Here is a 273,858-nt window from a genome sequence, read left to right on the forward strand (position 1 = left end):
ATAGTCAACAAAGCAAAAGTAGATGTTTTTCTGGAACTCTCTTGTTTTTTCGATGATCCAGAGGATGCTGGCAATTTGATCTCTGGTTCCTCTGCCTTTTCTAAATCCCGTGCGCCACCCTGGCCACCCCCAACCTGCTGAGCACCTGCATTAGCATCTGGAGTTGCTCCTAGGTGTGCCCACGCCAGCGCCCCGCCAGGCTTCCTCTCCCTCAACGCAAATAGAAAGATTTGGGGTGACTCCACCACAAACACGGAACCTGGCGAGGCATGTATTAAAATGCAAATGCAGGTGTCTTAAATATTTTAAAGTTGCAACACCAGAAACAGTCTGCCCCGGGGCTACCGGGATTACCTTTTAAATGCAAACGACAATAATGAATCTTTAAGTGCAGTTATTGTCAGGGTGAAGAGCTGACGCAGGCTGGAGGGAAGGGACCGACTGGGTGGGCTAGCACTTTATTAAAAAAACAACAAAAAAAAATCCATCAGGGCTGAGAAGAAAGAGACCGAAAGGGGACGCAAGATCCCAGGAGAGGAGATGGAAAGTTCCCGGGACAAGCCAGGGCTTCGACCGAGGACAGGATCCCGGGGTCAGTAACTCAAGGTGACACGGAGGACTTATTTCACCAGAAAACTGGGGGGGGGTTGGGGGAGATCCATCAGGGATAGAAACGGGCACAGAACTGCAAGCTCGACCGAGGATAGGAACTCAGATTAAACAGGGGCATAGGGAGCACCCTCCCCACCAGAGTTCCCTCCCCATCAGAGGCCCTCTTTCCCCACCAGAGCCCCCCTTCCCCACCAGAACCCCTCCTTTCCCACCAGAGGCCCCCTCCCCAACAGAGCCCCTCCTTTCCCACCAGAGCCCTCTGCCCCACTGGAGCTCCCCTACCCCACCAGCATCCCCCCACCCCACCCCACAGGCTCCATGTGGGTCCTGACCGCAGGGACCCCGAGCAGAGTTTATTTTGATGTTCCCAGCATCTGGCTGGCTGAGTGCTCACTGATGAAGCAATGTCGAGCCTCTGAGTCTCTCCTGCTCTTCTGTTCATTCACCGAATTGTTCTGAGACCTGTTCCATGCCTGGCCCTGTGCCAGAGAGGCAGTCCTTCCCTCTGCAGCCTGTACAGAGAGGAGAGCACAGGTCAATGATTCATGACTTACACGTGTGGAAAAAATCGTATCTAGGGTCTGGAGGAATGAGACCAGTGTAGGAGGCAGAACCACCCAGGGCAGGGGAGCCGGGCAGTGTCCACAGGGAGTGACGTTTTAAATGAGACCGGGTAGGGGGGTAGAAGTGACAGAGGGAGGAGGAGCATCCTCACAGGGTGGGGGTTGTACCTGCAGAGACCTTGGGGAAGAGTGAGGAAGGGAGGGAAGGAGGGAAACAGAGGGTGTCTGGCTCCAGGCTGGACATGGCTGGGCATCCGGGGCCAACAACCCCGTTTCAGCCCAGCCTCTGTGGCTACCCAGCCCCACACCAGCTTGAAGAGCAGCCCTCGGCCTCCCTGGCGGTGCCCCCCTCACCCCCAGAGTCCCCAGGGGTGACAGTAGAGTTGTGTCACCAGATGATCTGTAGGAAGGGCCAGCCCCCTCACCCCTTCAGGAGCCTGCAGGGCACTTGCGTCATTTCTGTGTAAGGAGGCCAAGGGGGCCGAGGTTGAGAAGGGCCTCAGGCTACAGGCTGATGTGTGCGCCCTGCTATAGGCTGAGCTGACCATTTTAGGTGAAGGGGAATCTGCCTGTGAACCTTCTCCAGGCAGCTGAGAACTCAGAAGAATCAGGAGAGGAGGGGGACCAGGCAGAAGTGGTCAGAGGCGGTGACCCCGTGAGTCAGAGTGTTATCGAGTGCAGAGTGCACGCTCACTCTGCTTACCGCATGACAGGCCAGGAATCCAAGAGACGAGGTGTTGAGGCAAGGAAGAGACTTTAATCAGGGAGCCGGCAGACCAAGAAGACAGCAGGCTAGAGCCTCAAAATAACCATCTTATTGGGGTCTGGATGCCAGGTTCTTTTTATAGATCAGAGAGAAAGAAGCAAGGAGGAACTAATGTCAAAAAGCAGAATAAAGAGGGAGATGCAGTGGGAAGGAAAGGGAAAGCGTTTTCAGTCTTGCAAAGCATCTCCAGGAGTATGTCCAGCCTTCAGAAGGGGTGTGTTAATCTCTTCTATTCACAGGTGGGCAGGGACAAAATATCTCTCCAGGAGCTGAACAAAAGCAGTTTGGTTTACAGTCAAGCAGAGGGGCAGGGTCCTCCAGGCAAGCCATTGAGGATGGTTATAATAGTAAAAGCAAGTCAAGGAAAACAGTTTCCAACATGGAGTCAGAACTGGCTTCCTCCCTGCAACAAGATCAGGGCACCACCTGGTTGGGAGGGGGTCAGGACCACGGCTGAGCTGGGGCCTCCTTCTGGGGCTGGGGATTTGGCTGCAGCTCACACCACCCTGGGGTACATGGCTTGGAGGGCCTGGGGCTGGGCAGAAGGGCGGGCTCCTACAGAAAATCCGAGAGCACTTTCAGAGGCGTTGGGACCATCTCTCAGTCCAGCTGTGAGTCAGCTTCAAAAATTCCAGCTCGAGCCTCCATACCTGGAATAGACTGTCACCCAGCCAGCTGGTCACTGGCCTTAGAGACGTTAGAACTGGAGAGGAATCAGTGGTCACAGGCAGGAAATGACACCAAGGGAAGCTGGTCACTGACGGCCATTGAGCACACAGCCGAATGTTGGAAAAGACCAGCAGGCCCCTAGCAGAGACAGGCTGGGTGCCTGATAGACTGTTCAGGGGGTGCTGTGCCTTATCCAGACCAGAAATCCTTCCTTCTCTGCAAACTTCATTCACATCAAGAGAAAAAAGAAGGGTGCAGAGAGGCATACTGGGCCACCCCAGGCTCAGAAAGGAAGAAGAAAGAGTAGAACATCTTCACGGCCATCTGCGGAAAGCCCCTCTGGGAGCACACCCAGGAAGCTGGTGGCCTGGCTCCGTGGGCTGGATGCTCAGGATCAGGTGGGAAGGACAGGGCGTGAGAGCGGGATTTTTCTGAAAACACGTTCATGTTATTCTGACTCCTTTCAAGCATATGACTTTTTTGGGGGAGAACACAGATGTCCTTGGACCTGAGACTGTTCTGTGTTCTATAGCAGAGGGCACTCTGCCGATGTCACTAAGGTCACGGCAGGCCATGCAGGCTCGGTGTGTAGCTCTGCAGTCACAGGCCAGCCGAGAAAACACTGCTTTTTTTTTTTTTTTAAGATTTATTTATTTTTAATTTTTGGCCACACCTTGCAGCATGTGAGATCTCAGTTCCCTGACCAGGGATCGAACCCACAACCACTGCATTAGAAGGCTGAGTCTTAACCACTGGACCACCAGGGAAGTCCTGAAAACACCGTCCTTGATTGCACAAAAGGCCACCTGGTGAGCCGAGCGTGCCTGCAAGGATCCCTGCAGAATGTTTTTAAACACCGTAAAGGGGTTGTATGCTCAAGAACAGATCCTAAAGGGCTGGGCAAAGCTGGGCCAGGGTGACCGACACACAGCTGACCCTGGGCAGCGGGGACTCAGGTGAGTACACAGCCTCCCCAGGTGCTGGCAGGGGGAGATGGAAGAGCAGCCAGCAGACACAGGACGGCCTCGGGTTAAATAAATCATGGGGCGTATGCTCACCCACGGCCCAGGGCCCAGGCCTCAGCTGTATCTTATAAGCAAATAGGCGATGGTCCACATGGCCTCCCCTGCCTCCCCTTGTAGCTGCCTTTCCGTTCTCTGCCTGCTCCTGTCTCCCTGTCTTTCCCCAGGACTTGTTTGGGTTCACGTCTCTGTGGCCACCCCCAGCTCCAAGTCACAGCTTCCTGGCTGGGGCCCAGGAGACGGCCTAAGCTGAAGGTGGTGACAGCTCAGCAGGTGGGCTGCCTGGCGCCATCCACCTGGCAGAGACCTGGGCCCTGGGAGGACATTCCTAAGACCCCCTTAGCCACAGTGTGAGGTGACACTCCAGGGTAGCTGGGTGCAACGTGGGGGTGCAGCGTGAGGGAGTAGGGGGGACGTGGGAGGCCTGGAGAGGGGAGGACTCTGATGGACACACAGGCATTTTGTCTGCAGGGGGAAACCCAGGACGCAGGTGGACCACAGCTCCTCGGAGAACCCTGCCCTCCGGGAACCCCACCTGCAGGCACGGGCCAGAGGCCATGGGGGATTTCCAGAAGGAGGGCACTGAATCTGTGACACTTCCTTCTGAGGGTCTCAGGCTCTCTCTCTGCAGGAGCTTGCTGGCACTGCCATGACCAAATACCAAATGGGGGTGGGGGAGGGGTGTTACATGATGGAGATGCATTCCTCCCAGTTCCAGAGGCCGGAAGTCCAAGGTCAGGGTGTCAGAGGTTTGGTTCCTCCCTCCGCGGCTTGGAGGCGGCCACCTTCTCGCTGTGTCCTCACCTGGACCGCTGGTCTCTCTGTGTCCAAATGTTCTCTTCCTATAAGGACGCCGGCCAGATTGGATCAGGACTCCCCCCAGGAGCCTCACTTACACTTAATCCCTCTCTGAAGGCCCTGACTCCACATACAGGAGACTCTCATCTCCATGTACAGCCCCATCTTGGGTCTCAGGGTACGAATCTGGGGACATGACCCAGCCTGGAGATGACACTATCTGGAATTCCAGCCCCAAACCTAAATGGGATGAGGAGACAGAAGTATCGACTGAGTTCGGAATGAAGCACCCTAGGCTTCCAGGAAGGGCTATCTCGTCCTCTGCTTACAGAAAGGGTCCCGTCCACGTGATGAACCCGGGCCCCTGGCAGGGCAGACGTGTCTGGTCTGAGCAGGAGGAGCTTCCTGGGAGTGGACGGTGGTCAGACACCTGGACCCCGGGCCTGAGGGAGCTCAGATTGTTGCTGGGGGCGGAGAGGCGGGGGAGGAACGAACGGACAAATTCGTAGAAAGCAACAGGAGCCTCCCGGCCATGAGTGACCCAGTTCCACTGGTGGCCAGACTTCAGGAGCTGCTGGAATCCGAAGGAGGTGGGCCACGAGGCCGGGGCTGATGCAGCCAGGAGTCTCCAGCTGCTGCTCCTGCTATAGGTCTTTCTGTTCAAAACAGTGAAAGCTGTCAGAAGCCCTGTCACACAGATGACTCAAGATCTCAGAGTTTCATTTCAAGTTTCTAAAACCTCCAGAAAACTGCCGGGCTTGCTCTGCTCACCATCATCCCCCACTCCCCAATAACAGGTGTAAACTGACATTTTCCACCCCCAGTGTGGAGAAGAAAAGGGACTCCCTGCCACCCTGCCTTGTCTGCAGGACTCCGGAGCTCATCCCTGTAGCCTACCCCAGCCCAGCCTGCCCCTGGCTTTTTTAGGGGCCCCGGGCTCCCTCCTGGCCACACTGGCTCTGGTCCACAGGATGAGGGCAGAGGGGAAGGAAGAGGCTACAGGATTCAGGAAGGACAAATGGAATCGGACAGACGGATGAGAACTAAGGGAACTGAGGACCAGCCAGGTGGGCTGACACAAGCTTCTTTCTCCCCTGCAGTTTCCAGGTCAAGGGTCTGACCTGGCCTGGTTCCCCTTGCCTGCCTTCAACCTCGCATACCCCATACTGCCCTCTGGAAGGCCCCTGTGTTCACTCCCAGTCACAAAGCCCCTCCTGGGTCCCCAGGTGTTCTTGGGCCCCTTGATCAGGATGGGGCCTCCCTCTTTGTGGCTGGGAGTCCAGGGCAGCAACCTGGCCCTGGCGGTGGCCAAGGTGCTTTCATTTCAGGAGCTGCACAGTGAATATACACCTGCCTGAACCAAGATTAGAATTCACCTTCACTGGGAAGGTGAGGGTCCCAGGGCCCTTTTAGGGGCCATGTTGGTGGGTGGACCTCAGATTAGTAGGGCAAAATCAGGCAGGGGTCGGGGGTGGAAGGAAGGGTGTGGGGAGGGGGGGTCGGGGAGAGTGGGGAAGCGTGGTGAGGGAGAGCTTCCCTGGGCCTGGGAATCCCAATGCACTGATGCTGGTGGGTCATAGCCTCCACACATAACGTCCCCTGCGTCTCTGACTGTGACTCCAGGGCACCGTCACTTCTGCAGACATCTATCTGGCTTTAACAGGAGCAGAAGGTATCCATCAACCCTTCTTGAATTTCCAAAGAAAAGGAGCCTAAATCTGACTCCCAGGAAACACCTTCAACTCGCACCCTTCCTCAGCTGTACCCACAACACCCAAGGCCCCACAAGGTCCACACCTAAACCTCTCTGTAATGAAACTCAGGCTGTAATCTGGAGGGCCTCTGGACCCCTAGCGGGTGGGGGAGCCCCCTCCTTGGGCGCAGTGGAGCTTAGTGATGGAGTTCTGGAGAGCGGGCAGAGGAAGGGGGCTCCCACTCTACAAGATGAGATCTCCCAGTGATAAATGTATAGTCCCCAAGGACTTCACTGTGAGGATATGTCACGTATCATCTCATTTAATCCTCCAGGAGCTATTCCCATCACAGATATGAGGAGACCAAGGAGCTGACCCAAAGGTTAATGTGCCCAGAGTCATAGGGCTGGCCAAAGGAAGGGGCCAGGTGACCCCATGGCCCTCTGGTCACCACCAGGCTATCCTACCTCCTCCGTGGATAGATGTCAAGTCTGAGGAGTTGGTGGGCCACCAGCAAGAGTGACCTTGGCAACCAGGGAAGGTCGTCCTGATCTGCTGCCGAGAGCACCCAGAGCAGGTGGGAGAAGACCCAAAACCAGGTCAGGGGAGGACTTTGGAAGAATACGCCTCCAGTCCACAGGCCAAATGTTTTCATACCTCATGGAGGCATATTGATGTATCATATAATTCATCCATTTCACTATACAGTTGAATGGTTTTTAGTAAATTTATAGTCAAGTTGTGTAATAATTAACATAAATATGTTTGATAACAATCTTCATTATCCCAGTAACATTTCCCCATTTTCCAAACCTGTTTACCTGCAGGTCAAAATCTAACCCACAGATGTATTTAAGCCACCATATTTTATTTTTTAAATATTTTATTTATTTATTTGGCTATGCTGGGTCTTAGTTGCGGCTATGTGAGATCTAGTTCCCTGATCAGGGATTGACCCCAGGTCCCCTACACTGGGAGCATGGGCCACTGGGGAAGTCCCAGGGCCACCAAATTATAATTTTTTTTTTTAATTTGTAGCTTTTTGAAGCAAGACAATTTCATGTAGCATTTTATTTTTATTTATTTATTTTTTGTTTTTTATTTTATTATTTATTTTTTTATCTTAAAAAATTTTTTTTTTCATGTAACATTTTAAAGTTTGAACTTCTCTTGAAAGATCTGCAGATTGGGCAAAACTGGACCCTCCATTCAAGGCAAAACCAGCTGCTCCTCTCAGACAAGCGTGTGACCGCCTCTCCCTCCCAGATCCTCAGCATGGGGCCCAAGAGGGTCTCCAGACCACTGCCTGACACCTGGCTCTGGGTTCAGGCAGCTGGCACAGCCGTTGTGGCTGCCCTGCTGTCACAGGATCAGTTCTCGGTTTTCTCTTAAAGGTGGCAACCTTCTCACTTGACGACCTTCCCCGAAGGCCAGGCCACCCTGCAATTGGGTCTGTCCTCTCGCTCTCCTGCACATGGGTTTGCTCTCTGCACACCGGGGCCTTTCTCGAATCTGGCTTCTCTCCCCAGGGACCTCGTGACAGTGGCTCGGGGGACGATGCTCCTTCGTTACCATGGTTGACCTTGCTGGCCCTCCACCAACTTCTGCTCGATTCCTTTGGTTTTGTACAGAGGTAATACCTTCAGGGATTTCTTTGGAAGGAATGATGCTAAAGCTGAAACTCCAGTACTTTGGCCACCTCATGCGAAGAGTTGACTCATTGGAAAAGACTCTGATGCTGGGAGGGATTGGGGGCAGGAGGAGAAGGGGACGACAGAGGATAAGATGGCTGGGTGGCATCACTGACTCGATGGACGTGAGTCTGAGTGAACTCCAGGAGTTGGTGATGGACAGGGAGGCCTGGCGTGCTGCGATTCATGGGGTCGCAAAGAGTCGGACATGAGGGAGCGACTGATCTGATCTGAATACCTTCAGGGGAAGTGGGCCCAGCCCCAGGGGGTGAAATGTGATTGGTCAGAGCCACGTTGGGGGAGGGGGGCCTGGCTTCTTCGACGGTGACTGGTTTGGAGCAGGTGTGTGACCTGCTCTGATCAGAGCACGAGGCAACCCTGACCTTGACAGAGGGTTTTGGAGCAGACACCACCCTGCACCTTTGCCATCCTTGCTTATTGTCATAATGGTATGTTGTGGAGTTGGTGATGGACAGGGAAGCCTGGTGTGCTGCAGTTCATGGGGTTGCAAAGAGTCGGACACGACTGAGCAAATGAACTGAACTGAATAATGTGTGTAACAGTGGGCGCTGCAGCAGCCACCTTGGGTCACGAGGGCTGAGCTGAGGGGACCACAGAGAAGCTGGGACAGAGCTGTGAGAGTGTTGAGCGCCTGCCTGTCTGAACGCCTCTTCTGGACTCTTGTCGTGGAATTAGACGCCCTGCCCTTCAGGCCTCTCCTAGCTACACGTTCTGTCATTGGAAACCAAAATGATTCTGGCTGGAGAGTCAGATTCTTATCCTGGTTCTCACTGCTCGCTCAGCTCATCACCCACATTTCAGGGTGGGTTTTTCATATTTAAGACCACAGTCACCATTTTATGTTTGAATGTTTATTTATTTTTAAATCTCAAGAGCTGAGTTCTCCCTCGTCTTAAATCCAGAGTTCGTCTATACATGATAGGCCCTAAAACCCAGATCACAGAGGACTATGGGGTCAACCCAGGACTCAAACAGCAAAGGCAGGGAACCTGTCCCAGCAGGTATAGCCCCGTCAGCAGCAAGCGGGCGGAGAGGGCCTTGGCCCTGAAGACATGTGACATGACTCTGCCCTGCCAGCCTCCACCAGCTCCTCATAATCAGAGAATCCACAGTCCCTTATGTGGCAAAGCTCCAGCTGCTCCAAGCCTCACCTCACCCAGCACCTGGGGCTCCCTACTGCTGGGAGGAGGGGCAGCCCCACCTACTGGACCCAGCCCATCACCGTGTCCACAGCTCTCTCCACTACCATGAGCTTGTCTCATGGGCACCCTCTGTGCCCGTGTCTCTGTCCATGGGTGCTAGTCCCTAAAACTCTTTTGTTGTTGTTCAGTCACTCAGTCGTATCCAACTCTTTGCGACCCCGTGGACTGCAACACTCCAGGCTTTTTTGTCCTTCGCCATTTCCCAGAGCTTTCTCAAACTCACGTCCATTGAATCAATGATGCCACCTAACCATCTCTTCCTCCATCATCCCCTTCTCCTCCTGCCTTCAATCTTTCCCAGCATCAGGGTCTTTTCTAAAACTCCTCTGTTACGTAGGATAATTATGGTGCCAGGGAAACCAAGGCTCAAGGAGTTTGAGTCACCTGCCCAAGACCAAAGCCATGGCACCCCACTCCAGTACTCTTGCCTGGAAAATCCCATAGACGGAGGAGCCTGGTAGGCTGCAGTCCATGGGGTTGCTGAGAATCGGACACGACTGAGCGACTTCACTTTCACTTTTCACTTTCATGCATTGGAGAAGGAAATGGCAACCCACCCCAGTGTTCCTGCCTGGAGAAACCCAGGGATGGGGGAGCCTGGTGGGCTGCCATCTATGGGGTCGCACAGAGTCGGACATGACTGAAATGACTTAGCAGCAGCAGCAGCCCAAGACCAAAGAGCTTAGGCCCTGCCACACTGGGTCTGCCTGTCTCTGCATCAGCCCTGTTCCTTTGCCCCACTGCACTCAGATCCCCAGGAGCTGCTGGGAGGGGCCTTGGGCCGCAGCTCAGGGCTCTCTGGATGGCTGCTCTCTAGAGCCCTGAGTCTGAGCTTGCCTCTTAGGCCCCCAGTCTTAAAGGAGGACCCTCTGCCCTGGCACACGTCCTGAGATTTGTCGTAGGAACCTGTCTTAGGAACCAGCCCTTGTCTGCCTCCTTCTTGCCTGTCCCCCTCCCTGGAGACATCTCCCCCTGTGATAAGCCCCACCCCCCAATGATGCCTCCACTGGTAATAGAACCAGAGGCAGCACATAGGCTGTGTTCTTGCCAAGAAGCTTTAATCAGAATCTAATCAGGCCTTTGAGGTCTAACTTTCAGCTTAAAATATATAGATATATATGATTGCAAATGCACTTCTGCTTGAATCAATTTCTAGTTTCCAGTTTTATTCTTATTTTTTTTAGTTATTTTATTGGAGTATAGTTGACCCAGTTTTCTTAAACATAAGGAAGAAATTCCACCCTCACCTTTGAAATACGTTCTTTGGTCAGTGTAATGATGTCCTTTCCCATGTTCCCTGAGATTGTGGGGCGTGATGGGGGACCCAGGACAGATGTGTCCTCTGAGGACCGGGCCGTGTGTATCTGCTGTAATTCTTTGTGTCCAGCAACAACATTGGTAAATTGACAGGAATGCCATCCGAGGCCCAAGAGTCCTGGCCTGGACTTCCCTGAAGTCTAGGGTTTAAGACTATGTGCTTCCACTGAAGGAGACACAGGTTCAATCCCAGACGGGGCAACTAAGATCCCACAGGCCACATGGTGCAGCCAAAATTTTTAAAAGGGTAAAGGGGACTTTCAGTAGCTAAGACTCTGTGCTCCCAATGCAGGGAGCCTGGGTTCAATCCTTGGTAAGGGAACCAGATCCCACACGCTGCAACTAAAGATCTTGCTGGCCTCCATGAATATGGAGAATCCCGTGTGCAAATACAAATAAAATTTAAATTAAAAAGGCGAAGAGCCCGAGCCTGACTTCAGTCAAGCTCTGTCAAGCAGAGCTCAGGGATCGTGCCCGAAGGGAGGTATAGTGGTGTAAGGGGTCTGGGGGAGGGGCCCTTGTTCCATAGAAATAGCACAGGAAACGCTAAGGATTATGGTATCCTGGCCCTTCTGCCCTTTGGAGCCCCTGACCTGACAGAGGGAAGCTTCCAGAGCTCCCCAGTGATCAAAGTTTTAACCGGTCTTCGCTAGAGCATCCGGGCTCAGGGAAGCAGGCAGTCATCCACGCCAGCTGGGTTACCAGCACCATTAAGCAGGGGTTTTATGGGGCTACCTGGTCTCTGGAGGAGGAAATGGGCTATAGACAAAGAAATTAGCATTCTAAAAGGAGAAAATCCGTAAAGCAGAAAAGGACCCAGAGATCAGAGCCCCAAATCCTGCCTTTAAGCAGGATGCCCATGGAGGGGAAGTGTCTGCCCAGACCACCTAACTCGTTAGCGGCCAAGGAGGGCCTGCTGATCCTTGCTCTCACTCTCCTATCCTCAACCTCTCCAGAGAAAGGACCCCCGCCCTCCACCCACAGACCAACAGTCTCAGGTTCGTCCTTCCTCAGATTGCTCAGCCTGCTCTCTCCTTCCTGCCCATGGGCACCACGCAACCCCCAGGGGCCTTGTGTCCATAGCAGAGAGCTGGGCCCTGTGGGCGTTCTGGCCACAGGAGTCATCGGGAATGATGTCCAAGCCTCTGCAACACTCACACCGCCCCAGCTGCCAGGCCCAGGGCCCGAGCAACAGAGCCTCTGTCAACAGAGGGGCCCTGATTTTGAGCTCCAGAGAGAGACAGAAAGTGTCCTCTGCCACCAGACTCGTCTCGGGTGGGGGTGGGGGGTGGGGAGGGAGTTCCAGCCATGTTCTCATGTAAACAAACAGCAAGAAGGAAATAATAAGGTGGAAAAAGAGCCAAGGGGAAAAACAAGCAAACTGTGGAAATTGCACTGTGATTACAGCCGACTTTGCTGAGAGGACTGGTGTGTTTACTAACCTAGTCAAAACCAAACAATCTATGAGCCCCTGGGGAGGGGACCAGTGGGTGAGTCTGCCAGGTCTGGGGCAGTCAAAGAGGTGGGCGGTGGGGGCTTTGGGGGGAAGGAGCAGGGTTGGGGCGGTCCTGCTGGAGACTATCTGTCACCGGTTTGGTCCAGCTGATGCAAAGTCCAGGACCTAGCGGCTTTGGCCCCCAGGGACTTGGCAGCTCACAAGGGAGACAGAGCAGACAGGAGCCTGGGAATGTCTGTGCCAGTGCTAACTCGGGGGTGCTGCCCTGGACGACTCTGCCCCCAGGGAGAACCCTGCTCCCCGGTGAGGATCCTGCCTCTGGGGAGGACGCTGCCCCCATCGAGAACGCTGCCCACGCCCGCCCCCGGACCCTGTCCCCGGTGAGGACCCTGCCCCCAGGGATGGCCCTGCGCGCCCCCCCCAGAGGACCCTCCCCTCCCCCGCCCCCCAGTGAGGATGCTGCCCCCGGCGAGGATGGCACACGGGTGTCTGCACTGTGAAGACAAGCATAAGGGCCCCAGAGAAACCCTTCTGAGGTGGGGGGAGGGAGGCCCCTTCCCGTCTCTCCTGGGCTGGCAATTCTGCTTTGGTGTCAGGACCTGCGGCTGAGGTAGAAGGACCGCCGGCCCCGCCGGGCGGCTTTTTCTGCTCCCAGCTGCTTCTGTCTCTCTCAGGCTCCTGGACACAAACAGCTGAGCAGATAAACAAGTCTGCAGCTGCTCCTCCTCCTCCTCCCCCGACAGCAACGGGGACGCTGAGGTCCCCAAGCCCCACCCCTCCTCCCCTTCTGCCTCCATCCTCAGCAGCCAGGCTCCCTGCAGAGGCAGCTGCTCTCTCCCCCACCACCCCCGCCCTTGGAGGAGCCCTGCATTCCCTGCCCCCCCCCCCCAGGGCTGGGGAGGAGCCCTACATCCCCCCCCACCCCCAGCAACCACTTCCAGCAAAACAGCTGTGCAGCCCCTGGTCCCTGAGGAACAGGAGGCTGCCAGGCCCAGGAAATCCACGAGGAAGGGGTCCGCTTATGCGGGTGCAGGGGAAGGTGTCCAGGGTGGAGGGGGGCCCAGAGGCCAGGGCCCAGGGGAAACCCTGAGAACAGGCCACCATGCTGGTAGCACTCATGTGTGTGCACACACACACACACACACACACGCGCGCGTGCTCTCATTAACAAACTAAACGTTGTCACAACAGATTCTGGGCTGGCAGTCAGCTCCGGGCGGCTCTGGGTAACAAGCCCCCAGCGCCCAGGGCTCCACCACTGAAGGCCCGTCCTGGGAGAGCTGGTGGGGCCCCCAGAGGTTTCCTCAGCAATTTGAGTCTAGGTTACTCCTGGCTCACCTGAGTTCTGAGAAGCTGAACAGGACACCCAGGACAACGTCAGCCTGTCTTACCCCGAAGTGCCCGCACTCCCCCTGTTTGAGAAAAACAAGCTCCTGTCCAGGTACTGACCCTGTGCCCTTCGTCCATACAGCCTGACGTCCATGCAGCCTGACTCCGCTCTGTGGGAAGCAGCAGGAGGGCTGGGCTGCAAGGCTGGGAGCTGGTCTCAAACTCTGAGAGCTGTGTGATCCTGGACAGGCTACATAACCTCTCTGAGCCTTCGTGTTCCCAGTGGCAAAGTGAAAACACAATCTGCCTCACAGCCTCAGCTCCTCTTTATTTTCCAGGAGACATGAAGGTGATGTATGTAAAACACCAGCATTCCGGTGTTTCCCCTGCTGGGGAGCGGGACATGTGGGAGGGGGTCAATCCCTGGATGGAGACCTACGGAGAGGCCAGAAAATAAATCAGTAAATACGATCATGTCCTTTTCTGTAAATTCCGTGGGAGGCAAGGTGGAAAGGGGACAGTGGAAGTGGGAGGAGCAAAGGGCCCCACACCCAGTGCCCCAGGAGGTCCACCTGACGCTGGCGGATGGTCCCTCCTTGCTCGTGGGGCAGGGTCCTCAGCCGCTGTCCACGCAGTACTGACGCTTGGGGCCAAGCAGTTCCTCTTTGTGGCCCCAGTTACGACAATCAAAATGTTTCCAGACCCGGCCCAGGGTCCTGGGCGTGAGGAGGACGCGGGGGCCCTGGCTGAGAGCCTTGGCCGCTCCAGGGAGGCAGGGAGGCAGGGAGGCAGGGAGGCCGCGAGGTCAGAAGGAGCCTCCCCAGCCTCCCTCAGTGAGAGCAGAGAACCACACCTCGGGGGAGGACGTGGCCGCGGAGAAGGCTTTGCAAGGGAGACACGGGCCTGCCGTCCACAGGTCGGACCCCCGACCCTGGCCTGGTGGGCCTCGCCTACTACTGCACCTTCTTCTCACCTTCGTCTTGTTTGCAGAACTGGGGTGAAGTTTTAATAAATAGGAAAATGACAAGGAGTAGGAGTTGGCTCTGCTCCAGCCATTTGCTCTGTGGCCTGAGAGGAGCCCCGCGTCTGTGCGTCTGGGACACTCCACTGTGACTGTATCAAACCGACTGCTCACAAAGGGTCATGAAGTTCCCTCTGATATTGACAAAACTACTCCCCAAACTCTCCTGACACAGCAAGCACCGTGGACGTGAGGAGAGGCCTTTTCCTGTTCCTTCCAGGGCGAACCATCTGACTACAGAGAAAAACCGTCCCAATAAAAGGCTCTAAGCAGAAAATTCCCCACAGTCTCCAGTAGTGTGAGTTAGGAAGCCAGTTCCACCACTGGGAGCCCTCAGGCCGGACCCCGATCTCAGTTTCCTCATCTGTAAAGTAGACATAATGATAGCACGCATGTCACTGGATAATTACCAGACTCACAGGACAGAATACACATAGGGTAGTTAGTGAGGTGTTGGCACATAATTTAGGGCAAAAAAGAAAAAAAAAACTTGTGGGCAGCAAATACCTGGGTTCCATTCCCCAGGCACTGCGCTGGCTCAGGGCACTTGGAGGTGAGGTCTGCGGTCACCTAGGGCCTTGGCAGGGCTGCTGGACGGACACTGTGGAGGCATCTGGCCCAAACCATGGATGCTGACGGGGATGTCCAGGCTGGGTCTGGAAGCAGGGCCAGTGGCCTTCAGCCTGGTGAGGGAGGCAGAGCCCTGCCAACCGGCTAAACTGAGTGCATCTGAGCAAGGCTGCACATTGGGTAGGGGTGGGAAGGGAGCCCTCTCCATCAGACACAGTTTCCCTCTCTGTCACCACCACCAGGCAGGGGGCTGGGAGTGGCTCCTCAGGCTCAGATGTCACAGCATTTCCTCGAACCTGTGTTTTCTGCTGGCATTATCCTCTCACCAGCCCTCCTTCCCCAACAGCCTGGACCTCAACCCTTCACCGGCTCTGGATTCCTGGAGCCACATCATCACCTAGAAACGGCCTGGAGTCCCTTCTGAACACAGATGGCACATAAGCACAGAGGTAAGTGAGCTGTGAAGTACAAGCGTGTGGATGAGAAGTCAGGCCCTGCAGGGTGCCGAGCTTGTCTCCAGGGCAGCATCTTCCCGAGTCCCCGGCCCCCATGGACACTCTGGGGGCTGCGTTGGGCCTCCTGGGACGGTCCCTCTGTTTGCTTGCCCCTGAGATACCCTCACCTCCAGGCAGGGGCTCTTGCACAGGCCCTGAGCTCCCCGGAACCCACCTGCCCAGAGCAGCCTATCCAGCTCCTGGCCTTCAGCCTAAATGCCCACGATTCTCCATCTCCAGACAAGGCTGACCAGCCTCAAGGCTCCAGCTCAGGCCTTTGGGAAGATTCACTGCAAACGAGAGAACCGCCCCTATCCGTCCCACCAAGGCCTCTGCCCACGGTTTCTCAGCAGTGTCACCGGCCCACGGGAGGCAGAGAGGCCAGGAGCTGCCCAGGGGGAAGGGCCCCGGGCTGGGTAGGGGGATGGCTCAGGCACCCGCCGCTGCATCTCCGAAGACCGCAGACCATTTTCCACAAACACCCACCTGGGGGCAGAAAGCAGAATGTGGTTACTTGTGACCCGCCTGCCCTTTGTCCAGGAAGAGGAACATTCCACAGCACACACATCCAGTTGTTGTGTTGTGCACCTTAAATTCACAGTGTCACGTGTCAGCTGTTTCTCAGTAAAACTAGGAGAAAAGAAAGAGTAAGAAGAGGCCCAGAGAATCGACGGGAATTGAGAGTCCAGAGAGGAGACGAAGGGGTGGAGAAGCAGGGACCCCAAAGACTCCCTGTGGCCGGCCTGGGCCCTGGTCCCAGAAGGCGCAGTGAGGAGCCAGGGCTCTGAAGACTAGGCCCCAAACAGGATGGATTTAGGAAACCAGGGAAGCAAAAGTGTCAGCTTTGTGTGTAGGGGGGTCCTGTGTCTCCTGCCTTCAGTGACGACCCAGTGGACACAGCTCTGCCCCAGGTGGTCAGGGCAAATGCTCACCAGGCTTCCAGTCTGAAAGGCCTTTCGAGGGGACTGGGCGTGGGCACCTCCCACGGCCAGCCCCGGAGACAGTGAAGGCCATGGGTTCACAATACACTCGGCGGGGGGCACCCACCAACCCTCTCCTTACTGATCGGAAGGTGACAGCTGAGTGACTGGATGGCCAGCTCCATGCTATCCCCTGGGCACTGACCAGTGAGTACAGAGAGATGGACAGACAGACAGATGGACAGACACCTGTGCAACACAGAGGCTGTAGCTGTGGAGCAGGGGTTCTAGCTGTGGGCACAGGTTGGGATGGTAACAGCTGACCTTTGGCCTGTGATCAGCCTCCAGTCCCCCAGGGCTCCTGCCTGGGGGCTCCTGCAGCCCACCAACCGGGTGCCTGTGCTCCAGCTCAGATTTCCTCACTCTGAGCCCGTGGTCTTAGGAAGCCGCCCCTGGCTCTGCCATAGCATCAAACGAAATGGGGTGACATGTGGTGGTCGCCAAGGACGCCCCGGCCTAGGGGGAAGCCAGGGCCTGAGCCACAGCTTGGACCAGCTGCTCACCCAGACCTGAGCCCCTCAGGACCCCCGCCAGGTCCCCTTCTAAGACCCAGCATTCCCTGGGCTTGCTGTGGGAGCGGCAGGCAGCCCCCCCAGGGTTGTGAGAACTGACTTCCCCGAGTGTCACCAGCTGCAGACGCCCATCGTAAACCGTCCCAGCTTCCAGCCACCCAGGGCTTTCATCCCCCCACCCCAGCTGCTCATTACCCTGCTTAATTAGGCCAGGAAGTGCTCTGCAGAGGACACTCTCGGCAGGAGGTGAGGGGGGTGGGCTTGGGGGGAGGTCCCTAGCAGCTCCACTTCCTGAAGTTCCAGTGGGGGCTGCTGGTCGTGGTGGGAAGATGCTTGTTTGCTCCCCGGCCCTCAGAGCTGGTCTGAGCGCTTGGAGAGCCTGCCTGCCCCCAACCTCTACCCTCCTCCCTGCTCTGCAGAGCAGCCTCCCACCCCACCCCCACCCCGCCCCCAAGCTCCCCACCAGAAGAGCTGGCACCTACAGGGTTTCAGAGAGAATCGCTGCCAAAGACAGGGCCCGAGATGAGACCACCTTCCATTCCCAAACGGCCTGACCTTCACCCTGAGCCGCTTTGGTCCCTGTGAGGCTGGCTAGACCCCCACCCCCACCACCCGCACGCCCCCCAGCAATGTAGCAGGAGTGCTTCAGACTGGGGGTTAACCGCATGGATGGGCTGACGGCTCCATGACCTCCCACAGGCTGCTCCACTCCTCTGAGCCTCGGTTTCCTTCTCTGAAAAAATGGGACAGCGTCTGTGATTTCGAGGGGTGTCCCCACAGCAGAAGACCCTCAGGAAGAAGCAGCTGGTGTCCAGTGTCAGATGGCGGCCGGGGTGCGGGTGGGGGTGGGGCGGGGGCAGCATCCTTACCCTTCCACCCCTCCCTCCCCAGCTTTGCTCTGGGGGAAACTTGAGGAAGGGGAAACAAAAGTTCTGAGCAACCCCTGCCTATGGGGGCATCCATGCTAAACTTACCTCACTTCAACCGTAAAAGTATCTGCTGAGGCTTCGAATAGGAAGGAGTAAACTGAGGCCCAGGCGGGGGCGGGGAATAGCCAGGAACACACAGCAGACCCTGTGCCCTAGTCATGGGCGGATGCCTGGTCTGTTTCATTGCCTGGAAATGCGTGGAAACGTCAGAACCACGGTGGGAGGGAGGCCTCAATCTCAGCACCCAGCAGGGTCATGTCCTTCAGGGGAAGTTGTCCCAGGACGACTGTCCAGAGTAGCCACCTTCCTGGCCTGAAGCCCGTGTCCGCTGGCCTGGAGCTCCGGAGCTCTTGGCCGGATAGTCCTAGCCCACACTCCATCCATGCTTCATGCCGGCTGCTTTCATCATATCAACATTTCTGAGAAAACGTGCAGCTTGAGAAGTGGCCTCTTTTCCCTCTCCTGTAGGAAGACAGAAGTGAGGGTTGGTTCTTCTATCCATCCGCGCTGCGATACGGGTTTCCAGAGTAATTTTGAAAAGAACTCTGCTTTTATCTCATCCACCCCTGGACGGCCAGGGCATGGGGTCTCCCCAACCCCACCTGAGGAGGGTAGGGATCCCTTCATCCCCAAGGAGTACCCGGGACCTGGAGCCCAGCCTCCCCAGGACCTCAGAGGAATCTGAACTTCCTTGGACACATCCCAGGAATGTACCTGCCCTCCCATATCTCCAGCCCTGCTGGTCGTGGTGCTCGGGGACTTCCATGGTTGGAAATCCATACCATCAGAGAGAGTTCCCAGCTGAGCCTCCAGAGCCGTGAGCCCTGTGGACCTAAACCTGGAAGTCTCTGGCTTGGTCACTCTGGGCTGTGAGCTAAGTAAGGGAAGTGAAGCCAGCAGAAGAGTCTGATCACTTGGGGAATGCAGGCTGGGTCGGGGCACAGGAAGGCGGCCTGCACCCCACACTCGGGGTGCCGGCCTCAGCATGGTCAGCACAAGAACGTGGAGCCCAGGTGCTGCCCATCCTGTGGGGCAAGAAAGGTCAGACCCTCAGCCAGCATGCTGACGGGAAGATGCTATGAAGGCATTTCTCCCACCCCTGACCCCCTTCTCTCCACCGCCAGGAGACGCGGCCCCTGCACGCTCTGACTCCCACACAGAGGCAGGAGCAGCCGAGGGCAAACACCTGCAGCTGCCATTGTTCCCTGACCTGAGGAGGTGGGAGGCCCTGGGGAGAGCCTAGCCCAGTCTCAGTCACAGGCCCACTCGGGGCACTTGGGGTGCCTCCCCCAAGGCTCCCAGGAGAGGCTCCAAGAGGGGATTTCAGGGGTCCTGCCCGAGGGCGGGGCGGTCACCTTCCTTGGTGACATCCTTGTTTGGTCCCCGGCTCCCCTGAGCCTGGCCAGGCCGGGTCCCTAGTGGCTCTCCCTGCCCTCTGGTCTGCCTGGGCCACGACGTCTAAGTGCTGGGCGGCAGTCCCACCAAACAGCTGGGTGCACCCAAGCAAGATGTGGGTGGGCACCTGCAGACCTGCCAGGACACATGGGGCTGGTTCCAGGACATTCCTGGCCACCCACCTACCTAGAACCCAGGTGCCGATGCCGGCTGGGGACAGAGGGGGCTGCGGGGAAGACTGGGCTCCCCATCCAGGTCGTAGGTGTGTTGGGGCAGGCATGGACCCTGCAGGTGACAAGCCCAGTGCAGACAGGAAGGGAAGGTGGGCTCCTGAGAACAGGGGGCAGCCGGAGCAGAGAAACAGGGTGGAGGGGAGCTCTGAGGACCAGGTTCCCAACTGAAAAGCAGAGGTGGGGCTGACGGGGTTCCCAGCTGGAGTCCACAGTCGGCATGGGCCCCAGGGGTGGAGAGCAGCACCGAGCCTGCTCCACGCCCCTCTCTTCCTGCTCCTTCCTGTGATTCATCCTGCGGCCTGACTGCCAGCCCCTGAATTCCCCATGGACGATGCTGTCAGCCTGGCTCTCGAGGATAAGAGCAGGTGTTTTGAGGTTCTCAGGTGTTAACAAGCCCAGCACGCAGTTACATCACTTACAACACATCGTTTCTCATTTATACCTGCTCATGCCCGTCCCCCTCTTCCTTCCATGACCTTCAGGTCCCTCCTCCCCTCCTGTGCTGACCTTGCAGATTTAGAGCCTCACGTCTGCCTGCTGTCTCTGCTTCCCTGTCACCTTCATTGTGGCTGTGGGTGACTTTTTCCTCTTTTACAAGTAAACAAATATAACACACTCAGAACAAATCAAGTCCTCTCCTCCTCCTCTGCACAGTGGCTCCTACCCCCCGCCCCCAGCCCGTGGCCTCTGCCCACATCTGGGGTGCACCATCCAGGGGTCACCTCACTCAAACACACCCACTTGCCTGCTGGACCCAGACTTCCGCTCTGGGTTTCTCGTCCAGGGTGTATGCTCAACTGTTGTTTTCAGCTGCTTCACAGTATGACTTAGTCTAGGGGTCATGATTTGTTTAACTTTTCCCTTATCGATGGATATTGGGGTCCCCTCCTTTTTTTTTTTACTCTGAGACCTTGGGTAACTTCTTCACAGGGCGGATAAGTTTACTCCTTAGAAAACCTTCTTCAACAGGGCAGCACAGGGCTTCCCTGGTGGTCCAGCGGTTAAGGATCCACCTTGCAATGCAAGGAACACTGGGTCGATCCCTGGTCTGAAAAGATCCCACATGACTCAGAGCAACTAAGCTCGTGCTCCGTAACTACTGAGCCAGCACTGTAGGGGCCGTGTGCCCCAACCACTGAAGCCTGTGTGCCTGGAGCCTGTGATCCACAAGAGAAGCCACCCTAAAGAGAAGCCCACACACCACAGTGAAGAGTAGCCCCTGCTTGCCGCAACTAGAGAAAGCCTGTTTGCAGCAACCAAGACCTACCATAGCCAAAATAATAATAATAATAAATACATAAATCTTAAAAAAATAGCATTAAAAAAAAACGAAAAAAAAAAAAAACTCGGGGCAGCAGGAAGACTCCAGCACCGCTAGTGCTGCCTCACTGGCTCCGCCTGACAGCCTCGTGCCATGTTGACCTCGGCCCCTGCCCCCCAGCCCCACCCTGAAGGGGGAAGGTGCCACTTCTCTGTTTCCATCTGGGCCGGGCCGGGCTCCTGTTTCTGCCCACCCACTTCTCTTGGGCACCCTTTGGACAAAGCAGCCGGGACGTCTCCTCTTCCCATAGCCAGCCAGCCCACCAGGCTGCTCTGGACTATCTGCTTCTCTGTCCTACCCCTCTGCTCTGCATCCTCTGAACCTCAATTTCTGGGGGACTGTCCGGGGCCCCGCCAGGGCCTCTGTCACGGTTCTTTGGTTTGCAGCCCTGTCCCCTCACACCCGTGGAGTCCCTCCACCATCTCCTCCCTCCTGCCCTGCTGTGTTCTCACCCAGCAGCCTCTCCTCCAGACCTTTACCAGGTCTGGAGACAGAGTGGAGAGGCAGCGATTATCTAATGAGCCCACACAATGCGGACGGCCAATTAAAATATCCCTCAGTTGTTTCAGGCCTAGGTCTGCCCTTCACAAGATCTGTCATGCCATCTACATGATTGGGTGACAAGAACTGATGTTTATCTCACTGACAAGCGAGAATTTCAGCAACCTCTCTGGCTCCCCAGATAGAGGATATTTAAATACACTCACATATAATATACAAAAACACACAGAAAGTTACTGTCTTGGCTTTGTGAACTGGAATCCATCCTCAAAATGGGGATTTCTGTGGAAAAGGCTGTTTGCACAGAAACTAAATCTCAGCATTTTATTCACAGACAGAGCCTTTGCAAAATACAGAGCAGAAACGAGTGCAGCAGCTTTTGCGACTCCAAAGACCTTGACATTCCTCCCTTCTGCCTTGTTACAAAAGTGCAAACCAGAGGAAGCCTATGGGATGGGAGCTGGGGTTGGTGGAGGAAACCTCAACACATTCCTATTTTATTTGCCGATACCAGTCAGAAAATACCCAGTGCTCATGACAGTTTTAGAAAACACTTAAATGATTTCTGTTGTTTTCCTGAACCAACAACTAGATGTATTATTTTTGGAACTAAAACAATAATCAGGTGCTTTTATTGATTTCAAAAGACTTGACCATTATTATTGAACTGGATTTAAAATATCTTTGGGGGAAAGCATGCATTTAAAAGGGCTTCCCTGGTGGCTCAGTGGTAAAGAATCTGCCTGCATTTCAGGAGACATGGATTCAATCCCTGGGTGGGGAAGGAAAAGGCAACCCCCTCCAGTCTGGGAAATCCCATGGACAGAGGAGCCTGGAGGGCTGCAGTCCACAGGGTCACAAGACTTAGCGACTACACTATCACCTCCATACTTTTAAAACATTGACCATATCTTTCTTGAGTAAGTAAAACAAATAAAAGCACATTTGAGGTTTTTCCGACATTCATTCTCTAGCCAGCATCCTCTATCTTCCCATCCCTGCTCTCCCCCCAGGTTGTCAGTCCTGAGGGTGGGGTATTGTGAAAACTCCCTCAAAGCAAAACAAACACCATTTTTCCCTCCCTCCGCTTAACCTGTCCACTGAGGGGCTCCTGGGGAGACCGTGGGATCTCAGGACAGCAGTGCGTTGCTTATTTCTTTCACTTTAAAACAGTGTTCATGGGACACCTTAGGAGTGTGCAGGGCATTTGTTAGTGTCACAGTTTTGGGACTGATAGAACGAAGGAAAGCAGATCTACATCCAGAACAAGTGTGCAACGAGGACACAGAGAGGAACCGTTTCCTTGCTGGAAGGGGTCTGAGGAAGGGAAGCTGTCTCCAGACATCTGGCTGGTCTCTCAGGGAATAGAACCCTGGTACAGAGCCAGGGAGCTGCCAGGGGGACTCGCAGTGGCTGTGGGGCCAGGCCAACCGTGGCCAGAGGGAGGTCATCTGTAGGGATTATCCGTGATGTCCACTTCTGCACCAGGGCCTCCGCTCCTGGCCCAGTGTGTATACCTGGGGTGATGGGAGGTGGTCCTTGAGGTCCTGACCACCTGATTTCAAGACTTGTGATGAGAATTCCTGCGGACACAGCGTCCTGCAGAGATGCTCTCCTCCCAGGTTACTCAGAGGGACCACTGAGGCAGTAAGGGGCTTGCACGGCCCACGGCTTGTGCACAGGACACGGCAGTCAGCATCGCTAAGAGCAGACTCTGCACCCTGTGCTCACGTGTCCTGACTCTGTGCTGAAAACATTCGGTAGAGATAAAATAAAAACTCCCACGTGTACACTGTGTACAATGCCTAAAGTAGGTCAAAACCGATTGGGAATACCGAGAAACATGTTTCCTTTCTGGGAAAATTGTTACTTAACTTTGATAAAATCCAACCCTAGTTACTTTACCCAGCAAAATAAAAAAGACATTTTCATTTTGGAAACAAAATCACAACATCAGGTTTAGGTGCTGTGGGTGTTGTTTTCATGGGGATACATAAATTAGAGTAACCTTTATTCACATGATACAGAAAACCACAAAGGGAAAGTATTGACAGGTTTGTTTGTTTGTTTGTTTTTTGTAAAAGGCAATTATTTTGTAAGTTAGTAATTTGTTTTTATTTGACTCTTTTTCCCCCTAACGATCTAAAATGGCTTAGTAGGTAACTGTGATGCTTACTTTACAAAATGGGCAATAGGGGAGGGAGGAGGGAGGAGGGTTCAGGATGGGGAACACATGTATACCTGTGGTGGATTCATTTTGATGTTTGGCAAAACTAATACAATTATGTAAAGTTTAAAAATAAAATAAAATTAAAAAAAAAAAAAAAAAAAACAAAATGGGCAATAAATTTTATTCCTAATCCAAGTAGCGTTTATTGCATAGGACGTGGTGTGGGCTGTGGGTCCAGGGCAGAGAGGAAGGACGTTCCAGCCTCTGCAGAGCAACAGTCCTAGGTGAAGAACAGTGTGATGCTGGGGAAGGCTCTAGAACGAAGGCAGCGAAGCCCTGCGTGTGTCAGGTACGGGTGAACACCCACCTCCTTCCCCTCAGTCCTATGAAAACAGCCTCATTCCCAGAGCCAGAGCGGGGAGGACCACGCTGAGTGCACCAGCAGGAGGGAGACCTGGATGCAGGTGGAGGGTGGGGCAGGCAGGAGGAGGCCGCTGGTCACCCGCATGTCCAGATCTAGGCCAGAGCTGGTGACGAGCCCCGCCAGTCAGCACCCCAGGCTCCTAGCTCCACGGCAAGACCCGAGTCCTCGACAGCTCACAGACCATGGAATTTCTCAGACAAATAAACTCACTTAATTGCCTTCGCAGATCATCCAAGTTTCTCGTGGACACTGGAGGGGCGAGATGAATGGCCCACTGCACAGAGTCAGCCTGAAGGCCCACGACGTCGACACTGTTCCTCCGGCATTCGGAGCAGCCCTGAAGCTCTCCCAATCACGCCTGAACCCTGGACCTGGCCTCCATGCACCACAGCTTCTTTCCCACACCACCGCGTGTATTTGTGTTCACATGTGTGTGTACCTGTGTGTGTGTACCTGTGTGTGCTGGGGGCCGAGGCTGGCGTGTTTCACCCCCCATGTTCACGATCATGGCATGCCCCTTCTCTGTGCCTGTCAGCGGTTGGATGACGTGGGATGCTGGGGGGTGGTCTCTTCTGAGCTGCTCTTCCCTCCCACCGTCACTCCATTCCTACCACGGGCTGCCAGAGGCAGACCCACACATCCGAACACAAAGCCAAACCCCTCCCCAGGGGTCCAGAGCAAAGGTGGATATTGTCTTCCTTCTCAGGACCCTGGGAGTGACCACGTGGTGAGGCTGTGCGTCCAGGCCCTGGAGGTTGAGTTACTAACCACTTGGCTGAGACACTGTCTTCAGGCTCCCTTGGCCTCACCAGCTGCTACTCCCAGCCTCACTTCCCGTGGTGCACCTGTGCTTTTCTTCTGTTAATATTTGCCCAGTGTCCTTCCTTTGGGGGAACTATCTGCACCAATGCCCCTGTCTCGTCTAATTTAGATGGGAACTAACCCCAGGGGTCCGTACCCCGACCACACAGGGCACTTGACAACCCCCTCCAAGCCCATTGGTAGCTCCCTTTTAGTAAATACTGAGCAGAAACCAGAGGCTGGAGGTAAGTTGGAATCAGCGCCTGAGAGCCGGCTAACTGCTGAGAATCCTTTCAGAGTGGGTGGCTTGATCCTTGCTTTGGTTCTCTGGGGCTTCCCTTGTGGCTCAGCTGGTAAAGAATCCGCCTGCAGTGTGGGAGACTGGGTTCGATCCCTGGGTTGGGAAGATCCCCTGGAGAAGAGGAAGGCTACCCACTCCAGTATTCTGGCCTGGAGAATTCCATGGATTGTACAGTCCGTGGTTTCGCAAAGAGTCGGACACGACTGAGCGACTTTCATTTCAGTTTCATTTGATTCTCTGAGCTTGGTTCCCCACTCCCCTCCTTCACCCTCCCCCACCCCCCACACCCCCACACCTGCCTCCAGTTAGCAGAAATCCTTTGCTGTTGTTAATAAACAAAGCATCAGATGCAACATTTTAATCTCAGCTTTGCAAAAAGGGAAAAATTAAAGATGGAGTATATATTCATTTGATTTGTGTCATCCGTAAGCATACACATGTATGTACGTATAATTTACCTTTTTAAATGATGCTGCCATAGGCTGTTTAAGGCTAGCAACTAGGTTTGTTTGGTTTCGTCTTTTGAAACAAGGATCCCTGGGAGCGTTCTGTGCCTCAGCGAACTCCAAAGTCAGTTCCCGCCTCAGTGATCACACCACCTGCCACCTCCGGGCTCAGCGGCCAAGTGGCCGGCAGGGTCCTGGAATCAAGAGGCCACCTCGGCAGTCAGCCCCGCTGGAGAGGCCGCTTCTCACTGCAGCCTGCTGCCCGTGTCTCTCCGTTCCCTCTGCTGAAGGATTGACTTTTTAATGTTTTATTCCCCCAGGAAAACCAGCAAAAACGGGGACTTCCCTCGGAGTCCAGTGGTTAAGACTTCACCATCCAACGCAGAGGGCGTGGATTCCATCCCTGGTTGGGGAGATAAGATCCCATGTGCCTCTCTCGGTGGAAAAACCAAAACATAAAACAAAAGCAATACTGTAATAAATTCAATAAAGACATTTTAAAAAAAATGGTCCACACGCAAAAAAAAAAAAAAATCTAAGAAACCTGGAAAAAACAAATGGCTGATGAGGTGACTAACACACTCTTAGGATAAAGATACCACACTCGAGTATTCTTGGTGCTTCAAACTGTTGTGTGATGTGAGCACTGGGCGATCATGGGTTTCTTTTGCTTTGGCGCGTTTCCTTGGTTGGGAGGTGGGGAGAGGTAAATCCCCTTTATATTTAATGAAGAGTATGAAGGACTATACAAATTAACATTCATTCAACCCACTCCTCACATATACATAAGATACCTGGAATGAGCTGGGGAGAGTTGGGGAGCATTACACTGACTCTCAGATGGTGCTCACTGCTCTGTAGAAATGTGTGTCTATAGAAACCCTGTGCTGAGTTAGTTCAGTCGTGTCCGGCTCTTTGCATCCCATGGACTGTAACACACCAGGCTCCTCTGTCCATGGAATTTTCCAGGCAGGAACACTGGAGTAGAATGGGTTGCCTTTTTCCTTCTCTAGGGATAGAAACCCTGGTCTTGATATTTTGGTCAAGAACAGAAAAACAACCACAAAAAAGAGAAACTTCGACTCAAGTGTGAAAGTAGGCTATGTCCGATGTAACTGGGGCCGCGGAGGTTCTCATCTTTTTGTCTTTGCAGTGCCCAGGCAAAGATTTGTGCAAGTATTAATACATAACAATAACATGTATCTACTGAAATACAGGGCATTATTGAAATGAAGGAGAAGGGGTAGCAGGGGATGAGATGGTTGGGTGGGATCAGCAACGCAAAGGATGTATACTCTGAGCATACTCCGGGAGATGGTGAAGGACAGGGAAGCCTGGTATGCTGCAGTCCATGGGGTAACAGAGGCGAACGTGAGTTAGCGACTGAACACACATATTGAAACACAATGACTTTAAGGGACTGGGTCTGTGATGGCCTGAACATGTGTGTCCCTCCAAATTTCACATGCTAAAATCCTGATCCCCAGGGTGACGGCAGAGCCTTGGAGAGGTGATCAGGGTGTGGGAGTGACCAGGCTGTGTACAGGATGAATGCCCTCCCTCCTTCCCACTAGTGAGGGCACGACAGGAAGACGGCGTCTCTGAACCAGGAAGGGCCCCTCACCGCACTCGGACTCTGCCCTCATCGTGGACGCTCATGCTCAGCCAGACCGTGAGAGCTGCTTGCAGGCTCTGGTGTCTTGTTGAAGCAGCCCAAGTGGACTGAGACAGGGTCCCAGCCTCACACTCCGTGCCACTAGAGTCTGAGATGTCCTGCCCTGTGCTCCTGGCTGCAGGTGCCACGACCACCCGCTGGTCACCACGGCGTTAGTTATCACCAGAAGCAGATCATCTGTCTGCTTCCACTCCAGCAAATTCAAAACCTCCCGTCTGCCTGGCAGGAGAAAGCCCTCCATTCCCAGCTCTGGACGAGGAGACTCCTGGGTGTTAGGGACCAGAAGGGAAGGTCAGAAAAGGAAGGTCCAGTTTGCTGACAAGCTCAGGCCATCGGAGAGCAAGAAAACATAGAGATTTTAGCCCAGAGGACGCATCTGTGATGGGGCACCTGGTGTCCTTTTCTTGACCTGCTGGGCAGCTGTCAGCGATTGCATCACCCCTATTTTCCCGTTTCTATAAAACGAAGGGACTGAACTAGATCCCTTTGAAATCAGTTTCAGATCTAAAACTCCGATTCTATAATTAAGTCCTCCAGCTTTCAGTTCAGTTCAGTTCAGTTCAGTCGCTCAGTCGTGTCCGACTCTTTGCGACCCCGTGAATCGCAGCACGCCAGGCCTCCCTGTCCATCACCAACTCCCGGAGTTCACTCAGACTCACGTCCATCGAGTCAGTGATGCCATCCAGCCATCTCATCCTCTGTCGTCCCCTTCTCCTCCTGCCCACCCCCCCTCCCAGCATCAGAGTCTTTTCCAATGTGTCAACTCTTCGCATGAGGTGGCCAAAGTACTGGAGTTTCAGCTTTAGCATCAGTCCTTCCAAAGAAATCCCAGGGCTGATCTCCTTCAGAATGGACTGGTTGGATCTCCTTGCAGTCCAAGGGACTCTCAAGAGTCTTCTCCAACACCACAGTTCAAAAGCATCAATTCTTTGGCGTTCAGCTTTCTTCACAGTCCAACTCTCACATCCATATATGACCACTCGAAAAACCATAGCCTTGACTAGACGGACTTTTGTTGGCAAAGTAATGTCTCTGCTTTTGAATATGCTATCTAGGTTGGTCATAACTTTCCTTCCAAGGAGTAAGCGTCTTTTAATTTCATGGCTGCGGTCACCATCTGAGGTATAATTGACAAGAAACTTGTACGTATGTGTGGAATCCACCTGCCACCTCCCCAGCACCTCCGTGTGTATGGTAAGGACACCCCAGATCCACTCTCAGCAAAGTTCAAGTGTACAACACGTATTATTAACCAGAATCACCCCTTTGGGCATGACATCTGATGTGAAACTCTAAGTTCACTTAAGCCAACTTAATAATGGCCCTGATTAAATTGTTTTTAGGTTTGCTTAGTTCAGCTCACAGGAAAGCTCTTGCTAAGACAGCAGCACGTCTTGGTCACTCAGAGCCCTCGCCAGAGCCTGACCTGAACCCCAACTTTCAAGGTCACGGCTCACCTGCTCTCCCCTAACCACCCTGCAGGTGCCATGTACCACCTGCAGAGAACAGACGGGAGGAGGATGGGGGAGATTAAGCCTCTCTTTACTCTGATCTAAGTTTCCTCCCCAACCCACTGATCTGTTCCTAGCATTTGATCACCTCTTTGGAACCAAGTTAATTGCCTTTTTTTTCTTTCTTTCTTTCTCTTTTTTTTTTTTTGCTTGTTTAGATAACAGTCTATATCATCTTCAAAGGCCAAATGTCTGGAAGAGAAACAGAATGACATCTAATAATTTACTGGCCTCTGCTTCTAATTAATAATTTTGGACACTTTAACCTGTAGGGCCTGTTACTAGGAAGCTCAGACTTTTAACTGGAAAAGACAGGGACTTGTGTATTAATAAGGGGTTAGGAGTCCCTCTTAAGTTTTCTCTGCAAACCTGTTAATGTATAAGGAAAAGAAAAATAAAAGGACAGAGAAATATCTGACCGGGTGGGTGTTGTGTTTGTATTTTAAGTTGTTTTATTTATGATAGTTACTCATTTACTTGGCTGCACCAAGTCTTCATCGTGGCCTAAAGGATCTCAGTGCTGGACCAGGGATCAAACGCGGGCCTCCTACACTTGGAGTGCAGAGTCTGAGCCGCTGGACCACCAAGGAAGTCTAAGTTATTTTATTTTTAATCAAAGACAATTTCTGGTGGCTGGCCCATCACTCCCTTTAAGAGCTGCCTTGAACAGTAAAGAAAGCACCAAACTCGCCCAGCATAGGACGAGGTTTGAGATAAACTGTCTCTTGTCCTTGGTTTGAAAACATACATCAGAAAAGCAAGCTGGAGAGTAAAGTGGTTGCTCCTCTGATGGGTTCTGAGGGGTGCCCCAGAGCCCCGCTAGGGAATAACTCTGGTGAAGCCTCAGAACAGCAAGGCTCCCTCCTGTCTGTAGGAGGGTAAACTGGGCCGGTCCGTGGGGACCGGCTCCTTCCCAAACTGTGTGGGCTCAGTCACCTGCTTACAAGGAGGGCTGTGAGGGGTACCAGGTACGGAGGAGACACACAGCAGGGGCTGGCATGCGCTGGGCCTACCCTCCTTTTGGTCTGTTCGCTGGACCCCGACCTGTCCTCTCCTGCCCACGCCCGAGGCCCCGCGCAGTCACCTGGCCACCCTGGGCCTCGGGCCTCTGAGTGCTCGCTCCTCTTGCCGCAGCTCTGCGTGTGCCCATGACTCTGTGTGTGTGCGTGTGGCTTGTGCGTGCCCGGGGCCTGTGAGCGTGTGCCTATATGCGTGCGCGTGCCTGTGCATGCCTGTGTGCCTGTGCGTGTGTGCATGTGGGTGCCCTCCCGCCCACAGCGACCCCTGCTGTAGAAGCTCTTCTGTCCCTTCTTGCTCTGCCTCCGTTTGCCCGAAGCCCAGCTCCCTGCATTGCCCCGCCCCCCGCCCAGGCTTCTCCTGGGCCTCGATCTCCTCATGACCCCAGGACGGGGGCCACCCCCAAGCCCTGATCTCCCGCCCCCTCCCCTGAAGGAAATCGTGTCCCCTCTGTAAGGGCCTGAAGGCTGCTTCTCCACTGCAGCTCCACTCAACTCAACCTACGTTTCTGGAACAACTGTCCTTTGCGAGGACCTACGAGGTGGGAGGTCCTAAAACTGGTTTAAGGCAAAAAAAATACCAAAATCATGGCTCTTGAGCTGGGATTGGAAGGAAGGTGGGGATTTCTCTAGGGTGAGGTGGGTGGGCAAGGTAGACTGCAGTAGGTCCATTTGGTTGGATTTGATTTTTTCAAGACCCTCTCCCCAAATGCCCCCCACATAGGGAAGGACCGCAAGGGCCACGTGTGTGCAAAGGACCCTGAACTCCCTGGACACTTGACACGGGGAGCCGCCGGCTTTCTCGCCTGTAAATCTGAAGTCAGGGTTCCTAGGCACTAGTGAATCTCTTCCACAGCAGCTGATGACTTTGAACTTGGGAACGCAGGGCAGCATCCGCTGCCTGTGCCAGCAGGGGACCCGAACCAACACCTAGGGAAGAATGGGGGCCAGCACCTCCCAGGCCCAGGCCCCAGCCCTTGGGAAGCTTGACCAGATGTGACACCTGGGGTCTGGTGACATTTCTTCACATCCTTATAACAAGCTTTCTCTTTTTTTGCTTGCTTATGTCTTTCAGCTACTTACCATCAAAAACATTTAACTGAGACACAGTGGAATTGGTAAAAGGAAGTGGGGTCTGAGATGTTCCCTTCTGCCCAGAGTTCAAAGTAGGAAGTGCTTGGCCCTCGGGCTGGAGGGCAGGTTGTTGAGACACTTGGTGGAGGCCCTCAGTGCCATAGGGAAGTCAGGAGCAACATTGCTTAAGAACTATTGAACTTTCTGCAAAACAGCGGTTCAGTTTCAGAGGGTGCTCCAGGGAGCTGAGCCAGGATGGAAGCAGAGTGTGTTTAAACCCAACTGGTAGACAACAATCTTTTTATTTATGTTTCTAGACCTTGAGAAAAATCACCTAACCTGTAACCTTGGTTTCTTTATTTGTAAAATTAGAATATTAATACTTAGCTCATAAGATATGGGGGGAAACCCTACGAAATAACGATAGTAAGTTGACAAATACTAAGCACTCAAATGGTATTATTTTTATCCTTATTTTCTCTAAATTCCTCTGACATTACCATTACCATACCATTACCATTACCATACACACTAGCCCTCTCTGTTTTTATTTTGGCTGCAACAACTTGTGGGATCTCAGTTCCTCGCCCAGGGATGGAACCCAGGCCCCGGCAGTGAGAGCACCAGAAGAATCCTACTCACGAGGCCGCTGGGGAACTTGCTAGCCTTATTGATTTTTTAATTTTTTTGAGGGTGCTGACTTTGTATTGTAATCAGGTGGCAGTGAGGACACCTTAAATGTGTTTTGCGTTTCTCTCTTCCCGTGCAAGCGTCTGGGCGCGTGAAGGACTGTGTCTGCTAACTGACCGGCTGTTAGCAGCAGCAACACGTCTGTGCTGGCATTTAGAAGCTGATAAACATTCCCACATGTTGACTCTTCATGAGCTAATGGTCTGGGTTTGGGGCTGAAAAGGAAAATGACCACATCCCTGAAGCCACTTCCCAAATTATGGGATTTAATGAGCCAAGGAAATTAAATTATCCTCTAAAGTGTACTTTCTGGTTTACATTATGACTGGATGGCAGCCGTTGCTACCATCAGATTTTTTGGGAAAATTACACACAGAACTGGGTTCAAAATACTATGATTTTACTTGTTCGTTCACGTGTATGAAGAATCTACTACGTGAACTGTCGGATGCACAGATGTACACCGAATAGGGCCCTGCCCACAAAGTCTGTGATCTGTCAGGAGGGCCAGGCCGGGGAAATGAAGAACAATTACAACACGAAGCACTAAGTGAGAAGTGGAATAAAAGTGGTAGAAAGTGTGAAAGAGCTTAAGAGGGTCAATAAGTCAGGAAGGGCCTCCTGGAGGAGGTGTCGCATACACTGGGCTTTGAGGGCGAATAGGGTTTGGGATTTCGGTAGGGAGGTGGGAGAACTTCCCCTCTGGTCCGGTGGTTAAGACTCTGCCCTCCAGTTCATGGGGCATGAGGGTCCAGATTTGATCCCTTGTCCGGGAACTAAGATACCACATGCAGCCAAAATAAATAAATAAATAGTGGAGGCTGGTCAACAGCCATTTGAGCTGAGTGATGTGAAAAAGAGCTAGAGCTTGAAGAGGCTGAGCTGGCAGAGGAATTGTTGGGAGCTGGATTCAGGAAAGCTTCACAAGCTTCCGGGAGCTTGGAGTTAGTAGATTGGACAGGAGGAGACCCCAGAGGCCTCTGAGAGCAGAAGAAGGTCGTGTGAGATTTATTGTACAATTTGTGATTAATTGGTGGTGAGGTGCAGAGGAGAGGAAGCAGGAGTTACAGCTTTGTCCTGGTGCGTGGTGAGAACACCAATTCAGGGGAGCACCAGGGCAGGCAGGGTGCAGACAAGTGAAGGACTCATCAGCTATTTAGACATCAAAGTCTGGGGAGACATCAAAGAGCCCACCTTCCAGAGACAACAAACTGGAATCAGGAGTGTTGATGCTGGTGCTGACAGGGCCACCGAGTCAGGGTCTGGGGGGACTGGGACTGGGGCTGGAGCTCGGGGGGAAAAGCAGGAAGGACTCAGAGCTCACTGCCTATGCTGGATGCAGCTCAGAAGGATCATGTGATAAAATGCACAGAGGAAAGAAGGTGAACAGGCCAAGCTGAGTCACCTCCGGGGAGCTGGAAAATGAGCTGGAGAAGGAGACAGAGAATCCAAGGACAAAACGACCACAAGTAACATCGATTAAGTGCTCATCATATTCCAGGCACAACTCTAAGGTCCTCTCAAGTATTAATTCATATAACTCTCACAACCACCTAGCGAGGGGAGCACCACTAGTAGAATCAGGGACAGAAACAGGGAACAGCTGCGGACCCCCCAGTGAGGCCCAGGGCCAAGGGCCATGTCCTGGACCCCCAGCTGTTTTGCCTCCAAAGTGGGGGTACAGGCCAGGGATGAAGGCATCTCAAGGTGGGGTGGTCTCTGGGAGACGGTGAAGGACAGAGAAGCTTGGCGTGCTGCTGTCCATGGGGTTGCAGAGCTGGACATGGCTTAGCGGCTGAACAATAATACTGGGGCTCTGGCTGGGTTTTTTTTTTGTTGCTGTTGTTTGTTTGCTTTGTGGCTGTGCTGGGTCCTCGTTGCCGCATTGGCTTTCTCTAGTTGTGGTGCTTAGGTTTAGGTTACCCCGAGGCATGTGGGATCTTAGTCCCTCAACCAAGAACTGAACCTGTGTTCCCCAAGTGGGGAGGCTGATTCTTAACCAGCAGACCACCAGGGAAGTCCCTGGCTTGGGTTTTTCACTCCACTTGATTATCTTTGTGCAGAATTCAGGTCTGTCCCCCCACTGGTGTCCTGTTAGCTGCTTAGGGATTATTTTTAACCCACTGAGGTACCAGGGAGACCTCGGATCCATCATCTTTATGACTCTCCAGCCATCCCCATCCAAGGACTCACACAGACAGTCCCTGATTCTTCTTGACCATATTTGGCCTCTGTACTGTCGACAACATCCTCTAGAACAGGGGAGGCTCAGATCTCCTTTCTCAACTCATTTATTTCTTTGTTCACCAGATAGTTATCGAAAGTCTGCTATGGGGCAGGTGCTATACTAGCTGGAGAAGATGAACAATGATCAAATGGATATATATTTGTGAGAAAATCAGAGAGCGTGACGTGAGGGACTGGAGAAGAAGGAGGAGGTGAGGGACCGGAGAGGGAGGAGGAGGTGGAGCTATTTCAGAGAGCGGCTCTGATAACTAATAAGGACCTGCTGTGGAGCACTGGGAACCCTGGCTCAACACTGTGATAACCTACATGAGAAAAGAATCTAAAACAGAGTGGACATACGTATTAATATATGCAGAACTGATTCACTCTGGTGTACAGCAGAAACCAACACAACATCGTAAATCAACTAGACTCCAGTAAAAATTTTTAAAGAGTCAGGGCTCAGAGTAAGAGATGACAAAGATCCAAACACTGTGAAGGATCCAGGCAGGGGATTCGCCCTGGGATATAAACAGCTCAGAAATGGGGGTGTATCCTATTCATTTCATGCCCCTCAGAGCATCCTTGGCTGTGTCTCAGTAAACATTAGGGAGCGGCTTCTTGCAGGTATAACTGGGGAAAAACTACTGACTGTTACACTGGACTAGAGAGACATGTGTTGCCCAGAAACTTTTTTTAGAGGGCACTTTATTAAAACTAGAAATACCCAGTATTTTTATATGGGATGTGAATGGGCAGGGATGTGAAAAAGGTTTTTCTATATTTTAATAGAGAACTCTTCTTTGCAGCAGTAACTATTATAATAAGATTTTATTGAACTAACCAATTATTAGAATTGTGCACATTTTATTACATGTAAATTTCATTACAATTTTCTGCCTTATAAAAATAATTATTTTGGGACTTCCCTGCAGGTCCAGTGGTTATGACTCCATGCTTCCACTGCACGGGGCATGGGTTTGAATCTTGGTCAAGGAACTAAAATTCCAAAAGCCATGCAGCACAGCCAAAACAGAATTATTTCAAGTAGGCAATACATATATAAGGTTTAAAAATCGGAAAGCACAAATAGGAACTCAATGAAAAATCTTCCTCCACTTCTTGCTCTTGTTCTGCCCAGACCCATCCCATTCCCACCCCCTCCCCCACGTGTGGCTACTCGTACCAGCGCCTGGTGTGTTTTTCCAGTTTCTTTCAGTTCAGTTCAGTTGCTCAGTCGTGTCTGACTCTTTGTGACCCCATGGACTGCAGCACACCAGGCTTCCCTGTCCTTCACCATCTCCTGGAGCTTGCTCAAACTCATGTCCATCAAGGCGGTGATGCCATCCAACCATCTCATCCTCTGTCGTCCCCTTCTCCGCCCACCTTCAATCTTTCCAAGTATCAGGGTCGTTTGCAATGAGTCAGTTCTTTGCATCAGGTGGCCAAAGTATTGGAGTTTCAGCTTTAGCATCAGTCCTTCCAATGAATATTCAGGACTGATTTCCTTCAGGATGGACTGGTTGGCTTTCCTTGCTCTCCAAGGGACTCTCAAGGGTCTTCTCCAACACCACATTTCAAAAGCATCCATTCTTCTGCGGTCAGCTTCCTTTATAGTACAACTCTCACATCCATACGTGACTGCTGGAAAAACCATAGCTTTGACTATACAGACTTTTGTTGGAAAAGTAATGTCTCTGCTTTTTAATATGCTATCTAGGTTGGGTATAGCTTTTCTTCCAAGGAGCAAGCGTCTTTTAATTTTATGGCTGCAGTCACCATCTGCAGTGATTTTGGCAAAATGGTTGTCTGAGGAGACCTTACAAATAGCTGAGAAAAGAAGAGAAGCTAAAGGCAAAGGAGAAGAGGAAAGATATAACCATTTGAATGCAGAGTTCCAGAGAATAGCAAGGAGATGTAAGAAGTCTTCCTAAGTGATCAATGCAAAGAAATAGAGGGAAATAATAGAATGGGAAAGACTAGAGATCTCTTCAAGAAAATTAGAGATACCAAGGGAACATTTCATGCAAAGATGGGCACAATAAAGGACAGAAATGGTATAGACTGAACAGAAGCAGAAGATATTAAGAAGAGGCGGCATGAATACACAGAAGAACTATTCATAAAAGATCTTAATGACCCAGATAACCACAATGGTGTTATCACTCTCCTAGAGTCAGACATCCCAGAATGCAAAGTCAAGTGAGCCTTAGGAGGCATCACCATGAACAAAGCTAGTGGAGGTGATGGAATTCCAGCTAAGCTATTTCAAATCCTAAAAGATGATGCTGTTAAAGTGATGCATTCAACATGCCAGCAAATTTGAAAAACTCAGCAGTGGCCCCAGGACTGGAAAAGGTGAGTTTTCATTCCAATCCCAAAGAAAGGCAATGCCAAAGAATGTTCAAACTACTGCACAATTGCCCTCATCTTACACACCAGAAAAGTAATGCTCAAAATTCTCTAAGCCACGCTTCAACAGTACATGAACCGTGAACTTCCAGATGTTCAAGTTGGATTTAGAAAAGGCAGAGCAACCAGAGATCAAATTGCCAACATCCATTGGATCATAGCAAAAGCAAGAGAATCCTAGAAAAACATGTACTTCTGCTTTATTGACTATGCCAAAGCCTTTGACTGTGTGGATCACAACAAACTGTGGGAAATTCTTAAAAGAGATGGGAACACCCGACCACCTGATCTGCCTCCTGAGAAATCTGTATGCAGGTCAAGAAGCAACAGAACCAAACATGAAACAATGGACTGGGAGTTCGTCAAGGCTGTATATTGTCACCCTGCTTTTTTAACTTACATGCAGAGTACATCATGGGAAATGCAGGGCTGGTGAATGAAGTACAAGCTGGAATCAAGATCACTGGGAGAAACATCAATAACCTCAGATATGCAGATGACACCACCCTTATGGCAGAAAGCCAAGAGGAACTAAAGAGTCTGGATGAAAGTGAAACAGTGTGAAAAAGCTGGCTTAAGAATCAACATTCAAAAAACTAAGATCATGGCATCCGGTCCATCACTTCATGGCAAATAGATGGGGAGACGATGGAAACAGTGTTTCTTTATATAGATACAATTAAGTACAAATAGTCCACTCTGCATTTTGCTCTTCAAAGTTCCATAATACATCTTTCAAGTCAGTACATGGAGGGTTTCTCCTTCTAGTGGCAGCTGTCTTACATTCCGTGGTATGAAGGGCCACGATTTAGTTGATGTGTCCCACAGACGGGCCGTAAGACATCCTGTCTTTTGTTATTAAAACAAAGCTTCAGTGCATAACCTGGAACGTTGATCATTTTACACACGTATGAGTAAAGCTGCAGAAGAAATTCCTACAGAAAAATCACTGGACCACAGGGCATATTAATTGTGATTTTATAGATAATGCTAAGTTGTCTTACCCAGAGGTTTTACCATCTGACTGTCCTGACAGCAAAATCAAGAGAACAGTGGTTCATTTTCCCCATCATTCATTGTGCGTGTGTTTATCAACCATCTACGCTCTCTGATGCACCAGGAGAAGCCCTAGGGATGTTAACAGTACAGACAGGCTTTCTGACCCAAAGGAGCCAATGTCGGAGTTGGTGGTTCTCGATGGGGACAATGTCACTTTGTGGTCCTGGAGACATAGCGAAGAAGGGCCTGGTCCAAAGTGTCAGTCGAGAAGTCTGGTCTCACGGGAGACGGACGCTCCCAGGTGCTGTGGACACTCGTGTCCCTGGAACCTGGAGGAAGGAGGCGGGGAGGTCGGGGGCTGGCCTCCAGGGCCAGTCAAGGAGGGTGGATGGGGGAGAGGAGGGGACAGAGAGGACCAGGGCCCGGGGTGAGGGGGAAGGTGAAGCAATGTGAAGCGCGCTAGGAAGGTGGGCGGTCGTGAGCGGCTGGGGGTGACCACGTGGATGAGATCAGAGGAACAGCAGCGCACCTGGTCCCAGGGCCCCGGGTACTTAGCTACGGAAGCGACCTGTGAGCACAGTGGGCAGGGCAGAGAGGGGATGGGTTATGTTTAGAAACCCTCTCTGCAGGCCAGAGGGCACGCTGGTGGGCCGTGGTGGCCCCTCCAGTTGGGAAGTGACAAGAGCCACCGCTCATGTGGGAATGGGGGCGGGGCTCATGAGACACAGAGGAAGGTGTAGGCAGGAGAGAGAAGGGGAGCTGCAGAGCCCAGGGCTGGAATTCCCTCTCGGGGCGCCAGAATTGGCCAGATGCGGTCATCCAGGGGAGTGTGGCCCTCCCATCCCAGGCGCAGCTGCAAATGGGCCTTCAAGGAAGCCAAAGCAAGAGCAGTCCCGTGCTCAGCTCCCAGGAGCTGCTCTCGCTTCTCCTGGCCACGTGGATTGGACAGCACTACCTCTTTTCCTTCCAGGCAAGAGCCCCATTTCTGATGACTTAGGCTATGCGAACCCAGCTTGTGAGTAACATTGTCGCGTTCATTACCTCAGTTGCTCACCTGGTACCTGAAAGCTTTCTGCAACATACCCTCTGCCACCCCCAACCTTCTGGGGCCCAGCTTGAGTCCTGGGATTCCCACCTCCTCACAAGGAACCCTGTGTGAGCACCAGCCGTGGCACTCACATCCTTCCCTGTCTGTTGTTTGCTTTCCCAGTGACACTGCAGGTTTCTTAGGGCAGAAATCACGGTTTAGGTTTATCGTCTTAGAATCTCTCTTGGCCCTTAGACCTTTGAACAATGACTGTTGAAGGAGTGTATCCGGCTGAATCCTGAGCGGTGTGTTGACAGGGCTGCCATGCGCCCTGGGGCAGGCGTGGTTTACACCGGGGTCCTGGCATCCTTGTAAATAATGACCTCTTTCAATCTCCAAAGTGCCCTGGTTTGGAAGGTAAAGTATATGGTACCCTCTTTACAGGACACCCCATTGTCATGGCTGCTGTCAGGTGTCTCTGATTATAAGACATTCCTGCCAGAGACACCAGCGAATTCTGGTCAACTCGAAATGATGGGGCCCACTCTTCTGAGATTATGAGACAGAAACAAGACTCCAGAGTTACAGAGAGATTGGGAATTCAGGCAGATCCTCAAGTCAATAAAGCTTCTCTCAAAACAAGCACGTTGTAGAATCAACAGAGAAATGCTGATCAAAAATAGAGTGCAGTCTAGGCACCAAGGACGTGGCCTCCCACGTCAGGGAGGCACAGTGACTCACCGTGGGGATGGGGGGACGAGGCCAGGACGTCACTGAATGGACCACTTACACAATCAGTGTGAAGAAAATCTGGGCCTAGACATAGGGAAAATCAAATAGATCAGTGAAAGAAAACAGACAGACTCACCTGGTGGTCCAGTGGTTAAGACTTCGCCTTCCAAAGCAGGCAATGTGGGTTCAATCCCTGGTTGGGGAACTAAGATCCCACACTGCCTGAGGCCAAAAAACTAAAACATAAAACAGAAGCAATATTGTAACGAATTCAATGAAGACTTAAAAAATGGTCCACATTAAAAAAAAAAATCTTTGATTTAAAAAAAAGGTTGGGTTACAGAGGTGTAAGCCTTTGTCGAAGCTCCTTGGTTAGAACACTGTAGGTCAGTCAGTTCAGTCGTTCAGTTGTGTCCAACTCTTTGCGACCTCATGGACTGTAGCACGCCAGGCTTCCCTGTCCATCATCAACTCCTGGAGCTTACTCAAATTCATGTCCACAGAGTCAGTGATGCCATCCAACCATCTCAATGCTGTAGGTAATTTGTTTATTTCACTATAGGTGAGTTTTACCTAAATAGAAAGAACCATAAATGACTTCAGTTATCCATATATTCGTACAAGTGTTTAGAGGTGAGACGGACTGTTATCTCAAATATATCAGAAAATAAGATCAAGTGCTGTGTGTCTAGACGGACAGCTGGCTGGGTAGGTAAGTGATAAAGCAAACAGAAGGAAATGTTAGTTGTAGAATACACATACATGGCAAGTATATACATGTTCACTGTACAATTCTTACAATTTTTCTGTGTGTTTGAAATTTTTCATAATAAAATACTGGGGAAGGGGCCACCAATCCCAGAGTCTGTCTTCCCATTCTGTTGCTCTTTGCCCAAACCACACTGCCTCTTGGTTCTAGCCGCCTACTGGACAAACTTTTAGAGTCTAATCATCAAAGACAATCCATTTTCTTGCAAAGTCAGGCCAGACTAACAATAAAATGTGAGGGAGACAAGATATGTCAGGAAAAGCCTCCACAGAGCCAAGGACGTTATTAAGCAACTCAGATCTGAAAAACAGTCGCCCGGCTTCATCAAGGCCCCATTCTTTCACAGGGAACTCAGACAGGAAAGAAGACCACGTTGCCTAGCGGGGAGCCCTCAGGCCTCGGCTGACCTGTGACCCCACAGCCTGTTAAACACCTGGGTTCGCTGGACACCAGGTCTGTCTGACTCCTCCGGGTCTGGTCCTCACACCTCATTTCCTCAGCGGTCCCAGCAACTTCGTTCTTAAGTCAGACTCACCTCACCCACAGGAAAGGTGCGAGGACACACCTGTTCTGCCTGCACGGCAGCCAGACGCTGGCAGTCCCACCGCTGAGCACGCATGGGGAGGGCGGCGGCGGGACACACTGCTGCCGCTGGGTGGTGAATGGACAGCGAGGAGGGATCCGGCCTCGCAGCATCAGCTCAGGCCGCAAGTCTGCAGCCGGGCAACGAGGCAGGGAGGCTGGGCTGCACACGGCTCACAGCACGGGTGCAGGCTGGACCCCAGACGCAGAGGGCAGCCAGTCTCCACCGATTCTTGGGCTCAGAGCCACGGGCAGTCTTCCCTGGCTGCACTCACACATCTGCATGGTACCCACTGACATTGTCAACTCTGAAAATTAAGGCTATCGATTAAAGATATAAAATACAGACACACCAGGTGATATGCAGACCCTTCTAATACACATGTAACTCACCCTCACAAATTCCGATTTACAAAACACTTAAATTTGGGGTGATTTAAAAATTTATTATAAAGTAATACTTGCTTACAGTAAAAGATTAGAAAAGCAGAACACTGAATAAACAGAGCTAGGCAACCTCTCTGGTGGGCCAGTGGTTAGGACTCTACACTGTTACTGAGGGGGCATGGGTTTGATCCCTGGTTGGGGAACAAAGATCCCATCTGCATTGCAGTGTGGCCAAAAAATAAAATAAAAAGTAAAGGGCTGGTGTTGTTGGTTCCACCTCCTTGAACAAATAAATTGAGTGACGTAGACTCGGCCTCGCTGCCGTTTTCTAAGGGACCAGCCCCACGGAGGCAGCTGGGGTGGGCCTTCAGCCCCCTCCCCAGTGGCTGTCTCTCCATCCATCAGGGAGCATCCATTCCCTATGAGACTGTGAACCTTTCTAGGCTGGTGCCCCTGCGGTACTGTACCACTGGTGCTGAGTCCAGCTGCCAGCAAAGGCCTGGCCTCCCATTGCTGGTCATTCCCCCCTGGCCCAGCTGTGGAAAAGCACCAGCTCCCCTCCCGCCCCCTCCTAACGCAGCTGGGGACTAGTGAGAATCTGCCAAGGGAACTCTCCTAAAAATTCAGGGAAGCCAACAGGAAAATGAACAAGGAAACTCAGGAGTGAGGGACTCAGCAGATAGTGCAGGCTGGAGCAGACAATGGCTAACTCACTTGCAAGCCATTTCCTGTTTGATGGGGGCCCCTGGGATCCAACCTTCACACCTCGCAGGCTGAACCATTAGGGAGGGGCTGGGCTAGCTGCTCTTCTGGCTGATTCTAAAAAAACCCAGAGGAGCCAGAAGGGCAGAGAGGGCCTCACCTTGCCTCCTCCTCTGGCACCCAGTATAACCTTCTAGACTCATCTCCGGAAATCCTGCCTGCACTCCCCTGAGGACCAAGAAGCTGCACAGTCCACTTGAATTTCCTACTGGTCTTCTCCAGACTCTCCAGACTGTCGGAGGCCAGCACTCATTTCTGAGATACCTGTGTGTCTCTTATATTAACACAGTTCCTAGCATATAGTAGGTGCTTCTATGTCTTTCGAGGAGAATGAATTGAGTTGAACTGAGCTGGACCACATGGCTCCTGGTCAGTCAGTCCCAGTCTTGTACTCAGTGAAGGATATCCCCAAATCCTTTTTTTTATTGAAGTAAAATTGCCTTATAATAATCTGTTTCTGCTGTACAATGAAGTGAATCAGCTATATGTGTATATATATATATATATATATATATATCCCCTCCCTCTTGGACTTCCCTCCACCCCCCATCCCATTCACCCCTCTAGGTCATCACAGACCCTGAACTGAACTCCCTGAGCTGTACAGAAGTTTTGCCCTGTCTCCTGGAAGGGCTGTTTTACACACCATAGTGTATGTAAGATAACCCCAGATTTCTCACAATGCCTTCAGTTACGCTCTAATTCTTGAATCCCACCAAGGTGTGTCCCTGGGGACCAGAGGCTGGGTTTCAGACAGTGCTTCTGAGTCCCAGGGGAACAGAAAATCAGTTGACCTGAAACTCTATTCTTCCCTTTCAGCTCTGGCTTCAGTAAGAGATAAGGGGTAAAGGGGAAACAGGGCGCCTCCTGCAAACCAGGAGCAAAGCGGGACCTCCCTATCTCCTGGGCCAGGACACAGCACCAAGGGCGGCTCAGCCCACAGCGCGCTTATCTGTCCATCGGGGAGGGTTGCCCTCTGTGACACCAAGGCTCGTGCTGACGGTGGCTTTCCCCTTCCTTTCCTCCCAAAGCACGCGCTGCTCACTTTTTCGTGGACTCTCCCTCAGTTTCTGGCATCTTCCGACTTGACTTGATGCAATAGGTTCGGGGGCCTCTCGCTGCCTTTCTTTCTATCACTCGGAACATCGCGGCAGGCCCAGCTTCCTGTGATGCAGCTGGTACTCTCAGGTTGTGAGCACGGGTGTGTGTGCTTGTCTCGAGATTAGAAATTCACTGGTATAAAGTAATCTATTCTTTTAAAAAATATATATCATTTATTTATTTGGCTGCACGGGATCTTAGCTGTGGCATATGGATCTTTTTTAGTTGTGGCATGTGGGATCTAGTTCCCTGACCAGGGACGGAACCTGGATCCCTTGCACTGGGAGCATGGAGTCTTAGCCACTAGACCACCAGGGAAGTCCCAATTTAGACCTTCTGTTTTCCACATTTTGTTTGAAGTAGATCACTTTTCTTCATTTCACCTCTGTCCATGAACCACCCAGATGCCCTTCCTGAGGGCAACAGTATTTGGAGTGGCATTGTAATACAATCTAATTTCAAATCTACATAAAACCAGTGTTCACACTCCTCCAGATACATAAATCTGGACACCATTGATTTAATATACTTTTTAATTTCTCAGGAAACGGGAGCAAAACATCCAAGTTTTTGGTTAAGATAAAACTTGAAAGTTTCATGCCCAAAAGGATTTTTAAACACACTAGAACATCCCTGGGGGTCCAGAGCTTACAAGTTGGGGCTCTCAGTGGCTTCCAATGTGGGGATGCGGGGGCGTAGGTTCATTCCTTGGCTTGGGAAATAAGATCTCACAAGCTGCATGGAGCGGCCAAAAAAGCAAAACAAAACAAAAAACCCACACTACTATTAAGTCCTATTAAAAAAGGAGAAGTGAGTCTAGGCTGTTCTCGGTGGCAGCAGCCCGCTAAGTGCATCGTGTAGTAAAGCAAAAGTCTCTCAGTCGTGTTCGACTCTTGGCAACCCCATGGACTACAACCTGCCAGGTTCCTCTGTCCATGGAATTCTCCAGGCCAGAATACTGGGGTGGGTAGCAGTTCCCTTCTACAGTGTAGTGGTGTGTTCAGTTCAGTTCAGCTCAGTCGTGTCTTACTCTTTGCAACCCTATGGACTGCAGCATGCTAGGCCTCCCTGTCCATCACCAACTCCTGGAGTTAAACTCATGTCCATAGAGTCAGTGATGCCATCCAACCATCTCATCCTCTGTCGTCCCCTTCTCCTCCCTCCCTCAATCTTTCCTAGCATCAGGGTCTTTTCCAATGAGTCAGTTCTTCGAAAAGTATTGGAGTTTCAGCTTCAGCATCAGTCCTTACAATGAATATTCAGGACTGATTTCTCTAAGGATGGACTGGTTTGGTCTCCTTGCAGCCAAGGGACCCTCAAAAGTCTTCTTCAACACCACAGTTCAAAAGCATCCATTCTTCGGTGCTCAGCTTTCTTTATAGTCCATCTCTCACATCCATACATGACTACTGGAAAAACCATAGCTTTGACTAGATGGACCTTTGTCGGCAAAGTAATGTCTATGCTTTTTAATTTGCTGTCTAGGTTGGTCATAACTTTTCTTCCAAGGAGCTAGCATCTTTTAATTTCATGGCTTCAGTCACCATCTGCAGTGATTTTGGAACCCAAAAAATAAAGTCTGTCACTGTTTCCCCATCTATTTGCCATGAAGTGGTAGGACCAGATGCCATGATCTTAGTTTTCTGAATGTTGAGTTTTAAGCCAACTTTTTCACTCTCCTCTTTCACTTTCATCAAGAGGCTCTTCAGTTCTTCACTTTCTGCTATAAGGGTGGTGTCACCTGCATATCTGAGGTTATTGATGTTTCTCCCTGCAATCTTGATTCCAGCTTGTGCTTCTCAACTCCAAGGGCTGCTGGGGTGGGGCCATTGTCGCCTCGAGGTGTCAGAGCCTGTCAGTAGCCTGTTTATTCAGTCTCAGACTAAGACCCAAAGGTGCCATTGACTCACCTTCTGCAGACTGGAGAGCCCAGCAACTTCCTGATTCTGTCTTTGAAGCTGCTCTCCGGCCGTGGCTCTGTCTTCCTGTGGCTGCAAAGCTAATCTTGGACCTAGCACCTCGTGCTGCCTTTTGCAAGTATCCTAAAATAGCCCCAGTGACTCCAGCGCTTCTCCCCTGAGTCCTTCCTGGCCCGAGGTGGCCTCCCCTGGCCATTTCCCAATCGTCCTAACAAACACCCCACCCTGGGAGCCTGGTCCCGTCCACCTCTCAAGCGCCGGCCAACCTGCCCTGGCCTGTCCTGGTGTTTATCTCCTATGCCTTTATGCCTCCTCTCTGGCTCTCCTGACCTCACCCACATTCAAGTTCAGCTAGGACTGGCCTGGAACTTTCCTCAACAGCCCTGAACTACAATCACGTCACCCTTCCAGGCACCCCATGACCCTGAGAACCCTCAGCCATCACAGAAATCAAAGCATTAATTCCACCAGATAGGGAAACAGATTCAGCAAGGTGATGACGAGACCCACCCAGGGTCACGTAGTGCATTTAACTGTGAGATCTTGGGCAAGTCACTTAACCTCTCTGTGCTTCAATCTCCTTATCTTGTAAAATGGGAGTAGTACCTACCTCACAGGGTTGTTGTGGGATTAATTAGATAAAATGTCTGTAAAGCACTGAAGGTTCTTGAAGAAGGTGCTATATAAATACAAAATAATATCTATTAAAGTTTGTTTATTTGTGGGGAAAAAGCAAAAAAGACACACCAGCTCTTTGTCTGGGGTCATCCCTCTCCCACTTTCTTCCTTAATAGGAATTTGCAGACATTATTTACATTTGTTTCATGGAGCAAAGGGAGAAGGAAATGGCAACCCACCCCAGTATTCTTGTCAGGAGAATCCTGTGGATGGAGGAGCCTGGTGGGCTGTTGTCCACAGGGTCGCACAGAGTTGGACACAACTGAAGTGACTTAGCATGCATGGATACATTGGAGAAGAAAATGGCAACCCACTCCAGTGTTCTTGCCTGGAGAATCCCAGGGACGGAGGAGCCTGGTGGGCTGCCGTCTGGGTGTTGCACAGGGTTGGACACGACTGAAGCGACTTAGCAGCAGCAGCAGCATGGAGCAAAGTTGCACCTCCCTCTGAAGGTTGAATTGTCCCTCTCTTTTTTAACAGCAATCTCTTGCTTATTTGCCTGTTTCTTCTTTTTTTTTTGGCCAAGTCCCATGGCACCTGGGATCTTAGTTTCCTGACCAGGGATTGAACCTATGTTCCCAGCATCGGAAGCACCAGGGAAATCTGGCCGAATGTCTCTTGAGATTAGAAGCCATGTCTCTTACATCTTTGGTATTCTCATAGTAAATAACAACACTCAAAACAAAAACAAAAAAACTCTGTTGTATTAAACAAAAAGATTTAAAAAATCTCTTGTCAAGTCCAAGTGCCTTGCACATGATGAGCAGATGCTTTAGAAACACCAGCTGATGGATTAGCTGAAGGAAAGACAGATATGTGTGCAGGCATCCCTTTGTTCTTGCAGAGTCAGGCACCAACCACCTACCCACTGGAGGGATGTGGATTGCAACAGTGTTCCAGGGACAGTGAATACTCCCTAGGCACTGTGTACAGTCAAACGAGGCTCTAATGCACATGTATACAGCAGAGCAAGGACTGGGAGGAAGCCCAGAGATACCACCTGTAAGATGGGTCTTGAAGGAGAAAGATGGTTTCACAGAGCGTAGAAACACAAGGAGGGCATCCCCAGCGGTGCAGCTGTAAAGAATCCTCCTGCAATGCAGGAGATGCAGGTTCAATCCATGGTTCGGGAAGATTCCATGTGCTGTGGGGCAACTAAGCTTGTGGGCCACAACTATTGAGCCTGAGCGCCTAGAGCCTGTGCTCCTCAACAAAAGAAGCCACCGCAAAGAGAGACCTGTGCACCGCAGCAAAGAGCAGCCCCTGCTCACCTCAAGTAGAGAAAGACCGCACACAGCAATGAAGACCCAGCGCAGTCATAAATAAAGGTTTTGTTTTTTTAAAGAAAGACCTGATGTAGCCCAAGACAGACTAAAAAACTCCCCCAAAACCTGCTTTTTTATTAAAAAAAAAAGATGCGAGCCAAATTCGAGGCCAGGGGAACAGCAGTCAGAGAGGTGACACTGGTTCTCTGCCCTCAGCACCAGCTGAGGGGTGGGCTGGCCAGTCGGGGGCTGGAGTGAGGTCTGGGTGAGTGGGGGCTGGCAGCACAGTTAGGGAGGACGCTGACCAGGGTCCTCAAGGAAGGATGCTGCGTGGATGAGACTGAAGACTCATGATGTCTTTGGAGGAGCCAAGAAGCACATTTAACACGATTTTTTTTCTCCAGCAGCAATGATACAGCAATCTCATAAGCCGCTTCCTCTAGGTTGTATTTGAAAACACTTTTCTGAAACTTCCTCGTGGTCTCCACATGATAGTAACTGGCATCTTTGCCAAAAGCAGAGCCTGTGGAGTGTAGGCTGAGAGGGTCATCTTCCAGCAGGTAAATGGTGAATTGGGTAATCAGGTTCTGAAAGTCGATTCCAAAAACATAGCTGGAGGGACCCTTGGCCTGACAGTTTACTTAAAAGTTTGGCGGTTGAAGTGCACTGGGCTTGAATCTCTGAATACCGAGGACCCATTAGAAGACTGTTCCAATTGTCACAAATCGTAGTGCCTGAAAACATTTTTAAACTGTCTTAAAAAGAGAAAGTTCTCTAAAGATTAAACAGGAACAATTGTTATAACAGAAAATAATTATGGTTGAAATGTCTGTGGTTCCTTGGAAATGCTATGCTTTTTGTATTTTCCATTATTAGTGCAGTTGGAATGAAGGTTTATAGTTCAGGGGTCTTCATGTTTGCATTTTAAAATTAGGTAAATGACTTCATCTTTCAAGCTTGGATTCATTTTTAAATTTAATTTTATATTATACAGAATGTTCTCTGCATTTAGAAGGCAATACAAATCTTTTAATTCTGTAAGTAATTTTTATAACTATGATGCAACTCTATGCTATCTTTTCAACATTTAAAATACGTTTAAATGTGCCAAAAAAAAGAAAAAAAGTCTGGAACTTTTGACGTCCATTAGCTCAGCATAACTAGCTGTGTGATGGATGACTCGCCCAAAGCTACCGCTGTCCTGGTTGCTACAGTATAAGCTTGCTTACCAGATCAAGGGACAGGGCACCACAGCTCTGAGCACTGGTGAAGCCACTTCTGTTTTCATTTGTTTTTTTATGTGCAATCCCAAGAAGAACCTTGGCTAAGAGCTTCAACAGGACTCTAAGAAGTCTTTCTAAAAGAGAGATCAGTTCATGTGATTCTCTCGCTCAAAACCTCTCAGTGGCTTCATCACAAAGCCTTCTTGCTTCCTGGGTCTCGGGGTAGCCACCAGCCTCAAGCCTCCAGGCTCCAGCCCAGGGTGCTGCTATAGCCTCTGGGCCGCGCCTCCACTTAACAGGCTCCACCAGCGCCCCCTCATCCAAGGAGACCTCGTGTGTCCATGCTAGTTTGCACCACTCTGCACTGACACTTAAAACTGAGAACGTCAGTGTATCCGTTTGCCTTCTTGTCTACACTGTCCCTGCCAAAGTGCTCAGACCCTGGTTTATGGAACTTCGTAAATGTGAATCAAGAGCCTGGTGCTGTGCCCGGAGCAGAAAAGGCCTTCAGCACGTGACTGCTTCTGTTTGATTTGATTTTACTCCCACACTTCATGCTGCTCTAGGTGCTGAGAATACAAAATGAAGAATCTCAATATACATCTGGGTCCTGCTTTAAATAAACAAACACATAAACACTGACAAAATGAACTGGGTGTGTTTACTTGGCCAACGAGAAATGCCACTCTGTGCCACGCGTGACGGGGGTGCACATGGACACTCGGGTCCCTGGGAAGGAATTGCTGGTGTCCATTTGTTCTTCACAGCTGACCACTAAGCCTCTAGCTGGAGGCCAAGCCTGGCTGGAGGCTGGGTTTCCAAAGGCACATCCCAGGGACCTGGAGTCCTTAGAGACACTTGCAGAGTTCCTGGCCACGGCACTGTCCCAGGAGAGATGTGTTTCCCCCATTGACTGGGAAGCCTGTTAACTCAGGCTGTTAGCCGAGCAGGGATGTATGTGCCTTGAGAACACTTGCTTTCCAAGGCCATCATATTAGCTTGTGTTTTGGTGGCGCAGGATGGAACTCAAGTTACCGGCTGCTCTCTCTGTGTTTTACCAGGAAGCTCTCACTCTTTGGCATGACTAACCCTAGCAGCATAATCACCTCTGAGTCTACACAACCTAACTGCGGTCACCACAGGGCCTTCTCCCCTTCACCAGCCAGTCTCTCCCTCTGGAGCTCCCAATCCCTTTAGACTTGTCAGCCAAACAAAAGCCACCATTTCACAGGCTCTTCTTTCTTGGCTCTGGAGTGAGGGAAGGGAAGGGAGGCTTGTTAATTTAAAAAATAATGACACCGTAAACATAACAGGTTTGACGCTTTAGGCATTTCTATGTGCTCAACTCTTACAACCTTGCTTAGGACATAGCAGCTGCTTAAAAAACATTTATTGACTAAGTGCCTGGAGCAGTCAAATTAGGAAATGATGTTCATCTCACAGTCATATTCAAGAAAAGCAGATTTTTTTTGTTGTTGTTTAAGAATGATGTTAGCTTAAACAAAATAATAATCTGATGTTGTATAGTAATAAAATGAACAGTGTTCACTGTAATTGTTTAAAGTTACTCTATACTATATACATGTTTACTCTTTATTCCTAAAAATAAAGATAATAAGCAAGAGAAGCTAACTTCCATGTTCCTTTGTTTTTTTTTTTTTGCTTTCTTTTTTTATATTTTAAGTTTTTAAAAAATTCATTTATTTTTAATTGAAGAATAATTGCTTCACAATATTGGTTTGGCTTCCACCACACATCAACATGAATTAGCCATAGGTATACACATATCCCCGCCTCTTGAACCTCCTTCCTACCTCCCATCTTTTCCCACCCCTCTATATATTCCTCTTTAAAAAACACACTCAGATCAAGAAATCCAGAGCACATCGATAAATGGTTTTTACGGTGATGGCAACTAAGACCCTCTTTACCCTCCGACTTTGCATCTTCTTATTCAAGGTGATGGGTACTTGAGATATGTTGTATACATTAAACGAATGGGCTCATGCATGTAAGAGTGATCTGACTTGGGACCTGTCTAGATAAATTGGAACTACACATTTTTAAGGAAGTACACCACTTTTGTGTTGAACAGGATTAAAAATAATGAAATTAATATTCTTCCTATGAATGTGACAGTTTATGGTTTAAACAATTTTCTCCTTTGCTCCATGTATCAGTCATGGAGCTAAGCAGGAGTCTGTATGATTCCTATTGAGTATCTGAGAAAATGTAGTGTGAGAAACAAGCTCACAGGGCAGCTGATTCTAAAGCAGCTGGTTCAGCTGGGACTAAAATTACAGCCTGAGTCCCAGGCCTTCTGAATCCAAAAACGCCACACTTGCCTACTACAAGTGCTTTCTCTACTAACTATCACTCTAAGTTAAAAAAATTATTCCATCTTAATTGGCTTTGACATCAAGAGAATTTTATTCCAAAGTTTAAGCTATGGGAATTCCCCAGTGGTCCTGTGGTTAGGACTCTATGCTTTCACTGCTGAGTATGAGGGTTCGATTCCTGGTCAGGGAACTATTAAGATTCCTCAAGCCCTGAAGTGCAGCCAAATGTTAAAAAAAAAATGTAAAAACAAATAGATTTGAAGCTATGAATGCAGATATCCAGCTGTGTTTCTCACCAAGTCAAGGTGGCCTCCCCAAGCCCTCCAGCTCACACTAGATTCCACTCGGAACTCCTCTCCAAAGGAGCACGTGGGCTGCATGACTTCGCAGCCCTTCATGACTTGAACATCTCACAGCATACTTCTGTGCTGTACTGCACAGATAAACCTTATCAATTGCATTAGAAAACCCTCGAGGCGAGAGACTGAGTTTTCTACCCAAACAGTTATTTCTACGTCATGTGGACCCAATAGGAGGGACATAACTGGCCCAGCGAGGGAGTCTGAGGCCAGGTGTACAGAACCCCGGGCACTCTGTCAACCAAAATAATGTGACCTGTAAACTGAGTAGGGAGGGTCTGAGACCAGAGGAATGACACAAGGAGCTAAAATAATTAAAAAGGAAAGTTAAAGAAATTAAGGATTGGAGGCCCTTTGAAAAGAGATTAACGGAAGAACTCATTAAGACTCACCAGCTTCTGAATGGCTCGGAGAACTGAGATGCTACAAAGCTATTTGACCTGGTGTCAAGAACAAGGGGAGATGCCACAATGAGATAGGCCAGAGGTGGACATGCCAGGAATTCGAGAAGGAATTTCTGAACAGAACAACAGAAACCAAGTCGCCCGGAGGCAGCACAGAAGCTGATTCTTGGGTACAGTTTCTAGAAGAGGACTGAAGAAGTTTCAGCAGGCAGTAAAATCTGGTGAGGTTCCGAGTCCTGAACCACAGACATGAGCAGAAGGGACACCCCCTTGCCCCGTCTAGCGGCTGAGAACTGGGTTAACTAACATTGCAGTAATCTCCTTAAAGGCTGCATGTGGTGTCAGAACCACGCCAAGGACGCAGCCTCCAGCTCTGGTGCCAGCTGGTTTGAGCCAGAGCAGACAGAGCCTTCCTCTGGGGACTGCAGCCGGGCGGGCTGCTCCGGGCCTCCCTGCTGGCCCGAAGGTTTCAAGCCTCAGGCTGGGGTTTCCTAGCGGTAATAGCTTACCAGCCTTACTATGCTCAGTCGCTTCAGTTGTGTCCCACACAATTCAGTTCAGTTCAGTTCAGTAACTCAGTTGTGTCTGACTCTTTGCAATCTCATGGACTGCAGCACTCCAGGTCTCCCTGTCCATCACCAACTCCCGGAGTTTACTCAAACTCATGTTCATTGAGTCGGTAATACCATCCAACCATCTCATCCTCTGTTGTCCCCTTCTCCTTCCGTCTTCAATCTTTCCCAGTATCAGGGTCTTTTCCAATGAGTCAGTTCTTTGAATCAGGTGGCCAAAGTATTGGAGTTTCAGCTTCAGCATCAGTCCTTCCAATGAATATTCAGGACTGATTTCCTTTAGGATGAACTGGTTGGATCCCCTTGCAGTCCCACACACCGTGGAGCAACTAAGTCCGGGTGCCATAGCTACCGAGTCTGTGCTCTAGAGTCCAGGAGCTACAGCTACTGAGCCCATGTGCCCGAGCCCATGTGCCTGAGAGCCTATGTTCTGCAACAAGAGAAGCCACTGCACTGAGAAGCCATTGTACTGCAACAAGAGGGTAGTCCCTGCTCGCCGCAACTAGAGAAAGCCTGTGCGGCAAGAAAGGCCCAGCACAGTGAAAAATAAATAAAATTATTAAAAAAAATCTACAAACTTTGATCACCAACTTTCTTCTCCCTCTCTGTTTTGTTTTGTTTTTTGGCTGCGACTTGCAGCTTATGGGATCTTAATTCCCTGACCAGGGACTGAACCTGGGTCCCTGGCAGTGAAAGTGCAGAGTCCTAACCTCTGGACTGTCAGGGAATTCCCCAGTGTTCTTCATGGTTAAAAATATGTTATAAATAAGCTATGAGGATATATTGTACAGGAGGGGGAACAGAGCCACTATTTTATAGTAACTATCAATGCAGTATAACTTTTAAAAATTGTAAGCCACGATGCTGTACACCTGCAACCTATACAATATTGCACACCAACTATATCTCAATTTAAAAAATTTCTACATTGTAAAAAACTATGTTCAAAGAGTAGCGTTTTCTGTGAAGATATTAGTAATATTAATACATTTATTTCATCAACACTCATATAGACCAGTTATTTGTAGCCTGCTCCAAGGAGAACAGTCCAAGAGCTATTCCTGAGGAAAGAGCTGGGATTTTCTTGGTAAAACCAAACATAAATAAAAGAGGTGAATTGGGAGATTAAGCACTAGGCTAGAGTGAGAGTTGGACTGTGAAGAAGGCTGAGCGCCGAAGAATTGATGCTTTTGAACTGTGGTGTTGGAGAAGACTCTTGAGAGTCCCTTGGACTGCAAGGAGATCCAACCAGTCCATTCTGAAGAAGATCAGCCCTGGGATTTCTTTGGAAGGAATGATGCTAAAGCTGAAACTCCAGTACTTTGGCCACCTCATGCAAAGAGTTGACTCATTGGAAAAGACTCTGATGCTGGGAGGGATTGGGGGCAGGAGGAGAAGGGGACGACAGAGGATGAGATGGCTGGATGGCATCACTGACTCGATGGACGTGAGTCTGGGTGAACTCCGAGAGTTGGTGATAGACAGGGAGGCCTGGTGTGCTGTGATTCATGGGGTCGCAAAGCATCGGACACGACTGAGCGACTGAACTGAACTGAACTGAACTGAGAGTGTTCAGGGAGGCCTGCCTGGAGGAGGGTGCAGGCAGGAGGATGCGGATGGGTCCAGACCGGGGTCCAGAGGGTCAGAGTGCTCAGGGTGAGTCCTGGGCATGTGGGTACCTACAGACCTGTCTGTCCAACACAGCACCTACCACCCACGAGTGCCCCATGCAGCACTGAGATGGTGGGTCCTAACAGAGATGCCTGCGGTTAACTGTAAAATGCACACACAGATTCCAAAGAACTGCCATGAAGAAAAATGCATGTAGACCATCTCATGGATATTTTTAATACTGATAACACATGTTGAAATAATAATCTGGTGGATATACTGGGTTTAAGAACACATTAAATTTACCTTCTCAGAACTGACGCACACTTCTAAGAAGATTAATCCAGCCACAATGGAGAGACAGAGGAGGAGATAAACCAGAAGAAAGAGAACCAGTTAGGAAGCTTCTCAACTAGAGAGATGAAAGAACCTCGATTGGGGTGGAGACTGAGGGTGTCAAAAAGAACGGGGAATACAAGAGACTTCATGGAGGCAGAACCCACACGACTGTGGTTATGACTAGCCAGGACAAAAGCAGAGAGTTGAGGGTGAACCTGGTGGTCTGGAACTATGATTGTTCCATTAAAGGAAATACAAAGTCAGTAAGGTGTGTGACTTACAAAGAAAAAATCCAGAGCTAGTTTCCCACCTTCCTTTTAACATGGTGAGATTCAACATCCAACTGGCATTTGGGGGAAATGACCCTGGGGCTCAGGAGAAAAGCCAAGCTGAAGATGGATCCATCCTTGGTTGGTTGAATCCATGACTGCGGGTAACTGCGGATATGGGCTGACCACTCTATGCCACTTTATAAAAGGGACTCCAGTGACTTTTGATATCCTGGGGGTCCTGGAGTCAATCAATCCCCTGAAGATATGACTGATTGAGAAAGGCATGACCTTTGAGTGAATGAGTTCCAGGAGGGAGAAAGCTAAAAGGCAGAGGAAGGAATGAAGGAAAGGTAAGTAAATCAACATCAGGCATTTTAAGAAGTTCTAATTTTTTTTTACGGTTTTATGTCATCATTAAATAATCAATCATTTAGTTTCTGTGTATTAGGAAGGATTACCCCCACATACTCAAGTCTAATCTGGATGAGAAGAAAAGACACCCCCAACTACAGCGAAAGATTTAAGTAGCACTTCAAAATAAATAATAGAATGATGACCCAAGGAAGTGGTTGACTAGTGAGTCATACACACTGTAGTTTCTCCAGAGTACCTAGACAAATACCCCTAAGCAGGGGTGTTTCAGGAAAGCTTTAGGAAGGAGGTGAGTTTTGAGTGATCTGAGAAGTTGAGCTGTCTTTGTAAGCAATTGAAAGGGCAGGATCAAAAGGGAGGAGCAAGAAGATCCGGGGGTGAGTGAACCAGTTTGACGGGAGGGAAGGAGTCACTGGTTGGATGAGGTGGGGGTGGGGATCGCAGGTGAGGCTGGGAAGGCAGGTGGGAGCCAAACTGTGGCTTGAGTTAAGACTCAATGGACTTTCATGATCAAGGGAGAGTCATAGAATTTTGAGCAGGTGAATGACATGATTGAATTTACATTTTAGAACATTAAAGCTGGTCATACTCTAAAGGTGAAGCTATAGGGTTCAGGGACCATGAGTTAAGCCCCTCCTCACAGATGAAATACACATGCAAGAGATTAAGTCTTTTCTAAGGGACAGCCAACTTTCCTGACTACTAATACAACTCACTTTCCACGATCTTAAAATGTTAAAATTAGCCTGACTTACAGTCCTCTCTGGGAATAGTACCCTATGGAAGGTAGCTCTCTACTGAGAAAGGAGGGCTGTGCCAGTACTTGGGGAGGGACCTGGACTCAGATGTAGAGACAGCTAAAGTGACAGGATAATGGTTCTGCCTCACTGCGGCTCCAGCTGGGCTCCTGGACTGAATCGAGGAGCAACCACGTCCGGGTGTGCAGGCAAAGGGGTAGAAACGGCAACTGGAGAAGTGAGAAGCAGTGTAATCCGACTGGATGATCGGCTAGAAGATTTGAATTCTAGTCCTGGTTAGCAGGAAGAAACCTGGAAGAACCGTACTTTTGTCACGCGCCTTCCAAGGTTCAAGTAATTGTTTTTAGCTGATCATACAGAATTTGCAATGTATTTCTCAGAGAAATGGTGTTAGAAAATGCTGGTTAGTTCCCCAGATCATCCTCTAGGAACCTAGAATAATCCCGTAACAGCTGAGATTTTGGCAGATTTTGCAAAGAGAAATTCAAATATTTTTTGCCACATTAATTAACAAGCGAAACAGGTTAGTCAAACTAAGTATTGTGTGTGTGTTTAATGGAAGATATTTAATTAGAAGATGGTATGGAAGTGGAGGTGGTAGGAAATCTGGAAGAGAATTTCTTTTGGCACTTCCAAGGTCATCTCAGATCAACAGTGCTCACAAACAGAAAAGAGGCAGAAAGGGCAAAAGAGAGAGACAGAGAAAGTATGAGAACTGTATGCCTTTTGGGAACAGGATAAGAAACAACTGGTGTTTGTAGGGTGAGAAATGGGCCAGTATTAAAAAGGCAGGGGCAGGCAGCGCTGAGAGTCCTGGGAAGAAGGAAGGAGGTGGGTGTACCGGGAGGCACCAGGGTCAGTGATCCAGGTCTCAGGAGGTAAGGGTGAAGCCAGCCCAGAAAACAGATTTGAGGCAGTTAAATCCCAGGGGAAAGGTGGAACAAACAGTCAAGGATTGTGGGTATCAACTCCAACAGAGGCAGAAGAAGGCATGGGTACAAATGTGAGGCTCCAGATGGAGCCGGAACTTGAGGAACCCCGAGGAGACACAGAAAACCTCTGGGCTGGAGGAGGAGGACCTGCTCTGGTTGGGGGTGGGGGGGTTGCGGGGAGAGTTACAGTGGATCAGAGCCAGAGAGGAGAGAGAGAGAAAGAAAGAGGTTTGAAGCTGTGTGCCTGTCCAATGGGACACCGAGAGGTGACCCTCAGATGAAGAAGGCAGCATGGGTGCGAGGGTGCTGAGGATGGGGCAGGACCAGCACCACCGAGGGGTGACCCCCTCAGCCACCACCAGCACTGCTCCCGCCCCCCACACCCCAGGGTAGTGTGGCTGGATTCCAGGACCCGGCAGTGTGTGGGGAGGGCAGCGCTCATTCAAACAGGCCAGAGTAACCCAAACTTGTCACCTTTCTGCTTGCTGGTATGTGACTTTTTAGGCGCTGTAACTACCAGGCTGGGGCCCAGATCACCGAGGGACAGGTAAGATGGAAAAGGGTAAAGGGCAGGATGAGGAGCCAGAGGAGAACCGGGAAAAGGCGGGGAAGCAGAAAGGCAGGATGTAATGGATTAGAAACAAATGTGAAGGGAAGCAGGAACCCTTACACAAAAGAGAAGGAAAGGTGAGGAAAGTCAGGCTGATCCGTGCGGAAATGCAGACAGACAGGGGTTAGAGAGTCCCCAGAAGAGAGTGCGAATTCAGGTCAGGTGGGTCACCCCACGGTGCGTGTCATCCTTCCCACACCTCACCTGGTCATCAGGCGTCTGCCTTGGAGCTGCGCGTTACACACTCAAATGCAGCCTCTGCTCCTGGGGGGGTTCAGATAGGCGCTCATTTTTTTCAAAGATGGACACGTGATAGCATCTGCGGGTGAATTTTAAAGCATTCAATAGTTGAGGTAATAAGCGAGCACAACTATCTAAGTTTGGGGCAGGGGGCGAGTGGCGGGGTAGTGTGCAGTGTTGGATGAAGTATTTTCTTCCAGTAAACATCTAGTTAAATGTACATGTTCTTTAAGATTTTTTTTAATGCTGCCTTATATATATATAAAAGAACAGGTTACTAAATTGATGGGAATAAAACGAGGGAGAGAATAAACCGGAGGCGCAGTCCATAACATCCCAGCTGAGTGAGGCCACTGCGCCAGCCCGTCCGGCGGGCGTCCGTGCTCAGAGGTCCCCACGCGGGTCCCCGAGGGGCTGCGCCCGGGACCGGACGGGACTGGAGTGCTGGCGCCCCCCGGGCCAGGGGGAACCACCCCCACCCCCACGCAGCACCCCGCGCACCGCGGACGGCGAGGGGGAGGTCTCCCCCGGCCCGGGAGGGGCAGGAGGCCGCGGGCTCTGTCCGGGTGTGGGGTCCGCCGCCCGGGACCCACGTGGGCGCAGCCCAGCGAGGCGCAGACCGCCGGCCTCCGAGGGGCGCGACCCCCGGCCACGTAGGGGCGGGGCCCGGTGGGGCTGGGGGGCGGTGCTCGGCCGCAGCCCCTCCCCCCGGCCCTCGGGCGCCCCTCCCCCGCCCAAGCGCGGCCCGCGGGCGGCGGGCGGGGGCGGGGGCGGGGTTGTTGTTGTGCCGAGGCCCCGCCCCCGCCCGCCCCCGGCCCATCTGTTCCCCGCGAGCCGCGGCGACATTGTGCGGGCTGGGCGGCCGGGCCGCGGCGCGATGGGCCCGGGGCAGCCGCCGCGGTAGCTCGGCCGGAGTGGCTCCGGGAGCGGGCGGGCGGCGGGCGCGGAGGCGGCGGCGCGGCCGGAGATGCGCCCCGAGGAGGGCGGCGCGGCCGGGCTGGGCGAGCTGCGCTCGTGGTGGGAAGTGCCGGCCATCGCGCACTTCTGCTCGCTCTTCCGCACGGCGTTCCGCCTGCCGGACTTCGAGATCGAGGTGCGCGGGCCGGGCCGGGCCGGGGTGGGGGGTCGGGACCCGGGTAGGGGGTCGGGGCGGCGGCGCGCGGGGACCTCCGAGCGGCTGACTCTGAGGGACTGAGTGGGGGGCTGAGCGCGAGGAGCGCTCCCGGCCGGCCCGGGTGGGCGGGCGGGGGTCGGGGTCCGGGCTGAGGGGACCCGGGCGGTGGGGAAAGTTGGGCCGTTACTCCGGGCGGCGTCCCGGCGGGCGCAGCGCGGGGCCGGGCGGTCAGGATAGCGGGCGGCGGGCTTTGTGGGGCCCGGCGGGCTGGCGGGCGGGCGCCCCCGGCCGGCGCCCCGACCCCTCCCCCGGCCGCCTGGGGCCGAGCGCGCGGCCGGTCGGTGCCGCGGCCCCGGACAAAGGTGCGAGACCGGCGCGGCCGGGCCGGCGAGCGGGGGCCATGGGTCCGCCGCCCGCGGGAGGCGCGCCCGGCGGCAGCCGGGAGGGTGCGGGCCGGCGGGCGGGCGGCGGCGGCAGCGACGACGACAATGCGGCGGCCTCGGGTGCGGGGGCCCGGCGCCGCACGCCGTTTTCAAAGTTGGGACGTGACTCGGACGAGCACGGCTTTTTCTAAAAATGAGAGTGGGACGGCGGTTCCCGCGGACTGAGGGGGAGAAACGGCAGATTGGGGAATGCTGAGCGTCAGGACTTGCTCCACAACTGTCCCGAAGACCCCGTGTTTCCTTTTAGTTGGTCAAAATCCTCAGCACTTTAATTCTGCTGCTCAAAATGGTGGCTGTGGTGGGAGGTGTTGTGGTGACAATGCCGTCGTGGTGCCGCTAAACTTGCCCCTGCCCCATTTTCTCCCTGAAATGTGATAAAACTGAGGCGGTGCTGAATTACAGGTTAGAGTTTACGAACCCCGTCTAAAAACACTGTGGAGAAAACTTCATCTTTCAAAAATCCAAATATTCCCATTTGGTTGATTGGAAAAAAAAAAAAGAGGTAACTAATTTTGTCCTAAATTGTTACAGAAATCTAGGGTAACGTATAAATAACGCCTATGTTCTAAGAAATAAATCTGTGGTTTCTAAGTATTAGCTGCTTTAATTCCAAAAGGAAATGTAACCTGATCTGAGAGGTCCAATTTGTATGTATAACAGAAGTGAAAAATCGTTGCTACAGGTGAATAATCAGGGCCACTTGAGATGAGTTTTTTCGCTTCGGATCCCAGTATTTCTTGCAAGTGACACTTTTTTGGTGGTTGTAGTTAAAATGTATGCTATTTGAAGTATATACGAATGAATATTTGGAATTCAGCTTGTACATATTGTGATCATCCATCTCTCTATAATTTGGAGATGTTCAGTCGATGACTATTAGTGACTTACTCCTGCAATTCTTCTGTAATCTTTTTCACATGAAGTGTTTTGATGAATTTGAATACAGGTTAAAGTTTTCACTAATTACCAGAAATTAAAATTTTCAAAGTAATTTTTAGGTTTCTAGCAAATTTGATTCGGAGAGTGCAGAACTTACTGGGAACATGATTAGTTTTGATTCTCTAAGAAATAAATTTATTTTGGTTAGGTGATTTTTTTTTTTAATCTAATAATTTACTGTTCTGAACTGAAGAAGGATCACTTGATTACAGTTTATGATGCACTGGAAGAATCTTCTTAAAAACAGACAAACAAAAAACAGTATTAATACTGAATTGTACCTGTTAGGATGGCTGGAAAGACACTATAATCTTAATTTACTGTAACTTTAAAAGATAGAAATGAATAATACCAAGTGGTAGAAGTTGGATATCAGCTTTTTTAGGAAACTAGTTTTCAGCTGTGGGAAAGTACTCATCTTACTCTTGACAACCAAACTGAACCCATGGATTTACAGAAAATTTAGGAAGCAGAATCTTCAAGGACTTGGCTTCTATTTATCTAAAACAAGGCAATCTCTTAGATAGCTCACAGGCTGGGAGCATTCATGCTGCAATTCTGTAAGAGGTCAAGACCTCCCATTTAACTGGTCCCCAAAGCATGGATATTTTTATTTTTGCATGTAAGAAAACCTTTTCCCTCTGTTAATTAGCCTTGAATGTACAGGATTTAATTAGAAGAGTCAGTATACTGGATTCTTGTTTTTTGGGTTGTGTTTAGGGACATCTGTGTTGCTGCCCCCCAGATAGGGGTTCTGCAGTCATCAGATCAAAAATCTGCAAATATGTAGACATATTTTAAGTTCAAAATTTGTGGTTTTAAAAAGCAGTGCATAATCACAATATAAAACTTGAAAATTATAGCAAAATATAGGTAAGAGAATTAAATCACCCATAATCCCACCACTCAGGGATAAAAACTGTTACTTAGAAATTCCCAAACATGTTCACAGCGTATTTGTGGCCCGTTTTAATTTTCCAGATGAGGAGACTGAGCTGTGTGTAGCTGGATAACTGTAGATTAATGATACTGAATTCAGTGGTTGGTATTATGAAACATCTGTTACTAGCTGCTTAACTGGATGGATTACCAAAGAAGCTCATGGCACACCTCCTTTGCCTCAGGATTATCAAATTTGGAACCACTTCATTTATATCAAGTTTTCTATGATTGTTTAACATTCCAGTGGATTAGGCTGGTTATGTTTTGTCCTGATTAGAGAATGAAGAATAGTGAATTGACCTTCCTGAAGATTTAGTACTGATTTTCTTTTTTCCCCTAACAAGTGCTCTTTACAGTGAATAGCATCATACTTAACTAGATTGCAGTTAAGGGAGGATAGACCATCTTCGGTAATCTTGTCTGGAGTTAATTGTGATGGGTATAGGGTTGCAGGGAGAAATTCCATTATAAACATTTTGGGTATATTTTCTCCAGAGAAGAAACTATGGGGCCTCTATGTGATTATTTGAAAATGGTCATGTAGAATTATCTGGTTCATACAGCAGCAACATGATGAAAATAATCTGATTTTTAATAGTCCCATGTACTTTTTTACCCCGAGCTTCCTGCTTTGAGAATGAATCCTTAGGTATGAATTATTAAGCATTATTATGTTTATTCATAAATATTATTCATAATTATGAAAATAGGTGATAAAAAACTTGCCTAGAGAAACTTATTGGTACAGCAGTCTTAGTTCTCTGGGCCTGGGGCCCAAGGATGGGTTAGAGGGGGTTTTGTGTTGGTGTACATGTATGTACTCTGCTGTCACTTTCTTCAAATTTTGAAAGCGACCCCAACCAAACAAAGGTTAAAAGGCCTTGAACTAGATGAAAGATTTAAGTTGGCCTTGAATAGGGGAACCAGAGGCTAGTTTCATGACATGAGATCCCCTGGATCAGGAGTTAGAAAACTTGAATTCTTATGCTTGTTTTGCTACTGCTGCCTCTGTGACCTTCGGCAGGTCAAATAGCCTAATGGTGAAGGACACTTGTATAGCACTTTGTACATTTTCCAAATGTTTTCTCATTTTGTCCATCGTCATCATTAATCATTACTGGGAATTAGCAGTTTTGCAGATGAGGAAATTGGAAGTTGAGACAGGCTAAGTTTCTTGCATAGACTCTCACCTGGATCTCAGGTTCTTTGATACCAAATTCTTTGCTGGTGCTGCTATATCACACAGCTTCTACTTTAGTTTTCATTATGTATAAAAATGAAAGGCTGGACCTAGAAGTAATGGCCAAGATTTCACAGTGCAGATCTAGAGTTCTTCGGCTCTTAATAATGAGGGGGTACAAAAGATCCTTTTAAAGGATCTTAAAATACAGATCTTAAAGGATCTGTATTCTGCTGAATACAGAGGGACAAGTTCATGATTTCATTTGGTTCTTTCAGCAAATACTTATTGAGCATCCACTATGTGCTAGATGCAGTATATTAAGTGCTTGGAGATACAGATGTGAACATAACACAAACACTCCTCCTTTAGTGGAAGGAGACAGATAATAATAAACTGGCACAGAGAGGGCCAAGTTGGGGGGGGGGTTACAATTTAAAATAGGGTGATTAGACGTGGGAGGGGTTTCTTTGGTGGCTCAGACAGTGAAGAATCTACCTGCAGTGCAGGAGACTTGAGTTTGATCCCCTGAAAAGGTTGGGAAGATCCTCTGGCGAAGGGAATGGCTGCCTGCTCCAGTCTCCTTGCCTGGGAAATCCCATGGGCAGAGGAGTCTGGTAGGCTGCAGTGCATGGGATTGCAAAGGTGTGGGTGGCCTCACTGAGAAGATGGCATTTGAGCAGGACTGAAGGAAATAGGGGACTTAAAATTATTTAAAAACTAGTAGTTTGTGGGACTTCCCTAGTGGTCCAGTGGTTAAGACTGCGCTTCACTGCAGGGTGTCAGGGTTACCTGGTCAGGGAACCCACATGCTGCATGGTGCAAAAATTAGTAGTTACAGTGATCTATTGAACGGAAAATACCAGATGATCAGTGTCTCCTGAAGACTCAGGATATGCTCCTCCTCTGAGGAGGAAAGCCCAAGAACAGGATGTGAATAACAGAGGGTAGGTTTTGAAACCTGAAAGGGGGGACTGCTCCCTCAGAGTGTAACTCCCCCAAGGTGAACCCTGGATCCCATTCTGCTTATACCAGTGTCTTAAAGGGGAAGTCGTTGTCTTCGTTTTCATTTGCCTGTTCGAGAAGCTTCAAAAGGGTAGAGATTCTCCAGTTGTGGAAAGGGCAGTAACCTCTCATCTCTGAAGGACAACTCATGTTAGCATGTGGCTTGCTTTACCACGGAAGTTCAGTTCGGTCTTGCTTAATTTTCTGGAACACAGTGAGGAAGCCCAAAATACGACTTGGCAACATGGCAGCATTCGGTACAACCGACCGTCTGCCCTTTGATCAGGAGAGGCTGAGGGCTGAATTCCAGTTTGTTTTTTTTAAGGGGCTGGCTTTTTGTGGTGTGTTGGGTTGGGGGTAAGAATGAGGAGCTCTGGCATTGCTGGGAAACTGCCAGTGCACACGGTGGTTTAGATAAAAAGTGGGTGTGGACAGAGTCCAGGGGGACAGAAGGCACAGTTTCTAACTAGATGGCCTTAGATATAGTTGATGGGATTGAAGGTACTTGTCAAAGGAATCATGCAGAGAGCCAGAAACCTGGACTGTGGACCCACCTCTGTCATTACCTGGTGCTGCGATTTTAGGCAGATCATTTGGTTTCAGATGCCCTATCTATAAAAAGACAGTTGTGGACTAGGTGATTTCTAGGATGTTCCTCTGGCCAAAGTGCCGTGATTCCCCTGAGATGTTTCTCAGCATGCAAGGCACAAGTAGCTGATCCAAAAAGTTTTCCTGAGCTCATTGGTTAGGGCCAGGTGGCTCAGACAGTAAAGAATCTGCCTGCAAAGCTGGAGGACTGGATTCCTGGGTTGGGAAGATCCCTTGGAGAAGGGAATGACAACCCACTCCAGTATTCTTGCCTGGAAAATCCTATGGACAGAGGGGCCTGGCAGGTTACAGTCCATGGGGTAGCCAAAAAGAGTCCACTGAGTGACTAACACTTTCACTTTCTTTTTTTATATGCTGTGTTGGGGTCCCTATCTTAGAAATTAATTTTGTACCAAACTAAAGCAGCAAATCCACACTTCATGTCTTCATAGATTATATGAGTTTGTCTTTCTGTGGAAATCCTGTTTGCAAATACATTACGTTGACGGTAGCTTCAACAGTGAAGCTGTTGATATTGATATTTTCACTGTCTTCGAGGTCCTTTCAAACTAATATTTTGTATTTTGGGGTTATGAGAAACTCGGGAAGATGAAGGTCTTAAATTGTGTTCTTTCCCCTGCACTTCTATTTATTCACTTAAATTGAATATCGTTCAACACGTAGAACTTTGAATGGAGGCGGGTAAAGGTTTTGGTCTGGGGCTGATGGCGAAGCTTTCCAGGCAGCTGTGCCCCCCTTCCCTGTATTTTCCTGTTTCACAGGACTCTGTTCCTTGAATGCTTTTATATTGTTTTCTCTACAGGAGCCTGTAACAAATACTTGTTTATTCTGGAAAACAAACTTGTTTATTCTGGAAAACAAACTTGTTTATTCTGGAAAACTCTGGAATTCTCTTTCTTTGATTTAGACAGGAGTCTTCAGGTGGTGGTACTGAGCTCAGGATTCTCCCAGCCTTGTTGCATCAGGGTATTCAGTGCTGATCACTGCTGCGTGTGTCGCGGTGATGCCTCCTGTCCCTGAAGAACACTGGGCCCTGAGGTGGGGGGACTCCTCCCCATAGGGAGTCATGTTCTGGATGTAATGTTTTATTGTGTAGGGTTGAAGGGATTTATTTATGCCGACTTTGCTGTCATCAGCCCGGGAAAACAGTTCAGTCGCTCAGTCGTGTCTGACTCTCTGCTACCTCATAGACTACAGTACACCAGGCCTCCCTGTCCATCACCAACTCCCGGAGTTTAGTCAAACTCATGTCCATCAAGTTGGTGAAGGCATCCAACCATCTCATCCTCTGTCGTCCCCTTCTCCTTTCGCCTTCAATCATTCCCAGCATCAGGGTCTTTTCCAGTGAGTCAGTTCTTTGCATCAGGTGGCCAAAGTATTGGAGTTTCAGCTTCAGCATCAGTCCTTCCAATGAATATTCAGGACTGATTTCCTTTAGGATTGACTGGTTGGATCTTCATGCAGTCCCAGGGACTCTCAAGAGTCTTCTCCAACACTGCAGTTCAAAAGCATCCATTCTTCGGCACTCAGCTTTCTTTATAGTCCAGCTCTCACATCCATACATGACTACTGGAAAAACCAAAGCTTTGATTAGATGGACCTTTGTTGGCAAAGTAATATCTCTGCTTTTTAATTTGTTGTCTAGGTTGGTCATAACTTTTCTTCCTAGGAGCAAGCATCTTTTAATTTCATGGCTTCAGTCACCATCTGCAGTGATTTTGGATTTAGCCCCCCAAAATAGTCTCTCACTGTTTAGATTGTTTCTCCATCTGTTTACCATGAAGTGATGGGACCAGATGCCATGATCTTAGTTTTCTGAATGTTGAGCTTTAAGCCAACATTTTTACTCTCTTTCATTTTCATCAAGAGGCTCTTTAGTTCTTCACTTTCTGCCATAAGGGTGGTATCATCTGCGTATCTGAGGTTCTTGATATTTCTCCCGGCGATCTTGATTCCAGCTTGTGCTTCATTCATCCTGGCATTTTGCATGATGTACTCTGCATATAAGTAAAATAAGCAGGCTGACAATATACAGCCTTGATGTACTCTTTTCCCAATTTGGAACCAGTCTGTTGTTCCATGTCCAGTTCTAACTGTTGCTTGTTGACCTGCATACAGATTTCTCAGGAGGTAGGTCAGGTGGTCTGGTATTCCCATCTCTTTAAGAATTTTCCAGTTTGCTGTGGTCCACACAGTCAAAGGTTTTGGCATAGTCAATAAAGCAGAAGTAGATGTTTCTCTGGAAGTCTCTTGCTTTCTCAGTGATCCAAGGGATGTTGGCAGTTTGATCTCTGGTTCCTCTGCCTTTTCTAAATCCAACTTGAACATCTGAAGTTCATGGTTCATGTACTGTTGAAGCCTGGCATGGAATATTTTGAGCATTACTTTGCTAGCTTTTGAGATGAGGGTAATTGTGTGGTAGTTTGAGCAATCTTTGACATTGCCTTTCTTTGGGATTGGAAAGAAAACTGACCTTTTCCAGTCCTGTGGCCACTGGTGAGTTTTCCAAATTTGCTGGCATATTGAGTGCAGTGCTTTGACAGCATCATCTTTTAGGATTTGAAATAGCTCAACTGGAATTCCATCACCTCCACTAGCTTTGTTCATATTGATGCTTCCTAAGGCCCACTTGACTTCACATTCCAGGATGTCAGGCTCTAGGTGAGTGATCACATTATCGTGATTATCTGGGTCATGAAGATCTTTTTTGTATAGTTTTTCTGTATATTCTTGCCACCTCTTAATATCTTCTGCTTCTGTTAGGTCCATACCATTTCTATCCTTTATCGAGCCCATCTTTGCATGGAATGTTCCCTTGGTATCTAATTTTCTTGACGAGATCTCTAGTCTTTCCCTTTCTATTCTGTTTCTATCTGGGAAACAGATCCTTTAATTCTTTTCTTAGGGCTTCCCTGGTAGCTCAGTTGATAAAGAATCCACCTGCAATGTAGGAGACCTGGGTTCGATCCCTGGGTTGGGAAGATCCCCCGTGGAGAAGGGAACGGCTACCCACTCCAGTATTCTGGCCTGGAGAATTCCATGGACAGGGGAGCCTGGCAAGATTCGGTCCACGGGGTTGCAAAGAGTCGGACACGACTGAGTGACTGATACACAAACACACCCCTACACACATACACACACCCTTACACACCTGCCCCACCCAAAATCATTTAGGGGAAGAGAACAGGTTGGGGGGCTGTCCAGAGGGAGCCGCGATGCCACCTGTGCCATGTTGGGGGGCTGTGGAGAGGGAGCCCCGACGCCGTGCATACCTGAAGGCGGCCCTCTCTCAGCCCTCTTGCGGGACTGAAGCCAGGGGTGGTGAGCGTGCGTGTGGCGCGCCCGCATGTGCATGTGGACAGTGAGTGTGTGCGCCCCTGTGTGGGGACTGAGCTCCTCAGGCAGTACGAGGTGTGTAATTTAGGCAGAACCTGGGCCTTCTGTGCGGCCTTGGCTCTGGCGGCACCGCGGGCGTAGTGGATTCACACTGGGCATCATTTTAGTGGCAGGAAAGGTTGCGTGGTGGCGGTCTGAGCCGTCACGCACTGCGGGCCTCCGGGTGTGGAGTCAGGCCCTTCCGGCCGCGACTCTGATGTGGATCATCCACACACCCAGCGCATGCAGTTTATGTAGAAACGTTCGGAAGGCAGCGTTTGGAACCCTGACCTTGTGTGGCCTGGAAGATGGGCACTGGACACGTGTCCTGTCCTGTGCGTCTCACTGTCACAGTCATTTCAGCTTTGGCCCCGCCCAGCCTCTTAAATTTAAGCAAACTCTGGGAGATGGTGAAGGACAGAGGAGTCTGGCGTGCTGCATACAGCCCATTGGGTCGCGAAGAGTCGGACATGACTTGGAGACCGAACGTCAACAACACCCGCTTGGGCTTTCTTTGGGTGGCGAGTGGCCCTGGGACTGAATGTCATCACAGACTCTGCACCCTTCTGTGCTCCCCCGTGACCCGCAAGTAAGTGCTAACAGGCACTGATGGGGCCACGGTTATTCTAAACTGTTTATTATCTTTTTAATGTTGAACCTTCAAGTCACCTCCCATTAATAATTGCTAAGAATGGGGTAAGTTCTTACAGCTGAGAGTGCTTTGAGCAGTCTGGTGGAGGGGAGAGTGTTTTTCTCTAGGCCAGTTGCTTTTGATGAACACCACTCCCTGAGTGGTCATTGTTTCAACAACAATACACTGAGGACAGTTGATTTGCTTGACAGAAAATGTGTTAAATTAGCAAATCTAGCAAATCTTTTCTCCCCCACCCCCATTGTGTCTCTTTTATTTCCCTGAAAGGTTGTGTTTGCAGAGTCTTCTAGGTGTGAGAGACAGTTTTTATAATCAGTTCTTTGTCTAGGGGACACTTAGATAGGGGAAAGGTGACTAAGAGAAACTTGTGTCATGATTAAGGGATTTAATTTTTTCTCACTCTTAGGCTGGTATTGATTTGGGTTAGTATCCCACACATTGTTTCTGAAAGACCTATTCTCTCCTATTTTCCACTGTGCTGTTGAAGCAGGCACCCCAGCTTTCCTTACTGGAAATTGGGGATTGGGAGGGGAATGTTCTAACAGTGTTGAGAATGCCTGGGTCCATATAGCTAGATTTTCAACACTTTTGATGGAGCACCTCTCTTAATTATATATAACTGTACTTTAGAGTTGCATGTTACAGAAATCTAAAGTAGTAGTGAAATTACAAAGAAAAGTGGAATCTGAAATCCCAGGCAGTCTCCTTTCTCTGTTGTCACTTTTATTAATACTAACTGCCCCAGAATGATTGCAGAGCTAAGGGACTGGGTGCGGTTCTGCTGCTGCCCTGGGGAATTGGAGTAGTTGTGGGGGAGGAAAGGGTGGCTGGCTGGGTGGCAGCCATGGCTTTAGGAGTTCAAAGGCCTCTGGGGTCCTGAGTGAAGTGCTTCCTGGAGAAGGCAGGGCTAGGAGGGGGTCACAGTGAGGAAGTCAGCGCAAGGAGATGAGAGTTCTCTTCTGTGGAGAGCTGCTGAAAGATGGAGGCAGGATGCTGCAGCAGGCCTGGAATGCCAGACCCGCTTGTGTGGATCTTTTTTATTCAGGCACTGAAGTTTGAGACAAGAATGATCTTAAAGTTTAGACAAAGAATGTCCTGAGTACTACGTGTTTTGATATCTAGGCTTAACTCTAGGAGTGGAGTGGGTGTAAAATGCTGCAGGTAGGGGTGACAGGAAGAGGCCTTTGTCGCTGGCTTTGAGTGGAACTAGATGGTAGTGTTGGGTGCATCAGGAAGGTGGTATGGGGTAAGGATGTTGGGGGCTGCAAGTGATGGGACGCTGCACTAAAAAGCAGGGTGGTTTGTCCTAGAACCTGGGGTCTGGAGGATCGTGGCAGGTGTGCTGCCCAGTGACGATGTCCTTAGGTGCCCAGGCAGCTGCCTGTGCATGGTTACAGGATGCTTGCACAGTTCTAGGGTCTGCATTGCTGAGCATTTCAGGGAAGTACAAGAAAATTACAATTTCAGTTGAAAACAGCCATTGGGTTGGTGATTTGAAGAGGCTAGAGATAGCATCACCGTCTCAATGGGTATGAATTTGAGCAAACTCTCAGAGATCGTGCAGAACAGAGGAAGGAGCCTGGCATGCTGCAGCCCATGGGGTTGCAGAGTTGGACGCGACTTAGCAGCCAGTGAACAACAACAGCAAAAGCAAGAGATGGCATTAGAGAAGGCTATTGGAGAGAGGCTGAGGGAGCGGCTAAAACTGCATTTTCCTGGAATAAGAGAGGAAGAGAGCTCTCTAGGAGGCTTAAGAGAATGGTGGAAAAGAATGAATGTTTAAAAAAATTTTCATGAATAATATGCAATATAAGAAGAATCCTCAATTCCTCCCGTGTTAACATTTTAGTGCCTTACTGAAGAGGTGCATTGTGGGACAACCCTTCCCCGGCTTTTTAAAAGAGTCAGTTTCCAAATTTTCCTCCCTGTTTTGTGCTGGCAGTCCTCTTCACTCTTCTTCCCCTTCTGATTGTCGGAAGGTGGGGTGGTAGTGACCCCACCCCTAGCATTGCCAGTTGCTCCTTGTTTTAGCTTCCTGTTTAGGAAAATGAAAATGAAAATCTGGGCCCAGAAATGCACCCTTTTTATCATTAGAATTTTAGATTTGTTTATCTATTGATTGTTTGAAATTCTCCAGTTCTTAGATTCTGTCTGTTAGTATTTAATGATCTGTAAGACTACTACTGATAGTGTAGCTGATGCTGAAGCTGAAACTCTATCCAATACTTTGCCACCTGATGCGAAGAGCTGACTCATTGGAAAAGACCCTGATGCTGGGAAAGATTGAAGGCGGGAGGAGAAGGGGACGACAGAGGATGAGATGGGTGGATGGCATCACTGACTCAATGGACATGAGTTTGAGTAAACTCCTGGAGTTGGTGATGGACAGAGAGGCCTGGCGTGCTGCAGTCCACAGGGTCGCAAAGAGTCGGAGACGACTGAACGACTGAACTGAAGACTACTACTTAAATGGGACTCTGATCCTTCTGTAACGAGAGTTTATGTACAAACAGGATAGCTATCAGTGCGATGTGAAAGTCGTTCAGTTGTGCCTTACTCTTTGCGACCCTGTGGACTATACAGTCCATGGAATTCTCCAGTCCAGAATACTGAAGTGGGTAGCTTATCCCTTCTCCAGCAGATCTATCTGACCCAGGAATCGAACTGGGTTCTCCTGCATCGCAGGTGGATTCTTAACCAGGTGAGCTATGAGGGAAGCCCAGCAGTGTGATATGTTCTTTCTAATCACAGTTCCCCATGCCTGGGGGAGTAACAGCTGCACAGAAAGGAGTATTTCCTTCACTTATTTGTTTGTCTTATCTCCTTCCTGGCTGTACAAAAATTTTTGGAAGTTAATCTGACTGTTCTACCTGCCCTTTGCCCCCTTTCTCTCCTCCTGTGTCTATATTAAGTCTATATCCTGGCTGGTAACCTGACATCTTGCCTGAAAAGATGCACTGGATCAATCCCCATTCTTGGGATTGTAGTTTAGGAAATACAAGGGTTACCATGCTAGTGTGAAAAAGCATTTAGGTCACAACAAGAATCCTCTATGCAAACCAAACTCTTGCATTTGGAGGAGCAGAAATTAAGGGGATTAATAGGAAGACTTCAGCCTCCCCCTGCCACCGCCGCCACTGCTGTCCATCCTGCAGGAACCCCCAAGCATCTGGGGGAGTCTGCACTCCTTGCCCCCCAAAGAAGGGTATGTGCGTGTATTAAATATTTTATAAACATGGGCTCATGCTTTTACATACTCTCCGGATTCCTGTTTAATTCAGTTAACAATAATACACGATGTAGAATGCCCTTTCATAGCATACATTGTGACTTTAATAGCTTCGGAGCATTTATGGTCTGATTTTATTTAACCAATCCTCAATGGAGCATTGAGGTTTTATTTTTAGTTGTTTACTATCATAACAGCCATGGACAGAAAGATTTTTTTTCTACCCAAGATAGGACTAGTGTTTTTGTTCATTAGACTTCTCTTATTACTGTCTATGTTTGAAGTCTCATCTTGAATTTCATAGTCAATTTTTATCTTACATTTCATGACAAAAACTAACATGAATTTGGTGCCCACTATGGGTGCTCCAGGCACTGCTTAGTGTTTCTCATGTGTCAACTTATCTGTACTTTTTTTTAATTGAAATGCAGTTGACATATAACATGTTAGTTTCAAGTGAACAGCATAATGATTCCATATTTGTATATATTAAGGGCTGATCGCTGCAACAAGTCTAGCTAGCATTCAATACCACCTATAGTTACAAAATTTTTTTCTTGCAAAGAGAACTTTTTAAGATCTGTTCTCTCAGCAGTGTTCACATACCAGTCGTACAACACAGTATTGCTGACCACAGTCACCATGTTGTACATCCCATCCCCTTATGAAAGGAGATTTGTGCTGCTGGCCCGTTTACCCATCACACCACCTCTGCCTAGGAACCGCCTGTCTGTTCCCTGAGCGTAAGTTGCAGACACGATACACCTCACTTCTAAACGTTTCAGTGTTTTTATGCCTTAAAAAGGAATTCCCTTTAGCTCAGATGGTAAACAATCTGCCTGCAATGCAGGAGACCTTGGTTCTATCCCTGGGTCAGGAGGATCCCCTGGAGAAGGGGATAGCAACCCACTCCAGTATTTTTGCCTGGAGAATCCCATGGACAGAAGGGCCTAGCGGGCTACAGCCCATGGGGTTGCAAAGAGTCAACACAACTGAGTGACTAACGTATATACTATACTGCTGCTAAGTCACTTCAGTCGTGTCCAACTCTGTGCGACCCCGTAGATGGCAGTCCACCAGGCTCCGCCATCCCTGGGATTCTCCAGGCAAGAACACTGGAGTGGGTTGCCATTTCCTTCTCCAATGCATGAAAGTGAAAAGTGAAAGTGAAGTCGCTCAGTCGTGTCGGACTCTTAGCGACCCCATGGACTGCAGCCTACCAGGCTCCTCCATCCATGGGATTTTCCAGGCAAGAGTACTGGAGTGGGGTGCCATTGCCTTCTCGAGACTTTTACTTAGGAGGAAGCAAACACATTAATAAAATACATAAATACTCTCTAATGGCAATAAATTTTAAGGATAATTGACTTCACCATATCATAGTTTACAAGTGGTTTTAGATCCCAATCCCAATAAACTCTAAACCAGAGGCAAGGTTGTATGGCTGAACAGAGGGAACCATGCATTGGGAGACTAGTCTGGCTATGACTAAAGTTCAACAGCTTTAAAATACAGACGTTTTCTTACATAGCCATAGTACAGTTATCAGAATCAGGAAATTAATACTGAATAAGATCTTTAGATATTAATGTGTAATTTATAGGTTTTTATGATTTTAAATTAAGTATTATTTTAGAAATTATTTTGGTGGCTTGGGTTTTTAAGGTAGGATCATGTGTTGCATTTAGCCATTGGATCTCTTTCAGCTCTGTTAGCCTAGAGTAGTTTTTCAGTCTTTGTCTTTCATAACCTTGACCTTTTGAAAAGAAGACTGTCCCTCAATATGGGTTTGTTGTATGCACTCTCTTGATGAAATTGAGGTCCTGTGTTTTGGCAGGAGTGCTGAAGGAGCGGTGTGTCCTTAGGGCAGCAGATCAAGAGTCACGTGATGTCACTTAGTCCGATGGCGATGGTTATTATCATCAATGCTTGGTTTGAGGTGGTGTCTGCCAGCTCTCTCCGCTGTGAATTTACTGTCTTTCCCTTATAATTGGAGACATACCTGGTTGGGAGATGCTATGTAAATGTCCTGTTTACCATCAAAATTTCACCCATTTTAATCCTTGCACAGTGCTTTGCCTGAGTCAGTTATTACATAATAGTTGCCAAATTGTTATTTTCAAATTGTATTATTCTTTTCACACTTAAAAGTTGGCATTCATAATTTAATAAATAATTTTATTTAAATTTTATTTGTTTTAGCTTCTCTGGGTCTTTGTGGCTTTGCTCTTCATTGCAGCGCATGGTCTTGTCACTGCAGTGGCTCCTCTTAATGCCAGCACAGGCTCTAGGCGCACGGGCTTCGGTAGTTGCAACATGCAGGCTCCTTAGTGGCGACTTGTGAGCTCTAGAGCACAGGCTTAGGAATTGTGGTGCACGGGCTTAGGCGCTGAGGCATTTAGGATCTTCCCCGACCAAGGATGGAACCTGGATGGAACCTGTACCCCCTGCATTGGCAGGCGGATTCCTCTCCACTGAACTGCCAGGGGAAGACTGGCGTTTATAGTTTTCACTCATAGATTTAAAAGTGTTTGATTCAAAACTGTTTCTAGTATCTGATTTTATAAATTTTTTTTCTTGAAAATTTCATCTAAAGTGGATGAACATTGATATACTAATATTCACAAAGTAAAATAATTTGTAAATGATAAAAAAATTGTAAAGCTTCAGGTCTTTTTTCGTTATACTTAAAAATGTTTCAAATCTACAGTGAAGGTCAAAGACAAATAGAGATGAGCCTTGCATACCTTTAGTTTAGATTCACCAGTTGTTAACATTCTACTTTATGTTTTCTTTTTTGATGAACCATTAGAAAGTAAGCTGGCAGTGTGATACTTTTCTCCTGAAATACTTTGCCATGCGCTTCCTAAGAATAGGGACCCTCTCCCACATGACTGCATCAGCATATTCACATTTAAGAAATTAACAATAATCCTGTAATATATCAATATCTGAATGTTGTCACTTGTCCCCACAGTGAGTCCCCACAGTGACTTTTATAGATGTTGTCCTTCACCTCTATCCTGGATTACATATTTGTTTGGTTTTGGGGATAGTTTTTAAGCAGATTGAAGCCAAGTCATTTATCCCAGTAATAGGGAAAAGTTGATCAAATGATTTAAACTTCAAGCTGTAAATATGTGAGGTGAAATAATAAGGAAAAAAGATTTCATTGGAATAATACTGGCTCCAGTCCAGGCAGTGCTCAAGGTGTGGACAAGACTCTCTGAGCCTCAGCTTCTTTGTTGGAGAGTTTTTTGCTCATTCCATAGGGTTATGCTAAGAGTCAAGTGTTCATTAACATTGTGTTTTAAAATCAGTTTTGTTGACTATAAATACAATAAACTTGCATCTTTTTTAAGTATGTAGTTTGAGTTTTGACCAATGCATGCACCCTTTTGAGTATCTTTACTTCAATCAAGATGTAGAACATTTTGAGGGAGTTTCCTTGTGGTCCAGTGGTTAGGACTCTGTGCTTCCACTGCTGAGAGCACAGGTTTGATCCTTGTTCAGGGAACTAAGATCCCACAAGCCGCATACCGCAGTCAAAAATCACCCGCAAAAATATAGAACATTTTTGTCACCACCGAATTTTCCTTGTGTCCCTTGGCAGTCACTGATCTGCTTTCTGTGACTGTAGATTAGTTTGCCATCCCTAGAATTTCACATAGATAGTCTCACAGTCCATGTTCCTTTATATCTGGCTTTGGTCAGCATGATTTTGAGAGGCGTATTGTTGTGTGTCTCTCTTGTTATGAATATAAGTGCTTGTATATTCACTTACTGGAGAAGGAAATGGCAACCCACTCCAGCATTCTTGCCTGGAGAACTCACTGGACAGAGGAGCCCACGGGGTCACAAAGAGTTAGACACGACTGAATGACTTCCACTTTGCATATTCACTTATAAGTCTTGGTGTAGATATTTGTTATCAATTCTTTTGAGTAAATAGCCAGCCATGGAATTGTTGGGTCATCTTAACTTTATAAGAAACTGCCAAATTGTTTTCCAAACAAATTTCTTTTTAAATTATTTCAATTAATGTATACTTTATGCCGGAGAAGGCGATGGCACCCCACTCCAGTACTCTTGTCTGGAAAATCCCATGGACAGAGGAGCCCGGTAGGCTGCAGTCCATGGGGTCGCTCAGAGTCGGACTGAGCGACTTCACTTTCACTTTTCACTTTCATGCATTGGAGAAGGAAATGGCAACCCACTCCAGTGTTCTTGCCTGGAGAATCCCAGGGACAGGGGAGCCTAGTGGGCTTCCGTCTATGGGGTCGCACAGAGTCGGACACGACTGAAGCGACTTAGCAGCAGCAGCAGCAGCAGCAGCAGCAGCATACTTTATGCATGTTAACAGCCCCGTGTACATTCTGTGACTTTTTACGGTTGTGGAACGCTGTCACAGTCAAGGTGTAGAATAGCCCCGAGAACTTTGATCACGCGCCTTGGTAACTAAGCATTTCCTCTAGCCCTCAGCAGTCACTCATCTGTGTCACATAAATGGAACTGTACAGTGTGCAGCCCTTTGGGTTCCATGTCTTTACTTGGCAGAGTGCATTTGAGGTTAATTCCTGTTGTGGCATGTGTCAGCAGTTAGTTCTGTTTATTGCCAAATATTCCTTTGTTGGGACACACCGGTTTGTTTATCCATTCATCAGAAGACCATTTGAGCTAGTTCTAGTTTGGGCGATCATGAATAAAGTTGCCTAAGCGCTCATGTACAGGTGTCATTGTGAATACCGAGCAGCGGGATTGTTGAGTGCCGGAAAGTGTGCGGTTCCTTTGGAAAGCGGTGTGGTGGTTTCCGGCATTCCCTCCAGTTGTGCGTGAGCCTCAGTTCCTCTCTGTCTAGTGTGCTCTTGTCAGTGTGGTTTTGAAAACTGTCCTAATAGGTGTATACTGCTGTCTCGTTGTGTTTTGAATTGACATTTGCCTCATGACTAATTGTACCGAGTATTATTTGCCATCCACATACTTTGGAGAATTATCTTTTAAAATCCTTGCCCATTAAAAAAAAAATCTTTTGCTCATTTAAAAAAATGGGTTTTCTTAATATTGAGTTTTGAGAGTTTCTCATGTATTTACAATAGAAGATCTTTATAAGGTGCATACTGAGAAAATATTTTCTTCTGTTCTAGGGCTTGTCTTTAATGCTCTTAACAGTGTCTTTTTTTTTTTTTTTTTGCCATGCCGCTTGGAGGATCTCAGTTCCACAACTAGGGATTGAATCCCTCCCACAGCTGTGAAAGCCAAGAATCCTAACCACAAGGCCACCAGGGAACTCCTCAACAGTGTCTCTTGAATAGCAGAATATTAAAATTCGAGAAATCAAACTTAACGGTTTTTTTTTTTTGGATCATGCTTTTGGTATTGTATTTAAAAAATCATAGCCTAACCCAAGATCACCAAGAATTTCTTTTGTGTTTTCTTCTAGAAGTTTTACAGTTGTGGTTTTATAGTTGCTTTTTGCATGTTTTGTTGATAGTGTATGAGAAGTATTTTTATAGCTCTTCATTTGATCTCTGAGAAGTAAGTGGTATTTTTCTACTTGCATAGAACTGTCTGGGACAGTCCAGAGGGCTAACCCTTAGAAGCAAAGTTCAGCTTAATTCTGGAGAATACAGAAATCATTTTATGTTGAAAAAGACATATCTTCATTCTGGGTTTGTGAAAGGGGATTTTCCTCAAAAGTTGGCTGCAGCGGGCTTTCCTGGTGTTTCAGTGGTTAAGAATCCGCCTTACAATGCAAGGGACATCAGTTAAGTCCCTGGTCCGGGAAGATCCCACATGGCGGGAAGCAAGTAAGCTCCTGTGCCACAACTACTGAGCCAGTGCTCTGCAGCCTGAGGCCACAACTACTGAGCCAGTGTGCCCTAGCTACCCAAGCCCAGGTGCCTTAGAGCACGTACTCTGCAGCAGGAGATGCCAGTGCAAAGAGAAGCCTGCGCACTGCAGCTAGAGAATAGCTCCCACTCTCCGCAACTAGAGAAAGCCTGCATGCAGCAAGGGAGACCCGGCACAGCCAAAAAATAAATAAATCTTAAAGAAAAATTGGCTGCAGTGGTGCTACAGAAGCATCAGCATTGTGTGTGTTAGCTCTTTCTCTGGAGGACGGAATTTGATGATGAAAATAAAGAGTAGATTATTGAGATAGTTGGTACACGATAATTTAAGAAACAAAAACAATTTGTTTGTTTTGCATTCGGTTCCTCAAGTACTTAATGATTAATGGGATAAAAAGCTGTGAATGCAAACTCACATGCAGATTAGTACAAGTAAAACTGGAGAAATCTGAATAAGATCAGTGGATGTAGTTTGCTGGTGGCAGTATCCTAGTTGTGCAAAATGTTGGTGTTGGAGGACACTGAGCAAAGTGCTCGGGTTTCTCTGTAGTATTTCTTACACCTGCATGCAATTATGACTGTATTAACTGGAGATGTATTAATACATGTTTTGTTACCAAAATGTTGTTGATTGGAGACATGTTTGTAGACTTGATACAATTGACATCATCGTGTAACATTGTTAGAGCTTCATATTGATCACGGGTTCATTATACAATTCAGTATTGTTATTATCATTCACATTTTGCTCCATTGGGTTTTTGCTCCAACCTTGTGTATATAATAGGTGTAAAATTTTCAAAAAATGACGTCACAAAATTTTGAGTGAAGAAACATTTTTTGGTGAATTCTATACAGATACTTTCTCTGATTGTCTGAGCAGCATATATACTACTGGTTTCTCAGAAGAGGATAGTTCTTCAGAATATAGTTCTGCTTCAGATGATGTGAATATTGTTGTTGTACAACTGCTCATTGGAAGTGATGGACAGGGAGGCCTGGCGTGCTACAGTCCATAGGATCGCAAAGAGTTGGACACGACTGAGCAACTGAACAGAACTGTTCACCTGCTAAGTCCTGTCCAACTCTTTGTAATCCCGTGGACTGTAGCCCACCAGGCTCCTTTGTCCATGGGGTTTCCCAGGCAAGAATATGGAGTGGGTTGCCATTTCCTCCTCCAGGGGAGGATACTTTACCGCTGAGCCTCCCGGGAAGCCCATACACACTGTGTATAAACATAAATAAGCACTTTTTAAATAATGCATAAAATGCATGGTCAGGCTCAGTTGTGTCTGACTCTCTGTGACCCCACGGACTGCAGCATGCCAGGATTCCCTGTCCATCACCAACTCCCAGAGCTTTCTCAAATTAATTTCCATCGGGGTGGTGATGCCATCCAACCATCTCATCCTCTTGTCCCCTTCTCCCACGTTCAGTCTTTCCCAGCATCAGGGTCTTTACCAGTGAGTCAGTTCTTCGCATTAGGTCGCCAAAGTACAGGAGCTTCAGCATCAGTCCTTCCAATGAATATTCAGGACTGATTACCTTTAGGATGGACTGGGTGGGTCTTCTTGCAGTCCAAGGGACTCTCAAGAATCTTTTCCAACATCACAGTTCAAAAGCATCAATTCTTCGGTGCTCAGCTTTCTTTATGGTCCAACTGTCATATCCATACATGACTACTGGAAAAACCATAACTTTGAGTAGATGGACCTTTGTTGGCAAGATGATGTCTCTGCTTTTAATACACAGTCTAGGTTGGTCATAGCTCTTCCAAGGAGCAAGCATCTTTTAATTTTATGGCTGCAGTCACCATCTGCAGTGACTTTGGAGCTCAAGAAAATAAAGTCTGTCACTGTGCTCAAAATTCTCCAAGCCAGGCTTCAGCAATATGTGAACCGTGAACTTCCTGATGTTCAAGCTGGTTTTAGAAAAGGCAGAGGAACCAGAGATCAAATCGCCAACATCTGCTGGATCATAGAAAAAGCAATAGAGTTCCAGAAAAACATCTATTTCTGCTTTATTGACTATGCCAAAGCCTTTGACTGTGTGGATCACAATAAACTGTGGAAAATTCTTCAAGAGATGGGAATACCAGACCACCTGATCTGCCTCTTGAGAAATTTGTATGCAGGTCAGAAAGCAACAGATAGAACTGGACATGGAACAACAGACTGGTTCCAAATAGGAAAAGGAGTTCGTCAAGGCTGTATATTGTCACCCTGTTTATTTAACTTATATGCAGAGTACATCATGAGAAACGCTGGACTGGAAGAAACACAAGCTGGAATCAAGATTGCCGGGAGAAATATCAATAACCTCAGATATGCAGATGACACCACCCTTATGGCAGAAAGTGAAGAGGAACTCAAAAGCCTCTTGATGAAAGTGAAAGTGGAGAGTGAAAAAGTTGGCTTAAAGCTCAACATTCAGAAAATGAAGATCATGGCATCCCGTCCCACCACTTCATGGGAAATAGATGGGGAAACAGTGGAAACAGTGTCAGACTTTATTTTTCTGGGCTCCAGAATCACTGCAGATGGTGACTGCAGCCATGAAATTAAAAGACACTTACTCCTTGGAAGGAAAGTTATGACCAACCTAGATAGCATATTGAAAAGCAGAGACATTACTTTGCCAACAAAGGTTCGTCTAGTCAAGGCTATGGTTTTTCCTGTGGTCATGTATGAATGTGAGAGTTGGACTGTGAAGAAAGCTGAGCGCCAAAGAATTGATGCTTTTGAACTGTGGCGTTGGAGAAGACTCTTGAGAGTCCCTTGGACTGCATGGAGATCCAACCAGTCCATTCTGAAGGAGATCAGCCCTGGGATTTCTTTGGAAGGAATGATGCTAAAGCTGAAACTCCAGTACTTTGGCCACCTCATTCGAAGAGTTGACTCATTGGAAAAGACCCTGATGCTGGGAGGCAGGAGGAGAAGGGGACGACAGAGGATGAGATGGCTGGATGGCATCACTGACTCGATGGACGTGAGTCTGAGTGAACTCCAGGAGTTGGTGATGGACAGGGAGGCCTGGTGCGCTGTGATTCATGGGGTCGCAAAGAGTTGGACATGACTGAGCGACTGATCTGATCTTATCTGATCTGATTTGCCATGAAGTGATGGGACCAGATGCTGTGATCTTCAGTTTTTGGATGTTGAGTTGTAAGCCAACGTTTTCACTCTTCTCTTTGAATTTCATAAAGAGGCTTTTTTTTAGTTCCTCTTGCTTTCTCCGTAAGGATGGTGTCATCTGCATATCTGAGGTTATTGATATTTTTCCTGGAAATCTTGATTCCAGCTTGTACTTCATTCCTCCAGTCTGGCATTCCCATGATGTACTCTGCATGGAAGTAAAATAAACAGGGTGACAGTATACAGCTTTGACGTTCTTTCTCAGTTTGGAACCAGTCCATTATTCCATGTCCGGTTCTAACTGCTGCTGCTTGACCTGCGTACAGATTTCTCAGGAGGGAGGTGAGGTGGTCTGGTATTCCCATCCCTTTAAGAATTTTCCACAGTTTTTGTGATCCACACAGTCAAAGGCTTTTTATCGTACATACATCATGATATTTCATTCTTAAATATTTCAGCATACATTGCCTAAGAACAATATAAAAATAACATTCTCCTTTACAGCCACAATACTATTAATACTTATAAGGAAAATTAAAAAGTTTCATAATATAACTTTATCATATTTATAGTATTATCTAATCTGATATTCAGTTCCTCCCCCTGCCTCCATCAGAAAAATATCTTTCATTGTTGGTTTGGTTTTGGTCAAGGTTTCTTGCATTGCACCTGGATATTGTTTAATTTCTTTTCATCTAGAGTAGTCCTCTTGACTTTCTGCTTTTTATAACCCTTTGATGAGTGTCAGTCAGTTGTCTTACAGAATGTTACATGTTTTGAATTTTTCTCTTAACTCAAGATTAGATTCAAGTTAAACAGTTGTAGCAAGATTGTTTCATATGTGTCCGTGGGTACTTACTATTTCATGTCAGAAGCTGCTGTGATTTCAAGTTGTTACTGTTGAAATCAGTTGTGTCGGACTCTTTGCAACCTCATTGTCTGCAGTGTGCAGGCTTCTCTGTCCTTCACTGTATCTCCTGGAGTTTGCTCAAACTCATGTCCGTTGAATTGGTGATGCCATCCAGTCATCTCATTCTCTGTCACCCTCTTCTCCTCCTGCCCTCAGTCTTCGCTAGATTCAGGTGAGTTGGCTCTTCTCATCATGTGACCAAAGTGTTGGAGCTTCAACTTCAGCATCATTCCTTCCACTGAATATTCAGGGTTGACTTCTTTTAGGATTGATTGGTTTGATCTTTTTGCAGTCCAAGAGGCTCTCAAGTCGTCTTCAGTATCACAGTTCGAAAGCTTTTTTTATGGTTCAGGTCTCACGTCCGTACATGACTACTGGAAAACTGTAGCTTTGACTATACAGGCCTTGGTCGGCAAAGTGATGTTTCTGCTTTTTAATATGCCATCTAGATTTGTCGGCTTTCCTTCCTAGCTTTCCTTCCAAGGAGCAAGCATCTTTTAATTTCAGTGACTGCAGTCACCATCCGCAATGATTTTGGAGCCCAAGAAAATAAAATCTGTCACTGTTGCTTCCTTTTCCCCTTCTATTTGCCACAGAGTGCTGGGGCCAGATGCCATGATCTTCGATTTTTGAACGCTGAGTTTTAAGCCAGCTGTGGACTCTCTTCTTTCATCTTCATCAAGAGGCTTTTTAGTTCCTCTTCACTTTCTGCCATCAGGGTGGTGTCATCTGCATATCTGAGGTTGTTGGTATTTCTTCTGGCAATTTTGACTCCAGCTTGTGCAGCCTTGAATCCAGCCTGGCATTTCCTATGATGTACTCTGCATATAAGACAAACGAACAGGGTGATAGTTGATTCGGCAGTACATATACTAAAATTGGAAGAATATACAGAAGATTAGCATGGCCCCTGTGCAAGGATGACACGCAGATTTGTGAAGCATTCCGTATTTTTGCTCGATGACAACCTAGAGGGGTGGGATGGGGAGGGAAGTGGGGGGACATGGGTGCTTACGGCTGACTCCTGTTAATGTTCGGTAGAACCAATGCAATACTGTAATGCAATTACCTTCAATTAAAAATAAATAAAAGTAAATGAATAAATATTTAAAACAAAAAATAAGCAGGGTGACAGTACATAGCCTTGACATACTCCTTTCCCAAGTTTGAACCATTGTTCCATGTTTGATTCTGACTGTTGCTTCTTGACCTGCGTACAGGTTTCTCAGGAATTAGGTAAGGTGGTCCGGTATTCCCATCTCTTTAAGAATTTTCCACAGTTTGTTGTGATCCATATCACAACAAGGCTTTCGCATAGTCAGTGAAGCAGATGTGTTTTGGATCACTGCAAACTTTCCCCCGAGCTGTGAGTAGGACTGTTCCTTCCATGACCGTCTTTTCATGTAAACATTAGTTGTGTGTGTGCCTGCGTGCTCAGTCGTGTCCGACTCTGCGCGACCCCATGGAATGTAGCCTGCTAGGCTCCTCTGTCCATGGGATTTCCCAGGCAAGAGTACTGGAGTGGGTTGTCATTTCCTTCTGCAGGGGATCTTCCTGACCCAGGGATCAAACCCACATTTCTCGTGTCTCCTGCATTGGCAAGCGATTTCTTTACCACTGTGCCACCTAGGAAGCTGTTTACTGTTAGTGATATTTATTTTGATCACTTGGGTAGGGAAATTTATTGTTTTTGTTTTTTTATTTTTATTTTTTTTATCAGAGAGTGTTTATTACTTTACAATATTGTATTGGTTTTGCCTACATCAACAGGTAGGGAAATTTATATTTTAGATTGAGAAGAAGAGAAACCTACTAATATCACTCAGGCAGCTTACCCTTGAGAGGAGGAGAGCTCTGTACACTGACAGGTGCCAGAAAGTAAAGTAAAAGACTTAGTCACTGCCCACAAAATCGGAGAGAGAAGGGGAGATATTATAGAGGTAGATGTTCAAATAGACTATTGTAGTACAGTATTTGTGAAATGAAAGTGTGCAAAATACAGCAGAAGCTACTAGCTTTACAAAAAAAATAGCTGAGCCTGTTGGGGGATGGGTGTAGGGGAATTGGGACGGTTTCACAGCTTCCTTAGCCTGGAAGGCTGGGTAGAGAATTAACAGGTGCATAGGTACAGAGAGAGGGTCACTTAGTAGGATGGCAGGCCATGTGGAAGGGAGGAAGAGACTGTGCCAGAGAGGGGATGGCACTGTGGAGCCATCTGCAAGGTTGATGGGGGTACAGGAGATCAGGCTCAGTTAGTGCTGAGGTGATGGTTAGATAGGAAGGTTATTTGATTTTATTCTGAAGTCGGGGTTTTCAAACTTTTAAAGCTGTGAATCACTTTGTTAAAAGGAAATTTTATGCAGGAACTCAGTATATAAAACAGATAAAAATAGAGCACTGTTTGAAAAATTGCCATAGGTGATGAGCTATTCTAGTTTGAGCAGGAGAATGTTGTGATTTATAGTGTTTAGAGCAGGATGGCTAATAGTGTGCAGAAAATATTTGTTGACTGAATGGAAAGTAGAGTTCAGTTCCCTCTTAGTACAGAGGCAGCAGGTTGGAACTAGAAAGGCAGCCACCAGGCTGTCCAGTTGCCTCGGTGAGCGCTGCTGACCCAAGCTGGAGATTGAATGGGGCTGCGGGTGAGGGTTGGACACAGAGTTGGTTGGACAGTGGCTTGAAGAGACTAGTACCGGACCCAGTTCCATCCCCAGGGGTGTGTCATCCCCAGAGTGTTCTGGGAATTTGTGGAAGCCTTTTGGTGCCAGAGGTCAGAGGCAGCACTGGTGGAGAGAGGATGGGCGTGGGGGTGCTAGGCGTCACACGTCCAGCCTGAGGTCTTTCATGCAGGTAAAGGAAAAACTGGGATTTAAATCCAAACTTACGGTTTTACCTGTCAACAAGGGTAGTTTTTGCAGTGTTTAAACAGGTACCAAGATTTTTAGTAGTGCCACTGTTCAGAACCAAGGAAAGATGATAGTGTTTTGTTTGAAACGTTGATGAGAGTTTTTCACTGTTTGGGAATATCCTATATCGTATCTTACTCATCACTGATCATAGTTAATTGCTTACACCTCAGCTCGGTGTTGGTCTGTGTTTTTATTTTGGGTTCTGTGTTAACAGATGACTGCTGTGTCTTCTAGTGAGTCCATGCTTAAGCATTTACATTTTGGAATACTTTTTATTATGTACTTAATTTCTGTCTTCTCTTGATTATAGTTGGGGTCATATATCAATTATGTTCATGGTTGTAAGTTATATTTATGGTTGTAAGAAGGCATTATTATCTGTGAATTTCACTTCAGGACAGTGTGGGCGTTGTAAAGCTCAGTGCTGTGAGGAGGGGGTGCGGACTTAATGGGAGGACTCTCCCATCCCCGTGAGTCTTGGGACTCTGGCTTGGGGGCCGCCCAGATGCAGTTACTCTTCATTGAGATGAGGATTGCGTCTGGGGTGAAGGTGGTAAACGTGGGGCACGCTGAGGTTGGGCTTACACACAGCCTCAAGTTAGAAACGTGTGGTGGAAATTGTGAACTGGGATTTGGAGTTGAGGAGGAAAAATAACAGCATTTCTGGAGAGTGAGGTGCTTAGTGCAGGTTGTGGGCCAACCTGGGCGTCCTCCCCTGGCCGTGCTCTGCACCTGTGTGGCACTGCGCTGTGACACTGACTGCCGGCACACCCAGTTTTCTCATTTTTAAAAGTGGGGATAATATACTTACCCATTGAATTCATATGGAAATTAAGTGCCTTAAAACATGTCAAATACCTGAATAATGCCAACTTAAAAGTTGTATTCAAATTAGCTATTCACCAAAAATTCAGTAAATGCCAAGAATTTTGAATAGATGTATGAATTCTATCATTTGGGCCTTATAAAACAGAATTTTTATGAGAAGACTGAGGGCTAGGGAGATTTCCTGTAGACTCAGGAGTCATAAATTGTACAGGAAGTAAAAGTCTGAATTGGCTAGGATAGAATCGCATGCTGCCAGACCTTCCCTTCCATCCGTGGACCGCGGACCAGCAGCAGCAGCATCGCTTGGGAGCTTGTTAGAAATGCAGAATCGTAGGCCTCACTCTGAGATTGCTGTTTCAGACTTTGAATTTAAGTGAGGTTTCCAGGTGATTCCTGTGCATATTGAAGCAGGAGAAGCACTGGGCTCAGAGGTGTGAGCTGGTCTGGTTCAGCAGGGACGGGGAACAGGGAGGGAGGCCTTGCTCAGGGCAGGCGCTGGGCCGCCAGGCTGGGGAGCCTGGCCTCACTCCAAGTTTTAGCTTTGGGACCTTGGAGGTCTCCTCCATTCGCTGGCCCTCCGCTTTCTTATCTTCAGGTGAGGCAAGTTGTCTTCCGCTCTGATGTTTCCGGGTTTTCTCCTGGGAAGACCACTTGTGCATGGTGGTTAGGATTTGGACGGTGTGGGAGGTGAGTGGAGCATCGGGAGTGTGCTTAGGCATGAGTACACCATGAATGGAAATGGTGGATTTTACTAACGTAAATATAGTCAGTCATCCTTTCTGAATTTTGTTCAGAAATCTTAAAGATTTAAGAGACACATTCTTTAAGCATATCTTCAAATTTAAAGCTGGCAAGCTGAAGCTTCTGTGGTGATTATTTTTTCTTTATTTGGCTTATTCTCAAGTGAACATATCATAGTTGGATATATTTTATATTAACTTCTAAAATAGTATTACTTTTTAAAAAAAATCTAGAAATCACATTTGGCTTCCACATTTTGTCTGAGCTTCCTCATTTTTCTTCAGACTTTCTGAGGACCTGGACAGTATCTACTATGTTGTACCTGCAGGGATCATGTCTAGAATAAACGGAATTCCTTGGTAGCTCAGTCGATAAAGAGTCTGCCTGCTGGGCAGGAGACCTGCGTTCGATCCCTGGGTGGGGAAGATCCCCTGGAGAAAGAAACGGCAACCCACTCCATTATTCTTGCCTGGGAAACCCCATGGACAGAGGAGCCTGCTGGGCTACCTCCATGGGACCGCGAGAGTCGGACACGACTTACCAACTAAACCACCGCCAGGTATTAGATAATGTTTTGTGTTTGATTTATAAATTTTTCTTAAAAATGTTTTAGCTTCCTTGAAGTTGAAAAATACAGGTCTTTGCCCTGTGAGTGTAGTTGCAGTGTAATCTTCAGGAATATCTTCAGTTTTTATCCCAAACTCAGGTTGCCTCACTGAGGAAAAGAGGTTTGTAATACACAAAAGAAAAAAAAGGTATGGGGGAAGTGGAGGGCTCAGCAACACGCAGCCATGAGGTGTTCTGGAGTAGGTGGTAGTGGTTTCCTACCACTGACTATTAAGGAGTGGTGTGGAGAAGGCAATGGCACCCCACTCCAGTACTCTTGCCTGGAAAATCCCATGGGCAGAGGAGCCTGGTAGGCTGCAGTCCATGGGGTTGCAAAGAGTCAGACACGACTGAGCGACTTCACTTTCACTTTTCACTTTCATGCATTGGAGAAGGAAATGGCAACCCACTCCAGTGTTCTTGCCTGGAGAATCCCAGGGACGGGGGAGCCTGGTGGGCTGCCGTCTATGGGGTCGCGCAGCTGAGATCAAGGAAGCCAGAGATCACTACCTCCCAGCCCCTAGGGGAGGCGCTTCGCAAAGTCTTGCTTCCTGCAGAACACTTCAATTTGAATTTAAAATCTTTGTATTTAAACAGGGGTTGCATTTTGAGTTCTGTGCTGACTGCCATCTGCTTTTCTCCCAGGTTTGGGAACATGAGGAAAGCCAGCAAGCCTGGGAAGGCCAGAGAGAGGGGAGAGGTTCTGAAGGGGGTGGGGGCTCTCTTAAGTAACTGGCTGCATATCTGTGTAATCATAATCTCATCTATCTTTGTACAGTTGGTTGAGGGGACCCCAAGAGAGCCTTGTCCTTGCAATGAGCAGGATCTACTCTCTAGTTGCGGAGCGAGCTTCTCATTGTGGTAGCCTCTCTTTTTGCTGAGCACGGGCTCTAGGGCGCGTGGGTTTCGGTAGTTGTGGCATGAGGGCTCAGTAATTGCATTGCACAGGCTGAGTTGCTCCGTGGCGTGTGGATTCTTCTCAGACCAAGGATCGAACCTATGTCTCCTGCATTGGCAGGAGTGTGGCTTCATCACTAAGCCACAAGGGAAGCCCCGAACCCTTTATATTTTAGAATCATTTTAGATTTACTGAAAAGTTACTGTCACAGTACCGAGAGTTCATGTATTACCCTGTTAGCAAACTTTTTCTGTGGAGGGCCAGATAGTAAGTATTTTAGGCTTTGTGGACAGATTGTCTCTTCTTGGAATAGCTTAGTTCTGCCAGTGTAAGGCAAAAGCGGCCATAGCTGGACAATAAGTAAATGAAGGGTATGGCTATGTTCCAGTAGATTTTTTTTTTTTTTTTCCCTTTGGTATGCCATGTGGCTTGCGAAATCTTAATTCCCCAACCAGGGACAGAACTCAGGCCCTGGCAGTGAAAGCGCCAAGTCCTAACCACTGGACCACGGGTGAACTTCCTCAATAAAACTTGATAAGAGCAGGTGGCTGGTTGGATTTTGGTCAGTGGACATTAGTTTTTTGACTCCTGCTGAATACCTTTTACCCAGCCTTCCTGATGTTTAATCTTACACGACCAGGGTACATTTGTCAAAATGAAGATACTTCGGTACAATGCTGCTAACTAAACCCAGACTTTATTTGAATACGTGTCCGTCTTTGATTCGGTTTTCAGTCTTGGCTTCAGCTTTATGCTTTGTTGACAGCATGTCTCCTCAGCCTGTTACTGTCAGCTGGAGACTCTGGATACTCATTTTGCTCTGTGAGCTTTGTTGCCCAAATTGTCCTAGCTTTGGCCTTTGTGGTTCTTTCAGGTAAGCCTATGTCTTTTGGATATGTCCTCAGTTTTTCTTTTTTGAACCCTTTTTGTCTTTTTGGCTGCACAACATTTGGGATTTTAGTCCCCCAACCGGGGACTGAAGCTGTACCCCCTGCAGTAGAACCGCAGAGTATTAACCATTGCACCTCCAGGGAAGTCCCTCGAATACTTTCTGACTGAGTTATATTCCGTTATAAAGATATACTCCTCTTCTCTCTTGATCTTTTTGTGAGGTGGTGGACGTTTGGATTGTTTCCACCGTTTGTTTTGGTATGAATAATAACTTGGTGTATTTGCTAATGGGTATTTTTGTGAGCATGTATTTTCTTTTCTCCTGCCTGGGTACCTAGGAGTGGAACTGGAGTTGTTTGACTTTATAATAAACCCCAAACTTGTTACCACAGTGGCTGCACGAGTTCCAGTTTTTCCCCTCATCATCACTGCTCAGTATCGTCTGTGTGATTATGACGTTCTGGTGGTGTGGAGTGCTGCTTCCCTAATGATGATGATAGTCAGCACCTTTCCATGTGTGTGTTAGTGATTCACGTATTGTTGATGGAATTTCTATTAGGATATTTTGGTTATTTTAAAAATTAGTCTGTTAGGTGTATATGTTCTGGATGGAAGTCCTTTGTCAGAATTATTTACATATCTTTTCTTTCACTATGTGAGTTGTCTTTTCTTTCAGTCTATGAATTTTCTCTTTTCTAGTCTATGAGTTGTCTTTTCTAATTAATAAATTACAATTTTCGAATTCTAATTTATCAATTTTTTCTTTTATGGTTGTGCTTTTGTTATCATCATATCTAAGACATTTTTCCTTGCCCAGGGTCACAGAGGTTTTCTCTTACATTGTCTTTTGCGGAGGAGGGCTGCACCTTGAGGCATGTGGAACTTCCCCACCACACCCTCTGTGGTAGAAGTGTGGAGTCTTAACCACTGGGCCACTGGGGAAGCTGTTCTTAATATTTTCTTTAGGTTTTATTGTTTTAAAAAAATATTTCTGTGTTTTTTTTGGCTGTGCTGGGTCTTTGTTGCTCCATGGGCCTTGCGCTAGTTTCGGCAAGCTGGGGCTGCTCTCTAGTTGCGGTGCGCGGGCTTCTCTTGTTGCGGAGTGTGGGCTCTAGGGCTCGCAGGCTTCAGCAGGCGCGGGTCCCAGGCTCTAGGTCGGCGGTTGTGGCGCACAGCCCTGTTGCTCTTCAGTATGTGATCCTCCCGAACCAGGAATCAAACCCATGTCTCCCTCATTGGCAGGTGGATTTTTTTTTTTTTTTTTTTTTTATACCACAGAGCCACAAGGGAAACCCTGTTTTGGATTTTATATTTAGATCTATGATCCATTTTGAATTGATTTTTGCTTATGGTGTGAGGCATTAATCACAACTGTTGTTTTGTTTTGTGTATATTGTGGCACCATTTGTTGAAAGGACATCCTTTATTCATTGAATTGCTCTTGTCCTTTTATAAAGAATCAGTTGCTTACAGATGTGTGGGCTCACTTCTGGACCATTATCCTGTCTCATTATTGAACTTGTCTGTTTTTAGGCTAATACCACACTGTCTTGATTACTATAATTTTGTCATAATTCTTAAAATTAAATAATGTTAGTGATATTCACTCGGCCTATTTTATGTCCTTTGTACTTCTATATGGATTTTAGAATTATGCTGAGATTTTGAATGGGATTGTGAGGAATATACAGATCTTGTGGGAAATTGACCTTTTAATAGTATTTAGTCTTTTCTGTTTGTTTAGATTTTATTTAGTTTCTCACAGAAAAATATGTTTTTCAGTTTAGGTCCTACCTTTTGTTGGATTTTTCCTGAAGCATTTTATACTTGTTTTCTATGCTGTTGTATATTTTAAAAATTTTTAATCATTTAAGAAGTTGGTTTTTACTGTGCTGTTGTACATTTTAAAAAGATTCCAGTTGTTTTTTGCTAGTTTATAAACATGCAATTGAGTTTTATATATTGATCTTATATCCTGTAATTTTCCTAAATTCACTTTTTTAGCAGTATTTTTGTAGATTCCATTGGGTTTTCAACATAGATGATGTGATGATGTCTATAAATAAGACAGTTTTGCTTGTTTCTGATCTGGGTACCTTTTATTTTTCTTGCTTTATTGCTCTGTCTAGAACTCCCCATAAAACGTCAAATAGAAGCAACCAGAGCAGTCATCCTTGTCTTGTTCTTCATCTGAGGGAAAAGCATTCAGGCTTATCACCCTTTTATTTTGATTTTTTTCCTAAAGTTATTTAGAAGTATGTTAATTTAGTTTCATATACTTGGGGATCTGTCAGAGTTTTCTGTTATTGATTTCTAACTTAATTCTATTTTGGTCAGACAAGTAGAGTTGGCATCTTTTTTTTTAACTTCTCATATTCATAATTTTAATGCAAAATTAAACTGTAAAGAAAAAACATTTATAGTGAATATGAAAACATGTGGTACATGTTCTTAATATATAAGAAGACATTATAACAATAAGGGCAAATGTAATAGTTGAGAAAGTCAAGAACATGTAGAGAAGCAGCTCACTAAAAGAAGTAACCAGTAGCCAGCGTGTATGTGGGGATATGTTTGTCTTTGCTAGTGGGGTTGTCTGTTGTTTTTGTCTATTATTTCCTTTTGGGGATACATGCCTCCTCTACTCCACAGTTTCTTGCCTCAAGTTGGCATCCTTTAAAGTTGATTGAGACTTGTATTGTGGTCCATAACGTGGGCTTGCTAGTTATTTAATGTGTACTTGAAAAGAATGTGTGGTCTGCTGTCGTTGGCTGGAGTTTTCTTTAAATGTCAGTTCAGGAGCTTGGGTACCTTTAAACACAAAGAGTGAAATATGACATAGATTCTTTTCTCTTTCCCCAAATTCATAATGTGAGTGCTTAGATCCTGCCATCTCTTTCTACTAGCTGAGAACAGTCTCCTGATTAGAATGACAGCTCTGAGCTGGAAGGCCTTATTTCATTAGTGCACTAACCAGCCACAGAGATTAGCTTATTGGCTACTTAATAATTAAATGAAGTTGGTTGTAATTCTTTGAGCATACACAGAACTTAGTAGGTTAACCCTTTACTGCCCAGGATTCCTGAGGTGTTCATGTATGAATACAGAGGAGCCTAAAATCCTTGAAAACTATGAGAAAGGATGTTTCAGTTAATTTCAAGAGAAGATCTCATTTAAGAGGCATATTAAATAAAAACAAAATTACAGATTTGGAAACTAGTTCTCTGACTTGAATATTCCTTTATTAACTGATCTTGGAGTCTTAATGGAAGAACTTCTATACCAGCATTTCTTTCGGCTAGCCAGTTTTACTCTTTGAGGAGGTTTCACTAAAGCATTTCCTTGGTTATTTCATATCCTTGAAGCAGCCTTGTAAGACACAGAGGAAGGTTAGTGGAAGAGAAGGCTGCACTAGATTATAGATCACTGGTGGTGAACCAAATATGGACTAGAATTCCAGAAATGAAAGAGACCTTGGGTAAGGTGATGGGCATCCGGTGGTTGAGGAAATTCAGATGCAGAAAAGTTAGTGGTTGTTTGACAGCAGGGTGCCATGCCCCTCAAAGGGACTTTGACAGTCTTGAGACATATTTAGTTGCCACAAGTTAGGACAGGGGGCCCCCTAGTATTCAGTGGTTAGAAGCCCAGGAAATTGCCAAATATCCACAGTCCCCAGAACAGAATAGTGCTCTGGGCCAAAATGTCAGTACTGCTGAGCTTAAGAATGGTCTGCATTCAGTTTATCTTGAGTTTTGATCAGAATCTGAATCTAAAACTGCTTCCAGTGATGTACATACTCGCCATTAGCTGCTCTTATTTTTCATTCTTTTCAACTTCATTTTAAGATTCAAGGTAAAATCCACATAACATAAAGTTAACCATTAACCACTTTAAAGTGTATAATTCAGTGGCATTTAGTAAATTCAGTATGTTGTGCAACTGCCATCTCTTTGTAGTTCCAGGATATATCCATCACCCCACAAGGAGACCTCACACCTTTAGACAAGGCTCCATTCCCTGCCCCAGCTCTGGCCACCACTAATCGGCTTCTGTCTCTATGGAGTCTTTTTTTTTTTTTTTTTTAATGTTTCTGGATTCTAAATTCTTTTTATAAGGTTTTTAAGAAATAAACTGGATGAGAAATCAGGAGCATGGACATGGCATCTGGGGTCCCCATTCTTTTCTGTCAGTGATGGGGGGAAATCATTCATTTGACCTTTTCCCTTTATTTATGTGGCTGCTGGCCCAGTAGCCAGAATATTTTTCTGCTTTACATGAGTCTGAAGTTCTAGCCCACAATCTGTTTGCTCAGAGCTTTTATGGATGTCTGTGAAAGTTGCTCAGTCGTGTCCGACTCTTAATTCTCCAGGCCAGAATACTGGCATGGGCAGCCCTTCCCTCCTCCAGGGGATCTTCCCAACTCAGGAATTGAACCCAAGTCTCCCACATTGCAGGCGGATTCTTTACCAGCTGAGCCACCAGGGAAGCCCTTGGACGTCTGTAACAGAATTTAATTTCTCACTGATTCTTTCTTACCCGGTATGCTTCTGAGCCACCTCCCCAGGTACTGAACCTAAATGTCCTTACATTGATGTGCTTGAAATTAGGAACTGAAGTGATTAGGGAGGTAAATTCATCCCATTACTAAACATAAATGTGTTTGGAGTCATTTAGCACCTAATTTGTATTGCTTTGTAATTAAAAACAAAAACAAATATATTCCTATGTTTTCATTCCTGCTTAAAACCCTGTAGTGGCTGCTTCTTGGGTTTAGAGTAAACTCTGAATTCCTTACCATTGTGTAATAGGGTCCCCACAGGCTCTGCATCCACTCCTGGCCTGTTCCTTCCTCTCCCTGGCTCTTGGTGTGGGCACATGAGCCCTTTTTCTCATGAAGGATCCCAGCTCCTTGAGGCCTCTGCAGCAGCAGTTGCCTCTCTGCGCATAGGGAGACATGCCTTGTACTGGTTTTCGAATCTTAGCTCACGTGTCATCTCACATGTGAAACCTGCACTGATTATCTTGCCGTCTATGGCTTGTTGTAAAAATTTCGAGTGAGTATTGTGGAGAGAATAATACAGCAAATTCCCCTTACACACGCTTTTGTTCACAGTCAGCCAGTTTAGAGCAGCGCTGCCTCTTCCTGAGCGTCGCTCTCTGTCATATTGCTCTTTTCAGTTTTCTTTTTTTGTGGTTGGCGTTTTTTTGTGTACACCCAGGACTGTGAGTTTTTTGAGCAGTAATCTTGTCTGTCCTATTTACTTTTGCCTGGAACATGTTCCTTTGTCTGTGTACATAGTAGGTGCTCAGTAAATATTTACTGAATGAATGAAATGAAATAAACTTCCTCAAATCAGAGACTGTGCCTAACGCATGTTTGTCTTCGTAACTGTGCCTGATCCAGAGCTGTTGCACACACAGGTTCCTCTCCTCTCCTCTCCTGACAGTAGATTTGTGGATGCAGTAACCCACGTGCAGGGTTTCTGTGATGGGAGGAAGGAGAGAATACTCTTCTTTGCATTTGCTTTCAGATTGCTCTGCTTGTATAGTAAGACTGGAGATTTTTTTCCTGTTGCCATATTCACTTGGTGTTTAGTCTCAGTTGTTGTCTGCTTATAGGTAAACTTGTAACTCATACTAGAAGCCCACATTTATCTTTCCTTCCCTGACTGGTTGTTTCTAGAACTCTGGAAGGTAAGATCATCTAGGTTTAACTCCCATTTTACAGATGAGGACTTTGCCCAAAGTCGTACAGTAAGGTGGTGGGTTCGGTTGGGGTTGGAAATGAGAGCCAAGCCTAGCAGTTAAAAGTATTTTGTAATTTTCTCTCTGTTGCATATTTATGAGTTCTGTTTTATTAGTTGGACTCTAAGTTTTATTAGTTCTTTGTGATCAGGGGCTATGTACTCTGAGTACCTGTTATAGCTTTTAACACCAAGCATAGACTGATGTTTTTGGATTAGGAGACTAAAGTAAGAGCATTGCTTTATTTGAGAATTAATTTAGTGTTATATTGCTATTTCTCCCTGCCTTATGGGAAGAGACACTTGGAGGACAGAGCTTGCTTATTTATGCAGAGGGCACATACAGGAACTGAGAATGGGGCGGATGAGACGGGGAGGGTTAACAGAAGGCTACAGGCGGAGGCTTTGCTCTTTGGAGCGAGTCCATCACTTCCTGCTGTCCAGTCCAGTGTGAAAGACCATCTGGGCCTCCCCTCAGCAGATGAACGTGATGTAGTGGATGTGAGATATAAAAGCTGGGTTTTGCTGAAAGTAATTGTCAGGTTAGATAGATCTGGAAATATCCAGTGCAGAGATGGGATTGAAATGGGCAAAAAAGTGTAATGATTATTTATAATTATTTTGAGCCAGTGTAAATCTATTTATATCATGCAGACATATACTGAATACTTTTAAAATACGTGGTATCATTATAACGTCGCTTTATGTATGTGTGTGCTCAGTCGTGTCTGGCTCTTTGCGACCCCACAGACTGTAGCCCACAAAGCTCTGCTGTCCATGGGATTCTCTAGGCAAGAATACTGGAGTGGGTTACCATTTTCTACTCCAGGGAATCTTCCCAATGCAGGAATCAAACCCAGGTCTCCAGTGTCTCCTGCATTGGGAGGCGGATTCTTTACTACTGAGCCACGTGGGAAGCCCATTATAACATATTATATAGTTTTATTTCTTTTTAAAGTCATATATAATGAACATTTTCTGTGTTAATACTCAGTACTGCTGTAGAAATCAGTAAGTGATGTTTTTGTTTGTCATGGCTGATACTGGAATAACGTACCTCATTTCTTTTGCATGTTGAATGAATGATGATCAATAGCTGTGGCTGCAGTTTTGGTGTTCTTCTTTATTGTAACTAGGAGTTACAATAAATTACCCTTGGGAAAGGGTAAGTTCTGTGTATCTAGTCTGGTTCCCCAAAGTAAGACCTTAGGAATTGCCACCATTGAGACTCGGTGGTACAGCCAAGGCCAGTTGTTTTCTTAGAGCTACACTTGGTTTTCTGTCTCTGACTGCGTTTTCATTCCCTGCCCCACCCTGCGCCCTGCAGCTGCTTCTGTGCTGTGTGTGCCTAAAGCAGGCTTGGGCTTCGGCGTGGCTCCCATTCTCAGGGCTGAAGAGCCTGAGCCTTTGGCTCCCAGTGCAGCAGTATCGCTTGCTGGTTTTTCACTTTGGGGGAGGGATACGAGGACCCTTTCAGATCCCTCCCGTCTTCAGCAGATCTAACTGATGGAAGATAGAAAGACGCCCTCTGCCCACCACCCCCTGCCCCATGCTGTGGGGTCAGCCGGTAAACCCTTTTTTCTGGAGGCTCAGCCAACCGCAAATGAGGACTTCTGAGGTTGGGATGGTTGTATCGGGAAGTCTGCTATATCCCTCAGAGCTCTCGAAGTCACTCAAGAAGCTTGCACATGACTTGTCGTTTCCATTAGGGGGCGCTGCCTTCCTCTGGGCTCAGCCACCTCCTTTCTCCTGACGGGGTGGGCACTGCGGTGTTTTGTGCATTTGCACTCTGTCCCCCAAGATGGGCTGCAGTCAGACTCTTCTGATTAGCACTGTTACAGTTCTCTTCAGGAAACACTCTTTAAAACCGCTCTGAGGTGGAGAGAGTCTGGGCTCAGCCCCACTGCCACTCTTGGGACACACAGACCTTTCCTTGACCTTGTTGGAAAGACATCCTCCGCAGAGCCCATAGGCTGGTTTTAGATAAGGGAGACCTGTGATGATTGTGAACCTCCTATAAAGGGATCAGAATCAAGGAGTTATTCTTGTGGGAGAACAAAGCTGGAGTGTGGGGAAAACAGGAACAAGCTGTGTCCTCACAGTGCTGGAGGGGTGCGTCTTCCTTGTAAGTTTCCCTTTTCCAGGCACTTACTGGTCAAGACCTCAAGTGATGCTTAAACTTTGCTTTTAACTGTTCTAATTGGATCCTTAATGCACTGTTCTGTCTTGGCGTTAGGCGACCTGTTTGGTCACACTCACTGTCCAGCCACTGCTTGTCTTGCTCCCCTGCCTCCTCACCCCTCAGACACACACACACTGTTTGGATACTCTGGTCTGAGCAGCAGGAAAGTGGGTGTTTGGTCTCAGAGAACCTTCTCTGCTGCAGGACCTTAGGTCCAGTTTTCCATTTGGTATTCAGTCTGACATTTTAGACCAACCCTCCTCTCCAGATGTTCTGAAAGCTAGATGAGCAGTTTAAAAGTAGTCCAAGTTTCACATACATTTACTTGGAAGACAGAGTCTAGAATCAGTCCAAGTCTCTGGAAGACAGGGTTTCAGATGACCAAGTTTTGAGGTGTATTGCAAGTATTGTTACTGATGTGAATTACCTTAGTTGGTAAAGAATGTACCTAAAAGATTAATTTGAGCAGATGCAGATGTAATCTTTTTGCTCACTCTCTAGGATGGGAGAAAACTTGTTGGGGTGAGGAGTTGGAGTGTATCATAGCTCATCAGGGCCAAATCTGTCCATCATTCACCTTCGCCCTTCTTGGTGATCTTTCCTTTTGGGGCATGCTTACATGTGTGAGGAATCTGTAACCAGTGACGAATTCCTGAAGTGTGGTTGTAAAAGTTAAGAGTTGCCTATAGACAACTCTTAAAATACTTCTTCCTAAATTGTCTCTTATTTAGATGGTGGAAAAGTATGGTGGTGACTCAGTTCACTTAGAAGGCATTTGTATTGGTGCCTTTTGTGTGTAGCAGTGGGCCCTTAAGTGTTTGAATACAGGAATCGATAGATGAAACGATTTTCTTCTTGCCAGTGAAATGTGCCTGTTGACAGGCACTTGGCATTTCGTCCGAGTCTCTGACTTCAGTGTCCTTTTTCTTCCCTTCTTAGAAGGTTCAGTATTCTGCCCTGCATTTTTGGCCCAGTGTTTTCATTCAATATGCTGCTGCTTATTAGGTGAACTGCTTTCTTGCTACACATTTCAAATAAAGACTTTTGAAACTTAGAGTAATCCATATGTGAATTGGGACAGGACTGGCATTTTGGGTATAATTCACTGGAGCGCAGGCAGTATGACGGGGCTTGTAATTTCCTTCATATTTTATATTGTTCCTCTAGAGAAGTACCCATAGACAGATACCATTTTCTAAATGATTCCAGAGTAGTGCTTTACAGTGCCTATTCCACTGCGCCCTAGGTCTCTTCCAGTTATTTCATTGTGTTGTAAAACTCATGGTATTCAAGATAAAATTGTAATTCCCCTATAGAAATAATTCCATATAACAGGATACAAGGTACAAAACTATTGTACAGTATCTGAAATCTCCCCTTTTGCTATAAACTGGAGAGAAGGGAAACAAATGTTTGTACATTATAGTGGAAAAGAGAGATCATGTTCTTCCAAATGTGCTTGCATGAAGTAGTGTTAATATCCCCTTTTAGCACCACGTGTGAACTATCTGGGGCTTCCCAGGTGGCGTTAGCAGTAAAGAACCCACCTGCCAGTGCAGGAGACTTAAGAGACCCAAGTTCAGTCCCTCGATCGGGAAGATTCCCTGGAGCAGGGCATGGCAACCCACTCCAGTGTTCTTGCTGGAGAATGCCGTGGACAGAGGAGCCTGGCGGGCTACAGTTCACGGGGTTGCAGAGAGTTGGACACGACTGAGCAACTTTGCATGCAGCATGTGAACTATCTGGGGATGAAGTTGAAATGAGATAATGTAGTGGCCAAATGCATCTGGAACTCTTGGGAACAATGTGACCTATAGTATAGTACATCAAAGTACAGTAAAAATCTGAAAATCTAGGATTTTGTATTCCAGAAAGTTCTGATGGTATAGCATCTGTGTGCTAACCACTAGGCATACAAAGAGGTTTTTACTGTAGTAATATTTTCTTATGGATAGGCAGAGTGCATTTATTAGAACTGTTTGGCTTGCTAGTAAGATGAACAAATCATGATAGATCTTAGCTGAATGAGAGAGTATATTTCACTACTCTTGATAAATTTGCCATTTATGTTATACAGTCTAGAAGTGATATACTGTATTCAGTTGTGATTATCTCAAAAGTCTTTTGACCTTTTTATTTCATATATTATTTGTGTTGGCCTCAAGTCAGTAGCAGAGGTGTAATAATAGTGGATTGCGATCACTTTAGTTATACCACCAGAAAGCAGCACTAATAACGTGACTTGAATAAGGTAAAATCAGAAGTGTGACCATTCAGGATTTCAGTATAGGTTATCTACGTTGCCTGGTACACATTTTTTGTATTTAAATTTTTTAATTGAAATATAGTTGATTTACAGTGTTTCTGCTATACAGCAGTGATTCAGTTATACATAATTTAAAAAAATTTTTTTCCATTGTAACTTAGGATATTGAATATAGTTCTCTATGCTATATATAGGACCTTGTAGTATATGGTATTAATTTTTATATATAAGGTTAATAGTTATTTCAATGGGAAAAGAAACTTGCACTGTATTCTGACTCATTAGATTGTTCTCCCAGTCGGCATTCACAGCCCTTCAGTATGCAGCACAGCTCCTGCACCAACCCATTCAATAGATCTCTTTTACAAGCCATTTCTGCAGTACTAAAGAATTCCTCTGTCTATATTTGTGGGTATTTCTTAATATAAGATGATAATAATCAACTGTGTTTTCAATAAAATTGTATGTGCATGCTGTTGTATTATATATAGTTCATTTTCGTTACCCTACATTCTACTGTGGAAATGCCTGCCACACAGAGCGAAAGACCAGGCGGTGAGTGCTATGGCAGTCCGGGCCTCCCTGGGCCAGCAGTCATCCTGCCTCTGCTCTAAGCCTGCCTTGTTGGTGGGGAGGAACATGCCTGGTAGTACCTCTTCCTGAGACGATGGTTGTGTTATAAGTGAGTCTGAATTTGGAGATGAAAAATGTTGACTTCAGCAATTTAATTTTATCTCCTTGCTTGGTTTATTCTGTAAATAATGTGAAGCTTTTAATCTATCAATCAATCATCCATCCATTGGTAGTCCACTGAGAACCAACTTCCTTCTTCCATTTAAATTTTGTTCACTGGAGATTTGAGGCTTCATCACTGCCTTCTGAGGCCAAGGTTTTCTAGTATACTGATGATGTCTGGGAAGAAACGTTTTGGGGTTGTTTTCTATTTCTAGATCATTCCCATTCTGTGTTGGAGAGGCTGAAATGGTGAAATTATGAAGCCAGCAGTTAGTGCTAAGGGAGTTGAGTGCCCTGTTTACTGAAATACCTATGAACACAGCCCCTTTAATGGTGATGAATTTCATGTAAAATATTTGAACCTAGGCAGCTAAGGATATGTGTAGGGTCAAAGGTAAGTTGAGACACAAAGAAAGGAGTAGTGATTTTTATATTTACTTAGTGCTTTTCAAAATGATTACTAATACTGAATTTAGAATTGCTTGACTTCGTGAGTCAAGAAGGTGGAGTGCATATCTTTTTAATTGTTTTCTTTTTCTAGACGCTTATTATTTCTTACTGATTTTTGTATTGGTTTACTTGGTTGTCAAATATTGATAAATATCTTCCCCTCAGTAATGCCTGGTGAGGCAATGGAGGGTGTTAGTTAAGGGCTTGGGCTCTAAATTGCCCGGATTCAGATCTCAGTCACCAGTGAATGGATGGGTACTGTTTGTCTAATTACTTCTCCAGTTCGGACTCTTAGATTGTTACAGTGCTTTGCCTTTTTTTTTTTTTTTTAAAGTAATAAAGTACCAGTGATATCAGATGTGCGCAGTTGTGATTAGGGGGCTAGTCTTTTTAAAGTCTCTTGATATATAATGTTCTATTGAAGTTGTCAGGTGTGTTCTTTCACGACAGAGGAACTTCTTTTAAGAATTTAAAATTGCTTCATCACATAGGTTTGGTGAGTGTTTTGCCCATCCTTTTTGTTGAGGAAGAGACTTAATTTCTGATGGGCTTTCTTACATAAATTCAGCAAGTTTCTGTGGTATGAATTCAAATAGAGAGCACATTTAGATAAATACTGGCCATCCACAACCATGGGCTACTATTATGTTTTCTTTGAGGGTCACCTCTTGGTAATTAAGTTTCACTTTATAAAATTAGAAGTTTTCTGGACAGTACTTGCTTCTTGGAGAAGCAACAATTACTTTTAGTTCCTAGGAATATTTTTGTAGCAACTTAATAACTTGTAGTTAGTGAAAGTTGCGTAGATTAATTCACTGGTCAAGTTTTGCAAAAAGTGAGGGAAAAATGTTAAGAAATCAGTGTCTTTGCTTCAGTCTCTATTTAGGGCGAAAGGTAAATTGTGGCTTCCTGGAGTTTCCTTGGAAGCGGAACTTCTGGGTAGCCAGGATTTCTGTATATTGCGAAGTTTACCACTGTACCACTCTTCATGAATTTATGGCCTAAACTTTGAATTTACTTATTTTGAGAAAAAGTCTACATAGAATGTGTTTAACTTCCCAATCTTAAGAAAAAAAATTAATCCACTTTATTAAGTATACAGTTGCATTTCAACAGTTGGATATACCTGTGTAACTAGCACCCCAAACAAAATATCAACGATGGCATTTCCATAAGAGTTCCTCCTGCCCCTTAGAGTGATATCAGCCCCCTCAAAACACACACACCAGGACCACGCAGTCAGGGGGTGAGCATTAGAACCCACAACATGCATTCTTTCCCTTCCCCCCAGCCTAGTGGGGGACATACTTTTGTCTGGTCCCAGTAACTGTGTTCTTAGGCCCCCTGCATGGCAGCACATGGTGAATCTGCTCTCCTGAGCACCTTATGCCTCTGCCCTAACTTTAGTGGTTCCACGTGTAGGCTTGGGGGCAGGGACTCTTGTTCCAGCTTTCTAAAACAACTAGCTTTCTTTTTTAAAAAAATTATTTATTTTTGTCTTTGCTGGGTCTTCGTTGACGCGTAGGCTTTTTTTTCCTTTAGTTGCTGAGAGTGGGGATTTCTCATTTCAGGAGTTTCCGTGGTTGCAGCATCAGGCTCAGTGGTTCCAGCTCCCGGGCTCCGGAGCACAGGCTCAGTAGTTGTGGCGAGAGGCTTATTGCTCCGTGGCCTATGGCATCTTCCTGGATCAGGGATATAACCCGTGTCTCCTGCACTGGCAGGCAGGTTCTTTACCAGGGAAGTCCGCACTAACTTTTTAAAAGATTGTCTCGGGCTCTTCAGATCATGTCAGGCTACTAGCTACTGGGCAACTCTGGTGTTTTTTTTTCTGGCCATTTTAGCTGCAGTATATCTTTCATAGATCAGTCCTGTTAAACTGGGCAGACGTACAGTAGGGTGCTGGATGATAAAAACCTGTTCTATTTATGAACATGAACGTGGATTTCTGGGCACGGATTCTGCTGGTGTGCTCCTGCCTTTCGGAGCCCTACCCATGACCCTGTCCCGTGGGTCCTGCAGCCATCATTCCATCTGTTGCTCTTCTGTTGCCCCCAGTTCTCCAAGAGCTTCTCTGAGCCGTCTCATCCTTGCCCGGTTCGTCACGCGCTAACCCTCTCCCCTCGACCCCCAGCACGCTGCACCCAGTGCCCGTGTCTCTCAGGCCGTGATGGATTCCCCCTCCTCTCCTGCCAGCCCTCTCCCAGTGGGGCCGCGCGGCAGATTGTAATGCTGGGGAAAGTAGGGTTCTTCCTTGAGCTCCAGTCACGCTGTGCAAGCTTTATTGTCTCTGTGGGTGTGGCTGCAGTGTCTCTGTGGTTTTCAGAAGATGGCAATTACTGAAGACAGTTACTCTTCCTATGTAAGTCATAATAATTATGGACGATCACTGCCACCATTTAGATTTATGATTTAGCACAATTATGGTAACATACATCATTAAATGTATGTCAGATTAACTGTTATTTTGTTTGGCCAACACAGTAACCTCTGTGAATGCCGTGTTTCCTCGTTTGTTGCTCAGAAAGCCCTGGTGAAGATGACAGTAGTGATGATCTTTGAATAGGATCATAACCCCCATCATTTATGCATGTTTTTGGCAGCTTTCTGAAGGCTTTGTCTGTTTTCACTGAAGCGGGGGTAAAAGAAACTATTTACTGTGTCCATTAAATATACATTCTTTATCACGTCCTTTTCCATTATGGTTTACTGCAGGATATTGGATATTACTCAGTTGAATGTTGGTTACAGGCTAGTCCCCGTATAGTAGGACCTTGTGTGTATCCGTCCTGTATATGGTAGTTTGCACCTGCAAACCCCTACCTCCCAGCCCTTCCTTCCGCACACCCGCCTTGGCAGCCACAGGCCTGTTCTCTAGTCTTCGAGTCTGTTTCTGTCTCTTAGTTCACTTTTACCATATTTTAGATCCCACATATAAGTGATGTCATGTGGGTTTTTTCTTTCTCTTTCTGGCTTCACTTAGTATGATTATCTCTAGGTCCTTCCATGTTACTGCAAATAATGCCAGGTTCTTAATACACCTTGTTTCATAGAGCTCTTAAAACTGCTCTGATTTAGGGAACATCATTATTTCTTTCATGGATCAGGAAGCTGAAGCTTCGATTACTGAGTTGAACTGTTCTCTCCCGGTCTTGAGGCAGTTTGGCTGTTTCAGATGAAGATAGTGACACCCATCTTGCAGGGTTGTTGGCAGGATTACAACTAGTGCGTGTGTGAAGCATCAGGCATAGCGCCTGACGCTGAGATTATTATACAGACATTTCCTGTTCTCAGTGAGTTGATGGTCTAGGTCATCCTCCACGACGTCCTAGTCTTTGCTCAAATCCATTAATTTCTCAGGGAGATCCATTCCTTCTTGAACCTCAGCGTAAAATGATTTGTATATAGATGCTGAATAACTGCCATCAGTACTTTGCTTTTATACACTGCTATTCAACCTGAATTCAGTGCACTGAAAAAAGTATTTCCATTTTGAATTATTGGAGCATTACTTTAAAATGAAAAACAACCGTAACCTCAATCACAACCAAAAAATCCAGACTACACTTCCTGGTATTTTTTCAAAGACTTACTTCTTTCTGGTAACAGTTCATTGAGATATTCACAAACCACACAATTTGCCCATTTAAAATATGCAATTTATTGGTTTTAGTGTATCCACAGAGCTGTGCAGCCATTACCGCGATCAGTGCTAGAACGTTTTCCACTACCTCTAACAGAAACTTCTGACTTCTGGACAGTCACCTGCGGGGAGCGAGCTCCGCCTCTGGCAAAGGTCATGAGGAAGGAGGCTTGGCATACGCAAAGGCGGGATCAAGCCTCAGGAGTCTCCCTGGAAATTCTCGAGCAATCTACCCCCAAAACCAGAGTCTGCCTACTTTCTGCTTTGTGCTTTCACCTACACTTCTGACTTTATGGGGGGCTGTCCCCCACTACCTCTCTGAAAAAAGAGTTAGCTTATAGCTCCAGTTAATAATTCCTGGGTGTGACAGTGTTTCAACCTACAAACTCCCTTGGAAGTCCTCTAGCCTGCCTGAATAGGTTTTTCCGGCCACATGTGATTGCTCAGAGCCTCCAAACTGTGAGAGGCATGAGATGTTCTAAACTGTCTAAATACAGATTCCTTTGAGCAGTCAAAAGATTGATTAGAAATTGTATTGGTGAAGGGATTTTCACTTGTTGGGCCAATGTTTGCTGCTAAGTCTCCATATCCCTTACCTGCTGTGTCCCTGGCAGTGTATTGATTAATATAATTGGTGTAAATAGTAGCTTTAATGTTTGTAACCTGGGACCCTTGAGTTAATTCTTTTTCTTGTTATAGCCCACCACACCTTTGCTCTGTAGGAATGCAACTCTATCTAATGCTTTTTGGAGGCTGGCGCCTGACTTGAGAATAATCACCTTTAGAGAAAAAGGCCTCCGGGCCAGAAGATGATGCAAATCACCTAAACTTTTGCATATGATAAGTTTGCAGGAAGAAAGCCTGGCTTACTGCAGGACTCTACCCCTTCCCCCATTATCCTCTATGCATAACTTAAGGTATAAAAACTACTTTGGAAAATAAAGTGCGGGCCTTGTTCACCGAAACTTGGTCTCACCATGTCGTTCTTTCTCTTACCTTCTGGCTGAATTATTCAGCCTCTTTTCTCCACTGAATTTCTTCACTGAGCTATCCTCATTCTATTACTCTTTATATCCTTAATTAACGTTTAATTAAGCAGTTGTTTCCTGATCCTCGCCGACGCCGTCCCCGCTTCGAATACCCTGGATCAGCCGGGGCTGGTCCCCGGCAGTCACCCTCTACTCCCTTCTCCCACTCCATCCTCCAGAAACTTCTGATCTCCTTCCTGTGTCTGGGTTTGCCAGTTCTAGATGTTTCTGGTAAATGGAATAGTATAAAATGTGGCCTTTTGTGACTAGCTTCTTTTACTTAGGGGTCTCTGTGCTAGACAGGTGTTAGTACTTCACCTCTTTGTTGCCGAGGAGTGTTCTGGTTTTTGGATACACCACATTTTGTTTATCCATTCATGAGCTGATAGGCATTTAAGTTGTTTTCACTTTGGGCCATTGTGAATAATGCTGCTATTATGAACATCATGTATAAAAGCCTTTGTGTGGATGTAGGTATTCATTTCTCCTGAAGAACTGCCAGACTTTTCCCAAGTGGCTGCGCCATTTCACATTTCCCCCAGCAGTGTGTGAGGCTTCCATCCTTCCCATTCCTCAGTAACACTTGCTTTTATCTGTCTTTTTGGTTATAGCTTTCAAAGACTTTAAAGACACTCCAGGAAGGTCTGCAGTCATAGTGCCTGGTATTTTCCCTGGTACTTCGTTGCTACTCTGACTTTGGGGTGGGAAGCTTACGTATCATGGGAACTGGAGGGTTAACTGATAGAGTGGCATCACTGGTTGAAGTGAAGGTGTATGTGAGGCTGCATCTAAAAGTTCTTAGAAACACTTTTATATGTAATTTGTGTCAGTAACAGTTGACAGGTTTTATAGGAATGCTGTTAGTGTAATGCCCAGGGTTTGTCAAAAGTTTATGTGGAGAACTGATGAAGGGATTTAAAACTTGGTCAGTAACATATCAGCTCAAATCATATCTTGATTTGGTCTGAGAAGTTAAAATCAAGACATTCTTCCCGTCGTTTCATTGTTGTTAATATTCACATGTGATTGTGTGCATTTCAAAGGAGGGGGATATTTTCTGAAGGAGGTGAAACTTGGTTCTTTCGGGTGGGGTGCCCTGAAGAGAGTGACGGGCATCCCCAGGCCTGCTCACCTTGGAGAGGAGCACTGAGTGGCCTGTCCTCCTGCAGCCTGGGTCGCCGCTTGCTGAGGTTGCCAAGCGGCATGTGATGGCAGGGATTCCCGCAGAGCCAGGTGGGCAACTTGCCGACGGAGTGATGGGGTAGGCTGAGTTCCAGCTGGTGGACTGCAGGGTGCGCGTCTCTTCTGTAGCTGAATCAGCTGCAGCTGAACCTTGTCACAGAGAACCATGGGGGCAGAGTTAAAGCTTCTGATTGTTCAAGAGGTGAGAGATCCAGACTTTTAAAAAAGTTACGCAACCAGTTAAACAAAACAATAAAACTGTTGACCAAACAAATATTTCTTCATGCTACCAGCTTATAATCTCTTAGGTATCACAGACCAGTTGACCCATAAACCTTTTTAAATTATGTGATGAAGGTGGACAGCCCACACACAGGAATGCTGTTGTTTACGAGCCTCAGACACTGGCAGCAAGATTGAGAGGTGAGGTAGAATTGGGAGGTAGGGTTGTGCTTGGTGGGCTGTTGGCTGCGCTTGTCTCACAGTGAGATTCGTGGTGTAGCGCCTCTTGTCTTCGCTACGTTTAGAAAGCCTGGAGCCCCTTTTGAGCTGTACAAAGCCTAAAAAGGCAGTTTTCTGAGGAATTAACAAGTGAGATTGGTTGCTGAACAAGTTTTTGTTTAATGCAGTGGAAATTCTGGATGGATCGTAAACACATGTATCCTGAATTCGACTCACTATGTTACCTGGATTGCCTTCTACAAGACCCTAAGAAAAATGAAACTGTTGGGAGCAGGACCCACCAACTTAACCTGCTGAAATGGTTATTTTCACTGGTTGTCCTGCCCCTAGGCTATACAGTATCTCTCTGAGCATGAACTTCTATGTCAGATGCTCTGAAATACATGCTAGTAAATTAGATTTGGGGCCATCGTATGTGAGTTATCAGTAATTCCTGAAGGTACTGGGCATCAGCAAAGATAAATCCTCTAATTTCACTTTCTTGGAATGCAGTTTGCTGTTCCTTTTAATTATGCTTAGTTACAGTCAAAGCTGTTTGATAAGCTTTAGGTGGAGTTTGTATTCAGTGATACAACTGGCAGTATTTCATACTGCCTGTTTCAGGTTCATCAGGACACATTGGAGAGACTTGAAAAGACTCGAGTCAGTTAAGATTCTTTACGTGCTTCCTGTTTGTCCCCACCTTTGAGTTGTATCTTTGTAAATGTGCTTGATTGCCTTTCATCAGTAGTTAAGTACACTTTGGGTAACTGATTTTGAAAACTCATGTTTGAACCACTGCTAATTCCACAGTTCTTCTCTCAGGTGAAGGTACCTCCTATGCCTGCTTCTCAGGCTGACAGTTTTCTCCACACAGGACAGTCATCAGGCAGGAGAGGTTGTATTAATAGTCCTGCACACACTCTAGAGGAAGGAAAGGAGGAGGGTTTAAGTGTTGGATCCCCTTGTGAGCTCCCCCTGGTTCTGTTTTAGGGTAATTAATTAGTTTCCTTGGCTTGAGCTGAACTTTGGGCTCTGTGTTCTGGTTTTTAGTTCCCAATCAGCAGCCTTTAGGCACAGGCTGGGTGGGGGTGGGGTTTATGTTTCTGGGGTGGAGTTTATATTTCAGGTCATCCCCAAATGAATGTAGTAACCGGAGTACAGTGCTTTTTAAAGCTTGGCCTTGAGGCTGGAAAATGGGCCACACAAGGTGAAAACTTTGCCCTTAGAATCCTGGTGCCTTGTGCCATCTCTTGGTGTACTCTGAGGAGACGACTTCAGTTTCTGGGCATTGGGTGGGCTGTGAGTGTTTGCTTCCAGGGTCTCTGCTGGATTGTTTGTGTGATAAGGTGGTTTTGCTTCTCTCTGCCACTCTGCCTCCCTTCCGGCTCCCCCTCCCCCTCGGCCTCCTAAATGAGGTACATCCCCCTCTGCTCCCAGACGTCTCCATCTCCCCGTTCCGACAGAGCCATCATTTATCAAGTTGTTTCACGCGTTGTCGGGAGGGGGGCCCTGGGGACTCGAGTTTGTTTCGTCCCTTTGTTGTAGCTCCACAGGATGGGCCAGCTTAGTCTCCAGCCAACTGCTGAGCATTGCTGGCCTCCAGGAGCAAATGTTAAAGGGGCCTCCTTTCATCTATGTGCTGCTGCCTCAGTCTTAGTTTAAATTCCAGCTTCTTGGAACTGTAATCACCCTGCACACACACACTTTTCTGGATACATATGGCATCATGAGAGTCTTCTTTCAGTACTTTTCTTCCCCCCACCCCAGTCACTGAGAACTTGGAGATGGATTTTTCTTCTTTCTTTCTTTGTTATTCCTTGTCCATTTTCTGTTCTTTCTTCTTTATGATCTCACCTTTTTCTTAGTGGTAGGTTATTATAGATAGATTTATTTAGTTAGGGAAGTTCCTGCTTTTTTCAGACGTAGTCTTCTTAGGTATAAGATACCCAGGTATCTTTTTTCCTGATGTCACACTGTTCACTATCAGCAGAAATATATAGATGGTATAGGGTTAAAAAAGCTTTTAAAATTTGTCAACCTTGAAAGTGCAAGAAGTGCATTACTGCATGTTACTAGGGGTTATGCATGGTTTCCAAAGTGTCTAAGAAAGTAGAAGGAAAATTGTACTTAGACTCAAGAATGTGGTGAGAGCATTACCCCATCTTCATTGACCGTAGCAATGAAACATAGATGCTGTTCAGTGTAATTTAATAGTTTAAAAGGACAGTGTTTATTTTTTGGGATAAGAGAAGTTAGACTGTAATGTTACAAGGGTTATGACAATTTTTTTCTATGATCTTGGAGTATTTCCCTCTAGTATTTTGCTAAGAAAACTTTGACATAAAGACAGAAGTTGAAAGGATTATACATTATATTTTGGGCTTAGTTTTTTTTCCTTTACTAAGTTGAATAGAACACATAGTCTCACAGTGCAGTGGAAAGTTATGCTTAGACGCAAAATAACAGGAGGAAAAAGCACCCCAGATGACATGTGTCTCCTACAGTTTGAGTTCTAAAATGAGCCTGTTGTCTTGTGTTTATTGTAGATAAGCTGAGCCCAGAACCTAAAGCTGTATGTGTTGCTGGTTATCAAGTTCAGTGGGGAGTGTTCCCCCTCCTCTTCAGATTCTTTAAGGTGAAAATGCTTAGACACCTTCATCAGATTTGTTAACTGAAGAATAATTTACAAGCAGTGTCTTGAGTGCTCTGTGTTGATGCTTGTATATAAAGAATCTCTAAAACAATTTATTGATTTTTTTTTTTTTTTAAAGACATCAAATTGAACCCAAAATGTTTCCCATATGGGATGACCTTACTGTTGGGATACTTCTCAGCTATGAAACTGTGGTGTACCGATTCTCATTGATTTTTTTTTTTTAACAATGAAACTTAATAAGATCACACATTGCTAATAAAAATAATTTTTCCTCTTTAAAATAACAATTTTTTTTTGGCCACGCTACATGATGTGCGGGATCCCAGTTCTCTGACCAGGAATGGAACCCGTGCCCCGTGTACGGAGAAAGCGTGGAGTTTCAGCCACTGGACTGCCAGGGAATTCTGGGATTTTTCTTTTATTGCAATACTATTAAACTATAATATTTGGTTACATTTGTAAATAAGATTATGAAAGCTCGAGGACCTTGCATTCATTCTGAAAGTTTAATAGGTACTGTTTGCCAGTTACTCTTTTATGTAGTATGTTAATGAATAAAACAAAAGTCCTTTGGAGCTTAAATTCTTCTGGAGGTGGACAGGAAAGGAGACATACCAGGCACTCCATTTTTTTGACATTTTATAGCACCCATTGGTGACTTTTTTTTTTGATAAAGGGCCAGATACTGTCGGTTGCGTAATATGACCTTGGGTAAGGGTATGTTTCAATAAAACTTTGCATTTCTTTATGGTAGCAAGTGGCAGACTATAGTTTGCTGGCCCCTGTTCTAACATGTAAAAGACAAACATTAGATAATAGAAGTTTAAAAAAGTCATGTAACAAAAGATATCATTAAGTCAGTGGACATACAAGAAATTTAAGAACAAAGTATTGGCAAACTAGGTGACTATAAAGAGTCAGTATCCCAATGGAACAATGGGCACAGGGCACGAAGAAGTAAGTCACAGAAGAACAAGTATAAATGGCCAGGAAATACCTGAAAAGATGCCGTTCTGACTGGCAGAAATTATATGGATAGAAAATAGCAAGGAGAGATAAGAAGGCCTTAAATGATCAGTGCAAAAAAACAGAGGAAAACAATAGAATGGAAAAGGCTAGAGATCAAGGAAACATTTCCTGCAGGAATGGGCATGATAAAGGACAGAAACGGTAAGGACCTGGTAGAAGTAAGAGATTAAGAAGAGGTGGCAAGTATACGCAGAAGAACTACAAAAAAGGTCTTAGTGCCCCAGATAACCGCAGTGGTGTGGTCACTCACCTAGAGCCAGACATCCTGGAGTTTGAAAGTGGGCCTTAGGAGGCATTACTACAAACAAAGCTAGTGGAGGTGGTAGAATTCCAGGTGAGCTATTTAAAATCCTAAAAGATAATGCTGTTAAAGTGCAGCACTCAATATACAGATTTGGAAAAGTCAGCAGTGGCCACAGGACTGGAAAAGGTCAGTTTTCTTTCCAGTACCAAAGAATGTTCCGACTACGTACATTTGTGCTCATCTCACATGCTAACAGGGTTGTGCTCAAAACCCATCAAGCTGGGCTTCAGCAGTGTGTGAACCAGGAACTTCAGATGTACAAGCTGGATTTAGAAAAGGCAGAGAAACCAGAGATCAAATTGCTGACTTTCATTGGATCATGGAGAAAGCAAAGGAGTTCCAGAAAAACATCTGTTTCATATGTGGATCATAACAAACTATGGAAAATTCTTTAAGAGATGGGAATGCCAGACCACCTGACTGGTCTTCTGAGAAACTTGTATGTGGGTCAAGAAGCAACATCACTTTGCAAGTTCCGTCTTGTCAAAGCTATGGTTTTTCCAGAAGTCATGCGTGGATGTGAGCCTTGGACCATAAAAATGGCTGAGCACCAAAGAATTGGTGCTTTTGAATTGGACAGCTGGGAGATCAAACCAGTCAATCCAAAAGAAAATCAACCCTAAATATTCATTGGGAGGACTGATGCTGAAGCTCTAATACTTTGGTCCCCTGATGCGAAGAGCCGACTCACTGGAAAAGAAAGACTCTGATGCTGTGAAAGATTGAGGGCAGGAGAAGGGGGTGGTAGAAGATGAGATGTTAGATAGCATCATTGATTCAATGGACGTGAGTTTGAGAAAACTCTGGGAGATAGTGGAGTACAGAGGAGCCTGGTGTGCTGCATGGGGTCACAAAGAGTTGGACACGAGTTAACAACCGAATAACAACAAAAATCTTACTGGAAGAGAAAAGGGTACTCTTAAGTACATTGCTGTTGGGAAATGGTATTGATACTGCCTTTTTGGAAAATAATATGACATTCAGTAAAATTAAAACATAGACACACAAACTCTGTCGCAGAGTAGTTACTCATTGAATTTGGGGGTTGGGGAGTTAGTGATAGTTCATTGTGGATTTCTTTTTTTTTTTTAGTTTTTAAAATTGTCATAAAATATACATAACATGAAAGTGTATCATTCTAAGCACTTATAAAGTGTTACAGTGTATCGGTATTAAGTACGTTCATAACATGCACCTGTTGTCACCATCCAGCCCCAGAACTTTTCCTCTTATGAAATTGAAACTCTTATATTTAGTCCCCATTCCCCCTCCCCCAGCCCTGGGTAACCACCTTTCTCTTTATGTGTCTCTGATTTTGACTGTTGCAAGTACCTCACATAAGTGAAATCTTTTCGTGGTGGGCTTATTTCATTTAGCATAATGCCCTCAGGGTTCATCCATGCTGTAGAATATGTCATATCTTTGTCCTTTAAGGCTGAATAATATTCCATTGTATCTCTAGACTTTTCTGTTTTTATTTTGGTGTCCATGCAGCATGCAAGATCCCAGTTCCCCCGCCAAGGATGGCACCCTGCCCCTCTGCAGTGTAAACATAGTCTTAACCACTGGGCCACCAGGAAAGTCCCTAAACCACATTTAAAAAAATCAGTCCATCCATCGATGGACACTAGATTTGCTTCCACATTTTAGCTGTTGTGAACTATACTGGTGTTAACAGAGGTGCACTCAATATCTCTTTGAGACCCTGCTTTCAATTCTTTGGGGTATAAACCCAGATGTGAAAGTGCTAAACATGCGGTTAATTTTTAATTCGTGAGGACCCACCTTTGCATGGTGGTTGTTCCATTTTACAGTCTCACCAGTAGTGTACAAAGGGCTTTAACTTCTCTACATTCTTGCCAACACTGTTTTCCCCCTGTTGTAGCCATCCTGATGGATGTGAGGTGATACTGCATTGCAGTTTTGATTTTTCTCCCCTAATGATAAGTGATATTGAGGATTTTGTCATGTGCTTATTGGCCATTTGTATCTTTGGAGAAATATCAAGTCCTTTGCCCATTCTTTTAAAAAATCAGTATTTTTTAAAAAAATTAGTTCTTTTTGTCTGTGCTGGGTCTTTGTTGCTGCATGGGCATTTGTCTAGTTGCGGGGCACAAGCTTTTTGTGGCAGTGGCTTCTTTTCTTGCCGAGCACAGGCTGTAGGGCGTGTGGGCTTCGGTAGTCATAGCACTTGGGATCAGTAGTTGGCAGCTCCCCGGCTCAAGGGTACAAGCTCAGAAGCTGTGCTGCATGGACTCAGTTGCTCCAAGGCATGTGGGATCTTCATGAACCAGGGATCTAACCCCTGTCTCTTGCATTGGCAGGCGTATTCTTTACCACTCACCCATCAGGAAAGCCCTGCCCATCTTTTAATTTTATTGTTAATTTTTTGTTGTTGAGTTTTATGAATTCTCTATGTATTGTGGATATTAATCCTGTAGTGGATGTATGATTTACAAATATTCCATTTTGTAAGTTGCCTATTTACTCTTGTTGATGTCTTTTGATGTGCAAAATTTTTAACTTTTGGGGAAGTCTACTTTTGCTGCCCGTGATATCCAGGAAATCACTGCCAAGTTGAAATTCATGAATATTTTGCCCCATGTTCTCTCCTAAGAGTTTTATAGTTTTAGATCTCACGTTTAGATTTTTGATCCACTTTGAATGAACTTTTGTGTGTGTGATGGTACACACTGGGTCCGTTCTGCCCAGCCTGTGACCTGTTCAGTGTGGCCTCACAGATGCATGGGTGAAGGTCTAACTCCTCTCACTTCATGGTTTTTTTCCAACGTGACTATCCCATTTCCCCACCACTAGTTGTTGGAAAGATTGTTCTTGTCAAGGTCATCTGACCACGTGTCAAACATTTATTTCTGGGCACTCGATTCTGTTGGCGTATGTTTTGGTTACTGTAGCATTGTAGTAAGTTTTGTAATGAAGACATGAGAGTGCTCCACTTTTGTTCCTTTTCAATAGCTTTGGCTATTTGGGTCCCCTTGAGAATCCATGTAAATTTTATGATGTTTCTGCAAAAGACATCTGAGGTTTTTATAGCGATTACATTGAATGTATGGTAGTATTGACATCTTCACAATATTAAGTCCTTTAGTGAACATGGGGTGTGTTTCCATTTATTTATGCCTTTAACTTCATTCACATGTTCTGTAGTTTTTATTGGATCAATACAAATCTTACACCTCCTTGATTAATTCCTAAGTATTTCTGTTTTGATGCTCATGTAAGTGGAATTACTTTTGTATTAAAAAAATGTTTTCATGTATATAGAAATGCAGCTGAGTTTTATGTGTTGAGTTTGTATCCTGTTACTTTTCTGAATTCATTTGTTAATTCTAAAAGTTTTTTATTATTACCTTTAGGGTTTTCTACACATGAGATGATGTAATCTATGAACAGAGATAATTTTACTACTTCTTTCTGATTGGGTGGCATTTGTTTCTATTTCTTGTCTCATTGCTCTGTGTAAAATGTCCAGTATGTGTTGAATAGCAGTGCTTGAAGTGGGCATCCTTGCCTTGTTCCTGATCTTAGAGCAAACTCTTTTGTTCTGTTAGCACTGCTGGGATTTTAGCCCATAGTGGAAAACAACAGCAAGGCCTTATGAACAAGAAAGTGAAGTGTGACATGGTTATAAGTGGCAAAAAATGGAAACCAAAATGAACAAAAAGTCCATCTGTAGCAGAGTGAATGAACAGAAAATGTTATATCGTGGTCTGTTAGGTAGCCTCTCAAAGAATGAGTTGGAGCTCTACCTGTTGACGTGGAGGAATTTGTACAAGATCATGAGGAAAGCTGTGTGTGGAGAAGTATGGGTGATGTTCATCAGTTAAGAAAAAGCCAGCCGTCACATGCTTTTGTGTAATCTCCATTCATATTTCTATCAACCATATATGTGACTTTATGTGCATTAAGAAAAGCAAGAAAGGATGAAGTATTACTGATGTAGAAGATAAGCAAAGAGGAAAAAAGATTGCATTTATGAAACACCTAGAATGAAGAGTATGATTGCCCTTTTTATATAAAGTGTTTTTGTATGTATGCATGTACGTACATAGTCATTTACAGCATTTTGTAGAAAGGATAAACACCGTTGCTCAGGCATTGCAATCCTAATGATTTATCAGAGGGCTTCCTTGCACCTGAACTTGATGTCCTCAGGTCCATGTGCCTTAAGTTACGTTTCTGGTTACTTGTCCCGTTTGCCCTGGTGACTGAAAAATTGAACTCTTTTTCTGTTTTATGGCACAAAACTGACAATGCCTCTGGTCATACCTCTAGTAACTGACGGAACCTACGTTTGAGTTGAATCAGATCTGTCCTGTGCTGTCCTCGCCCCGTTCATGCTCTGTCTGCTTGTTGCCTCCTTGGGCCTCTTGATTATTGGATATGGAACCTGATCTGGTGGGGCTTCCCAGTGGCTCAGAGGTACAGAATCTGCCTGCCAGTTCAGGAGACAGGGATTCCACCTCTGGGTTAGGAAAGATCCTCCGGCGAAGGTAATGGCAACCTGCTCAAGTATTCTTGCCTGGGAAATCGCACGGACAGAGGAGCCTGGTGGACTGCAGTCCATGGGGGTCACAGAAGAGTCAAACAGAACTTAGAGACTAAACCACAGCAGCAGCCTGATCCGGTACAGAATGCAGTCTTCCCTGGGGAGAAATGGAAGGGAATGGTACATAGCAAAGAGTTGTAAGAAAGCATTTTTTAATTTCAGTTGTCTCTCAAAAGATTTATTAGGAATGAAATCCTACCGTGCTCCGCCAGTTTAGGGCTAAGAAGCCAAGACTGGCTATAGCTTCTGTCAATCCTTAAACATTAATTCCCAGGGCTAGATTGAGCCAGGTAGACTTTTATGCACTTTAGCTAGTCTTCCTTGTCCACTGTCTGCTGCAAAACAGAGGTGCTCACCATGACGTGTGTACAGTCACTGGGGACTTAACCTGTGTTGTGTGGAACATTTATTGGTAAGTTGATGTGCAAGAAGGTAGAGCAGTGTATCTCTGGGTGACCGTGTTTCTCACTCTGCGGTCACTCAGGGTTGTTGGGTCTGATATCATGGCAGGTGATGTGTGCTGGGGCGGCAGAGCTGGCTGGCTGTTGTTGGAGATCTTGGATGCTGCTGGATGAGTTAGACCTTCTAAAGGCAGGAATATGGTAGAAGGCATGGGTGTGCTTAGATGATCATTTTAATACATGAACCACATAGTTTTATTCTAGTTAATGAAATGACTTTTGTGCTGTGGTAGGCTTTTTAAAAACCGCTTACCCTTATTTATATGGAGAAGGACGTGGCAACCCACTCCAGCGTTCTTGCCTGGAAAATCCCATGGACAGAGGAACCTTATGGGCTAGGGTCCATGAGGTCGCAGAGTTGGACACAATTGAGCACACACACGCACACACACACCCCTATTTGTATAGAATGACGTATTATATATTCAAACCTGATGAAACCTTTTTAAAAAAGTGTTGCCTGGTGTGCCTCCCTAGAGGTTTAATAATTTACCTATGTCTTACTCCATGACACCACCCCCACCCCGACCCTGTTTTGGAAAGAGTCCTGTGTTTGTTGTTTTTTAGTAAGTGCCCTCAAGAGATGTTCAGGTCCATAGACCACGTGTGGAGGTATACTTCTCTAAAACATTGCTTAAAGTAACGTCTTCATGTTTTCTTATGAACGTCCTGAAAAGAAGAGTGATGAGTTTGATGACGTGGTCTCAGACTGTAACCCAGAGTTTTAAACTAGAGAGACAAAAGTGACTTCACAGTCATGGAGCCTAACTTGTTAATTACTGCACTACAGGCGCTGAACCCCAGCCTTTTCAGTAACGCTGCCAGTGTTCTTTTTAGTACAGTAATGAAAACTATCTCAATATTCATTTTAATAATTTTTGTTCACAAAAGTACCGTTTTCTTGTTTCAGAAGTGTGGAATAAACTATCAGTGTATGAGCCTGCTGTTTTGGCCCTTTGACAGGCAAACGTGGAACTACTCTTTTTTTCCCTTTGTAACTTGTGATGAGTGGCAGTGCTTCTTTTCTGCCATTTCTTCTTGTATGCCGCTGCAGATGGGGTTTAACGCGCTCTGTCTCTACCAGAGGCCGCTAGTGCTCTGTCGCAGGGCTTTACTCACTGGGTGTTGGTCTTGACTACAGTCTACTCACCGGTCATGCTGGGCTGTTTGAATTTTCTTCTGTGGATAGAATGCTTAGAAAGACCGTGTTTTGATATTGTTAGCTTTTATTATTTAAATCAAGTGTGTGGTGTTAAATTGGAATCCACTGTTTTCCAGAAAATGAGCCAGTTATGCCAGAATCATTTACTGATTAATCTTTTTTCTGTTATTTGAAATGCTGTTAGGTTCATACACATCTCCTCCATCATTCTAGGGCCTGTTCCTAGGCCAGCACTGCAATGATTGAATTGTAACTTTATATGGGAAGTCTTAACATTGTAGGATATTTACCTGTTACTGTTCTTTGCATAGAACAGTCATATTTTCATGTGTGAATTTGTTAATAGAAATTATAAACAGTATGTTTAAGAATTACCAGGAAATGATTCTCTTGCAGGAATGGGGACCCCTTCCAGGGCCTAAAACTGGGCTCTTGTCTAACACTCGGAAATGAATTGTCCGAGGAGACACATGTGCTGACAGAGCAAGAGATTTTATTGGGAAAGGGCACCCGGGTGGAGAGCAGTAGGGTAAGGGAACCCAGGAGAACTGCTCTGCCGCGTGGCTCGCAGTCTCGGGTTTTATGGTGATGGGATTAGTTTCCTGGTGGTCTTTGGCCGATCATTCTAATTCAGAGTCTTTCCTGGTGGCGCACGCATTGCTCAGCCAAGATGGATGCAGGCGAGAGGGATTCTGGGGAGTGGACGGACACGTGGTGTCTCCTTTTGACCTTTCCCGAACTCTTCCCGTTGGTGGCGGCTTATTCGGTATTCCTTATCGCTTACTCCTTGGAAGGAAAGTTATGACCAACCTAGATAGCATATTCAAAAGCAGAGACATCACTTTGCCAACAAAGGTCCGTCTAGTCAAGGCTATAGTTTTTCCAGTGGTCATGTATGGATGTGAGTTGGACTGTGAAGAAGGCTGAGCGCCGAAGAATTGATGCTTTTGAACTGTGGTGTTGGAGAAGACTCTTGAGAGTCCCTTGGACTGCAAGGAGATCCAACCAGTCCATTCTGAAGGAGATCAGCCCTGGGATTTCTTTGGAAGGAATGATGCTAAAGCTGAAACTCCAGTACTTTGGCCACCTCATGCGAAGAGTTGACTCATTGGAAAAGATTCTGATGCTGGGAGGGGTTGGGGGCAGGAGGAGAAGGGGACGACAGAGGATGAGATGGCTGGATGGCATCACTGACTCGATGGACGTGTGTCTGGGTGAACTCCGGGAGTTGGTGATGGACAGGGAGGCCTGGTGTGCTGCGGTTCATGGGGTCGCAAAGAGTCGGACATGACTGAGCGACTGAACTGAACTGAACTGATTCCTTATCAGGATCTCCTGTCATAAAACAACTCATGCAAATGGTTACTATGGTGCCTGGCCAGGGTGGGTGGTTTCAATCAGTGTGCTTCCCCTAACAATTCTATAGAGCTGTTTAGATTTTGGCTTAATGATGGAATAAGTAATAACTGGGAGAATTTGCTGATGTTTTGTTCAGGTGGATTTTTATTTTTTAACTTGGGAAAAAACCCTTTTCTTACTTTAAAGAACCTTTTCCCTATTCTTTATTTGGGCCCATTTAATTGTGATCTAGTCTTGCTTTGACATATTCCTTTGTCTGCATCTCTCAGCTCCTCTTTTTGAGCTTGTTTTCTTAAAAAAATGAAACCTCTGACCCAAGCATTCTAGAAATCCTTATATTTGGAATACATAAAAACAAGAAAGTGGGTCGATAGCTGTACATCAGGTTAGAGTGGTGTGCGTTTAGGTTAGTTCCACATACTTAATTTTACCACCTGGTAGTATTCCACAGGGTGATTTCCTTGTTAAAATTTTTCTTAGCTATAACTTGTTAGTAATTGTAATCCTATTTTAAATGATTTTATTATTTTTGAAATTAATCTTGAAAGAAAGAAAGAAAAGGCAGGGTCCCTTTAAGCAGTAAGAATCCTATGAGAGCCTAGGAGGATGGATGATGGAAAGGTGCCCACAGGGAAGGGGAGAAGGTCATGATCACTCCCAGGTGTTAACTCCTCTACCTTTTGGCTGGTATATGAAAAGGTACTCAGCATCACTAATCATCAGGGAAGTGCAAATCAAAATCACAGTTAGGTGTCATCTCACACCTGTCAGAATGGCTGTTAGCAAACAGACAAATGGTAGCTAGCGCTGTCCCCTCCTGGCGAGGATATGGAGAAAGGAGAATCCTTGTGCACTGCTGGTAGGAACATAAGCTAGTATGGACACTATGAAAAAGAGTATGGAGGTTCCTCAAGAAATTCAAAACACAATTACCATATAATCCAGAGGATATCGTCGTCTTGAGGACAAGCCTGTTCTCCTACAATCATTGCAGCATTATGGAAACAACCTGAGGGCCTGTCACTGGGGAAGCTGATCGAGAAGGTGTGGTCTGTATGTGCATCCAGGTAAATATTATTCAGCCTTTAAAGAGAAGGAAATCCTGCCATTTGCAGCAACGTGGATGAACCCAGAGGGTATTATGCTGAGTGAAATAAGATGGACACAGAAGGAGAAATGCTACGTGGATTTAAATGGAACTCGTAGAGACAGAGTAGAAGACTGGTTGCTGAAAGTAGGGGAAATTGAGAGAGGCTGGAGAAAGGGCATAAACTCACAGTTATAAGAGGAATGAGATCTGAGGATGGTGACTGTAGTTGGCAACAGTATTGTATGAGATTTTCTAGAAAGTAGAATTTAAATTTCTTCCCACCCCCCAAGAGGGGTGTAAGTACATGGGGTGACAGATGTGTTAATGAGTGGATGGTGGTTATCTTTTCATTTTGTCTATGTGTATCAAATTATACTTTTAAGTATCTTACATTATTTGTCAGTTATATCTCTGGAGCTAAAAAAGATAGTTTTTAACTGAAAAAAGTGATACATTACCTCAATTTCTTAACATTGAAACAGTGCAGAAGCCTGTGCAATGAAAAGATCTCATTAGTTGCTGGTCATATGTATGTTTCCAAAAGCACTGTCTGTGTACCTCACCATCCCCTGTGTGTACACTTCCCTCTTCTTCCTGAGTTACTATGTCAGTTTGATTTCTCCAACCTCTAATCCAATGTTATCCACTGTAAAAAATGTCACCATTTACTGAAGTTTTGCCTACACCCAGATCCCTTTATCTTCTTAGTCTCCTGCTGCTTTTCTGCCTTCCACATTTCCTGCCTTCCAGCCATTCTGTTAGTTTGACTCTCAGCATGGATCTGGAATATCTGCCCTTCTTTTCCTCCCTTGACCTGCTGCTGCTCTAGGCCAGCCACCAATATCCCATGTCTGGATCATCGTTCACTTCTAACCGATCTCTAGTGCACATGCCACCAGCAGCTGGAGTAATAAACAAATCCAGACTGTCGATTTGCTGCTTAAGAGCTTCCTGTTCATTGTCACAGAAGATAGACTCTTCGTGTCTCAGTTTGCGAGGCCCACTTCATCCTGCACTTCAGGTCTGCTCCTGCCTTGCAGCTCCTTACAGCGTTTTAGCCATGGCTTCATTTGCCTGGAAAGCCCTCGCTTGTGTCTTCTGTGTGGCTGGCTGCTTTACATCCTTTTGGTCTCAGGCCAGGCATCTTCTCAACTTGACCTCTGGTTCCAGTTGTCCTCCTGCTACCCAGATATTTCCAGTAAATGCTGAGTTAGGGACACGGCAGTGGAGGAGGTTGAGGTAGTGGATGTGGAGAGTGTAGCACGGTGTCTACCACGTAGCCAGGGCTCAGTGTGAGCTAGCCGACATGGCCGTCACTTGTGAAGCACTAATGCCAAAGAAGCTGAAGTTGAGTGGTTCTTTGAAGAGCTATAGGACCTTCTAGAACTAACACCAAAAAAAAAAGTCCCTTTCATCATAAGGGACTGGAATGCAAATACCTGGAGTAACAGGCAATTTGGCCTTGGAGTACAAAATGAAGCAGAGCAAAGGTAACAGTTTTACCAAGAAAATGCACTGGTCAAAGCAAACACCATCTTCCAACAGCACAAGAGAGGACTCTACATATGGCCATCACCAGGTGGTCAATACTGAAATCAGATTGATTACATTCTTCGCAGCTGAAGATGGAGAAGCTCTATACAGTCAGCAAAAACAAAACCGGGAGCTGACTGTGGCTCAAATCATGAACTCCTTATTGCAAACTTCAGACTTAAATTGAAGACAGTAGAGAAAACCCCTAGGCCATTCAGGTATGAACTATGGACAGAGGTTCGTAATATTGTGTAGAGGAGGAGATGATCAAAACCGTTCCCAAGAAAAATGCAAGAGGGCAAAATGATTGTCTGAGGTGTCCTTATAGATAGGTGAGAAAAGAAGTGGAAGGCAAAGAAGAGGATAGATGTACCCATCTGAATGCAGAGTTCCAGAGAATAGCAAGGAGAAATAAGAAAGCCTTCCTAAGTGAACAATGCAAAGAAATAGAGGAAAATAATAGAATGGCAAAGACTAGAGATCTCTTCAAGAAAATTAGGGATACTAGGGGAACATTTCATGCCAAGATGGGCACAGTAAAGGACAGAAATGGTATGGACCTAACAGAAGCAGAAGATATTAAGAAGAGGTGGCATGAATACACAGAAGAACTATTCAAAAAAGATCTTCATGACTCAAATAACTATGATGGTGTGATCACTCACTTAAAGCCAGACATCCTGGAATGCAAAGTCAAGTGGGCCTTAGGAGGCATCAGTAAGAACAAAGCTAGTGGAGGTGATGGAATTCCAGCTGAGCTATTTCAAACCCTAAAAGACGATGCTGTTCAAGTGCTGCAGTCAATATGCCAGCTTTTGTTCGGTCTTATTACTGTTTGGTGAGTGAGAAGTTCAGTATTATAGCTTGGATGTTGTTGGTGGATTTCAGAGACAAACTTAGTACTAGTGGCTTTTAGTAACTACAACTTAGAAGAGTGTAAAACTGCCAGCTTCTGACATGTCCCAGTGATCTTGTCCCCTCCCAATCTGAATTGGGCTGATGCACAGGGCCTGTGGAATCCAGCGGGAGGGGCAGTGTGCCTTCTGAGGCCGGGACAGGACGGCCTCAGCCTTGGCCTCCTGGCTTGTGTGTCACACAGCACGAGGACACTCCGGCAGTCGTGTGGAGCCTCTGTAGGGGGACTGACTGGCTCACGCAGTGCCTGCCGTGGATGTGAGCCCCGGGAGCGTGGACGGTCCTTAGCTGATGGAACCCTGGCCAGCATCTGGTGACTGCACACCAGAGCCCTGAGGCCAGGCAGCTCCAAGCTCCCCACCCACTGAGGGCAGGGTGAGAAAGAACATGGTGGTGGTTTGAAGCCGCTACGTTTTGTGGGACTGTGGTTTGCAGCAGCAGGGTGACTGGTCCAGAGTGATCTGCGATGAGCCTCACAGCTCACGTTCACGTTGCAGGCCAGAGCGCAGGTGCAGGGCGTCAGGATGCACGGTCCAGCTGAAAAGTGGATCCCACTGCCAGGCAGGAGGCAGCGGGTGTTTGTGCTAGAGAAGGCCGCCAGGCTTGCTGACGTACATCCCCGTGGGAAACGGCTCTACCCTCTGCTCAGGAGCCCGTCACCTGTGACACCTGTCAGTTTACACTTGTAACCTGGAGTCTCACTTTGCACTTTGAGAGGGGGCCTGATTTAAGGGGCTCGGTTTTCTTGCCCTTCTTATTTAAGTGTGAAGCTTCTAGTTTCTATGTCTGGACAGAGACGCTTAGATGTTGTGGAGTCTGTCATTTGCCAGCTACTCTTAGGGTCTGAATCTGTGCTCGTAGGTTTCCCTGGTGGCTCAGCTGGTAAAGAATCTGCCTGTGATGCAGGAGACCCCAGTTCAATCCCTGGGTCGGGAAGATCCCCTGGAGAAAGGGATAGGCTACCCGCTCCAGTATTCTTCAGCTTCCGTTGTGGCTCAGCTGGTAAAGAATCTGTCTGGAATGTGGGAGACCTGGATTCGTTCCCTGGGTTGGGAAGATGCCCTGGAGAAGGGAAAGGCTATCCACTCCAGTATTTTGGCCTGGAGAATTCCATGGACTGTACAGTCCGTAGGGTTGCAAAGAAAAGAGTCAGACACGACTGAGCGACTTTTCCCATTCTGTGCCTCATGCTGGAGCTGCATCCTGTGCTTCACATCCTGTGTTTCTTTTTGGGTGGAGAACTCTGTCACATTTGCACCAATACGTTTCCTGCCTAGGACATGGCCCCTTGGGGTCTCTTCAGTGTTAGCGGTCTCCCGTCTCTACCCAGACTAGCAGGTGGTGGTTTCAGGTTTGGATCAGTCTTCCCTTTCCTTTGCTGTGTCCTGGAGACCTGTTTGGGGACAGCAGCCCTCCTCCCAGTTGTGAGTGCCCCCTCATTCCCAGCATCACGGAAACAAGGTCTCTCCTGCAGGCGTGTAATGAACTGTCATTTTGTCAGCAGAACAGAAAGTTGCGATTGTACAGAAGTTTCAATTAATTGCATGGGAGGAGCGTTTCTCTCCTCTGTTGGTTCAGTTTATTCTTTTCCTTCAAAGCAACTTGTTTTGCTGCACAGCTTACTTAGTTTTGCCTCTCACCAATATCAGTAAGTTGTCCAGCAAAGTCTTTCTTAATAATCTGTCAGCTCCTTAGATGTAATTTTTCAAGCCCCTTTTCCAGCGTTCATAGCTGATGGTGCCTCAGGCAGAGAAAGAAACATAGCACGCCTCTGTCCGCCACACGTGCCATGTGTGACTGGTCTCTAGGTGAGAGCAACGGCAGAAGCGTGCGGGCCTGCAGGCCTGCCTCTGGACCTGAGAGCCCCTCTCCCCTGGGTGAGTGGGCGGCACGAAGGAAGGGCCTTCTTTCCAACTGAAGAGACTAAATAAAACTGTTGTAAAGATGGGGACATACCTGTGATTTTTGAAAAGTACCGCTGGTTAGTTTGCAGTGAGCTCTCCATTTAAAGCAGAGAATATTGAAAGGGTCAGTTGAGGTCGTTTTGTACTGCACTGACCCTGGAAGGGCTCCTGGAGCCTGTGAGCTTAATTTAACCTGAGACCAACCCCTGTGCCTGCTTTATAAGTGAATTCCTCCAGATTAAATTTTTGGAAAAGAGCTTTCACAGATGACTTCAGACCACACTTCCAAGTGGTCATTAAATGTTTCAGATGCTTTTATTTTCATTATATGCTTCTCCACATTCGTATTTTAAATTATTGTCCTTCAGGATAGCTAGAGCTTAGGGCTTCTCTTTTTTTTGATAGTCTTCAGTCTGGAATCTTGGCTTGTGAGTCCTTGCTGCTACTTCTGTCACTTCAGTCGTGTCCGACTCTGTGCGACCCCATAGATGGCAGCCCACCAGGCTCCCCCGTCCCTGGGATTCTCCAGGCAAGAACACTGGAGTGGGTTGCCATTTCCTTCTCCAATGCATGCAAGTGAAAAGTGAAAGTGGAGTCGCTCAGTTGTGTCTGACTCGTAGTGACCCCATGGACTGCAGCCTACCAGGATCCTCCATCCATGGGATTTTCCAGGCAAGAGTACTGGAGTGGGGTGCCATTGCCTTCTCCGTGTGGGTCCTTACCAGTTTTCAAACACAAGTACTAAATACTCATGGGCATGTAGGGAAACAGGCACATGTAAAAACTAGGAAGCTTCTTAAGGGGTTTACGTAATAACAGTGGAAGGAAGAAAAGAAATGAACATGTACTAAATAAGTGATCGGTTAACTAGAAAAATCCCAGTAGGTGGACTGGACAATGATGGGCAACCCTGCAGGTGCAGAATGGGGTCCTGCCACCCAGCCTGTGGCAGGAGCACTATGGGTCCCCCAGGAGCAGGCAGGAGGCTGGCTGATGGGGACTGGGGTCGGAGGGCTGAGGATCTGCAGGGGGCTGCCTGCAGGGTCCCTTTGGAGCTTTGTTCTGACTTGAGCCTGTCATGTCCCTGGGCAGGGTCCAGTTAGGAGGCCCTGAGGGGTTGATGCTGAGAGAGCAGCTGGAGGAGGACCCAACAGTTTCTGAGTTGGATTTGCAGGAGAGTCACCAGGCCCCTTGCTGGGTAGGCTGTAAAATGAGAGAAAGGTCAGGGGTGACTGAAAGGCTTTCTGCCAGAGCTATGGGACGGGGCAGCTCCTTGTGCTGGGCTTGCTCTCCTGCTGGGCCCTCTGAGGGTCAGGTCCTTCTGTTGATCTCTGGTTTTGGGATTCTGAGGAGGGAGTGGAGTATAAATGGCAGGAGGCCTGCGGGAGAGTTGGAGGAGGTGGAGGGGAAGCCTGGAGAAGGAGGGAGGTCAGGGCAGAGGACAGCACAGACAAATTTACCTGCTCCTCCTGCCTGGGCCTTAGAGCTGGCTCAGGTGCAGATTGGTCAGAAAGAGGGTGAGTGTACATCACTGGTGCTAGCTACAATATTTTGCACAGATTCTTTTCAACCACCCCTGAGGTTCAGTCAGTCATTTAGTGCAGTTTCACTGTTCCAGAGCTACTGGTTTCTCAGTTGGAGGCAGATAATTAACCAGGAGTCTTCTTGCTTAAGGCCAGCTGATGAAGTTCTTGACTAGTGAGAGAGTTTTCAGGGAGACCACATGCCTGGAGTATTTTTACTCCAAGTTGTCCATTGTCTCAAGTGGCCTGGCCACGTGCATCCCTGAAGAAGTGGGTCTGCTCTAGGGGTTTCTACACCTCTTCCTCCGCCCCTCCCCCTTAGTAATTTTGGCAGCTGTCAACATTTATCCTACACTCAGGACACTTTCAGGAGTAAAGTCTCACGTGGATGTATGATGTTGATGTCGTGTCGTGTCCTGGCCTGGCGGTCCCAGGCACTTGCACAGACACGTGTGCAACAGGAGGCAGCAAGAGTGGCCATGCACGCGGCCGTGGAGGCCTTGGTTTGTCCTTTCCTTGCCGGTGGTCCGCCTTCTTTCCCGTCTGCCTGTGTCACTCCTCCATTCTCCAGGTTGTTTGCATCAAAACCTTGATCAAACCCAGAGTCTCCTACCTAATTCTTAAGAACCTCAGGCGTATTTTTCTTGTTAAAACCTTCCAACTGCCTCCTTCTGTGAAGTTTACATTTCCCACTGCAGACAACGGTAAATTTTGACTGGAAGATATTGGCTTATTTGTTTTTCTAATCAGCGTGATAAAGAGTCCAGTTTTTATGTGGAGGATGAGGGGACACGGGAGGGAAAACGAGGAGGAGAGACCTGGAGATGAAAAGGCTGCATCTGAAGTGACCTGGAGGATTTGCGTTAGTAACTGGTTGGGAGGGGATCTGGTGGTGTAGAGGGTGGGCAGTGACTCTGGTCTGTTTGAATGTTGAATAAGCTATGTTTCAGAAGAAATGGGATCATCGTTCAGTATCATTCCCCATGCTATTTTCCCTTTCCGGCGTTAATGGTCTCTGCCTTTTTGGTGAAGTGGAAAGAGTGGGAATTAAGAATTCTGACCTAGTTCCTTCTGTAGTAGTGATAACATGAAGACTTCCCACAGGTGCTTAAATTTACGCTACACGCCATCTTCGCCATGTGGTGATTCGGGCAAACTTCGGACTGTTGTGTCATAGTGTATTAAACTTCTAACAACAGAGATAAAATAGTCAAATTTCTGTTCGGAAATCTTACTTTGGGGATTTTACATAAACCTTTGAATTTTTAAAAAAATTTAATTGAAGGATAATTGCTTTACAATGTTATGTTGGTTTCTGCCACACAATAGATAACATTTGGATTTTTAAGTTTAGAAATAATTGCTTTTCCCCCATCCTTATTTCCAGAAATTTATTCATCACTAGAACCACTTTTGAAGATCTCAAGGGCAGATTTCTAGAATACTTCAGCCTCACTTCTATCTTTTTGAATCTGCTTTTAATACTCATTTCTGAAAATTTTGTTCCAAGTCCCTTTTCGCTTAGTAGTAAGATAGTTGGGCTTTTAGTTACTCCATGGGTGTATAGCCATGGTCATTACAACATAAGCACTTGTATGTTTCTATTTAACATGACTTTCAACACTTGTTATCAACCCAGGGAACCTCCTTGAAAAATGATTCAATCGGTGCTCTTTGCAGGCAGCCAGAACTAGCATTGATTGAGGTTGTCTCAAGCTGTTGTATCTTCCTTAATTTCTTACCCCAAAATAAAACAGTTGTGTAAGTGTCCTGTAATAGAAGGAACTTGATCAGTATTAATGTTCTACATAACTTGTTTTTTTAAAAACAATTTCTTTCTTTATGGCTGCACTGGATCTTCGTTGCCATGTGTGGGCTTACTCTAGGTATGGGGAGCAGCAGCTGCTCTCTGTTTGGCTACATGGGCTTCTCATTGCACGGCTGCTCTGGTTGTGAAGCATGGGCTTAGTACTTACGGTTCATGGGCTTAGTTGTTCTGTGGGATCTTTCCGGACCAGGGATCGAACCCTTGTCTCCTGCACTGGCCAGCAGATTCTTTACCACTGAGCCACCAGGAAAGCCTCATGACTGTTTTGTGAGAGAATTTTGTTGAGGAGTCTTTCTTCAGCCCAGCAGAGCCACACCGCCATGCTTCTCGGGTGTCCCTTCGCGGAAGCTCCTGCGGGGCCTGGCGCTGGCTCTGCCTTGAGTGCTTCCAGGTGGCCAGCTGGGCGCTCAGTGTGTAGATGCAAAACCCTGACAGGGTCAGTGGGCCCAGGGTCTCAGAATGCTGTCTGTTTATTTTTTTAAATTTATTTTTAATTGAAGTATAGTGAATTATCTAGTTCAGTTCAGTCGCTCAGTTTGGTCCGACTCTTGCGACCCCAGGAATCGCAGCACGCCAGGCCTCCCTGTCCATCACCAACTCCTGGAGTTCACTCAGACTCAATCCATCGAGTCCGTGATGCCATCCAGCCATCTCATCCTCTGTCGTCCCCTTTTCCTCCTGCCCCCAATCCCTCCCAGCATCAGAGTCTTTTCCAATGAGTCAACTCTTCGCATGAGGTGGCCAAAGCATTGGAGTTCAGCTTCAGCATCATTCCTTCCAAAGAAATCCCAGGGCTGATCTCCTTCAGAATGGACTGGTTGGATCTCCTTGCAGTCCAAGGGACCCTCAAGAGTCGTCTTCAACCCCACAGTTCAAAAGCATCAATTCTTTGGCGCTCAGCTTTCTTCACAGTCCATCTCTCTCATCCATACATGACCACTGGAAAAACCATTGCCTTGACTAGACGGACCTTTGTTGGCAAAGTGATGTCTCTGCTTTTGAATATGCTATCTAGGTTGGTCATAACTTTCCTTCCAAGGAGTAAGCGTCTTTTAATTCCATGGCTGCAGTCACCATCTGCAGTGATTTTTGGAGCCCCCCAAAATAAAGTCAGCCACTGTTTCCCCATCTATTTCCCATGAAGTGATGAGACCAGATGCCATGATCTTTGTTTTCTTAATGTTGAGCTTTAAGCCAACTTTTTCACTCTCCTCTTTCACTTTCATCAAGAGGCTTTTTAGTTCCTCTTCACTTTCTGCCATAAGGGTGGTGTCATCTGCATATCTGAGGTTATTGATATTTCTCTTGGCAATCTTGATTCCAGCTTGTGTTTCTTCCAGTCCAGCATTTCTCCTGATGTACTCTGCATATAAATTAAATAAGCAGGGTGACAATATGCAGCCTTAACGTACTCCTTTTCCTATTTGGAACTAGTCTCTTGTTCCATGTCCAGTTCTAACTTGCTTTCTGACCTGCATATAGGTTTCTCAAGAGGCAGGTCAGGTGGTCTGGTATTCCCATCTCTTTCAGAATTTTCCACAGTTTATTGTGATCCACACAGTCAAAGGCTTTGGCATAGTCAATAAAGCAGAAATAGATGTTTTTCTGGAACTCTCTTGCTTTTTCGATGATCAGATCAGTCGCTCAGTCGTGTGGGACTCTTTGCGACCCCATGAATTGCAGCATGCCAGGCCTCCCTGTCCATCACCAACTCTCGGACTTCACTGAGACTCACGTCCATCGAGTCAGTGATGCCATCCAGCCATCTCATCCTCTGTCATCCCCTTCTCCTCCTGCCCCCAATCCTTCCCAGCATCAGGGTCTTTTCCAATGAGTCAACTCTTCGCATGAGGTGGCCAAAGTATGATAGTGTTGTGTTAATGACTGCTCTGTAGCCAAGTGACTCACTTAAACATACATATGCATTCTTTTTCATATTCTTTTCCACTATGGTTTATCATAGTGGAACACTAAATGTAGCTCCTTGCGCTGTGGCATAGGACATTGTTATTTATTTGAAATAGATATCTGTCATTTAACACACACGCCTTCCTGATACCAGACCCACGTCCTCATCAGGGAGCTAAGAACCAGAAGAGGGGTTGTTTCTCCCCAGCCTGGTGAAGGGCCCTGCCCCACCAGGGACTGGGCTGGGTCAGCATCTGGGGACACCTTTAGAGAGCATGAGGACAGGTTCAATTCAGTCGATCAGTTGTGTCTGACTCTTTGCAACCCCATGGACTGCCAGGCTTCCCTGTCCATCACCAACTCCTGGAGCTTACTCAAACTCATGTCTGTCGTGTCTGTGATGTCATTCAACCATCTCATCCTCTGTCGTCCCCTTTTCCTCCTGCCCCCAACCCCTCCCAGCATCAGGGTCTTTTCCAATGAGTCAGTTCTTCGCATCAGGAGGCCAAAGTATTGGAGTTTCTGCTTCAGCATCAGTTCTTTCAATGAATATTCAGGACTGGTTTCCTTTGGGATGGACTGGTTGGATCTCCCTTGCAGTCCAATAGACTCTCAGAGTCTTCTCCAACACCACAGTTCAAAAGCATCAATTCTTCGGCGCTCAGCTTTCTTTATAGTCCAACTCTCACATTCATACATGACCACTGGATAAACCATAGCTTTGACTAGACAGACCTTTGTCGGCAAAGTAATGTCTCTGCTTTTTAATATGCTGTCTAGGTTGGTCATAGCTTTTCTTCGAAGGAGCAAGCGTCTTCTAATTTCATGGGTGCGGTCACCATCTGCAGTGATTTTGGAGCCCAAGAAAATAAAGTCAGTGTCACTGTTTCCATTGTTTCCCCATCTGTTTGCCATGAAGTGATGGGACTGGATGCCATGGTCTTTGATTTTTGAATGTTGAGTTTTAAGCCAACTTTGTGACTCTCCTCTTTCACTTTCATCAACAGGCTCTTCAGTTCTTCTGTTTTCTGCCATAAGTGTGGTGTCATCTGCGTATCTGAAGTTATTGATATTTCTCCTGGCAGTCTTGATTCCAGCTTGTGCTTCATCCAGCTCAGCATTTTGCCTGATACACTCTGATATAAATTAAATAAGCAGGATGACAATATACAGCCTTAATGTACCCCTTTCCGAATTTGGAACCAGTCTCTTGTTCCATGTCCAATTCTAACTGTTACTTCTTTACCTGCATACAGATTTCTCAGGAGGCAGGTCAGGTCTGGTATTCCCATTTCTTGAAGAATTTTCCAGATGGGTTAGACAATTCTTTTTCTTTTCCCAGTGAGTTCATAACTGTTCTCTCAGTTATAACCACACCCTGGTCATTGCTAGTTTGTCCTATCTTCTCAGATTTCTCCTCGTAGTTTGATGGCAGGCATTTCTGGAAGTTCATCCTTCAGCCTGGTTGCTCCAGGCTCCTATCTTTGGTCTTCTCTCTTCACTTCCTGGCCCTTCCTCTGCTGAGCAAGCTCATTCTTAATCACTGCCGTCTCTACCGGGAATGGGGACCGCTTGCCCCCTCCCAGTTGTGATGCTCCCCGAGAGGGTGTCTCAGCCTGTTGGCAGCCTCAGCATGAGCTGCGGAGCCAGGCACAGAGCGCGTCTTCAGGCACAGGGGCCTTTTCCCTCGTGACACCCCTGTCATGTGACCATGGAGGCTGGGCTGATCGGCGGATGAGAGGGCCCCGCACATCCGAGTCGTGTGTCCAGGGTTCTGTGCTGCTGTCCCCCGGGAGACCAGGGCGTGATGACACATGAACAGCCAGGGTATTTCCCGCTTTGTTATCTGTCCCCGCCCCGCCCCCACTTAGTTTTTCACCACTTAGAGATCCATTGTCTTGTTGGGGGACTGGGCACAGTATTAAAAGTTCCCTGAGATGTCCTGTTCTCTGCCTTCCACCTACAGTTGCAACATCTCATGAACTTTGCTTCTGCAGCTCCCCTTTCAGCCTCTGCCCTGACTCACTGTCGTCCTTGGTGTCCTCCCTGGGCTGGGCCTGGGACTGTCTCACCCTGGGCCTGTGTTGCCCTGGCCTGCACACCATGCCCAGATTAACTTCCAGTCTTGATTGTTGCTTCTCTCCCTGACTTCACTGCTGCTGCTAAGTCGCTTCAGTTGTGTCTGACTCTGTGCGACCCCATAGATGGCAGCCCACCAGGCTCCTCTTTCCTGGTTACACCTAAATTATTTCTGGCCAGTCCAGTGGTGAGCAAGGAGTGGGGCTGCTTAACCCCAGGGGTCTAGGGCTTCTGGCTGAATGAAGTAGCTTTGACATAAGTTGTCTGACCACATCTCCAGTTTTATTTTTGAAATTCATTCACATGTTTAAGTTAAAAATAGTATACCTTTCCAAATGACCACAAGCTACAATTATGAAAACAAAACCATCAGAGGAAACCCAGCTCTCTAGGAAGCTGTGCCATGAGCCACGTGCCATGGGTTCCGAGGGCACAGTCTCGGCGTGAAGTCCAGATTCAGACCCTAGTCTGAGGCTAAGCACCAGCCTCCTGGCTGGGCTGCTGAGACTCTCCCATCTCTTCAGTGCTCAGCAGTTTACTTCTGTATTCTGGGGCTTGCCTGTGGGAGAAGATGTGTGTAACTTCAGATCCCTTTTTTAATATCTGGAGCCAGTTTTGGTAATTTATACCTTTTCAGACAAGCATATTCATGTAGGTTTATACATTTATTGCTTTGATCAGTATTTTTCAGCCTGAGGGGAGCTGTGTGGTTTCCTTTCTAGAAAGTTGCTCCCTACGTCATGACTGGTGATGGCTGTCGTGTCTGCAGCGCAGAGCTGCCAATACGGTGTGAACTGTCTCGAGCAGCCTTTGGGATGAAGGTAATTTATACCAGGTTAGAAGCATCAGCTGCCACAGTGCCAGGGGTGCTTTCTGAGGCCTGGGCCTGCTCGCCAGGCAGCCTGTCTCAGAGAGCAGCTGGGATGGCCCTCAGAGGGCCTGCTTTGCACCTCCTTTGTGTGAGCACAGTCCTGGGCGTGCATGGAAACCCCCACCTTTGACTGTGATCCCACTGCCTTGCAGCTGGTCCCTGTGCAGGTGAGAAAGATCTGTGCCTTTTACATCAAGTGAGACCCAGGTAGCTGTTTCCTCAGGCCTTTCCCTCCTTGGGGAAACTTAGTGGGGTCTTTGTGCCTGGAGTGTGCCCGTCCGTCATCTCTCTTCTTCCTTGGAGTTGAGGGAAGGAAAGTTGTTCTCTCTTTACCTTGTTTCACAAAAGATACAGAAGATTCGGGATCTCGGGATTGGGTCCATTACTAGGAGGCCCTGCAGTGAGCTTTGAGAGCAGAGCAGTTGCTGAGCCGTGCTGGCATGGAGGAGTTAGTGATGTTCCTGGGCTGCCTCTCCAGGATGTACTCCCTGTTTGGGGAAAAGTTTCCACAACACAGGCTCAAGGCCCCTACCCCCCGACTCCTCCCTGGCTCACCCTGGGGTCCTTTTCTCAGCAGCTACTGCCAGGTCCCAGGGCTGAACAGGCTCATCCCTAATGAGCTGTGACACCAGCTGCAAGGAGGGTGAGCGTGACGCTCAGGAGCCCTGCTTGGTCCCTTCTCGGTGATTTGCTGGTTGCTCCCCCCACCCCCGTCCCAGAGCATCTTGGCAGAGTTCAGATTTCTGTGCTCACAGCTCAGTGCCCACAGTGAAAAGGGAATACAAAAGGGGGTGTGGAGTGAGGAGGAGCGGCAGGGGCGGGGCTTTTGAAGAGTGTTTAAAGACCCTGGTTGCCTTAGCCTGGGCTCTGGGCTGAAGGTGGAAGTAGTGAAGCTGTGAATAATCTGGGTTGGAGGTAGTTTTATTGGCTCATGCATCAGTTCAGTTGAGTCGCTCAGTGCAGTCTGACTCTTTGCGACCCCATGGATTGCAGCATGCCAGGCTTCTCTGTCCATTACCAACTCCTGGAACTTGCTCACACTCATGTCCATCAAGTCGGTGATGGCATCCAACCAGCTCATCCTCTGAGGTCCCCTTCTCCTCCTGCCTTCAGTCTTTCAGCATCAGGGTCTTCTCCAATGAGTTAGTTATTTGTATCATGTGGTCAAAGTATTGGAGTTTCAGCATCAATCCTTCCAGTGTATATTTAGGACTGATTTCATTTAGGATGGGCTGGTTGGATGGATCCCTTTGCAATTCAAGGGACTCTCAAGAGTCTTCTCCGAGAAGGCAATGGCAACCCACTCCAGTACTCTTGCCTGGTAAATCCCATGGACGGAGGAGCCTGGTAGGTTGCAGTCCGTGGGATCACAAAGAGTCAGAAATGACTGAGCGACTTCACTTTCACTTTTCACTTTCATGCATTGGAGAAGGAAATGGCAGTCCACTCCAGTGTTCTTGCCTGGAGAATCCCAGGGATGGAGGAGCCTGGTAGGCTGCCGTCTATGGGGTCGCAGAGTCAGACACGACTGAAGCGACTTAGCAGCAGCAGCAAGAATCTTCTCCAACACCACAGTTCAAAAACATCATGCATACAGGCCATGTATTAAAAGAAAGTTTGAGTTTCTGTTGTTCAGAAATCTGATTTTTGAAAAGACCACTTTCTGTTTCTTCAATCTGTTTTTTTCTACACACCGTCACTTGGGAATGAATTGACTGCAGGGCTCACACGTTACGGAGCGTTCACTGTGCATCAGGCTGGTCTGGCATTTATAAGTATCCCCTCATTTAAATCACCGTAGCTTCTGCCTGGGGATACTTGTAATGTGGCAAGTTCTCTCCCCGAGCCCCTGAATTGTGGTCAAAGATACATAAACTCTACTTCGCTAACTGTTACAGGTACACGGTCTGTAGTGTGAGGTGTAAGGACACAGTCCAGTGGTGTTCCGTTGACGTGCACAGCCTAGGAATGTTGAGTGTCAGGGTGCAGTCCAGCACTGCTTATGTGTAAGTGCACCGTCCACTGGTGTTAAGTGTCAGGGCACAGTCTGGTTGTGTTAAGTGTATTCATGTTGCTATGAATCTGTTCCAGAACGTCTTGATCTTGCAAATCTCTAACTCTGTATCCATTGAAGTGAAAAAATTTTAACTGATAAGCGAGACCTCTTTTTGTTCAGCGGGATTAAAATTGCTGTCCTGCTTCTGCTCTGCTGTCTCTCTGTGACACTGGGCGCAGGGCTGTGAGAGCGGAGGCTGTGCAGGGAGCCCTGGCCGCCTGTGGCCGCTGCGGGGGGGACACTTAGGTCCAGCCTCTGACGGAGCAGTGACTCTGCGGGCTGGGTCCTGCAGGGCCCCGGGGAAAGTGCCTCTCCCGAGTCACCGAGTCTGATTTGGTCTGTTTTCTAGGTGCTTCTGAATTTGAGGCACAATATAATAGAGATACGTCTACAAAGGAATGTTGTGTTTCGTGCGTTTCCGTATCCTGTGGGTGACGTGTGAGGCAGGGTGGCACTTGTATTCATAAGCGTCACAAGTTCCTCTCGGAGCTCACATGGCAGATATTTCAGGCCCACCCAGTTCTCCTGGAAGAGCGGGCTCAGCATCCCTGGCGTCTGCGCAGAGAGTAGGTGCCCTTGTGTCAGGTTTGCGCACCCCGGCCACACTTGCCCTTGGGCTGGCACGGTGTTTTCACACTGAGGCCCTGGCGTTCAAGGTGTCCAGGGCCCCTTCCTGCTCGCGTTGTTGGCTTCAGTTGTTTGTTTCTGTCAGTTAGTGTGCTTAGTAATGCTTGTGCCACGTGATGTTCCCGGGGTGTTTACAAACTTAGGAACTTTTGAACATAGAACAATAAACAGAAGGATTAAAATATCGAGCCATAGGCCTTCCCTGTATTTCTAGTAGAAGCGGACCTCCTTGTGCACACTGCCTGCCCCTCAGTGTGGAGGTCAGAAGCTGGTGCCCTTGGTGCTTTTGGACCCACCTACAAGACCCTGAGTCTGGTTATGAGCCGACCACGCCACCAGCAGAGTGGATCCCGGGGAGTCGGCTTGCACAGCAGGTGGATGTGGGCCTGTGTCCTGGGAGTGGTGACTGTTCACTGTGGGAGCTTGAGAAGGAAAGGAATAGGGGCCCCCAAATCCCAGCTGTCACCTCTGTCCCTGTAGCTCCTCAGTGAACCCTCGTTTAGTGTATGTGTGCCATCTCTGCCTGAATCCCACGTGCCTGTGCCCTGTCCCCTGGGATTCGCCCCTGACCCCCGCATGGGCAGCACCTCACTGCTATTAGGTCCGACAGGCTGTGTGCGCACAGAACGTTCCAAGTGGCATGATTCTGGAGAGCTGTTGCTGTTGGCTTACTTGTTGAAACTTCAGTAAATGAATGCTTTTTGATCAATTATACATCTGCTCCATTACACTCCTGCATTAAAATAGAAAGCAATACAGCCTGTTTACATAAGTTAAGCTCTTTTGTGACTGTGCTGGCACTGACTTATACACCTGATCTTAGCCAAAAGTCTGAGAAGCGATGGCACTGATTTATAAAAAGAGGTGTCTGCCTGTACAGATGAAAGAAATGGAGCTTGGTAAGAGCAATAGGGGAGTAAACGCCTAGAAAATCAAAGAGCTGCATCAAGCCAGAAAGGACAGTGCCGTGATGGGCTGTGGTGGTGTGGGGGGAGGGCCACTGGCGGGGTGTTGGGGATCTGCCTCTGAGTCTGAGCTCTCGCCCCTGTCTCCCCCTCCTTAGGAGTTAGAAGCAGCTCTCCACAGAGATGACGTGGAGTTCATCAGCGACCTGATCGCCCGCCTGCTCCAGGGCTGCTATCAGCGAAGGGACATCACGTGAGTAACCCCAGTCCTCTCCTGGCAGTGGAAGGAATTAACTAGTCCTAGTGATGTTTCGTATCTCCTGGAGCAAACCTGAGCAGATCATCGGCCGAGACGTACAGTGTATTCACACGTGGCTCTGGGCCCTGCCTTTCGCTGCTTCTGCAGCTGCGTTTTCATTGTATTGTCTTTTTCCCACTCTCACAAATCTAGAGCCCTTCCCCTTAGGTTCCCAGCTGCCACAGTCACATGGAGTGTTTTCCTCTCAGTGTAGGCCTTACTTTCTCATCTTTGTTTCCAGTATTGGTAAATCGATGCCGAACAAAATTAGATTCTTACTGTCGTTCTGCCCCTTGGGTCTGTGTCTCTTGTTCCTGTGAACAGTAGCATCATTCTGAGATGGAGCTTCTGGGCCTCTCACACCGTAGCCGCCAAGTACACCCGCTCCCTTACACGTGAGACAGGTAGAAACGTGGAGCTGAATTTCATCCCTGTCAGCAAGTACAGGCTCTTCCTGCTCAGGCCTTGGCCCTTGTTTCCAGGGACTCGGTAGCCATTCTCTTTATCCTGTTCCCACATGGCACTGAACTGTGGGACACTTCTGGGAAGCAGAGACTGGATGAGGTTCCCAGTCCTGGTCCCCCAGTCCAAACAGAAGTTTGGGGTGTTGTGGTTTGTAGTTTTTGGACAGTGAACGAAAGGCGGTGTGTGGAATATTTCTGTTGTAGTAAGCTCACTCCTAGGGGCCGGTCAGGGCTGGGAGTCGACATGTGGGTACAGCGTGAGTGAGGGTGGTGAGCTGCTCCTGCACCCATCGTGGTCCTCAGCCGCCCTGACACGGTGGGGGTGCTCTCCTGGGTGCTCTGGAGTGCTGTCCGTCCCCAGGGGCGTCCAGGCTGTCATGCTGGACAAAGAGCAGGAGGAAACATATGCCTTATCACTCAGACACAATGAGGAAGGGTTTGCTTTTTGAGCTGTGGCTTGGGGAGTTTGTGTGGTTTTTTAAGCACTGTTGTAGTCATAATGTGTATATAATTTCACTTTTTCTTATCTTACATTTAGTTATCATAACTAATGTTTCTCTAAATAGGATTGTCAGATACCCCAGTTTAGTAGATGAACATTTGTGCCTTAACTCTTTAACTGTTATAAACATATTTCACATAGCCTTGGACATAAAAGCTTGTACACCTAGTGAATCATGCTCTTATTTTAAATTTCTGTAAGTATTGTCACTGAGTCAAAAGAAAGGCCCGTTTAAGATTAAAGAAATACAGTACCTCCCTGGCGGTCCAGTGGTTGAGACTCCATACTTCCACTGCAGTGAGCATAGGCTCAGTCCCTGGTCAGGGAGCTAAGATCCACATGCTGCATGGCCCCCCAAAAAAGATTCAAAACAATGCATTTCCAGGCTGCTCATTCCAGAGGTTGTTTTATTTCACCTATGACTCATCAGGGTCCAAGGGGTCCCTTTGCCTCACCTCACTCTGGCCAGGGTGCTGTAGGACAGACGCCCTCAGAACCCTCAGTCCTGGTTCCCACCACAGAGTGTGTGCTCTGGCCACAGCAAGTGCTCTAAAGTCTGCAGAGCACGCAGGTGTTTGAGAAAAGGGCCAGGGAATTGAGTCTTCACGTGGGTGCTTCCCAAGGGAGCCCAATAAGTGGGTGAACGCAGGAAGGACAGACCCGCTCATGAAGTGCAGGTGGGAGGGTTGCTCCTGGGGCTTGAAGCCCTGGAGCAGCGCCTAGGGGGTTGCAGAAAGTCCCATGTGGTTCAAAAATGTGATTGGTTTGAGCTGCAGAATCTTGGCTCTATTAAATTTTGATTCATTGCCACCATATAAAATGAGACTTCACGATTAAACCCCTTTCTGTTGGAAATCATCTAAGACACCTCTCAGCTGGAGGGAAGACAGGGCCCAGCCCCAGCTGGGGGCTCTTATCGCCTTGGCTGGTGTCATTGTGCACGTGTGGGGCTTGCGTAGCCCACCACCACCTTCTTTCCCAACTCGTCTCTGAACGCTCAGCCACTCAAGGAATCCAGTGGCCACAGCACAGCAGGAGTGGGAGCCCAGTAGGCCTTGTAGGCTGGGTGACAAGTTTGGAGGTGTGGTCCCCAGGGTAGGGAGCACCGGAGACCAGGAAGGAGTGAGTGAATGGATGAGGCCTGAGGGGCGAGGCGAACACAGCACAAAGGCCTGTGAGGGTGTGAAGGTGATGACCCAGTGCCTACAGCCTGGCAAGATGTCCAGCTCACCTTTCCTAGATGATCGTGCACATTTGAAATCTGTACTGGAATTTCCTCTTTCATACTTAGGCCTTGTCTTCACAGGTGTGTTGGCGATGATCAAGCACAAGAAATACTTGTTTACGTTTGCAGAGCTGCCTCCTCATGGGTTCTGTCTCTTGCAGCTGTGTGCTGGCGCCCAGCCTCTTAACATTAGCTTCTTCCTCATGACAGCACTGTATCAGTTACTCCTAAACAATTTCTTTTGAAATCAGATGTTAATTTATTTTAAAAAACAAACAAACAAATGAGCCTGGTCAAATGTCCTGAAATTTCAGGTGGTGGTGTAACCGAGAGCAGAGAGTTTTCCCTTTTTGCCAGCACTGCTTCGGTGACTTTTCTGCTGTTGAAGGAAGCTGCGAGTCTCTGAAGGACAGAAGGAGCGGGGAGCCTTCAGCCCCTCGTGCCCTCAGCGCTCATCATCACCCTGTCCTGCGCGGTGGTGTGGCGCGGCATTGGTCCTGCTGGTCTCTGCTGGTCCAGGGAGGCAAGTGTTGGTTCTAGCCTTCGTCAGAGCATACCTGTGATATGTCACAGCATTTCAGAAAACATACAGTGTTTGTGTTAGAAAAAAATAGATGAGTATACTGAAACAAAAACATTTCTGAATGGTGAAGTTAAGTGTGAGATCTGGTTGACCAAGTTGAATTAACTAGTCTGGAGTGAGGCTTCACCTTTCTAAAAACTTGTTGATGATGATCTGTAGTAATACACAGAAAAGGCATGTTCCTTACTCTGCAGTGTAGTGAATTTATGCAAACTGAATACACTTGTGTGCAGTGATCACTCAGACAAGGAAGCATCGCAGTGAATTTTACTTTTTCCACTGAAAGGAACTGCCCGAAGTGATCGTTACTCTGTCTCTCCAGTGGTATCCACGTGCATTTAGAGTGAATTTGTGCTCAGTATTCTCAGAGGCTTTCTTTTCATCCCACCCTAAATAAAGAGGATTTTGTACAAATGAATGCTTTTCTTTCCTGCTTCTAAGACTTAGCTATTACGTGGAGCTAAGAAAGGGCTTCCCTCATAACTCAGTTGGTAAAGAATCTGCCTGCAATGCAGGAGATCCAGGTTTGATTCCTGGGTCGGGAAGATCCCCCAGAGAAGGAAACGGCAACCTACTCCAATATTGTTGCCTGGAGATTCCCACTGATGGAGGAGCCTGGCAAGCTACAGTCCATGGGGTTGCTAGAGTCGGGTACAACTTAGTAACTATAGAGAGAGAAGACAGTTCCATCATCTCTTTCTGTATTACTTGCCTCACCTGTAAAATGGGAATGATAAGCATACCCATTACTAAATTTATTTGTTAATAATAATATTGACTTAGATTAAATTAAATTATTTATGACATCCTTAGAGCAGTCTGGAGCTTTTAGTAGTGGGGAGAGCAATGCTTCATGGCTGATACTGGATGTGGGTGTTTTTTAATTTACTCATTTATTTAAGTAGCTAGCTAGGTAGTTAACTCGCAAGCTGTGCCGTGTCTCTGTTGTGGCATATGGGATCTACTTCCCTAACCAGGGATTGAACCCAGGTCCCCTGCATTGGGAGCGCGAATCTTAGCCATTGGATCACCAGGGAAGTCCCTGTGGCTGTTTTTTTAGAGTTTTATGGACACTGGAATTTGAATTCTATATTATTTTCATATGTCATGAAATAATATTCTTTTGATTTCATTTTTCTCCCAACTTTTAAAAAAGAATGATTTTTACATTCTTAGCTTACAGTCTAAAGATAGACACTCAGGCCAGATTTGGTCCATGGGTCATAGTTTGCCTGTCCGTTTTTAGAAAAATAGGTTCTTGTTTCTAATTCCATGAACTCGGTCAGCATGCTGTTCAAGATAATACGACATTTCCATCTCCCCAGAAAGTGCCCCCTTTGCACTAAATCTAACCCCCACCCTCCCAGAGAAACCTGCTGTGTCCTATACAGTGGTCTGGTCCCTGTGGATGAGGTTGTTTGGCCTTACTGCAGAGCTGCTTCTGGTTGGGATCACTCTGCGTGTCCGCGTCTTTCGGGAAGCCCAGAGTGCGTGGCGCTCGCTGATGCTGCCGTCCACGTCAGTGCTTTGTTCCTTGAGGGAGGAGTCTCAGTTGTATCCAGTGCAAAAATGACTCAAGTGTTCTGTCTACTAACTGGTGGACTTGTGTGCTGCCTCCAGTGGGGCTGTAAGGAATGAAGCAGCTGGAAGCATCTGCACAAGTTTTTGTGAACGTCTCTTCATTTTCTTGGGAATTGCTGGGTCCCGTAGGAGAGTGTGTTTGATGTTAAGAAACTGCCAGACTTGTTTTCTTGACCACTGTGGTTGCTCCATATCTTTGCCAACATTTATTATTTTTAATTTTACCCAGGTTTTCATTTTACTGATTCTGTTGCGTGTAATGTGGTAACTCATTGTGGTTTCAGTTTGCATTCCCCTGATGACGAGGTAAATAACAGGCTATGACTGTTTTTTCCTGATGTGTAGCTTACCTGTTTGTTTGACACTGTCTTTTAAAGAACGATAAGTTTTAATTTTGTTGAAGTCTAATCTATCAGTTTTTTCTGGGGTGTTATTAATATTTCCAAATCAGGACATACCTTTAATGTCAATAGATTTTCTTTGAGGTTTTCTCTTAGTTTTATAGTTTCAACTTTTTGCAGTTATTATGATGCATTTTGAGTTAGTATTTGTCTATGGTGTGAAGCAGAAGGTCAGGGTCCACATTTTTTACTTATGAGTTTCATGTATGTTCAGTCTATTCAAGTATCAGATTGTCTTGAAATTGAGAGTGTTCTCCACCTTTTTTATATTTTAGTTTTGCTTTTTAAGTGTTTTGACTATTCTGGGTTCTTAGCATACAAATTTAAAAATCAAGTTGTCAGCCCTGCCACCCCCCAAAAAAGGCCTGCTACAGAAAATGGACACCGACCGATGTTGAATTCCCCAGTCCTTGACCATGATACGTATCTCACCATTTGTTTATCTGCTTTAATTTCAGGAATATTGTATGGTTTCAGTGTAAAGATATTACGCATCTTTCCATTTGTGCTTGAGCTTTTATATTTTCCAGCTACTTGTTGCCAGTATATGTAAAATACAGTTGATCTTTTTATGTTGACCTTATTACTGATGCTTCCTGAACCCGCTTCTTGGTTCATTGGTCTTGAAGATAACTGAGGAGTTTCTGTTGTCTGCTTCTGCTTCAGCCTCTGTCCCAAGAGCTTCCTTCTCTTGTCTTGACACTGTGCTGGCCACAACTCTGGTGTTGTTCCTGATCTTGGGGGAAGTATACAGCCTTTCACCATGAAGTGTGATGAAGTGCTGTCCCTTTTGTCTCTTGCTGAATTCAATTTGCTGCTGTTTTGAGGACGATGATGAAGAATATTGGCCTGTACTTTTATTTGCTTAGAAATCTTTGTCAGGTTTGGCAGATGGGTTGAGAAGCATTTCCCTTCTCTGGTTTCTGAAAAAGTCTGTGTAATTTCTTTTGAACAGTTCACCACTGAAAGCCTTTGGGTTTGTAGTTTTCTTTGTGCAAGGTTTTATGTGAGTATTATTGATTCAGTTTCTTTAATAGATTAAGGCTATTTGGGTGTTTTATTTCTTAAAAAAGTTTTTTTTAATTTTAATTTTTGGCCACACCAGCCAGCATGTGGGGTCTTAGTTCCCTGATCAGGGATCACACCTGCGGCCCCTGCAGTGGAAGGTAGAATCTTAACCACTGGCCCACCACCTTTTTTAAAAAAAAATTTATTTAAGTATAGTATTGCACTAATTTCAGCTGTACAACAGAGTGATTCAATCATACATATATATCCTTTTTCATATTCTTTTCCATTTTTTCTGTGGTTTATCACAGGATATTGAATATAGTTCCCTGTGCTGTACAACAGGCCTTGTTGTTTATCCATTCTGTATATACCAGTTTGCATCTGCTAATCCCAGACTCCCAATCCATCACTCCCCCCACACCCCCTTTCTTTGGCAACCACATACCTGTTTTCTGTGTCTGTGAGTTTGTTTCATAGGTAAGTCTGTGTCATATTTAGATTTCACATATAAGTGATATCGTATGGTGTCTGTCTCTTCACTCAGTGTGGTCATCTCTAGGTCCATCTGTGTTGCTGCAAGTGGCGTTATTTCATTCTTTTTATGCTTGAGTAACATTCCACTGTTTATATGTACCACATCTTTATCCAGTCATCTGTTGATGAAAATCTATGTTGCTTCCATGTCTTAGCTATTATGAATAGTGCTGCTGTGAACATAAGGGGTGCATGTATCTTTTTGAATTATAGTTTTGTGTGGATATATACCAGGAATGGGACTGCTGGATCATACGCTAGCACCATTCTCTGTTTTTTGAGAAACCTCCAAACTGTTCTGCATAGTGGCTGTACGCATTTACATCGCCACCAACAGTGTAGGAGGGTTCCTCTATCTTCTGGATGGTCTGTTTCTTAAGCCATGACTTTGGTAAGTCATTTTGGCATTTTTCAAGGAATTTGTCTGTTTCAGTTTTTAAATTTATTTCTGTAGTGCTATTCATAACATTCTGTTATCCTCTTAATATCTGTAGGATCTGCAGTGGTGTTTCCATTTTCATTCCCGATGTTGTGTCTGTTCTGTCTCTCTTTCCCTCTAGAAGTTGATTCTTTGTACAGGTTTATCAACTTTTAAAATGTTTACTAAGGAACCAACTTTTAACCTTACCTACTGTTCGTTTTCTTTTTAAAATCTTTTTTGTTTTATTGATTTATCTTTATTATTTCTTCTGTTTACTTTGGCCTACCCTTCTTTTTCTTCTTAAGTTATAGTACTGGTTATGAGCCTTTTTTCTTTTCAATATAGGCATTTCAAAGCTATAAATTTACTACTAAGTAGTGTTTGACTGTTAATTCACTTACATTTAGTATAATTATTGGTATGGTTGGTTTTCCACTTGTGTCTCTGGGGTTTTTCAATGCCTACCTCATGGGCGGGTGTTCAGAATATTTCACGGATTGTATAGTCATCACTACTGTTGAATTCCAGAACGTTTTATCAGCCTCATGAGACACCTCACACCCATGAGCTGTCGCTCCTCACTCCCTGCAGTCACCAGTCCCACTAACTAATGGGCTTTCTGTGCACGTTGTTCATTTACTATTCTAGGTGCTTCTGTAGGTGGAATACATACATGTAGGTATTAGGCTCGTTTTATTTAGCATGTTTTCAAACACATTGTATCATGAATCAAGGACTCATTCATTTTATGGTCAGAAAATACTCTGTTGTATGTTTTATTTCTCTGTTAGCTCATGGACATGGTGCTGTTTCAGTTGTTGACCATTATGAAGCGTGCTGCTGTATGAGCATCAGTGTACTTGCTTTTGTGTGGATGTAAGTTTCATTTCTCTTGCCTATGTACCCGAGAGTGGAATGGTTGGGTCATATGGTAATTCCGTTTAAGTTTTGAGCAACTCGCCAAATATTTGCAAAGCAACTGCATCGTTTCATATTCCCACTAAGTGTACAAGCATTCCCCTTTCTCAGAGTTAATAAGCAGTTAGCACTTGTTCTTACCTGTCTCTCTAATTTTAGCCTTCCTGGTGGGTGTGGCATGGTACCTTATTGGGTTTTGATTTGCATTCCCTGAATGACTAATAAGTGTCTCTTCACCTGTTTCCTTCTTATTTTTTTTTTCCTTCCTTTGTCCTTCAATGGTTTCTTTTTTAAGTATTTCACTTTATTTCTTATAGACTTTGTGGGTGCATGTATGTATCTGTGTGTGTGTGTGTGTGTGTGTGTGTGTATGTGTACGTATGTGTATGTATGTGTGAGAGAGAGTGATTCTGGGGTAGCAGGGTGCATCTTTAATTATCAGAAGCTGTTTAGAATTCTTACTGTACCATTTCTCACCTTCAACTTGACACTCCAGACTTCCAATTCATACAAATAATATTTAATTAAGGTCCCATCTGGTTTCCACTAAAGACAGTTCTTTATCTTTTTAAAGACAAAGATTTCCAAGTAGCTTTTCAAACATTTCTAGATGACTTTTAATACTCTTCTTTTTTACCTAACATAAGCATTCATATACACAAAATCTGTTATATATGTATTTCCCTGTTAAAATGTTTTATATCTTAGTCATATTTTCCTTGAGTTTGAAATTGTCATGATTTACTTGTCATGATTTCTTAATTGATTTCAAGACATGGCAGGTACCATATAGTCCTACAAAAGAGGCATTGGTTTAGTGGTTTTGGGCTGAATTGTTTTATGATCTTTATGAATAAGTACTTTTCAAATGTTCTTGTGGGGCCTTTTAGCAATTACCAAAAGTTAGTCTCTCTATTTGTGGATGTGAGAGTTGGACCATAAAGAAAGCTGAACACTGAAGAATTGATGCTTTTGAACTGTAGTGTAGGACAGCAAAGAGATCTAGCCAGTCCATCCTAAAGGAAATCAGCCCTGAATATTCATTGGAAGGACTGATGCTGAAATTGAAACTCCAATACTTTGGCCACCTGATGCGAAGAACTGACTCATTTTAAAAGACCCTGATGACGGGTAAGATTGCAGGCAGGAAGAGAAGGGGATGACAGAGGATGAGATGGTTGGATGGCATCACCGACTCAATGGAGATGAGTTTGAGTAAACTCTAGGAGTTGGTGATGGACAGGGAAGCCTAGCGTGCTGCAGTCCATGGGGTTGCAGAGTCGGACATGACTGAGTGACTGAACTGAACTGAATTTTTCTGTTTCGTCTCTACATGGCACTGGGATGCCAGGTCCTCACTGCTGCCTGCACGTGGACTGCAGATACCCTTTCACGTCTCAGAACTGACACAGCAGTCTTCCTTTTACTCAGGTGATCTCAGGAAGGTTGTTTCCCTGCTTGGCCACACCTCCCACGTCACGTGGGTCTCCTGGTGGAAGCTTGTTCTGCGGAAAGCAAAACGAGCAGTTCTCTGCTGGGGTTCTGAGATGCTCACCCTGGAGTGTGGAGAGATAGTTATGTCTCTCTCTTGCAAGCTATTTTAAGGAGAGGGGAAGGGGAATTAGCATTTAGAACTTCTTTCAGACAAGAAGGAACATGGACATGGACCATGTGCTTCAGTCTTTTTGCTCTATTGAAAGGATTGATGATAACCATCCAGAACAAGCGCCCTGCACTGGTGGCCTCAGTTTGTAAGAGCGGCAGGTGCTGCAGGCAGGGCTCCCTCGGATCCCTGGGCTGAGAGCCCTGTTCCCAGGTGTCATGATGGATTTCGATGAGCTACCCACATTCACTCTATGCTAGTTTGAGGTATCAGTGGGACGGAAATGAAGTTCCTCTGTCTTTGAAAGAGCAAAATGTTTCATTTCTTAGTTGCCTAAGGCCCTTTGATTTTTTCTAAGAGTATTTCTTCTGACTTTTTCTACAGCTGTAACTACCATAGATTATAAAATAACATGGTAACTGCCTCTTTTAAAAATATTGACCTACATAATTCCTTTGGAGCTGTCCTTTAGTGAGAAAAATGTTTTTAAATCAAGCATTAGGTGAAATTGTATCCAGATTCGTTAATAGTTGAGATACAGCGTAACTATCTAACAATGAAACATCACTTTGTTACATACCGGGGCTTTCCTGATGGCTCAGTGGGGAAAGAACCCACCTGCAGTGCAGGAAACACAGGAGATGCAGGTTCAGTCCCTGAGTCAGGAAGATCCCTGGAGAAGGAAACTTGGCAACCGCTCCAGTATTTTTGCCTGGGAATCCCATAGACAGAGAAGCCTGGCAGGCTATAGTCCATAGGGTTGCAAAGAGTCAGACATGGCTAAGCACGCGGGCATGCATAGCACACTGTTATATACAAGGCACATTTAGGTACTAGTCAGAAATTTAAGTTGTCATTGAACTGTTTTAAATGTTTCCTGCAGAAAAACCTCTCAAGTTTAGAAGATAGTATTTTGTATCATGCCTACAGGGTTACATGTAATAGCACATGAATGTGTTCTGTGTTCTTGCTTGTTCATGCTTGTGTTCTGGAGGAGGTTTTCTACCTTTGCATCAGAACATGAAACATGAATGGATTAAACCAGGCAGACCCTAGCCTTCTTTGCTGTTTGCCCTCTTAAGTCACGGACCTGACTTTGAACTAAATGCCCCCTGAGGTCTGTAGAGTCTGCCTATGTAAACTGAATGCCTCTTGAGCTCCATAGCGTCTGCCTGTACAGGTGACAGTCGACACGGCCTCTTTCGGTGTCTGCCGCTACACACGTGCAGCCGCTGCCGCACAATGTGCTGCGTGTGGCTGAACGTGCAGAACAACCCCTTCTGTGAGAAGCTTTCTTAAATATTGGTAATCTTTGGGACTTGACACTGTCAGCTCCAAGGAGATGGTGCAGTAACAAGCGTTTCCTCAAGGGCCTCGCAGGCCCTTCCAGGGGCTTTCAGTTCTGCTACTGTTGAAGATGTATCAGCCCCCAGTGCCCCCTGCCCCCACCCCCCAATACTCTGTGTGGTATTCACACACCTTTGTGTCTGGGCCACTGGCTAGGCCTCAGACCTTCCACAGCTACCTGGAGGACATCATCAACTACCGCTGGGAGCTGGAGGAGGGGAAGCCCAACCCTCTGCGGGAGGCCAGCTTCCAGGACCTGCCCCTGCGCACCCGAGTGGAGATTCTCCACCGCCTTTGTGACTACCGGCTGGACGCAGACGACGTCTTCGACCTCCTCAAGGTGCGTGACTGACAGGCATCCTCCCTGGAGCTGCGGTTCAGGGAAGCCGGCTCTGGGTTGTGCTGGCCGCTTTGGTGTATTCCCTTTTCCATATCCCGGGTCCCTGCTGCCATGGGAACAGTCGTAGGCTCCCGTCCGCTCTGTCATCAGCCAGAATTAGGGTTACATTAGTCACTGAATGTTATTTCCTGAGATCTGAAATTTGACTTGGCATAATTAAGATTTATGACACCTCCCAAGGACTTGACCCCATTCCCACCACACGCTGCATGCACGTGGCAGAAGTGTGCTGGGCGGGGCTCTGGCCACCTCTCCCTCACCTGATCCTGCCCTCACTGGGAGGTCGGGGGTGCCTGTGGGCTTGGGTGGGAACTGTGGTGAGATCTGTAGCCCAGCTCAGCCCAGCCTTCACCAAGGCCTTGGTCTCAGTCACCAGGGGCGGCAGTGAGGTGATGCTGGTCAGTGGGGAGCGCTGGGCTGGGCCGGCTGGTGGCCCAGCATCGTGTGGGTTGAGGCTGCCACAGCACTGACTCTCCTGTGGGGCTTGTCTCTCCTCGTGTGGTTCCAAGCCAGATGTGTCACAAGTTCATCAGAATTCTTGTGGCTTTCTCTGTTTTTGGCAACACGGGGGCAGTGATGGGGAGGGTTTAAAATATTTCCACATCCTATTCTTGGAGCAGGAGCCTTATCCTGGTCCGATATGTCTGGACCCAGAATGAGAATTACCCCAGGTGTTTGGCCATTGTAATGTGAGGGATCTGTGAGAAGATATTTCAAATCCTTGTTTCCATTTTCTGTTGTTGCCCAAACCTCTTTCCCTGACCTGCGCAGGGCCTGGATGCAGACAGTCTCCGCGTGGAGCCGCTGGGCGAGGACAGCTCGGGGGCCCTCTACTGGTATTTTTACGGAACGCGAATGTACAAGGAGGACCCGGCACAAGGGGGTTCCCATGGAGAGCTCGCTCTGAGCAGGTACCTTCCTGGAGGTCGTGTTGCCGTCGCCACCGTCGTTAACGCCCAGTGCCTCCGAATTCCCCTGCACAGTTTAGCTTCTCTTGTGGAGGAGGGAGCTCATGTCGCAGCATGCCTGCGAGGAGGCGCACCACACAGAAGCACAGAGGACTCGCTCTCCAACCCTGCTCCCTGGGCTGATGCTGGGGCCAGTTCTTGGCAGCACCAGTGCGCCCTGGGCCTTCCCTGTGGCAGAGTGGGTTCTGGAGAACCCCATCCTACCTGGGGTCTTGGCAAGAAAGAGGCCTCGGGCAGCGTCCCCGAGCTGTGCTGCCATCTTCCCCGCACTTCAGGTTGCTGGGCCTTTTGCTGTTAGGGAAGCCTGAAAAGTGAAAGTCTCTTAGTCATGTCTCTGTGGCCCCATGGACTGTACAGTCCATGGAATTCTCCAGACCAGGATACTGGAGTGGGTAGCCTTTCCCTTCCCAACCCAGGGATCAAACCCAGTCTCCCGCATTGCAGGTAGATTCTTTACCAGCCCAGATGTTCGTGTGGGAGACGTCCATTTCCTTGGTTCCACATTTTATTAATAATAACGGAAGACGTGAGGTTGCCCTGTCCTGTCCCTGTAACTGCTGCCTTTGTCCTATTTAGTAACCTTGTGGCCAGACGACTGACATTTCTGTTTAATGTACTATTTCTTAGGGAAAGTGAAGGACAAAAAAATGTCTCAAGTGTTCCTGGGAAAACAGGTAAAAGAAGAGGAAGACCCCCAAAACGGAAAAAACTACAGGAAGAAACTTTCGTGAGGTGAGAAAATCTTAGTGTGTGAAGGTCCCTAACCCAAACCCTTATGCTGGAAGGGCTCGCTCTGTGCTTGCTCTCTGTGTCTCGGGGAGGACGTGGGTGTGCACTGGAGTCCTTGGGGTTCCCGGCCCCGGCCCCTCTCAAGTTACCAGCTGTCTGGGAGCCCTCCCCCTGGGCAGTGGGGGCTCTGGCAGTGGAAGGCACCTGCTCACAGGAAGTGCCCTTCAGATCCCTTTGCCCCCGATTTCTACACAGGAGGTGGAGTGAGTTAATACTGTGAGTCTAGGAGTTCTTTCCTGGTAAGAAGACTTCAGTAGTTAACTGTGCTTTATTGTGTCCAGAACTCATTTTGTTAAGATGAGACCTTAAACATTTTTAAGTGTTTATTTGGTATTTAATTTTAGCAAAGAAAAAGATTGTTATATTTTGGGAAAATTTTAATTGTTTGGCCACAGTGTGCTTCATGCAGGCAGGATTTTAGTTTCCCAACCAGGGATCTCCTGCAGTGGAAGCTCAGAATCTTGAGCACTGGACCATTAGGGAAGTCCCAGGAAATTTTATTTTAGTATGTCGTTGTCTTTTGGGAATATCCACCATGTGAATCTCAATATAAGAGTTTTGAGGGTCTGACCTGTACTGTGTAAAAATAGTTTGATACCTTTTACTTAAGGATCAGATATATAATTATTCACTTACGGAAGTTAAGTCACAGTCTTAAAAATTCTAATAACACAGGGCAAACTGCTTCCTTGTTCTCTGGTTTATTGTTCAGTTCACTTCAGTTGCTCAGTCGTGTCCGACTCTTTGCGACCCCATGAATCGCAGCATGCCAGGCCTCCCTGTCCATCACCAACTCCCGGAGTTCACTCAGACCTACGTCCATCGAGTCAGTGATGGCATCCAGCCATCTCATCCTCTGTCGTCCCCCTCTCCTCCTGCCCCCAATCCCTCCCAGCATCAGAGTCTTTTCCAGTGAGTCAACTCTTCGCATGAGGTGGCCAAAGTACTGGAGTTTCAGCTTTAGTATCATTCCTTATTGTTAGAACTGCTTAAATAAGAAGCTAAATGCCTGAAGTGGACCAGATTTCACTGTGTTGCTTATTAACTGCTAATAAATGTTTTTAGGGATCTGATTATGAATCAGTCAATCAGAATTTGGTTTTTTTGTTTTAACAATCAGTGTTCCACTTAACTTTTCTGAAATTTTGACCATAGAATGCAAGCTTTCCTCCCACCAGAATTTGTGAGAAATAGTCCTGTCATTGTGTTTTATACACAAGACATCAGTTTCTGGGTTTTGTTAGCAGCCTACACGTCCATGTAAATCCAGCAAGCTGTTCTGTACATTCATCTTTGGTTCCCTTGAGCCCCAGAATCAGAGAGCCACAGAGGAGTGTCCTCACGTCACAAGCCCAGTGCTCCTGTGCTGCCCTCTGCTGGTGACTTTATTCTGTAGCGTTCTGAATCCAGTGCAGTATTGAAGTATTTTTAAATTAAATAAAATTTTGTGAAATCTAAAAAGTAAAACTAGTGAATGTAACAAAGCAGATACAGAGAACAAACTAGGAATGAGCAGTGGGGAAACAGAAGGGGGAGGGGTGAGCTAGGGGACAGAGGTAGAAATGAGTATGTCACAGAGATGTGCCAGTGTTTTATAATAACTGTATATGGAGTGTAATCTTTAAAAATTGTGCTCACTGCGTTTGTTGTACACCTGAAACTATACCTCAGTTAAAAGTTGTTTTTTTTTTTAAAGAATGATGAAAAAGAAACACAGATATATGTAGAAGGGGGAAAATAAAGGAAGAGAAAGTTCAGTCCCTAAAATAATTTTTAATGTTTTTTTTTTTTTTAATAAATAAAGTTTAAAGTTCAGTTCCTCAGTCACACCAGCCACACTTCAGCCTAGTGGGTGAGTGCGGCCTGTGGCTGCCTTTGTCGGCAGCAACGATGCGGGGCATTGCCATTCTTCCAGGAGGCTGTACAGGGCTAGAACATCCAGAGCATGCCCTTCATGGTCTAGGGAGACAGCACTATTGGTCACGTAACGCTGAGTGTGTTTGTATCTCATATCATTAACGGTCCCGTTTTCCAGGGAATTTCGTTGACTTTGCTGAGGTCAAGGCGGCATGCCTTGAGCAGGGGTGGGCAACCTCAGAACCTGTGTTGCTCATTTCAACCTGCTGTTGGGGTCAGTTCAACAGTCTTCTGCTCAGTGCAGCCCTCGGTCGGGTAGCAAGCCCTTTCCTTGGCCTTTCAGTGTCGACACTGAGCTCCTCCATTCCTGGGCAGTGGTGCCGTATTCCTGTGTGTTGTCCTCCCCCTCTCTGTGCCAACTTGCCCGCCTCCATGTTCCTGACCTTGCTCTGCTGACGTGTCAGAGACACACACACATTCTCTCCTGGTGTTAATAGTAAGCCGCTGTGCCTTATACACACACACTCTCTCTTTTCTGATACTAATAGTAAGGCATTGTGCCTTATACGCACACACATTTTCTCTCTCCTAGTATTAATAGTAAGCCAATGTGCATTACATGCGAACACACACACAAACACTTCTGGTATTAATAGGAAGCCAGTGTTCCTTCCTTCTAGGGAAGCACAGAAAATTTTGGCCGTGTTTTTGTTTTAATGGTGACCCCTTTCCTTTGTTCTAGTGACAAGCAGGAAGAGAACTCCTCAGCATCTGAGTTGCAGACAAGAAACGGTAACGGCCTTCGTAGGGGTTGGAGGGCTTACGTCACCTTTCAGAGTCTGGTGCAGACTGCTGGGACCGTTGCAGTAGTCTTCCCACCAGCCTCCTTGCCCCTCACACATTGTCTCCCTGTGTCCATCTCTCCTTAAAATCCCTCGAGATCAGGACCAGGTCACTTCACTTGAGCCGCTTCCCAGGCCCAGTGTAATAGGCTCCTAACATTGGGATGAATGCAAAGCTTGTCAAGAGCCTTCTTTTAACGTGAAATACTTTACAACATAAGGATGTGTACTGTGTTCTTATGTAGACTTTTTATGCAATCTGTAATACAATACAAACATTTGAGGAGAAAAAGCAATTTACAGTATCTCAATGTAACAAGGAACACTCCTGAAGCTCAAAGACATTTATGTAGAAAAGCAGATGCATCGGAACATTTCTAGGTTATTAGAGTCTGAAGGTCACCACAGTTGTGTTTGTATTGCCTTCATAGCTCTTAGTTGTGAACAGGAGAGTAGCCAGAACATCTGAAGTATACATTATCAGCCTTAAAGGGTAACCCAGGGTGCCAGTGAACCTGAGGGCAGAGAGGAGAAGGAGATCCATGGGGCCTATTTCCTGACCATGACTTTCTCTTCTAGGGTCCCAGGGACCAGGGCAAGGCTCCTGGTGGCTCCTGTGCCAGACTGAGCAGGAGTGGAGACAGGTCACCGAGAGTTTCCGGGAGAGGACCTCTGTACGAGAGCGCCAGCTCTACAAACTGCTCAGCGAGGACTTCCTGCCTGAGATCTGCAGCATGATCGCCCAGAAGGTGCGCACACGGGCCCACGTAGTGTGAAGCTGCTCTGGGCAGGGTGCCTTCCTCAGAGACATGCTCGGCCCCTCGCTCTGCTGAGCAGGCCTGCTTTCCTCCGGGCCCCAAGAGTAGGACCTCGAGCCTCCACTTTGCTTACTGTGGGTCCTGGGGTTTAGCCCTCATGCTCCCCACCCTCATGGTTCCTGGACCCCAGGTGTGTCTCGGCAGAGCGCTCTTTGCATACCTCTCCTTGTGCATATGATGCTGCTGCTTTCCCCCTTTTAGAAAACTCATCTGGTGGTCTCCCTCTCAGAGTTCAGACCTGTCTGAGGGTTGTCCTTCTTGCTCCCTCAGTTCCTCCTCTAACCTCCCGGCACTCCAGTCCTGGCCTCTTCCCGTGCATCCCGTCTGCTTTTGCCTGTTCCGAGGCTCTCAGAAGCCCTTCTGGAGTTGTTTCTGTGTGCTCTCCCTGGACTGTCTTAGCCTGAGGTTTCCCCCACAAGGTGTCTGCTCATCCTGAGTTTCATCTGGAGTTGTGGAGGCAGCTCCAGGTCATGAGCCACATCTTCCTTGTCACCGTAACCTCCAGGTGACTCTGTGGCGTGCCTGTTCTGTGGTCAATGCCTGATAACCATCCAGTTTCGATAAAATTGATGCTTCAGATTCTTAATGGTTGTTAACAGAAAACATAAGAATGCCAGTGCTGCCCTGAAACCTGGGGAGAAAGTGTTACGAGTTCCTGCTGCAGCACAGATACAGTGACAGTGATACGCTGTGCGTTCGGTGATATGTGTAACTATTGAGCAGATCAGTGCTTTGGGGTGAATCGTAGAAGGTCTGACTTCAGGGCTTCAGGAATTGCGTTTTTATTGAGCGTCTCCTCATTCGTGTCCTTTGTCCTGGTAATGATGATTCCTCTTGGATCTTGTCGTCCACAGCCCACTGTGACCATTTTTGTCCAGGACTCGAGATATGGAATCTAGTTTTCTTAGAGTAACTAAATAGAGATTGTATGATTAATGGCAGCACCTTGAATCATCTGTAAGGCATGTACCTAACCTGCTTAAACTCTTTTGTAATTTCTGCCTTTTTAACTGAAAAGACTTTAGATTAGGGAGTTAAGGGGAAAAATTTACAAGCATAAAACAAGTGGTTTTGATACAGAAAATATCAGGAGTTGATTCTTTGCGAGAGAGGAACTTAAATCTTAAGTGCAATTTTCAAGACATTAGAAACTAAAGGATCGAATAATAGATTTGATATTTTGAAAGTTGTCCAGTACTTTAAATATGCAAGCTTTAGTTAAATGGGGTGATTATGCACAAAAATCAGAATCGGCATTATGCAGCAAAGAAGCTTAGCAGACCAGTAATTAGGGGAGTTTTCACACAGGGATCCCATCAGAGGCTCCAGAACTATTCAGATTTATTCACTAAAACTTTAAGAAATGATAATTTCCAAATAGTTATAAAATGAAGAAAGAATTGGCTTGGCTACCATTGACATACAGGTATCTTAGAGCCCCATTCTGGATGAATTTAAATTCACTCCTTGCTCAGTGATGTAAATGCCAGTTCCATGAAGTGCACCAGCAAGATTGCAAGGAGGAGCGGAGCCTGCTGGGAGCCCACGCTGGAGCCCTCTGGTCTGTCTGTCAAGTAGTTTAGAGCAGTCACTGAGTTTAAACGGCTGTTTCCATTTGCTACGAGGTCTGAGAGACCTGGACTGCACGGGAGAGGGGAAGCTGAGGGTGTTTAACTAGGAGAGTGTGGGGCAGGAGTGAGGGGCACCCTCCTCTACTCCAGACTTGCTCTGGTTTTCAGCCCCTTGACTCCTAGCACAGATGTTCCACTGGCTTTTGAGGCAGTGCGTGGTCAGAAAACACTTCTGCAGGCTGTGTCTGATGGCCTGTGCCAGTGTGGACCCCCCGGCCTTGTAGTCATTGATGTCACAGCCGGTTGTCTGTCTGGCTTGAGCCCTGAAGAGGGAAATGCTCCTTCATGAATTTCTGTGTTTACAATGTATTTGGACTCATCCTCTTTTTTTCTTCAGCTCGTAAATACACTGGTGTTGGAGGTATACGAACAAGTCTCTTCGGTCCCGTGCAGGGTTCTCTTCTGCCTAACTGCCTGATCTCCCAGGTCTCCTCTTCCTTTGGGTCCCTGGCTTTGGAGTGGCCTCAGTCAGCTGTCCAGCCATAGTTCTCAACTGGTTTTCTGCCTCATTGGCCTGGATGGGCTCCCGCTGTCTGTTTACCTGGATAGTTTGAAAGCTCGTTCCCATCTCTGCTCACTGCCCTGGGCTGAGCCCTAAATGTCCTGTTTTACATCTCAGCTTGCACAGTAACCTGAATACAGACACACAGGAAGGTTCTTCATTGGCTGCCAGCAAAAGCTTAGCTTTAAACACTCAAGGTTTGACTCTTCCTTGCAGTGTTGTTTGTTTATTCAGCTCTTCTTGATATTGAAGAGGTTCTTGATGTCTGTTACAGTACTGAGTATGTTGAAGAAAGCCTCTGGTGTGGCATGAGTTTTGTGCTTCTGTTTAAATAGCCGAAAAAATCTTTAGGTCTTTAAAGCCTTATTGGCAGGTTTTCTGGTCTCCCAGGAGTCCAGTCTTCTTGCCCCAGAAAGTCTTGATTATGACTCCGGGGGAAATACCAGCAAAGGGTCACTGTGCTGACCTCTGAAACTCTGTTCCAGTGCTTTTTTTTTGTCAGGAGGCTCTGGGCACACCTGTGGCCAGGGAGTTCAGGTCCTCCTTGTGCTGCTGGAGTTGATGGGGGTGGGGGTGGGTGGATGGGGAGTTCTGGGCTGAGCTTCAGCCAGATTCTGTTTGTATTGTTGAGGATTTCTAAGCACTGTTTCATACCCCCTTTGGAAGAAAAAATGTTGCAGTGCAAATAGTGAAGATATTTTTTTAACTGCTATTAACATATATATATGCATTTTTTTTATTAACTTTACTGGTTCTTTAAACCATTGAAGTTTGAACAATTAAACTGTTGACAGTTTAAAAGACTGCCTGCCGAAAGTAACTTCAGGTCATCAGTCTTGTCCCTTCCATGGGGTAGCACACTGCCTAGAAAGTTGCATGGAAATTTAAAACACTCTTGGTGCATTTCATACATGTTTTTTCCTAAATGTGTATGATGCAATTTATATAAAATGATACTGTTTGAGAATTCACATCAAATGGGAACTACTGAATTTATAAAACATTAATTATAGTGAAAGAGAATAGGCATAGGAAGTGTGAGGCAAAGTGAGCAGAAGTGTTTGCAGCCAGCAACCTGAGGTGGGGGAGCCTGGAGAAGGCAGGTTGGGGGACAGGCAGGGATTAAAATGGACAGAAGGGCCCCTGTGAGCAGGGGTGGTCAGGAGCATGTTACACAGGTAGGTCCTGGACCTTGCTTCTTGTTCTCAGCCTTTGTGGGCACTCTGCTCTGAGTTTTGTTGTTGTTGAGCTCTTGAAATTGCAGACATTTTTTTTTTGTTTGAGGTGTAATTGGTGTGTAACGTTAGTTTCAAGTGTACAACATAATGATTTGATAATTGCATACCTGGCAAAATGATCACCAGGAGGTCTAGTTAATATCTGTCACCTCACATGGAGTTTTTTCTTGTGATGAGTAACTTTAAAAATCTACTCGCTGTTTACATACAACACAGTATTATTGACTGTGGTCACCATGTTGCGCATCTCATCACTTTTCCCTTCTCCAGGGGATCTTCCCAACCCAGGGATTGAACCCATGTCTCCCTCATTGCAGGCAGATTCTTTACCAGTTGAGCCACAAGAATACTGGAGCGGGTAGCCTATCCCTTCTCCAGGGGATCTTTCCGACCCAGGAATTGAACTGGGGTTTCCTACATTATAGGTGGATTCTGAGCTATCAGGGAAGCTCATCTCATCCCCAGGAGTTATTTATTTTATAAATGGATGTCTGTACTGCTGACTGCCTTCACTCATTTTGCCCACCCCTGTCTGTCGTCTGTGTCTTGAGTTCAGTGTTTTTAGACTCTACATGTAGGTGAGTTGATACAGTATTTGCTTTTCTCTGACTTAATCTCACTTAGCATAATGCCCTCATGTCATCCATGTAGTCACGCGTGGCAGCATTTTCCTTTTTGTGACTGAGTAATATACCCTTGTACATACGCCGCCTCTTCTCCGTTCCTCCATCCACCGATGGACATTAGGTTACGTCTGAGTTTTGGCTGTTGTGCTTCAGTGACCCTGGGAGTTGTATTCCTGTTCAGGCTAGTGCTTTTACTTTCTTTGGAAAGATAGGCAGGAATAGAAATGCTGGGTCATGTGATCAAATTCTGTTTTTTATTTTTCAAGGAACCTCTGTGCCCTTTTTCCATAGTGTCTGTACTAGTTTACATTCCCACCAACAGTGCACAAGAATTCCCTTTTTGCCATGTCCTTGTCAGCACTTGGCATCTCTTGTCATTTTGTTGATACCCATCATGGCCATTCTAACAGGTGTGAGGTTTTGATTTGCATTTCTCTGATGATTAATGATGTTGAGCCTCTTTTCATGTGTCTGCTAACCATCTGTGTGTCTTTCTTGGAAAAATGTCTGTTCAGATCCTTGGCTCATTTTTTAATAGAATTATTTGTATGCGATTGAGCTTACAAGTTTGCTTTTTCACGATACTCTAATATGAGGTGACTAAATTATTATTTTTATTAATTTATTTTAATTGGAGGCTAATTACTTTACAGTATTGTGGTGTTTTTTGCCATACATTGACATGAATCAGCCACAGGTGTACATGTGTCCCCCTGTCCCAAACCCCCTTCCCACCCCCTCCCCATCCCATCCCTCTGGGTCATCCCGGTGCACCAGGTTTGAGTGCCCTGTTTCATGCATCGAACTTGGACTGGTCATCTATTTCACATATGGTGATATATGTGTTTCAATGCTATTCTCTTAAATCATCCCAGTAAGTTATTACTTCTTATGTGCTTAGTATAAATATTAATGTATTTTAAAAACAACTAACTAGACAAACCACCTCATGCGAAGAGTTGACTCATTGGAAAAGACCCTGATGCTGGGAGGGATTAGGGGCAGGAGAAGAAGGGGACGACGGAGGATGAGATGGCTGGATGGCATCACCGACTCGATGGACGTGAGTTTGAGTGAACTCTGGGAGTTGGTGATGGACAGGGAGGCCTGGCATGCTGTGATTCATGGGGTCACAAAGAGTCGGACACGACTGAGTGACTGAACTGAACTAGACAAAAAATTGTATAATTCCATTTGTGTAAAATGTCCAGAATAAATAGATCCACAGAAAGAGAATCACTTGATGGTCGCCAGGGGCTGGAGCGTGAGGGTGCGGCGTGGCTGGGATGGAGGTCAGGGCTTTGTCTCCAGTGTTGAGGGTGCTCTGTGGTCAACCAGATGGTGGTTGCCAGGCGCTGTGAGTATGCTGAGCACCCCTCAGCTGTGCACTGACAGTTGTTCATTTTGTGTCAATTTCACCTCAGTGTCTTTATGTGTGTTTCTAAATGATGCATAATCTCTGATTTTGCAGCAGTCCTTGGCATTTATGATTTTCTTAAGTTTTAAATTTTTTGCTTTAATATATAAAATATAGTTAATAGGAACCTAGTGTATAGCACAGGGAACTCTATTCAGTGGTTTGTAATGACCTATAAAGGAATGGAGTCTAGACTGAAGTGTGGATATGTGTATATGTATAACTGACTGAAGTCAAAAGGAGGAAGCATCAGGGGATGAGATGGTGGAATAGTGTCATCACCTAAATGGACATGAATTTTAGCAAACTTCAGGAGATGGTGGAGGACAGAGGAGCTTGGAGGGCTACAGTCCATAGGGTCCCAAAGAGTCAGACATGACTTAGCTACCAAACGACAACAGTAACTAATTCACTTTGCTGTACAGCAGAAACTAAGGCAACGTTGTAAATCAGCTATACTCGTACAAAAAATTAAAAAATTCCTGTTTCCATTTTAGCAAAATGTCTTAATCTATTTAAAGTCAATTTTAATGCCTCACTGTAAAATCTATACATGATAGCAACCTCTTGGTACTTTTAACATTTGAATTTTAGAATTTACTCCCACTACTATGTGATCTCTATTAAAAAAGTTAATAAAAATTAGATCATTGTAGAACATGTAATACTGGATGATTTCCCCAGCTTATTTGGGAAGGGGTTGTTCTGTGTCCTAAATAATTTCTACACTCTTGTAGAAAACTGGAGAGACTGAGTGTAAAAAGTGCAGGAGGCACAGTAACAAGGTTCCCTGTGTACAGCTTCCTGTGTTTGCTTCAGGCCTTTTCTCTGTGCGTTTATTGGAAACCTGGGATCATACTGCCTGTCGTCTTGTGACCCGTTTTTCATTTAATGTCATGAGCCTTTTCATATTTCATTAAATATTCCTCAGAAAAACAATTTTAATGACTATATGGTAGTTATGTAATTTACCTATTTTAAACCTATAGGATATTCACAGTGTTTCGATGTTTTAAATACTGTTGACTGTAACGTACTCAGAAACACTTGTCCGGCTGTCTGACTGTGAGATGAAGTCCCACGGTGTCGCTGCCCTGCCCAGGGCTCCTGACACGTGTCTCACTTGTCCTTTGGAAGACCTGTGGCCCCAGCACTGTGAGCCATCTGTGCTACCACGTCTTTGCAGACATGCCACTTTTTTCATCTTTTACAGTGCTGTGAGTGCATATTCTATTTTGTTTTTTCTTAGGATCATGGATGTGTTTTATTTACCTTCTGTGAATTTTGTACTCATGTTGTATTTTTTTGGTGGTCACAAAGTCAGACAAGACTTAGCAACTGAACAGCAACAGCTGTTAATTGCTTTAGATATCTTTCCTTATTAAGAATAATACCCTGTTGTACGCGTTGGAAAAAATTATATAGTCTTAGGATGTGCATGATGATCTCTTTTCGCCTTTTCTTCTCCTTGCACTGACTTTGGGCGGGAGGCATCTGTCTTGTTTGTTTACCAGGTTACTGTTGTCGCTGAGACGCTTGTCGTCTGTAACATGTCTTTGTGCAGGGGAGGACACGTTCATGCTGTCCTCACTGTGTGGTTAGCACTTGCTTTTCTCTGCCTTTTCAGTGGGTCTGATGTGTAGAAAATGCAGCACTTTTTTTGAAGGAAGTAATTCCGCCTGCCAGGCGTGTGTTCACCTGTCCCCTGCCTGTCCGCCACCCCATCCGTGGATCCTTGTTGAGCTGAGCAGAGGAGAGGTTTGGTCTGCTTTGCTTTGTTAATAGCATCTCCACACGACCTCTCAGCAAGGGACAGATGTTGCCACAGTGGGTGTGATTAGAGACCTGTGGTGGGATGAAGGGGCAGAGGGTGCGAAGGTGCTTCCCTGTCAGTGGGTGGCTTGTCCATGAGATTCCTGCAGCAGCCCCATTTCTGAAAGCGCATCTGGCTCATTCAAACCCAGTGTGGACCGCGCATTCTGGTTATAGGATCTAGAAGTCAAGTAACTTTGTTTAATTCTATTTGGGCGACTAACTACAGTATCATGTGTACAGTAAAAGTAGTTAAGTTTTAAAAAATTCTCATCTCTCCTCTTTTACTCTGAAAGATTTTTACCTTATTTGTTAGCCAGCTCTTTTAAAGTCAGGCTCAGAATTTGAACAGTTAAAAATGACTTTCAGAAGGTCTGTTATCTAGGGAAGAGCACTTTCTATTTCTGAGTCAAATGATAATTGAAACTCGTTTTAAGGACCATTAAAAAGTAAAAAACTTCACTCAGATTGGTTTCTGTGTTTAATGATGATTTTGTATGTATGGCATACATATGTATGTCCTTCTCTGGTGGCTCAGACAGTAAAGAGTCTGCCTGCAGTGCAGGAGACCTGGGTTTGATCTCTGGGTCAGGAAGACACCCTGGAGCAGGTCATGGCAATCCATTCTAGTATTCTTGCCTGGAAAATCCCATGGACAGAGGAGCCTGGTGGGCTACAGTCCATGAGGTCGCAAGGAGTCGGACATGACTGAGTGACTAACACTTTGCATTTGGATGGCAGTCTGCCATCATCTTTTTCTCTCCACGTCAAGACCACTTGTGTAATTTCTACAGAATAAAGATATTTATGTAGAAAATTCTTAGGTATTCTTTCTACTGAAAAGAAAAACATTCCTGACTTAGTTTCACCTGACTTGGAATAATTGATGTTTCTTGCTAGTGTAATGTGCGTTTTCCCTTTGCAGACACCCGATTCCTCTTTCTGTATCTGTGCATCTTACAGGCATTCTCTGTTATTACAGGTAACAATTATTACCTCTTCAATAATAATTTTAAAAAAGAAAAAGTTGTGGCTTACGCATCAGCACAGAAGTCCAGGGAAGAAATTGAACATAATGATTTCAGCCCTAGCTTGAGTTTTGTGGGCTACAGATGGTTCAGAACTAGCGCTGTTGGAAACACCCAGAGTAAGACTTGAGGAACAATTGGTGGTGGTGGTCCTGGTTTGTCTTTTCGTTCCTTGAATTTCTTAGGCAGGTGCATTTCTGTGCTGTCACTTCATCTCTTTTCTATTCCTTAAGGCAAAATGGTGGCCCTTCCCACCGAACCCTCCTTTTTTTAAATTGCTTGATTAGTAAAGTACAGAAGTTCGGCGTTTCTGAGGCGTGCAGATGACTGAAGTTGTCTGTGCTGTCTCCCCCTTTCTTCCTTACTTAGGGGGGATTGGTGCCTCCTCTCCAGAAGGTTGTCTCCCAGAGACGACCAGTTGCGTTACCGTCGGGCCCAGCTCCCTCCTGTTCATTCCCCATTGTGTCTTGTGAGTGTGTGTCTGTACTCATTCATTGATTGCACAGATGACAAGATGAACTTGCATTTAAGGCAGAAGTCATCCAGCTATCTAATGCTGCGTGTGGGATAGAAAATGTGGACTCTGCACTCAGAGCAAAGGCCTGGTTTTGCTTTATTACGTGTTGACCGAGCTTCTTGGCCCCTCGCAGGAGACCCCTGTGCTCAGCAGGCTAGAGAAACAGAAGCGCCGGGAGGAGGAGGAGGAGCGCCAGATCCTTCTCGCGGTGCAGAAGAAGGAGCAGGAGCAGCTGCTGAAGGAGGAGAGGAAGCGGGAGCTGGAGGAGAGGGTCAAGGCCGTGGAAGGTAGGAGCGCTCTGCCGGGCCAGGGGTGGGGGCGGGGGGCCCCGGGGCCTGCCCTGCAATGTCCTTGCCCTCGTTCTGGGTTCCTTCCCACCTTCTCGGCTGGGCTGCATCTGGCCTTATCATGTGATGACCCCTCGCTTCCCTAGTTACTGCCTTCTGATTCATAATAGGCTCCCTGCATTCTGACCTTGATGGTGATTCCAGAGCCCTCAGTGTCTTTAATGCACTCGTGTAGCCTCTTCCACACTTGTTTGCATACACTCTTTAGCATACACAGCACAGCATCATGGACTGGGTCCAGCACACGGTGCCTCACTGCCCGACTGGCTTGTTTTGTCGCTGGGGTTCGCACCTCTTGCCACCATCACACAGTTTTACTCACCCTGACCTGCTGAATCTAGGTGCTGAGGTAGGGAAACTGACAGGTCTTTGCATGTTCTCAACTACTGGGACTTACTAAAATCCATCAGACCGTCTGGATAAGCACCACAGGGGGTTGAGAGATGGCAGAGCTGAGCAGGGCTGAACACAAAGGCTGGCCTCCTTTGTGAGGTTCCGCCTTTAGGACGGGGAGGTGGTTCTTCATCTGCTGCATAGAAACCGACACAGAGGGTCTAGCAAAATGAAGACACAGAAGAATATGTTCCAAATAGAATAAAACCTCAGAAAAATCTATTTGATAAAGAGTTAAAGTGATGGTCATAAAGATGCTCACCAAAGTGGGGAAAAGAATGGATGAACACAGTGAGAACAGAGAAGAAAATATTTAAAAGTGCCAATTGGAAGTCTCAGCACTACACCAAGGCAGGTCTTCATCCAAAGAAGGTGATGTTGTGTATATGGTGGGATCGTAAGGGAGTCCTCTGTTACGAGCTCCTTCTGGAAAACCAAATGATTAATTCCAACAAGTACGGCTCCCAGTTAGTCCAACTGAAAGCAGCACTCAACGAAAAGCATGCAGAATTAGTCAACAGAAAACTCATAGTTTTCTATCGGGATAAGGCAAGGCTGCATGTTTCTTTGATGACCAGGCAAAACGGTTACAACTTGGCTGAGAAGTTCTGATTCATCCTCCGTATTCACCAGACATTGCACCCTTGGATTTCCATTTGTTTTGGTCTTTACAAAATTCTCTTAAAGGAAAAAAATTTCACTTCCCTGGAAGGCTGTAAAAGGCACCTGAAACAGTTCTTTGCTCAAAATGATAAAGTTTTGGGAAGATGGAATAATGAAGTTGCCTGAAAAATAGCAGAAAATAATGACACAAAATGGAGAATACATAATCAATAAAATTGTTGGTGCAAATGAAAAATGTCTTCAGTTCAGTTCAGTCGCTCAGTCGTGTCCGACTCTTTGCGACCCCAGGAATTGCAGCACGCCAGGCCTCCCTGTCCATCACCAACTCCCGGAATTCACTCAGACTCACGTCCATCGAGTCAGTGATGCCATCCAGCCATCTCATCCTCTGTCGTTCCCTTCTCCTGCCCCCAGTCCCTCCCAGCATCAGAGTCTTTTCCAATGAGTCAACTCTTCGCATGAGGTGGCCAAAGTACTGCAGTTTCAGCTTCAGCATCATTCCTTCCAAAGAAATCCCAGGGCTGATCTCCTTCAGAATGGACTGGTTGGATCTCCTTGCAGTCCAAGGGACTCTCAAGAGTCTTCTCTAACACCACAGTTCAAAAGCATCAATTCTTCGGCGCTCAGCCTTCTTCACAGTCCAACTCTCACATTCATACATGACCACTGGAAAAACCATAGCCTTGACTAGACGGACCTTTGTTGGCAAAGTGATGTCTATGCTTTTGAATATGCTATCTAGGTTGGTCATAACTTTCCTTCCAAGGAGTAAGTGTCTTTTAATTTCATGGCTGCAGTCACCATCTGCAGTGATTTTGGAGCCCAGAAAAATAAAGTCTGACACTGTTTCCACTGTTTCCCCATCTATTTCCCATGAAGTGATGAGACCAGATGCCATGATCATCGTTTTCTGAATGTTGAGCTTTAAGCCAACTTTTTCACTCTCCTCTTTCACCTTCATCAAGAGGCTTTTTAGTTCCTCTTCACTTTCTGCCATAAGGGTGGTGTCATTTGCATATCTGAGGTTATTGATATTTATCTTGGCAATCTTGATTCCAGCTTGTGTTTGCTCCAGCCCAGTGTTTCTCCTGATGTACTCTGCAAATAAGTTAAATAAGCAGGGTGACAATATGCAGCCTTGACATACTCCGCTTCCTATTTGGAACCAGTTTGTTGTTCTTACTGTTTTTGTTGTTTTTTATCTGTCTTACTTTTACTTAAAAATCAAAGGAACTTTTTGGCCACATGTTGACCAGTAGTAAATATTAGGTCACTCCTGTCTGGAACAGGCAAACAGAAACATCAGAATTCCACGTTACACTCATCACGTCACGCCGTGGGAGTGAGTGAGGTGGTGGCGTCACTTGTGAAGGACTATCTGTAGCTGTGGAGGGGCGCTGGCGCTGACCCCACCTGTGGTCCCCGGGGCTTGCCCGAGCCTGGGGAGATGTGTGTCCAGACAGTAATTCTGATGATGTGAAGAATCGGTTGACTGGTTGCTAGTTGTGAAATCCTGAATTGAGTTCATGACGCCTAATGTTTAACATTACTTTGCCAACAAAGGTCCGTCTAGCCAAGGCTATGGTTTTTCCTGTGGTCATGTATGAATGTGAGAGTTGGACTGTGAAGAAGGCTGAGCGCCGAAGAATTGATGCTTTTGAACTGTGATGTTGGAGAAGACTCTTGAGAGTGCCTTGGACTGCAAGGAGATCCAACCAGTCCATTCTGAAGGAGATCAGCCCTGGGATTTCTTTGGAAGGAATGATGCTGAAGCTGAAACTGCAGTTCTTTGACCACCTCATGTGAAGAATTGACTCATTGGAAAAGATTCTGATGCTGGGAGGGATTGGGGGCAGGAGGAGAAAGGAAGGACAGAGGATGAGATGGCTGGATGGCATCACTGACTCGATGGACGTGACTCTGAGTGAACTCCGGGAGTTGGTGATGGACAGGGAGACCTGGCGTGCTGCGATTCATGGGGTCGCAGAGAGTCGGACACGACTGAGAGACTGAACTGAACTGAATGTTTAACAGTTTGATACATGGATGTTCATTAATTTAGTTTTACTTTTCTTTAGGCTTGAAATCGTTCTCTTTCTTAGAAACCAATTTTAGTAAAAGTTGATAGCAAAATGTCGCTGATACTTAAAGCAGGTATAGATTCTCTTACACATACAAGTTTATTTATACACAGGCATGACATTTGAGCAGAGGGAGCTTGGTGGGAGCGGGCGTCTGCGGGCCGTGTCTGCTCCCACCGGGCACCTTCCAACCTATCCCTCCGTCATGTGTCTTGCCTTCTGGTGGTGCCCTGAGTCCTTGCTTCTTCCTTCCCCACTGCCAGCAGGCCAGCAGTGCATGGCAAGTGTGTTTCTTGTGGCCATGTCTGGGAGCCAGAGAAGGCCTCCCCTTCCAGCTCCTGGGCTGTCCCGCTGGCTTCTTCACTTCCCTGGCACCTCCTGCACCAGTGTGGATGGGGTCAGACAGCTGTGCCGGAGGTGGGGGCGTGGAGCGGGCACAGAGTGAGGATAACCAGTGCGAGCGCTTCAGGGGCCTTGCACAGTCCTGGTGTGTTTGGACTGAGGTCTGGTCCTAAACAGGAGATACTGTCTTTGTGTGGGCAACATAGAAAGGGCTTGAGGTGTTCAGCGCGGGTGACTGTCGGCCCTCTGCTTCCCTTCTCTCTTGCTCCTTCCCCAACCCACCAGGGCCCGCTTGCCTCCCTGACCCCATCTCTGTGACCTCAGGACAGAAGTCCCTTAAAGCCTTCTCACTCTAGCACCGTCCTGTCAGCACAGAGAGGTCGGCAGAGGGTGCAGTCGGGCACGTGTCTCCCTTGTGGAGTCCTGACGCGCCTCTGCTCTGTGTTCTTGCAGATCGAGCCAAGAGGCGACGGCTCAGGGAGGAGCGGGCCTGGCTGCTGGCCCAGGGCAAGGCGCTGCCCCCCCAGCTGTCCCACCTGGACCCCCAGTCCCCGCCTCGGGCCGAGAAGAGGACGAGAGACCCGTGAGTGCAGAGTGCCCCTAGCCCTCAGCTGCCTGGTGTGGGGTCGGGCCAGCTGTCATTTTGTAGACAAGGGAGGGGATGAGTGTGCCGACCCTCACTCCCTCGTGTTTTCTGGAGGTCATCAGTGTTACAGACTTACCTTAGCAGAGGTTTACAGATGTTTCCTGGGGACTGTTCCAAGTCTTGGTCTGGAGAGCTGTGACATCAGGTTGAATCCAGGGCGCTGGGGAGAGCAGGGGGTCTCCGTCACTGCTGATTTCTCACTCTCTGATTCACAGCTTCGAGCTGGATGATGACTTCACCGCCATGTACAAAGGTCAGTTCCCATGCTCCACTCCTGTGTTCCACCAAGTCTGTTCCCAGGTATGTGTGCTGACCCTCCTCTTCTCTTTGGCCCCTCAGTTCTGGACGTGGTGAAGGCTCACAAGGATTCCTGGCCCTTTTTGGAACCAGTGGATGAATCGTATGCCCCTAACTACTACCAGATCATTAAGGTAGAGGAAGCCTTGTCAGCTGTACGACTGTAGCGTGCGCCTCTGTGGTTGTGTTGTTGTGTAATCAGCTGGCTCTCCTCAGGGCTGGGTGCTGGGTGCTTCCCAGGCTTTCAAACAGCTCCTAGTGGTGTGGGGACTGCGAAGCACTGTTCTCCGATGGATAGTAACGAGTGTGGCCTGTTGTAGGTCCCCATGGATATTTCAAGCATGGAGAAGAAACTGAATGGAGGTTCATACTGTACCAAGGAGGAGTTTGTGAACGACATGAAGACTATGTTCAGGAATTGTCGAAAATACAATGGGGAGAGCAGCGGTGAGTGGAGGAGGGGTGCTGTGGCTCTAGCCTGCTGCAGCAGCAGAACCAAGAAAAACAGGCGTTTCTAGTCTCCAGGTTCAGCCCTTTCTCAGGACGGTGAAGAGAGGGTGTGTTGAAGCCATGGGCTGGGCTGTGCCCGGCTCTGTCGTCCTCCACAGCCAGAGGCGTGGCGGCTGCTGGTCCCGGTTTCGTCCTGGGCCTGCTCACCCACCGTCTTAGAGTCGCAGGGCAGACCTTGGATGACGCCGCCGGTGTCGCTGCAGGTGCCAAAGCTTGGAGGTTCAGTGATTGGACTGAACGTTTCTGCAGTTTGGCATTGAAGAATTAAATTTTTACCGGTTTGGGGTCCAGGGGCCACTGTGCCAGCCACACAGGCTGGACAGTTTCTTAGGCCATAAATTGTGTCCCGTGTCATGTCTGTAGCCCTAGAAGGCAGGAGGCACTGAAGCCTGGCAGACTCGCAATTGATTGGGGGGAGGTGGTCTGGGGGCCTGCCCGGGGTTGGGGCTCAGACCTCTGTCCCCACAGAGTACACCAAGATGTCGGACAACCTGGAGAGGTGCTTCCACCGGGCGATGCTGAAGCATTTTCCTGGGGAGGACGGGGACACAGACGAGGAGCCGTGGATGCGGGAGGAGGAGAGGCGGGAGAAGAGGCGGGGGCGGGGCGCGCGGGGCCACGTGTGCACCCGCTCCCGGGACTCGGAGGCACTGGGCCGGAGGCAGCCCGCGGAGAACGGAGGGAAGGCGCTGCCCCTGGGCCGCCGTGCCACTGCCTCTGGGGCCGGTCAGAGCAGCTCCGTTCAGCCCCCTGGCCAGGTGGGTGCCTCAAACAGCAGCTGCCTCTCTGGGCCCCTGTGTCTCGGTGGATCCGGCCAGCTTCTCTTCTCAAGCTAGCCAGCGAGGATCAACTTCATCCCGTAGTGGTTTCTTCTGATTAGGGACTGGGCGGGTGTGAAGTTCTCCCCCATCTTCATTTAGTCTTCATCTGTCTTAAATCCTTTTTGTTAATCATTTGAACTACACGTTCTCACTGGGGCAAAAATTTGAATTAACATCTCACTCCTTGTAAGTCAAAGAATGGGGAACATCCAGTACATAAGTGCACCTTTCCTGGGGAGCAGGGGGGAGGGGCTCTGAGGGTGGGGATGGGAGCCCCTGCCCCGCCCTCTGTCGGCCGGGGCAGTGGGGCTCCTCCACCAGCCGGAGCCTGGTCTTCAGGACATGAAGGGTGTGCTCTCTCCTCCTCCTCCCTGCCTTTGCCCCGTGCCCTCCAGAGGCCAGCAGGACAGGGAGCGTTTTGTCCTCTCCGGGGGTCGGATCCTGCTGCAGTCAGTGTCTCCTCTGGAGCCCCGGGCCTGCCCGCCCGTGGGCCTGGCCTGCAGCCCGCGCCTCTGGCGGTGCAGGTAAGCAGACTGCTCGGTGCGTGCAGGTGCAAAGGTGTGTTCCAGAATCCCGTCGCTCCCCAGGGTAAATTGAGTAACCACGGGGTTAACACAGCTTCCCTTTTTTTGTTGCCAGCCTCCAGCTGGAATTAACCACCACCGAGGCCCCGGGTGTGGCCCCCCTGATGAGAAGCTGGCCTGCGGAGGGCTGGCCTCCCTTGCTGACATGGGCTCTCGACCTGGACCCTTGCCGCTCAGTCAGATGAGCGGCCCCAGCCAGGATGGGCGCGTGTATCCCCCAACTCATTTCCAGCCAGGGCTCCTTCCTCCCAGGCACGGGGGTGCTCCAGCCCGACCCCCAGACTTCCCCGAGAGCCCAGAAGTCCCTCCCAGCCACATGTACCGACCCTACAAGTACCTGAGCCGAGTGCACTCTGCGGTCTGGAATGGGAGCCACGGTGCTGCAAACCCAGGACCCTTGGGGCCAGACGAGAAGCCCCCCGTGGGGCCAGGACCTTCTCACCAGCCCCGCCCTTTGGGTCACATGATGGATTCCCGAGTGATGAGACCTCCCCTCCCCCCAAACCAGTGGACAGAACAATCCGGCTTCCTACCTCACAGCGTTCCTCCTTCAGGGTACCTGCACCCCCCGTGTAAACCTGGCGCACAGCGGCTCCAGCCCCCTGCAGCCCCGGCACTGGGTTCTCTGTTTGGAGCTCCGGCCCCAGCCCTGCGGGGCGTGCAGGGTGGGGACTCCATGCTGGACAGCCCTGAGATGCTGGCCATGCAGCAGCTCTCCTCCCGTGGATGCCCGCCAGGCGTGCCTTACCACCCCCGCCAGCCTGCACCGCCCCGCCTGCCTGGCCCTTTCCCACCCATGGGCCTGGTGGCCCCCAAGCCTGCCTCAGGGGACCCTGGGAGGACACAGGACAGCAGTGACGTGCAGGAGCCTGAGAACGGCCAAGGTAATGTGTGCATGCGCACCCCCTCCCCCCGCATCTGCCCTGTTAATTAGTGACCCATCCTTTTATGCAGACTAGGAAACAAAGTGTCAACTGGCCTCTGGTCCCTTTCACTTGCACATCTCTGGGTTGAGCCCGCCGTGGTCCGAGGATTTGCGGTAACCGTGCTGCACAGCTGCATTCTTGCTGTGTCTCCACTCGTGCTGAGCCTTCCCGTGCTTATTTCACTCTCAGAATAAGCTTTGAGGGAACTTTGACTAGTATTCTTGTTTGTATGGATGGAAGCTCCAGGGCACAAAGGTGGTTATTTGCCTTCATTCAGCTCTTAAGTGGGGAGACCGATTCAAACCCGACACAGCGGACCTGGCATCCGTGTGTGCAAGCTCTGCGTCACCCAGCCTCACTTGAAAAGGACTGTCCTGAAGTGACCCTCGGGGAGCATGTCCTCAGGGCTTTACTCCTGGCCCAGTTCTCTGCATGCCTTTCTCAGTGGGCCCACATCTGCGAGCGCCGGGGCTGCGGAGCAGTAGTGAGATGGGCGCGTCGTCAAGAGGGCTCTAGAAGTGCCGTCGACGAGAGTAGTGAACTCAAGTGCAAGAGACTCCTCTGTGTGACTCCGGCTGGTTGAGGACGGACATCTAGCATGTGTCTGTGTGGGAGCCGTGGCACCTGGGCATCTACAGAGTGATGTGGTTCCTTATCAACTGGGTGGAGGGCCAGGAGCGCAGACTCCCTTCAGGTGATTTCTTGGAGGGGAGGCTGACTCTGTGAATGCCACCTGCAGCACGACTTTCCAGGCATGATTTCAGATGTGACTGGAATTCAGAGCTTTGGAGGGAGAGTCTCAGGGGCAGTCTGTTTGCTTCGTTGCCATGATGTTTGTGTTGTTTTGTTTGCCTTTATTTTTTCTTAATGAAGTATAGCTGATGTACAGTGTTGTGCTAATTAGTATCTGCTGTACAGCAGAGTGATAGTTATATATATATACATTCTTTTCCATATTCTTTTCCATCGTGGTTTGTCGCAGGATATTGAATGTTATTTCTCTGTGCTGAAGTCAGATGTTGTTTATCCACTCTGTATATAATAGTTTGTCTCTGCCAACCCCAATCTCCCTGTCCCTCGCTGTCCTGCCCACCCTTCTCTTGAGTCACAAGTGTGCGCTCTCCGTCTGCGAGTTTGTCTCTGTTTCATAGATAACTTCTTTTGTGTCATGTTTTAAATCCCGCATGTAAGTGATACCATACATGTATCTCTTTCTGATTTACTTCATTTAGTATGTAATCTCTAGGTCCATCCATAGTGTTGCAAATGGCATTATTTATTCTTTTTTATGACTGAGTAACGTTCCACAGTGTATACGCACCACGTCTTTATGCGTTCCTCTGTTGATAGGCATCTAGAGTTGCTTCCATGTCCTGGCTGTTCTAAATAGTGCTGCAGTGAACATCGGGGTGCGTGTATCTTTTTGAATTATGGTTTTCTACGAAGGGCTTCCCTTGTAGCTCAGGTGGTAAAGAATCTGCCTGCGGTGCAGGAGACCCAGGTTTGATCCCTGGGTTGGGAAGATCCCCTAGAGAAGGAATTGGCAACCCACTCCAGTATCATTGCCTGGAAAATCTCATGGAGAGAGGAGCCTGTGGGCTGCAGTCCATGGGGTCACAAAGAGTCGGGCACAACTGCGTGACTAACACTTACTTTCTGCAAATACCTGCGCAGGAGTGGGATTGTAGGAGCATACGTTAACTCTGTGTTTAGTTCTTTAAAGAACCTCCACGCTGTTCTCCATAGCGTCTGTACCAATTTATATTCCCACCAACAGGTAAGAGGGTTCCCTTTCTCCACACCCTCTCCACTGTTTATTATTTGTAGACTTTTTAGTGGTGTCCATTCTGACTGGTGTGAGTTGGTACCTCATTGTGGTTTAAATTTGCATTTCTCTAGTTCAGTGATGATGAACATCTTTTTATCTTGGCCTCTTGGCTATCTGTGTGTCTTAATTGAAGAAATGTGTGTTTAGGTCTTCTGCCCATGTTTTGATTGGGTTTGTTTTTTGGTTGAGTTGTATGAGCTGCTTGTATATTTTGGAGATTAAGTCCTTGCTGGTCTCATCCTCCGCAGCTATATTCTCCCAGTCCGTAGATAGTCTTTCCATTTCGTTTATGGTTTCCTTTGTTGTACAAAAGCTTGCAAGTTTAATTAGGTCCCACTTTTTTATTTTTGCTTTAATTTCTACTGCCTTGGAAGACTGGTCTATGACAGTTTATGTCAGAGAACGTTTTGCCTGTTTTCTTGCAGGAGTTTTATGGTGTCATGTCTTTAAGGGGTTTTGCGTTTATTTCTGTGTCTGTTGTAAGGCGTTGGCATGTTTTTTGTTGACTGAATGATGAAAAGTGCACCTTTTCATCATTCTTGTGCAGCTTGTACTTGTGATCTTTAAAGCCAGTGTTAGTTTTTCAGGAGCCAGCAGTCCTAGTTGATCGTAAAGGTCTGAATTCTTGATCTTGTCTGTAAGCTCTGACTAGAATCCTATTTTGATACCCTTGGGCAACAACTCTGCCCTCCCTGAGAGATCATAATAATAAGATGCATTTATGGCCAAAAACAATAGCAAGATAAAGAATTCTGAGTCTGTAATTAAGCATTTGAGTTCAGTAGGTTAACGATTGTGTATTAAATTTCTGTAATTCCTTGAAGATGCCCTTTGAGTGTTATACACTGTCCATGTCTTATTTTCAGGAAGCCCAGGCACGGCGGGTGTTGTCATTCATTTAGCAAATATTCATCTAGTCCTGTTTGTGTTCCCCTGGGTGGGTGTCCTGCCTGCAGGATGCTGTCGGGATCCGGCCTTCCCAGCGCCCTCAGTCCCTCAGACCAGCGTCCTGGTCCCTCCTCCTCACTGTCAAGGCGATGCCTCCCAGCCAGCCTGCACACAGATCACAGCCCCTTGCTTGTCCAGCGGTGGGCAGGGTGGGGGGCACGTTGTCATCATTTTGACCATCTGTTCCTGTCGTGTGCTGGGGTTTCAGCTCGCCAAGTGCGACTTTGTCTCTGCTTTCCTTGCAGCGGATCCCTTGCCTGGGCTGGAGGAGAGACCAGCGAGTGTCGGTGCTTCAGAGGGGGCGTTCCTCAAACAGCTACCTCACCCTGCGCCCCCTCTGCAGGCCGACTTTGCCAGGCGGAGCTCACCCCAAGGAAGGGGCCCAGAGGGCCCAGAGCTCAGGCCGGAGTCCTCGGAACCTGGGGACGGCTGCCCAGCGAGCACGGTCAGGTCTGCCTGGCTCTCAGGGAGTGGCTTCGCCAGCCCACCCGCCCAGGCATGCACCCTGGCAGACCTGGGGCCACTGCCCGAAAACGGACTGCGGGTAGAAGCCTCCCCATGTGGGTCTGAGGGCAAGAGTAGGGCGCCACCCGAGGCTGGGCCTCCTGCAGAGCCCGCGTGCTCCCCTCTGTACACGCCCGGCTTGGAGTTCCCCAGCTCCGCCACACGGTACCATGTAGGCCCAGGCCTGCAGCCTGTGGGTCCTGTGATGGGGGGCAAGCCTCCAGCCCCGCACCCTCCTCCCTTTCCCCCTCGGGCATTTCAGTCTCATGACCCTCATTCTGGAGTCTTCCCTCGGTACCGCCCCCACCAGGGCATGCGGTATCCCTATCAGCCGCCACCGCAGCCTTCCTACCACCACTACCCGCGGACTCCTTACTACTCGTGTCCACAGGGCTTCTCAGACTGGCCGAGACACCTCGCAGCCCCCGTAAGCCCGAGCGGGCCCCCCCCAGCTCAGCCCACCCCTGCCAGGCCCCTCTTTCCCGACAAGAGCGCTGTGACGGGGCTGCAGGGCTGCGAGGTGCTAAGTGCTGCCTTAACGCCCCCCGCGCGGGTGGACGCGGTGGAGGCTCTGGGCGCTGCCTTAACTTCGCCCACGCGGGTGGACGCCGTTGCTGCCAAGATGGCCGAGGGGCAGAACCCCGGCCCTGAGGGCAAGCAGGATGAGTCTATGGAGCAGCCAGAGAGCCCCAAAGAGTTCCTGGACTTGGATAACCACAACGCGGCTGCCAGGCGGCAGGGCTCCCTGTCGGCCAGCGAGTGTCTCTACGGTGCGCCCCCAGCCCCACTGGGCCCGGGCATGACCTTCGGTTCACCCGCCTTCCCCCCACACGCAGTGATGCTGCACGCCGGGCCACCTTACCCCCCACAGCGGCCAGCCACGCATTTCCAGCCCAGGGCTTACGCCTCCCCCTCGGCTACTCACCCGCCTCACCGCCCAGTGGCGGCCCAGCCCAACGGCCTGTCCCCCGAGTGCCCCCTCTACCGTTACCCTGAGGAGGGCCTGGGCCACTTCCAGGCCGTGATGATGGAGCAGATGGGCCCCGGAAGTGGAGCGAGGGCGTCCTTCCAGGAGATGTACAGACCGTCCGGGTAAGGCTGCAGCTGCGTGCCTTTTTTCTACGGGCAGGAGCAGGGTAGATGCTAGTCTCCCAAAGAGAAGCGAGCTTGGGAATGAAAGACCGACTTGGGTGGTCTGGGCCCGGGAGGAGCGCGTGGGCTGTGTGCTCGGGGCTTCCTGGGAAAGCACTGGCATTAGAACCCAGTTTTGTGTGTGGTCTTTTTTTCTTTGTGAAAGTGAATTGGCATTGCAGTGCTGTCGGGTTAGGTTTCGGACACCTAATGGCCAGAGTTCTGGGGCTGTGGGCAGACTTCGCCAGGGAGAGGGGCTCTCAGATCCGGGAGGGTAGTCACGGGTGGTATCCTGGTCTCACCCCTCACCATTCATTTCTCTACTGATACTGAATGAAAACTCAGTGTATCCAGAGCCAGACCTGGCCACATACCACTCCCTGATAATTCTAGTGGCTGTGTCTTGAGGCCAGTGAGGCGACCTGAGATCCAGGGAGTCTCCAGGTCAAGGTTGGGAAGCCCCATCATAAAGCAGCACAGACCACCCTGAGAATCCGAGTGCCCCCCTGGTCCCCCCAGCCCCAGTGAGAACCCGAGTGCCCCCCTGGGTCGTCCCAGCCCCCAGTGCCTGGCTTGAGGGCCTTCCCTCTGCGTGTGCTCACCCCTCTCTGAATGTCTGGCACGTTTCCTGTCCGTCCTTTGCCTTCTCTTTTGAGCCTTTGGTGTGTCTCCTAGCCGAGGGCATCCTCCTGGTACAGCCCAGACCCTACCCTGGCCAGGGAAGTGGTGGTAGTGGTCTGATGGAGGCACTGTCTGATGTCTCCAGTTGTCCCCGAAGTGTCCTTGTAGCTGTTTCTCTCTCTGTTTTGCTCTGATTTTTCCCCGTTCAGGATCCAGTCACATTTCATGGCTCTACATTTGGATGCTGTGCCTGCTCAGTAATTTACAACATTGGCTTTGCATTCTTTGTTTTTCAAAGACAGAGCGCCCTAGGCTCTGGCCTCTTGTCACTGTTTCCTCACCTTTGTCAGGAGCACTGTGCAGGTGGCGTCAGCCATGTCTTTCCTGCCTCACGTGGCAGCCCCTGGGTTGGAGTCAGTCGCCCAGTTGGTCCGGTGGGGCTATGCGCCTTTTCCTTTGTACTGAGAACATCACATGCATTCCTGACCGTTCCTTCCTCATGTCTCTAGACTGCAGGGGCCCTCGGTCCAGTCCCGGCCCTTGTTCCCAAAGACGCCGGCACCAGCGGCATCGCAGGAGGAGCTGCCCCCCCAGAAGCCCCCAACGCTTCCACTCGATCAGGTCAGAATGGTGGACAGTGAGAGCTGTCTGTGTGGTTCCGGGCAGCTGTGGCTCCAGGGGCTGTGTCTGGAAAGGGGTTGTGTCCTGTGGGCCATGGGGCCAGAGGGCCTCGGGAGCAGCTCCCTCCCACCCCGCCAGCCCCTTATTCCTGTCCCAGGCACCAGCTCTGAGATGGGTTAGATTTCCTTCCCCAGACTGGCTCCTGTAGTGTGACTCTTTGTCTGCCTCGTCTGGAAGAGTTGGGGTCCCCCACCCCCACCGCCGGTCTCCCTGGAGGCAACAGTCCTTGGCCACTGGACTGAGTCAGGGTCCAGGACTCAGAAACCACACCTGCGGGACTGCCCAACGAAGCAACATGGGGCCATTTTCCTAGATGGGAAGAGTGTGTGTGGCTCCTTGGCTTTGTCGTTTTTAACAGTTAACATGTATCAGTTTTGCTGAAACTGTATTTTGCTTCTCTCAGAGCTAGTCCCAGGAGGAGACAAGCCCCAGGGAAACAGAGAGCTGCAAGTGGAGAACGGGGCCCGGCCCCACCCGCCTCTCCTGTCACCAGCATCACGTCACGTGTGGCCTGAAGCCTGGACGCCCCTCCTCACGACTCATGTGCTCGCAAAGTCCTGGGCGAAAGTGGGGACCAGACAGGCTGGACTCTGGTGGTTTCTCCAGGCCCTGGGACACTTGTTCAGGGAAGACCGTCCTGACCTGGGGGCGGTGCTGGTGGGCTGTCATGGCAGCTGCACTCAGGTAGCCGTCTGGGGACAGGACTACTTGTGTGGGTGTGTTTGGAGCTGGGTCCAGTTTACAGAGTTTTCATGTTGCCTTTGTGATGACTTCTGTCGGTGGTGAATGTATTGTACATACAGTGGGAGGGCGGGTGATGAGGATAGAGTCTGGCCGGTGGGCCCGCAGCCCTGCTGACCCCTGTGTTTACAGCCCTTTCCCACTCACTCTTGGGGGGCTGCAGGAGGGGCACACCTGGCCGCTGCTGTTCCTCTGACGGCTCTTGCCCTCGGGCAGCCGCCTCGCCTGGCACCCCCCCCCTTGCCTGGCACCCAGGTCATGGTCTGAGATAGCAGTGCCCCTCCTGGCTGGCCAGCTGCCCGCCAGATAGGTGTAAACCAGTATCAGGAGCATTTGCTCGTTGGAAGGTGCGGTGACGCGTCCCGTCACAGACCTGCCGGGACTGTGGTCTGGAAGGCGTCACAAGCTTCCTGCACGAATCCCAGTTTGTGGCAGTGACTACTCAGGTTTGTATATGCTTAGTGTCAATGAAGAAGCTGCACAGTTTTTAATAGGAAAAATGTATCCTATAGATTTACAGCTGGAATTTAGGAATATTTCAGTATATATAGTTTTTATCCATTTTATGTGAATATAGTAAAGTATGTCGTGGTGATTTAAAATAGCTGTCGAGAACAAGTTCTTGAAGTCACTTGTCTGTGATAGGAAACAGTTTTACAGTATTCAGTTACTTTATTATGGTTTTAGAAGCAAGCGACACTGGATTCTCCCTGTTTAGTATTCTTTGAGTTTAGCTGAGATGCCACCAAAGTTAGGACTCCTGTTTTAAGCTTTTGAATATCCCACAAAAGCAAAGGAGGAAGCAACTGAAGGGGGAGATACCTTGAAGTCACAGGTCTTTGTAAAAATAGCGTATTTCTAAGCATGCCTTTGAGATAGTAGAAAAGCTTGCAGGAAACATTGGTTGATTGATCTGCGCTTGTTCTTATAAATTCAGCTGTGTGAGGGGCCAAGAGAACCTTCCATCCAGCCCCAGCGTCCTTGCTGAAGCTGGAGCAAACCCGCGCTTCCAGTAGTAGAGTCCCCGCGGAGACCAACGCCAGCTCCAGACGCCCAGATGCTGCGCTCAGGCAGGGGGAGCGCTGGGAACGCAGGTGCCTTCCAGACATGCGCAGAAACATGATTTTTTTTTTTTTAAACAGACTTATTTAAACTTTAAATTTGGCATGCTTTCAAGTGGGGCAAGTTTGGGGGCTGTGTTCTCATTGGATTCTGGTTCTTGTTGGAGCCCTGTCACGGGCGTGATGTCGCTCAAGGTGGGGACATCAGCATCGGCATTTGGGAAGGATGGGGAAGGGTCGTGGACAGATCCAGCTTTGCTCTCTAGCAGTGAGGGAACATGCTTGGCACACTCAGCCTCCGTGTGTGTCTGTACACCAGCTTGGAGGGGAGACCGTGGCCCCTGCCTCTGTTCCCAGCCCAGAGCCTGCTTGGGTGCAAGGCCTCGGGCACCCTTGCCTTGAGGGGAACCAGGCCGGGGTAGGGCCAGGAGGACTATGGCAATCCTGCCCATTCTGTCTGCCCACCGTGCACAGCCCTCTGGTGGCTCAGCCCCCCAGCCCCAACCCCATCTCCTGCTGCCCCAGAGCCTCCCTTCGGGGTGAGCAGAGAGGCCAGGCACTGGGAGCCCTGTTGGGAGTGCGGCTGTGTGCTGCGTTGCCCCACAGGGCCACCCCCGTTCAGGGCCCGTGCACTCTTCCTGACCAGAACTAGCCTGGGAGGAGGTCCTGGGGCGGCATCCCCCTGGGACCGCTGCCACCTGTCAGGGACCTGGAGGACTCCTGTCCACCACTCACCTTAGAGTCGTTATGTTAGAAACCGACTTCCCCAGACCCAGGAGAGAGAAAAGATCCAGAGAGCAAACAAGAGCCTTATGGAATGTTTCTGGCCTTGAGTTTTTCCCCTCCTGTAAGAAGAGCTGTTGGCTAAAACTTACTAGGCTGAAGACAGGTGGAGGCCGAGTGGCAACAGACGCGTGGACTCCTGTTCAGAACCTTTTCTTGTCCCGCCTTCAAAGTGAGACTAGTGCTGCCGTGTCCATCTGCCTCCCTGGGGCCCTCGCGCCTGTCGTCAGCAGGGCGTCCTCCCTGGGCGGGGCCGGGTGACTCTCAGAAGGCTGCCTTTCGTGTGGACTGAGTACCTTCAGCCCCCGGCCAGCTTGGCCCCTAGACCCCGGGAGCGTCCTTGTGACTTGTGCTGGTTCCTGCCAGTTCCAGGAGTGGGCCGCGTAGGCTCAGGGTTTTCTCGCTTTTTGAAAGTTTCCATCTCAGCCACACACATGGCTCTCAGGTCCTGGTTTGGATTCTCCCAGGATCCCTCAGCCAGCAGCCCCAAGGCAGGGACCTTTGGAGAGCGGCTGCGGCCAGTGAGTCAGAGCCCGGGGGAAGGGCCAGGGTGCCCCCAAGGAGAGCGGGGCGCCTGGGAGGCAGGCTGTTCAGCCTCTGCCCCTTGGGTGCGGGTTCCCCTGCCAGGGGCTGGCCCTCAACTGAGACTTGGTTCCTCCTGTTCTGGGTCTGGACTCTCCCTGGGGTGCTGGGCCTTCCCTGCTGTGTCCTCATGTGAGGCGGGTGCGAGCCTGACCTCCAGCTGCTCCATCCTCCTGTGCTTCATGGGCCCGGGCCGAGCAGATGGTCAGCGGCATCGCCGCCTGGTCTCTCCCTCGCTGAGCCCTGGCGGCTGATATGGAAAAGCCTCTTAACCAGCTGAGTGTCCTGTGTGTTTGGAGAGGGTGGTGGGCCCGGGAGTGAGGCACTGAACGCTGCCCCCAGCTGGGCCCACGCCCGCTCTCCTGCTGCAGATTCCTGTGCGTGATCCTGGCCAGTACTGGGAAGGGGAATGCTATTTATTTTTATATTGTGTATATTTTGTCTGGTCTGCTGATCCCCTGTTTCACTGAGAGCCACACTTACCTCAGTACTTAGTTCTATACTGTGTGTTGGATAATTTTTTAAAACAACTGTTTAAAAATCTTTTTGATCCTTGGAGGTCTGTAGATTTATTTCCATTATGAATTGGTTATTTTGTATAAAGTACATTCTTAAAAGAGCAGGGTGATGTGTGAGTTGTGTGTGTCCCATGTCACTGTCGTCTTTTATCGTCGAGGCAAAGTCCCACCAGGACAGAGGTTTGAGGCCCAGTGCCGCCGCCCAGAGAGGCGGCTCCCTCGGCCCACTCAGTCACCGAAGGCCCCGTGTGGATTGTGGGGAGCGGGGGTGCTCCATGGAGAACCGCTGGCTGGCAGGCCTCAGCAGCGTGGGGATTATACACACTGCCTAGCCAGGCGTGTGGGGCCCCAGGGACGCCCTCACCACCCAGGCCCGGGCATGAACTCCACCTTCCCGACACCCGCACTGGGGCCCGTAGGTAACATGCTGCTGGGGCCGGGAGGGCAGTGGGCAGCTCCAGCAGGGCGAAGCCCTGTGAACAGCAGCGTGCTCTGGGAGGGTTTTTGTTGTTGGGGTTGGGGGAGGAGGAGTTGGCCACCTTCTTATCAGGTGGCTGTAAGCCGTTAAGACACTAGAGATTCCCGGTCGGCCTTATCCTTAAACCATGGGCCTCGTCAGTGATCTCTTGCTTCCTGGGCCGTGACCCTGTGGCCCGCGGGTGTGTGTGGTCACGTTGTCCCCCTTGGTATGTTGTCGTTGAGTTGGCTGATGCAGTCATGAGACTGCATTCCTGCCATCCTCACAGTGTCGTCAGTCCCCCACGCTTTCCTGTAAAGTTCTACATCAGTCATTTAAACAAAAGTAACTTTAAAGTGGACTTCATGCATAAACCTCAATTTTGACATGAAGCCAGCCGGAGCATTTGTCTCACTTGATTTTGAGTCTCCTTGGCCTGGGTTGGAGGAGTGGGGGCAGGCGGCTGGGACCCTGGCCCCTTTGCTGTCCTGATGAGTGGGCCCCTGTGGACCAGCACCACACCCTGAACACAGGTCCAGTTGGGTTCTGACTTTTGGATTCCCAGCTGCAACTTCTCTCGCCGTGACATGAATCTCTTCACCAAAGGCCAGAATGTTCTGATAGTTTTAGGCAGAGCTTAGCTGAGTCCCTCAGGGTATGTTTCCCAGGTCTGTCTCCTTGAGACCAAAACAGTCTTCCCACTGGTCAGCTCTGGAGTCTGGTTCCGTGGAACGTGTTAGTTAATCTACCCCATTTTCAGAATTACTGTTTGACCTTTACACTTGTTAAGCCCCGGGTGTACCATCCCCAACACCCTTGCTTGCTTCAGATTGGCACAAGAAACAAGAGTTGGTGGGGAGGAACCAGGGAAGAGACAGGAAGCCAGTCGTGAGTGAAGAGTGGGTTGGTCTCAGTTCTGGTGGAGCTTGCCGTTTGATGTCTGGAAACATGCAAAGGTTCCCTCGTATTGAGCAGTAATGACTTTTGTCTCTAATCCTCTCCGTCACTGGGAGGAAAAGTGGCTGAGTTTGATAAATGGGGAGCACCTCTAGGGTGAGATTCACCCAGGGCTGGGCCCTCAGAGGCGACCTTCACCCTGAACCCTTCTGGAGAGGCCTCTGGGAGGAAGGCCTCTGGGCTGCGGGCCCAGGCTATCCCCTCCCCCAAACACTAGGCCCTGAAAGGGCCGTGTGGTTTTCCTTTGGGTTTTTTATTATTTAAATATTTATGTATTTTGGGCTGTGCTGGGTCTTAGGTTGTACCAGTTTTGTTCCCCTTCTGCAACCCAGGCTCACTGTTTGTTGCCGTGGGTGATTTTAACCAAACTCTGCAGTGAGAGAGGGACTGTGAGAGAATAGCCAGGAGGCAGCTGTTGTGTTCTGAGCCCGTCCCTTGGCGTTCAGGGTGATGCGGGTACCACGCAGCTGCCTTCAAGAAGTCTCTCAGTTTGGAAAAGCACTGCCCGCTTCTCAGAGCTTGGGTCTGAAGCTTCTTCCAGAGGGTGGCAGGATGACAGTTGTTTTTGAGAGCCCTGCAGTTGGTCCTTGGAGCATGTCCAAGGCTTGATTTGGCAGGAGGAAAGCATGCTGCATCCCAGCCCCAGGAACTAAAATGTCACTTCTCAGCATTTATGGAACGAAGGCTCTTCCGCGCACCTGTAATCGGTCACTCACAGGACAGAAAGGGGGACGCAACTTCCCTGCAGACCTCACAGTAAAGGGAGGCGAACGGGGCAAGAGGCTGGACGCCAGCAACATGTGAGCAGAACTCATTACCCATCCGCCTGTCCATGGCGGGTCAGGAGAGAAGTGGGCGTGTGTGCATGCATGGTAACCTTGACTGGAGAGAAGCATGTGTGTGCATGCACTGACCCTGACTGGGGCTACTCCCCAGGGGCCAGTCTCTGCTCCATTCCTGGCTGGTTCTGTTCTGGCTCCCCTGAGCCTCGTTCTGGCTTGAATCTCTCTCCCAAGCCTGTGCCGCCACCCGCTGCGCCCCCCTCCTCCCTGCCCCGGTCCTCACAGCCACTGGGCAAGTGGCCCAGCGGGGCCAGGGTGAGCCAGCCGCTGCCCAGCCTTGCCCGTCTTCCGGGGCCCTGCACCCTGATACGCACACCTGCCCCCACATGCCTGCCTTTGTAGGTTTCCTGTCCACACTGGTTCTGCAGCTGCATCTTGGCCAAGTCAGTGGGGACACACAGGTCGCCCCCCCGAGTCCTGCCATGCCTCCACTGATGTGCTTTGCTGAGACACTCGGCCCAGGGCGCACAGGGGCACAGCGAGCCATGTGGCCAGGACGGAGTCCAAGGGGGAGAGGAGCACAGGGAGGAGTGGCCGCTCCTCAGCCCTGGCCCTGCAGGTGTTCCAACGCCCCCCTCCTCCACCCTGGCCCCAGCAGCCCCCATAGCCACCCCTGCCCCCAACAGCTGAGTCGTCTACCAGCCCCACGGGGAGGCCGGGGTCTTCTGTAAGGGAGCCAGCTCTGTGCTTCGGGGTTCAGCTCCCTCAGGGCAGCCTCTGGGCTCTCTGACTGGTCCCTACCACCTGAGCTACGTGTAAAAGCTTTCAAAAAATATTTCATTTCAGGCTTAAGGTCAGAACTGAGTGTGACCTGTTTACTTAAATCATAGCCTGCCTCTGATCCCACGCTATTTGCTTAAACACACTGGTGGCTTAAACCGTTACCTGCGTCTAACCCTGTTCCCCTTGCTATGTGTTTGGTGAATGAGAGCCACCGTCAACAGTTAAGAACACGCACTTCCAACAAGGAAGGTGTCCACTGAGCAGAAAAGCAGCATGTTTAGAGCTTGCAATGATCTGCTTGTGGCCACACTTTACCTCGTGTGGGTCCTGTATCTGGGAGTCTGGGAGACAGGCTCCTTGGAACGCAGTGGAACGTCACTCTTTTAGGCAGAGGCAGACACTCGAGAAGGGTAACTGACGCGACTTTGGTAAAGTCTTGTTTGTGGAAACAGACAGACTGTGACAGGTTTTGTAGGCTGAGAAGCTGCAGTGCCAACAATACACGGCACCCAGGGCACTGGGGACATTCTCCCATGGGTCTGGGAAGGTGTTTCTCTCACATCCTGGTTGGATATCATCAGAGAGGCTCTGGGGCCGCCACTCCAGCTGCCCACATGCTCGGTCTGCCCTCTTCTGGGAACTTGTGGGCCTTGGAATCAAAATGTCAGAAGAAACTGGGTGCTGGGAGGAGGTCCTGGTATCTGGAGAGCCTGTCTTCGTTACCGGGCGGCCAGCATGTTGTGGGCATCTCCAGGGGCTTTGTTTTGGGGGAGAAAACCGCAATCAGTGGTTTTCTGAAAGGGTGACGTCGACTCGGAAAAGGTGGGCCTAGTGCCAGGCACTGCTGTCCAAGTCTGGACCGGAAGCCTGGAGGAAGAGACAGATGGGTCCTTGGATGCCGGGAGTAAACCCCGGGGAAGCCGACAGTGACCTGGCTCTGGACAAAGATTCAAGAGGGGAGGGGTGGACAGGAGACGCCAGGTGTGGGAACAAGGTGACCTGAGGACCCAGAGAGTGTGAACACCTTCCCCTTAGTGTCCCCAGCCAGGGACACACACCAAGATTATTGTGCTGTGAGAAATGGACACAAGGCTGGACTGAGGGGCTGATATGGCCATGCTCTGAGTGTGAAGGCAAAGCCATGGGACCCACATAGCCGCCCCTCGGGATCTTACAATCAGGCTTAGTTTGGAGAACTGGTTGCGTGTCATCTCAAGGGTCCATACATGTAAGACAGAAGTAACTTGTAGGACCTGCACCAGGCAGCTCGTGAGGAGTTCAGGCACAGGCCAAGTGGATCGATAAAAAGAAAGGGGGCCTCAGTAAAACAGAAGAGCCCCCCGACTCACCGGGACCCCAGTGTTCCAGAACCTCACTGGCTGGAGCTGGTCCCTGTGGCTGCAGATGCCCCCAACCCTCACCATTCCCTTCTGGGGGGCAGTGACCTGACCTTGTTCCCTGTGGAGAAGGCCATCAAGTTGGCAGCCAGTGACTTCTTCCAGTAGCAGTTCCCGCAAGGCGGGTGCATCTTGCTCTTTTTCTGTATGGTGGTGGGAGCTAGTGGCCGCCGGGCCTCAGTTCACGTGTCTGCACACGTAAATGTGCATTTGGAGGTTCGAGACCGGCCATATAGAAAGGATATGTTCCGTTGTCAACCAGCAGACACATTCTCGGTTTTACTGAGGGTGAGTGACACTTGGCCACTGTGTGCGTCCAAGGTGTTCAGCACGATGACCTGACAACCACAAACTGCAGCCTGATCACCACTGGGAACAGCCCTTGCTCGCAGTTACAAAAATGCTAAGAACATCTGGGATCTACTCTCTCAGCAACGTTCTCACACAGAACAGTGTTAACTGCAGTTGCCACACTGAGCACCACACCGCCAGGACATACTGACCTTGTAACTGCACGCTGGGGCCTCACCCAGTTTACTCAGTCTCCACCTCCCTCTGCAAACCACATATCCCCTCTTTTTTTCTGTGTTTGCATTTTTTAATAGATTCTGCATATCGGGGAAATGACAGAGTATGATTCTGTGTGACTTTTACTGTCTCTTCACTCATCCGTCCTGGACACTTTGCTTCCACACCTTGGCTACTGCTGTGGACACGGGTGCGTTTCCACCAGCAGTGCACTAGGGTTCTCTCCACGTTCTGATTTATGGCCAGTGTGACAGATGGAAGGTGATCTTAGTGGGTTCCCTGAGGACTAAGTGCATGCAGCGTTTTCTCCTGTGTGCTTTGCCCGTTGCGTCTGTGAATTCTCGTATTGGCCCCGTATCAGGTGTATGCTTGCAGTTGGCCCCCGCCCCACCACATTAAGTAGGCGGCCTTTTCATTGGGTGGCTGGTTTCCACCGCTGTGCGGAAGCTTTTGGTCTGATGTGGTCTCACTTGTTTCTTTTACCTTCTGTTGCATGTGCTTTAGGTTCCCGTGTCATGGAACTTTTCCCGCTGTTGGGAGTTTAATGCTCTCAGGTGCTTGATCCATCTGTATGAGTGGTGTAAGACAGCAGTCGAGCTCTTCTGCAAGTCAATGTCCAGTTTTCCCAGCACTGTTCACTAAGGAGCCGTCACTGCCACTGGTTCCCTCGTCAGGCATGAGTTGACTGTTTCTGGGCTGTGGGTCCATCCCGTCGATCTGTGTTTATGCTGAGGAACGGAAACAGATCAGCCGCAGACACTGTCCAGTTCTGTCCATGCTCCCCGTTGCCCGGGGACAGTTCTTGGGGGTCGGCAAGGAGGGACCCTGCTAGGGCTGTTTCACTGTCCTGGCCTCAGCCTCCCGGGCAGTCTGTTTTCAGAGCTTGGTTTGTTTACCCAGCTGGGTGAGTGGCAGCCCATGGGGACCAGGCTGAATACCAAGGGAGGGTGGAGGGGCAGTGTGCTGGCCTGTGACAGGACACGACTCCAGCCCCCAGTGGCATCTGCAGTGGGAGCTGCCTGACAGGTGTGAGCTGCTGGGAGCTGAGCTGCGGGCACATGGGAGGTGCCTGAGATGCCACAGCAGGATGCTGGGCACTGCATGATCCTCTCCCCCTTCACGTGGGATCAGAACAGACTTCCCAGGTTGTCCCTAACTTGCTGGACTAGGATCCTGTCAGCCTCCAGGTCCAGCCCTTGATTTTGTGGTCAGCAAGCCCGCATCTGGCTGTGTTGCAGGCTCCGTAGCTGCTGCCACAAGTGATGCCTCTGGAAGGCTGGGGGCAGAGGGCTCTCCTGTCTCGGGCCACTCTGCCCCCCCGAGCTGGGCCCTCAGACAGTGTGTCATTTTGTAAAGGAGGCCCCAAGAGGGGAAGGACCCCCGTGACAGACCCCACGGGGTGTTTATACAAGGAATCTGGGATGTCGTGTTGACAAAAGGGCAGGCAGACTAACTAGTGACTGTCTTCCGATAGCTTTGGAAACTCAAATCCAAACTTAGGCTGCAGTGAACAGCTGCGGCGGCATCAGCGACTGTGCAGGTGAGGGTCCCTCTGTGCTGGTGGCACAGGCCCCAGCCAGGAGTGGGGAGGGGGCACGGTGGGGCGGGGGCGGAACCCTGCCCTCAGGTTGGCCTTCCTGAAGGGCGCTGCTCACAGCCCATTCTTCAGGGTCGCCCGGGGCATCGGGGAGCACTGGGTGTGAGCAGCCGTCGCGGTCACCGCTTGCCCTCTCCCTCTCAGGCCCATCCCTGGTGACCAGGCCCCCAGTGCTCAGGAGCCTGCCACCTGAACAGACAGGGTCGTCACTGCATCTCAACTGAGTCAGTTTGAGGATTTGCTATTGTTAATTCTGAGTAAATAACTTAGTTCATCCTAGCACTGATGTGGGGAAAAGCAGGATTGTATTTTAGTTCAAGAGGACCACGACAGCCGTCCCAAGGCTGGGGGTCCCCTGGCCCCACACCCTCCACCCGTGGAGCCCTGTGTGACGTGAAGGCCGTGAGAAGACCGCGCGTCTTCCCAGCTGCGTCCATTTAGGACAAAGCTACACTTGAGTCAACTCAGGTCATCCTGAGGGGGGAGGACTGACTGACACCTTATCTTCAGGTCACACAGGGTTTTAAGTCTTGATGCACCAAACACACAGCAACTCCTCTCCCCGGGCCCGCGCCGCCACCTTCTCTGATGCTACCAAATCTAATACACCTCCCTTAATCAAGCCGTCAGCCCCTCCAGAGCCCCTTGTGGAGGGTGCCTCAGGGTGAGAGCTGGATGAAAAGGAGCAGAAGCAGAGGAAGAGGGAGGGAGCCATCGGTGGCCCACCACTGCTGGGCTGTGGCTCCGGCATTCCAGATCGCCCAGTGGAGTCGCAGCCCTTGTGTAATAAACCACAGCGACATCCACCTCCACGTTGTGTTTTAATAAATAGAGCAGATTCATGGAATAGACCTTAAATCACATTTACAGACACTTCTAGGTCCAAACACGTAGGCAAGAAGCTGCTGCTGCCGGAAGGGATGAGGCCCACATGCACTTGAGGACTGAGTCTACCACCCCACCGCCTGTAGGCTGGATGGTGGAGCCCAGGACAGCAGCAGGTGCGGGACACGCACACACCTGGCCCCGCAACTGCACGCTACAGAACGGCGGGAACTGTGCTACTTTGAGACAAGCTAGAGGAAGGTTTCCTAATGTACTAACTGAGACTCCCATCATTACCCATCAGTCGGAGAACATTAGCTACAGAAGAGCACCCACTGACAAATAAGGGCAGGGGACAGCAAAGAGGAAGCTATACAGGCCATCTCGTTTCTTCCAATGACGGGAGCGTCCTCGTCACGCACCTCCTGCTGGCTTAGTCCAAAAACTTCCTGTTGGCATTTGCACCAAACAAGGCTCCCCGCACTTCGGGCATCATCTGTGAAGAGTGGAAAACTTCTGTGAGGCAGTGCGGCCTGGCACGGACCCACCTGAGCCGCAGCCACAGGGCCAAGCACTTATCCCAGCAGAGGCCGAGAGAGAGGTGACGATCACACCTCTGGGCTTCAGGCCACTGCTTAATGGGGACAAAGAGAAGCGACAGAAGTCACCACCATCCGGGGCTTCCGTCATGTTCTGACATGGGCAGAAGTGACGCTCTCTCAACAGACAGAGCACCCACCCTGTGCCGAGTAGACAAGGCAGGCATGTGCTGAGGCCTCCAGTAGCAACTGGAAAACCCCAAGGGCCCAACCTCAGGACGGTGGCTGCCGTCCACGTGTGGTCAATGCAGCTCTGGAAAGGACGTTCAGTTTACCTCGTTTTACAAATTTACCCACGTGTGCCTGGTGGTCAAGCAGACCGCACTCCTGAAAAGGCCCCACACCGGGGACAACTCAACTTTCCCGACCGCTTTCTGCAAACACGGGAACCCAGCAGCAATTCCTCTAACAAGCGACTTGATTCCTGTCACTCGCTCAGGGGTGTGGGGTTCTAGGGCCTTCGTTAAGCAATTCCGTAGTAAAGCATCTCTTAAGCACCCCGATACATCTCACACGTAGTGAGATCCTAGACAGACAAAGCCCTTGTTCTATCCCCAAGCCCACCCTCATATACATGGTATCATCTCAGCAAATGACACTAAATGTCCAAACCTCCATTCAAGAAAATGTCCCAAAACGTACAAAGAGCGACAAATCTAAAATACCAACGACACGTTCTCCACATCACCTCAAAGTAACCCCAGGCCAACTGACTGAGAAGTGTCCCCACACTCACCTGCTGGGCTATGAGGTCCAGCCGACTTTCGAGTGTGTTGGACACCTTGATCTTGCGGTCCCCGTTATAGATCTCAACACCGCCGGCTCTACAAAGAACAAGGTAAAGAACCATGTGTATAGATCTAAGGAAAACAGACCCGTGGTGCAGTTACCTTCTTCCTCTTGAGTAGAGGCCAATGAACATACACTATCAATTTGAAACTGTATCTCATCCCAAGTGACTATGTGCCAACCTCACTTGGTTAACTCCAACAACTTGCCCCTCCCTAACAGAACAAAAAGGGGAATTCTGTCCCCATTTGCCAATCAACAGCCCCAGTCCTCATCTGATCCAGGCTCCAGTCAGCTGTGAGCAAACCCCTCAGAGGTGAAGCGTCTCTGTTTAATTCTGGAGTAGGTGCTCTAACATCCAGGGTATGTACTGTCTGACTTTTCTAAGGGTCCAGACTCAAAACACCGTGAACAGTGGCCCTGACTGGAACCTGCTATCTACCAGACCTCAAACTGCTTGTCGGTTTTATCTCCTCCCGCCGCTAATTACCCATCAGCAGAGTGGCTTTGGATCCTGAGCCCTGGGTCAGCTCCGCATAGACGTTACCTCATGGCAGCTGCCAAGAGCTGGAAAGCTACAAGGAAACAATGCCCTGGCCTCCTCGCCCAGGAGCTCCTGTGGCCAACCCCACTGCACCCAGCCGTCAGTAGAAGCACCAAGAATGCTCAGTCCACACCACGGAGTCCACCAGCCAGACATGAAAGTAGTTTCCTGGCCAGAGGGAGCCACCCCCTTTCTCAGCATCTAGTCACACGTGTACCGAGCTTCAACTTCTGGGTACAAAATCTGTTCTGCTGTTTGGCAGGATGAACCATAAGAATCTGGTTCATAAGAGGAGACCAACAGGAGCTGACAGGAGGCACAAATGAGCGGGGTTCCACTGCCCTCCAGCACACTGAGCCCAGCGGACACGAGGAAGGTCCAGCATGTGGCTGTTCATGCAGCCAGAGCCACTTGCATGTTAAAAGCAGAAGCATTCCTTACATCTCCTCGGGCAGGTAGGCCTCCTGGTCAATCTGGACATCAACGTCTCTTTTGGTTGCAACTTTGTACACAGGGATTGCTTTTTGCACTGCAGCCTGGAAAGACAAAAAAAAACACAGAGGTGTCATCAAAAACTATGCAGGAACCACAGGAGATGTGGGTTCGATTCCTGGGTTGGGAAGATCCCCTGGAAGAGGAAACAGCAACCCACTCCAGTATTTGTGCCAGGACAATTTCATGAACAGAGGAGCCTGAAGGGCTACAGTCCATGGAGTCACAAAGAGTCAGACACAAATAAGCAACTTGACCACACACACAGAACAGTTATCCTCAAAACCAACAATCTATACAAGCAAAGATATTCCCACTTATTTTTAACAGTCAAATGGTAGAAACCACCCAGGTGTCTATAAACACAAATGAGTAAATAAAATGTGGTCCATAGATTCATCCTTAAAAAAGGAAATTCCAACTCTGGCTATACCATCAATGAACCTTGAAGACAATATGCCAAGTGAAGTAAGCCCATCACCAAAGGACAGGCTTGGTAGGATTCCTCTTGCAGAGGCACTAGAGTAGCCGTGTGATACAGACAGGAGCAGGATGCGCCTGCCAGGGGCTCATGGAGTTGCTGTTCAGTTTGGAAGATGGCAAGTTCTGCAGAAGGAGGGTGGGGACAGTTGCAGAACAGCGAATGTACTTAAAGCACAGAACTGTATGCTTAAAACTGGTAACAATGGTAAATTTAATGCACTTTTTACCACATTTTAAAAAGGAGTGAGCTGGGGGAAGGGGTATAGGGTAGATGGAAGAGGTTCTAACCTGACTGAAGGTAGCACCAGGTGTGGGCTCCAGCAAGACACTAATAACATCATGACGGAACTTTAGTCTTTTTATGATCCTGTTACCAGTTGAACAGATGTACACATACACTGAATTCTTCCTATTCCTCAGGTCTCACACAGTATCACCATGGAGAGCGGATGCCACTCTGGGGGCATCTGGCCCCAGCAGCTTCACAGCGACGCCCACCAAGGTGCACTGCCCCACGTCTAGGTGGGCGGCCCAAGCCGGGCTCCGGGTCCCTGGCACAGCTCACTAGTTCACAGTGGAGATAAGAGTGAACACTGCTCCCCACCTGGCAGTCTGCTCTCCTAGGAGACAAGTGACCTGGGGCAGCCACAAGCATACTGTGCGTTAAAATGTAGTCACTAAAGGACTAAGCTCTCTCAACCTCGCCCGACCATAAGCTACAGGGAAGAACGACCTGAACAGAGTAGCTGGCACATAATCAGAGCCGGTGGCGGGGGGTGGGTCTACAACCTAAGGACCCTTCTGTTGCCACCGTGTGCCTGCCAGGGCCTTGGTCCTCCCTGGGGCCAAGGTCTCCTCCCTTAAGAGAGAAGCTCCTCAACACTGGCCTCTGGCAGTGACGCTGTGTCATCACTTTGCTGGCACCTCCTGGCCTCCTCCAGGTGTAGGACAGTACTAAGTTAGCACCAAGCCCTGCTGCTCTGGGAGTATGCCACTTCTCTGTGGTCTTGCCTATCCTTGGCTCCAATCCAGTAGGTACCGTTCTTACTGAATTTTCAGATCATGGTATACGAGGTCTCCAGGAAAGGAGGACGGTACTAACACAGCTGGCAGCTTGATTTCTTTGAGACAGTAAATCAGAGGCTTGGGTACGCTGAAGTCAGAATCTCCAATGAGTGAAGACTTCTAGTCTCCATGGCTGAGCTGTCATTTCATACCCAACACATTGATCTTTAAAAAGAAAAAGGATTTTTTTCAAACTTTACCTTCACCAGAGGGAAATCCTGTTTCCTGCAGCGAACGATCATCCGGGGCTCCAGCAACTGGTACAAACCCTATTAAAGCACAGATGCAATCAGCACAAACTATAAAATAAAGCAACAGCAAGCAGAATGTCTTTATAATTCTCTCAGAGTTGGGGGAAAAGTCCTAAGTTCCCCCAAAGAGGGCCTACACAGCACAATAAAATGGGAAGACTCTGGTGTCACAAACCAGATAAATATACCCAAATGCTCTAGTGATGGGAACAAAATACAGCTAAGTGAAAGTGAAGTCGCTCAGTCGTGTCTGACTCTTTGCGACCCTGTGGACTGTAGCCCACCAGGCTCCTCTGTCCATGGGATTCTCCAGGCAAGAATACTGGAGTGGGTTGCCATTTCCTTCTCCAGGGGATCTTCCCAACCCAGGGATCGAACCCAGGTCTCCCGCATTACAGACAGATCTTTAACCTCTGAGCCACCAGGGAAGCCCAAAATACAGCTAGGTTGAGGACAAATACTGTTTGTCCTGAGCAGGAAACATAGTTTATACAGCCTGTGGTCTAAACCTCAATACCTAAAACAAGCATTTCAGTGGTGAAATAAAATTAGGAAGGTTTATAGTTGGGGGTTACAGAGAACCATTAAAAAGGTATCAGTCTCATTCAACCTGCGAGATACCACCGTCCTCCCAAGCATCTCTTCCTCGACAAGGCAAACAGCCAAGATGAGAACACGCAGGAGCTGTGTGTTCACAAGACGAACCAGGAGGGGCACAGCGGGCTTCTCACACTGTCGGTTCTGCAGGCGCGTGGCCATCTGTGGTACACCTGACCTACAGACTTACCTGGAGGACCAGTCCATCCAGCAGCACTTGGTACCTGGTTGTATCTTTTACCACTTTGCTGAGTCTCTGTTTTGCTTCATTTAGTAGGTCCTACAAAGGGTGGAAAACAAAAAAGTTGTCCAAGCACCTGGGTATTCAGCTCAGAACCCACACGGGGCTGGCCCAGCTTCTGTCCAATCAGTTCTCACTCTGTGGCGGTTTTCACTCCACAGACGTTCTCTGAGGTGCACAGTAAAGCAGATGCTGTGCTAAGGTCACAGATACACAGAAGCAGCGCCAGCTCAGCTCTCAGGGAGACAATGCTCTAGCAGAAGAGCCCTACCGACTGACACAAATGTGTGACACAGACTGGAAAAGCAAGTTGTAGCATTAAGACAGTCATTTAAGATGGTTCTATTTTTTATTTAGAAAAAAAGAGTCTCTGAACAGAGAACAAAGTGTCATCAATGTTTACCTGTAAAGAGGCTGGACTATCAATGATTTCAATTTTGTGTTAAGTTTGTATTTTCTAATCATCTGTAACAAACACTTCTTTAACAGAAACAGAAATCTCACATGGTTGCAAAGAACACACTGGAAATTACTCTGTAAGTGATAAGCGTGTATTGGTTTACTGGCTAAAAGTGGACCCAGGCAGAGATAATACCCCTCAGTTCCACTGCTGTCCACCCAACACTGTCACGAACATTCCATCCCAAAAAGTTTCCCACGCATCTACTCTACTGAACACAATCTCTAGAATGATTGTGGGGGATTTAAAGAGGAGAGGGAAGCTACATGCTCACCTAGAGACCAATCAGAATTTGGGAAGTGAGGGTAGAGAGAGGGAAGTGGTTCTGTGAGTGAGTCACCCTTGACCCCACCACTTTCCAGGAACCACTGCCAAGCATTTTAAGCCTTCATAATCTAGGAAGCTCATGGCACAAAGGTTTACAGCATTTGTGTTATACATCTGGCTGAAAGAAACTTAAGCCCCTCCTCACCAAGAGATCCCTCAAGCACGTTTCTTTATGCTAGAATTGACCATCCACACTGGTCAAGCAGGTAAGGGTGGAAAGGGGAGTTTGGAGACAGCCTTACATTATGAGAATCAAGTCAACCTCTAAATAGCAGTGCAGCTGTTTATAAAAATAACCCACTATGAAAAATCTGGAAATGGGTAAATGAGTCTTAACACCGCCCACAACTACAAGCAAGGGCACAGGAAGTTGGAAAAAACTGAACTCCAGATAAGAAAGCTAAAACCTAACGGAAATTGTGTCGTCCCCTATCTAGAGCATTCCTGTCCACTGAACAGACGTGCCCTACAGGTGAGGACGGTAAGTTACGAGCAGTGATGTTACTAGGCATCAATACTCCAGTGATACTGATTCTAAACTCAGCTTCTGGCTGCAGCCTGACGCCTCATGGAGAGAGGTGTAAGTCACTGTCTTTACCTCTCAGCCTACAGATCAGTACTTTGAGAGTTGTCCACCTGCACCTGCCTCTAGCTTCCTGAAGATTTAGGACCATGCTCCTAGAAATCAAGGAACTGAAACCTGATGATGACGACGACAACAGAACCATGTTTCCTTGGTCCTTCCACGTGTGAACAGTCAGCTGGCCGTCAATCCCAGCACCGGCAATCTCTACTTCAGGGACCAACACGTCAGAATTTCTACAGGGTACTTGTGCTCTTTATCTCCCAACAACAGGAACAGTGCCTTACAAGGTGTGAGCCTTAGAGAGTGACAGGAGAAGACTGTCACTGCCCTCCTCCGCATGAGGCACTATACAGGCACTTTTCCTACATGAACCTTCAGGTGTGTGCTTTCCCCATTCTACTAGGAACCAAAGGTTCACAGAAGCTAACAAATGCACCCACCGAACAGCAGACAGTGGTGAAACAGAAACTCACACCTCACAGAGATCCCAAAAACGGGCTCTAACACTGGAAAGCGTCGGGGCAAGGCAGCGGGACAAGGTCAACAGTGAGAAGAACAACCAAAGGATGAAGCACTGCGGGCAGCAGAGCTCGCCTGTTTGCTACCATGTCCTTCCATCTGTTTCCCCATCCTTTCCTAGCCAACTGCTTGACAAATCCCCTTCTTCAATAGTTTGATTCTATGCGCAAGCTGGAAAAATGAAGGTTTTAAAAGAGCAAACTGCACTGAAACATGGACATGTTGCCCTGCTCCCCATCATCTCATAGTTGGGGCTGGTTACTGGGGTTTGCTAAACCGAAAAGTCCCCCATGGCCCAATGTTAGGCTGCAAAGGCCGAAGGAAACAAGTGCTTTAGAACAACTGAATTAGAGCAACATTTATTTTAGCAAAATTCTAATTAGCAAAACAAAAGCTCACAATGTGTTCTGAAACGCTGCACGTTACAGAATAACTGCATTTGGTATCTATCGAAATGCTAACAGCTCAACAAAACAAGAGAAAAATAAAGAGTTCTGTCCCTGGCTGCTGCTTCTCCTTCCACATGACTGCTTTCCCCATGTCCTTAGAATGTCTTGTTTTCCTGGCTGTTAAGCTCGAGGCTTCTCAGGTGGTTGCCTGACAGTGGAATCCTACATCCACAATGGTGATGAGCTCATCCACACACAGACTGGGCTTGAGAGCTGTCTATATGCCAGCCCCAACCTCTCTCCTAAACTCACCTGGTCTTCTGAAGCCGTTCAAATGCCAAGATTCATCACATTCTCCACCTGCTGTTCCCCCTGTATTTACCAATACCTATCCAGGTGCCTTACCTGGTAAGAAAACCTTAAGTCTTTTTCGACTCCTCACAACCTGCAGTCACCAAGTCCTACAGACACCAATCTTTAAGAATCTGTGGACGAGGCCCTGGCCTTCTCTTAATGACCACTGCTGCCATTTGGTCTGGGCTTCTCTGCTTTTTGACCTTCAGATCCAAGTTAAGCCATAACCTCATTTTCTCTCCCTACATCACCAGTTCTCTTTCTCCAACACAAACCTAATCCTACAGCATGCTCCTTTAGATGCCCTGCAACAAGATTACTCTGGGCTGTTTATGCCCGATGAGGCCACCAAAATCTCTGGAAAATGGGGCCTGGAGTTTGCATTTTAACAAGGCCCTCCATGAGATCTCCATGCCTATCAAGGGTTAAGAGAAAAGGTCAAAGGATACTTTCCACACTCCTGAGTAGGCATCAAGTCTAACCAAACCCTGGTGTCTCTCTCCAGCCTCAGCTCCTATATTCCCTGCTCTTCTGGACAATTCCATTTCCTGCTCGTGTTGTCGATTCCTGGTTTTGGTTCATGCTGCTCTCTCCAATTCCGTCTCCAAGCTATGACTGACTTAATTCTTCATAGTCACCCTCAAAAGGCTGTAGTGCAGACACAGTCTTTTGTCTCGACTCCTACAGGACTGAGCAACACAAAACCCTGCAACCCACACAGCTGCCTCCCTCAAGGGAACCTAGCTAGGAAATGAAAACAGGTGAGTGAAAACTAAAAGATCAAGTTGGTACTGAAATCAGAAAGACATGTGGGTGTAAGAGTTTAAGAAGCAGATAAACTCTGGCTAGTTTGTGCTGCTGTGCTTGTGCTGTGCTTAGTTGTGTCCGACTCTTTGCGATTCCGTGGACTGTAGCCCGCCAGGCTCCTGTGTCCATGGGGATTCTGCAGACAAGAACACTGGAGTGGGTTGCCATGCCCTGCTCCAGGGGATCTTCCCAACCCAGGGATCGGATCCAGGTCTCCCACATTGCAGGCGGATTCTTTTACAGTCTGAGTCGCCAGGGAAGCCCCTGGCTACTCTGGGGTCTGTAATAGGTGTTAGGGGAGCTACTCTTCTCTCTACTGGAGCACACTTGTACTCACAATGCTGGGTGGGCTTCTGCTCTACGTCAGAGGATTCTGCTGTAGTTCCTGCTGTGTTGTTACAGTGTGTCCTCACACTTGAGACACCCTGGCAGACATTTCCATCTGGAAGCTTCCTGGCCCCTCTAAACAGGTCCAAAGTCAAAGTCATCTGATTGTCGTTCTTAAAAGAGTCCGCTCTCCTGACTTCCTATTTCATTAATAGAACCACCACTCTTCTAGGCAGCCAGGCCTGAAATTCAGGATTTTGTATCAGTCTTAAAGGAGGCAGCAGAAGATCAATCCGCAGCCAATGTCCAGAGTGTCCTCCTATAAAATGCATCCCCACTGACAACCCACTCAGTCCTTGCTGCCATCACACTAGTCATGTGACGAGACCAACATCTTAAGATATTTGTGTTTCTTTAGTCATCTAAGATGGTATGTCTTCTACTTAGTCAAGTTTTATATCTCCAGTTTTACAGCTTTTCCACATTGGGCCTATTCATTAACATTTATTCCTAATTAGTTACTGCTGGCATGTGGAAAAACTATCAATTTCTGTATATTCTCTTTGTAGCCAGTCACCATTTGAACTAATCACCAGTTCTTAGTGTTTTTTGGGTGTTGTATTTTTTAGTATATAATTGTAGCATCAAAATAGTATGTTTCTTCCTTCCCAATATTTATCTAACTTATCTCTCCATTTGTTAAGAAATCTAGGGCCTCCGTAACAACAATATGAGTAGCAGTGCATATAGAGGCGTCCGTGATTGGTTTCTGAATTTTCCTTTCTGGTCATGCCATGTGGTTCGCAGGTTCTTAGCTCCCCGACAGGAGACTGAACCCATGGCCCCTGCAGTGGAAGTCCGGAGACCTGACGACTGGACCCACAGGGAATTCCCTGGTTTCTGAGTTAATTCAAATTCCTTCAGGCTGCCTGACCTAAGTGTATGTTCCTGCCCTGTCCTTTGGATGACAATACTCTCCAGACAGTTACGTGTCTAACCTCTTCCCTGTTAAATTTAGTCTACATACTTATGAACTTACATCATGAACCCTATATATGATATTCTTCATAAAATAAAGTGAAAACTTCAACACCCTTCTACTGAAAGTACTCAAAGGTTCCTCACGTGCACTCAGGGCCCCTATGTTACTCCATTCAGGCTTTCCAGCCTCAAGCCCCCATCACCCGCACTCTACGGTCCTCCATCATGAGTTATGTGACTCAGAAGAGTCTATATGTTGTCAGAGCAGTGAGTCCTTGAAAATGGGACACATATCTTATTCATTTCTTTATTTATTACAATATCTACTGTACTGATTTGCTAACCAAAGGTTTTCTCTCTAAAAATCATTAATCAAGTCCTTAATCCAATATGAACTAGTGAATTCTCGATAATAGACAAACATTTTATAATACTATAACTAAAGGGACTAATTACTCACTGTGATAAGGTCATCTCTCGCTCTGAGGACTTTGAGCCTCGCTTGATTCATCAAATTGGACATCTGACTGCAAAAGGCATGGAAAAGTATCATCACTAGAGCTGCAGAGAAAAAAATGTACACCCTTCTTCAGATACGCAAATACCTTTCTCTGTACGGACCCAAACAGAACTCCCTGAAATATATGCAGTGCTTTATACCCACCTATTCTCAAATATTACGAAATATTTATTGAGTGCTTACCAAGTGGCAAGACTTTATCAGTTATTTCAACTGTATATTTCAGTAATCCAGTGAGGCTTCCATGTTCCCAAGTGAGGAAAGGGAAGTTAAGCAGAGTGACCAAGGTTAGATAAGCAGTGAGTGGTCCAGACAAAACCAGAACCCGTATCTGCTGACCCCAGTGCACCTGCTGGACCCTCTCAGCCCAGTGATTTTCAAAGCTCACATTTTCTTCTGCTGCTCAATCTGCTTTTCTTTCTTCTCATAATATTCCATAATCTTCAGTCTTTGGGTTTGGACAAGACGACCTTTCTCAATGTTGAACTCTTCTTCTGCCTACCAAGAAATAAATTAATTATTATTTCATTATACAGATTTGACAATTTTATTTTAAGCTGCTGGTGACCAGGGTATTTGCTTAAATTCACTTTATTCTATATCTAAAATGAAAAAGTGTTATGACTCATCTTCAAAGATTACTCCTCATTCCTTTTGTTCAAAAGGAAAGATCAGTGATTTTTATCATAAATGAAGCCAGAGTAAAAATTTAATCAAGGATAATAGTACCCACAAACAAATTTACAAAGTATATAATCAGAAGATTCTGTATATGAAAAAGATACAGAATTTGGAGTTAGAAGATCTGAGTTACTGTCTAAAATATTTGGTCAAGTAATCTCAGTCTAAGTGTCTTCCCTTATAAAATAAAAATAGTATTCTTTCCTTGTTCAAAATCCTTTTAAAATGATCAACTATATAAATTTGAGTTATTAGTTTTTTTAGTGTTAATTATTTAGTCACTTTTTTTTTAACCTGAAGTAAACTTTATTTTTTTTTTTGAGTAGTCACTTTTTACAAAGGCTATCTCAGTGTGTCAACTGTCTGTGATTTTCAGGCAGTAAGAAATTATGACTTTGGAAGTTAGCTAAAGTTACTCATTCAGATATTTAATGTTTTGCACAGCTACTGGAACCTTCATGTTCTAAAATAAATGCCTAACAGCTTATTACTACACCTATCACAGGAAATAAGTACAGATGATGGCGTCATATGAGATAAGACTACTTTAAAATAAAAATGCATTTAGCAGCTGAAACATTAAGTGCTAATATTTGTCCCAGAGAGAAATAAGGAAACTAGTTATACAAGAAACTGCAGCACTCAGATGGTCATCAAAACAATATTAAACATGCAACAAGGATATAGTGTACAGCACAGGGAAATATAACCTTTATTTGTACTACTGGAGAATAAATCAAAAGAACAATGAAAATTAAGTATTAAATGGTATTTGATTATACCTAGAGAAAAGAACAATTTTACATAACATACAGACATACTATGCAACTCAAAATTGCTCTGTTAAGCAATGTTATTCAGTACTAATTAGGAAAGCAAGACCATATAAAACTCAGGTAACTTCTTTAACCTAGACAGTGGAATCTCACCTTTGCATCAATTTCTTCTGCTTTCTCATTGGCTTCTTGTTCAATAAAAGCCATCATGTGCTTAATCTAGAAGAAGGAAAAGGTTATTTTTGAATGACAAGAAAATATATCTTTTCTGATTCATTCAATAATCATTTACTGAAGTGCATTTCCCTTCTCAGGTAATGTTGCAATGTTGTGACAAATCCAATATAGCCTTTGAAAATGGTCCACATCCAAAACAGACCCACAAACTCTTTAATAGGAAATAAATACAGTAATAAATAAACACAGTTTATAAATGCTACAAGACACTGGCCTCCAGAGGTAAACCCTGATTCAAACCTGCATTGTCTGCCTTTATCACTCCTGCTGGACCCTCTGCTACTAGATCTGACTAGATCAGCACAGCCTCGAGCAAAACACTCATTTTAACCTCCATCTGAGAAGCCCGTTTACAGTCAACAGGAACACACCGTGCCTCTGGGAGTTCCGACAAGAGAAAGTCACCTGCTTCAGGACATTTAACTCCGCCCCTAAGACAGAAAAATCTGCCCTTAAATTACACTTTTCTTCTTCCTGCTAAATCTACTCGGTTTTACCCTTTTGCAGTCCGATTCCTTTAGAGATTTGCTGAAATAAACGACCATACTCCTCAGACAGGAAAAGCAACATGGACAAATACTTGAATACAGGGGGGGAAGGAATCTGGACACCCAGGATTTCTACGCGTCTGGTCTGCGCTTGGTGCTCAGCCCGGTCACTGATGAGAATTACGGGGAGCGCAGGCGTCGCCCTGACGGAGACCCCACGGAGCGTGTAGGGGTACAGGCCATACATTTCTTCACTCTTAACCGTTTTACAGAAACAAAAGATGCCTTTGATTTTCACCACGGTTTTACCTTTATAAGGTATTCTTCCTGGGGAACCCTTAGTTCTCGCTCTATCCTAATCAGGGGTGAGAGGGCCGGGGCCGGGAGGTGACCACTACTAGGCAGTGCGGAGGGCACCGCGTCCTTTCCCACAGCGACGCTCGGACGCCGCACGGGCTGTGATGCTCACGCCCGCACGGCACCTTGTGAAGACGCCTTAAGCTTCCCCACAGAGCTGTTCTTGCCGCCTTCTGTGATCAGCCGAAGATGCACTTAAAGGAGACACTCCGCCCTTCTGAGCGCTGATTAGATAGCGAATAAAAGCAAAGACGTTTCCGAGGAAATGGAAATTTCCAAGGAAGAAACACCGAATTCCTCACGTAACAAGACTCACAAGACGGTGCGTAAGCGTTAGTCAGCGTTTTCCTACAAACTTCAGAAAGAAGGGGCCGACTTCCCTAAAAACTGTGGCCTGAGGATCCTTCCCCGAAGGCCGGGCCTAGACGCTCAACGCCCGCCCAGCCCGCGAACGACGAGGCGCCGCGCCAGCGCCGCGACCCCAGGGCCAGCCCCGACCCGCACAGCCCCGCGGCACGCCCACCGCCGACGCCCGGCAGCTGAGGCAGGGCCCCAGGAACGGAGGAGGCCTGGCCGACGAGGCCGCCGCGGGGCTTATCCAGGCCGGGGATGCGCCCGCCTGCCTCCTGGAGCCCAGCTTGGCGCTCACCTGCTTCTGCACGTCGGCATCGCTGAGGGCCATGGCGGCAAGCCGTGCGGCGGCAGACGATCGGCCGGAGGTCAGACCTAACACAGGAGACGGGAGAAAGGGAGACGAAAGCCGGCGAAGCTCCCCGCCTCCTCTGTTTTGTGAGCTCGACTTCCGGTTCCTGCGCAGGACGCCGGGCAGCCCAGCCAGTGGGGAGAGAGCAGCCCAGCCAGTGGGGAAAGAGAGCAACCCGGAAGTCCTGCCCCGCCCCCGTCGCCGACTCGTGACCCCTCATGGGTTTTTTCCCTAGTAGCCCGCTTGGGGGTCGGGTAGAAGGTTCGCCGTTAGGCGTCTGACTGCTGAGCATTGTCGACTGTGTTCTTTAAAAACGTTTATTTCTGCCAGCCAGAATTTATTTTACTGTCCTGGCCCTAATGGAAGCAAAAGTTTCAGTTTTTTTACTAACAGGTTTTTAGAGGAGCTTTTTGGAGAAGGGAATGGCAACCCACCCCCGTATGCTTGCCTGCAGAATTCCATGGACAGAGAAGCCTGGCGGGCTATACAGTCCGTGGGATCGCAGAGTCAGACACGACTGAGTGACTAATACACACATGCACCCACAGAGGAGCTTTACATTTACAGAAAATTGAGTGCCCCTAAAAACTGCTTCCCGTAATAGAAGCCTTTTACCTTTCTGGGGTACATTATATAATTCATTAGCCAACGCTGATGTGTGGACAAAAGCCTACGGCTTAATCAATTTCCTTAGCTTCCCCTTGTTGCAGAATATTCAGCCTCTTCACCGGTGCCAGACTAAATCTCAGAGATAGTGTGGGTTTTTTTTTTATTTTTTGCATGGAGTAAAAAACTATTTTTATTGCTTTGCCAGGAGAGGAGGAGGCCACAGCAGGCTAATGCCTTCAAAACTGTCTTGCCCTGGAGGGGGTGGTGAGTAGTCTTACAGTGTTCAAGGAGAAGCGTGTGATCAGCCCATGGACATTGTTTTGATTGGGTGAAGGCTGGAAGTCAGCATTATCAACCTTCTGGTTTCAACTGGTCTGGGGTCATTTAGAACTGGACATGAAACAACAGACTGGTTCCAAATTGGGAAAGGAGTATGTCAAGGCTGCATATTGTCACCCTGCTTATTATTTAACTTACATGCAGAGTACATCATGCAAAATGAAGTATAAGCTGGAATCAAGATTGCCGTAAGTATCAATAACCTCAGATATGCAGATGATGCCACCCTTATGGCAGAAAGCAAAGAACTAAAGAGCCTCTTGATGAAAGTGAGAGAGTGAGAGTGAAATGAGAATGAATGAGAGTGAAAAAGTTGGCTTAAAACTCAACATTCAAAAAAGGAAAATCATGGCATCTGGTCCCATCACTCCATGGCAAATAGATGGAGAAACAATGGAAACAGTGAGAGACTTTAATTTTCTTGGGTTCCAAAATCACTTCAGATAGTGACTGCAGCCATGAAATTAAAACATACTTGCTCCTTGGACGAAAAGCTATGACCAACCTAGACAGCACATTAAAAAGCAGAGACATTACTGTGCCGACAAAGGTCTGTCTGGGCAAAGCTGTGGTTTTTCCAGTAGTCCTGTATGGATGTGAGCATTGGACTATATAGACAGCTGAGTGCCAAAGAATTGATGCTTTTGAACTGCGGTATTGGAGAAGACTCTTGAGAGTCCCTTGGACTGCAAGATCAAAGTCAGTCCTAAATATTCATTGGAAGGACTGATGCTGAAGCTCCAATACTTTGGCCACCTGACTCGAAGAACTGACTCATTGGAAAAGACCCTGATGCTGGAAGGATTGAAGGCAGGAGGAGGAGGGGATGACAGAGGATGAGATGGTTGGATGGCATCACTGACTCAATGGAGATGAGTCTGAGTAAGCTCTGGGAGTTGGTGATGGACAGGGAAGCCTGGCATGCTGCAGCCCATGGGGTCACAGAGTCGTACTGGACTGAGCGACTGAACTGAACTTGGGTCAATGTGCTTGTGGGCATCATAGTGTTAACTTCTTCCACCTGGTGAGGGTCTCAGTATCTGCAAAACAGCTCAAAGGACAGCTCAGAATATTATCTATAGCTCTTAAAGAACTAAAGGTCCTTGACTTTGTCTAATGGCTGAAGTATTACTATTTTATCTTGCCTATTTTCCTTTCTTTCTGCATTTTCTCATTAAATTTTTTGAATTTATTTTTGAGCGTACTGGACCCTTGTTGCTACACGCACAGCATCCCAGATGGCACTGGGGGTAAAGCCTCTCTCTGCCAGTGCAGGAAATGCAAGACCAGGTCAGGCTGAGATGGTCTTCACTCATTTGGATTACAGTCCCTCTTCCCATTTTTTTATTTTTGGCCACACCATGCAGGATGCAGAGCTTCCCTGACCAGGATGGAACCCATACTCCCTATAGTGGAAGCATGGAGTCTAACCACTGGACCTCCAGGGAAGTCCTCCTCCTGGTTTTTTTTTTACAATGCTGTGCAATTATGTGGCGCTGAGGAGTGAGAATAGCAAACTAACACATGTCCTGGGACTTCCACGGTGGTTCAGGGACTAAGACTCTGCACTCCCAATGAAGGGGGCCTGGGTTCGACCCCTGGTAAGGGAACTAGATCACACATGCTGCAGTTAAAAAAAAAAAAAAAAAAAAATCCTGAGTGCCACAACCAAGACCAATCAAATAAATATTTAAAAAAACAAACAAAAAACTGCCGCCGCTGCTGCTAAGTCACTTCAGTTGTGTCCGACCCTGTGGGACCCCATAGACGGCAGCCCACCAGGCTCCCCTGTCCCTGGGATTCTCCAGGCAAGAACACTGGAATTCTTGGGTTGCCATTTCCTAAGTACATGTCTAATCACGTATGAAATTAATGTCTGGGACAGATGTGACACTATCCAGATAAGTGTGCTTTTGTTTTTTGGAAAACAGTGTGCTGATTTTTATGATTTATTATTATTCTAAGACATTAAAAAATACAGAAAAGTACAAATAATAATTCAAATGTACATGTACCACCATCCAGTTGAGAATCAGCATTTGTCACATTTGCCTTAGGGCTTCTCTTTTTAAATAGAAGATACAGATACACTTAACATTCCCTTTGGTGCAGCTCCCCCTCTCCCCATAAGAACCAGGTAAAGTTCACAGAGTGAAGCAGAAATGAAAGTTACTAGGAGTAACACACCAAAATTAACTAGTTGGTGGTTTTCCAAATCCAATTTCCTCCTATATTAGCTTAGGTCTTGTGAAGAAGTTTTATTAAAACAACTTTTCAGACAAATTCCAAAAATCCCATTCCCAGATAAGCCTATTTATCTATGTGCTGTCTTGTCTGATTCTTTGTGGTCCTATAGCCTGCCAGGCTCTTCTGCCCATGGCATTAAGGCAAGAATACTGGAGTGGGTTGTCATTTCCTCCTCCAGGGGATTTTCCTGACCCAGGGGTTGAACCCACGTCTCTTTTGTCTCCTGCATTGGCAGGTGGGTTCTTTACCTTATGGCTTCACCCAAATTGCTGACCTAAATTCCTTTCAGGTTAGTCACTTAGAGATGGTTTACATGCTCCTTGTCTAACCTGCTTCCAAGCTAAGACCTCAGTCTGTGGTTTACCTGTAAATTGAGTCACCAGAATAAACAGACCAGTTTGTCTGCTGGGGAGGACACTCACAGAGAGAAACTAAGGTCATCTGTCTTTGAATGTTGAGGAATTAATTTTACAAAGAAAAAAATGATGGCAGAAAGTAGTGAAAGTCTAACTTAGGTGCTTACATTTTTGTGCCCCTTCCAACCAGTCATCCATCCGCATGACACAAAGTAATGACCTCTAATCACTCTCCAATTTATAACCTCCTGTGGCTCCCATGTGCTCTTGGGGAGCTGCCTGAACCGGCCCTGCCACCTCACTGATCTTATCACTCCCCTTCCCCTTCTCATCAGGTCAGAGCTTTACTGGTTTGTTTTCAAGCTTTTCACCTGAGAAAATCTTTTCCTGCACTTGCCCCTTGGCTTGTTTATCAGTCCCTTTCCATCAACACCCCCTCACCTTTTCTACTCCTGTCCCTTGTTTGTTTACTTCAGGATATACCACAATTATAAGCTTTTTTCCCCCCCTTTTATTTCTATGTTTTATCTGGTTTTTCAACGAAAGTGTCAGCTTCACAACAGAGACGATGTCATGGTTTTTCCCAGCATCCAGCACACGGCCTGATAATAGTCGGCATTCAATAAACAACTGATGAACGAGAATAAAGTGAATGTAATTAGTTTAGACTTTATAATCACATCAGGCTACAGTCTAGGACTCTGTGTCACTTAAGATCTGTTGGGAAAAAACCCCCAAAACCTCTGAAAATCATGAACTGCTTGTGATTAAAGTAATTTCTGTAAAAGAATGACATTATTTTACCATTGTTTGCTGAAAAGACTACCCCTTCCCCCACTGGTCTCTGTTGCAAAGCAATGAAGGACCATTCTGACCTTTCAACTCCATTGGCCTATATGTTATCCTTGAATACATTCAAACACTTTTTTAGAAAAGGGGTGAAAACCAACCCTAAAGCTGAAAACAGTCCAAAATTCACCTAACCATATATTGAATTGGCAACCTGCCACACAGGATTATTTTACAGGACTTTTTTTTTTAATTTACATAGAATGAACTGCATATGATTTAGGACACAGGAGCAGTAAGTAGCAGCGAGCAGAAACAAAGTCTTAGTTTCCTAGACAGGGAGTCCTAACCACTGGACCACAGGGACTAACCAACTAGGTAAGAATGAATTCAGGGGAGGAAGAAGGTAAAAAGGAAAAGTTGATTGAAAAGAAAAGTACACAGGGTCAGAGAGAGAGTGACATGTCTTTGGTTAAGTTTAAATCCTTTATAAGGTGGCAGTTTTCTGGGTCTTTGTCTTCCCTCAGGCTGATCATCTCGTTTGTCCCCTCAGGTTGATTTGTCTCAGGACCCTCCCCTGGGGTTCGCACGCACACCTTGGGCAAGACTGATCTCAAAGTGAAGGCTTCTGGGAGAAGGAAGACTCATTATGGCCTAGAATTATCCCTTGACTTTTGACCCCAAGGAGCCTTTCTGGTGTTATCACTTGTCCCCAAAATACAGGGGGAGCAGAGATCTCTTAATCTGTTACTCAAACAGGGTTTTGCCCGTCTTTGTCCTTGCCATGTTATCACCCTGACTATTGCTATGACTGCTGTTACTTCCATTTTGGAGGGCAAACAGGAGGCTGATTGTAAATTCCTCAATTGGAGCCCACCTATCTCGCGTCTCAGGGAAGGCAAACAGGAGACTAGTTTTAAGTATGTAATTTGAAGCCCACTTCTTCCTGCCTCATGAAATGCAAATAGAAGGCCAGCTGTAAATGTCAAACCTGGAGCTCATCTATCTCCTACCTCACATAGACTTACGAAGTACAATTAGATGAGTCCTGATACCTGTGTGACCACCATACTATAAAGACTCTTTTCATCACCCTAGTGAAAGCTCTTTTCTAGTCAATCCCACACTCTGAGGCAACAGTGCTGATTTCTATAACCATTGATTAATTTTGCCTGTTCCTGAAATCCTTCTAAATGGAATCACAAAGTGTGTATACATTTTTAAGTCTTGCTTCTTCGACTCAATATAAACATTTTCAGATTAATCCATATTGTAACGTATCAGCGGTCCCTTTTTATCGCTGAGTAATTTCTGTACAATTCAAAAAGTCAACTTTTTAAAAATTAAGTCTAAGAGACCGTTAAAAGATTTAACAACCAAGCGCAATGCGTGATCCTGGCTTAAAAACCATAAGAGCCATTACTTGGACGATGGGGAAAATTTAACATAGCTCGATTAACAGGCACTACTAAGGAGTGATTTATATTTTTCTTAGCTAAGTCTTTTCTGGGCAAATCTATCCGATTTCACAGCCAAGGCACCACCACCCGAGTCAATCACGCCGGCCCCAAGCCTCCTAGGACACTAACTCCAACCCTCTTTCGGATTCCGCCACTCACCCTCCCATCAATTCAGGTTTTCATCACTTCTTTTTTCACAGCTTTATTGAGAAATATACTTCACAGACACTTCACCTTTTTGAAGTCTACAACTGAATACAATTAAATGGCTTCAAGAGTATCCAGAGCTGCTCAACCACCAGCACAAACAACCGGAAAACATCTTCATCAGCATAGAAAGAACCCTCTGACCCCACTAGCAGGGACACTGCCCAAAGGCCTTCTATCCTTCGGCCCCTCCTCCGGGCCGTCAGGCGTGCAGACACCGTGGCTCCCTTAGATTCCCTCGCGGGACGGGTGCCAAAGCGTGCCTTCGTTGCGGCGCTGAGTCGCCCCCACCGCCCCGCATCCGCAGTGACCCAGCTCCCCAGTGTTGCTGCGCCGGCGCTCCCAGGACCCGACACTCCGTCAGCCGGCTCGCCTACACACACTCACGCTGCGCCTGCAGCTGCTCCCGCAGGCTTTGCCCGCCTCCGCACCCACGACGGTGGGCCCATCCCAGTCAGCCCCCTTCTCAGCAGCCCGTGGCGGCCACCTCCGGCGGCGGAACCATAGAGCGGCTCTCCAAGTGGAGAGTAGGCCAGGAGAGAGTGGTCCTTCCGGGTCACGTCTGCGGGAAGAAGGGTGGTGCCTCCACCACAAAACCTCTATGGTCCACACTTCCGCTCTGGAGGGCACATCCGCCCCCTTGCGGCGCGCCCGCGCCCCGCCCCAACGCCGGCGGTGACGGAAGCACGCCGGGGTGACCTCACCCGCCAACATGGCGGCGGCGGTAGATTAGGGCAGCGGGTCGGAGCCGCCGCCGCCGCCGCCGCCACCGCGGGTTCGTGTGTGCAGCACCTGCCGCCGCCTCCTTCACCTCTTCGGGTTGCAGGGGCCTGAGCCAGGTGAGGGGAGTAGGGTCGCGGGCAGGCCGCGCCGGGCCCTCTCCCAGCGCCGCCGGAGGTGTCCAGAGGCCGACGCGGGAGACGAAAGAGTGAGAAGCTGAGGGCGCGAGGCCAGCCCGCTGCCCCGCAGACTTGCCTGGGCGAGGGTGGGCCTCGGGCGAGGGGTGCGTGCGCGGGGCTCGAGTCTTGGCTCCCCGCCCGCCAGCCGGGTCGCGGCTTCTCTCTGAGGTTCACGGTCCCTCTCCCGGCGGCTCGGACGCCGCTGTCATTTGCTGTTACATTATTTCACATGTTCAGTTTCCCCACCCGTGGAGACACACGGTTCGCGCTAGGTGGTCTCTCCCTTTGGTCTTTCTCCCACCATCCCAGGGCGTCCCTGAGTGTTTTTCCTTCGTGCTCGAACTTTCCAGGCCTAGGCTTGCCCGCAGGTCCTGGGCCCTGGCCGCCGCCCTGCGGAGTTTGCCCGCTGCCCGCATGAGCGCCGTTCCTCGCGGGGCCAGCTTGTTGTCTCTGCAAGTTTTAAGCGAAACAGACGGTCCCCTCCCGCCTTCCTTTTTTTTTTTTTTAACTTTACTATTTGGAGCAAAACAAACAAGTCCTGCGAAACTGTCAGTGCGATTTCCCCGGGAGGTTTGGTCCAAACCAGAATGCTGGTCTATGCCCTGACTTGTTGTGTGACCTTGGATGAGTTGCCACACCCTTCTAGTACCTTCTTTTTTTTTTTCTTCAGTCACCCAGAAAATTAAGCAAGTGTTTGTATTGATAGTGAACTGTTGATACCTCACATACGCAGCTGGATAAACTTAAACACCGTAAATTGCAAATATTTAAACCATTGTGGAATTTGCTTCGCTTGATAATAGACCGTTAGGGACTTTGAAATCCTTTTACTCTGATTGGTTAGGTACCATTCTCAGTTGTTTTTTTTTTTTCTTTCCCAAATGATGAATTTACTTATGCCGTCCTGTATCCCCGTAGCTGAGTTCAGCTGAAGGATACATGTGGTTGAGTCCAACCTGTTTGGTAGAGAAAAGGTGCTCGTTAGCACATCAGTTACTCAATATTTACTTCGTATCTTATTCGGCTAAGCTTTTAGGACGGGTGATTTGCAATAATAATGATTGTTTTAGGAATATGTTTCTTTTCTGAAACATTTTAGACATGCAAAGCAAGTTTTAACTGTGGTCCTGCCACAGTTAAAATCGTGGTTTTTCAAACTTGATTTTGACGCATATCTTATTCCACATGAGTGTTCACCAAGAGTTATTAATTAATACGTATTAACAGGGTTGAAGGGAGGGGGCTATTTTCAGAGTAGCTGATTTTTTTTTAAAACAGCTTTATTGAGGTACCATCAAGCCGTTCACGTGTGTAGTCACGGACTGTAGAACTATCACTGCAGTTTTTAGCAGCCACAAGAGAAACTCTCTACCTGGCAGCAGTCATTCTGTATCCCCACACTCTCCTACCCAGGCAGATCTGTTTTAGGTTCTGTCTCTGTAGATCTGCCAGTTCTGGATATTTCATAGGAACAGAATTATACAATATGTGGGGTTTTGTGACTAGCTTTTTTTTTTTATTTCCATGTTGTAGCAGGTATTAGCAATTCATTCCTTTTTATGGCCACATAATATGCAGCGTATGAATAGACCACGTTTTACAGATTCATCAGTTAATGGGGAATTATTTCCACAGTTTGACTGTTACATACTGCTGCCGTGACCATTCATGTGAACTTGTTTTTGCCAGGAGAGTGTGTGTTTTCTTTTCTCTGTCATATACTTAGGAGTGGAGCAGAGAAGCTGACAGTTACCTCTCCCTTTTATGCACGTTATCCGCATACATGGGAAGCCTGATTACTTACTGTGATGTTTGTGGGGAGAGAGAGAGTGAGGCGTTACTCTGTAAGCACATTATCTTCGTTTGCCAGCTGCTGCGTGGAGACGTTTGTGGATGGCTCTTAACACGGGATTGAACTGGCCTCTTCAATTAGGTGTGTTCCAGTTGTACACTAAAATAATTTAGTGTCTGCTGAATTTTAAAATGAAATGCGTAGTTGAGTTTCTCAGTTGGACCCAGTGAAATTTCTGCAGTTTCACAATATTTATTAGGATTATGTAACTTTCCTTTGGGAGAAAGTTCTGGAATTCTGTAAGAACTAATAAAGTATGGATTAAAAAGATGAAGTTAAAAAGAAAAAAACGAAGTTATTGGAGTTCATGTTCATTTCTGGAGCTTTAAAAAAAAGTCTTTACTCAAACCACCAATGGGACTGGAGTCTGGGAATCAGAAAGTCTGTTAATGTTTAAAACTGCAGTGTTTTCGTTTGTAACTGAACTGTCTGTGGACTCTCACATTTCTCTTTACAAACTGAGGTTATAGATCTACTCAACTCCATATGGGAGTATTTAACAATATAATAAGGTTACCATTTTATTTTGGTGGGAGGAAATGGTCTTAAAAACAAAGCTTCCTAAAATAATATAATACATCGTGTTAAATTGTAATTGTGTTTGTGTTAAGGGTTCTGTGGGGTTAAGAAATACAATATAGGTGTGATATTCTAAGTCAGTATTTCTGAGGTTGGTGTTAGAAGTTTGTCTGTAATAGCAGCCAAGGTGGTCATGATGAGACAAGGTTGGGAAACAACTGCAAGACACCTGAATTGCTGCAGGTTTGCTTTTCATAAGATTTTAAAGCAGAATCTAATGGTTGCTGTAGGCATTCTGGCTACCCTTCATACAAAATACCCAATTCCTATACTGCTGTCCTGGCATTTGCACTGGTCTTCATAGTAGAAATCCAGTTTTAGGGAAAGCAAACTGTTTATTGTGAAATTGTGGGTTTGACACTGTATAAACCCACCTATGTATAAACATAGGTGGATTGCCTATGTATAAACACGGATTAAGTTACCCTGAGCTTCCTCAGGCCATCCATCTGGCTGACAGCTACCTGTAACTTGAGAGACGAGCAAACTTAAGATGTAAGGCAGAGAAAGAAACGGCTGGGCAATACAACTGTATTCAGTAGCTTGTTAGAATTGTGCAAAAAACAGGAGTTTTTATATTGAAGATCATTCTTGTGTTTAATCATTTCTTGACACCAAGAATACTTACACCTAATTTGAATTAGGTGTTCTAGATGGAATGTAAAGAGTAAAAGTGGCTGTGTCTTTCTCATCATTGGAAAGAGGCTTGTGCTGTCTCAGACAGGAACGTCCCCTGGTGGATGAGGTAGTAGCGGACTGGACCTGAGCGTGGCCCCTGCTTCCAGGAAGACTAGCTGCTGGGCTCAGAGCGTGTTTCCTTTTCCTTTAGCCTGTCCTCTCCCTCCCCGCCACCACCCCATTCTCAAAATTGACAGAATTGCTTCTTTCGGTACTATGGGCGTCTGATATTTGGGACCTTGCCTTGTTTTTCTCCCGTTTCTTCCCGTTGTCATCAGTGGGAGTGTTTTCACTTTTGTGTCCTCTCATGCCCGCCCGAACGCTGCCCGAACGCTGCCGGGTGTGTGTTGGAAGGGAGCAGGCCTGCGAGGTCAGAATGGAGGAGAGTGCTCTCCGCCAGCTGGTTGTGCTGTTCACCAGCTCTTCTGATTTTCGGCAGATAAATTGTCTACTTCTGTCTCTCCATTAATAAAGTTGAGACTGCTACTTTTTCCTTCCGGTGTGGAGGATTTCTGTGACATCTTCTGTGACAGTCCTTCAGCAGTGGAGGTCTCGTGCAAGGGGAATTTGTGGTATGTGTTAGAAACGCGGGAGCCCTTGGTTCGGCATGCTGACTTCAGTCTGCATAGAGTGTGGCAGAGGGAGTGGCTGCCCTCTTCCCAAAGCATCCAGCAGCGGGGCTGTGGAGTATGCACTCGGCATGTCCTCAGTACCTTTGAGAAATTGTAACTGAATACAAGTGCACCGGACATAAAATAGCATGTCTTTTTAATTGAAGTTGATGTGCGATATTATATGTTACAGTTACACAGCATAGTGATTCCAGGGTTTTAAAGGTTTACTCCATTTACAGCTGTTATAAAAATGGGCCGTATTCCCCGTGTTGTAGACACATAGTCGTGTTTCTGAGGTCTGCCTGCGCCATCACCTGAACGAGCTGCTCCACTGCTCTGAAACTGGCAGCTTAGGCAGAGTTAGAGGAGCTGGACGGATGTTTTAACCTGTGGGTGTGCTGTGTTTAGGACGTCAGAGACACATGTGAAGCTTAAAGACTGTGTGCTAAACTGAAATGACTTAAATGTGTGTGACCGTCTTCTTCCTTAGTGTGAATCGTTAAGTGTAATAGTCATTTATCAGCCGTGTGGGTGTATGGCTACTGACATGTACGCTACAGCTGAGGACTTCACTGTGAACAGGATGCAGAGTTTGGAAGGTGGGGAATTATGAAATCATGACTAAGATGGCATTCGTTGTTCAGTCGCCAAGTCATGTCCAACTCTGGTCAGCTTTATGGCATTTATGGTTAAGCAGTTGGGATTTCCAAGGAAATTTGAAGAGCACTAGATTAAAAATCCTAGATGCTTTCTGTGTAGCGTCTGGGCTGGTGTGTAATTAAAAGTGTCTTCAGAGATGTGGATTTCTGATAAATATAAGGAATTTTTCCAAGAATTCATTTTATTGTAGTATAGTTGATTTACAATGTTGTGTTAATTTCTTTCTCTTTTCTTCCCACACCATGTGGCTTGTGGGATCTAGTTCCCCAACCAGGGATTGAACCTGGGCCAGGGCAGTGAAAGCGCCAAATCCTAACCACTGGACCACCAGGGAATTCCCAATATTGTGGAATTTCTGTTGTTGTTCAGTAGCTAAGTCAGTCCAGCTCTTTTCGACCTCATGGACTGCAGCACACCAGGCTCCTGTCCTTCACTATCTCCTGGAGTTAGCTCAAATTCATGTCCGTTGAATAGGTGATGCTGTCTAACTGTCTCATCCTCCTTCACCCCCTTCTCCTTTTGCCTTCAATCTTTCCCAGCATCGGGGTCTTTTCCAATGAATTGGCTCTTTGCATCAAGTGGCCAAAGTATTGGAGCTTCAGCATCAGTCCTTCCAGTGAACATTCAGGGTTGATTTCCTTTAGAATTGACTGCTTTGTTCTCCTTGCAGTCCAAGGGATTCTCAAGAGTCTTCTCCAGCACCACAGTTTGAAAGCATTAATTCTTCAGCGCTCAGCCTTGTTTATGGTCCAGCTTTCACATCCATCATGACTACTAGAAAAACATAGCTGTGACTAGATGGACTTTTGTCGGCAAAGTGATGTCTCTGCTTTTTAATATGCTGTCTAGGTTTATCACAGCTTTCCTTCCAAGGATCAAGTGTCTTTTAATTTCATGGCTGCAGTCGCCGTCCGAAGTAATTTTGAAGTCCCAGAAAATAAAATCTGTTTTCACTTTTCCCCCTTCCGTTTACCATGAAGTGATGGGACCAAACGCCATGATCTTAGTTTTTTGAATGTTGAGTTTTAAGCCAGCTTTTTCACTCTCCTTTTTCACTCCCATCAAAAGGCTTTATTCCTCTTAAGTTCTTCTATTTGAGTGGTATATGCATATCTGAGGTTGTTGATAGTTCTCCCAGCAATCCTGATTTCAGCTTGTGATTCATCCAGCATGGCATTTCACATGATGTACTCTGCATAGAAGTTAAATAAGCAGGGTGACAATATACAGCCTTGTACTCTTTTCCCAACTGAACCAGTCAGGTGTTCTATGCAGTAATTTCTGCTGTACATCAGAGTGATTGCTGTGCACACGTACACATTCTTTTCCATCGTGATTTATCACGGGGAACATGCTTCCTCGCGCTGTACACTAGGACCTTGTTGTTGATCCATTATAGTGTAGTTCGCATCTGCAAACCCCACAGTCCCGATCCAGCCCGCCCCTCCCTCCGCCCCTCGGCCACTGCCAGCCTGTTTCTGTTTCGTAGACGAGCTCATTTGTGTCATATTTTAGATTCCACGTGTAATGTCATATGCCATTAGTCTTCCTCTTTCTGAATTATTTCACTTAGTGTAGTAATCTCTAGGTGCATCTGTGTTGCTGCAAATGGCATTATTTCATTCTTTTTTATGGCTGAGTAATATTCCAGTCCATGCATGCACACGTGTGTGTGTGTCTGTGTAAACACCACATCATTTTTATCCATTCCTCTGTCAGTGGACATTAGGTTGCTTCCATGGCTTGGTTATTGTAAATAGTGCTGCATTGGGGTGCCTGGATAAATACAAGAAATTTGATTATAACAAATTCTAGAAAATTCATTTTTTTTTTTTAATTTAAAGCATTATTCAGAAGATGAGTACTTCTTTTTTCCTCTTAACAAAAACAACTGAGACTTTTCAAAGGTTAAATTTTGTTATTGATTTCCTCTGTTCTCCTCTCTTTCGGAACTTTACTTACTAATTTATTCCTTGCTCTCTTTTTATTTCTAATTGGCTTTCACTGAATGTAAGCATGCTTAAGTCTCTTTCATTGTGACAAAATTCAAGAATTGTCAGACCTTTTGTCTCTGTTCTCAGACTCCTTTCTCCCCTTGAAACCAGACTTTTATGTTCATTCTTTTTAATCTCTTTATATAGTCATCCTTTTATTCTGTGTATTTCAAATTCTCCATACTTTGTTTCGTTGTTTATTCATTTATCTTAGTTTAGTACAATGGCACCCCACTCCAGTACTCTTGCCTGGAAAATCCCATGGATGGAGGAGCCTGGTGGGCTACAATCCATGGGGTCGCGAAGAGTTGGACAGACTGAGCGACTTCACTTTCACTTTTCACTTTCATCCATTGGAGTAGGAAATGGCAACCCACTCCAGTGTTCTTGCCTGGAGAATCCCAGGGACGGGGGAGCCTGGTGGGCTGCCGTCTATGGGGTCACACAGAGTTGGACACGACTGAAGCAACTTAGCAGCAGCAGCAGTACAGATCTTATATTTTGTCAACATTCCCTGTCTCTTTTTCCTGTTATGGGTTATCTGAATGTTTTTCTTTTATCAGATATTTCTTAAGATCTTAAAATAGTCTGTATCATTGCTTTAAGTAGAAAACAATTATTTGGAAACCTTAATAAAACACTTTGGTTTGCAGTGACTATTAAGATACATAGTAGGAGTTAAAAGATACAAACTGATTATGATATAAATAAATCCTGAGTTTGTAACTTACAGCCTGGTGAACATAGTATATATAATTCTGCATGATATATTTGAAAGTTGCCAAAAGAATAGGTCTTTAAAACAGGGGTACGTGGTAGGTAAAACAGTTGGGTCCAGGTGGAGAAGTGGAGTTGGACTCGCACTGATTAGGGTACACGTTAAAGTACCTCCTGAAGAGAATCAGAATAAAATTGACTTGAGGAAGAGTTCAGAGGCGGGCAGTAAAAGTGGGCAGAGCGGCTGTGCTCTGCAGCGTCATTCAGAGGCCCAGGTCTCTCCTGTCTTGTGCTGCCCCCTGGAGGTGTCTGCCATCGTCACATTTCAAGTCCAGAGAGGAGGTGAGAGGAAGTCTGCAAGGAGAGGACCCGCCACCACCCCACTGCACACACAGCTGCTTCTCTCACTGCTCGGGCTCAGACTAGTTGTATGGCACACGAAGCTGTGGAGGAAACGAGAGATGTCACCTGCAGCTGTGCACCATGGACCCTGCTGGAATATGAAGGCTTTAATAGTAGAAGAATGAGACGTACTGGCTGGGGGCGTGGTGCAGCATAAAGAGAGGGCAGAGCTGCTGTTCTTGCCACACAGGTGAAAGTAGGGTAACTGGGGGAGATAGAAAGGGAAGTGTGCTTTTGACCTGAAATCTGAATACATGCATTCCTACTGTAAGTAAACTGAAGTTACGTTTTTTAAAGATTACCAAGGATAAGTCTGAGAAATGTTTATTTTGGTATTAGTTGAATGATTGGAGTTAATGGGAGAATGTATTGGCATGTAGCAAACTTTAAAAAAGAAACTCTGTGTTTACTTGACTGCATCACGTCTCAGTTGCGGCACTCAGGATATTCCGGTACAGCGCAGGGACTCGAGTTGGGCTCTAGTTGTGTTGTGAGCTCAGTTGCCCCTGAGGCATGTGGCCTCTTAGTTCCCCGCCCAGGATGGAACCAAGTCCCCTGTGTTGCAAGGTGGATTCCCAGCCATGGGCCACCCGGGACATTCTGGCGTGTAATGAACTGTACCCTAAAAAAATACTCTTCTGGTTTTAGGTTTTGTACATCTGTAAGTAGACATTTTCGGAGCTCTGCCGGCCACCCCCATGGCGTCCTCAACTACCGTGCCTCTAGGATTTCACTATGAAACGAAGTACGTGGTTCTCAGCTACTTGGGACTCCTCTCTCAGGAGAAGCTGCAGGAGCAGCCTGCTTCCTCACCCCAAGGTATCGTCTTTGGCTTGTGGTTGAATTAAGTAGTAATAATTAATGTGTACCAAAATGTGGGTCTGAGCACTGTATAGCCGTGGCTGTGAGTCTGAATAATGCTGTCAGCTCTTAAAGACTAACCCTTCACTCGGTCCCTTCCCAACCCCTGATCCATTCCCAGAAGCATGACTTTTAATTTTTTTTTAACAAGTTGATTTTTTTTTTTTGGTTGCACCACTTGGTTTAAGAGATCTTAGTTCCCTAACCAGGGATTGAACCTGTGCCCCTTGCAGTGGAAGCATGGATTCTTAACCCCTGGACCACCAGGGAGGCCCACGAGCTCAATATTTGAATGATTGCCATTCGTAGAGGTAAAAAACATACTAAATACATGTAATAAATAGAACTACATCTGCCTTTAGAGATTTCCTACTTAACAGGATATAGATTAGAATTAAATAATTATTTTTGAAGTTTATAACAAGCTCTTAGAATTATGTTTTTTCAAGGATATTAAGTTTTTTTGATCGAAGTGTAGTTTATTTACAGTACTGTGTTAGCTTCAGGTGTGCAGCAGTGATTCGGTTATAGACACATGTCAGTTCTTTTTCAGACTCTTCCATCTTCTAGGTTGTTACGAAATAACTGAGCATAGTTCTCTGTGCTGTACAGCAGGTCCTTCTTTATCTATTCTTTATATAGTAGTGAGGATGTTAGATTTAAACGGGATTAATCTCTCAGGCTTAGAGAGTTTTTACCACAATTCTTTGTATTGTAGAGTTGTGTATATTTTAACTTGGCAGACAAAGCTTATTAGAGTCTGAATTAGTCTTCCTCATTAATATATAACATCATCTTCTTAAATATTCTCATCACAGATTTTACTGTAGCTATGGAGGTAGTTCTTATCTGCTGCTATTTTAGCTCAAGAAAGTTTCCTGTTGTGATTCAGAAAAGATGGGCTCCTGTAGCCATTCCAACTATAGGGATGACCAGAGATGTCTTAACAGAGCTTGTAAATGCTGACATATAATTCGAGGGTGTGTTGTGTTTTAAACATTGAATCATATTTTGAATTCACTGAGCTCAGTAGCTGTTTACACAAAATTATATCAAAATAGCTTCGAAGACACCATAAAAGAAAATTTTTTTCCTACTAAAATTTTATTTATTGTTTAAATATTTAAATAATATTTCAAGTATTTAATTTATTATTTCACCAAACTCAGCAGCTGTCTTACTTTGTGTTGTCTTCCGATATTGCTCAGTGTTCACATAGTTGTTAAGAGCTTCCCAGGTGGCACTAGTAGTGAGGAGCCCGCCTGCCATGCAGGAGATTAGAGAGACACGGGTTTGACCCCTGGATCAGGAAGATCCCTGGAGAAGGAAATGGCAGCCCACTCCAGTGTTCTTGCCTGGAGAATCCCATGGACGGAGGAGCCTGGCGGGCTGCCGTCTATGGGGTCACAAAAAGTGGACACGAGTGAGCACTACTGCAAAGTTTTCAAATAGTTGTGATAAGTGGTTACAGTGATTATGGTGATCTTTTTCCCCACCATTTTATCATGTTTACATGTTTCTGTATTGTGTCTCCATTATTGCATGTCTGAATGTTTCCATCTTTTCAAACATTGATAGACTTCGACACAGTTTTTGGTTTACCATAGGACCCCTTTTATCCAGGTCCCTCACACTGGTAGTAGGGCTTTTACTGAAGAAGTCAAGGCAAGAAGGAATTCTAAACAAAGTGGTGGTTATAAGAAATTGCAATTAAAATGTTAATAAATGTACATTTTCTTGGTAATTTTGCTGTATGGTAAGGCAGTTTTCTTCTGAATATGAGTCTGCTGGTTGGAATTCCAGGTCCTCTTTCTCCATAGGCTGTACTTCCATACCTGTTACGTGCACTTTAAAATTTATGCTTAAAGTGGAGAAAGCGCGCAGAAGCACTTGTAGTTTCAGTGAAGAGACGTTCTAGATTTTCATGATTTTTTCCCCTCTGATCTTTTACAGTTGTTTCTCTCACACCTAACTTGAGGTCGTATTTTCAAAAGCAGCTTCACAAAACATAATTTCGCTTTTAGCAAGCCTCACTACATATCATACTTCAGTGATATCTGTAATTTTCAGTCAATTGCATCATTTCAGTGACCAGTATAACTTTACTGGTTATACTGTATACTGGTTTACTGGTTATATTGGATCTACCTGCCCCCACCCTGCCGACCTCAAATTGAAAGTGCAGAGTCCTAAGCACTGGACTGCCAGGAAGTCCCAGTATTCCCAATATAATAAATAGGCTGGGAGAACGATACCTGACTCTTGGCAGGCACACGCCCTGTACACGGGTGCTGGGTGGCATCTGCCATCTGTCTGCATGTGCTCAACCTGCAGTGGGTCTGGTAACTCAGCACATGATTTTTTTTTTTTTCAGCACATGATTTGTAGAGAGGGTAGTGAAGAGCCGTTCTGCATGTTGCTTCCCCCCTCCTCTAACGGTTATTTACCTTTGTAAATTGTCCAGAGTCAAACTGCAGAACCAAAAAGGAGCGAGCAGTCATGTGGCCGCTGCACCTGCCTAGTTATTTCATTGCCAGCCGTGGAGAGGGCTCGATCAGAGGACGTTCGCCTTCAGTTGTCATGCTGGGCACACACAGGGACGCTGGGGCTCCTGCAGCCCACCCCTCCCAGCCGCCCACCCCTCCAGTTTACGTGCTGTGAAAGCCATCCCTTGTTTCATGTAACACCTGATTGAGGTCATTGTCAGTAGAATCTCAGTTAGCATAGCAGGGATAGTAATTTTTCAGTGTTGACCTCAGCACCCCAGATTCAGCCAAGTGAGTAAGTCCCAGACAGACCAATTGGTCTTTTTTCAGATAATTGCTTCCTTTCTTTTGGCCATGCTATGCGGCAGGTGGGATCTCAGTTCCCAGATCAGGAATTGAACCCACACCCCCTGCATTGGAAATGCAGAGTCTTAACCACCTGCTCTCCGGGCTTGAAACATTAGAGTCATCCTTTAACTCTCATCTCTGCTTCCTTCCTCTTTCTTTCCCTCTTTCTTTGTCTACTATTATTAACTGTTACAGTTTTATGACGATTCTCCCATTTTCCTTTAAATCCTGCCTCAGGATTTGAAAGAAATGTCTCCTGACTTTTCTCCTTCTTTTCCTGTGTTCTCCATCATGTAATTTGAAGGCCACAAGCACGCTGCCCTTCCTTACATTACCTCTCACAGCAGGAACCCACAGGTGCTCTTTTTCCCTCAGTCTCCCCCACAGAAGACCCCATTACCTGTTGCGTCTCCTGGCTGCTGTTGCTTTAGACTGTCCGTGAGCCATTCTTAGTCCTGTTAGTTTTTCACTTGAGCTGAGTTGCCCCGTGACCGTTGTTCCGGTGCTAAGTCGTGTCTGACTCTGCAGGCCCGTGGACCTCAGCACACTAGGCTTTCCTGTCCTTCACTACCTCCCGGAGCTGCTCAAACTCATGTCTGTTGAGTCAGGGATGCCATCTAACCATCTCATCATCTGTTAACCCATCTTCTCCTCATTCCCTCAGTCTTTCCCAGCATCACAGTCTTTTCCAGTGAGTCGGCTCTTTATATCAGGTGGCCAAAGTATTGGAGCTTCAGCATCAGTCCTTGCAATGAATATTCAGGGTTGATATCCTTTAGGATTGACTGGTTTGATCCAAGGGACTCTCAAGAGTCTTCTCCAGCACCACAGTTCAAAAGCATCCATTCTTAAGCACTCAGCTTTCTTTATGGTCCAGCTTTCACATCCGTACATGACTACTGGAAAAACAATAGCTTTGACTCAACAAAACTTCGTTGGTAAAGTGATGTCTCTGGTTTTTAATACGCTGTCTAGGTTTGTCATAGCTTTCCTTCCAAGGAGCAAGCATCTTTAATTTCATGGCTGCAGCACTGTCCGAAGTGATTTTGGAGCCCAAGAAAATAAAATCTGTCAGTGTTTCCACTTTTCCCTATCTGTTTGCCATGAAGTGGTGGGACCAGATGCCATGATCTTGGTTTTTTAAATGTTGAGTTTTAAGCCAGCTTTTTCACTCTCCTCTTTCATCCTCATCAAGAGACTTTAGTTCGTATACTTTTTGCCTTTAGGGTCGTGTTATCTGCATATCTGAGGTTGTTGATGTTTCTCGCAGCAGTCTTGATTCCAGCCTGTGATTTATCCAGCCCAGGATTTCGCTTGAATTACTCTGCATATATTAAATAAGCAGGTGACAATATTCAGCCTTGTTGTACTCCTTTCCCAATTTTGAACCCATCTGTTGTTTCATGTCCAGTTCTAACTGTTGCTTCTTGACCTACATACAGATTTCTCAGGAGGCAGGTAAGGTGGTCTGGTATTCCCATCTCTTTAAGAATTTTCCAGTTTCTTGTGATCCACACAGTCACAGGCTTTTGCATAGTCAGTGAAGCAGAAGTGGATGTTTTTCTGGATTTCCTGTGACAGTGGTTCCTGATGATTCCCCAGACCTGCTTCCCTTTCTATCTGAGGCATGAAGGAAATTGCATCTAAGCAGGGCCATGAGACTGGTCCCAGCGGGTGAAACTCGGGTGTCGGGGCCTGTGTCACTGCCAGGCTGTGGCATTTAAGGGCCAGTGTGCCTTCTCCCCGTGCTTCCCTTGCCTGTGGTGTGTGTAGGCTGATTCAAGGGGAAGGGGTGTTCCTGAGGATGCAGTCTCCGGAGAGCACCGCCACCCTCAGGCGGGGCTGCTGAGTCACTGTAGGGCACAGGCTTCTTGCCTCCAGTCCCCAGATTAGATACGGCGCACACAGGAGGGGAGCACCTTTGGGTTAAGTTGCTGAAGCCACCGCTTTATTATTGCAGCCTAGACTCCTGTCCTCATTAATGTATCTGCCCTGTGTGCACATTAGGGTGACCAGCTGTCCAGTTTGCCCAGGCTTGAGTAAAACTGGGAAAGTCCCGGGCAAACTAGATGAGTTGGTTACTCAAATACATACATATGTTCCCATCTACCCAGATTCCACTTATTCACAATATTTTTTAACTGTAACAAACTTCATGGTCCACAAAAACCAGGCCTTTTCAAGCCCTGTGATTTATTCAGTTTGTAAAGACCTACGCATCTATATAAGCCTGTGTTAATCTTTTTTTTTCCTTCTGCTTGAGCATAGAACTTTTTTCCTACCCAAATCTTGTAGGATCTGAGAGGTTTACCTGCTTCGATGTTTCTGTTTTGGTTTTGAAATTTGGTTGTTATCCTTGTATTGTTTCCTTAAGCCCAAGTACACAGTATCGTATGCAAATGTGTGTGCTAACCTCTTCGGGGGGTGGAAAACTTGGGCTCTAATCGCTCTCTCTGCTGCCTTGCTCTCCAGTTTGTTACCTAAAGCCTGAGGAGAGCTCCCTTCTGCGCGTGCTCCTACAAATAGAGCCTCTGCAGCGTGCAGTGGTGCAGTGTGGTTAGGGTTTGGTTCCAAGTTCATGAAGCAATAGGTGTGAGAAGAGGAGGCTAAAGAAGGTGGCCCTATCATTACTCAAGATTTCTGTCACATGAAATGGCTTTCATTTTTTCCTCAGTGAGTCATGTGCTGGGTACATAACTTCTCCTTAAATAGTTAACTCTGTGCTTTTCCAGAAGTTGTCAGCTCGACTGGACTCCATTAGTTCGTGTTGAATAAGTTCAACGTTATATATATTCTGACTAGCAGAAGTCCCGCTGATTTGTGTATGTGATCCCAAGTAAGAACTTGTTACGTTCAACTTTGCTTGTGTTAATACGGAGCACCTTGATGTTGTAGTCATTAATAGGGATTCAATAAGACGTGTCTTAGGTTAGGAAGGAGAGTAGGTTCGTGTCTGCTAATTAGTAATGTGACTGTCGAATGCATGTCGTCGTGGTGCTGGCTGGATATTCATTCAGCTGTTAAAACACTAATCCCCCATTCTACTCACCCGTCCCCCCCTCAGCACACACTGTTCTCCTCCGGTCTCTGAGTCTCATTGGAGTGAAATCGCACAGTGTCTGTCCTATTGTGTCCAGCTTGTTTTGCTTAGCGTCGTGTCTGTAAGGGTCACCTGTGTTGCAGCGTTTTTCAGACTTTTACTCCTTTTTAAGGCTGACTCATGTTGCCTTGTGTGTAGAAAGCTTGTTTTGTTTACCCATTCATCTGGCTGGTAGACATTGGGTTATCTCTACTTTGACGGTGGTGAATAACGCAGTGATGGGAATCGGTGCATGAATGGTCTGAGTGTCAGCTTGCCGTTCTCTTGGGCAGATAGCCAGTTGTGAAGTGGCTGGGCCATCCTACATTTAAGTGTTCTGAGGACGTGCCAGCCTTTCCCCCGCAGTTGCTGCGTTATTTTACCGTCCGGTCAGCAGTGCACAGGGGTTCTGATTTCACCACACCCTCACCAACATTGCTGTTTTCTGCCCTTTTGTCGCAGTTCTCCTAATGAATAAGAAGTGGTATCTCCTTGTGATAGCTCATTTCTTTTTATTGCTGAGTAATATTTCATTGTGTGGATGTACCACAGTTTGTTTATCCATTCACCTATTGAAGAACATCTTGGTTACTTCCAAGTTTGGGCAGTTACATATAAAACTCTGATAAACATCCTGTGCAGCTTTTGTATATATGTAAGTTTTTAACTCACTTGGATAATACAAAGGAGCATGATTGCTAGGTCTTATGGTAAGAGTATGTTTAGCTTTGTTAGAAACTACTAAGCTGTGTTCTAAAGCGGCTGTACTATTCCCACCAGCAGTACATGAGGGTTCCCGTTTCTCTGCTTCTTTACCAAATTTGCTGTTTGTTTTAAAATATTCTTCACTGATCTGGCAGCACAGGGCCCTAGTTGGCCGAGTGCAGGAGTTGAGGCATGTGGTGTCTAGTTCCCTGACCCGGGATTGAACCCACGCCCCCTCATTGGGAGCACAGACCCCTAGCCACTGGACTGCTAGAGCAGTCCCTGTTGTCCATATTTTTTTGCTTATAGCTATCCTGGTGGTGTGCAGTGATAGCTCTCTGTGCTTTTAATTTGCAATATTCTTGCCTGGAGAATCCCATGGATGGAGGAGACTGGTGGGCGACAGTCCACGGGGTCGCAAAGAGTTGGACACGACTGAGCGACTTCACTTTCTTTCACTTAATGTCTAAAGATGCTGAACATCTTTTCATGTGCTTACTGGCCATTTGTATAATTGGAGAAATATTCATATACTTTGTCCATTTTAAAATTGGGTTATTTGTCTTTCTGTTGTTAAATTGTTAGAATTCTTTATAGCAGACCCTTATAAGAAAGAGAGAGAGAGAGAGAGAGAGAGAGAGAGAGAAAGAGATATATATAGTTCCAGATGGTGTCTTCGATTTTGTGCTTTGTCTTTTCTTGGACATGTAGAAGTTCTAAATTTTTATAGAATCTTGTTTATGTTTTCTTTGATTTCTAGTTTTTTGGTATTGTATCTAAGAAACAGTTGCCTAATCCAGGGTCACACACATTTTCACCGGTTTACTTCTAAGAGCTTTACACTTTTTAGCTCTTAAATTTAGATCTTTGATCCATTTTGAATTAATTTTTTTATTACCATTTAGGAATTTTTAAAAATTTAAAAAATTGAAGTTAGTTGATTGACAATGTTGTGCTAATTTCTGCTGTACAACAAAGTGAGTTAGTTACACATATATACATTATTTTTTTATGTTCTTTTCCATTATGATTTCTCCCAGGAGATTGGGTGTAGTTCCCTGCGCTGTATAGTAGCACCTTATAGTCTGTTGAATTAATTTTCTTATGTGAAGTGTGGGGTCCAGATTCATCCTTTTATGTGGGAATATCAAGTTGTTCCAGCGCCATTTGTTGTAAAGGCTATAGTTTTCTTCATTGAATATCTTTTTACCCTTATCAAAAATCAGTTGACCTTAAATATATGGGTTTATTTCTGGCTCTCAGATTCGACTTGTTTATATGTCAGTTCTTACACCATTACCACATTATGTTGACTGCTTACAGCTTTGTAGTAAGTTTTGAAATTGTGAAGTATGAGTAATCCTTCAACCTTGTTCTTTTTCAAAATTGCTTTGACCATGTTCTGTCTTTTGCAGTTGTGTTTGAATTTCAGGACTGTCTTGTCCATTCCCAGAGGCAGTTGGAATTTTGATGGGATTGCACTGACTCCATAGGTCAGTTTGGGGAGTATCACCATCTCAGGTCAGCTTTCAGGCCAGTCTTGTGTGACCCCAGGTTCTGGTTCAGTTCCCTCTTTCTGGGGATGTGCGCTTTTTAAGTTTCTTCTTGAGTCTTTCTATAAGGAACAGGAGATGTTTGATCCTGAGTACTATGAACCCGGACTTTGAGTGGATGCTCACTTGACTTTCTTGTCTAGTCTGAACATCTGCATTCCTGTCAAAACAAAGATCATGGAGCACTGCCCCACACCTGCTGAACCAGGTGCTCCATGGGGCCTGGGAATCTGTATCTTTAATTATTGCTTCATTATTGTTTAATATTCTCTTGGTACTTCTAATGTGCCCCAGTTTGGGGAACCATAGATTTAGAAAACATTCTTGCTCTCAGAGGTCTAGGCCATACATAAAACTTTTCTAAGCTTGTTGATCTGATACTCATTTTGAGTGCATTCCGGGGCTGGAATATGATGGTTGCTGAGTCACCTGACCCTTTCTTTGACATTGAGGTGGGTGGGATTTAAGTGTGATAAAGTTTGTTTATCTTTGAAATATTTTTCTGGATTTATAGTGCAGGATTTATGCAGCATTGGTCCTGTGTATAGCTCTGTTTTTTTTCAAAGTCAGGGTGGAGTGGGGGTTGATTAAAAGAAAATCAGTGAATCTGTCTATGTCATGGGTTAGCTGAAGAAATAGCCTTTTGTATCCTGACAGCAGTAGACTTTTTACTGGTTTAGGTTTTCCACATGGCTTATTATCAAGTATGACAACTTGTCGTGTGTAATTAGCGTCACATTAGTCTCATGAGAATAGGTATGCCTTTAATCAGCTGCTTTTCTTTAATCTGACAGGATGAGGCATGTGGTAACCAAGACATTATTGTCATTTTCTTTGTGGCATGGTGGTGGAATTGGGAGTGGTGTGATGGGTGTGGGGATGTGTATATGTTTTAGGCATGCAGATTTTCCTAAAAGAGGCAGATGGCAAATAAAGCATTCATATATTCCTTATTTTTCATTCATTATACTTCAGAAATTGTAATCATGTTTTTGAATTTAGTAATAATGTTTCTTATCAGAATATCTACTTTCTAATCTGATTTCTGTATAATTTATTTGTGCCTGGGCAAGTCATCTAAATTTACTAAGTCCCATATTCTTCGTATGAGATGGGTGGACTAACCTTGACCTTTTCAGATCTAAAGTTCTGTGATCCAGACGTTGGTGAAGCCCCTCGTGAGCGTGAGCTGGTGATTGAGGTCTTACTCGTGCCGTCCCTCCTCTGCGGTCTCCTCCGTCACAGGCTGGCACCGTAAATGTTCTCGTTACTGGCCTGTGTATGTGGTTGGCCTGTGTTCCTACTCTCTTCCAGTAAAGGACTACTCATTTTATTTATTTCTTTTAACTTTTTAAAATATTTGAGGTAGCCTCAAAATATGCTGATAACTTTTACAAATCCCTCTGAATCTGTTAATAAGTTTCATTCTGTTGCCTCCTTTCTTGTGTCCCTTCTTCCCAGCAAGGTTGTCGGGTTATACGTTGTAATCCTTTGAGTCTTCATCACAGAGACAGTGACAGCTGTTGATGTCAAGTATTTGTGTGTTTTTTTAGTCTTTACTTGACATAAGTCTAGGACCAAGGGACTAGCTCAAATAGTTTGTGATCAGGTCAGACTAATGATGATAAACTACAAAATCATAGGTACAAGACAGTGTATATTTAAGTATTGAACTGTGAGGCACAGGTTAAATGATACACATGTTCAGTGTCAATGATACGTAAGTAGTCAGTGAAGTAGACTTAAATTGGTCCTTGCAGGGAGTTCCCTTGTGGTCCAGTGGTGAGGACTTGGCACTTTCACTCCTGAGGGCCTGGTTCAATCCCTGGTCAGGGAACTGAGATCCTGCAGGCCATTTGGCATCACCAAAAAGAGAGAAATTGGTTCTTGCAGGGTGGACAGAATTAAATAACCAGGAAAAGGAAGAGTCCAGGTTAGGTAAAAATGTCTTTTTTTGTTAGTGAGTAAATTGGCAGTGAGTTCCTACTGGGTGGGAAGAAGAATTAATTTTTTTAAATTTTACACCATGTATCATTTAATGTAGCTTTTAATTAGAACATAATGGAAGTAAGTTGTAATGGAATCAGAATAGGAAGACTGTACGTTTCCATAGTGGGAGCAGTGGATCACAGGTACGTTGTCTGTAGGGTCCTGTGCAGTCATCTCAGCGTTGAGCAGTGAACTTGGTTCTGAGGCAAAGCCAAAGCAAAGTGGAGGTGGGCAGTAGCTCCCCCTGTCCATGGGAGTGTGCTCCAGGATTCTCGGGTGGGGCCGCCTACCACCAGACGCTGCGTGTTCTGTACTAATGGGTGGGTAGCTTACATGGTCTGGACATGCTGGCTATGACTCAGGTCTCAGGACCCCACCAGATTTCATCACACTAGACAGAATGGTGTGCAGTGTAAAATTAATGAATTTTGTTTCTAAAATTTTCTGTGCAGTATTTGGGACCGTGGCTGATGCGGTTAGCTGAAACCACAAAGGGAACTACTATATTTAGTTCCCAGAAGAAGCTATGCTATTTTAAGGGGAATGTTATTCTTTAAGAGAATTGTTTTTCACATAGAGCTTTATTACATAGGACACAAAGAAATGCAGTAAAAACTGTCAATATCAAATACAGTGTTACATTTCAAAACTTTTGTCTTTTTGTGGAATTCTGGATAAAAGCTAAGGAAATGACACTAAAGTGCACTCAGTTGAAACAGATAGTTGATACTGTCTGGGGATTTTTCTGATGATCCAGCTTAATTTGAGGATAAATTCTAGAATGTGTGGAATGGAGGGACTGCCTCTTATGTGAGGAAACCTTATAAAAAGTTTACCTGGCAGGCTGTATTGACTGGCAAGAGTCTGTTTCTGAGTAAGGACAGGTCAGGAGCAAGCTAGCAGATGTTGAGTTTGAGATGATTTTGCATAACTTAAAGGGCTGACTCAAGCTTTTCAGCCTGGTGTTTACTCTGCTTCTGTTGTGGAATTATGTTTGAAGAATTTTTGTTAAAAGCACTGTGTTCGCTGTAGCTCATGGCAGTGACTGACCAAAATTCTTACATTGTTGAGCATGGCAGAGATTATTTGAGCCTGGAGAAAGTTTGAAGTTAAGTCCCTTAGAGATAGGTCACGTTGGGAAAGGTAGAACACCAGGGACCTTCTGGTATTTAGGACTGTAGCTTCCTGGTGAAATGTCTCAGACGAATTTATTGTGAAGTGTACCCTTAGAGTTAAAAAGTTAACTTTTCTTCTGCATTTTTTGATATAAATTAATTAAATTCTGTTGGACATGTGTTCAGGAAAAGATACATTTTAGTTTTAGATCAATTGATATTAAGCCCTAGGCTGTTCTCTGTTGCAGCGGTTGGAGAACAAGACTAACTGCTGGTGTTAAAACAGATGCTTTGGCTTTATGTAAACTGAAGGTTGTTCCTGCTGGTCCAGACTTGGAGTGTACTGAAAGCAGGTTCTGTGTGAACATCGTTAATTAGAAATCCATGGTGAGCTGATTCTGTGCACACTGTGCAATGTTAACAACGTTTAGAGATTTGGAAGGGGTGGTGAGTGGGGTCATTGTCTGTAGCGCTTTTTTTTTTTTTTTTTTTTTTTAACTTTACATAATTATATTAGTTTTGCCAAATATCAAAATGAATCCGCCACAGGTATACATGTGTTCCCCATCCTGAACCCTCTTCCCTCCTCCCTCCCCATACCATCCCTCTGGGTCGTCCCAGTGCACTAGCCCCAAGCATCCAGTATCGTGCATCGAACCTGGACTGGCGACTCGTTTCTTACATGATATACATGTTTCAATGCCATTCTCCCAAATCTTCCCACCCTCTCCCTCTCCCACAGAGTCCATAAGACTGTTCTATACATCAGTGTCTCTTTTGCTGTCTCGTACACCGGGTTATTGTTACCATCTCTCTAAATTCCATATATATGCGTTAGTATACTGTATTGGTGTTTTTCCTTCTGGCTTACTTCACTCTGTATAATAGGCTCCAGTTTCATCCACCTCATTAGAACTGATTCCAATGTATTCTTTTTAATGGCTGAGTAATACTCCATTGTGTGTATGTTCCACAGCTTTCTTATCCATTCATCTGCTGATGGACGTCTAGGTTGCTTCCATGTCCTGGCTATTATAAACAGTGCTGGTAGCGCTTTTTTTAAGTGATGTTGATTTGTTGGCTGTGCTGGGCCTTTGGTGCCTTGAGCGGGCTCTTCTCTAGCTGCGGTGAGCGGGGGGCTGCTCTCCAGTCGCGGTGCTTGGGCTCCTCGCCCAGAACACCGGCTTTAGGTGCAGGCTCAGCACTTGGGGCGCACGGACTCAGCTGCTCTGCAGCACGTGGCATCCTCCTGGACCAGGGACTTAACTCACGTCCCCTGCATTGGCAGGCGGACTCAACCCCTGGACCACAAGAGAAGCCCTCTATTGAGCATTTTTGATGTGGTGAAACTTAACTTGCTTATCTCTTTGCCCTTGACAGCTTCCCTTTGTGGCAGGTATTGTTTCCCTGTTTCAGTAACAGTACAGGTTCAAGAAGGCTGTTTTCCTTGCCTGAGGTCCTGGGTAATGAACTGGAGTGCTTGGCAGGAAAGCTTTCCTTCCCTTCTATCGAGATGCCTTCCAGAAAGCCAGAAGGAAGAGAGAGAATTTCTTCGAAAGAAATGATCGACCCACAATAATTTTCTGATTTGTGTTTGCCTTATTTTAATAATGTTGCATATATTCTAGAAGTCACTTTACTGACTAGTGTAATTATATTAGTGCCATTGTAGAGCCATCTGAACTACAAATTACTTTAAAAAGGAAAACCTGTTTTAATTATAACCAACTTTAATTTATTATAAGTCTGTCTGTAAGTGAACTAAGCTAGTCCCTGACATACAAACGCTGTCTGATTGCACTTAGGTAAAGTACTTTGAGTAGTCAGAATTCTATAGCAAAAGCACAGTGATGGTTGTCAAGGGCTGAAGAGAGGAGGTCATGGAGAGTTACTGTTTAATGGGTCTGAAGTTTCAGTTTTACAAAATGAAGAGTTCTGGAGGTGTATGGCAGTGATGGCTGCACAACATTATGAATGTATTTAATACCACTGAACTGTAGACTTAAAAATGATAAAGATGGTAAAATTTGTTAGGTGTATTTTACCAGAATAAAACAAAAAGCCCATACGCCAAGATAGATTTTTATGCTTGACGAGAATTTATAAAGACTACCCTCCTCATAGGATACATTGTCTTGAAATTTTGCATAAGATTGTTTTTGTTTTATGTAATTTAAAAACTTACCAACTTTATTAAGAATCATTAACAAAAATTGCATGTATTTAAGGTGTACAGTGTGATGGTTTCATATAAACATTGATTGTGAAGTGATCGCCACAAGCAGGCTAATCGGCATTCTTTTTTTTTTTATCATCCCCACCCCTCTCCCTTCTGGTAGCTACCTGTTTGTTCTCTATGAGTCTGTTTCTGTTTTGTTATATTTGTTCACTTGTTTTGTTTTTTAGATTCCATTTATAAGTGAAATCATATGGTATTTGTCTTTGTCTGACTTCTTGCACTTAGCATGATATCCTCTAGGCCCATCCATGTTGTCACAGATGGCAGGATTTCATTCTTTTTAGTGGCTGAACAGTTCAGTTAGGTTCAGTTCAAAGGGTCTGAAAGAGTCGCAAAGAGTTGGACACGACTGAGCAACTGAGCTGAACTGATACACACACACCCATGCTCACTGCAGCACTATTGACAATAATTAAGCATGGGAACACCCTAAGTGTCCATCAGCAGACGAATCAATGGATAAAGAAGGTGTGGCGCACATACATGACGGAATACTGTTCAGCCTTTCATACTGTTCATGGGCTTCTCAAGGCAAGAACACTGAAGTGGATGAGATGGTTGGATGGCATCACCAACTCAATAGACGTGAGTTTGAGTAAACTCAGGGAGTTGGTCATAGACAGGGAGGCCTTGGGACCCATGGGGTCGAAAAGAGTCGGACACGACTGAGCGACTGAACTGAACTGTTCAGCCACTAAAAAAGAAGGAAATCCTGCCATCTGTGACAACATGGATGGACCTAGAGGGTATTATGGTAAGTGAAGGAAGTCAGACAAAGACAAATACCGTATGATTTCACTTATATATGGAATCTAAAAAACGAAACAAATGAACAAATGTAACAAAACAGAAACAGACTCATCCAACCATCTCATCCGTTTCAGTATTTATAGTCCGACTCTCACATCCATACGTGATCACTGGAAAAACCATACCTTGAACTAGACAGACCTTTGTTGGCAAAGTAATGTCTGCTTTTTAATTAAATGCTGTCGAGGTTGGTCATAGCTTTTCTTCCAAGGAGCAAGTGTCTTTTAATTTCATGGGTGCAGTCACCATCTGCAGTGATTTTGGAGCCCAAGAAAATAAAGTCTGTCACTGTTTCCATTGTTTCTCTATTTGCCATGAAGTGATGGGACCGGATGCCATGATCTTAGTTTTCTGAATGTTCAGTTTTAAGCCAACTTTTTCACTCTCCTCTTTCACTTTCATCAAGAGGCTCTTTAGTTCTTCTTTGCTTTTTGCCATAAAGGTGGTGTCATCTGCATATCTGAGGTTATTGATATTTCTCCCAGCAATCTTGATTCCAGCTTGTGCTTCATCCAGCCCAGCATTGCTCATGATGTACTCATAAGCAGGGTGACAGTATACAGCCTTGACATACTCCTTTTCCTATTTGTAACCAGTCTGTTGTTCCATGTCCAGTTCTAACTGTTGCTTCCTGACCTGCATACAGATTTCTCAGGAGGCAGGTCAGGTGGTCTGGTATTCCCATCTCTTTAAGAATTTTCCACAGTTTGTTGTGATCCACACAGTCAGAGGCTTTGGTGTAGTCAGTAAAGCAGAACTGGATGTTTTTCTGGAACTCTCTTGCTTTTCTGATGATCCATCGGATGTTGACAATTTGATCTCTGGTTCCTCTGCCTTTTCTAAATCCAGCTTGAACATCTGGAAGTTCACAGTTCACAAACTGTTGAAGCCTGGCTTGGAGAATTTTGAGCATTACTTTACTAGCGTGTGAGATGAGTGCAATTGTGTGGTAGTTTGAGCAGTCTTTGGCATTGCCTTTCTTTGGGATTGGAATGAAAACTGACCTTTTCCAGTCCTGTGGCCACTGCTGAGTTTTCCAAATTTGCTGGTATATTGAGTGCAGCACTTTCACAATATCTTTCAGGATTTGAAATAGCTCAGCTGGAATTCCATTCCCTCTACTAGCTTTGTTCATAGTGACGCTTGCTAAGGACCACTTGACTTCACATTCCAGGATGTCAGGCTCTAGCTGAGTGATCTCACTATCATGGTTATCTGGGTCATGAAGATCTTTTTTGTATAGTTCTTCTGTGTATTCTTGCCACCTCTTCTTAATGTCTTTTGCTTCTGTCAAGTCCATACCATTTCTGTCCTTTATTGTGCCCATCTTTGCATGAAATGTTCTCTTGATATCTCTAATTTTCTTGAAGAGATCTCTAGTCTTTCCCATTCTATTATTTTCATCTATTTCTTCATATTGATCACTGAGGAAGGCTTTCTTATCTCTCCTTGCTGTTCTTTGGAACTCTGCATTCAAATGGGTATAGCTTTCCCTTTCTCCTTTCCATTTTGCTTCTCTTCTTTTCTCAGCTATTTGTATCTCCTCAGGCAATCAATCATTTTGCCTTTTTGCATTTCTTTGGGGGATGTGTGTGTGTGTGTGTGTGTGTATGTGTATGTGTGTAAATTCTCCAGGCCAGAATACTGGAGTGGGTAACCTTTCCTTTCTCCAGGGGATCTTCCCAACCCAGGGATCGAACCGGCGTCTCCCACATTGCAGGCCTATTCTTTACCAGCTGAGCCAACAAGGGAAGCCATGTATATATACACACACACTTGGATCTTTTTGAATTATTTTCTTTAGCATGATATCTGGAAGTGGAATTGTTGGATACTATGATGGTCTGTTTTTAACTTTTTGAGGAGCCTCTGTATTGGTTTCTGTATTGACTGTATCAGTTAAACAGCCACAGGTATCATCTCCATTTTCACGACAGTGTACCACCTTGTCAGTGTTTGTTATTTACTGCCTCTTTGGTAATAGATGCTGTGACAGGTGTGAGGCGTTAATCTCAATGTGGCTTTGACTTGCATTTTCCGGGTAATTAGTGATGTTGAACATCTTTTCATGTGCCTGGTGGCATCTTTGTGTCTTCTTTGGAAATACCTATTGAGGTCCTCTGCCCAATTTAAATTGAGGCTTTTCTGTTTGGTTGTTTTTTTTTTTAATGTCTAGCTGTATGTGTTCTTTATATATGCCAGATGTTATTGTTTGCAAATATCTTCTATTCATTAGGCTGCCTTTATACTTTGCACATGGTTTTTTTCACCATGCGAAGGCTTTTTAGTTTGATGAAGTCCCATTTGTTCATTTTTGCTTTTGTTCCCTTGCCTGAGGAGACATAGCCAAAAAAATGCTGAGATCCATGTCAAAGTGTATACTGCCTGTTTTCTTCTAGAATTGTATGGTTTCAGGTCTTATAAATCTTTAATCCATGGATTTGGGGTTGTTGTGTTTCCATTTTCACTTGTCTCCAGGTATTTTTATTTCCATTTTGATTTCTTCAGTGATCCATCGGTTGCTTAGTAGCATATTGTTGTAGGTAATGTTTTAAAATTTTTATTTATGTAGTTTCAACTAAGATATTTACATAGGCAGAAATGTTCAATCAAATGTCATTTAACCAGATATATATTAACCGGGACCATGAGGGGATCCTTTCTGTTGCATTTCTGGTACAAATACCTAAGGAATTGTATATTTCCCACGACAGAAACCCTTTTGAGGATCTGAGTTTTATTTTGGTTAGCTTCCTCTGTTCTCCTTTGTGTGCTACAGACCAAGCCCTTCTTTCCTTTTACTGCGTGAGAGTAGCTTTTGCCTCACACTTGGTTGTGTTCGTGGTTTTCCTAAGTTGGAAGATACAAATGCTTTGTTGATCATGGGCCTTCTCTTGGAACGCAGTTTGCATGAAGATACGAAGGTAAGGGAACATGATAACCTTTCAGGTTTTCTTCTCTATTATGTCAGAAATGTTTCTGAGCTGTCTTCTTCCTAGCAGCCCAACCGGAAGACGGGATGCAGGCTGAATTGGTGGTTCTGTCCTCACACTGGCCTGAGGCCTGAGCTCCAGTCACGGCTCCTCCAGGGGTGGGCTAGTGGTGCAACCTGCCTGGCCTCAGCCTCCTCATTTTTACAGTTCTCCTAGCCCTTGGCCATGATAATGAGTTTTGATTTTGTACTTTCTGACTTAATGCTTAAACATCCTATCCATGTTCTAATGTTTTCTGTAACCTTTCTTGTTGCTTTCAGGGGTTCAGCAAGATACAGTTTCACAATCTCTGGATCAAGAAGTTTTATTAAAAGTTAAAACTGAAATTGAAGAAGAGCTCAAATCCCTGGACAAAGAAATTTCTGAAGGTCTCTTTATTCTTATTTCCTAGTTAATTAGTGGCTCTGTTGGTGTGGTTTCATTTGTTTTTTTACAGTCAAGTGTTCACAGCATTACATAACTCCTTGGGTCTAGGATTATAGTGGTGAAACTAGAAGGTACCTTTTCCTTTCCTGGGGGATCTGTTTATATTGATAAGTTTCTAAAATATACGCAGCAGATGAGATGGACCCTTTTCTGGTGTTAAGTATTGGATTAAACAGTCATGTTAAGGTACTTTCCGTTCAGTGTGATTTGTTATCTTTATATTAATAACGTTAGAGAGAGAGCTGTCAGTGTGCTGCCTTCCTTCTCATGGATGTACTGTAGATGGTGGTCGCAGCACTGTGCCTGTGATTTTATGGCACAGACTTTGTGCTTAACATTAAATCGTAAACTTTAAAAATCCATATATCAAACGAAGATTTACTCAGTCTTTCCCTTATTTGTGGAGAGAAGCATTTGGGTTTGTTTTTTTTTTTTAATTATTTTTATTTTACTCTTGGCTCTGCTGGGTCTTCGTGGCTGCACACAGGCTGTCTCTAGTTATGGTGAGAAGGCGTGCTCTTCACTGTGGTGCCTTCTCTTACTACAGAGCGCAGGCTACAGTTGCGGAGCAGGGACCCAGTTGCTCTGTGGCATGTAGAATTTTCCCAGACCAGGGATTGAACTCATGTCCCCTGCATGGCAGGCGGATTCTTAACCACTGTACCACCAGAGCAGCCCTGGGTTATATCTTCCTTTACTTTCCATAAATAATTTTTGCAGCTTTATTGAGATATATACCAAAAATTTATCCATTTAAAGGTACACAGTTCAGTGGTTAGTATAATCACAGAATTGTACAGCCATCACCACAGTCTAAAATTGGAACATTGTTCACATCCCCAAAAGAAACCCTGTAGAAGGTAACAGTGACTTCCCATCTGCCCCCGCTCCCCCAGCCATATCATCCCCCAACTAATCTGCTTCCTGTCTCCATACATTTTCCTGTCAGGGTCTGTATGTACGTGGAGTCACACACTGAGCAGCAGCTTGTGACTGGCTTCTGTCACTTAGCAGTGTTTTCAAGGGTCATCCACACATACCCACGTGTTTGATTTGATAAGATTTTATTTACTTATTTGAGTGATTTGATTTTGATTGATTTGATGGAATGGGATCGGATTGATTTGATTTGACTGAATAACAGGGACTGTTGTAAATTAGTGTTTAGTGAGGTGGTGGTGGGCTGTGGGGAGGGGGAAGCTCTCTGGGACCCTGTGGTAGATCTCAGTCTTCAGTGGGCTTATGCCTCTGGACTGAGAACTTCACGCCGATTTCTGGGTTTTTTCCCCTCCCCCTCAGGTGAGATAGGGTGGCTAGAGCAGGTTGGAGCTGGCAGCAGGCACCTCAGAGACACTGTGGGTCTGCTCTCAGGCTACCGCAGTAGAGCAGATGTTTTAATAAAAAATCACATGCATTTTTGGCTTCTCAGTGCATATGAGTTATGTTGGCAACATACTGTGTTACACTAATTGTGCAGTAGCATTGCCTGGATTTACTTGATTTATTGATGGGATTAATTCAGATCGATTAGATTGGATTATGAATGGATCGTATTGATGGGATTTGATTGATTTGATTTGCTTCCCCTCACTGCTTGTAGGATCATAGTTCTCCAACTAGGGATCAAATCTAAATCTAGGCCACTGGCAGTGAAAGTATTGGTTGGAACTAGTGGACCAAGGAGGAGAAGGAACTGGCAACCCACTCCAGTATTCCTGCTGGAGAACCCTGTGGACAGCGGAGCTTGGTGAGCTGCTGTCCGTGCGCTCGCACAGAGTCGGATACAGCTGAAGCGACTTAGCATGCATTGGAGAAGGAATTGGCAACCCACTCCAGTATTCTTGCCTGGAGAATCACAGGGAGAGAGGAGCCTGGGGGGCTGCCGTCTGTGGGGTTGCACAGAGTCGGACACGACTGAAGCGACTTAACAGCAGCAGCAGTGGACCAGGGAATTCCCTGCCCAGTAATTTTTAAAAAGAAGAAATAGAAATCATGTCTATAAATCAGCTCCCTGTTAGTAAGGAAAGAATATAAGTATAAATTTATAGAAAATTAGAAACTTAACGTTAATCTTCTTTTATTTTCCTTTCCTTACATTTAACTGGTTGATGCTTCAAACAGGATGCAGGGCAGATTCCCGGGACAGCACGCCGCTTGTCCCCACAACCAGGGGTTATATGTCCTGTCTGCTCCCTGGACCAGCATGGATTATTACTGCAGTCAGAGCAGGGCTGCGTCTGTGTAACAGGGAGTGAGGAATGGAGGAGGGGCTGGCTCTGTGGGTGGGCAGAGTGCATGACTGTGAGTTTAAAAGTTTGCTCTGAAAGAGAATGAAGGTCACGAGGTCCTCTGAGGTGGAAAAACTGATGAGAATCTGGTTTAAGAAGAGCCACATTTCTAGAGGTGAAAACAAATCGTCAGACCCCCCTGGGTGATGGGCTGGGAGAGGCTCTCCTTTGTCATCTTGGTTGGAACGGGTCTGCAGTCATTCACAAAACTGGTCTGCGCATTTTGACATGTCACGTTAGCCCTTTTCTTCTCTTGAAACTGAGATTTTCCATAAAAATCTTTCTTTAAGAAAATCTTTAAATAGGGCCTCTTGAAAGAAAGATTAATGCCCAGTAACGATCGTCTGACGTTTTCAGTGGCTTATACTATGCTATGGTTCCCAGTAGTCCTCATCCTAACCCCCTGGGCTTATAGCACAACTTCTCACCTGCTCATTCATGAGGGTGCACCTTTTGCTTCTTCAGCCTTCGCCAGCACAGGCTTCGACCGCCACACCTCGCCCGTGTTCAGCCCCGCGAACCCGGACAGCTCCGTGGAGGACTGCCTGGCCCACCTCGGGGAGAAGGCGGCGCAGGAGCTGCGGGCGCCTCTGCTCGGGGCCTTGCAGACGCTGCTCAGCCGGTGAGTGCCTCGGGCAAGTCCCCACCGCTCCACGCTCTGAAGGCCTTATTTAGGTGAACAGTGTCGCTTTTCTCACTTGCCTTCATTTTTTCCTTTTTTGCTTTCCCTAATCCTCTCCTTTTTCATTTTGAGCAGTGATGTAATTGTTCCAGCATGAATTTGACTGTATTTATTTGTTGGACTGTCTGGTTTCAACAGATGCTTTCCCTGGTTGTAACTGCAGGCTGTTTCACTGGTCCTAACCACTTTTTACCACCACTGTCCTGGCCAGCATGACTGGAATGGCTGGGTCTCACGCACTGTACGGTGGGGTTGGCGTTGTGTCAGCTTGGGGCGCCCAGATGTGGCTCAGCTTTGGGTTGCACACCTGCCCGTGGTGCTTCTGCCACACTCCTGCTGTGGGAACTTCTCTTCCAGCTGTCAGCCAGAAGCAAGAAGCTCATCGTGAAAGTCTATTAGCAGAAAGCCAAGTCATTTATTGAAAATCTTAAAAATTCCTTTTCCTTAATTCTTTGCTTAGAGTTGTTAAGAAATTGGTATGAATTAGAAAAAAAATGTCTGTCTTAATAAAGATTGACTGCAGTTAACACAAGGTGAAGACGGTTCCTTTACTAAAAGGGCCAATATTCAGGTGCCAAGCACTGTTGTAGTGGGTGATCCCTTACCTTGACAAAGCAAAGTGTGTATGTTGCCATTTGTTAGAAGGAAGCAATTTGGGTTTAAGGTGAATTCCGTTTGTTTCTTCATATTCTGGTGACATGAGTAAATGTAAAAATCCAAACTATACATAGGAAACAGTGAAATGAAAATCATATCTAGATTTTCTTAACTTTATACATAGAAAGTTTTAAAAATAAATGTGGGGACAAGATCCTGGGTGTGGGAATTACAACTTCCACAGAAAATGTGGAGGTGCAGCCCAGCAGTGGCTTATGGAGTGTTTGTTGGGGGCGGGCGCGGTCAGGCAATTTCCAAGCTTCTGACGCGAGAAGAGCCATACTTTGATTTAGTTTATGTGTGGAGATTTCATCTTAGATTTGAAGAAACCTGCTTTTTGGCCAAAATAAACATAGAAAACTTACAAAAGCGGTTAGGACTGGGATTAAAGTAACTGAGAAGCATGAGACAAAACCTGTTCCCAACCTTGATGCAGATTATTTGTATCAATCATTTCCCTCTATCTCAGTTTCTGTGTTAATTTTAACTTTACTGGGATATTATTAGTTCTCTGAGAAACAGTATAGTTTTATATATGTACAATTACGTGAAGGACAGGATTATATGTTTTCGGAGTCCTTTTCATGATCTACAGGAAAAGATGGTACCTTTTCACTGCAAAGTAAATTATATTTTTAAAAAACACAGTCTTGGGTGAATATTTGTTTTGTTTTCCCAGTAGCTTAACAACTCTAAAAAGTTACTAATACCTTGAGAATAACTGATGGTGAACTACAAGTATTATACAGGTTGGTGGCAGTATCTTTGAAGGTAGAAAATACCACTTATTCCTCCAGTTTTGTTGAAGTAGAAAATTAATTGTGAACTCTTCACATAGCCAAGCACCAGCAATTTGAAGTTTTTTTTTCCCCAAATTGTCCTGGCTGTCCAGTGGTTAGACTTTGCAGTTTCACTACCAAGGGTACAGCTTCAATCCCTAAGATCCTGCAAGCCTCACAGCATGGCAAAAAAGAAAGATCTTTAAATTTAAAAAGTTCCTCCCCTCAGTCTTCTTCTTTGCAGAGTCAGGTCGCTCATTAGATCGGGCTGGTTTTTCAGGCTGCTTGTTTTTCTGTGTTTCAGTTTCCCTTGGAGCGTTTTAATCTGCTGAATCTCTAATGTGCATATATGTGTGTACATACAGCGTTTCAAATCATGTTTCATTCTGGCGGATGCTAACGTCATTTAGCCTGATAAACTCCCCGTCAGGACCCCTGTGCCGCCCAGCAGCAGCAGACAGTTCAGTTCAGGAAAGGACGTGAAGGGACTGAATGCCCAAGTAGAGCTGCAGGGAGCACGTGGGCAGCAGATGGTAGCCTGTTTGCTGGAGTCCAGTGTCGGCCCAAGTCTTCCAGCTGTTCTCCGGGTACTTCAGTGGAAATGTGACAGCAGGAAGGTCGTACATAATATCTTACTAGAAGGGCCACCCATGGTCTTGGTACTTCAGTGTCCTGGTGGTACGCTGTCGCACAGACTTACAGAAGAGGGCCACACGTGTGTCAGAGCTGTTCTGTGTAACGTCCAGACCTGTGCGCTGTCCAACGGGAAATGAAGGTCACACGTATGTAACTTGACATTTTCTAGCAGCTGTGTAAAAAAATTAAATGTAGATTTTAAAATACATTGTATTTAACTCAGTGTGTTAAAAATATTCTAGTTTTAACATGTATCCATTACAGAAATCATTGGTGAGCTGTCGTAGGGTCTTTTTTCTTAGCGAGTCTCTGCCATCCGGTGGTTCCTCTCCCGTTGCAGTCCAGATGCTGGCCAGCTACCAGGGGCATCACTGCCATCGTGACCATGTCAAAACCCTGATTCAAAACAGGGACCTTGTGGCCTTTGGAGCCAGAGCTCATTGGGTGTGAATTCCTATTCTGTGTTGCTCTTTGCCATCTCTGTGGATTTAGGATAGTCTCTTAGCTTTTCTGAGCTTCAGTTTCCTAGTGTGTACTAGGATATATAAAGCACAAATGTATTAAAATGTAAAACATCACAGTAAGCTACCAGGAAGTGTACCTGTTATAAGTCTTAACTGTTCAAAAGACTGAAGTGATCAGGTTGTTCAAAGTAGAAAATGCCTTTGGAGTGAATTTTACAATCCTTTAAAAGCAAGATTCCTCTCCTTTTTTTAACATGTGTGTGAATTCTTTGCCCACAAAAGGTGGGTGGAGGTAAATTTTTATTAAATCTGTTATGCAAGCACTTGGTGCCTTCACCTTGCTGCCAAGTATCTGTTGTGGTTGTTAATTTGCACAGAAACCCAGGCATAGAACACAGCACTCACATCCCCTCAGTAGATGAGTGTCTGTGTGACTGGAATGGGCAGGAGAGCCTTGGCCTGGAGCTGGTGTCAGTGACTCCAGATTTAAAGTAGCATGTTTATTTGCCTTCTTATGCCTCCAATTTGAACAGTCTTCCAGTGACAATATCTCTGTAAGTTTTAAATACTTTACATTTTTTGCCTTTAGGAGTTTATATTGTTCTTTTATATTAACAAAATCATTTTTATTGTTTGCTCTTACTTGATTCTATTAATAACTGTATATATTTATCTGCAACATAGAAATCTTATTGGATAAGATTCAATTACAAAAATATTGTTATTTTTCTTATGTTGTGAACTGCTTTCCCAAGCTGGTAGCATAAATCTTACCTGTAGAGAATGCTTAAAGAAAAATGCATAGCAAATGGTAAAAGCCAGTCTCATAGAAAATTATCTGTTGAATCATCTGTGTTACTTTAGTGCAAGTTCTACAGCAGAGTAGTGACTGTGTATTTATTCATCTGGAAATTTAGAATTTTCCTTCTTTGTGACACAGATTTTTAAAAAAAATCCCTACAGGCCAGTGACATATCAGGCATACCGGGAATGTACACTGGAGACCACAGTTCATGCCAGCGGCTGGAATAAGGTATCAACCAAGTTATCTTTTCTGTTACAAGATTGTAGTGTGTTAATGATAAAGTCCAGGAGGGGATTGTTAGCATCGTGTGAGAGCTCATTGTTCCATGAACCCAGCTGTGTTACGTGGGTGTGTCTGATGAAGGCTGGCCCAGAACCGAGGGTGCTGTCGTGCTCTATCTTCCTTCCATCTGTCCTGAATCCCCATTATCTCTTCATTTCTCTCCAGACGGTTGTTTGTGCACAGGTGAGTATGTTTTTGGGGAAAAGCACAGGCTCCATTTGGGACGGCTTCTGGGGTTCTTACAGGCGGAGCCTTGGTTGTGCTGATGTTGACAAGGTGTCTCATGCCATGTCTCATCTGAGTGTTGCAGCTGTCCCCTCAGAGGGGGCAGAAGGGACTTCATTAGCTTTTGTCTTATTAGGTCAGGTGAAGAATCAGTTATAAAAGAAAAGTTCTTGCTTAAGACCCCTTGACCAGTACATGTTAGAACCAGCACTGGAGCTGAGATCTGATTCCCACTTTAGTGTTTGGTGTCTTTCTGCTCTCCCTTGCTGCTCACCCACTGTTTCAGGCCATGTGGTCCACTTGTCACCTTGTTGAGGCAGAGTCTCGGGAGAGGTGGTCTAGGCTCATCCAGTTCACCAGGAGGAGGTCTGGCCCTTAGTGATGTGGTGCTTGGGATGAGAAAGTGCAATACAGTTATTTTTATAAGTAGCCCCTCTACTGAGAATTATACTGCTATAAGCCAGACTGTGTGACTTCATATATCTAATTGATGTATAATATTTTTACTCACCTTAATACAGGCTTTGAAGGCATTAGAGCATAATCATTAGCATCATGGGCCTGTAATCGGACTTGTTTCTGTATCAGCTTTGCCACTGACTAGGTGCACATCTTAGGGCAGGTTAGTTAAGCAGGTGAGGTCTTGATGTTCACATTTGTGACATGGAGACCATACCACTAACCTCAGAAGTGTTACTAGAACTGAATGACATCATGTGTGTTGAGTGCTTGTTTTAGGGCATCATCTGGCACCACAGTGAGCACTCCGCAAACAGTGGCTGTTGTGTTAGCTTTGACACATGGAGCCTTGTTCCCAAACAGTCGCTGTTAGAGTTATATTATGTTACTGTGAAAGAGTTGTTAGAATATCTGTTTCACTTACTTTATGGAATAAAGCAAACCTCTCTTATGAACACTTGAAATAGATTTTATAAATAAAAGTGAGCTTGGTTATGATGTATTTCTTTGTATATCCAACAGCAAATAATTGAGATCCCTAATATCACTAGCCTTGTCCCCTATCTTACATTTTTATCCTATTGCCCTTAAGATTGTTACAGTCAGCTCTTGTTTGTCTCCCTTTCCGCATCCTATGGTTATCCAAAAAAATGAAAGTAACCCCAGTCTTCATGTTTCCTCTTCACCCATCCTTTTTCCCCACCACCCCATTCTCTAGTTCATTTCAGTCCCTTACCTGAACCACAGGCCAGACTCCGCGAGGCTTGAGCCTTCGTGGAAGTGAAGCCCCTGGAATAGCACCTGCTCTGTGGTCCCGCACTGCTCTCTCAGTCCCTTAGGGCAGAAAAGAGCCCAGCTTGTCGTCATAAGCAGCTGAAATGCCTCCTTCCACCCCAGTCAAAATCAGATTGGCTAATTTAAGCATTTAGCCCATATCTTGTATTTTATATTTTGCACAAGTATTTGCAAAATTTTGATATAACATCACTATATGAAGTGGCTGTCTGGTAGGTAAATGAGGCGCAAATGAAAAAGTGTCCACAAAGCATGCCCAGTTTCCAAGCTGAATGTCAGTTCATCTGAGTAAAGATTGTAAAAGCATCTCGGTAAAATGCTCTTTAAATCAAAGTAACTGGAGGAAGAAAAGCTGGTCACAAACCCATATTAATAGAATGATTTTTTCAAAAGTATATGTGTAAAATGTAGGCTGTGTAGAATGTATATACTGAGGAAAATAATTGGAATGTATGCCAGAATATTAAATAATCCATAGTAGTTATCTCAGAATTATGGGTTATTCTTTAATTCTTTATTATCCCTCATGGCGATTGGTTTTTTTCTCTGAACTTATCTGCTTATAGGAAAAGAAGAAAATGACCATGAGAGAGGAAAGCTAGAGTGTTTAGTGCCTGGTGCTCACATGGTAACAAGTAGACTGTGGAAGTGCAATAGCAAGGAAGAGTTCGTTTGCTTTGGTTGATTTTTAGTGCAAATTACATCACTCATCTTTTAAAATCTTGTACTGAAACGTCAGGTGTACAGAGTGGAGCACGCAGTGTGATGGACTTGCACCCGTCCCTCAGCCTCAGCAGTTGTCAGCCTGTGTCTGGTCTTGTTCGTCTGTTCCCCACTCTCCCCTGGATTATCTTGACGCACACCCTGTAGATACATTAGTGTGTATTTCCAACACCTCAATTATTAGCAGTAATTTTAATATCATCAGACAGCCTGTTTAGTATTCACATCTTCCCAGTTTCATGAAGATATTTTCCTAAGCTCGTTTGAGAATTGAGATCCAAACAAAGCTCACGAATAGTATTTGCCAGGCCTCCCTGTCCCTAACCATCTCCCGGAGTTCACCCAAGTTCATGTCCATTGAGTCAGTGATGCCATCCAACCATCTCATCCTCTCTGCCCTGTTGTCCTCTTGCCCTCAATCTTTCCCAGCATCAGGGTCTTTTCCAGTGAGTCAGCTCTTCGCATCATGTGGCCAAAGTATTGGAGCTTCAGCTTCAGCGTCAGTCCTTCCAATGAGTTTTCAGGGTTGATTTCCCTTAGAATTGACTGGTTTGATGTCCTTGCTGTCCATTAGGTGTACAGATGATATAGAACTCTTGGGAATAGTGAAATGTGGAGTTGATGGAAACAGTTGTAGAAATACCCGTGAAGCTTTGTGACCACAGCAGTTAGAGGGCAGTGGGTATGACTGTACAAAGACGATCTAAGTTATAAACTGTGAGAGTGTCATCAACCAAGTAGAAGATGCTAGTCTTACAAAAGGAAGCGTCTGCACTCACTGCATTTCAAGGAGTATGTAATTGCAATGAAGAAGATTCAGGAAAGAGTAGCAAATGATGAAAGCGGTGGAGCAGTTGCTATATGAAGAATGGACTAGAAGGTTAGATTTCAGCGTAAAAAGTAATAGTGAATCAGAGGGAATACGGTTAAGGACTAACGTTAAGACAGTGAGAGGATTACAGGCTTATCTCTAGATTATTGTATCATAAAACTAGGGCAGCTACGCTTGATACGTGAAAGAGGTGAATTTTAAACAATAAGAGTATTACTCTATATGGCAAGTCTGAAACATTTGCGGCTCATTTCTGAGAGGCAGTAGAGCTTAAATGTGAATAACTTTAAGACATTGCATGTAGTACATTACTGTGGGAAATGAGAATGTTTTGAGGCCTGCAGGGCCCCAGGCCCTAGGGGTTGGTGTGATGTGTCTGCTGGGCTGGTTCACAGCTCCCCTCCCTGCCCCAGCTGAGACTGAATATGGAGCTGGACGAGCAGCTGTGCTCCTCTCTTCAGGAGTGCTGCAGGTGTCTGCTCGTGCAGAAAGCCTTGTGGAGTCCTGTCTGTAGCCCTGCACCCCTCTGCTGGTGCTGAGAAGCGATTTTGACTGCACCTGGGGCTAGAGTTCTTTTAGAATACCAAAAAGGAAGATGTGTGTTTGCCACATTTTTCTTTCAGACTTTTTAATAGAGATTCCCTCGGAGCCGCTTTTACTTAAAAAAAAAAACAAAGAATATTAGTAAGGATATAAATTCATTGTCTTTTCTGTTTGTCCTCTGCTGCAGAAATATATTGTAATCCCTCAGCTATGACCTTGGCAGGTCAGTGACAGGAAACTGGTTTCATTTCCTTTGGCGGTCCTTTTTGTTGTAGTCAGAAGGATTTCAGGCAGATGGTTAGCTGAAAGTACTTAGTTCTCTTCAGTATGCAGGGCATTTTGGGGAAGGAAAAGGACTCTAGTTAGTCTCTGTCATAAATTTTAATGACTTTTTAATATTGAGCCATAAGGTTATTAGTGATACTAACAACTCTGGTTTTTGATGACTTGTGTAAGATGGTTCATGACTTTGAAAGTGTTGTGTTCAATTAGGTAATAAAAGGACAAGGACAGCGTGCACCAAGTGCAAAAGATGCACACTTGAAAGTGCGTTGGCACCGTGTCCCCGCTGCGCTCTTCCTAGGCTGCCACTGTCGCCAGTTTCTTAGGTATTTTCCAAAAATACTGGAGGGTTCTACAGTGTTCACGCAAATGGTGCCATCATTGTACACACCCTGCTTTATCTTTTTTCACTGAAGATAAATCTTGGCAGTTGGGCAGTGCACAGTCTAATTCATTTTAACAGCTTCTTGATATTTTTCTGGATGACCAAAATTTGACAGTGCCTGTTGGGTCATTTCCAGTCTTTAGCTGTTTTAATGCTTCAGTGAATTTCCTATACATATGTAATTACACATAACATGCGTGTGTGCACACACGGAGGCCTGGTTGTTTTCATATAATGACATTTGTACCACCCTGTGGTATAAAACGTACATGCAGTTTTCTCCAAAATTCATGTTGAGGTCACTGTTTATTATAATAAAAAGGGAATTCCATAGACATGCACCGAAATGTGTTTTCTAGTAGTTGAACATGTAGAATGACCTGTACGAATTTCAGTTTGTGTTTTACTCCCTCATCTTTGTGTTGAAGATTTTGGTGCCTCTGATTTTGCTACGACAAATGCTTCTGGAGCTGACGAAACGCGGCCAGGAGCCGCTGGGCGCGCTGCTGCAGTTCGGCGTGACGTTCCTGGAGGACCACGCGGCCGAGTACATCATCCAGCAGGGTGGCTGGGTACGTGCCTGCGAGTTGTAGTGGTGGTTCTAAATTTTTTCTTTAAGAAAAAAAAATTAAGTCTTTCATGGTTGTTTTTAACAGCCTAGGTTAAATTCATTGGTATTATCATTCAGTATTAATATTGTGATTGAATGCGATCAATGGAAAGGCTATTCATGCAGTTTAATCTACTAAGATTTTGCAATACTTCTGAGTACATATGTGTTATTTTTAAAAAGTGTTTATGAAACATTTTACACTAGCACAGAGCACAGATGTAACCAAGGGATGAGGACTAGTAAATGAGCAACTGTGTGTCTACCGTCCCGCGGAAGGAAGAGCACAGCCAGCCCTCGGGGTCTCCTCTTCGCCCCTGGATTTCCACATACAGGGGCGGCCCCTGTCTGAATTGTAGCTTCAATATACACGTATTCCCAGATAGTGTATTATCTTGTTTGTTTGGACTTTATGTAAATAGTGTCATATGTATTCCTCTGTAACTTGCTTTTTTCATTCACTGTTATATTCTTGAGATTCATCTAGGTCATTGTTTCTCACCTTTTTTTCATTATCTCCTTCCTTCCTGAGGATCCTTTTTAGACATGTTTATTCTTATCATCTCCCTCCCCATGAGAGATTTTCAAAGTGCACATCCAAGTCTGTCTGTGTGCCGAGGCCAAGGCCTTTGACGTGGCTACGATTCTCCCCTCTCCACACCAGTTTTCACCCTCTGTGGATTCCCTCTGCGAATGCGTAATCTGAGTCCACGTGTTGGTGGGCGTTTGGTTTTAAATGTGTCCCAGCTTATCGGTGGTTTATTGAACGACAGTCTTGCTGCTGGACAGGTCCACCTCTCTGCGGTTGGAAGCACTGCTCTTTGGAACACTGTCGGGCACGCGTGCAGGAGTGCCTCTGGCCATACGCCTGGGAAGGAATTTCTGGTTCCAGCAGTGTAGACATGTTCTGAGTTGCAAGACAGCGCCCAACTGTTTTCACAGTGTTTTCCGACTTGTCCTCTGTCAGCAGCTTGTGAAAATTTTTTTAATGTGAGAAATTTTGTTGTTCTGTCTCTTCCATAACACTTACTATTGTCAGACTTATTAATTTTAATAATTATTTATTAAAATAAGATTGTTTAGGAATAATTGTAAATTTACAAGTTACAAAGGTAAAGCAATCCCACATCCCCTTCCCCCAGTTTCCCACGTTAGCATCTTACATAACTATGGCTCCTTTGTCAAATTGATTTTTCCATATTGATTTTCTATCCAGCACATGTGCTCAGCTATCTTATGAGTCTGACTATCTCTGGTTCCTTTGGGTTTCCTACATAGAAAACCGCACCATGTGTGAATAATATCAGGTTTTTTTTTTTCCTTTGAGTCTTTTTTTTTTAAAAAGGCACTGTACTAATCAGGACCTCAGCACAGTATTAACAGCTTTGGTGTTAATCCATCCTCGTCCTTTTCCTGATATTAATGTGAGTGCCTTTAACATGTCACCATTTAGTTATATCAGCCTCCATGAGTGAGGCTTGTCTGTAACTTTCCTTGTTGTGTTTCAGTTTTAAGCCTTCATAAAAGAATTTGCAGTTGGGAAGAATGTCTCCTTTTTTCCCCCTGTACACTGGAACAGTTTGTATGAGATTCGGATTATCTGTGCCTTGCTTCCCATGACATTTCTTCACAACCACCTGGTGTTTTCTCTGGGGGAAGGTCTCTTTTTCTTGTCAGTCTCTGGTCACTCCCGTGGGTCTCTGGCTGAGTCAGATCTGAGCTGCTGGGTCCTCGTTTAGTCATGTGGGATCATTCATGTAGGCGCACGGACTCTAGTTGCCATGCACGGGCTTACTGGCTCCATGGCATGTGGGATCTTAGTTCCCCCACCAGGGATCAAACCTGCATCCCCTGCATTGCAAGGTGGATTCTTAACCACTGGACCACCAGGGAAGTCCCTTACACTACTATTTTTTTTTTTTTTTAAACTTTACAATATTGTATTGGTTTTGCCAAATATCGTAGTGAATCCACCACAGGTATACATGTGTTCCCCATCCTGAACCCTCCTCCCTCCCCATACCATCCCTCTGCGTCATCCCAGTGCACCAGCCCCAAGCATCCAGTATCGTGCATCGAACCTGGACTGGTGACTCATTTCATACATGATATTCTACATGTTTCAATGCCATTCTCCCAAATCTTCCCACCCTCTCCCTCTCCCACAGAGTCCATAAGACTGTTCTATACATCAGTGTCTTCTTTTGCTGTCTCGTACACAGGGTTATTGTTACCATCTTTCTAAATTCCATATATATGCATTAGTATACTGTATTGGTGTTTTTCCTTCTGGCTTACTTCACTCTGTATAATAGGCTCCAGTTTCATCCACCTCATTAGAACTGATTCAAATGTATTCTTTTTAATGGCTGAGTAATACTCCATTGTGTATATGTTCCACAGCTTTCTTATCCATTCATCTGCTGATGGACATCTAGGTTGCTTCCATGTCCTGGCTATTATAAACAGTGCTGCGATGAACATTGGGGTACACGTGTCCCTTTCCCTTCTGGTTTCCTCAGTGTGTATGCCCAGCAGTGGGATTGCTGGGTCATAAGGCAGTTCTATTTCCAGTTTTTTAAGGAATCTCCACACTGTTCTCCATAGTGGCTGTACTAGTTTACATTCCCACCAACAGTGTAAGAGGGTTCCCTTTTCTCCACACCCTCTCCAGCATTTATTGCTTGTAGACTTTTGGATCACAGCCATTCTGACTGGTGTGAAATGGTACCTCATAGTGGTTTTGATTTGCATTTCTCTGATAATGAGTGATGTTGAGCATCTTTTCATGTGTTTGTTAGCCATCTGTATGTCTTCTTCGGAGAAATGTCTAGTTCTTTGGCCCATTTTTTGATTGGGTCATTTATTTTTCTGGAATTGAGCTGTAGGAGTTGCTTGTATATTTTTGAGATTAGTTGTTTGTCAGTTGCTTCATTTGCTATTATTTTCTCCCATTCTGAAGGCTGTCTTTTCACCTTGCTTATAGTTTCCTTTGTTGTGCAGAAGCTTTTGAGTTTAAGTAGGTCCCATTTGTTTATTTTTGCTTTTATTTCCAGTATTCTGGGAGGTGGGTCATAGAGGATCCCTTACACTACTTACTTTTATAAAAAGAGTTTTCTTTTGCAGAATTCTGAGTATATGTGAAACAGAGAAGTGCATGTAATGAGCCCCATCCCTTAGTCCTAACAACCATTGACTTACTGCCAGTCATGCATCAGTCTTGGCCTAATCACTTCCCATCTTAATATTATTTTGAAGCGAAATCCAGACATCCTATAATTTTCTCTACAAAGATTTCACTGTGTATCTCTGAAGATAAGGTTCATTTAAAATTTTACATTACAATACCATTATTGCATCACAAAAAAATTAAAAATAATTCCTTCATATCATCAGATAACCTTTTAGCATTCAGAGTGTCTAACAGGCTGAAAAGGGAATGAGGTTAGTAAAATGCTTCTTGGAGTTTGAATGAAATACTGGATTTGAGCTTGCTGGAACTTGGACCATCAAAGTAGATGGTGTGGGTCAGGTCGGTGAGATCATGCTGACAGTGGTCTTGGGTTCAAAGAGACTTTTGTGACAAGACCCTCCTCTCTTCACCAGGAGCTTTCCTGCCCTGGGTGGGTGCTGTAGGAACATCCCCAGTGTAGATGCCCAGCCCTGAAGCAGACACCAGGAGGGAAGAGGGGAGACACCTTGAGAGATTCTGCAGAGATGGTGCCCCCTTTTTTCACGGCTCCCTCTCTCTCCTTTGTAAAGATGTGAGTGTTCAGGCACCTCGGATGGAGCTCCTTGGGTGGGGGGGGTGGGGGGTCAGATACTGTCAGCACGTGTCTTCAGAGCATCACCTTCCCTCCTTCCTTGTACGGCCTCCCCTTGTGGGAGTGGGGGCTCTGCTGGTGAGGTTTTCACGGCAGACACAGTTGCTGCTATCTCCTTGGGGGCAGGGCTGTCACGGTGGCAGCCGCTTCTCTTGCCACTGCCTCCAGCAGAGCCCTCCCCGCGTGCCTGCCCTTCCCGTGACTTTCGTGGACAGAGGCAGGATGCCCTGCTCCAGCCTCGGGTTCCCAGTGCCCTCCTGCTGTTGTCATTGCTGCTGCCCGTGGGCGGCTCCCCCAGGGACCTTCCTAGCCTGGATGGTGCTCTGTGATGGAGGAGGAGGAGCGTAAAGGGGGCATTGTTTATCCCCTTCTCAGTGTTCTATTTCTTTATGATGGAGTGCCTCAAACTTTGGTGGTAATTATAATTTGTTATAAAATATTTTATTCAACTAAAATCTGTACGCTTAAAATAGAACAGTATGTATGAGTGACTAGTGTGTTAATATTTAAAATGTGTCCTTTATAAATGTGAGTGCCCAATCTGTATTTCACACTGTTACATTTGAGTACCCTGTGTTTTTGTATTTAAAACCAAGAGCATGCTTTTCTGGCTAATTGGGGAAAATACATCCTCTGACAGAAAGCGTCAGCACGCATTTCCTTCCAGGCACTTGGTGTGGACGTGCATTGACAGGTCCTGACGACACCGGCCCGGAGGAGGGTCACTGGGCACGTGGTGGTGCATGTCTGTTACATAAGGTCTGTCATATGACTTCCCCGGCTGTGTCTGTCTGCAGCCGCTTGAACGTGAGCTCCTGAAGTGGAGCTGGCTTCTCAAACCTGCAGGAGAGGCAGTGAAGGAGGCAGTGACTTAGGGTGAGTGGGGTTGCCCTGTGTACTGAGCTGTAGTCGGTGGGGTGGCCCTGTGTAGTGTAGTCGGTGGGGTGACCCTGTGTAGTGAGTTGTAAGGCAGGTGTTGGCCTTAGAGATTTGAAGAAAGAAAAGTGATTCTTTGTTGTCTGAATCATAGAAAGAAATGGCTGGGATAAATGTCTTTGGAGGTCTGCAGGGAGTTTTGCTTGTCCTGCTGCTGCTGCTAAGTTGCTTCAGTCGTGTCTGACTCTGCGACCCCATAGATGGCAACCCACCAGGCTCCACCGTCCCTGGGATTCTCCAGGCAAGAACACTGGAGTGGGTTGCCGTTTCCTTCTCCAGTGCATGAAAGTGAAAAGAGAAAGTGAAGTTGCTCAGTCGTGTCTGACTCTTCACGACCCCATGGACTGCAGTCTACCAGGCTTCTCCATTCATGGGATTTTCCAGGCAAGAGTACTGGAGAGGGTTGCCATTGCCTTCTCCTTTGCTTGTCCTAGGTCTTGTTTTATGAATATTTTGTCTTCAAGTGTCCCCCCCCCCCCCCCCCGCCATTGTACTGTGTTTGAGATGATTTGCCATTGTACTGAATTGAGAGGTTTTAGAACAGAGTCTGATATGACTGAAGCAACTTAGCAGCAGCAGAACAGTTTTAGGTTTATGGAAATGTTTACCAGAAGGTGCAGAGATTTCACATTAACTCCCTGCCTCCACACAGGAGAGCCTCCCGCTGGCAGCCCTGGCCAGATGGAGCCTCCATTACACTTGTTGAGAGGCACGCCAGCATCCCCAAGAGTCCGCAGTTTACATTAGGGTCCAGACCTCTTGGTGATGCTGGCTATGCATTCTGTGGGTTGGGATGAATTTATGGTGACATGTGTCCCATGAGTGCTGGTCTCATTGCTCTAGAAACCCTCTGGGCTTCCCCTGTTTGTCCTCCCTCCCTCTGAACTCTGGCAGCCACTGACCTCTGAATTGTCCCATAGCGTTGCTTTTCCAGAAGACCATACTGTTGGGAGACACAAAGTATGTAGCCTTTTCACATTGGCTTTTTTCACTTAGTAATATGCATTTGAGTTTCCTCCTTTCCTTGTTAGCACTGAATACTTGCCAAGTGGCTTGTGGGACCTTTGTTCCCTGACCAGGGATTGAACCCACATCCCCTGCATTGGAAGCGAAGTCTTAAACACTGGACCACTAGGGAAGTCCCAGGCTCATTTTTTAAATTGGTTGTTTATTTTCTTAATGTTGAATTTTAAGAGTTCTTTGTGTTATTTTGGGTAACAGTCCCTTATTGGATGTGTCTTTTGCAAGTATTTTCTCCCAGTCTGTGCCTTTTCTTCTCATTCTCTCAGAATTCTCTCTTCAGTAGTCTAGCTTTTCATTCACCTCTCTCATTGATTGTGCCTTCTTTCTAAACAGTCATCACCAGGCCCACGATCTTTTAGCTTCTCTCCTGTGGCATTTTCTCAGAGTTTTGCATTTTACATTTAGATGTACGATCCGCCCCTGCTCCCGCGCACCACATGGCTTGTGGGATCTTCGTTCTGACGCCGGGATCGAACCTAGGCGCTCAGCCGTGAAAGTGCAGAGCCTTACCCACTGGGCCACCGGGGATTCCCTGTGACCTGTTTTGAGTGAATAGGTGCCTAGGTTCATTTTTGTAAAACAGATGTTTTATTTTTTTTTTTTAAGTTTTGACTGTGCCATGAGGCAGGTGGGTCTTAGTTTCCTGACTGGGGATCAAACCCTTGCCCCTTGCTTTGGAAGCCTAGAGTCTTAGGCACTGGATCACAAGGGAAGTCCCCAGAAAGAGCCTGCTTATAACTCCTGCATCCCTGCCACGTCTGGCTCTGGCGTGTGTGTACGTTCTTTTTGCTGTGCCTTGTCCTTTTTTCTGGATAGCCAGGCTTGCTGTCCCAGATAGAAGGAACTGCGTCCGGAGGTCTGGGTGACGTGGTGAGGCATCAGGAGGAGATGAGTTTGCAGGCCTGTAAATAGGACTTTGCAGGTGAGCGAGCCTGTGGGGTCCCCCACCCTTGAACTTGACAGGAGCTTCTCTTTCTCCCTCCTCCCTAGATGGCACGGATGGCCAGGGTGGGGCAGTGCTGGGCATTTCCCTCCTCTGGGGTCAGGCGGTGGTTAACTGGTTTCCCCTGCCGGCAGAGCTTGTCAGGGAGAGCGGGGTGCTTGGCTGCTTCAGAGGGGCTCCTGTGCCCTCGCCCACCCAGAGCAGGGGTCTGGGGTGACTCCCAGAACTGTGGGGCTTCCCTCTGGCAGTCCCTGTGCCCCCACCCCCAGCCCGCCTGGCTTCCTCCAGCCCCAGGGCAGCCCTTGGCCCTGTGTCATCTCCTCTCTTCTCGCACAGTCCTTGAGATTTCTGGTGGTTGAGCTTTTTAACCCACTGCAGGGCAGAGTGGAGACGTCTGAGCCCCTGGGAAGGTTTTCTGTTTTGTTCTCACTGAGCCCCCACTAGTTCCTCAGTTACAGGGTAGGTTTTCTGGGTGCTGAGTGAAGCAGGCCTCCTGTGAGCTCAGGTCTGGTTGAGGAGGCAGATGGGAAGGGCTGGGCGGCACGTTCTGTGCTGTGGGGAGTGTCACAGTATTCAGAGGCTGGGAAGGCGGGGTCAGTTGGGGTACAGTCAGGAGCACACATCTTATGGACCGGCAGCAGCTTTCTAGAGAGATGTGGAAAGTGACTGCTGGTCTGTACTGGGACAGTAGGGTGGGGGCGTGTGTGCGTGCGCGCACACGCTTCGGGAAGGGGAGGTTGGAATCACGATTTGTTTGTGGACCCAGCTCTGCCAGTCATTAGCCCTGAGTTTGGGGGGAATTCATTTAATGTCACTGAGCCTCAGTGTCATCTGTTACAATATGGAGGAGCAGATGGTATGAGAGTATTCTGTGAACACGTGACGTTTTTTACAAGTATCAGGTTTTCAGACGCATCTCTAGTGTGTGTGTTTTCTTCTTCTTCCCAAGTCTGATAGAAGTTTCCTTCAAGTGTTGGTTCTCACTTTGCTGGGCAGTGGTCAGGGCACAGCCAGCTGTGAGCAGGACTGCCTGCCCCAGCTTCTGCGCCTGCGAGGGTCACTGTGGGACAGGCTTCTCCTTGGGGTTGTACAATGTGTTGTGAATCAAACCTCACTGTGAAAGATTAGATCATGGGGGGATTTGTCACCTATAATAATAATAAATAGCTTGAATAAAATTAATTTTTGTCTTTTTTTCTTTGATTTGAAGCTTCCCATTTCTATTTTAAGAACTGCAAACCTCAAAAAGGTTTTGTTTGAATCAAGGACATCAGAAGACTTGGGAACTTTTAGGTCGGAATCTGTTTGAATTTTCACACTGTGGGAGGTGACATACAGTTTGTGATCTAAAGTCAGTTCAGGGGGTTGTGCAGCTGAAATAATTTTAGTGTATTAATGGCTCAGTGTTTCGCGAGATCTGCTCGTTTCATGTGTGAGTGTGGGTGTTTACTGCACTGTGTTTAAATGTGTCCTTTGTGGGTCTTAGTCATCATATTAAGGTGGAAAGTTACCTTAATATAAATCTCTCTCACACTCTGTTTTCTTTTTCTGTTTTTGTAGTTTTATTTTTTATTTTATTATTTTGGCTGCATCATGCAGGGTCTTAGTTCCAGTCAGGGACTGAACCTGGGCCCCCTGCCTCAGGATTGTGGAGTCTTAACCACTGGACTGCCAGGAAGTCCCTCTGTTTTCTAATTTTAGATTAATAATGATCTCAGAGCCTTTTGATTGCTAGTACCCTGTCTGACCGAGTGTAGAGGAGCAGGCGTCTGTGTTATCTTCTTGGTGATAAGGGCTGGGGTGACAGGTGGGGTGAGTCCCTGAATGAGCTCCCCGGGGAGTGTGGTCTTGAGAGCCTACCCCGCGTCCTCAGGGGATCAGCTCCTCGGCAGCTGTGGCCCTGCGAGTGAAGCAGTGCCTGAAGTGGCACAGCAGCTTGTACCTGTGTGAATGGGAGTAGAAGGGAAGCAGTGCGGCCGATGCAGACGCGGCAGAGCGCTGCTGCAGCTTCGAGGTGCTTCTCCGGGTGATCCCAGTCCGCTTCACTTGCACCCACCTATTCCGCTGTGGTCCCTTCAGATATTTCAGTTTCTTCTCTGCCTTCCTTTTTACTTGAAGAATTTCCTGAACATAAATTCTGTATTTGCTTGACGGAAACACCAAGAATAGCATTTTCCAGTTACTTCTCGCCGTAAACTCAGGAAAAGCACCAATGTGGGAGGCGGGGGCTCGGACCCCCAGGCGAGCCAGCCGCCCGGTCAGCACCAGCCCCCGCCGTGGGCTTCAGGCCAGGTGTGCACCCTCCTCGGTGCTTCGGTTTCCTTATTTTGACGGCAAAATGAATTAAGTCCGGTCTTCAGAAGGACATGGTTGCCCGATTCTCACAGTAGCTGAGGGACCTTGGGCGAGTTCCTACTTCTTGGGCGCCATCTGTTTAAACAGAACACAGTTCTCTGTTAAACTCTTGTTGGTCCCAATTAATTTTATATTTTTGAGCCCTTGAATTTATTCCTTTGTGTTTTTGTGTCAGTGGGACTAAAGATACCGCTGTTTGCAGTGATACAAGTATTTTGTGCTGAAAGTGATTGAAGTTGTTGCTGTGCTGCGTGTAGGTGAAGACCTCCCCCGCTTCTCTTTGGCGCCTTCTCTCTGAGACAGCCTGCCCTCCAGTAGTGACCGTGACTGTCGCCGGAGGGGCCTCCAATTGAGATTCTTGCTTTAGCTGACCAGAAGCAAAAGTTTCAGTGATCATCTATTCTTTCTTTAAAATTTCTTACATAAAGCACAAAATTTTGGGTAAATCATGATTAAAATGTCACGACCAATATACAGAAATAAATTGTAAGGAGTCCGCGACAGCAGGGAAAAAGCGGCTGAGCCTGACTGGTGTTGAGCCCCTGGCTCTTGCCGAGCTGTTGTCTTGACAGCCCTGCTGATAGTGCTGTGTGGTGAAGAAGGCTACTAGATAGCGACAGAAGGTTCTTAACTTTCAGCTTTGAGTTGTTAAAAATGAAGAGAAAAGTAACTGTACTAAATGCGGTCTTAGTTTAACTTTTCCCTCATTTCATCATAATGGAACTTCTGAAATTCCCGTTTCACTTGTTTGGGCTTCGAGCCTTTAATAAAACAGTACCATCACAGGATGGCTTTCCTGGTGGTCCAGAGGTCAGGGCTGCACACTTCCACTTCAGCGGATGCAGTTCAACCCCTGATTGGGGAGCTAAGATCCCACATGCCCAGTGGCCAAAAACAAAAATTAGCAAAAGTCTCCTTTCTGAGGATTAAAATTTTTACCTTTTTTGTTATGTTTCTTTTGCTTTTGCTTTTTAAACCAACTCTTGGGCTTCCCTAGTAGCTCAGTTGGTAAAGAATTTGCCTGCAATGCAAGAGACCTGGGTTCGATCCCCTGGAGAAGGAAATAGCAACCCACTCCAGTATTCTTGCCTGGAGAATCCCATGGGCAGAGAAGCCTGGCAGACTACAGTCCCATGGGGTTGCAAAGAGTTGGACACGACTGTGCAACTTTCACTGTTTTCACTTTTTTTGCTGTGAGAGGGTCTCTTTTCAGCCCTTGCTGGGAGTACCCTTCCGGGAGCACGCTGACTCTCAGGGCCTCTGGAGTCAGCTTGAACGGTCGTCATGAGGCTGCTCCAAGCCCAGTGGAGCCATGCCTCCTGTGACTGCAGAACCAGTGGTGCGCAGAGCATCAGCAGATGTGACTCTAAGGACAAGGACGCAGGGAGTTAACCATGTCTGACCAGAAAGGGTCTGGTCTTGGCTGAAGAACAGAATTATTCTCCTTGACAGAGTGGGAGCCAGTGTGCTCGCATACACTCTGCAGCCTCTTGTCACCATCTGTGGTGTCGTCCAGGCTCGGCAAGACCTCCCGTCCATCTCCAACATGAGCCCCTGGTCAGGGCTGCCGGTGTCACGTGAAACGCGTGACTCGTCTTCATGTCTAGACAGTCAATTTGTTAAGCACCAAAATTGAGTCCGTTCTTCCCTGTGACCGGAGCTCGTGGCCACGGCCACGCTGCCTCTCTGTGGCTCCCACCAGTGGAAGGGCAGGAGCCTGTGCCGCCCATGGGGGCAGCTCCATCTGTGACCAAGCGGTCCCGTGCAGCGGAGTTCAGGCCGTAGCTCTGAGCCCTCTGTCCACTGCCAGCCCCTCCCTGGTCACTCCAGGCTTGTTCAGTCCCCTGCTCCGTGTTTCTGGGCCTCTCCTGGGCCAGGCTCCCACTCACCCTTGCCTCCCCAGCCGCTGCCAAAACATATTGTCCTGGTCTGCTGAGCCAGTGGTGAGCCTGGAGCACCAGCTGCCTGCCTGTGCTTCTTCCTCTGCCGGGCCATGTTATTTACTGTGTTAAGTGTGTGTGAAGTCGAATGGGATGTGCATCAGCTTTCTGCTGATGCAGCGTTCAGGACGTGCTTAGAGAACCATCTTGTTGGAAACTCCTCCTCTGCGTTGGTCTGCAGGCGAGTGTGTTCAGTCCAAAAACGCCATCATTTTAAATGATGTGTTTGTTCCTCAGGCTCAACTTAGGAGGGAGTTTTCCTGATGTGTGTTCGCAGAGGTTGCTTTAGTGCCCTTGTGCTGACCACGTGCTCCTCTTCTAGGGCACCGTCTTTAACCTGGAGTCAGAGGAGGAGTGCCCCGCGGGTGCCGCGGAGGACAGCAACGACATCTACATTCTGCCCAGCGACAGCTCCACGCACGTCAGTCCCCCGGAGTCGCCCTCCACGGCCACGGCCTCCTGGCAGGCCGAGAGCTTGCCCGTGTCACTGTCCGCCAGCCAGAGCTGGCACACGGAGAGCCTGCCGGTGTCCCTGGGCCCCGAGTCCTGGCAGCAGGTCACAGTGGACCCCGAGGAGGTCAAGAGCTTGGATAGCAACGGGGCCGCAGAGAAGAGCGAGAACAACTCCTCCAACTCCGACATCGTGCACGTGGAGCGGGAGGAGATCCCCGAGGGCGTGGGGGAGGCGGCCGCGCCGGCCTCTGCCCTAATGGCGGCCGTCCCCAGGGCCAGTCCCACGACGTCCCTGTTTGTGGAGCTCGGTGAAGAGGAGGCAGAAGCAGCCCCAGCAGAAGCTTCTGAACCGGAGCGGAAGGGGGTCCTGCCACCCAAGTCCCCAGCGGAGCCCCCTTCAGCCCCGCCGAGCCGGGAAGAGGCCACTGGAGGGCAGGGGGCACTCAGGGTAGGGCCCCGCCCAGGCGACCTCGAGAAGGCCGGCCCGCTGCCCGAGGGCAGGTCCCTCCTGCTCTTGGGAGGGGCGGCTGCCATGGCCATCCTAGCAGTGGCGGTCGGGTTGGCACTGGCTCTGCGGAAGAAATAGGTTTTCCTCCTTGGGGTCCACCGTGACCTGCTGCCAGGACTCGGGACCCAGGAGAAAGAAGGAGGGTTTTAGTTGTCTCGACTGAATCCGAATGGGCAGCAGCTGGTTGGACATCCGCAGGACGCTCTGGGGTGAGGAGCTGGGTCAGCAGGGCAGGGGCGGCCCACCTGCTGGGGCTTGAGGTAGAGGCTGTGCACGCGGTCTGCTGGGCGGTCCCTGGCCTGGGTTCCTCTGAGATTCAGGGTCTAGGGTGTCAAGTGCTTCCTCAGTCTTGTCTGTGGCGTCTGGGCAACCCCGGCTGTGAGCACCTGTGCCCCCGAGGGTGCGTAGCCTCCCCCATCAGCCCCCGTAGCACCTTCCCCTTTGGTGACAGCACCCCCCGATGTTGCCAAACGTCCCCGGGGTAATGGGTCCCGTGAGAGCCTCAGAGGCAGAGGGTTCTCGTGGGCACCTGGGGGTCCAGGCAGGAGGGCTTGGCTGTGGGCCCCTCAGCTGCTGACGCACTCCGGCCTGGAGCCTCCCCTCTGCCAAGAGCGTGCGCTTTACGACCCCTACTCCGGGCTCCTCTGTTCTTCCCGTTGGTCCCGCAGCCCAAGTGCTCTGCGGTCTCCACCGCCTCTCAGGTACTGCCCTGCCCTCCGCGCCCGGGTCCCTGCCAGCCCGTGGAGAGGTCTTGCCCAATGCTTCCCTCGGCTCCCCTCATAAAGATGCTGCCTGTAGTCTTTTAAAAAGTAAATATAAGACGAGACCCAGGCCCTGCCCATGACTGTGGGCAAGCTGTCTCTTGTACAGAAGCAGGAGGGTAGCTTGGCTGACCCCCTGAGGTGGCTTGCAGCCCTTCTGTTGGTGGCCACCTGGTGGGGTGTCTCTCCAGCGGTCACTGTCTGTAGCCTGGGTTCGCCTGGGTTCTGGCTGCAGACTTCTCACTGGTCACATGGCCCCTCTTTGTCACCTGCTTGTAGTAAGAGCTCCCATACTGGGCTTCAGCCCAGGGGACGTACTCTTCTTCAGCACAGTCTCCTAAATACCATTGAAGTTAAAAAGCAGGAGAGGGGCCACCCTTGAGGCTCCTGCTTGTCTTTCAGAGTCCAGCAGGAGGCTCACACAGAGCTCATCACAGCCCAGATGCCAGAGCGACGGCCACGGAGGTTGTGGTCGGCATGTGCCGGGGATACGGCATAGCCCCGTGCACGGCCTGCGCCTCACATGGCGGGGGGGTGGGGGGACTGTGTCTCTTCTCCCGAGGTCGAGTCACTAACAGGACCGTGCCTGAGACGGGTCATCTCAGAGTTACCTTAGTCAATGTAACAGGTTACTTTTTAGATCCTGAAATTTGTAATAAAATTACATTACCTATCACCATCACCAAAACTTGATGTTTTAAATGCGCTTTATTATTTTCATTTTTTGAAATTAAATCCTCCTAAAGCAGTACTGTTTACAATTGGGCAGAAGGGCCTGGAGCGTGTGTGTGTCCGTGTGCGCGTGTGTGCACTGCCCCAGGCGTGCCCTGTGACTCCTGGCGGGGGAGGTGTTGAGCTCTGCACCTGGACTGAGGAGCCGGCGGAGAGCAGGTGGGGCTCGTGTCGTGGCGCTTGTCTTCCTCCTCGCGTGTGGTCTGCTGCATCGGCATTGTCCTTTCCCCTTTTATAACGCTTTCCTTCCAGCGTTTACATTTTTGTATCTGGATCCTCAAACCCACTGGCTGAAGGTGCTGAAGCTCCGATGGGAGCCGGGTTGCTTGTGAGCAGCAGGCGGAGGCTGGGGTCTGGGGTCCACGTCCTCCACGGCAGGAGGAGAGGCGGGGCTGGGTGCAGTGCTCAGTGGTGACCCAGGCGGCTTTGCCTTTGAGCAGGGATTTCTCTGCCAAGCCATTGCTGGTTCTGGTTGGTGGGTCTCCAGCACTCTTAATGTGCTATTGAATGTCATGACTTCTGATCACTTGGCGAAAGCCACTCACGGTTTCTTGAGGAAAACACCAGAATTAAAGAATGCTGATTTATGTTCTCTGTGGTAAATGGTAGCAGTCTTGGCCCGCAAAAGCCTGGTTGGTCCCAGGGTGCCTCCGGGACATCAGCACCGCCGCCTGTGTCTGGTGTCAGATGCGGCACTGGTGTGTCCTGCGGGGCCCTCCCAATGCACGGGGCACACGCTCACGGGAGACCGCGGCTGAAGTGTGACCCACGGTCAGAGCGCGTGCTGACGCCGCCCGCCCAGGGCGGGCTGACACCTCCTCACCCACTGAGTCTGGAGGGGCTGGATCCTTGGCCAGCTCCAAAGGGACAGACAGCAGCTCACGGTTTTCCTGGGCCTCGTTTCTCCTGATGTCTTAGTTGTCCATTTCCTCAGAGTAAAAGTGCTTCTTTGTGCCTCCTTGACGGAGGTTGGCGTGTTCTGGATTCTGCCCCTCACCCTTCCTCAGTGCTGAGGTGAGACGTGGCCCCTTTCCTGCCCAAGGCCCCTCTGCTCTCCCCTCACCTGCGTCTGTGCCTGTCGTCGGGAGGCACAGAGCTCGGCTCTGGGAAGAGCATGCTCTGCTGGAAGCAGTGTCGGGAGAATGCACTGGAGGTGAAGTGCAGTGAGGACTGAAGACTCCGTCCACATGGTAACTCAGGGCTCCCTCCAGACCACCAGCCTTGTCTGACAGCAGCCCGAGACCCAGCGGGCACAGCTGGTGAACTTGCTGAGAATGCAAGTGGCTCCTGGGCTGTGACCCCAGAGGCAGCTCAGCCGTGTGCGCTGGGTCCTCAGGAGCCCATGTGCACAGCAAGCCCGCCTCCAGACTTCAGCGACTGAGCATCTTCTGTTTTCTGTAACCATTGCTTAATTCAAGTAATCATGCACGTCCCCCTCTGTCCACAAGGATCCTGACCTAAGAGGCACCAGCTGCTTGGACAGGCCGAGTGAGGCGGCTGGGACACACTCGGGGTCGGGACGTCCACACGAGAGACCGCTACGGGGAGAAGAGCCACACCATGCATCTTGCTTCGTGACCGACAGTATCTCTCACTTGGTCTAGAAAGTGAAGTCGCTCAGTCATGTCCGACTCTTTGCAACCCCATGGACTGTAGCCTACGAGGCTCCTCCCTCCATGGGATTCTCCAGGCAAGAGTACTGGAGTGGGTTGCCATTTCCTTCAGGGGATCTTCCCGGCCCAGGGATCGAACCCGGATCTCCTGCATTCCAGGCAGACGCTTTAACCTCTAAGCCACCAGGGAAAACCCGACACCAAAACCTGCATGAACTTTATCAAGAGAGGATTACTGAATTAACATAAGCAGAACAGTGGTAGGTAAGGTGAAGTGTTCTAAGAGATGGTGGGGTTATTTGGTGCTTTAGAGCTTCTTTTACAACACTTTTAATTGCTCCTGGAAGAGAATCATCCCCCTCCTGAGAGAAAATATCTCCCTGCTGAGATGTACTGACTGGTGCGTGTGTGTGTGACTGTTCCCACTGAGGTGAACCCTTTTAAACCTGGGAGATGTGTTTCCGGGCGCTCGACCACACTACCTGCACTGACTCTGCGCCCCCTGCAGCTGTCAGCCTGAGGCCCAGCCTCGGGTGCTGTGCGTTTGACGCCGAACCGTGTAGCTGTTTTTTTTGGTAAGTTTGAACTCATGGAACAGAGAAGTGGTTTTGGCAACAAGAACGTGTTAGTACTTCGTTACTCGTGTTCACGTTCTTCCCCAGGACACCATGTTCAGTTAACACGGGTGTTCTGTCACCAGTGACCTGCGATCTGGAGCTGCACCCAGCATCAAACGCACGTGGAACACAGACCGGTCCTAGGCGACGCTTGTCGCCGGGAGCAGACGAGGCTGTGCTGTTCTAAGCGTGAGTGCTCCGTTTCCGTTTCTTTCAGTGGGCAGTGATCGCTTTGTTGCTGTTTACTTGCTTGGCTGCACTGGGTCTTACTGGCAACACGTGGGCTGTTTTGTTGCCACGTGGGCTCAGTAGTTGCAGGGCTTCCACCGCCCCCCCCCCCCGCCCCCAACCCCGTGTGGGGTCTCCGGTCCCTGACCGGGGACTGAACCCGTGTCCCCTGCATTACAAGGCAGGTTATTAACCACTGGACCACCAGGGAAGTCCCGATTGCTTTGGGTACTTCTTGTATTCTGTCTCCAGGAAAGGAAACTGCCATAGATGCTGAATGTTGAAGTCTGTTCTTACATCTTTCACGCCTAGAAACGTGTTCTGCCTGAAGCAGTTTAGGCACAGATGAGCAGGGGGGCAGGGCTGGAAGGTGCACAGGTAAGATCACTAACAGATAGGCAGTAGCTGCTCCAGCGGCTTAAAATTCGTATCAAAATCTTGACTTCTGTCAGAGAAAAGGGTGCATTTGGTTACACTGGAGACTGGTTACCATGGGCCTCTAAATCACCTCTATACCTTGATTTGAGTCCAGAACCTCTTGTGGTGTTTGGTCTTTAAACAGAAAGCCTGCACTTGCTTGGTATGAAGGCTGTTCACAGGGGAGTTTCCCACTCTAAGGAGTACAGGGACTCCCCTCCAGCCCTCTCTGGTCCTCCTCGGACATGGCAGGCAGTGGCCCTTGGTTTTGGCTGCACCATGAGGCAGGTGGGATCTTAGTTCCTAATCAGGGATCAGATGGAGGCCTCAGCAGTAGAAGCAGAGTCTTAACCACTGGACCACTGGTAAGTCCCACACTATTGTAAAAAGTAAGGTTGTTTTAACAACAACAAGTGTGTTCTTGTTTTCTGTCTGAACAGTTTGCCTTTATTTTCTGTTTTGGCTGAACCACAAGGCTTTTGGGATCTGTTCCCCAACCAGGGATCAAACCCAGGCTCCAGCAGCGGAAGTGCAGAGTCCTAACTACTGGACCACAGGAAGTCCCAGTCTGCTTCTGGGTGACTTTCAGGTGGGGACCTTCCTGGCCAACAGTAGACAAAGGCACAGTGTGGGGGTGGATGCAGAAGAAATATCCACAGGCACACGTGAACATCTCTGTCCAAGTGCGCTAGCGCAGCAAGTCTTAAACAGCCCCGGGCTTTAAAATGGTGAGGTGGCACTCCGTGATCGTCTTGGGCCTGGATCAGTGGCCGAAGCTCGTGTCCGTGGAGGCGGCAGCTACAACGCTGACACCGCCTGCGTCTTCACAGTCTGCTTTTGCCGAGTGGTCACTCAGTCCATCTGCTGGAGCGAGAGAGGAGGAGCTGGGGTGGGCCAGGGTCGCAGACCAGGACCCCACACCGGGGCCTCCAGGCCCACACTCAGCACCCGAGCGGCTCTACCGAGAGGTTCTGTTGCAGCCCTGCAGGGTCTGGAAGCTGGTAGAAAAGGCTTCTGTCCTTCCACCAGTTAGCCTGGTTTGACGCCAAGTTGGTGCCACCCTCCGGTTGTAAATGCCTATGTAACTTCAGAGCCACGCACAGAGAGTGCCTTCAAGGCTCATCAGTACATAGTGAAAGAAAGGGTCAGATACCTGAGCAGTGCTGCCGACACATAAAACTCCACTCACCAGTATCTTCAAGTTTACAGACAAGGTATGTCTACTTCCCTTCCAGCTGGTCTGTGAAACCAGACTTTCTAATACCCTGGTTGGAGGACAAATGGTGTGGTTTTTAACCCCCTTTCGACCTCTCACCCAAGGTAAAGCATGTTTTTAATTTAAACTATACCAGTCCATCCTAAAGGAAATCAGCCCTGAATATTCACTGGAAGGACTGATACTGAAACTCCAGTACTTTGGCCACCTGATGTGAAGAGCTGACTAATTTGAAAAGACCCTAATGCTGGGAAAGATTGAAGGTGGGAGGAGAAGGGAGCAACAGAAGATGAGATGGTTGGATGGCATCATGGACTCAATGGACATGAGTTTGAGTAAACTCTGGAAGTTGGTGATGGACAGGGAGGCCTGGCGTGCTGCAGTCCACAGGGTTGCTAAGAGTCGGATACGACTGAGCGACTGAACTAAACTGATGCTCATTTGTGAAAAGGTGGAGCTGAGAGCAGACCAGGGAAGCCCAGCTTGGCACATCGCTTGTGCTTGCCCTTCCCCCATACTCCCACGTCCCAAGAGCCTGTGACAGCAGCCACCTCGGAAACAAGGCATTCACCACAACCATCTCCTCCATGACTCCCGCAGTGAGGATCCTAGAGCTCAGGGAGGGGGCAGGTAGGGGGAAGGGAGACCAAGGCTGGGCTCATCCACCACTGCGTCTTACATTTCGGACTAAGTTCCTCACGTAGGCGAGGAGGTTCTGGTTGATGAAGGTCACCGTTGTGTGGAAGACATCTCGGAGCAAGGCTGGCGAGTGGTCGGCTATCTTTTTGGCCAAGAGCATGGTGAGCAGGAGCTGGGTCTTCTCGTGGTCCACGTCAGGAGGGCAGGTTTGCATGAGCTGTTCCAGCGCAGCCGCCAGGCACTGCCTCCTGTCCTGCGCACGTGGAAGCGGGGTGTGGTTACCCACCCAGGGCTGGGGCCAGCACACGGGTGCAGGGAGAGGCCTCCGTGAACCCCTGGACCCCAGAGGACCTTCCGCACTAACAGTGAGGTGGGCGCCAGGCGCCAGTGGCCTGGGAGCCACAATGGCCGGGAGGCTCCCTAAGTGGATGGCCTTCCCGGGGGCAGGAAGCTGACTGGCCGGGCCCGGCACGAGTGTGTTTCAGGCCCCGTTTTGGGAAGAGTCATACTCGTGACACTGAGGGTGTTGTCTCCCAACTCCTGAGCCTGATTGGAGGTTCAGGTTTTCAGAGGCCGGGTGACAGTTCTTCCGGGAGACAATTCTCTAAGCTGATTCTCCCCCCAGCTTCTGTGGAAGCTCACGCTGGTCTGTCTGCCAGGAGGCAGAGGACAGACCTCAGTGGCCCCGTGGTTTCCCCACTCACCTCCTCCGACAGGCTCCTGACACTGAAGCGTGAGGCCAGGCCGGCCACCATCCCTGGGCGGATGCTGCCCTCCAGCCTGTCCCCAATCTGGGCGAGCTGCCGGGCGACTTCGCGGACTGCCTCCTCCTGACGCTCAGAATCTAACGTCCAGATGAGGCAGATTGAGGTGACGCCTGCTCACACCCTCCCCCGGGGCCCCCACAACTACTAGGGCGACTAGAGCAGCAGAGCGCTCACACGCGGCCAATAGCCGTCGTCCAGCAAGCGGCAGTGATCTGTCGCCCCAGCCGCTGTCCCTGGGTCTGCTCCAAGGCACAGTGCCCCCCAACTCCGCACTTCCTTCCTAGTGCTCTGAGCTCCCCCTACCAGAAGAGAAGGTTCCGGGCTCGGGCATTTTCGGCTGTGGGGCTGACTCCCAGCCACACAGCCCAGAGCTCAGTGGGTGCAGGACAGGCAAGCGCACACTCAGAGGGGCAGGCGCTGCGTCCCTCCTGCCCCACACGGCCCAGTGAGATGCTTGGACCTGGAGACATGCATGTAGTCCCCTCCTGCCCCCAGAATCCCCCACGTGCCCGCCCTCTGCTCGGGGATAAGCCACGACCTCTGACCTGGACTACTTGGTTGACAAGACAACTCACCCCCAAGATGCCACTGCAGCCTGGCCCCCCTCTGGTTTGCTCCAGCTGCCGCCACCTCCCCCAGTGCCCCCTCGGCCTCCCCATCCAGCCGAGTGAACACGGCCAGGCCTGTCCTGCGCTTTACTGCCAAACATCAGGTTCCTGACCCACAGGCCAGTTTCCTACCTGAGGGCCCTGCCCTATGCCTCCAGCAAGGCTCTGAAGTCTAAGGGTGGGGTGGTGAGAGGGGGGGGCCCCAGGGTTAGCAAAGCTCCTCCTGCCCCCACACCTTCCTACTCTGTCCCCAAGGGGGCCCTGGCTGGTGGGGACCTCTTAAGAGGTGGCTCCAAGCCAGGCCTCCTGGGAACAGGCTGACTCACAACTTGAAAAGGCTCCCTGGGGAGTTCCCAAGGGGCTCCCAGCGGCCTCCGTGGAGGCAGCACTGTGGTAAAAGCTGAAGCTGGGGGAACAGCCCGGCCCCAGGCACGAGCCCGGGGTCCCCACTGCCTGGTGACCGTGGAGGTCGGCATGGCTGTAGCACACAGATGTGAATCCATGGGGGACATTGATGCCCAGAGTCCTCCGGAAGCTTAGTGGGTTTTCACCGATCAGACTCCAAGAGGCCTGTTCCACTGGACATGGGGGGCCGAGCCTGAAGGCCCCAGGGCCGAGGAGGCTGGCCAGTGCCTACCTGTCTCCGCTTCCGCTGCCAAGGGGAAGTGGCTGCAGCGGTTGCCGTCCGTCTGCAGCTCGTCATCATGGAACAGGTGCCCAGACAGCTCGTGACCCAGCGCCTCCAGCTCCCTCTGGAAGCAGGAGTGGGGGCAGCTCTGCAGGAAGCCCAGCAGCAGCAGGCTCGTGGTGCGCTCGTCCCCAGGGCCGGGGCCGTTGCTAACCTGCGAGGAGAGGACTGTGGGAATGTGGTCCTGGGCTGGCCTCACTGGTCCAAGGCCTGAGCACCCTCTAGGCAGGCAGGGGCCAGTGCGCAGAGCCTCCCTCCTGCAGACATCGAGAAAGGCTCCAACCGTGCAACAGGTGATCCAGCTGCTGCCTCCAGGGGAGGCAGGCTGGGCAGGCGCATGGGTCGGGGCCACCCCTGCTCGCCTCCGCTCCCATCGTCTCCTGGGCCCAGGATGGCGCTGTGCTAAAGCAGATTTTCAGCACACCTGGGCACTGGTGACCACAAACACCACCTCCTCTGAGCAGGCCTGGCCACCCTCAGGTGGGTGAGCCCCTGCCGGGCCCACAAACAGCACGGGACAGGCGGGATGCTACAACCAGAAGAGCATGTGCGGGCAGGGCTGGGGTGAGAGGGCGTCTGGAGAGGCCAGGAACGCCTAGCTCACAGCCTGGGCCGGGAGGGCCAAGGGGAGAAAGTAAAGATCCTAGTAAAATGTACTCCTGAGTCTTTAATATTTTTCATTAGAAAAGATTAGAAAAATACTCTGATTAATCAGAGGGACTTCCCTGGTGCCCCAGTAGCTAAGACTCTAAGCTTCCAGAGCAGGGGGTCCAGCTTGGGTTCAATCTGGGCAAGGAACTAGATCCCACATGCCTCAACTAAAAACCTCCACGCGTGCTACAACAACAAAGATCAGTGCAGCAAGTGTGGAAAGGGAGGGAAAAAAAATCAGAGAACGCTTAGAGGACAGTTTTTAGAGGGCAAAGTGTTTTAAATAAAATGCATACGTATTGCTATGCAGCCTCTACTTCTCCAGAATTCGTCCTAAAAGGGGAAATGCACCTAACAGCTCTACTAAATCTTCACAGGGAGGCCAGGCAGCATGGCAGCTGAGAGACTGCTGAAGGTGCTCCCTCTACCTCAGGAGGCGTCCTGCTCGGGGGAGGAGGGGGCTGTGGCAGCTGGACTGCATCCCCCAGAACCTGAGAGCAGGACCTAACTGGGAAAGGGGGGGTCTTTGCAGATGTCATGCTGAGGCCAGGTCATCCTGATTCGGGGCTCTATTCTTGGACAGGGCTGAGGGAGAGCCGGTGGGGATATGGCCACGTGAGTAACTTAATGCTGCTGAGCTGAGCGCTTAACAAAGGTGAAAAATCAGAAAAATCTGTAAGAGGATGAAAATTCTGACGGCAGGGAGAAAGAGGAAGCTGAAGGATGTCTCCCCACAAACCCAACTATGGGGCACTCCCGTGTCGAGGGAAAAGGGGAAAGCAAACCCCGGGAGCGAGTCTCTGCATCCCCCTCACCCTGAGGCCATTGAGGTAAGCCGCACAGGGGCAGCTCCCCGAAACCCTCCTGCCTGAGTGGCTCCTGACCCGCCAGGCTGGGAAGCATAAGGCCCCGTGCCTGGCACAGCGCTGCTCCAGAAGCTCCCACCAAGCACACCTCCTCCCCAGTGCTGTCCGCTCAGATTCAGAAAGCTGGCCCAAGCTCACAAGTCACCAGGAGGGCCCCAGACCTGCAGCCGCACCCGAAGGGCTGGAGGGGATGTAGAGGGAGGGCCCGGGGGGAGGGGGCGCCCCAAGACACCACACAAGCCACGGTGGGAAGGAGATGGATGAGAGCTCCTGACTGGCTCGGCTGCAGCTTCCCTTCTGAACCCTAAACCTGCTCAAGGACCCTACATCCTTGAACCCATCTTGCATTCCAGGATCGACCAGGCACAGGCAGTGAGCAGACAGGGGCTTGTGTGCTCCAGTTACCCCAGGCCCGCCCCACCCCCGCCATGACCACCGCATCATCTGACCTTCAAATCCATGGCCTAAGCTTCACGGGCTCCGGCTCACAGGATTCCGGGTGGACGGCCTGGAAGAGGACATGCAGGGTGGGCGTGGAGCCCCGCAGGGGATAACGGAGTCATCTGGGCCCTGGCTCCCCTCATCTGCATCCCGGGCCACACACCTGAGTTTCCTCATAACTGAGACCAAGACCACCCCCCACCTCAGGTCCAGCCTCCCACCCTGAGCTCACTGGTCAGGCAGGCAGGGCCATCTGGCTTCCAGACAGTTTCTAAGTGAACACTCAGAGCACTGGGCTCCCTCCACGAGCAATTCCTAGACATTTCCACAGATCTGTCCCACTGCAGACCCTACCTGGCTGCCGGCCCCAAGGCACCGTGGCTGCACGGCAAGGTGTGTAACAGGAGGAGAAAGAATGTCTACCTGACAGTCACGGAAGACTAAGGCTTTGGGATGGCGTCAATTCCACACTAAACAACTGCGTAGGTGAAAGCTCATCAGACCAAATCTTAGAAGATTATGCCCCCGACGTGGAAAATATAGAAGACTGAGAGCTCTGTGTGCATCGTAGAGACACCCAAACAGAGTAACAAGTGTCTGCAGATCAGTCTCAACAGAACAACCCGTTTTAAAATGTATGCACAGCATACTCTGTTTATACACAGTATTAGGCTAAACCCAATGAATCGCTGCTTTGTAGGGCAAAGTCAAACTTGGCAATTCCATATGGTTCCTACATACACAGGAGGTTAAAAACAGAAAAGAAAACCAGTTCACCTCCAGGAGACAGGAGCAGAAGATGTAAGAGGTGGCAAGTATACACAGAAGAACTATACAAAAAAGATCTTAATGACCCAGATAACCACGATCCTGGAGCGTGAAGTCAAGGGGACCTTAGGAAGCATCATCATGAACAAAGCTAGTGGAGGTGATGGAATTCCAGCTGAGCTATTTCAAATCCTAAAAGATGCTGCTGTTAAAGCGTTGCACTCAATATGCCAGCAAATTTGGAAAACTCAGCAGTGGCCACAGGACTGGAAAAGGTCAGTTTTCATTCCAATCCCAAAGAAAGGCAATGCCAAAGAATCTTCAAACTACCACACAATTGCACTCATCTCACACGATAGCAAAGTAATGCTCAAAATTCTCCAAGCCAGGCTTCAACAGTACCTGAACTGAGAACTTCCAGATGTTCAAGCTGGACTTAGAAAAGGCAAAGGAACCAGAGATCAAACTGCCAACATCCACTGGATCATCGAAAAAGCAAGAGAATTCCAGAAAAACATCTGCTTCATTGATTATGTTAAAGCCGTTGACTGTGTGGATCACAAAAAACTGTGGAAAATTCTTAAAGAGGTGGGAATAACAGACCATCTCACCTGCCTCCTGAGAAACCTGTATGCAGGGCAAGAAATAACAGTTAGAACTGGACATGGAACAACGGACTGGTTCCAAATTGAGAAAGGAGTATGTCAAGGCTGTATATTATTACCCTGCTTATTTAACTTATATGCAGAGTACATCATGCGAAATACAGGGCTGAATGAAGCACTAGCTGGAATCAATACTGCAGGGAGAAATATCGATAACCTCGGATATGCAGATGACACCACCCTTATGGCAGAAAGCAAAGAGGAAATAAAAGAGCCTCTTGATGAAGGTGAAAGAAAATGAAAAAGCTGGCTGAAAATTCAACATTCAAAAAACAAAGATCACAGCATCTGGTCCTTCATGGGAAACAGACGGGGAAATGATGGAAACAGTGAGCGACTTTATTTTCTTGGGCTCCAAAATCACTGCAGATGGTGACTGCAGCCATGAAATTAAAAGATGTTTGCTCCTTGGAAGAAAAGCTATGACTAACCTGCTGCTGCTGCTGCTAAGTCGCTTCAATCGTGTCCGACTGTGTCTGACCCCACAGACAGCAACCCACCAGGCTCCGCCGTCTCTGGGATTCTCCAGGCAAGAACACTGGAGTGGGTTGCCATTTCCTTCTCCAATGCATGAAAGTGAAAAGTGAGAGTGAAGTCGCTCAGTCGTGTCTGACTCCGCAACCCCACGGACTGCAGCCTACCAGGCTCCTCTGTCCATGGGATTCTCCAGGCAAGAGTACTGGAGTGGGGTGCCATTGCCTTCTCTGATGACCAACCTAGACAGCATACTAAAAAGCAGAGACATAATTTTGCTGACAAAGGTCCATCTAGCCAAAGCTATGATTTTTCCAGTCATCATGTATGGATGTAAGAGCTGGACCATAAAGAAAGCTGAGCGCCGAAGAATTGATGCTTTTGAACTGTGGTATTGGAGAAGACTCTTGAGAGTCCCTTGGACTGCAAGGAGATCCAACCAGTCAATCCTAAAGGAAATCAGTCCTGAATATTCATTGGAAGAACTGATGCTAAAGCTGAAGCTCCAATACTTTGGCCACCTGATGTGAAGAGCCAACTCCTTAGAAAAGACCCTGATGCTGGGAAAGATTGAGGGCAGGAGGAGAAGGGGATGACAGAGGATGAGATGGTTGGATGGCATCACTGTCACAAGGGATATGAGTTTGAGCCAGCTCCAGGAGATGGTGAAGGACAGGGAGGCCTGGCGTGCTGCAGTCCATGGGGTCGCAAAGAGTTGGACACGACTGAGCGACTGAACAACAACACAAGGTCACAAGATCACCTTCCGTCTGGAAATTTTCACCAGGAACCTTGGGCTGAACTCTGCCACCCTGAGGAGAGAAGACAGGTGAAGCAGTGTGCGGGGTCCACCACCTGCAGCTCCCCTAAACGTGTGGGACTTGTCTGGAGCAAAGCAAGCCCGGGCAGGGGACCAGGGACACTGATCAGACACTCACACGTGGCAGACAAAGGAGGGGGCAGGTCTGTGGGGCAGCCGTGGAGAGAGCTGGGGGCCTGCTGGCCAGGGCCACCTATGTGATGGCCAGCCTGGCTGCACGTCACAGGCAGGAACAAAAATTAGGGAGCTGTCAGTGATCGTGTCTGGACTGTCCCAGAGAGCAGTCTGACTTGACCTCCCTGGGCTGGTCACTCTGTGTGAGTGGGTGACTGGTCACTGTGGGTGAGGACTGGGCCGGCTGCTCCGCCACCATCCACTTGTATGTTCACTCTGGTCATCTCAGGTTCCCTGGCCTGCAGGAGGCAACCTTCCTTTCCATCACAGTAGGCGGGGACCCTTGGCCCAGACTGGCTTTCCCGAGAGGCTCTACAGGCTTCGCTCCCTAAAAGGCAGCTCAGTTCTGAGACAAGTGGCATATCACAGCGGCTCACACAAGCACCATTCAGAGATAGGACATTCCCAGGAAAGTTCTTGTTTTGTCAAATTATACTACATCCCAGTAAAAAGAACAAGGGACAGTAGTGCAAATGTCCACGACGGGTGAGCGGACAGCACTGTGCCCATCACAGTGAGCTTCACTCAGCCTCAGAAAGAGGGAAATCCTGGCACCTGCTGCACGTGGGACCCTGAGGACGCTGTGCCAAGTGACAGGAGGCAGACCCCAAGGGCAGACCCCAAGTGGCCGGCGGCCCGGGTGGTAAGACGCAGGGTTCTGGACGGGACGGTGGGGGTGGGGGGTCTCACTGCAGGTGGACATACATTTTCCCCCACATACAAAAAACAGGGAAACTGTGGCAACATGGAGGAACGCTGAGACGTCACACTGAATGAAACAAGCCAGACACAGGAAGACACACGCGGCCTGGCTCCACTTACACGAGCAATCATGTCCATTTCTAGAGAATTACTAATTCCTTATTCATGCTACTGAGCTGCACACATAAAATGATTATATGTATAATTTTGCATCTGTTCCACCACAATCAAAAATGTTTGAAAAAAACTTCCTTTTGAACCTATGCAAGCAACAGTTTGTTGTTATTTAGTTCCTAAGTCATGTCTGACTGCTTGAAACGCCGTGGACAGTAGCCCGCCAGGCTCCTCTGTCTTTAGGGATTCCCCAGGCAAGAATACTGGAGTGGGTTGCCATTTCCTCCTCCAGGAGATCTTCCCAACTCACGAATCAAACCCAGGTCTCCTGTATTGCAGGTGGGTTCTTCACTGTTGAGCCACCACACAAAATGAGGAAACTTAATTCTATCAGGGGGAACCAGATGTCAGTTCCATCTAACAGATGTGTATGGGCTACAGAGAGTTTCAGAAAGAGAAAGGTTCCTCATGTGTCTAGGGAACAAACGCCATCTCAGCACCACTGCAAGCGCACCACCAGGTCCCGCCGTGGCCTCGCCCCCTGCTGCCTCCAGAAGAGCCCGGAGCCCTCCCGCAGCCCCAGGCGCAGCTCTGAGCTCCTGAAGCCCGTTTGTGCAGCAGCACTAGTTCCAAGTGCCCGGTATAACCACTGGCATGAGCCTCGGAGTCTGTCCTCTACTGCGGACACACACCGAACAGCCCCGAGTCGCCTCCAGAGGGCAGGGCCTGCCAGCGGTGACTCACAGACTTCTCCAACAAGAGCAGACGGGAGAGGGTCAGAGTCTCTTGTGATCTGTGTTCCCCTGAGAATAAACAGATTATGGACAGCGACGGCGTCCCCACGGAGCACAGAGTTTCTGCAACACTCACATGCGTGTTACATTTTCCTGTAAACTAGACCAAGGAAGCGTGAGCCAGCACCTCTTCAGACAGCTGCTCTTCCCACAGTAACACGTCAAACAAAGCTGATTACATAATCGCTCTTTTTAGAAGATGAATGGCCTGTGGGATTCTCTGGGAAGTTTCAATGACAGTTGTAGGTGTAAAACATATCCTGAAAACAACGTTTTTCCTCTCAATTCAGGGTCCAACCTCCAGAAGCACCATCAGAGCCCACCTGGTCATTTACGACGGGGTCAGGGAAGCCTGCGGAACAGGGCACGGTTGTCAGTGAACTAAGAACCCCTTAGCTCCTCATAAGTGACGAACCTTTGTTCTTGGTGGGACTGTTTTTCCCTTTAGAACATAAAGCATCAAAAATTATCATTTTAGGGCTTCCCAGGCGGTGCAGTGGTTAGGATTCCATGCTTCCAACGCAGGGCGCCCAGGCTCAAGCCCTGGTCTGGGAACTAAGTTCCCGCAAGCTATGCGGTGAGGCCAAAAATCCAAAAACAAACAAACCAAGCAAACTTTCACAGCTTCTTTTCAGTCTCAGACATTTAAGGGATTTGCAACATTATGAAACCACGTTGTCACTAAAAGCTCTGTCCTGTAATGCACTGTGTTAAAAACGTTAACAAGCAACGTGCACTGATACGTCCAAACATACCAACAATATTGTAAAATTTTCTCCAGTTTTACTTTCTAACACAGAAAATAGATAAAACCTGGTTAATCAAAAGCTTTTCAGGGTCCTCAGTCATTTTTGTGTGTAAGTCTTAGAGACCAAAAGGTTGGGGGGAGGAACTAGACCTTTCCCTTGAAAATAAAAGCATATCTATTAACACAACAGTTTTCTCTGCCATCCATTTTAATTAAGAGACTTAACCAAAGTGACTGACTCTTTCACAGAGAATCAGGTGACTAGGTCTCACACGGTTCAGATGTCACTTCCCAGCCACACACATCCTGAGCTTCCCCCAGGCGCACACACACTCAGTGATGCCAGCCAACGACAAAGCCCTGCTGAGAACACTGAAAACACTTAAAATACACCTGGTACCCAATGCTTTTGGATCCTGTCTTATTTAGAAATCGCCTGGGTATACAATGATTGCCATCATTAATTCAGTGTTCATGCTGTAATCTGGAATACTGTTAGAAACACTGTCAGAATTCTATTCAGTTTAGGTGAAAACAAATTTACATTTCTCGTAACCTTAAACACTAAGAATAGTATCAGTTGATTTGAGAAGGAAACCTATAGAAGTTTGCAGGGGGTGGGGGGTGGGGCAGAGAGGAACCAATTAGCATATAATACACAATTTACTAGTATAGTGAATATTGATTACTACATGTAATCAATATTAAGTATTGATTTATCAGTAATATTGATAAATCAGAGAAAACACAGCTTTTTAAAATCCAAAATTAATTTATTCTCATTTGCCAAAGATTTACCTTAACTATGTGAACCTGTACTCTTTTTATATTGAGATATAGTTGATATACAGTATTATATAAGTTACAGGTATGCAACATAGTATCCACAGTTTTTAAAGGTTATACGGCTTCATAATTACTATAAGATACTATGTTCCTGTGGTGTGCAGCACTGCCCTTTGAGCTCACGTATTCTACACTCAGTTATTTATCTCTTAACCCCCTAACCCCACCGTGCCCCGCCTTCCCTCTCCCCACTGGCAGTGGTTTAGTTGCTAAGTCTTGTCCAACTCTTGTGACCCCGTGGACCGTAGCCTGCCCAGCTCCTCTGTCCATGGGTTTCTATAGGTGAGAGTACTGGAGTGGGCTGTCATTTCCTTCTCCAGGGGATCTTCCTGACCCAGGAATCAAACCTGGGTCTCCCACCTTGTAGGCAGATTCTTTACCATCTGAGCCACCAGGGAAGCCCACTCCCCACTGGTAACCACTGGCTTGTTTTCTGTATCTGTGAGTGTTTGTGAACATATGTTCTTAAAACATTTCTGAGTTTGTTTTGGTGTATTTTTAATTTTTTGAAAGTCTAATGTATTTAAACTATTAGAAATGAGATTTCCTCATTTCATGGAAATTTTAGATAAATTTGACTTACATAAGCATATTTATTTAGGTCCAAAAGCCAATGAGGACACAGTTCTTCCAATTTAAGATACTTCACAACCAAACTCCTCAGTGATGAAAAAAATGCTTCCCACATTTACACGCCAAGAGGCAAAGGTCTTTCTGAATAGCAGACACACAGACAGCACCCAGCTTCGGTCCCACAAGCTCAGCGCCAAGTCAAGAGCAAACACAGAAACACCAAGGCTCACGCGTCCAGATACAAGGACTGGTTCCCTGTGGTGGCACAAAATTATGAACTGAGCTCAAAAGACCAAGGACACAAACCGCCGTCTGACCACCCGGATTCTCTGTCCTCTCGTGCTCGACACAGAGCAGACCTTCCACGTCTCGCACAAGGACACGGTCAGCAAGACCACCAGTGGAGAAACCTGTCCACGCGCGCAAACCTGAAACCCAGCCAAACACTGTCTGGACAGAGCTGTTCCACTGGCCTGAGACACGGCCTCTGGGGCCAAGTCCACCAGGCACGCTTTTGGGGATGGCTCCAAAACTGCCAACACAGAAAGCGCAAAACCATGATTTCCCCACAAATATAGAATAATAAAATGAAATATGTCCAAGATTTTATTTAGTTCATTAATTAACGAAGAAACCAGTAAGATGATTCAGCCAGTTTCTGAAAACATGGGTTTGTATGGCAGCTGCCAGTTCCACTCAGATCACCTGTGCCAGTCCTTCCCCTGAAGCGAGTGAATGGAAGCGAGCGGGAGCCCAGCCCAGCGCCCGCGTGAGCTCCTTCTGACGACGCACCCGGGACACACTGGGGCCCCACTTCCACCACGCACTGCCTGGACTCGCTGGAGTGTGGGACGCCAATCTCTGCCTCTTCTGTGCTGGGCTTCCCGCCTTCAGGCTTCCCCACAGACCCCACCGCTCGCTCACCTGCTCCCCTACTTGGTCCCTGCTCCATCTTAAAGGACCACTGGTTTTCAACCCTGGCTGCACACACTGGAATCAACAGAGAGGCTGTAAGACATCCCAATTAGATAAGAGCTCACATGTGGAAACGCCCAACGAATCCACTAAAACAGCCCAGCAAGTAACAAGTGAGTTCACCAACATTGCAGGACAGACCGTGTACGCCCACTGTACTTGTGTGTGCCAGCGATTAGCATCCGAAAGAGAAACAGAACTAGGATGGCAGCGAGAAAAGTTAAATACTCGGAACACTTGTTGGACAGAAGAAGCGTAAGAGCTATACCCTGAAAAGTGCGCACCGCTTTTCGTTGCAGAAAAGCACAGATCCAAATAAGCGGGCTCATTCCGGTCCACAAGCTGGAAGAACACCCATGGACTCAACAGGATCCCCGCAAGCTCCCACCAGGCTTTTTCACAGAGAGAGAGAAATGGTTCCTCTTTCATTAGGAAATGCAAGGGGCACAGAATAGCCAATGAGAAAAAGAACAAAGCTGGTAGACTCACTCCCCAACTTCAAGACATATGACTGAGTGACAGGAATCGAGACCGTGTGGTACCGGCAGTGGCGCAGAAGTGACAGTCCAGACACAAAGCCTAATGCCTGCGGCGCATCCACCTCTGACCAAGGGGTCAAGAGCCGCGTAAGGAACAGGCTCCTCGGCAAACGGTACTGAGACATCTGGGAGCAAAAGCATCAGTTGAGGCCCCTCCCTCGTATTATACACAAAATCTACCTCAGCATAGATCATAGAAGAGAACAAAGACATAAAACTTTACGGCCTTGGATGAGGCAGTGATTTCTTAGATACGACACCATATGAGAGAAGAACAAGCCATACAAAGAGAAAAATAGATAAACTGAACTTGATAATTAAACCTTTGCGCTTCAAAGGACATAAGCAATGAAAAGACAATCCAGATAGGGGGAAAAAAATGCTTGCAAGTAATTCATCAGACAAGGGACTAGTACTCAAATATATATAAAGAATTCTTGTAACAACAAAAACACATTTCAATTGCAAACTGGGTGAAAGATTTTAACAGGATCCAAAGACATACAGATGGTCAACAGCTAAGCTGCTGAGTCACTTCAGTCGTGTCCGACTCTGTGTGACCCCACTACAAAAATGCTAATCAAACCGCAATGAAGGGGAATTTCCTGGTGGCTAGGGCTCCCTGGTCAGGGAACTAAAATCTTTACTAAAAGCCAAGCATAAAGTGCAAAGGAAGGGAGGGAGGAAGTAAGAAAAGAAAGAAAAGTGAATGCGAAGATTCACTTTCACATCCACGAGGGCTGGAATCGAAAGCTGACAGCAAGAGGCAGCAAAGACGCGGCTCAGCCGGGACCCCACATCACATGCACAGATCTCCGGGGGGCAGGGCAGGTGTGGAAAAGAGTGCAGACGCTTTGAAGTTTTGCAGCTCCTCAAAACGTTAGGCTTCCCTGGTGGCGCAGACAGTGAACAGTCTGCCTGCAATGCAGGAGACCCGCGTTTGATCCCGGGGTCGGGAAGACTCTTCACTCTTTCCAAAATGTTAAGAGTTACCACATGACCCAGAAATTCCACTCCTAGCTATGTATACACACAACACAAATGAAGACGCACGCCCACATGAACGTTTGTCACGACGCCATCCAAAATAACCAAAAGTCGAATGTCGATCAACTGTTGAATGGATAAGGAAAATGTAGCAGATCCATAAAATAGAGTATTATTTGACCATAAAAATGGGAGTGAATTTCTCATACAGGCTGCAACATGGATGAACTCTGAAACATGAGGCTGAGTGAAAAAAATCTAGTCACAGAAAACCAGAGTTCATTCCTGGAATGATTCATGGTATGATTCCATTGATGTGAACTTCCCAGAACTGGTGAATCCACAGAGGAAAAAGTGTTGCCTGGGGCTGTGGGGATGAAGGGACTGGGGGTAACCGATGATGTGCGTGGTTTCTTCTGGGGCTGTTGAGACATTCTAAAATTAGACTGTGGTGATGGTTGCACAACTTTGCAAATACACTGGAAACCACTTCGAGTTTGCAAATTTTATAGCATAGGAAATATCTCAAAAAAGTAGTTTTAGAAAAACGCAGCATGAAGGAGGGGACAGTGAGATAAGTGGGGGAGCCACCCCACACACAGGCCCTGGAAGTGCAACTCCCCCACCCCACCAGGTGCTCCAAGTCCAGTGTCCACGTCTCCCGCTGCCCTGCCCTCCCTGGCCCCAGAGAGATGCGTGCACGGGGGGGGGGGGGGGGGGGGGGGGGGGGGGGGGGGGGGGGGGGGGGGGGGGGGGGCAAGATGACCCGTGGGGGCCAGGTGTCCTGAAGCCCCCCCTGGGGCGTCAAGGTTGACCTCTGCAATAACTACTCTCCCCTTAGAGCCACAGAAAAGCAAAGGATGCCTCCATGGCCTTCTGGTGAGCAGGAGCCCTGGACCCAGAAGAGGCCTCTCCTCACGTGTGGCAGCTTGCTCCTGGCTGCCACCTCCCTCCCCAAGGACAGAAGGTTTTCGTGCACCTGAAGGTCACCAGCCCCTCTTAACCCTGCTGCGTTTGACTCAGAGGGCACTGGTTCCCTCCCCTGCCCAAGTTGACAGGACACTTGCAGGCAGAGGGTGACTGCAAACGAGCCACTTCCTTGCCATCTAAGTGGGTGGCTTCCAGGACGCTGGGCACTGTACACAAGAGCCAATGAGAACTCAATTTTCACACAACCTCCAGAAGTGGTTGCTCTGTGGTCCATCCAGGTGCTCACGTTTGCTATTCACGGGCAACTTTCCCATTCAGTCCAGCACAGCAGGAAGAAAAGAGGAAGGAAACACATCAGGAAAAGGAGGAAAGGAAGGAGGGAAGAGCTGGGTTCCGGGTGGGGGTTGGGGACCGGGAGGCCAGGACAGTTGTTGGAGAACAGCCCCAACAAGGGTCCAGGGTCCAGGCACCAGCCCAATGCTTTCCCCACCCCCACAGCTGCCAGCAGGGAGGGGTGCGCAGAAAGGCAGGGCCCTGCCCACATCCCACCACCCCCCACCCCATCCCCGTCTCTAACAGGTCGAGGTACCAGGCAAGGCAGCATGGGGAACCCAGGCAGCCCACTCCAACCAGAAGAGCTGGACTCTGAGGTCACAGGCTTGGATCAGTGTGTGTGTGTGGCACTGTGAACTCTGTCACAGCTGCCATCTCCAGGCTTGTCCTCAGGTGAGCACTCACGTGACCTCTGGGGGCCCAGCCAGGTGAGCACTGGAGGTCCAGTGGGGCAGGCACTCCACGCCCGCACTCCCTCCACCCGACACCCACCACCAGAGATGCAGCCACAGGAGCACTGGCCACAGCTCTGGAGCAAGGCTTCTGAGGGTCCACTGCCCAGAGGCAGTGTCCCAGAACCCCAGCACAGCACTCGGTCCGGGATCAGGACCCAGGCCCTCTCCCTGCAACAGGCAAAAAACAGCAGCAATATCGCTCACCACCTCCAGCGCTGCCAGGACCCTGGCCCTGGGAGGCCGGTCACCCTCATCGTTCCTCCTCCGTGCTGGGGCTCCCTG

General features: G+C 47.4%; 4 protein-coding genes, 1 long non-coding RNA gene and 3 other non-coding genes across 24 annotated transcripts; 3 read left to right on the top strand and 5 right to left on the bottom strand.

The window, feature by feature from the left end:
* Positions 1 to 34,246: 34,246 nt before the first annotated feature.
* LOC139183235 (uncharacterized) lies at positions 34,247 to 44,193 on the bottom strand. 2 transcript variants are annotated; one of them, XR_011566813.1, is made up of 4 exons: positions 44,112 to 44,193; positions 38,942 to 39,173; positions 38,737 to 38,836; positions 34,247 to 37,170 (listed from the first exon to the last, which is right to left on the bottom strand). It is a non-coding gene; the product is annotated as an uncharacterized lncRNA (long non-coding RNA). The 2 variants fall into 2 exon arrangements; XR_011566812.1 differs by having other exon boundaries at positions 42,146 to 44,185.
* A 12,760-nt stretch (positions 44,194 to 56,953) lies between these two features.
* Positions 56,954 to 175,200, top strand: CECR2 (CECR2 histone acetyl-lysine reader). 3 transcript variants are annotated; one of them, XR_011566814.1, is made up of 19 exons: positions 56,954 to 57,187; positions 132,958 to 133,052; positions 143,844 to 144,027; positions 144,859 to 144,998; positions 145,683 to 145,787; positions 148,444 to 148,493; positions 149,123 to 149,292; positions 158,266 to 158,419; positions 162,373 to 162,502; positions 162,781 to 162,818; positions 162,905 to 162,996; positions 163,183 to 163,309; positions 163,841 to 164,130; positions 164,589 to 164,717; positions 164,833 to 165,661; positions 168,725 to 170,075; positions 171,245 to 171,356; positions 171,820 to 172,603; positions 173,095 to 175,200. XR_011566814.1 is itself a non-coding variant. In XM_070790359.1 (18 exons), exons 1-18 carry the CDS (start codon positions 57,062 to 57,064, stop codon positions 171,823 to 171,825), a joined length of 4,128 nt encoding a protein of 1,375 aa, XP_070646460.1. In that variant the 5' UTR covers positions 56,954 to 57,061; the 3' UTR covers positions 171,826 to 175,200. The 3 variants fall into 3 exon arrangements, 2 of the variants coding, with proteins under 2 accessions (XP_070646460.1, XP_019817315.2); XM_070790359.1 differs by having other exon boundaries at positions 171,820 to 175,200; XM_019961756.2 differs by lacking the exon at positions 56,954 to 57,187 and adding an exon at positions 115,372 to 129,161 and having other exon boundaries at positions 171,820 to 175,200.
* LOC139183405 (U6 spliceosomal RNA) lies at positions 80,327 to 80,430 on the top strand. The gene has a single exon (XR_011566993.1). It is a non-coding gene; the product is annotated as a U6 spliceosomal RNA (small nuclear RNA).
* Positions 175,201 to 182,404: 7,204 nt separating the features above from the next.
* ATP6V1E1 (ATPase H+ transporting V1 subunit E1) lies at positions 182,405 to 202,731 on the bottom strand. Of its 2 annotated transcripts, none has more exons than XM_019961747.2 (9): positions 202,395 to 202,731; positions 194,369 to 194,434; positions 193,147 to 193,256; positions 192,699 to 192,765; positions 187,438 to 187,527; positions 186,600 to 186,668; positions 184,801 to 184,895; positions 183,763 to 183,850; positions 182,405 to 182,923 (listed from the first exon to the last, which is right to left on the bottom strand). In XM_019961747.2, exons 1-9 carry the CDS (start codon positions 202,719 to 202,721, stop codon positions 182,861 to 182,863), a joined length of 975 nt encoding a protein of 324 aa, XP_019817306.2. In that variant the 5' UTR covers positions 202,722 to 202,731; the 3' UTR covers positions 182,405 to 182,860. The 2 variants fall into 2 exon arrangements, with proteins under 2 accessions (XP_019817306.2, XP_019817307.1); XM_019961748.2 differs by lacking the exon at positions 202,395 to 202,731 and adding an exon at positions 195,947 to 196,106.
* BCL2L13 (BCL2 like 13) lies at positions 202,706 to 253,884 on the top strand. Of its 9 annotated transcripts, none has more exons than XR_011566815.1 (8): positions 202,706 to 202,846; positions 211,051 to 211,221; positions 228,841 to 228,948; positions 231,760 to 231,916; positions 235,476 to 235,545; positions 239,669 to 239,784; positions 240,272 to 240,415; positions 251,797 to 252,000. XR_011566815.1 is itself a non-coding variant. In XM_070790365.1 (8 exons), exons 2-8 carry the CDS (start codon positions 211,101 to 211,103, stop codon positions 252,596 to 252,598), a joined length of 861 nt encoding a protein of 286 aa, XP_070646466.1. In that variant the 5' UTR covers positions 202,706 to 202,846; positions 211,051 to 211,100; the 3' UTR covers positions 252,599 to 252,823. The 9 variants fall into 9 exon arrangements, 6 of the variants coding, with proteins under 6 accessions (XP_070646466.1, XP_070646461.1, XP_070646464.1 ...); XM_070790365.1 differs by lacking the exon at positions 239,669 to 239,784 and adding an exon at positions 252,548 to 252,823 and having other exon boundaries at positions 251,797 to 252,006; XM_070790360.1 differs by lacking the exon at positions 239,669 to 239,784 and having other exon boundaries at positions 251,797 to 252,727.
* On the bottom strand, positions 207,552 to 207,623 carry TRNAE-UUC (transfer RNA glutamic acid (anticodon UUC)). Its single transcript has one exon. It is a non-coding gene; the product is annotated as a tRNA-Glu (tRNA).
* On the bottom strand, positions 245,683 to 273,858 carry BID (BH3 interacting domain death agonist). Of its 5 annotated transcripts, none has more exons than XM_070790369.1 (6): positions 273,035 to 273,248; positions 262,688 to 262,746; positions 260,671 to 260,875; positions 259,363 to 259,502; positions 258,699 to 258,911; positions 245,683 to 249,609 (listed from the first exon to the last, which is right to left on the bottom strand). In XM_070790369.1, exons 2-6 carry the CDS (start codon positions 262,697 to 262,699, stop codon positions 249,592 to 249,594), a joined length of 588 nt encoding a protein of 195 aa, XP_070646470.1. In that variant the 5' UTR covers positions 262,700 to 262,746; positions 273,035 to 273,248; the 3' UTR covers positions 245,683 to 249,591. The 5 variants fall into 5 exon arrangements, with proteins under 5 accessions (XP_070646470.1, XP_070646469.1, XP_070646468.1 ...); XM_070790368.1 differs by lacking the exons at positions 245,683 to 249,609; positions 273,035 to 273,248 and adding exons at positions 253,886 to 255,757; positions 273,781 to 273,858; XM_070790367.1 differs by lacking the exon at positions 245,683 to 249,609 and adding an exon at positions 253,886 to 255,757 and having other exon boundaries at positions 273,035 to 273,250.
* On the bottom strand, positions 255,660 to 255,731 carry TRNAS-GGA (transfer RNA serine (anticodon GGA)). The gene has a single exon. It is a non-coding gene; the product is annotated as a tRNA-Ser (tRNA).

This window comes from Bos indicus, chromosome 5 (genome assembly GCF_029378745.1).
Source record: "Bos indicus isolate NIAB-ARS_2022 breed Sahiwal x Tharparkar chromosome 5, NIAB-ARS_B.indTharparkar_mat_pri_1.0, whole genome shotgun sequence".
Taxonomy (NCBI): Eukaryota; Metazoa; Chordata; class Mammalia; order Artiodactyla; family Bovidae; genus Bos; species Bos indicus.

Bases quoted from the DNA above. Each gene is read 5' to 3' on its own strand.
- CECR2 (XM_070790359.1), top strand. From the start codon at position 57,062: ATGCGCCCCGAGGAGGGCGGCGCGGCCGGGCTGGGCGAGCTGCGCTCG. The intron at 158,420-162,372 runs GTAGGAGCGCTC...GTGTTCTTGCAG, and splicing joins GAGGGTCAAGGCCGTGGAAG to ATCGAGCCAAGAGGCGACGG. The intron at 162,503-162,780 runs GTGAGTGCAGAG...TCTGATTCACAG, and splicing joins GAGAAGAGGACGAGAGACCC to CTTCGAGCTGGATGATGACT.
- ATP6V1E1 (XM_019961747.2), bottom strand. From the start codon at position 202,721: ATGTTGGCGGGTGAGGTCACCCCGGCGTGCTTCCGTCACCGCCGGCGT. The intron at 184,896-186,599 runs GTAAAGTTTGAA...TTGTCTTTCCAG, and splicing joins AGGATTTCCCTCTGGTGAAG to GCTGCAGTGCAAAAAGCAAT. The intron at 182,924-183,762 runs GTGAGTGTGGGG...CACTCTTCACAG, and splicing joins TGGACCTCATAGCCCAGCAG to ATGATGCCCGAAGTGCGGGG.
- BCL2L13 (XM_070790360.1), top strand. From the start codon at position 211,101: ATGGCGTCCTCAACTACCGTGCCTCTAGGATTTCACTATGAAACGAAG. The intron at 231,917-235,475 runs GTGAGTGCCTCG...AAATCCCTACAG, and splicing joins TTGCAGACGCTGCTCAGCCG to GCCAGTGACATATCAGGCAT. The intron at 240,416-251,796 runs GTACGTGCCTGC...CTCCTCTTCTAG, and splicing joins TCATCCAGCAGGGTGGCTGG to GGCACCGTCTTTAACCTGGA.
- BID (XM_070790368.1), bottom strand. The intron at 259,503-260,670 runs GTAGGCACTGGC...TCTGGACGTTAG, and splicing joins GGCAGCGGAAGCGGAGACAG to ATTCTGAGCGTCAGGAGGAG. The intron at 255,758-258,698 runs GTAAGACGCAGT...CTCTTGATAAAG, and splicing joins TGAGGAACTTAGTCCGAAAT to TTCATGCAGGTTTTGGTGTC.